Here is a 226,067-nt window from a genome sequence, read left to right as displayed (position 1 = left end):
AGATAGAATGAGAGAGAGACAGAGAGAGAGAAAGAGAGAGACAGGAGACACACACACACAGAGAGAGAGACAGACAGAGACAGAAAGAGAGAGAGACAGAAGGAGAGAGAGAAACACACACAAATACAGAGAGAGAGAAAGAGAGAGACAGGAGACAGAGACAGAGAGAGACAGAGAGACAGACAGACAGACACAGAGAGAGACAGAAGGAGAGAGAGAAACACACACAAATACACAGACACAGACACAGAGACAGAGGCAGAGAGACAGAAGGAGAGACACACACAGACACGGAGACAGACAGACAGACACACAGAGAGAGAGAACTTCAGGGGTTGGTTTAAGGTTTGCTTCAAGATGTCACACAACCCTAGGAGGAAGCTGACGCACAATTGGACGCTTGACGCTTGCAAGTCGGTTGCTAGGAAAACAGGGGGGGGGACCCCAGCCCCCAACTGCTGCTCCTCCCCAAAGAACTCCTCAGAAGCAGATCCGGCCTCAGGAGGAGAACACAGATCAGTTCCGTCGGGGTGGGCTAGATGGCCACATGGGTTTCCCTGCTGCCCTTTCACCGGGTGCCTATTGCATTGGGATGGCAACCTGGAGAGGGCAGAGAAACCCAAAGAATAGATCGCTCATCTGAGTGTGGAAGTACTCCAGTTCCCATCCTGCCACGAGGTTGTGCAAGATGAGAAGGGTAGTCCTTCATACCAGGGAAAAAACATCAACACTTCCGGGTGTGACTGACAACTCGAGCAGAGGAATAATAATAACAATAATACTTGCATATTACATATCACACTATAAACACACACACACACACACACACATCTATATACACATATGCATATTTATTTTTCTACATAAGTACATTTTTTACATATACTGGTACACATGCATATCATTCATACATATGTGCTAGTCGTTCCCAACTCTAGGGGGCGGTGCTCATCTCCATTTCAAAGCCGAAGAGCCAGCACTATCCGAAGACGTCTCTGTGGTCAGGTGGCCGGCATGACTCAATGCCGAAGGCGCACGGAACACTGTTCCCTCCCACCAAAGGTGGTTCCTATTTTTCTACTTGCATTTTTTACATGATAGATAATATATTTTAAGTTCCGGAGATCGTGATGTCTGTCTCTTCTTTTATAGCTAAGATGATAGATAGATGATAGATAGATAGATAGATAGATAGATAGATAGATAGATAGATAGATAGATAGATAGATAGATAGATGATAGATAGAGAGATAAAGAGATAGAGATAGATAGATGATAGATAGATAGATGATAGATAGATGATAGATGATAGATAGATAGATAGATAGATATAGATATAAAGAGAGAGAAAGAGATAGAGATAGATAGATGATAGATAGATAATCGTTTGCTTTTCCTGCACACAGAGATGTGCCCCCCCCACAATTCCACAATAGTCTGAGTCTCTGATTTTGTTTTGTTGTTGTTGTTTTCCAAAGCGAAGAGTTGGCCTCTGTCAGCGTTGGCCAATCGTTGATGGAACGAATGAAGCTTTCTTCTTTGGGTGGATCCAGGGTTTCCCCAGCCTTTGTGGAAACTTCCTGGGGTGCCCAGGATGATTCCCCCCAAATAACCGCCGTACTCTGCCCGCAGCTTCCGGATCCGTTTCTGCAAGTGATGTATCACACCTAAGTTGGGCAGGTGGTTCTGGTTGGCGCCCAGGGAGGGGGAGCAGACAGTGCCCGATGGGTGGCACTGGCTCCATCCTTAGAGAAAAAGGGGTGAGGGCGCAGAAGGGGAGCGGTCAGAAGACTTCAGCAGCAGGAAGCCGAGCAAGATAATTATCAAATTATAGGACAGCTTCTCCTATCTTCCCCAAAAGCTAAAAATGGGGGCAAGGACCATCCAGATGTTTGTGCTAAAATATTCATGAGTGGGAGAGACATGGGAACAAGGTCAGCCAATGAATAGGCGTGGAAATAAGGCAACCAATGGGAGCTTAAACAGATCTGAGTCTGTGCAGAGAATTGAAACAGAAACTTAAGCAGTCTTTGGCGATCGTGTTGGCAATCCTAGCCGCACGAAAAAGGGCTGCTGAGTTTTGTCCAAACCGGTCCCTTCGATTTTGAAGCCATGATATTTCTTTTTCTGCCTGGACCTCATTTGCCTTCAATTTTTCCCTGGAGGATTAAGTGAAGCGTGCAGTATTTTTCCGGGTCGCTCACCTGTCTGAAATATTCTAACTTGATGAAGCCCACCGTAGTATATTATAAGGACCAGCATAAAACTCTGATAACGTTTGGTGGGAAAGCTGTACAAATAAAAAAATCTAGAAATTCGAATAAGGGGAAATTTTCCTTCGGAGGAGATCTGACAAAGGTCTTCAGTTCCTTGGAATGAACCTGAGGTATATTATGCCTGTTTTTTCTTCTTCTGTGGTTTCAATTATCCTGGTTTTATTCATTTTTCTGGAAGGACATAGATGCACCTAGGCGCATTTACGAGACCCAGTCAAAAGTTCATTCATTTATGTGCCAGTGGCAAATGCTGGGCTACGATTCTCATCAATGCCAACCCAAGTCTGATCTGGTGCCCTCCCTTCCAGCTCTCAACATCTGGATTGTCAGTGCATTAAAGTTCAGACTGGAAGAGGCATGGCAACAAGGTCAGCCAATGGGGACTGTTTGCTGATTCAGACAGCCAGGAGCCTGGCTGTGGCTTAACTTTGGCTCTGAGTCTGTGCTGAACAACAACAACAAAAAACCTAGTCTGGTGCTCGGAAGTGAAACTGAAACTATTCTCTACCTGTGTTTGCTTGTATTTGCTACCATGTTGGAAAAACCTGTTTGAGTATTGTATACTTATTTCATGTGTTATATTATAGATAAAGAGAAGTTACTGAGTCCTGCTGAATCAGTTAGCTGTGTGTGCTTTCTGGATATGATTGCCGCAACAAACTCTGACACGGATCGCGGGATTTTTTTTAGCAGTTGGAATCCAACCCAGGTGGAGGACATCAAGTTGGGGGCCACTAAGTCCAGTCCTCTCTTGCGACACTTACCCCTCTGTCTCAAGATCCAGTTCCTCCTTCGGTTGGTTGATGGGCGTGGGATCTGCCTTGTCTTCCCCACAAGCCACATTCTCCTGGGCAGCACGCAACCCACCAACTTCCCCTTCTGATGACGGCCTCAACCTGGACCTGCCTTTCTCCTGTCCTTCCTTCAACCAGCTGCGCTGCAGGGCGAGGATATCGCTCAGGTGTTCCTATGGAGAAGAATAAAATTTGCAAGGACTCATTTACCTTTTTGGCGCATTCAAAGAAAAAAACCAGAAAGTCCAGTGGCCTCTTGAAAAAAAAAAGCACTTTTTGGGACAACCATGACCAGGATGATGGAGAATCTCTGGCTGCATTGTTTTCCCAAAGAGAATTTCCATATTTTTGAGAGGAAAACAGCAGGGCTGACTCTCTGAAGTCATTTGGCGTTACCTTAAAGGGGTTTACTGTGAACCTGTGCGCAACAAGGTATAACTATCCTTGCCACCGAAACCACCGATGTACGGAAGCGAGTCCCAGAAGCAAAGGTATCCCACTGCCTGGGCTTAAGGAGTGACTCACCTGAGCCAGGTGTTCTTTGAGAGCTTCCAGAACGGACCGGCTCTCCAGGTGAAGCTGCTCTTTCTGCTGCCTCAACTCCACCTCCTGGAGAACAGAAAAAGTTGAGTGATTGCACAACTTGGAAAGAACTGTTGTAAGTCAGGGATGTACAATATCATTTAGCAAGCAATAGGAAGGGAAGGAAGGAAGGAATAGCACTTAGACTTATATACCGCTTCATGGTGCTTTTGCCGCCCTCTCTAAGCGGTTTTTACAGAGCCAGCCTCTTGCAAACCCCAACAATCTGGGTCCTCATTTCACCCACCTCGGAAGGACAGAAGGCTGAGTCAACCTTGAGCCGGTCAAGATCGAACTGCTGGCAATGTGAGCAGAATTAGAGCCTGCAATTCTGCATTCTAACTACCGCAGCACCATGGCAGGAAGGAAGGGAAGGGAAGGAAAGGAAGAGAAAAGGGAGAGAGAGAGAAAGGAAGGGAGGGAGGGAAGGAAGGAAGCAATAGCAATAGCCCTTGGACTTATATACCACTTTACAGTGCTTTACAGCCCTCTCTAGGCGGTTTACAGAGTCAGCCTCTTGCCCTCCGACAATCCGGGTCCTCATTTGACCCACCTCGGAAGGATGGAAGGCAGAATTAACCATGAGATGGAGAGATGAATGGATGATAGGTAGATAGAAGATAGAAGATGGAAGGATGGATGGAAGGAAGGAAGGGGAAAAGGAAGAGCAAAGCAATAATAATAGCCCTTAGACTTATATACCGCTTCACAGTGCTTTCCATCTCTCTCTAAGCAGTTTACAGAGTCAGCCTCTTTCCCCCAACAATCTGGGTCCTCATTTGACCCACCTCGGAAGGACAGAAGGCTGAGTCAACCTTGAGCTGGTCAGATTTGAACTGCTGAACTGCAGCTAGCAGTCAGCTGAAGTAGCCTGCAGTACTGCACTCTGACCACTGCGCCACCGCGGCTCCAATAAAGGAACCCGCTAAGAAGTCACTCCACTAACTTTGATGGTTCTTGGGGCCTGAATGTCCAGCCCAGCAGGTGCCTCCCTCTCACCTTCTCTCTCTGGATCTGGAAAATACGCTGCCGTCGTCTCTCAAGCTCGTGGTTGAGATCCTGGACGTAACTCTGAATTTCTTCCTTCACCCCTCGCAGAGCCTGGAGGGCAGCGCTGGAGGAGAGGGGGAGGGCACCCCTGGGAAAGAAGGAAACACCCCGCTTGTGGAATTCACCTTTTTGTAACTGTGGCATTGTGACAGCATTTCAGGGTGTCTACAGGCGGTCCCTGACCTACAACGGTTTGTTTAGTGACCCTTCCAAGTTACAACGGCGCTGAAAAAAAGGGACGTGGCATCCCTTTTCACAATGTCGACCTTTGCAACGCCGCGCTTGGCCACTGACTCATACTTATGATGGTCGCAGTGTCCTGGGGTCACGTGATCCACCTTTGCGACCTCCTGACAAGCAAAGTCAATGAGGAAGCCAGGTTCATTTAACAACCATGTTACTAGCAAGAGCAGGGAATCACTTAATTGTGGGAAGAAAAGTCATAGAATAGGGCAAAACTCTTTTATTGACTTAATCTTGCTTAGAGGGACGTTTTGGGCTCCCTCCCTCCCTCTCTGCCTCCCATTCATCCTATTTTCTTCTTCCTTCCTCCCTCCCTCCCTCCCTCCCAGTGGTTAAAAGGCAGTATTTCAGACTAACTCTGCCGACTGAATATATATATGAATGGACAGACATTGCAATCTCTAGAACTTAAAATATATTACCGACTTAGCTTTCGTTAGCCTCTCCTAACATTATCAGAGTGTAAAAACTACCATTGAAGAGATATCTGCCTTTATACATCGTTCATCAATTTGGCCATTGTGCCAAATATATATATATATATATATATATATATATATATATATATATATTTCTGGAATCTCCTATTAAGAAGTAAATCCCTAGAAAATTGGCTGCGCTCTTAAAACACCCCACAAAAGGAAAACTCGGTTATTTTATTTATTTTTTATTTTATTTCTTAGATTTTTAAACCGCCCCCTCTCCCAAAAAGGGACTTTTACCTGCACAACAGGGGAGGCAGCAGGGTTGCCTTCTCAGGAAGGAGCTCCTGCAGCTGTTGACACACTAAGGCGACCTGAGTGGCCCAAAAATGATCCATGTGGTCAGCCTGGGCCTGAGCTTCCTGCTCCCGGTGAGACATCCGGCTGCATTCCGCTTGCAGGCGTTCTTCCCCTTCTTCCATCTGCCGAAGCTTCGTTCTCATTTCTTCTCTTTCTTGCATCCTTTCCTGGGAGAAGAAGAAACACCCATGCACACACACACACACACACACACACACACACCAAGAACCTGTTTCAGGGATCAGAGAGGCTTGGCAGCTTCTCACTGCTGCGACGGAGGTGACGCTGGTTGTCCCCTTTAAAAAAGGACTCATTTTTTTATATACTTGGACCTAATGTGTTGAGAGCCCTGGCATTTGGCTTTCCTGTTCGTTGATTAATTATCTCAGCTGCTGTACGTATTTATTTTCTGGGTTTTTAAAATGGTTTTCAATTGTTTGATCGCTTTAGAACTTCTTCCTGTGGGTGGCTGATTGCCTCACCTGCTCCAGCTCTTCTCGCAACCTCTGGATAGCTTCATCCTTTTCCTTCTGTAGCCCAATCTGGAGTTCTTCCAGGCTGGCCCGTTTCTCCTCTTCCAACAAACGGATCTGCTTCTCCAAGCTTTCCATCTTCTGAAACACAAAATGCCCCGATGGGCTGTTCTCACTCCTGCCTTGACATCAAGTGGTGGGTTCCAGCCGGTACGGCTTGGTACGACCATACCGGTAGTAGTCAGGAGCAGTGGCACCCATACCAGTACGGTGGCTCATTAGGGTTAGAGTATTGTGACCCTCTACTTCCCAAGATGCAACCCTCCTGATCGAAAGATGGTTGGTACTCAATGCCATCAACCCGGTGGCCTGGCTCAGCCCAGAGATGCTCACCTGACAAAGGTCAGCCTCTTCATTCCGCAAAGCATTGTTGATTTTCCTTTCCTCCTCCAGGGTTCTCTGGAGATCTGCCCACCGCCTCCGGTCCTGTTCCCCCAGGACTTCCCGCTGCATCCGGAGGGCTGCCTGGGCATTGGCTTCCCATTTCTTTTGCTCCTGGTGCAGCGTCTTCTGCACCTGAGACGGACACACAAGTGAATATGAATAGCATAAAGTTGGGGCCAGTGGTGAAATTCAATTTTTTTTACTACTGGTTCTGTGGGCGTGGCTTGGTGGGCATGGCATGGCTTGGTGGGTGTGGCAGAGGGAAGATACTGCAAAAAGACACTTCAACTCCCAGAATTCCCCAGCCAGCACAAAAAAACATCAAGACTTCCGGGTGTGATTGACAACTTGAGCAGAGGAATAATAATAATAATAATAATAATAATAATAATAATAATAATAATAATGATGATGATGATGATGATGATGATGATGATGATGATGATAATTGCATATGATGTATCACACTATAAACATACACACACATTCTATGTACACATACACACATATTTACTTTTGTACATAAATACATTTTATACATATACTGGTACACATGTACAATTATATACACCTATGTATGCACATAATATATTGACTTGAGGGCCTCCTTCTTGAGCAGGGGGCTGGACTAGAAGACCTCCGAGGCCCCTTCCAGCTCTATTCTGATTCAAAGACAGTGGACACCAACAGAGGCAGAGGTTGAACTAAATGATCTCTAAGCTCCCTCCCATGGTACGATTCTGTGCCCACGGTGCTAACGAGTAGGAAGAAAGCAGGAAAGAGGGCCACCCAACCTACCATCTGCTCGGCTTCCACCTTCAGGGCCGTTGCCTGCTTCTCCATGGCTTCCTGCTGCTGGATGGCTCCTGCCTCTCGCTCCTGGGATGGAAAGGAGGAGGGAAAATATGCCATCCTGGCTGGATTCATACAACACATTCAACCCAGGTTACGAAAACCGTATGGCTGCATTATCCTACCTAACCTGCTTGGCAGAAGTGGTCCAGCTTCACCCTTACCGTGTTTTCCCCATGCAGGGATTCACCTAACAACCGGGGCAAGGAAGGTCGTAACATGGGGCAAAACTTTCTCAACAGCTGTCACGCTTAGCAACAGAAACATTGGGCGCCATTGCGGTCGTAAGTTGAGGATTACCTAGAATTACCTTTAGGATCTTTTGTAGGTTTTCAATTTCCTTCTGGAAGGTGACCGCTTGTTCCCGAAGAGCCCTGGCCTTAGCCACTTCTGAGCTCTCAGCACACTGAGAAACAGAACAATTAACAGATTAACAAGAGTTGGAAGGGGTCTTGTAGGTCATCTAGTCCAACCCCAGAGAAACAGGAAACCCTACATTATTTCTGACAGATGGCAGTCCAGTCTCTTCTTGAAAGCTTCCAGGGGAGAAGCTCCCACAACTTCTGTTCCATGGTTGATTGCTCTCACTGTCAGAAAATTCCTCCTTATTTTCCAGGTTGAATCTCTCCTTGTTTAGTTTCCATCTATTCTTCCTTGTCTGGTCTTCAGGGGCTTTGGAGAATAGCTTGACCCCCTTCCTCTCTGTGGCAGCCCCTCAAATATTGGAAGACTGCTCTCCTGTCTCCCCTGGTCCTTCTCTTCACTAGACTAGCCATGCCCAGTTCCTGCAACCGTTCATTGTATGTTTTAGCCTCCAGTCCCCTCATCGTCCTGGTTGCTCTTCTCTGCACTCTTTCTAGAGTCTCAACCTCTTTTGTATAGTGTGGGGACCAAAATTGGACGCAGTATTCTAGGAGTGTTCTTACTAGGACTTTAATTAAAAAAATGAAAACAGGCTCAACCAATTTTTATGAGATTAAGCTGCCAACACCGCCCCCGCCCCCTGCCTCTTGAGCGCCGATCTCCTCTCTGGCTTCCATCCCTTTCCCAGCCTTTCCACAATCGCTCTCAATTCCCAGGGATTCAGGATGCTACGAGGATACCTCTCTTACAGCCTGCTTTTCCTGCAGCTCCATCTCTTCTCTTAGTTTGCAGAGCTCTTTCTCCTTCCAAGAAGAGAGAGGGGGAAAAATATTACTTAACCCGTTTGCAGCTGAACATAGAATAACTCTGGCAGCAGAGTCAGACAGTGAGGAGGGTTGGGGAGGAGCCCCGGCCAGTCCTGCAGTCTGGGGAAGGCTCGGACGAGGGCTCTGTGTCGGAGGCAGAGAGGGGGCCAGGGCCGTCTGACAGTTATCAGCTGCCTTCAGAGTCAGACATCAGTGAGGCAGAAGAACAGCTGGAGCCTGTTCCCAGTGTGCGCATGCGCAGAGCTGCCAGACGAAGGGAAGAGCTAAAGAACAGGGGTCGACTTGGGAGTAAGGCCACAGGTGGACAATGAATGACCCCTCCCAGAGGGAATAAAAGAGGAGCGAAAGGGGAGTGGAGTTTGCAGGAGACCATTAGTTCGCTTCATTGGTTCGTGATTCTCCGAGACTCCTTGCCAAGTTCTGCAGATCTCGGCCTGGCAGCTCTCCAAACCAGATGAGGTCTGTGACTGTAAATCCTCCCTCGAAAGACTTTGCTGGATGTGAATGAGCAGAATTCACATCCAATTAATAAAAGGGGTTTTTGTCAGGACCAGGAGTTGGCTTCATGCTCTCGGGAAGCCTCAGTCAGAACAGAAGGGACCCCAGGAGGTCTTGTAGTCCAACCCCCTGCTTGAGAACCCCACTGTTGCTAAGGAAGAATAAATGTATAAATTGCCTAGGAAGGGTAAGTGGAACCTTTTCCTGGAGTGCCTCCTGTTGAAGCTTCTTCAGCTGTTGTTGGTTTTCCTCTTTCAGGAGCATGACAATGCCATCCAGGGCTTCCTTTTCCGCCTCCAAGCCTAAGACGATTTCGTGCATCCTTGCTATTTCCAGATCCTTTTTGGACAGCAGAGCCTGCAAAACCAAGATCCTCAGTTCCGCTTCTAGACCTGAGATCCACCTGGCAAACCCTTTCAGGCCCTCTTGCCAGCGGCAACATTAGTGTGGCGAGTGAGGGCCGTTCGGACGATTGAAACCTTGGCGGCAGCGTGAGTATCACCATCAGCGGTGGACGGTTGCAGCCATCTTTTCTTTCGGGTCTTTGGCCTGCCACCCTTTCTATTATTCTACTATGCATTTTCTATTGTGGGAAAACGGGATTGTACGGAGTTAGATGCTATGTAGCCATAACAACGTTCTTTCTAGAAAGCCAAGGTCATCCTTTGTCTCTGCACCTCTGCAGCTGACTGGAACTGGATGGGTGGAACTGCCAGCACGGCAGTGGACGATTGGACCATGGGATGGACTTGTGGGTGTGTGGGGGGCAAGATCTTGAACTTTCAACGGGGTGGGGGAAACCGGGAAGCTTTCAGATTCGGGTTTTCCCAGATGTGCCAATTATGGCTCTCTTAATAAATTGGACTCTTTGCCTTGGACTCTGATTTACTTTTGGATGCTATTTGGAACCCTGACAGATAGTGGCCAGGGGATGTCCCTGGCTGAAAGGAAAATAGAAACCTCCCCACCCCAGGTGTGCATCCTTCCTCACCTCCACCTGCAGGGCCCCATACTGCCTGCACCTGAGTTCGCTCAGCTCTTTCTCCAGCTCCATGACTTCCGTCAGGCAGATCTCCCGCTTATATTCCAGCAGTACCAGATCAGCCCTGCAGCAGGAAAGAAGGATGTAACAGAACAATAGAATAACAGGGCTGGAAGGGACCTCGGAGGTCTTCTAGTCCAACCCCAGCACAAGCAGGAGAGCCTATATCATTTTGGAAAAATGTTTTTAAAATGTTAAATTTAAAAAAATGTTTTTTAAAAAAGCCTCCTGTGATTGAGCACTCAACACTTCTGAAGGTACCGCTGGTTAATTGTCCTGACTGTTAGGAAATTCCTCCTTAGTTCTAGAGAGTTGCTTCTCTCTTTGATTAGTTTCCATCCTTTGCTTTCTTGTCCTGCCTTCAGCTGCTTTGGAGAATAGGTTGTCCCCCCTCTTCTTTGGGGGAACCCCTCAAATATTGGAAGACCGCTATCCTCTCTCCCTTAGTCCTTTTCACTAGACTAGCCATAGCCAATTCCTGCAACTGTTCTTCCTAACTTTTAGCCTCCTTACAGCAATAGCCCTTAGACTTATATACCACTTCGCAGGGTTTTACAGCTCTCTCTAAGTGGTTTATAGGGTCAGCCTGTTTCCCCCATCAATCTGGGTCCTCGTTTTACCGACCTCGGAAGAAGAAAAAGTTTCGGGCATAAGCCATGTTTACCGCCTTGTTGTGTTAGCAACAGATCCCAAATATTGGCCTCAAAGTCACCCTCTTCGTTTTCTATACTCATAATAAATATCGGCTGAATGATACCTGGCCTTCTCCACTTTATCCTGATGTTCCTCCATTCGCAACTCCAGTCTCCTTGCCAGCTCCTGGCGCTCCTGTAGGGCTTCCTGGAAATTTTCCAGCTCCAGAGCCACATGCTGGGAGGAGAAAGAAGAGGAGGAGGAGGAGAAGTTGGAGTGGGTTTTCGGAGCAGGAGGAGGAGGAGGAGAAAGAAGGAGGAAGAGAAGGAGCAGAAGAAGGAGAAGAAGGAAGAGGAGGAGGAGGAGCAGAAGAAGGAGAAAAAGGAGGAGGAGGAAGAAGAGGAGGAGGAAGAAGAGGAGGAGGAAGAGGAGGGAGAGGAGGAGGAAGAGGAGGAGAAGAAGAGGAAGAGAAGGAGTAGGAAGAGAAGAAGAAGAGGAGGAGGAAGAAGAGGAGGAGGAAGAGGAGGGAGAGGAGGAGGAGGAGAAGAAGATTCTCAAGGTACCCCTTCCTCCCACTGCCAGCGTGTCCTGGATGGACCTGGTTTAACTTGTAGTTTCCTGCTGTGGCTTCCTTCCACCTCCTGAAGTTGCCAGAGATCCTCCTGCTGTGGCCGGTCAGCTGTGCAAACCCCTCTTCATCTGCATCGGAGACACCGAAACTCGAGGACCTAAAAAAAAAAGGCATCTCATTGATAAGACATGACGACATTGTCTCAGTTAAGACGAACAAAGCTATTCTCCAAAGCACCTGAAGGGCAGTAGGAGAAGCAACGAATGGAAACTAATCAAGGAGAGAAGCCACCTAGAACTAAGGAGGAATCCCACTAAGGTTTGAATGCATGGTGTGTGGCTCTCCAGCCTCAGAGGAAACACACACACAGGCAGGGGTTTTCGTAGGGCTAGTGCAGGGGTCGGCAACCCTCGGCTCCAGAGCCACATGTGGCTCTTTCATCCCTCTGCTGCGGCTCCCTGTCACCAGTCAGCTCCACAATGGATAGGGCTTTCGGTTAGGACAGGTAGAGGAAAAAGGACGCCCTGCTAGGAGGAGACTCTATGGTGGGGGAACTGGACTTCTGGACAGCCCCAGAATTGAACGGGGGGCTTCCAGTTAGGACCTTTGTGGCTCTTTGAGTGTTTAAGGTTGCCAACCCCTGGGCTAGTGGGTCTCCAAGTCTTCCTCTTAGACCTCAGCTGCTTCCATAGTCTCTGCTTTTCCCTTTGCCCAGGGACACTCACCTCCATGGATCCCTTGGTGCCAACAGAAGCTTCTTCACATTGTGGACATCAGCTGTTGGGGAAAAGAGACCTGATTTAGTCCAGATTTCCAGAAATGGAGAAAAGTTCCCACCAGTTCCCAACCCAAGAACCGCCTTCTAGGAAAAAAAAAAAGAATGGAGGGAAGACCCTCCAAAGCAGAGAGAGAAATAAAAAATGACCAGAACACCTCTTCTCCAGAAGCCAACAGCCAGATAAGCAGGGACTAATACCAGACAAACAATCAAAGCAGAAAGCAATCTGAATCAATTAACTAGCAAGGAGAAAATCCACACCAAAACTAGGAAGGCAAGCTACAATATATAAATAGGGAACAAACCCCACATTGTCTCACACGGAGGATGTTACCTGGCTGGGTAATGAAAACATCTGTAAGCAAACCACTCAGCGTACCCCAAGGATTGTCCAACCCTCAGCTACAGAAATGCTCTTCTATTGGTACGATAAACAATGCCAGCCAATGGTCCTGCCCAACTCACTTTCTCCCCTCTCTGGAACTTCACCATGGACTTCAGTGCTCAAAGCAGCAGCCCAGGTCTCCCTGAGTCTTCTGGACAACGCTGAAGGCCTCTGAGCATCTCTTGGACCATACATGACTCCATGGTCCATTCCCAGTTCAGACGAAGACAGCCTCTCCTTTCCGCCAAGGAGTCTGGCTTTTGGAGGACAGAGAGTGTGAGGAAGGATCCTTTGCTCTTCTCCATCAAGAGGTAGCAAGTGATTTCCACAGCATCCTCCAAGGGGCTCTCCTTCCAGGTGGTCCGATGAGGTCTTCTCAGGATGGCTGTCCTCCTCTGCTCTCCTCGGTGGGACTCTAATTTTGGACGCGGTTCTTCTGGCCCTTTGCCAGGACGACCGAGGTCGTTCTCCAACGACCGACCGGTGCTTTGATCTTCTCGTGATGGTCTCTCTCGGTTCAGAAGATCGCGCTCGTCCTTCTTCTCCTCCTCTCTCTGATTCCAGGAATCCACTTTTCCTGGAGAACCTACCTTCTTCTCTCGAGTTCTGGACCCTGGCATGATAGCTCCTCTTCCACAGTTGGCCTCCCCTTCCTACATCCGTCCCGCTGGAACTCTTGGCAGAAGAGTTCCGCCTAAGCGCAGACTCTTTTTCTCCGAGAGACGCCATGTTCTTGACTCCATGTTGAGGAAGACTCTGGAGTGGACGCTCTCTGGAAAGAGGAGCCCATTCTTGGCTCCGTTTCTCCTCCGATGCTTCTGCTGGCACCTGCTTGCTCCTCGGCTCCCACCTGTGGGAATCCAAACCAGGGTGGAGAGATCTGAAAGTTGGACAAGGACCAGTCCTCTCAGACAAGATGGTGGCACCGGACGTGGGTGTCCTCCCGTCTCTGGGGCGTGACACGAGACCGGAAGGTGCCTCCTCTTCGTCGGAGCTCAGCAGCAGATCCACCAGACCTTTGTGGAATTCGGCGGCCAAGTCTTCGGTGCAAATGGACTCGGATCTGCTCGGGGCCTCCTTCGGGTCAGGGAGGGGCAGCAGCTGCCCTCGACGGTCCATCTCCCGAGATGAAACATCTCCGCTCCCACATGCATTCGCCCTGCCTGGATCTGCAAGGAGAAGGAAGCAAATTGAGAGTCTCTGTCTGCGTCAGAACTCATTCCCGCGAAATCTGATCTCTTGAAGTGCTGATACCACTTCATAAGGCCTTGGTAGGAGCACGTCTAGAATATTCCATCCATCTTTGGTCACCCTAATATAAAAAAATATGTTGAGACTCTAGAAAGAGTGCAGAGATTTATGGAGCAGCAGTTGAAGGAACATGGGAGCGGACGAGAAGAACAGGGATGCTCGGCCCATTTCAAATCGATGGGCAAGAACGAAATTTTTCTTAGTCCCAGAAACCCCAACAGAAATGAAGACCTGACCTGCTGTCCTGGAAGTGGCCTGGGGAGGACCATCCCAATTGTTGCCCTTGATCCTTGCTGCAGGTCCCTGTGGAGTAAGAGTAGCAAGTTATGGTGGGGAGAAGGATATTTGACAAGGAGGACAGGCTAGAAACGATCAAGAGGAACAAAGCTGAGAAGGTGCTGTAGAACTTTCAGCTGGGGGTTCTATTCTGACCCAGGCTTCCCAAGAGCAGGAAGGCAATGCCTTGTCCCAACAAAAACGCCTTTTATTAATTGACTGTGAATTCTGCTCATTCCCATCCAGCAAAGTCTTTCAAGGGAAGATTTACGGTCACAGACTTTCTCTGGCTTGGAGAGCTGCCAGGCCGAGATCTCTGCAAAACTTGGCCAACCTAGGTGCCAGATCCCAGGGTGCAGGTGGCAAGGTGCAGCTAACTTACCTGCAAGGAGCTGAGTTGAGCATCGATGCGGTCCAGCAGGAAATCGCAGTGACCCTTGGACCAGGGGCTGGATTTCCTTGGCAGAGGGACAGCCGTCTCTCCCATCACTTCTGAGGGAGGCAGGAAAGGGGTTCAGTTAGGGATACCCCCAGTGCTGGGCTGCCAAAATCTAGAATATCACTAGATGGCCGAAGATACAGTGAACTTTTGTGTGAGGACTCCTAGATCAGTGATGGCTAACCCAAAGTGTGCACGCAACCCCACCCATTTTGGGCTTCCAGGTTGGTGCAGGAAGCCTTCCAGGGCATAGGGGGCGCCCCCCCTCCCCTCTCCCTCTTTTAGTTTCCAGATTGGTGCAAGAGGACTGAGTGTGTGTGTGTGCATGCAATGCGAGAGCCCCCTGCACATGCGTTCCCCCCACATGCGTCTCCATGTGCACCCCATCCAGTGGTGGGTTTCCAAAATTTTTAGAACCTCTTCTGTAGGTGTGGCCTTCTTTGTGGGAATGGCTTGTGGGCCATGTGACCAGGTGGGCGTGGCCAACTTGTAAAATGTGGTGAAACTCACTCAACAACGCTCTTGCTTAGCAACCAAAATGTTGGCTCAGGAACTCTGGCATTGAAGCACGCAAGTCTTAAAGCTGTCAAGTTATAAGACCCTTGCACCCCTAACCCTTTAGAAAAAAAAACCAGGGGTGTTCAAACTTGACAGCTTTAAGACTTGTGGACTTCAACTCCCAGAATTCCTCCTCTCGCTCTTCATCTTGATGATGTGTGGACGGACGGGAGGAGGGAGCTGGAACCGGTTCTAAACGGCACGGTAGATTTGTGGAACCTCTTCTATAGAAGAGGTTAGAACTGGCAGGAACCCAGCCCTGACCCCATCCCACCCCCACATGGGTGGCAGAGACCCGAAGACCAGCTAGCTGGTGGAAGGCGCACATGCTTGTGCAGTGGAGCTGGGCTGGGGCAACAGCTGGCGCGCCCACAGGGAAGGGCTCTGGGTGCCACCTGTGGCAGGCATCCCATAGCTTTGCCATCACGGTCCTAGCTCCTTTGACTGCGTGAGGGTTGTCTACGAAGTCGAATGTGCCCAGCTTGTATTTTGTTTTCGGATTATGATGATTTTTTGCCAATGTGTAGGACAAAGCATTCGTTGGTGGAGATTTGGAGCTGCCCGTTGTTTGACTTTTCCAATATTGTGCCAATCGGGCCCACCTTTTCTCTCCCACCTAGCGCTGCGCAGGGGTATTAACAGCGCACCTGCGATGAGATCCGATTCTTTGGGATGGGCAACTTTCCTACAGGGTGAAAGGGACTGAGACGCAAAGGGGAAACACTGGCAACAAGGAGGAGAGTTGTCAGTTCGATCCTAGGTAGAGGTCAAATAATGTAGGGTCTCCTGCTTGGGCAGGGGGTTGGACTAGATGACCTGCAAGGTCCCCTCCAAATCTTGTTAAAAAAAACAAACCCCAACATAGAATCGAGAGGACTCACCCGCTGCTTGCAAGACCCGCCGCACGCATGCCTTTTTTTGCCCCGGGGAAAGATTCGTTGACAACCGTGGAACGTCCCGGGCCGGGGTTGCCTAGCAACCTTGGGATGCGGAGCTGCTCCGGCGCTCCCATTGGCGGAGAGTCTCCTCTGTTGCCTAGGAACACCACACGGCGGACGCTCTGAAAAAGCAGCGGGAAGCCCCCCTCCCTCCCCCCAAGAGCCCGGGAAGTTATGGGGAAAGTTGGAAAAGAGGGCAGAGATTCTCTAGGGGAATTCTTGATGGAAGCAAAAATCGTGAAGGGAGGAATTTCGCACTCAGCAAACATGAATTCATTTATCATCCATCTTTCCATCCATCCAAAACCTATCATCTGTCTCTTTATCTCTCTTTATCTCTATTTATCGTCTCTCTCTCTCTCTCTTTCTATTATTTCTCTATCATCTATCTCTTTATCTCTTTATTTCTATCATTTATAATCTATCATGTCTTTTTATCTATTTCTCTATAATCTATCTCTTTCTTATCTCTTTATCTCTCTCATCTTCATCTCTCATTAATCATCTATCTCTTTACCTCTCATCTTATCTCTCTCTCTTTTATCATCTATCATCCGTCTCTTTATCCATCCATCTATATATTTATCATCTCTTTATCTTCTTTATCTATCATCTGTCTCCTTATATCTATCTATCTATCTATCTATCTATCTATCTATCTATCATCATCTATCTATTCTCTCCCTTTATCTCTTGTCTCTCTTTATATCATTTATAATCCATCATGTATTATCTATTCTCTATCACCTATCTTTTTATCTCTCTCATCTTATCTCTTTGTCTCTCTCATTTATCATCTATCATCCGTCTCTTTATCCATCCATCTATATATTTATCATCTCTTTATCTTCTTTATCATCTGTATCTATCTATCTATCTATCTATCTATCTATCTATCTATCATCTATCTATCTATCTATCTATCTATCTATCTATCATCTATCTATCTATCTATCTATCTATCTATCATCTCTCCCTTTATCTCGTCTCTCTTTATATCATTTATAATCCATCATGTATTATCTATTCTCTATCACCTATCTTTTTATCTCTCTCATCTTATCTTTGTCTCTCTCATTTATCATCTATGTCTCTATCTATCTATTTAGCTATTTGTCTATTTTCTATCATCTATCTCTCTTTATATTATCTCTTTATCTTTCTATCATCTGTCTGTCTCTTTGGCTGCCTGCCTGCCTGTCTGCCTGCCTGCCTGCCTATCTATCTCCATCCATCCATCCATCCATCCATCCATCCATCCATCCATCCATCCTTCCATCATGAAAAATGACTTGAAGGCACACAATCAAGATGAATGTTTGATATTGGCTTCACGCCCTTATTCAGCCAGTTGCTAGTATAGGAAAGCTAAGCACCTCCAATTTGACCCGATTAGATCTCTGATGAAAGACCAGCAGGAAATCCGAAAGCCAAAGGGCAGCTTGGGAAATTGGAAAAAACTTTTGAGTTATGAGTCATTTGTAGTCAAGCCTCATTTTAGTCTATGAGTCATGAACTGAACTGAACGTCGGCAGAGTTGGAAGGGACCTTGGAGGTCTTCTAGTCCAACCCCCTGCTCAAACAGGAGACCCAATGCCATTTCAGACAACTGGTTGTCTAATCTCTTCTTAAAAACCTCCAGTGGAAAACCATTTCTGAAAGCAAGCTGCTCCCCTGGTTGATTGTCCTCGCTGTTAGAAATTTTTCCTTAGTTCTAGGTTGCTTCTCTCCTTGATTAGTTTCCATCCATTGCTTCTTCTTCTGCCCTTCAGTTGATTTGGACAATAGGTTGATCCCCTCTTCTTTGTGGCAGCCCCTCAAACATTGGGACACTGTTATCATAACTTTCTTTAGTTCTCATCATCAAACTAGTCATACCCAGTTCCTGCAACTGTTCTTTGGCCTGCCACACTTTCTATTATTCTACTATGCATTTTCTATTGTGGGAAAATGGGAGAGGGGGATTGTACGGAGTGAGATGATATGTAGCCATAACAAAATTCTTCCTAGAAAACCAAGGTCATCCTTTGTCTTTGCACCTCTGCCCCTGGCTGGAACTGGATGGTGGAACTGCCAGCATGGCATTGGGAGATTGGACCATGGGATGGACTCCTGGGTGTGGGGGAAAAGATCTTGAACTTTCAACTGGGTGGGGAAAACTGGGAAGCCTTCAGATTTGGGTTTTCCCAGATGTGCCAACATGGCTCTCTTAATAAACTGGAACTTTGAGCAATACTTTGCCTTGGATTCTGATTTAATTTTGGATGCTATTTGGAACCCCGACACCTGGTTTTTGTCTATTGTGTGAACCTGGAATGCTGACGGACAATTGCAGGCCTTAAAAATCAAGGGGAGATGTTTTTTTTTTTACTTTACGACACTTGAGACTGTGTGAGCAAAATTTCACCCATGATACTCGTGTGTTCAAGAAGGGAGTGGTGCGGTGGCCTAGAGGTAGAGCTCCCGCGTCACGATCAGGAGACTGTGAGTTCGATCCTAGGTAGAGGAAGATATTTCTCTCCCTGGGCACACTGAGAATATATCTGCTGAATAGAACTCCGTACTGGCGACAGGATGGGCATCCGGCCAGTAAAAAAGCAGTTCCATTCAGTTGCACAGACTCCACCCCGGAAGGGATTATGGGGTCGTTAAAAGAAGATTCCAGTGTTAAAGAAGCCAAGAATTGAGCCTTACCTGTCATCCAATGAGGCATTCAAGCTATTTCTTGCTCCCTTTGTCACGTTCCCCCACTTCCACAGAAATAGAGACAAGCCACGCGAGAGAGGCCCTGTATCTTTTATTGTTAACATAATTAAAGCTGAACTGAAAGAGACGGGAAAACATTACATCAGCTCAGACTTTTTTTACAATATAAGAAGATCAAGGAGGGAAAAAAATGCTACAGTTTGTGACTCCGGTTTTTGGAAGATTTGTGGAGGGGGATGCTGGAGATACACAGGTGATCCTGTTGAAGAGGTTGTCGTTATCGTTGTCCTTGAAACGTGGCTTGAATTGCTTTGAATGTCCAGTGCATATCTCCGCTCCCAGACATGTGGAATTGTCTAATGAGAGCTGTTGCAGCAAAGAAAAAAAAATGCCCCTCGCTGGACACAGAACAGACACCTGAAGACACAACGACCAAATCCATGTTTCTGCAATGTGTGGTTTCCTATCCCATAATAACGAGAAACTCAACACATTCGGAGAACACCAAGTCGAGGAGCATAGAAATGGATTTTCTCTCCTGCGGCATTTCTCAACAAGAGGTGTGGACTTCAACTCCCAGAATTCCCCCCGCTGGGGCATGCTGGGAGTCAAAGTCCATACACGCGAACGGTTGCTGTAGGAATCCGGCCTACTAAATCCTTGATTCTGGGTCAGACAACACCCAACAAATCTACAATCGGTAGACCACAACCCGTCACACAATTTTTGTCCATGGATCCTGAATTCTGTAGGAGTCAACACAGCTTATACTTCTGATCCCGCTATTTAAAAAAAAACAAAAAAACAGGGGGTGGGTGGGGTAGATGGATACCGTTGTACCCTGAAAACGTGTCCAACATATTGGTACTATAAAAAGATTCAGACAGAGGGGACTCCCTCTGTCTTCATTTCTCTGTTTCTTCTGGTTACACATCCATACAAATTTAAACAAAATAATTTATATATATATATATATATATATTTGTGTACATATATTATAGATATCATACATATAAATTAGAAACAAATAAATAAAGGTTAAAGGTACGCTGCCGTTGGCGGCGAGAGGACGCCGATGTTCAGTTGCTATTGTTATGCCATATACAAGGTGTGTTATGTGTAGGTCTACATCTGTGTAGCTACCAGGTGTGAGCGTGTAATGGGTCTTCTGGGGTAGAGGGTGTGTGGGGACTCGTCCAGTGATATCCTACGTGGATCCTGCCGTGCCTTTAGCACTCTGGAAGCCAGGAGGGGCAAGCAGACCCCTTAGAAACCCCCCATTATTGCTTGTTTACTTCCCCCAGAAGAGAAATGGACATATTCTCAGAGGGCGGTAATGAGATGCCACTTTAAGTGAGGAGGGGGCTGTTTCCGCACTCGGAGGCCCTTTAGTTGCCTGTCCTATTGGGCTCAAGGGGGAAGGGGGTTTCTCCAAGCACCAGATGTTTCAGAGACCCCTAAGTAGGCTGGCCCAGAGGTGGTATGCTGGCAGTTCGGGCGAACCGGTCGTGACGGCGGTGGGGGAAGGCTCCGCCCACCCTCCCGGACGTCATCACGGACGTTCTGTGCATCCACCGATTCCAAACCAGTAGCGAAGATCACGAGCGTTTCATCCTGGGGAAGGATCAGTTGGGCACCGCCGGGAAAAATCACCCGTACAGCAGGAATCCACAACTTTTAAGACGGGAAGACTTCAATTCCCAGAATCCCCTGGCTGTGGTTGAGACTCACTGGATCTGGTGCCCCGCGATGGGCAGGGATAGCCCAGGTGGCAAGGTGCTAAGAGTCCCAATGCAACAACTCCGAGCAAGCAGCTGATGCCCGCGGATGAACTGGGGCTGCAGCACCCCCCCAGAATCCCCCCGCCCGCAGGGACGTTGGCAAGACCTCTCCACGGGGCCAACTCCGAGCAAGCAAGAGATGGAGCTAAGGGGAGAAAGACAAGGGGAAAGGTATCTCAACTCATCCGGCTGCCAATGGGATGTTTGCTACGGAGGTAGCTAGGCTGGTGACCCCAGGATGCCCTGCGCTGACTGGAGCCAGGAGGGCATTTTGCCCTTGCCAGTTTTCTCTCATTCACCTGAGGAAGGAGATCTTAACACGTCAAGAGGATGCATGCGCGCGCGAGAGAGAGTGTGTGTGTGCACCAATGTGCTTTCCACATACATGGCGGCCGAGTTTGCAATGGCAGCTTACAGCCCAGGGCATCCCAAAGCTGGCTGGGCATTAACCCAGCTTGCAACTCTTTACGTGCCCGCTCCAAACCCAAATATCCCACGTTAGTGATGGGACTTGGCCAGCGGGAGAGTGCAACAGAGTTTTACTATCCCGTTTCCCCGAAAATAAGACCTCCCTGGATCATAAGCCACATCGGGCTTTTGAGCGCGTGTGCTAAAATAAACCTTCCTCTGAAAATATCACAACACAGCCGCAGCCATGAGGTGACCCCGCTCGTCGCTTCCTGCACCTCAAAAAGAAGAAGACCTCCCTAAAAATAAGACCAAGCGCTTATTTCGAGGGAGATCAAAAGAAAATAAGCCCCTGTCTTATTTTCGGGGAAACACGGGTAAGTGCTGGAAAGGCGGAAAAGGGCCGCGATTTGACCGAATGGGGGAGGCTAAGCGATTGGATCCTCGCCTGCGCTCCCCGGGTGAGACCTCCGAAGCGAATGAAGGAAAAAGTAGCCGCAAGGCCTGAGGGAAGCTAGGTCCTGCCGCGGCTGCCTTCCCCGTTTTTCTCCCAATGTTGAAAAACGAGAAGAGAAAGCAAACCTTTAAAAAGCCTTCCTTGAAACGCAGCCGGCCTGAGGACGTACAGAATATCTCTCCACCGTGGGCTTCATACGTCTTCAAAATCAAAAACGCCATCGTATTTTCTGGGTAGGCGGCTTCAAACGAAGCTCAGCTGTGGACAGAGCCAGGGTTTGAATCCCCCCCTTCCTCGCTGGAGAAGGACAGACTTCAAAAGGGACAAGCAGCGGTTTCCAAAGACTCAGAGATTGACAACTGGTCCGTGTGTGTTGTCGTCATCCCCCCGCCCCTGCCTCCGTTATTTCATCGCCGCCGGAGAATTTTTAGGGTTCCCCCAACAGGGTATACGGAGCTGCCTGCAACTTGGGGGGAGGGGGGAAACACAGGGATTATCGGCAGATTAAAAGTAGAGTTAATTCCCACGCGGAAACGGGAAATCAGAAGAGAGGAGGGATGGGGGGGAGAAAAAGTCCTGAAACGCTCACCGTTTCCGGTTACAAGAGGTGCATCTTTGGAACTCGGAGCCCTGGTTAGCGAAAGCGAGGCCTCAAAAGAGAAGAGGGCTTCTACCCCAGAGGCAGGCATGGGTTGTTGTTGTTGTTGTTGTTGTTGTTGTTGTTGTTTTTAAAAAAGGAGAAAAAAAAACAACCCTGGCAAATGAAAAAAAAAAACCAAAACAAAACCCCTCCCGTTTGTGTCTCAATCCTAATTGGTAAGTTTTAAAAAGTCGCTTAAAAAAATCAAACGCCATTTTATTAGTGCATAAAAATAGCTCTCTTTTTTTTTTTTTGGAAATCCCTGTTTGGTTTGCCTCTTTTTTTGTGTGTTTTTTGTTTTCTTTGCTTTCTGTTTGTTTGTTTGTTTCAATTCGGGATTTATTTGAATCTCTGCGCGATTCTCCGCCAGGCGGCTGGGGAGAGGGAGGTGGAGAGGGCGGGGCGGGGCTACCCCAAAGGGCGCTTCATCAACGACCCGGCCCTTCTGCCCCGCCACAGATTGTGGAGGCGTTTCGCCCGGCACCCAACGAGTCCAGCTCAGAAGATGCTGGGACACTGGCTCCAGTCTTGTTTCTCTTTGCTTTCCCAGTAGCCGCCCTTGTACACGCACATCAGCTCTCCCGTCACGGGGTCCACCTTCCGCTCAAACCACAGGGGGCTGTAGCCTCTGTAGTCCTTCCCTGCAAAGGAAGCAGGGCAGTGGTGGGATCCAATTTTTTTTACTACTGGTTCTGTGGCCGTGGCTTGGTAGGTGTGGCACGGGAAGGATACTGCAAAATCCCCATTCCTTCTCCACTCCAGGGGAAGGATACTGTAAAATCTCCATTCCCTCCCCACTCCAGGGGAAGGATACTGCAAAATCCCCATTCCCTCCCCACTCCAGGGGAAGGATACTGTAAAATCTCCATTCCTTCCCCACTCCTGGGGAAGGATACTGCAAAATCCCCATTCCCTCCCCACTCCGGGGGAAGGATACTGCAAAATCCCCATTCCCTCCCTACTCCAGGGGAAGGATACTGTAAAATCCCCATTCCCTCCCCACTCCAGGGGAAGGATACTGCAAAATCCCCATTCCCTCTCCACTCCAGGGGAAGGATATTGCAAAATCCCCATTCCCTCCCCACTCCAGGGGAAGGATACTGCAAAATCCCCATTCCCTCCCCACTCCAGGGGAAGGATATTGCAAAATCCCCATTCCCTCCCCACTCCAGGGGAAGGATACTGCAAAATCCCCATTCTCTCCCCACTCCAGGAGAAGGATACTGCAAAATCCCCATTCCCTCCCCACTCCAGGGGAAGGATACTGCAAAATCCCCATTCTCTCCCCACTCCAGGGGAAGGATACTGCAAAATCTCCATTCCCTCCTATCAACTGGGAATCGGGAGGCAGAGAATAGACGGGGGCAGGGCCAGTCAGGTAGTATTTACCGGTTCTCCGAACTACTCAAAATTTCCGCTACATTCCTCCATACCGTTATAACTTTGAACGGTCACGGACTAACTGTTGTTAAGTCGAGGACTACCTGGCTACGGCTATCCCCTGAGCCTGCAATCATATTCCCTGGTGGGAAGACAACCCCTCTGTCAATTTTGGGATTCAACGCCCATCTGCCCCAGCCAGCGTGGCTCTAACGAGGGACGGATGGGATGTGTAGTCCCCAAACATCGCACACACACACACACCCCACCCCAAGGGTGCCTCCTTGTAACCCAGACCCACTGATCTCAAGGATGGCTTTTTCCGGTACCTTCTGCCAGGGCGTCAACGGCTTCGACTTCCCGGTGCCGCCGTACGGCCCGCTGCTTTTCTTCCAGCCGCTGCTTCTCCATGTTGGCTTCGTCCCATTTGCAATCCTCCATCAGCCTCTGGTCGGGCCTCATGCGGCTATCCGTGGGAGCGACCCCGTCTTCCGGCTCGTTGAGGGTCAGCGCCAGTTTGGAGAAGAAGTACATGTTTTCAGCGTTCTCCCTGGAGAAGGAAGAGTCGGAAGGGGCCTTAGCGAGAGGGCTGGGTGGCACCAGCAGGCGCTCCCCTTTGCCGGGGTATAGTCATCGACATTTGTTGCGCTACCATAATAAGGTCTATGGAGTTTCTCCGTCATTCAGGTCGTGGTTATCCCAAAGGTGTTTTTTTTTTTTCCAAGAGGCAACTGAACTTTCTGCTTTTTCTTTGAAGACGTTTCGCTTCTCCTCCAAGAAGCTTCTTCAGCTAGGACCGGATGGTGAGGAAACGGAAGGATTAATACTCCTTGCAGGCAACTGGTTAGTTGCATCCTTTGAGAGGGTTGTTGAGGCCACTTGGAGGCTTTTCTGTCAGAGTCAAAGGGATGTCCAAATCGAACAGCCCTCTTTCAACAGAGGGGGGGAAGGGATACGGCATCATCCATCTCCAGTTTACAACGCAGTCCTTTCAGCAGTTCCAAGAAGGCTCCACACCCATTTGCACCACTCAAGGGACCCCTGAGGACACAGAGAAACCTCCAAGCGGCCTCAACGACCCGCTCAAACAGGGATGGCGAAACGTTTCGGCACCGAGTGCCCAAATTGGAATGTGTGTGTACGCACTGGAGTGCCGGAACCCAAAAGACCAGCTTGCCAGAGCGCAGGTCTGTTGTTTCGGGTGGGTTTTGGACCGTTTTCAAGCTGTTCTGGGTCAAAAATGGCCCAATGAGTGATCTGAAAACAGCCCGAAGAACAGGCCAAAAATGACAAGAAAAACGGCCTGAAAATGGCTCTAAAATGGCCTGAAAAACAGGTTAAAAATGGCAAGAAAAACAGCCTGAAAATGGCTCTAAAATGGCCTGAAAAACAGGTTAAAAATGGCAAGAAAAACAGCCTGATAATGCCCCCAAAACAGCCTGAAAAACAGGCTAAAAATGGCAAGAAAAGCGGCCTGAAAATGGCTCTAAAATGGATTGAAAAACAGGCTAAAATGGCAAGAAAAACAGCCTGAAAATGGCCCTAAAATGGCCTGAAAAGGAGGTGAAAAATGGCAAGAAAAACGGCCTGAAAATGGCTTCAAAACAGCCTAAAAATGGCCTGAAAAACAGGTGAAAATGGCAAGAAAAACAGCCTGAGAAAACGCCCCCAAAACAGCCTGTTTTCTGGCTGTTTTCTGGCCGTTTTCCAGCGCCTGTGAAGACCAGCATGCCAGCATGCCTGTGCGCGTGGGAAAACAAAAGAGCAGCTGGCGATGGCGCCTGTATGCCACCTCTGACAGGCATGCCATAGGTTCGCCATCACAGCTCTAGACCAGCTGTCTGCAAGGAATATAAATCCTTCCATTCCCCGCCTTCCAGTCTGAGCTGAAGAAGCTTCCCGGATGAGAAGTGAAACGTCTTCAAAAGAAAAACAAGGAAGTCCAGTTGCCTCCTCAAAAATCCCCTTTTGGGACACAACAGCCTGAGCCTTTTCAGCGGCCCCGACCCCACCGCTGGTCAACCCTTAAGCCCCAAGCCTGTTGGGAGGACTCACGGGAGGGGGTATTTCTTCCATAGGACCTTGGGGGACAAGGCCTGGTAGACCGTTTTCGGAAGCTTGCCTTCCGAAATGGAGTTTCCCTGGCTTGCTTCAATGACCTTGGAGCACTCCATCTTCTCGTCCCACGTGCCGGACATGACGTATCGCTCGTTGCCATCGGCGTCCATCACCACCCCCGTCACCTGGAGAAAGGAGAGCAGGAAAAGGAGGATTTGTGGCAGAGGTGAAATTCAACTTTACCAGTTCTGTGGGCATGGCTTGGACTCAAAATTTCCGCTACCAGTTCTCCGAACGACTCAAAATTTCTGCTACCGGTTCACTGAACGACTCAAAATTTCTGCTACCGAACTACTCAAAATTTCCGCTACTGGTTCTCTGAACGATTCAAAATTTCTGCTACCAGTTCTCCGAACGACTCAAAATTTCCGCTACCAGTTCTCCAGAACCTGTCAGAACCGGCTGAATTTCACCTCTGGGTGGGGACCCCTGGTTTAACTGCCCCTTACCAAGGCCAACCCAAGAGGAAAATGTGTTTGTTCTAGGTGCATTTTCAAGCAAAGGGACTTTGTGCATCTGAAGGTTACCTTCCGTGGGATGTCTCTGGAGAAGTAACTGTAGGGAGCGAATTTCAGGTGGCATTTGTCTTTTGATTTGTGGTTCAGGATCTCTATGTCACCGGACTGGAAGAGAAAAGAAAGAGAATTTGACCCAAAGGGTTAATTTATCCATATTGACAGAAACCAGAATCAAGAATCAGCGGGAAAAAAAGTTTCTTTTCTTTCTTTCTTTCTTTCTTTTTTTCTCTTTTTTAATTCAAATTTTTGTTTTAAAAAAAGATTAAAATACAATAGTTAAAAAGGTTAAATAGAAAAACAAAACAAACCCCACGTTAGTGTCTCTTTATACGGCGAGTGATTTGAGCAAGGCGGTGGGATAGTGTCCTTACCTAGGCTTCCACAGGAGCATGAAGCTGAGTCCTCGTCCCGATAAACCCCTTTTATTTAATTGACTGTGAATTCCTCTCCAGCAAAGTCTTTCCTCTCCCACAGCCTTTCAAGATAGTTCACAATTACCGACCTTGATCAGTCTTAGAGAACGGCCAGGCCGATATCTTTCAGACGCCGCAATACTTGGAATGAACTAAGTGTCTCCTGCAAACTCCACTCCCCTGTCGCTCCTCTTTTATTCCCTCTGGGAGGGGCCATTCATCGTCCCCCTGTGGCCTTACTCCCAAGATGACCCCTGTTCTTTAGCTGTTCCCTTCATCTGGCAACTCTGCGCATGCGCACACTGGGAACAGGCTCCAGCTGTTCTTCTGCCTCACTGATGTCCGACTCTGAAGGCAGCTGATAACTGGCATACGGTCCTGGCCCCCTCTCTGCCTCCGACCCAGAGCCCTCCTCAGAGCCTTTCCCAGACTCCAGGACTGGCCCAGGTTGCTCCCCAACCTCCTCGCTGTCCGAGTCTACTGCCAGCTCTGCGACACAACAGATAGACATCTTCCTTACCTGGTCAATCCAGAGTTTCCCCACAATAATATTGTGGACTGTGGACGTGACTTTTTGCCAGATGTAGTGATTGCCGCTGGAGTGGAATTCGAGATGGATGGTGCCTGCACGGGACGGGAGAAAAATGTTAACCTTACGGTGAAAATATAAATATAAATTTCTATACAGAGAGAAAGGGTCTTATCTCCTGTAAGTCTTAATGGACTTTTTCGTTTTAATTTGCCCTTCTTGTGTTTTTCCTGCTCCTCTGTTCTGATCAACATGTTACAATAATACAATACAATAGCAGAGTTGGAAGGGACCTTGGAGGTCTTCTAGTCCAGTCCCCTACCTAGGCAGGAAACCCTATACCGTTTCAGGCAAATGGCTATCCAACATCTTCTTAAAGACTTCCAGTGTTGGGGCATTCACAACTTCTGGAGGCAAATGTTCCACTGATTAGTTGTTCTGACTGTCAGGAAATTTCTCCTTAGTTCTAAGTTGCTTCCCTCCTTGATTAGTTTCCACCCATTGTTTCTTGTTTTACCCTCAGGTGCTTTGGAGAATAGCTTGACTCCCTCTTCTTTGGGGCAACCCCTGAGATACTGGAAGACTGCTATCCTGTCTCTCCTAGTCCTTCTTTTCATTAAACGAGACATACCCAGTTCCTGCAACCGTTCTTCATGTGTTTTAGTCTCCAGTCCCCTCATCCTCTTTGTTGATCTTCTCTGCACTCTTTCTAGAGTCTCCACATCTTTTTTACATTGTGGCGACCAGAACTGAATGCAGTATTCCAAGTGTGGCCTTACCAAGGCCTTATAAAGTGGTATTTACCCATCACGTGATCTTGATTCTCTCCCTCTGTTGATGCAGCCTAGAACTGGGTTGGCTTTTTTCTATGGAATGACAGGTGTTTCTTTTTTCTGTTTTCCTTAGTATCCTTTGTATTAGTTTTCTTTTTTACCTTAGTGTGAACACCACTCGGCAATCCCTTTTTTGGGGAGACTGTTTACTCACCTAGTCATCATCTCCTTTTAACGACCCCATAATCCCTTGCAGGGTGGAGTCTGAGCTACTGAGTGGAGCTGAGTGTTTAGTGGCCGGATGCCCTTCCCTGTTGCCAATGCGGAGTTTTGTTCAGCAGATACATTCTCATTGTGCCCAGAGAGAGAGAGAAAAATATTTGCATCTACCTAGGATTGAACTCACAGCTTTCTGATTGTGAGGCGAGAGCTCCGCCTCTAGGCCACCGCACCCCGTCCGTTGACTCACCCAGGGGCAAGATGGAAAGGTATTTGCCACGGAACTTGCTGGCGATGGTTATTTCCTGCCACAACGTCCAGCCTCGGCGGGAGTAGACGTGATGAGCAGCTGCTGGTGGGTGATGGCTCACCTGGAGGAGAAGAAACACACCTTGATGGCATCCGCTGCCTAAAACTGCAGGTAATTCTCCAAGCAAGATCCTCGAAGTTCTCTTTAGCAAGATTTATTGAGATGAATCAGGAGGGGAAGATTAACAAGAGTTCCAGTACGGTTTACGACTCTAATGGAGCCCCAGATTTCTGATGTTAAGTGAGACATTATAGTCCTGCCCCATTTTATGACTTTTCTTGCCACAGTTGTTAAGGGAATCACTTAGTAACGCAGTTGTTAAGTGAATCCGGATGCCCTATGGAATTGGCTTGTCAGAAGGTCGCAAAAGTTAATCACATGGGGGTGAACATACCCCTTTCCCTCCTGCTATTTTCTCCAAAATAACAACCTGGTGAGGTGGCTTGGGATGGGAGAGACTGGCTGGCCAAAGTCACCCGCCTGGCTTTCATGTCTAAGGTGGGACTAGAACTCACCGTCTCCTGGTGATTGGCCCAAAGTCACCCGCCTGGCTTTCACGCCTTCTTCTCAGCCAAGAACCATCCTTGGATTAAACCCCTTTCCCGCCTCCCCAGCATCTTCTGGGGCGAACAGAACGGTGCAGAAGAACACAAGAGTCCACCCACCTGAGTAAGGGGCCTGGACCCCAAACCCTACAACACCTGGCCCTCTCTCTTTCCCCCCTCCTTCTCCCAACCCCCTGCCGGCCCTTCGGCTCACCTGCTCGCAGAGCGAGCGGAAGCCCAGTTCTTCCAGGCGGTCCAGTTCGAAGGTCTCGCCCAGGAGCGGGTTGAAGGGCTTGCCGGTCCTCTGGACTGTGGTTGAGTAGGAAGACACCGAAAAGGCGGCCACGAAGCACATCTGCTCAATGGCGTTCTCGCACTTGACCGCTCTGTCCAGCAGCTCGTGGTACTCCAGATCCTCCGTCAGCCTCTGCAGCATCGAGAGGGGTTCGTTGAAATTGACCTGTAGGGAAGAGAGGAGCAGGAAATGAGGGAGGAAGAGGGGGGCTTCACAGGCCCTTATCTCTCTCTCTCACACACACACACACACCCCTTCCCAGTTCCTATTCCACAATGTCACTTGGGAGCACAGAGAGGAATCCCAATGCTTAGAGTAGCCATTGTTTTTATCCTGCACCAGGCCAAGTCTACGCCATGGTGGCGCAGTGGTTAGAGTGCAGTACTGCAGGCTACTTCTACTGCCTGCCAGCTGCCTGAAATCTGGCAGTCCAAATCTCACTAGGCTCAAGGTTGACTCAGCCTTTGGTCCTTCCGAGGTGGGTAAAAATGAGGACCCAGATTGTTGGGGGTAAGATGTTGGCTCTATAAACTACTTAGGGAGGGCTATAAAACTCTAAAGGTAAAGGTAAAGGTTCATTCAACGCCGAAGGCGCACGGAACGCTGTTCCTTTCCCACCAAAGGTGGTCCCTATTTTTCTACTTGCATTTTTTATGTGCTTTCGAACGGCTAGGTTGGCAGAAGTTGGGACAAGTAAGAATTCTATTCTATTCTATTTTGTATTCTATTCTATTCTGCATTCTATTCTATTCTATTCTGCATTCTATTCTATTCTATTTTATTCTGCATTCCTATTCTATTCTGCATTCTATTCTATTTTATTCTGCATTCTATTCTATTTTATTTTATTCTGCATTCCTATTCTATTCTGCATTCTATTCTATTTTATTCTGCATTCTATTCTATTCTATTTTATTCTGCATTCCTATTCTATTCTGCATTCTATTCTATTTTATTCTGCATTCTATTCTATTCTATTTTATTCTGCATTCCTATTCTATTCTGCATTCTATTCTATTTTATTCTGCATTCTATTCTATTCTATTTTATTCTGCATTCCTATTCTATTCTGCATTCTATTCTATTTTATTCTGCATTCTATTCTATTTTATTTTATTCTGCATTCTGTTCTATTTTATTCTGCATTCTGTTCTATTTTATTCTGCATTCTATTCTATTCTATTCTATTCTATTCTGATTCTATTCTATTTTTTACTTGTTCTGTTCTATTCTTTCCTTGTTCTGTTCTATTCTATTCTACTCTATTATTCTCATAAATTTGGAGCTCGTATTGTGATTCTACATTGAGCGCTGCAAAAAGCTGCCAAACTGCCTAGGATAAAAGAGCCAAGGCGGCGGCCACCGGTCACAGCTGGATTACTCCGACCCACAAGGTCACTGGGAGACGGAGGAAGCGCAAGCTCTGGAAAGAAATACACCTGCACAAAAGAGACAGGGCCTGCGTGGGCCGACGGCCGACACTTTGTCGTCTGCACAAAAAGTCCCCGGTGGACCAGGAAAGATTTAACGTCACGTCAAAAGGGCTGCTGCGATCTCCGATACTTCCCCGCGTGGCTCCCTTTTCATTGGGAGCGTTTATGTTGGCAGATTTAAAACGCTTCGCTTTGGCAGCTGGCCTGCTGGTGTTTTACTGGGCTGCCAAGCAGAGATATTGGGGGATTATTTATGGAACGCAATATCGGAACTCTTGCAAAAAAAAAACCACACACACACAGACACACACACAAATCTATATGGGTCCTTTTTTTTGAAGAGTCCTTTTGCTGGGTATTTGAAGGACAAAGACTTTTCGTAGTTTTGAAAGGGATGCGCCGTTGGTGAGTTTCACCCACCCTAAACCTCACCGAAAGGGAAAATCAAAAGCACCGCATTTTTCGGAGTATAAGACGCCGCAAGGTTTTGAAGAGGGAAATGTAAAAAAAAAAAGTTTTTGCACTCTGCAAACCTCCCAAAAACGGCCCGTTTTTAACTCATTTCTGCCTTCCCCAGCCTCCAGGAGCTCTCGGAAAGCCTTCTTACAGGCTCTGCATGGCCATTTTTGGTGAAGCGGGGGGCGGGGGGGGGAGGCAAAAAATGTTGTATTCGGACGCACCCAGATTTACAGCCTCTTTTTTGAGGGAAAAAGGTATGTCTCATACTCCCCCAAAAAATATGGTAATTTTTGCAAATTTCGCTCAATCCTCCTTTAAATCAAGCCTGGCTTTTGATGCCTCGGTGAAATTCTCTTAGGAACCGTACTGAGGTGGTCTCTGCCTTCTTTCCAACTATCCCCCCCCCTCCAAATATTGTTTGAAAGCCGCGCTGACATCTCTGGGCCAAGCTATTTCGTGAGAGCCTCCCCTCTTTGTTCCAGCTAGTCTCCAACCTTCAGCAGTTATGCTGGCTGAGGAATTCTGGGAGTTGAAGTCCGCAACTTTTAAGACTTGTGGACCTCAACTCCCAGAATTCCTCAGCTAACGTAATTGGCATCCAAGATTCTGAACATGCGGCCCTTGACGGCAAAATCAGACCTTCTATAAAATTTGTTAGCCTCTTTCTGGGAACATCTACAAGCATATGATGTTAATTCATCCCTAGGCTGAAAAAAGGGGGAAGGCTCCGATGTGTCGGAGGCAGAGATGGGGCCAGAGCCGTATGCCAGTTATCAGCTGCCTTCAGAGTCAGACATCAGTGAGGCAGAAGAACAGCTGGAGCCTGTTCCCAATGTGCGCATGCGCAGAGTTGCCAGACGAAAGGAAGAGCTAAAGAACAGGGGTCAACTTGGGAGTAAGGCCACTGGTGGACGGTGAATGGCTCCTCCCAGTGGAAATAAAAGAGGAGCGAAAGGGGAGTGGAGTTTGCAGGAGACAATTAGTTTGACTTAGGAGTAAGGCCATAGGTGGACGGTGAATGGCCCCTCACAGAGGAAATAAAAGAGGAGCAAATGGGGAGTGGAGCTTGCAGGAGACACTTAGTTCATTCCAAGTATTGCAGCGTCTGAAAGATATTGGCCTGGCCGCTCTCCAAGCCTGATCAAGGTCGGTAAATTGTGAACTCTCTCGAAAGACGGTGGGAGAGGAAAGACTTTGCCGGAGTGGAATTTAATTCGTCAATTAAATAAAAGGGGTTTATTGGGACGAGGGCTCGGCTTCGTGCTGCTGGGGAAGCCTGAGTCAATACAGAAGGAAGAACTTACCGGCATGGGGATCTTGGAAAGTTCTTTCCCGATGCAATTCTTCATGATACTCCAGAGATTAAGGCTGTAGTTGGGCTTGTCCGGGATCACCGTACGCCTCTCCTTGTGGGCCACACCAGACTTGCTCGAAGTAGCAAGGCCAGTGTGAGGGGAGGCGCCCAACACCTGGAAGGGATCAAACCCAAGGTCTTGATAAATTCAGGGTGGCATTTCCAGCTCTCCCCACCCACCCTCGCCTGCTTGTAAGCATAGAGTAGGACATGTGGAGACTCTAGAAAGAGTGCAGAGAAGAGCAACAAAGATGATGGAGGCTAAAACATATGAAGGACGGTTGCAGGAACTGGGCATGTCTAGTTTAATGAAAAGAAGGACTAGGGGAGACATGATAGCAGTCTTCCAATATCTCAGGGGCTGCCACAAAGAAGAGGGAGTCAAGCTATTCTCCAAGGCACCTGAGGGTAGAATAAGAAGCAATGGGTGGAAACTAATCAAGGAGAGAAGCAACGTAGAACTGAGGAGAAACTTCCTGTCAGTTAGAACAATTAATCAGTGGAACAGAAGTTGCCTACAGAAGTTGTGAATGCTCCAACAATGGAAGTCTTTAAGAAGATGTTGGATAGCCATTTGTCTGAAACGGTATAGGGTTTCCTGCCTAGGCAGGGGGTTGGACTACAAGACCTCCAAGGTCCCTTCCGACTCTGCTATTGTATTGTATTATTGTAACATGTTCATCGGAACAGAAAAGCAGGAAAAACACAAGAAGGGCAAATCAAAACGACGGATCAATCAAAATAGGGGACGAAACAATAGGAGCGTGGCAACCTGAACCCAGGACCAAGCCAGTCTTCGCAGGAAACAGACTTGAGACATATTGAACGGCACTTTCTCCTCCCCAGAGCCAAGCACGCACAATCGCACAACCCAAAACGAGAACGAAGAGGTCTCCCAGCAACTCTGCCCCCTACGTGGCCAAGCTATAACTGAAGATTGTTGTGATACAGACAGAAACTAAACTCCCAGAGGTTTAGAATAGAATAGAGCTGGAAAGGACCCTGGAGGTCTTCTAGTCCAGCCCCCTGCTCAAGCAGCAGAACCGATACTATCTCAGTAGCTATTTTGCTTCTAGTTTCTTCTTAAAAGCCGCCAATGATGGAGCGCCCACGATTTCTGGTGGCAACTTCTGTTCCACTGTTTAATTGTCCTCACTGTTAGGAAGTTTCTCCTTATTTCCAGGTTGCTTCTCTCCTTGATTAGTTTCCACCCATTGCTTCTTGTTCTGCCCTCAGGTGCTTTGGAGAATAGCTTGACCTCCTCTTCTCTGTGGCAGCCTCTCAAATATTGGAAGACTGCTATCATGTCCTCCTTAGTCCTTCTTTTCTCTAGACTAGCCAAACTCCATTCTTGCAACCGTTCTTCATATGTTTTAGTCTCCAACCCTTTGATCCTCTTAGTTGCTCTTCTCTGCACTTTTTCCAAAGTCTCAATCTCTTTTTTATAGTATGGTGACCAAAATTGGTTGCAGTATTCCAGGTACGTTTTACTACGGTTTTATAAGGGAATGGCAAAGGTTCCCCTCGCACATATGTGCTAGTTGTTCCCGACTCTAGGGGGCGGTGCTCATCTCCCTTTCAAAGCCGAAGAGCCAGCACTGTCCGAAGACATCTCCATGGTCATGTGGCCGGCATGACTCAATGGCGAAGGCACACGGAACGCTGTTCCCTTCCCACCAAAGGTGGTTCCTATTTTTCTACTTGCATTTTTTACATGCTTTCGAACTGCTAGGTTGGCAGAAGCTGGGACAAGTTACGGGAGCTCACTCCGTTACGCGGCGCTGGGGATTCGAACCGCCGAGCTGCTGACCTTTCTGATTGACAGGCTCAGCGTCTTAGCCACCGCGCCCCTACTTTTTTTATATACAGCGCTTTATACTGGGACACTAATTCTTCACATGATCTTGATGCTAAGCCTCTGTTTATACAACCCAGGATTTTGTTAGCTTTTTCGGCTGCCGCCACCCGCCGGCACTTGGTGAGACTCACGCTGCCGCCCAAGGTCCAATCCTCCGAACAGCCCTCATTGGACACACTAATGTTGCCGCTGGTGCGCCTGTGGGGAACACAAAAGTGACAGTGGCAATGCCAAAAGCTATGGGGCATGGTCTCTCGATGCGCTGGCCACCATGGCCAGGCTGCCCCAGCAGGGCCCGTCAAGCGGGGGCCACTGAGGAGATCACAAACAGGGGAGGGGTTCTGATATGCAAATGCGCCACCTGACATTCTGACCCGGTCAGTTTCTCCAAGCTCTGGGTCTAGGCAACCCATGAGCAGGTGGGCAACTTTCCCTCCAGCGCAAGGAGGGGTGGGGTCAAGGACAGTGAGGGAGCCAAAGGGCTGTAAGCGGGAAGGGTGAGAAAAGATAAGACTTTGGAATAGGAATCAATTGTTCAGGAAGTAGCTATTTGTTCCTGACTCTAGGGGGCGGTGCTCATCTCCGTTTCAAAGCTGAAGAGCCAGCGCTGTCCGAAGACGTCTCCGTGGTCATGTGGCCGGCATGACTCAACGCCGAAGGCGCACGGAACGCTGTTCTCTTCCCACCAAAGGTGGTTCCTATTTTTCTACTTGCATTTTCTTACGTGCTTTCGAACTGCTAGGTTGGCAGAAGCTGGGACAAGTCACGGGAGCTCACTCTGTTACGCGGCGCTAGGGATTCGAACCGCCGAACTGCCGACCTCTCTGATGGACCAACTCAGCATCTTAGCCACTGAGCCACCACCTCCCTTTTAGGAAGTAGGTAGTGATTCCTTTTTTAAAAATGCTGGCTGGGGAATTCTGGGAGTTGAAGTCCTCCCATCTCAAAGGTGCCAAGGATGAGGAAACCTGGCTCCAGCCCATAGACCAGAGGTATCCAGGCCCAGCGGCCAGATCCGGAGTGCGGGGTGTTTAGATCTCTCTTGTAGGGCTGGCCTGGAAAAAGCAAAGGACCGCCCCGCAGTGCCCCTGCAGTGAAAACGGAGCTCAGGTGGGTGAGGGGGACGATGGATGTGTACCCCACCCTCCAGCCCTGAGCTCCATCTTTGCTGGCAGAGAGCTATCAAAACAAACCAAGAACAAAATGAAAGGAGAATTTTTGTGTTCGAACATGTAAGAAGGGACAGGAAAGGAGGAAGAGAAAGAGGAAAGACAAAGAAAGGGAAGATGAGAAGGAAGGGAGGTAGGAAGATAGGAAGGGAGGAAGATAGGAAGGAAGATAGGAAGGAAGGAAGGAAGGAAGGAAGGAAGGAAGAAAGGAAGGAAGATAGGAAGGAAGGAAGATAAGAAGGAAGGAAGGAAGATAGGAAGGAAGGAAGATAGGAAGGAAGGAAGATAGGAAGGAAGGAAGAAAGAAGGAAGGAAGATAGGAAGGAAGGAAGATAGGAAGGAAGGATGGAGGGAAGGAAGGAAGGAAGAGGAAGGAAGGAAGGAAGATAGGAAGGAAGGATGGAAGGAAGGAAGATAGGAAGGAAGGATGGAGGGAAGGAAGGAAAAGGAAGGAAGGAAGGAAGAGTATGAGAGTGAGGGAGGGTCTAACCCTAACCCTAACCCAACACAAGTGATGTCGAGCTGGCCACACCTATCCTAGCCCTCCGAGGTCAAACACAATCAGGATGTGGCCCTCAATGAAATCGAGTTTGACCCCCCTGCCATAGACAATGGCCGCAACCTACCGGTGAAGTTTTGGAGTCTCTGCAGCTACTGTGATGACAGCATGAGCATCTTCCATCGCATCAAAGTACTCCGTCTCCTCATCTTCATCACTGGGCTCTGATTTTCCACTCTGCACGCTGCCTCCTGCAAGAGACAGAGCACCCGGATCAGCCCTTGCCACATCTGTGCGTTCGAGACGCCCGACAGAAGGGGGAAGACTGGGTGGCGGCTTGGGTCTCACTTGCCCAGGGGCCAACAACCCTCGGCTCTGGAGCCGCATACGTGGTGCTCGGGATTCGAACCGCCGAACTGCCGACCTTTCTGATCGACAAGCGCAGCATCTTAGCCCCTGAGCCACTGCGAAACACCGAGAGAGAGGATTACCCCTCTACTATTTGGACGTCGCGAGACATTTAAGCGGTCTGGGGGCTTCCTTCGGCTCTCATCCCACAGCTTTGTGGCAGGGTCTATTGTTTTCCTAAGCAACGGCGCCTCCAGAGGACCTCGAAAGTCCCCTCTTGCCCGGGCCGAGAAGGAAGGGCCACTCACCTCGGGATGCGTGACTGGCAGGGTTCGCGGAGAGGCTGGGCGCGCCCCGACAAGCCCGTTCTAAGCTGTTGTGCTGCTTGGCCAGCTGCTCAATGGTCTCCTCCAGGCGGATGCGCTGCTCACATTCATGCTGGAGCGCCCGCTGCCATTTCCTGCTGTGGGCCTCTGCCAGATCCAGAAAGTCCCGGCAGGCCTGAGGAAGGGAGGGAGGGAGGAAAAGGGATCAGAGAATGGCGGAAATCTCCTAGCGTGCAGACGGGAGAGACGCCGGCACCGAAAAGAAGCCCAGGGTGGTTTGTACAGCAATTGAGGGACACGGTGGCTCAGTGGCTAAAACACTGAGCTTGTTGATCAGAAAGAGCGGCAGTTCGAATCCCCAGCGCCGTGTAACGGAGTGAGCTCTTGCGACTTGTCCCAGCTTCTGCCAACCTAGCTGTTCGAAAGCACGTAAAAAAAATGCAGGTAGAAAAATAGGAACCACTTTTGGTGGGCCCCTCCCAGAGGAAATAAAAGAGGAGCGAAAGGGGAGTGGGCTTTTGCAGGAAACAATTCGTTTGGTGGTTATTTCAGGAGTGTGAAGATCTGTCCGTGAATCTCGGAGACTCTGTGCCCGGCCTTTCCTTGCATAGCACTGCAGTGCGGAAAATATTAAAATGGCAGCTTTCCAAGCTAGATAAGGTCTGTGGTCATACATACTCCTTTGAAAGACTCTTTGCCAGGCCTTGGCTGAATATTAATGAGAGGAATTCACATTCGTTTAACAAAAGGGATTTTGTCAGGACCTGGAATCTGCCTCGTGGTTTTGGGGAAGCCCAGGTCAGAGCAGTGATGAAATCTGAAGATTTGGGGGGAATCTTGCGAGTTTCAGGAACACCTGAGTGGATTTGACCAATAGTTTAATATGGCACAATGGCACTGCCAACTCTGGCTGAACACAGAAGACAACAGAAGGGTTTCCACACAATGAGACGAAGGTTTCTATCAAGCAAAGACTCTCAGAGCAAGGATGACCTGGTTCCTTTGAGTCAATCCTGACTGTGGGAATTTGGGGGGGCCGTTGGGGTGTGTCTGTGTGTCAATTCCAGCAAAAAATAAAAATACGATTATCGAAGGAATTATGGAAAATCCTCCCACTATCAATTAACAGGCTTTTAAATCTTCTTGTCATTCAAGAGTTAATTGCAAGGAAGGAAAAGAGGGGGAAGAAAAAACCCACGCTAATCTCCTAGCTATAGAGGAATGTGATTAAAATAAAAGGAAATATGCTAATTAGCAAGCTGCAAATTAAGCTGCCAGAGAGAGAGAGAGAGAGAGAGAGAGAGAGAGAGAGAGAGAGAGAGAGAGAGAGAGAGAGAGAGAGAGAGAGAGAGAGAGAGAGAGCCCCTTGCAAACCTACGAGTGGAGAACGGAAGAAGAAGCGGCTGTTGGCCACTCCCACTCAGTCACATGTCCGGCAAGCCACTCCCACAAAGCAGGCCACACCTACAGAAGAGGTTCTAAAAAAATTTGAAACCCATCACTGGTAGGTAGGTACATAGGTAGGTAGGTAAATAGATAGGTAGATAGATAGATAGGTAGGTAGGTAGGTAGGTAGGTAGGTAGGTAGGTAGGTAGATGATGATGATGATGATGATGATGATAATAATAATAATGATAATAATAATAATATCATCATCATCATCATCATCATCATCATCCAGCAGGAAGAAAAAATCACAAAGTACCGGGACTTACAAATTGAGGTTGAGTGACTGTGGAAAAAGAAATTGTATGTTGTCCCAATTGTAATTGGAGCCCTTGGAGCAATACCTAAAGGTCTACCTCGCTATTTGGAAATTTCTAAATTTACCTGACTTGAACATTCTGACTCTACAAAAAAACACCCTACTTGGAACAACTTATATCCGCCGACGTTACCTTAACCGTTCCTAGGTCCTTGGTTAGGACTCGAGCTGTTAGGCTACCAACCAGCCCCAAAGGCTGTGAATCTCACCAAAGATTAACCACATAATAATATCATCCAGACAGATAGGCAGCTGCCACATAACACACCGGACTTAACAGTTGTCAATAAGAAAGACAAAAAAGTCTGGATAGTGGATGTGGCAGTGCCTGGAGAAAGCAGAAGAGAAGAGAAGGAGCTGGAGAAGAGAACAAAATACAAAGACCTACAAATAGAAATAGAACGACTGTGGCAAAGGCAAGCCAAGGGTAGGACCCAGAGTCACAGGCTCCTTGGGTGCAGTATCAAAACAAATGGAGCACCACTTGAACACCACGATCGGCATTGACAAATTTGCCATCGGTCAATTGCAAAACTAGGCAAGGAGTCTCGGAGAGTCACGAACCAATGAAGCGAACTAATGGTCTCCTGCAAACTTCACTCCCCTGTCGCTCCTCTTTTATTCCCTCTGGGAGGGGCCATTCACCGTCCCCCTGTAGCCTTACTCCCAAGTCGACCCCTGTTCTTTAGCTCTTCCCTTCGTCTGGCAACTCTGCGCATGCGCACACTGGGAACAGGCTCCAGCTGTTCTTCTGCCTCGGTGATGTCTGACTCCGAAGGCAGCTGGTAATTGTCGGACAGCCCTGGCCCTCCCTCTACCTCTGACACAGAGCCCTCGTCAGAGCCTTCCCCAGACTCCAGGACTGGCCCAGGTTCCTCCCCAACCCTCCTCATTGTCTGAATCTGCTGCCGAACACAGACTCTCCAAACACAGACAAGCCAAGGACAAAAAAAAAAATAACAGGACAGAGAATGCACCTGCCTGTCTGGCTGCTCAGACAGGTGAGCTCTCACCATGCCTGCCCTCCCGTTCTCTGGTTCCATCCCCTCCCTGCCTTAGACTCGCAATGGGGAGGAAACGCCTTCTGTGGCACGCGCGCACACACACACACACACACACACACAGCCCTCTCCCGAAAATCGCCAGCAGCCGGGGGAAGGGGAGGGGACAGACTCGCTCACATTTATCATAGCATTGGAGGTGATCCTGAAGAGGGTGGCGCGTTCGTTGACCGCTTTGATCTTTTCCCCGCTCTCGGCTGGCAACTTGAGGTTCTCTAGCTCACTCAGGGATCTCTGGAGAGCTGCCCCGTGCTTGGAGATCAAGTCGTTGAAAGCGCTGAGGTCGTCCAGTTTCCCGGAGAGGTATTTCAGGGTGCCGTGCACTTCGCTCTTGTCGGACTGCAGGGCGGATTCTTCCTCGTCGTCGCCCGAGTCATCTGTGAAAAGGGAGCAGTGGTAGCGAGAAAGGAGGAGAAAGAGGAGGAGGAGAAAGAGAGAAAGACCATCGTTTCTATGGTTACTGGCTGGACAGCACTCCAAAAACACACACACACACACAAACACACTCTGTGCAATGCAAAGTCAAGCAACACCTTGGATTGCAGCTCAATTCCCCAACCTGGAACCCTACCGAGAAACTGGATAATCACTCCCAAGGTCCCCGCGGGGAGGACAAGATAGCTGACCCCGGGAACACAACTCTGGGGCGATGGATTTGCACCCGGGTTCTCCCCAAACCATTTCCGACAGCGGAAGCGAAGAAGGGGAAAAGTTCCTTCGCGAGGCAAAGCTTTTCCAATGTCCTTCGCTAAGAAGTCGCAACGATTGGCCTGTCTCCCTCGGTCGCATCCGGGGAATGAAATGCAACCGGTTCAGATGGGTTGGCCAAAACCATTAATAAAAACGCCGAACCGGTAGCAAAAGAAAAAAGAAAAAAAAAAAGAAACCGTTTTTCCCGACGATCCCGTGTGATGCACAATTTATATTAATCTACTGTGTTTCCCCGAAAATAAGACAGGGTCTTATTTTCTTTTGACCCCCACCCCAAATAAGTGCTTGGACTTATTTTTTGTGGAGGTCTTATTATTTTTGAGGTGCAGAAGGCGGCGAGCGGGGTCACCTCACGGCTGCTGCTGGGTTGCAATATTTTAAGGGAGGGCTTATTATTTGGGGAGGGCTTATTTTAGCGCATGCGCTCCAAAGTCCCGATTGGGTTTATTATCCAGGGAGGGCTTATTTTCAGGGAAGCAGGGTCAATTGCATGGCACAGCAGATTCCCCCCCCTCCCTTCCCCCCCTCCCCTCGCTGTTCGCTTACCATACCTTTTTGATGCTCTGCGCATGCACGGGAGATCTTGTGCGCGCCCTCTCACATTTGCTACCGAACCTGTAGCAAAGGTAAGTGGATTTCACCCCTGGTCGCATCCACGCCACCTTTTCCTAACCGGATTTCAATCCCCGCACCTTCAGCCACGCAGGAAGGGGGATTATGGGAGCTGAAGTCCGCCCACCCGCAGTTTGGAGAAAGTTGTCCTTTATAAGCTCCATAACTGGCTGTTGTTGTTTTTGTTCAATTTTGTTTTCCAGTTGCTGTATTTAAAAGGGGGGTATTGATTTCCCCCTTTCTCAAGGGTAGAAGCAAGACGCTAAAATTAAACACGCTGCTGGATTTATGAGCTAAGTCCGGCTGATACCGAAGATAAAGATAAGTGGACAGGAATCCAACAACCCTCTTAAATATTAATAGAAGCTCAAGTAGCGGCACAAAACGCCGGAGGCCGATGAAGCTTTAACCTTCATTAGCACAGGCAGGATGGGGAAAAGGAGTTTATTCACGCAGGACCCATCTGGAAACCTCATAAGCTATCAGACCGTTATATGGGGTTTTTTTAAAAAAAATTGTGAAGCACACGGAATGTAGATAATTATTCTAATAAATGAAGGAGGGGGGAATGTTGCAGCAGGATGGTCTGCTTGTAAAAACAAGGAAAGGAAAAGAAAGGAAAGGAGGAAGAGGGAAGGTGAGAGAAGAAAGGAAAAGGAAAAGGAAAAGAAAGGAAAGGAGGAAGAGGGATGGTGAAGGAGGAAAGGAAAGGAAAAGGAAAAGAGGAAGAGGGAAGATGAAGGAGGAAAAGAAGAAGGGAAAGGAAAGGAGGAAGAAGGAAGGTAAGGGAGGAAAAGAAAAGAAAGGAAAGGAGGAAGATGGAAGGTGAAGGAGGAAAGGAAGAAGGGAAAGGAAAGGAAAGGAAAAGAAAGGAAAGGAAAAGAAAGGAAAGGAAAGGAAAGGAAAGGAAAGGAAAGGAAAGGAAAGGAAAAGAAAAATATCCGTGCAAAATCCCCACAACAGCAGCTCAAAATAGGCCTGTTGACGAAGGAAGGCTCCAAGGAAGGAAAACCTCCAGAATGAAGCTCCCACAACTTATGAATAACACAATAACAACAGAATAACAGAGTTGGGAGGGACCTTGTAGGTCATCTAGTCCAACCCCCTGCCCAAGCAAGGAGACCCTACACCATTTCTGACAGATGGCAGTCCAGTCTCTCCTTGAAAGCTTCCAGTGATGAAGCTCCCACAACTTCCAAAATCAACTTCTGGGTTGATGGTTCTCACTGTCAGAAAATTCCTCCTTATTTCCAGGTTGAATCTAGTTTCCATCCATTCTTCCTTGTCTGGCTTTCGGGGGCTTATAGAACCTTTCCAAGTTTGTATTACAGAACGTCTCCACTGCGTAAACAACTGTGGTTTGGTGTGTTTTTTTAAACTTTTGATTTATTGCACACCGCAAACGTATGTTACTGCTGCCTTTGGGTGCCTATGAGCAGCTATTTTTAGCCCCTTGTTGTTATTTATCCCCATGCATAGAAAGGATCAGAATCCACCAGCCATATGTTCCTCTAAGTCATTTTTACCTTCAGCTGCTTGGCTTAGGAGAACGGCCAGGGTCACGATGGGCTGCCGAGGACGGCAATTTTATTGCACTGCTGGCTGCATTTTAAAAAATAACCCTCTTTCCCTTCTGTGATTACCTTCCTGCTGAATGCAAATCCACGCAGCAGCCCGGAGGTTATTTTTCAGCTGATCCCCAATCGAGACCGGCTCTGAATTTTGAATTATAAACAATAATACATCTTGCCTTTGGGGCATAAAAACCATGGAGCGGATTTCAAACCCATGGCTGTTTGTTTTCTGGAGGGTGGGGCGAAACACACCCTACTGTTTTGTAAAATAACCCGTTAAATCTTGGCTTTTTAAGAAGACGGTAACGGAGAGAGAGTATTTTTCTAACGTCTATGTTTTTGCACATCCAGGCCTATAATGATCTACCATGGGTATAGAAAACCTTTGGGAAACCTACATCATCATCATCCTCTTTTAATGAGTGGGGTGGAGGCTGGGCAACTGGATACAGCTACAAAGTGTTGACTGGCCGGACGCCCTTCCCTGTCGCCAGTGCGGAGTTTTGTTCGGCAGATATATTCTCTGTGTGTCCAGAGAGAGAAATATCTGCCTCTACCTAGGATCGAACTGACAGCCTCCCGACTGTGAGGCGAGAGCTCCACCCCTAGGCCACCCCACCACCACTCCTGATGTCACTTCATAATAACTCCTGATCATCATCTTCATTTAACGACCCCATAACCTTTTGTGGGGGTGGAGTCTGGGCAACTGAATGAGAGCTAGCAAAGTGTTTACTGGCCAGATGCCTTTCATGTCGCCAGGGCGAAGTTTTCGTTCAGCAGATCAATTCCCATTGTGCCCGGAGAGAGAAAGATCTGCCTCAGGCTTTCCTTGAGGAAACAGACAGTCCTCATCTCCTCCGGCCGGCATCTAGAAGATTGTTTTGCTCAACAAATCCATCCTACTTGGACTTCCCTTTGACCTCCACCTCATCATGTCTGGTCAACTGTTAAAAAGGGAAAGGCTGAAGGGCTTTGTAGGCGAGATCCTGGAGAGGAAACTCAAAGACTTTGGCCACCTGATGAGAAGGAAGAAGGACTCCCTGGAGAAGAGCCTCATGCTGGGAACGATGGAGGGCAAAAGAAGAAGGGGATGGCAGAGAAGGAGGTGGCTGGATGGAGTCACCGAAGCAGTCGGCCTGAGCTTCAATGGACTCCAAAGGATGGGAGAGGACGGGAAGGCCTGGAGGAACATTGTCCATGGGGTCACGATGGGTCGGACACAACTTTTCAACTAACAACATCAACATAGAAAAGATTAGATAGATAGATAGATAGATAGATAGATAGATAGATAGATAGATAGATAGATAGATAGATAGATAGATACGGTCGGTCCGAGAGGAGATCCACCCGGACTGCTCTTTAGAAGGCCAGATCCTGAAGATGCAACTCAAATACTTTGGACACCTAATTAGAAGGAAGGACTCCCTGGAGAAGAGCCTCATGCTGGGAACGATGGAGGGCAAAAGAAGAAGAAGGGGACAGTAGAGAAGGAGGTGGCTGGATGGAGTCACTGAAGCAGCAGGCGTGAGCTTAGATGGACTCCAGAGGATGGTAGAGGACAGGAAGGCCTGGAGGAACATTGTCCATGGGTCGCAATGGGTTGGACATGACTTCACAACTAACAATTCACAGGAAGGAGCTGAGCAAGCCAAGGTTTGTTGACGCAAACCACAGTCTGTCAAAGCTGAAGGGGGACCCTGGTGGGAGAATTAGAGGCTGTCCATCCCGCAAGGATCTTTATAATTTCTCTTTTCTCTGTTCAGCCGGGGAGGGAAGGAACATCCGCCATTTATCCCGAGAAAACCTGGGTCTTGACGGTGCCAATTTAACAGCAATGAATATTAAAAGGCAAACTCCCATCCATATTTAATAGCTCTTCCGGGTCCTTCTATTGACGACCGAAGTTTTTCTTGCTTTAATGGAAGCTTGCAAATAAAAGCTGAGGTAGCAATTCTCCCCCCTCCCATTCTCTCCCCATTTTCCAGAGGGAGCGAGAACGTTAATGAAAGCGGCTAACAAGACGAATTGCAACCTATTTCCTTGTGCGGTCTTTTTTCCCTTTCTTCCATCCCTTTCTCCCTCCTTCACAGCCAAAGCATCGAAGATGTTTTTTTTTCCATAAATAAATCACGCAAAAATAGGAAAATCGTCTCCCCTTTTTTGGCATGAAGCCCTTCTTAAAATTCAGAGATTTTTTTTGCACCATAAAAAGCTTCAGAAAAATGATGGACATCCCTGTAAGAGGCAAGAAAAGATGTTGTGGAAATCATACATTACTTGGCACCAGATTCCTTTCTTCTCCTTCTCCTTCCCTTTCCCCTTCCTTCCTTCCCTATCCTACCTTCCTTCATAATTCCTTCATTTTCTCCCTTCCTTCCCTTCTTTCTTTTCTTGCTTCCCAATCCTTTCCTTCCTTCCTTCCTTCCTAATTCTGTCCTTCCTTCCTTCTTTTCCATCCTTCCTAATTCCTTCATTTCCTCCCTTCCTTCCCTTCTTTCTTTTCTTGCTTCCCAATCCTTTCCTTCCTTCCTAATTCTGTCCTTCCTTCCTTCTTTTCCTTCCTTCCTTCCCTCCCTTCCCTTCTTTCTTTTCTTCCTTCCTAATCCTTTCCTTCCTTCCTAATTCCATCCCTCCCTTCTTCCCTTCCTTCCTATTCCTTCCTTCCTTTCCTTCTTTCTTTTCTTCCTTCCTAATCCTTCCCTTCCTTCCTAATTCCGTCCTTCCTTTCCTTCTTTCTTTTCTTCCTTCCTAATTCCTTCCTTCCTTTCCTTCCTTCCCTTATTTCTTTTCTTCCTTTCCTTCCTTCCTTCCTTCCTTCCTTCCTTCCTTCCTTCCTTCCTTCCTTCCTTCCTAATTCCTTCCTACCTTTCCTTTCTACCCCTCTTCCTTTTCTTCCTTCCCAATCCTTTTCTGCCTGCCTGCCTCTCCCTCCCTCCCTCCCTGCCTTCTTCTTTCCTTTCTTCCTTCCCAATTCCTCTTTTACAAGAGACTCAAGTTGTATCTTTTTTACAATCTGGATGCAGTATTCCAAGGGCGGCCTTACCAAAGGGCCTTATAAAGTGGTACATCCTTTGCCAGCCTTCTCTGCAGACTAAGCTGACAAAAAGGAACCTGAACAGAATAACGGAGTTGGAAGGGGCCTTGGAGGTCTTCTAGCCCAGCCCCCTTTTTCGGGAGACCCTCGACCATTTCAGACAAACGGTTGTCCAATTTCTTCTTAAAAACTTCCCGCATCCATAACTTTCTGGAGGCCAGGAGTTCCACTGGTTCATTGTTCTGAGTGCCAGGGGATTTCTCCTTAGTTCTAGGTTGCCTCTCTCTCCATCCACTGCTTCTTCTCCCACCTTCAGAAAACATGGAGGCTAATGCTCCTCTTGCAAACAGAGACTGTACTTAAATGACACCCTTGCCAAATGCAAAATCATCTTTGAGCCCATGGAAATCTGCCGCTATTGTCACGCTTTTTAATTATCCCACAGTAATACGGGGAACTTCTGTCTCTGGATACGGAATCCCAGAGCAAATCTCATTCGGGAGGCTGGGAATCCTGGCTTCAGGAAATCCCTTATTTATTTATTTTTAAAAAGCACCGCTAAGAAGAGCATACTTCTTAAAATTTAAATTGCCTAATATGCATGGCCACCTAAGACACGGTGGCTCAGGGGCTAAGACGCTGAGCTTGTCGATACGAAAGGTCGGCAGTTGGGCGGTTCGAGTCCCCAGCGCCGCGTAACGGAGTGAGCTCCCGTGACTCGTCCCAGCTTCTGCCAACCTAGCCATTCGAAAGCAGGTAAAAAATGCAAGTAGAAAAATAGGGGCCACCTTTGGTGGGAAGGTAACAGCGTTCCGTGCGCCTTCGGCGTTAAGTCACGCCGGCCACATGACCACGGAGACGTCTCCGGACAGCGCTGGCTCTTGGGCTTTGAAGGAGGAAGGGATGGAGGATCAATCGGAAATTCAAGTCGGCAAGTAGACAGTAGATGACTCTGGCCCCCTTGCCCTTCCTCGGCCTGATTGGATTCCCAAGCGGGAGGACACTTCACGTCTCTTGTTCCCCCTTGGCTTTGCTAAGCATGTCACTACCGATAAATTTTTAATCGTCATTTAAATACATTTTCCATTCTCAGGTCTTTGCAAGGTCCACAGGAAGGGCAGGGAACAAAGGCCAGATTATATTCTTCTTCCGGGGAGGGGGGGGGGCTCATAAAAAGGTGGCTTTAATATTAATCAGGCTCAATTCCCAACCCATTCCTTGGTCGTCCGAGGACTTTAGGCTAGTAGCTTCAAGAAAGATATCCCTTACTGAGCGTTTCGCACTCAGCCTGCGTTGTGGCAACCCAATCGGAAGCCAATTCCCCTGCTTGCCTCTATTTCCTCCTGCAGAAGTTTTAACTTAAGGAGCTTGCAAAGTTCAACCCCCTATTAATGGAACTAAACAAGTACCAACAACAACAACAAAATAATTAAGTGGTTTTGCCCCTTGCATACGAGCAAGTGTTAACTGGGCCAAACATGTAACACAACAGGGCCAGGGTTTAACAGCTTGATTTTCTTTTAACACAACCAGTGTTGTAAATATGATTGTGACTCATTGCTTCCATTAACCCCTTGGATCACGGTAACTCCCCAAATATATTTACCAAAGTGCATTGTGATTCTAAACGACAAGTAACGCGAAATATAGACCATACTGAGCGCATATTCACCAAAGACAAATTCCTTGTGTGTCCAATCACACTTGGCCAATAAAGAATTCTATATTCTAAGGTAAAGATTTACCCCCCTCCAGCATGCGTGCTAGTTGTTCCTGACTCTAGGGGGGAGTCCACATCTCTGTTTCTAAGCCGAAGAGCCAGCGATGTCCGAAGACATCCCCGTGGTCATGTGGCCGGCATGACTCAACGCCGAAGGCGCACGGAAGGCTGTTTTTTTTGTCGGGACCAGGAGTCTGCTTCATGCTCTCGGGAAGCCTGCATCAGAATACCCACCATACCAAAATCCTTACAGGTTCCATCTGTCAATGCCCTGCAAATTTTGCAAAGAGGAAACCCTGGAAAAAATGGAAAAGGTGTTGCTCGGTGCTCCCTTACCTTGACAAAAGGCCCACCTGCAGTAGGAGGCTGAAAGCTCTTCCCTAAGCAGCCAGATTGGTCCCAAGATGCTAAAAAGAGCCAGTAGGAACACCTGAGTTTTCTAAGGCTTCCCAGACGGAAGGATGGATGTTTTCTGACTGCAGATGCTTGGGGTCCATTTTTCTTCTGCAATGTCCAACAACTGGGAACGCCAATAATTTCTCTCAGAGAATAGAAACTCCTTCTGCCTAGAGGAATTCAAGTGGCTCTGCTAGAAATACTGACGGGATGGGAAAACTCGCCATGGCCAATTCGCCATGGCCAACTTGCCATGGCCAACTCACCACTTCCAATTCATGACAGCCAACTTGCCATGGCCAATTCACCATGGCCAACTCATGACAGTCAATTTGCCATGGCCAATTCACCACTGCCAACTCACACAGCCAACTTGCCATGACCAACTCACCACAGCCAACTTGCCATGACCAATTAACCACTGCCAACTCACACAGCCAACTTGCCATGGCCAACTCACCATGGCCAACTCACGACAGTCAACTTGCCATGACTAATTCACCATGGCCAACTCATGACAGTCAATTTGCCATGGCCAATTCACCACTGCCAACTCACACAGCCAACTTGCCATGACCAACTCACCATAGCCAACTCACCACAGCCAATTCACCACAGCCAACTTGCCATGACCAATTAACCACTGCCAACTCACACAGCCAACTTGCCATGGCCAACTCACCATGGCCAACTCACGACAGTCAACTTGCCATGACTAATTCACCATGGCCAACTCACCAGTGCCAACTCGCAAAAGCCAACTTGCCATGGCCAACTCATCACAGCCAACTTACTATGGCCAATTCATGACAACCAACTTGCCATGACCAATTTACCAAGGCCAACTAACCAGTGCCAACTCACAACAGCCAACCCACCAAGGCCAACTTGCGACAGCCAACTCACCACAGCCAACTTGCCAAGGCCAATTCACCATGGCCAACTCACCACGGCCAACTCATGACAACCAACTTGCCATGGCCAAATTCACCATGGACTAGTATATATAAATAAGTCAAGAATAAGGGCACCACGATTGTAAGATAGGTATGTATAGAAGGCGAACCATACGGAACTGCTGTATGATGGAACTTTGGTTCCGTGGTTGTTTTAATCTATGTTTCTCTTTTGTTTACGTGTATATGTGTTTAAAATAAAATTTTGTGAAAATAAAATAAAATACGCCTGTGCCTTTGGTTTTTAACCTATTAAAAACGTACCCTCCACATTACCTCCCAAAGCACCTTCCAAAGCGAAGGTCTCCAAATTCTGGAGGGCAAAATCCATACCACCCTTTGCACATCTGGGACCTGCAATTCATTCATATCCCTGTCAGTAAGCACAGGGTCATCTTCCTGGGGAAACAGGAAATATGCCGACAGCCCCCTATTGTCACGATTTAAAGATTTGCTCGCTTTGTTTGCTTGTTTGTTTGTTTTATTGGATTTATATGCCGCCCTTCTCCCAAAGGACTCAGGGCGGCGTACAACATTCAAAAACACATATCACAAAAGTTAAAAGGAAATTAGATAAATATCCAAAAAAACAAACCCAATTAATATGACAATAACATTTTAAAAATTAGTGACTCGGCCTACTTAAGCGTCTCTTCCCGCTTCTCAAAGATCCAGGCGACGCCGAATTCACAAGAGACAATAAACTTTTGCAATCTGGGCTTGTGAGCAGGGCAATGAAGGGACAATGCGAGGTGACAATGGTGGGTGAGGAAGGGGCTTTGTCAACTTTGCATGTCCCAAAACCCGAATGAAGGAACTCTTGATAAACCCCCCACCCCGATTCTTCCCTTCCCTAGGTGAAAAAAATTAGAACCCTTGTACTTCTGGGTTGTGTTGGTTTTTTTTGTTTAAAGGTAGACTCATTTTTGTCCAACTCCCCCTCGGGCGGTGACTTCAGCACAGTGTTAACTCTTCATGGCCCTAAGAGATGACGTACCCCTGGAATGCTACACCCCGCTTCCTGCTGTCCAGATTTTTGCTTTGATTGTTCGTCCAACTTTTACTGCTCTCCTCACCTTTAAGAAGACAGCAGCAATGGCCCCCATTCCTCCCCCCCCCCCGGTTTCCCAACCAGGAATAACTCTTCCATCGCCTGTGCATGTGTCGTTTGTGTGTCTGTGTGTGTTGAAACCAAGCCAACCCTGAGGCCTTTTCCTCCCCGACATCACCTCCGTTGGGACTGATCATGCGGCAACGAGAACCGAGCCCCCCGTCCTCCCGCCAGCCAGGATGGGGAGGAAGGGACCGCTCTCCCCGCCCCCTGCTACAACCGAGGAGGGGGTCTGTGGGGAGGAAGGACCCACCAAGCCCCAACTAACCCTTCTTAATTTTATTCAGGCAGCCAGAGTTGCAGAAGGAGCTGGCAGATCCTGTCTCCCAACAGCTCCGAGTCTTCATGCCCACTGCTGGATGGCCTGGGCATGGATGGGGGAGCCTTTTGGAGAGAGAGAGAGAAAATCAAGCCAAGCCAAATACCAGGATTGTGAAGGAGAAAACCGTCCTTCTTTAGCGGCCCCAGGAGCCTGGCGTTGCCGCTTGCAGTTTTAGTTTCCCCATCATTAGAGATTCTGGCCATATGCAGGGAGCTTCTCTCCAAAGGATGAGCCCCCCCTGGACCTCCCAGCAGCCCCCACTTCGGTAGAACAGGATGCTATAGGCTTAACTCCCTCCGCGCTGGCGAGGACCGGCTGGCTCTCCCCCCCTCCCCCCCCCCAGACAAGGGAGAAAACCAGGCAGGGAAACCAGCTGCCATGGTGGAGGTTGGCTTTGATGCTTCCTGCTCCTTCGGTAGGGGACAATCCAGCCGGAGCAGAGGAAGGATGACAACCCTACCTGGCCAGGTGATCTGAAAAAGGCTCCTGTCTCTTTAAATCCTTCTTGTGGGGAGGGGGGGGGATGGATTGCAGGGACATCTGCCTTGGGTATGCATGAAAGTGTTAACCCTTCCCTTTCCTGTGTCCTGCAACCGTATTTGCCAAATTTTAGCCAGCTTCTCAAGGACGTGAAAGGCAAGGAATGATGGATGGAAAACAACGGATTCCATCCTAGAAAGAAGGAGAATTTTTTTTTTCCTGCCAGTGAGAACAACCAACCGATGGAGCAGTGGTTTTGGTCCCCACACTATAAAAAAAGATGTGGAGACTCTAGAAAGAGTGCAGAGAAGAGCAACAAAGATGATGGGGGGACTGGAAGCTAAAACATACGATGAACGGTTGCAGGAATTGGGCATGGCTAGTCTAGTGAAGAGAAGGACCAGGGGAGACATGAGAGCATCTTCCAATATTTGAGGGGGCTGCCACAGAGAGGAGGTTGGTCAAGCTATTCTCCAAAGCACCTGAAGGCCAGACGAGGAACAATGGATGGAAACTAACCAAGGAGAGATTCAACCTGGAAATAAGTAGGAATTTCCTGACAGGGAAAACAATCCACCCATGGAACAGAAGTTGCCTTCGGAAGTTGTGGGAGCTTCATCCCTGGAGGCTTTCAAGAAGAGACTGGACTGCCATCGGTCAGAAATGGTGTACTGCCAGAGCAGGGGGTTGGACTAGAAGACCTCCAAGGTCCCTTCCAACTCTGCCATTCTATTCTAACCCTGAGTTTCAACTTCACAGCTCTTTGGTTTTAGGGAAGAGGGGGATAAAAATGAAAGAGGGCACAACTTTACAAACGTCAGAAGGAGTTTCCCATCCTCCCTAACCGAAAAATGCGCCTTCTCAGTCTGTCCCTAAGCCTGCAAGAGAGGAGAAAATCAAACAAAGGGAAATCCTAATTAGGGAATATATAGCATTCCTCCCCATACAGTCATCTGGGGCTCATTCGGGAACTAATTATAAAATCATCAATATGCATGTTCATTATGAATAAATACTAATAAAAGCCCAGGCATACGGAGCCTAGGATAACTTCGCAGCTTTGTTTAATATTAACCGAAACAGGATATCCGTGGCACCCCTTCGTTCGGTCACAGCAAGCTGCTATAAATGAAATCACCACCCAATATTATGTTCAGTCATTGCCTTTTATCTTCTTTCAATTTTTACTTACACTCATCAGGACTTCGTGCAGCCATTAGAATAGACCTAGGGTCTATTCTAATTCTAATGGGACCTTGGAGGTCTTCTAGTCCAGCCCCCTGCTCAAGCAGGAGAACCTACACTATTTCAGATAAGTGGCTGTTTAGTTTCTTCTTAAAAACCTCCAGCGATGGAGGGCCCATAATATCTGGTGGCAAGCTGTTCCACTGGTGAATTGTCCTCACTCTTAGGAAGTTTCTCGCTTAATTCCAGGTTGCTTCTCTCCTTGATTAGTTTCCATCCATTGCGTCTTGTCCTGCCTTCGGGTGCTTTGGAGAATAACAGAGTTGGAAGGGGCCTTGGAGGTTTCTAGTCCAACCTCTGGATCTCCTGCTTGGGGGTGGACTAGATGATCTACAAGGTCCCTTCCAACTCTGTTAATCTATTATGCTAAATTATGAAGGTTTAGAGATGTTTCCTGTTTTGTATATTGCTAGATGCCAGTCTGGGAGTGAAAACCCTTTAGTAAAAAATTCTTTCAGAGCTAGAAATAAATTTATATAGTATTAAATTCAGTGTATACTGAGGTGTGGATTGAAAATATTTTTCTGCATATATTCCTGTATATATGTGCCTTCTTTTTCCACATTTTCACACCTTTATCTTCCTAAAAAAAAACAATACAATGAACTTCAGCAAAATATGGAATATATTCAATATTCAGCAATATTGAAGATATTGCTAACTGCTTCAAATCCCCAAAACAGTGTCTCAAATCACCCCACTGTAAGTTTTTTTAAAAAAAGAAGATCACAATACTATCTTTAGTTTTGGGGAATAATATCAAGTTATATTTGTCTGTGGGTATGTCATTTTGCTAGATTTCTGTATCCATTAAGGTAAAGGTTCCCCTCGCACTTACTGTATGGGCTAGTCGTTCCCGGCTCTAGAGGGCGCTGCTCATCTCCGTTTCAAAGGTAAAGAGCCAGCGCTGTCCAAAGACGTCTCCGTGGTCATGTGGCCGGCATGACTCAACGCCGAAGGCGCACAGAACGCTCTTCCCTTCCCACCAAAGATGGTTCCTATTTTTCTACTTGCATTTTTTACATGCTTTCGAACTGCTAGGTTGGCAGAAGCTGGGACAAGTCACGGGAGCTCACTCCATTACGCGGCGCTGGGGATTCAAACCGCTGAACTGCCGACCTTTCTGATCGACAAGCTCAGCATCCTAGCCCCTGAGCCACCTGTATCCATTAATTTCTTGAAAACAACAGTGCAAGACAATCAATGGCCTCCAATATGCTGGCACATATTTACCAAAAATGGTATAATTTATTTCCCAAGCCCATTTCATTTAATTTTTAGAAGCTGCTGGAGTTAATCCTGGTGTAGGAAAAAACCCATCACCGCTAATAAGAGCAAGAAAGAATCACATTATTTGGGAAAGACTGACTGCCAAAAAATCCCAATACCTATCTTCAAACTCCAATCGCAAATCTTTCAAAAGTTCAATAATAATAATAAGGCAAAAATTCAGGATGTTACCACCTACAGCAAATGTCGCCTCTGCAATGAGAAAGATGAGACCGTCGACCACTTGATCAGCGGGCGCAGCAAAATCTCACAAACTGACTACCTACAACGCCATGACCGCGTTGCTAAGATCATTCACTGGAAATTGTGCCAGGAGTTTGGATTTGAGTACAGCAAAAACCACTGGGACCATCAGGTTGAGAAGGTTTTAGAGCATGAGAAAGTCAAGATCTTGTGGGACTTCAGAATCCAGACTGACAGGCACTTGGCCTACAACACACCTGACAGAACAATAGTTGAAAAGAAAAAAGTTTGGTTCGTTGACATTGCAATACCTGGCCACGCATAAAGTAAATTGTTTCGATATGGGGATCCCAATGGGTGATCCATTTGGTATATGGATCGCCCCCTTCAACAAGCAACAATCCAATAGGAGGAGAGCTGTTTTGTACACTGCTAGATGCCAGTTTGAAAACAATTTCGTAAATATAGGCTTTCAAACCTAGAAATAAATGTACGTACATAGCGTTAAATTCAGTATATGCTGAGATACGGATTGAAACCATTTTTCAATCCATCTCTCAAATATTTCAGAGGTCCTTTTACCTTGGCTGCTCCGCAAATGCAGAGACGCTCATTGTAGGGCATAGAATGGCATCTCCCATCTCTGACCATTGGGTCAAGCTGTCCGAATCTCGCTCGCGTAAATATCTCCCTAAGATGTTTTGGCAGTTGTAACTTCCATTAGCTGTCTTTTCAGAAGTTCTAAATATTTGGAAATAAATTAAAAAAAAATAGGCTCAACGCCTTCCCTTGCACTACCTTAACGTAATATAGCATTTCGCCATTTTTTACCCCCCCCCCCTCCTGGTCACTGGAGAGAGGGAGAGTTGGCGCCCCTGTTTTTAAACCCTGCCCATCGCAATGGGTCCTACTTGTTGGCTTTCCAACTACACGTATAAGCGGACGGATACAGGCAAGATACCTTCCGCAGCAAAAGTCCAGAGAAGCCAAAACTGGAACGAACCGTTTGCTCCCTTCCTTTGCAGGAGGAAACAGTTCAACAATGACAGCCGGGGGGAGAGAGAGAGAGAGAGAGAGAGAGAGAGAGAGAGAGAGAAATATCTTGGGAGGATTTTCCCACCACACTGCCACCTCATCATCATCATCATCATCATCATCATCCTCCCCCTCCTCCTCCTCCTCCTCCTCCTCTCCTCCTCCTCCTCCTCCTCCTCCTCCTCTCCTCCCCCTCCTCCTCCTCCTCTCCTCCTCCTCCTCGCACTCGTTCCTTCTCCAGGAATATCTAAACCTCTGATCCTGAGATCTTGGGGATTTGAACGCAAATCTCATTTTAAAAAGAGAAGGACATCCAGGGACATGAGCTGGGGAGGCCAATCTTCCTTGCGGAGGGGGTTGCTTCTTCGCAGCCCTGGGGTGGGGTCTTCTGCCTGTTCCCCCCCCCCTCCTGCTTCGTAGCCGATGTTCCTTTTGGAAAGCCGTCCGCTGAGTTCCCCCCGTCACCCGCCACCCCTCCTAGCCCAGCCCCTCAGCCCACCTTCCGAGCTGCGTCCTTCTGACCTTGCCAGGTGACGGAGACGTCGCTGTGATGGGGCCGTAAGCAGAGGTGGCCCATGAGGTTAAGGCACGTCTCCCCCATGGAGAGCTGGCAGGACAGGGATGGCGGAGGGAGGGAGGGAGGGAGGGGGCTGAGCTCTCCCTCTCTCTCTCTCTCTCTCTCTCTCTCTCTCTCTCTCTCTCTCTCTCTCAGCCCAGCTTCCATGATAGGCGGGGAGTAAATGCTTACTCAGAGGCGCAAGCCCAGGCTGAGCCGCGAAGAAGGCAGCAGAAGGGAGTTGATTATCCCTTTGGTGGAAGGTAAGAGAGAGAGAGAGAGAGAGAGAGAGAGAGAGACAGAGAGAGGAGGGTCTCTAGCCAGGATAGTGCAACTTACACACACACACACAGACACGAAAGCCAAACTTTGCACAGCCCCACCCTGACCTGAGAGCTCCTTTCGATTTTTTTAATTATTTTTATTTTTAAAAAATAAATTGTCTTTCAATGAAAAGCATCTCAAAGCAGCTAGGAGTCGTACAACTCATTGGCCTCTCCCACTCCTCTCCAATTTATTTGCATGGGGGGGGAGGAAAAAGCACACGAGGAAGCGGGGGTGGGGGGGCAAAAGAAAGGCCACGATAGAGGTGTGTTTAAGGCTGGAATGCAAAATCCGAGAAGGGGGGAAAGAGAGAGAGAGAGAGATTCATTTCTGCTAAATCTCATTGCCTGTCAAAGCTAAGCTGACCCGCGCCCCTCTCTGCCCCCCCCCCAGCCCCCTGTGCCCAACAGATAGGCGCCCTGTGCCTGCTCCGCTTAGGAAGCAGAAGAGGGAGGGGAGAAGGGGAGGGAGGGACAGCGGGAGAATCCGGCTCTCTTTTGTTCTGTCTTCCGGGAGACCCTTTGCTCAGCCACCAAAGGAGAAGACCTGCTCCATAACGCCCCTACTCACCGCGCCCCTACTCACCGCATCATTCCTGCCTCAGTTGCCAGTGAGAAAACGGCAACTTCACACCCTGCCAGGCACCATCTGGAGTTACAGGTCTCCTCCTCCTCCTCCTCCTCCTCCCTCTGCCTTCCTCCTCCCCCCTCTTCCTCCTCCCTCTTCCCCTCCACTTCCTTCCTCTTCCTCCTCCATCTCCCCTCCTCTCCCCCCTCCCCCTTCCTCCTTCTTTGCCTTCTGCTCCTCTTCCTCCTCTGCCTTCTCCCCCTCCTCTTCTTCCTCCTTTGGCTTCCTCCCCCTCCTTCATCTCTCTCTCTCTTCTCCTCCTCATGCCTTTTCCTCTTCCTCTTCTCCCTCCACCTCTCCCTCCTCTGACTTCTCCTCTTCCTCCTCCTCTCTCTCTCCTCCTTGTGCTTCTCCTCTTCCTCCTCCTCATGCCTTCTCGGCAAGAAAGAAGGAAGGAAGGAAAGAAAGAAGGAAGGAAAGAAAGAAAGAAGGAAGGAAGAAAAAAAGATGGAAAGAAAGAAAGAGAAAGGAAGAAAGAAAGAAGGAAGGAAGGAGGGAGGGAGGGAAGGAAGGAAAGAAAGAAAGAAAGAAAGAAAAATAAATCCAGGAAGGAAACTACACCTATAAACGCTTTGTTAATATAAATACTTCCATCTGTATTCTTACCAATTCATCCAATCAGACCGTTTTAATTAAAAACTGCAAAGAAAGCAGACAAGACAAGAGAATCACACTGGTCCACAGACCAGCATAGGAAGTTGGGTGTGGTTGCCTTTGCAAATTGCATCCCAATTTCCCGAAGTCATCCTGATAGCTACGTACAGAGAGGTGGTTTCTTTATATATATATGGGCATACCAGGGGTTGTAACACAAATACATACATACATACATACATACATACATACATACATACATACATATATATATATATATATATATATAATTCCTTCCTATATTATCAGACTACGTGGAAAACTAAACTAAACGCCAGCAGGCACGGGGTTGAGGGAGCTTCCTCTGTTTTCCTCACCTGCCTTTTCAAGGAACGATTCAGAGCGGTTGTGTGCCAAGTAGGATCCCTGGGGTTTAAAATCTAATATTTGCAGCCTGCAAATTCAGCCACGTGCTTGAGTTAGCAAAGGGGAAACTGACCTCCATCGACAGCAATAGGTGAATGAGGACAGAAATATTATTCAAAATATCTACTGTTCTTACCAGCTGTACAATATGAGGGGTTTACATTAAAACAACAACAACAACAACACCCGGCAAGTCAATGGAAGCAAATACAGGATAAGATATTGTTTCAGCTCCTGCCCTCAAAACGACGCTATAGAGCACTGCACGCCAAGACAACTAGGCACAAGGAGAGTTTTTCCCCCCGAATGCCATCACTCTGCCTCTTTCCCCCAACAGTCTGGGCCCTCGTAATGGGGGCTGTTTGCTCTAGGTTTTGCAACCTCTGATGTCTTGTAAATTAAGAGTTGTTGGGTTTTTTTTTTTCATTTTTGGTTTTGCAAAGGTTGCCTGAGGCAAACTCAAGAAAAGCCACATGAAGGATGTGACCTAGACAGAACCACCCTCACCGGGGAGGGTGGGGGAGAGGGAGACCCAGGAGGGAAGGCCCAAGGATTTTATCTACATGGCAGTGTTGATTAACATCTTCCCCCTCCTGCTGCGGCTCAGCAGGGCACTCTGTGTTCTGCGCTCCTGTTAGTGACGGCCTCTTCATCAAGGAACAAGGATGCGGATTAAACAGAAACCGACTGCATCTCGGCTCAGCAGGGTCCCTAGGACCAGCTGCAAGGTCATTCAACGGGCTTGTCGGAGGGAGGGATGGAAGAAAGAAAGAAAGAAAGAAAGAAAGAAAGAAAGAAAGAAAGAAAGAAAGAAAGAAAGAAAGAGATGGAGGAAGGAAGGAAGCAAAAAGAAGGCAGGCAGGCAAGACAAATGAGAGAGAAGGGAGGGAAGGAGGGAAAAGAAGAGAGGAGGGAGGGAGGGAAGAAAGGAAGGAGAGAGGGAGGGAAAGAGAGAGGGAGTGAGTGAAGGAGGGAAAAGAGAAGGGAGGGAAGAAAGGAAGGAGGGAGGGAGAAAGGAACGAAGGAGGGAGGAAGGAAAGAGGGAGGGAGGGAAGGAGAGTGGGAGGAAGGGAAGAAAGGAAGGGGAAGGAAGGAGGAAGGGAAAGAGGGAGGGAGGAAGAAAGGAAGGAGGGAGGGAAGGAAGGAAAGAAGGAAGGAGGGAGGGAGGAAAGAGAGAGAGGGAGGAAGCGAGGAAGGAAGAAAGGAGGGAGGGGGGAGGGAAGGAAGGAAGGAAAAAAGGAAGGAAGGAGGAAGGGAGGGAGGGAGGGAAAGAGAGAGAGAGGAAGGAAGGGAGGAAGAAAGGAGGGAGGGAGGGAGGAAGGGGGGGAGGGAAGGAAAGAAGGAGGGAAAGGAAGTAAGGAGGGAGGGAGGGAGGAAGAAATCATGACATCAGCAGATACAAGTACTTAACACACGCATGTCTTTTCAGTCCCACAAACCGAAACACAACAGCTCCTCCCTGTGGCTACCAAGATGTTGGATCTACACTACACAAAGACAAACAATAACAATGGGGGGTTTGACTTCCTTCCAAGAATCAGAGGTTCGAAGTGGAGAATGGGGGGGGGAGACACTCATTTAAACAGGGGCTGACTTTGCAAACAAGGATTTGAAAGGGAGAGAAGGCTAGAGAAGAAAATCACTTATTCTCTATGGTTTTTCTGACCTTGGGAACTTTTAGGCTTCAATTCCCGTAGCTGGCTGGGGAATTCTGGGAAATGAAATCCACATGAAGTCCTCAAGAACGGTTGCAGGAATTGGGTCTGTCTAATTTAATCCTGAGAGTCCCTGCGAGTTGCAATAGCTGTGAAAGTTGGACCCTAAGGAAGGCTGAGCGCCAAAGAATGGAGGCCTTTGAACGATGGTGCTGGAGGAGACTCCTGCATTGAGTCCCTTGGACTGCAAGGCCATCCAACCGGTCAGTCCTAGAAGAGATCAACTCTGGCTGCTCTTTAGAAGGCCGGATCCTGAAGAGGAAACTCAAAGACTTTGGCCACCTAAAGAGAAAGAAGGACTCCCTGGAGAAGAGCCTCATGCTGGGAAAGACTGAGGGCAAAAGAAGAAGGGGACGACAGAGAAGGAGGGGGCTGGATGGAGTCACCGAAGCAGTCGGCATGAGCTTCAATGGACTTCAGAGGATGGTAGAGGACAGGAAGGCCTGGAGGAACGTTGTCCATGGGGTCGTGATGGGTCGGACTAAGAACAACAATTTAATGAAAAGAAGGACTAGGGGAGACATGATAGCAGTCTTCCAATATCTCAGGGGTTGCCACAGAGAAGATTTGGGACTCAAGCTATTCTCCAAAGCACCTGAGGGCAGAACAAGAAGCAATGGGTGGAAACTCATCAAGGAGAGAAGCAACTTTGAAAGAAGGAGACATTTCTTGACAGCGAGAAGAACTAACTCCCAGAAGTTGTGAGCGCTCCAACACAAGTTTTTTTAAAAGAAGAAATTAGACAACTGTTTGTCTGAAGTGATAGAGGGCCTCTGCCTGAGCAGGGGGCTGGACTAGAAGACCTCCAAGGAGGAGGAACGTTGTCCATGGGGTCGCGATGGGTCGGACACAACTTCACAACAACAAAAATACAGTAGAATTCAATATAGGTACTGCTCTGCGAAAGAAGCTGTTTTTCAGCCTATTTGTCCTTGTTTTTATTGCCCTGTACCGGCTGATAGATGATAATAGTTCAAAAAAAAAAAGATGCCCAGGATGAGATGCATCCTCAAGAATGTTTTGAACGTTCTTAAGGCAGCGGGACCTATAAAGCTCTTCCAAGGAAGGGAAGGCCTCCCACCGCGTGTAACATCTACCTGACTGGTTGCTCCTGATTTGGATGGCCTTGGTTTTGGCCAGCTCCAGGGCCGTGACCCACCGCTGCCGTTCCACTTCAGAGCTCGCTTTCAAGTGGTAGGTCCGTCCGCCGTTGGAGAGGACAATATTGCAAGAATCCTCCGTATCGATATGAGCCATGGACAGATTGATGGTCCCTCGGCAGGTGTGAGCCATTTCCGCTTGAGTCCTGCAAAGGTTATCAAAGAAACAGTATGAGGGTCTCTCGGGGTAGTTAATAGCGGAAGGTACAACCCCCCCGAATTATACTTTTCGCAGCGGGAACCAGTCCAAACTGGTAGGAAGCCACCACTGCTTCAAGCCCTCTCTAAGCGGTTTACAGAGTCAGCCTCTTGCCGTCAACAATCTGGGTCCTCATTTGACCCACCTCGGAAGGAGGGAAGGCTGAGTCAACCTTGAGCTGGTCAGGATCGAACTGGCAATTGGTAGAATTAGCCTGCAACACTGTATTCTAACCACTGGGAGGGAAAGAAGGAAGGAAGGAAGGAAGGAAGGAAGGAAGGAAGGAAGGAAGGAAGGAAGGAAGGAAGGAAGGAAGGAAGGGAGGGATACCTAGATTTATATACCACTCCACAGTACATTACATCCCTCTCTAAGCGGTTTACAGAGTCAGCCTCTTGCCCCCAACAAAATCTGGGTCCTCGTTTGACCCACCTCGGAAGGACAGAAGGCTGAGTCAACCTTGAGCCTGGTGAGATTTGAACTGCCAAACTGCAGGCAGCCGGCAGAAGTAGCCTGCAGTACTGCACTTCAACCACTGTGCCACTGCGGCTCTTAAATCTTGTGAGTTTATCAATCTATCCATCCATAAGCTCTTAGCTCAGCGTTTCAACCTTAGAGCCCCTAGTAGATTGCATGGACTTCAATCCCCAGCCGACCCCGGGGCCATTCTGGGACTTGCTGTCCCAACTCTTTGCAAAAGTTGAGAAACAACTTGCTCTGCGTGAGACCCTTCCCACCTCTTCCTTCTCCTGCTGCAAGGGGTTTAATCAAGAAGTAAGTTTGGGCAATTTAATGGGATTTCTTGCCAAGTGACGGGACGCCAGCTTCCTTCAATTAGCAGACTCCCCGTGCTACCAGAAAAACGATCGATCGGTTTAGAGCGTTCCAATAAGAGAGACCTTTTAAGTCGATTCTGACAGTCCTTGAAGGCCAGTTTTAGCAATATTCCCAATCACGGATACCTTGGGGTGGAGGAGATGTGAGATTGGCTCTCTGCTGTTTGCTCCATTATCCTATTTTTGCTCGTCATGAAAAAAAAAACACTCCTCAAATTGCTATAAAATCAATTTCCTTCCTTCTACTAAGTGTTCTGACTTGGGCTTCCCGAGAGCATGAAGCCGACTTCATTCGGGTCCCGACCAAAAAACACTTTTAGTAATTGACAGTAAATTCTGCTTATTCACATCCAACAAATTTTTTTCAAGGGAGGATTTACAGTCACAGACCTTATCTGGCTGGGAGAGCTTATTCTTATTATTCTATTCTATTTTATTCTTATTCTATTGCATTCTTATTATTCTATTCCATTCTATTCCATTCCATTTTTATTATTATTTATATTTATTATTCTGTTCTGTTCTGTTCTACTCTACTCTTATTCCATTCTATTCTACTCTTATTCTACTTTACTCTACTTTATTCTACTCTATTCTTATACTACTCTATTCTTATACTACTCTATTTCTATTCTATTCTTTAAAATGGTTAGGTTTAAGAAAGGCTGCCCCCGTCGTTTCGCTTTGCAAAAGTTAAAAAAAAATATGTATTTAATTTTTTAAAAACTTTTGGGATGTGTGTTTTTTTAATGTTGTACGCCGCCCTGAGTCCTTTTGGAGAAGGGCGGCATATAAATCCAAACAAACAAACAAACAAACAAACAAACAAACAAACAAACAGGTTTAGCATCCAACGCCTGGCGCAACTGGTAAATTCAATAAACTGTCTGAATTCTGGGAATGATAAACGCAGGCCGTCCTCGACTTGCGACTGCAATGGATGATCGTTCTTAAGTGAGACCTCTGTTAAATGAATTCCCCCGTCCCCATCTGATGACCTTTTTCGTCACATTTGTTAAGGGAATCGTTGCAGCTGTTTGGCATTTTTTTTTAAAAAAAAAAATGCCCTTATTACATAAAACGGATTTTAGAACGAAGCTACAAAATAAGATTGGAGCTGCCAAGTTCCATCAGATTAACGATCCGGCCAATCTGACAGGGCGAAAAATAGGAAGCCACATCCAGAAATGGAAACCAAACACTTGAGAAAGAGCGTGGAGCATATTTTATCCCCCGAAACAGGGGACAGGGGGACATTTCCATTTTGTGGGCATGCTTGCCCTTTGCTTTCTGCAACGTTTGAAATACTGTCTGTCTGATATTTGTCCTTCGTCATAAATAGAATTGACAGGCCACCCAACGTCCAGCAAATCTGAGCCATTATTGAGGTACCTCCAAGAAGCATGTTTAAAACTTATTGGGGAGGGGGATGTGCTCTCCTCTACGTCTCAATGCATTGGCTGCTTTTAACCTTTTTTTTAAAAAAAAAACTTTTTAATTGTTTTTACATTTAAAACCGTGCAGCACCATACAATCACATTATATACAGATAATCTCATCCATTAGCTGTCAGTCTACTTAGTACATTATCTATCCTTCAATCCAATCACATTATTTACAGTTCGTTCCAGTATTGTCACCTTGTCTTATACCAATAATAAAATCTGTTCCAAACTTCATACTGTTCCGATTCCCCTTTATTTTTTAGATCGAGGGTGAGCCTATCTGCTTTTACCCAGGCCACAATTTTCCTAAATATGTCTAACTCTGATGGCGTATTTTCTTCTTTCCAATACGGCGCATAAATTATACGCGCCACAATTCATACATGTATAATTAGATCTTTCTTATACCCCTCCGGTATTATGCCTAGGAGAAAAATGTCTGGTTTGAACAAAATTTGATCTCCCACCATTTGTTCCAGCCATGATTGTATCATTTTCCAGTATCTTTTTGCCTTTAATCTTTTTTATTGTTACTTTTTTCCCATTATTCGCTTTTTTTTTTTTACTTTGTCCCTTGTATGAGATTGGCAACTATGTTAAGTTTACCAAATACATAAACAAACAAGTTCTGAAGATTTATAAATGGGTGTTTTGCAGCCCACATATATAAAAGCGAAATACCACTCCTGCATCATCACGAAATCTCCCGAACCGTAAAAACCTACAAATTTGAAATTTAGCACGTATGTTCCTCTCGGCTTCTAGGTGCTTGCTAAGAAAAGATTTTTCCAAATGACCATCAGAATTCCTTACACAGTATTTTATTTAACACTAATCGTCGATGCTAAGGAGTAAGACGTTCTACTCCCCCTGCCCACCTGAAAGGAACTCTGTTCCAACTGCCAGTTGGCTTAGATAGACGTGGCCAGCCCGTGACTCATCCGGCCTGCGGACTGGCCCAATCACATGGTTTGGGAAACCGGGTCAGAACCAGGGTGATACAGGCAATCCTCAACTTACAACTGTAATGGAGATTGCTATCAATGGTTGTTATCCTATTCGTTTATTAAGCATTCGAAGTTACGATAATAACTGGAAAAAGTTGGCGGACAACCAGCCTCACAGCCCTAAGGGCATCCGATCGAAACCCGGCTGCTGAGCAAGCCGACATATATTTATGACCGATGCGGCAACCACAGGAGGTCACACAATTGGGGACTTGTGCCCTTCAGGGTCTGTTTCCCCTCCGCCAAAGTCAAAGGGAGAAGCCCGATTGGTTTAACAAGCTCGAGGTTTCACTTCACCGCAGGGGGATTAATTTAACAATGACGGCAAATGCAACCCCAGCATTCGCTCGCCCGGCCTGCCACTGTGCTCGGCGCAAAAGGAGAACGCGACGGAGCGATTGTGGGAAACAGCCGTCTCGACACAAAAGCATTGTGTTTGCGCATGGCTGCTTCAACGCGTTGAGAGAAGAGCAACCGAGGGTTATGGGAGTGGAGGCTAAAACATAGAAAGAACGGTTCCTGGAATGGGGTGGGGGGGGTGTTAATGAAAAGAAGGGCCAGGGGGGGACACGGTAAAGGCGTTCCAGTATTTGAGGGGCTGCCCCAAAGAGGAGGGGGTCAACTTATTTTCCAAAGCACCGGAAGGCGGGACGAGAAACAAACGGATGGAAACTAATCAAGGAGAGAAGCAACCTGGAATTAAGGAGAAACTTCATAACGGTGGGAGCAATTAGCCGGTGGAACGGCTTGCCACCAGAAGTTTTGGATGCTTCATCACTGGAGGTTTTTAAGAGGAGACTGGACAACCGTTTGTCCGGAATGGGATAGGGTCTCCTGCCTGAGTAGGTGGATGGACTAGAAGACCTCCGAGGTCCCTTCCAGCTCTATTCTGATTGACTTGAGGGTCTCCTGCTTCAGGAGGGGGCTGGACTAGAAGACCTCCGAGGTCCCTTCCCGCCTTAAGTGACTTAACGGGATTGCAAATTATTTGCTTCCCTAAAGTTGATTAAAGCTCTACCAAAGGATTACGGGGTTTACATTTGGCTAAAAAGGCTCAGCCGATCTAAAAAAAAACAGGGGCACGGTTATTAATTTCTAGAGTATCATTAAATGCTTAATGGTTATTACAGTAGAGGGAGGGGTGCATAATTGCGCTAACGTGGCTCTCATCTCCTGTCGTTGTATTTTTATTCTCTTGTTCTCGTTTTTTGTTTGACAAAGTCCAATACATAATAAAGAAAGAAAGAATTTCTGGAAGTACAGAGAAGCCGATGGAAAAAGAATTCAAAATTGATCCCTTCCGAACGTGATATTTTCCCCCCCTTATAAATCTGTAATTTATAGCGTTTTTCCCATCCTGGCAAGCTTTTAAGATCCGTGGGTTTCCCAATTCCCAGAATTCCCCAGCGCACATGCTGGCTGGGGAATTCTGGGAATCGGAACCCACACATCTCAACAACGCTAAGGTTGAGAACCTGCTCGAAGTGGTAGTATAAGTAGTCCTCCATTTACAAGTTCGCCTAATGACGGTTACAAAATTACAACGGTACTGGGGGAAAAAGTGACTCAGGACCATTTTCCCACACTTACGACCGTTTCAGCATCCCCAGGGTCACGCGATTTCCCCTTTTTGCAACCTTCTGAGGAGCAAAATCAGTGGGAAAAGCAGATTCACTTAACAATCGGTGTGACTGATTTCACAACAGCTGTGATTCGCTTAAACGTGGCACGGAAGGTCGTAAAACAGGGTAAAACTCACTTAAGAACCGCCTTGCTTCACGATGGAAGTTTTGGGCTAAATTGTTGTCGTACGCCGAAGACTACCGAGGACTACCGGCCGTACACTGCTGACTACCGAGGACTACCGGCCGTACGCCGATGACTACTGAAGACTACTGGCCATACCCCAATGACTACCAAGGACTACCGGACATACGCCGATGACTACCGAGGACTACTGGCCGTACGCTCTCGCCTCACAATCAGGAGGCTGTGAGTTCAATCCTAGGTAGAGGCAGATATTTCTTTCTTTGGGCACAATGAGACTATATCTCCAGAACAAAACTCCGTACTGGCAACACGAAGGGCAACCGGCCATTAAAACACTAGCTCCATTCAATTGCCCAGACTCCACCCCACATTATGGGGTCGTTAAAAGATGATGATGATAAATTCCCTTTGCACCCACAGTATCTGGGGCACCGTGGACACAACCCCCCCCCCCAGCAACCTCTTTCTTACACACATACAAAGAAGTAAACAAATATTTGCAAGCCTTCAATGCATTACAATGGATGCCAGCTACCGTAATACACTGTGCAACCGGGCAAGGAATAACTTTACCGCAATCTCTGTAGTATTTCAGCACCCCAAAGATTCTTCAGCTACTGAATGGGGTGCGCTGAATACAGACAGGCACACACACACACCAGGACTACATTTCCCATCATTCCCCCCAGGGCAGCCAATTGTTCCCAAGCATCCAGATGCTCCACATATCTATGTGGCTAAGGATGATGGGAGCTGCAGTTTTATGCTTGGTGGAACAGCCGGCTAAAAAGGCGGGCTGGGGATGGTGGGATATGTAGTCCGACGCTTGTTGCACCCTGGGGGGGGGGAGTGTTGGGAGAGCCTGACAAGAGGTAGGAGGAGGATGGGCATTGGAATCCAGACCCATCCGAACCGGGGGACAGCCGAGGTTAGCTGTGGATGATGGAAGATGTCCTCCTATCTCTCTGAGTGGCAGCTTGCTGGAGCAGCTTCAAGGGCGAGGATGGGACCTGTAGTCCACCCTGTCTCGGATGCCCCGTTGGAACTTGCAAGGGCGTCAATGCGGGAGGGGACGATGGGAGCTGAGACCCAAGCCTTGCCAAGATGGGAACCATGGGAGCTGAGAACCTTGAGGCCTGGGAGGAGACGATGGGAGCTGAATTAATTAATCAGTGGAACAATTTGCCTCCAGAAGTTGTGAATGCCCCAACACTGGAAGTCTTTAAGAAGATGTTGGATAGCCATTTGTCTGGAACGGTATAGGGTTTCCTGCCTAGGCAGGGGGTTGGACTAGAAGACCTCCAAGGCCCCTTCCAACTCTACTATTGTATTGTATTGTATTGAAGTCCAAGTGAGGATGGGACCTGTAGTCCAATCCGCCTCAGGTGCCCTTTTGGAATCTGCAGGGGCAGCCAATCAATGCGGGAGGGGACGATGGGAGCCGAAGCCCAAGCCTTGCCAAGCGGGGAAATCTGAGAACCGAGGACAGCACCCGTGGGAAGGGGACGATGGGAGCCGAAGTCCAAACCTTGCCAACCCAGGACCGTGGGGCTGAGAGCAATACCCTGGGGGAGGGGACGATGGGAGAGGACCAAGTCTGCAAAAAGAAAGAAAGAAAAAGGAGCCGCGGCCCGGGAGTGCCCCATGGGCTCTTCCTCCGCGGCCGGGGCGCATGGGTCCCCTGGCGCCTTACCTGTAGTAGCTGAGCAGCCCGTTGCTGAGGACGAACCAGCGGCGCTGGTAGCCCTTCAGATAGTTGGTCCACTTGAAGAGCCAGCCGCGGTGGGTGTCCGAGGGGTCGCCGCCCGCGGAGCAGCCGCTCTCCCCGGCCAGGCTCATGGCAGGCGGCGGCGGCGGGGGCGGCTGCTTGCAGGCCAGGCACGGGACGGTGACGGCGCCCAGCAGGGAGACCAGCCCGCGGCTGCCAGCGCTGCACAGCGGGCCCACCGTCGCCCCCCGCCCCATAGGAGCCCAGCTCCGCCCGCGCCCGCCCGACTCGCCCGGCGCCGTCTCCAGGGCTGGGCAGGGGGAGGGGAGGGGCCACGGGACACAGGACACGCCCCCTCCCCTTCCCCCTCCCTCCTCCTCCTCCTCCTCTCGCGTCAGGGGCGGAGCGCTCGCCCCACCCACTCTCCTCCCCCTCCCTCCCCCCCGTGCCCGGACTTCAACTCCCAGAGTTCCCTCGGCCCCGCGCGAGGCTTGTCGGGAGTTGAAGTCCTTTCCCTCAGGGCTCGACAGATTAACAAGAGTTGGAAGGGGGCTCGCGGGTCATCTAGTCCAACCCCCTCTGCCCAAGCACTAGGGCATCTCCATCCAAGGACGCTTTGATTACAGATTAACAGGGTTGGAAGGGACCCTGCAGGTCATCTAGTCCAACCCCCCCCCCTCAAGCATTGGGCATCTCTGAGGACACTTTGGTTACAGATTAACAGGGTTGGAAGGGACCTTGGAGGTCATCTAGTTCTTTGTGGGGCTGCCCTTGAGAGACCACCCAAAAGCTGCAGCTGGCCCCGAATGTGATGGGATGGACGCATCATTAAGGCAGGACATAAAGTGAGAGTTGGACATAAGAGTGAACATGAAACGGGGTCAGACTAGATGATTTCTTGGGGGGCCCATCTATCCCTTCTATCTTGTTATACTTTTTCCTAGTCTTGAAGGAGAACAGGAAACTTGAATTTAGGAAATTCCAATGTCAAACGGCAACACCTATTGTAAGTAAGCCAAGTCAGTTGGAGGTCTCGCTTGTGAGTCAGACATAAGGCTTAACCCCAAAAGCCAGAATGAAACAAGGGTTTCCTGCATGCTTCTCTGCCTAGTAATAAGGAACTTAGCCAATTGAAATGCTTTAATTTTTCCCGTGTTTTTGATGCTTTGAACACACTATGTGTTTTTGGATTAGAACGCTGTTCAGATGTTAGAAATTGCTCTCTCTCTCTGAACTATTTAGCCAAATAAAGTTTGATTTCCAGTTGGTGTCCGAGCCCAATGCAAGGTGCCGGTTATGTTCTAAGCACGGGGCCTGGCAGTCCGAGATACTGCTGACCTCCCCTTTCTTCTGCCCACCTCATGCTCTCAAGAGGGTGTGTGCCCCATTTGGCTCCCGCTCATTAAACTGCCCCCTTAGAGGCTCCAAGAACCTTCTCCGTTGCAGCTCCAGCCCTCTTGAATCTCCCCAGGTTCACCATAGCAAAAATCATGACATTGATTGACTCCGTTAGAAATGCTGTTTATACATATAGCACCACAGAGCAAGCAAAGGGTACAGTCACCATGTGCTTTACTGCTCAACTATTTAACTGGAGCAAGAAACTGGGAAAGTCTACTTAGAAACAAAACAGCATATATACCATTGATCCAAACTGGAAAACAGTACCATCTACTGGCTGTTATACTGGGATGACGCCGCTATTTCGCTTGGCTGAGCTGGCTTGAAGGCTTTTTGTCAACAAAACAACCGACGGGAACGGGTTTTTTTTTTTTCAACATGGTTTTATTCTGATGAAATGGCCCGGCAAACGCCATTTCCCCAGCGTGGTTGCAGTTATCTGACTTGTCTTGACTTTTCCGAGGGCTTTACGGAATCGGAGAGACGGCTTTCCTTCATGGAAAAATTCGAGCCTAATTCTCGCATGAGTTTCCGCTGGTCGATCTCATCCAACATTTTCTGATAATAGCTGTATTCTTTCTTCCAGCGGGAGGTTTTTTTCTGCTGGTTCTGGAGAAAACTCCTCTTCATCTGATCCAACAGATTCTCGGCTTTCTTTTTCCTACCTTCAATTTGCTGTTTCTGGGGAAAAAACCAAGCCACAAGGTGATCCCGCGAGCGGCTCTTTAGACAAGGAAGTTAACGGTCGTAGGAGGGGGTGGGCTACGGGGGGAACCCGTAGCTAACGTTACGGCTGGTTCCGAAAACCTCCAAATCCCACCTTTGGCTGGCCACGCCCAATTCGGGCAAGGGGGTTTCAAACCCATACCTTAATCTCCTGGACCCGCTGAACGCTAATGTTGTCCTGGATAATCACCTTCGCCAGGTGGCTTTTGGGAAGGAACCTCTTCAAAGCGGCTTCGCTGCAAGTTTGCTGGCTGGGGGCGGGGGGGGGGGAAGCCAGCGGGTTAGGAGGCCTCTTGCCCATCATCACAAGGAGGACTGAAATAAAGCTGCGAAATTTGGCACCATCTGTTGCCTTCACTCAGCCAGACAGTTGCTGGCTTCAGGAAATGTATGCAGGGTCTCTATCCCCTCCCCTCTCTTTCCTTCCCTCTTTCCTTCTTTCTCTCCTTTCTCCCTTCCCCTTCCCTCTTTCCTTCTTCATTTCCACCTCCTCTCCTCCTCTTCTCCTTCCCTCTTTCCTTCTTTCTCTCTTCTCTCTCTTCCCCTTCCCTCCTTTCCCTTCCTTCTTCCTTTCCTTTCCTTTCTCTTCCTCTCCTCTCCTCTCCCTTCCCCTTCCCTCTTTTCTTCCTTTCCTTTCCACCTCCTCTCCTTCTCTTCTCCTTCCCTCTTTCCTTCTTTCTCTCCTCTCTCCCTTCCCCTTCCCTCTTTCCTTCTTTCTTTCCTTTCCTCCTTTCCTCCTTCCCTCTTTCCTTCTTCCTTTCCTCCTCTCCCCTCCTCTCCTTCCCTCTTTCCTTCTTTCTCTCCCTTCCCCTTCCCTCTTTCCTTCTTCCTTTCCTCCTCCTCTCCCTTCCCCTCCTCCTTTCCTCTTTCCTTCTTTCTCTCTTCTCCTCCCTTCCTCCCCACTTTCCTTCTTCCTTTCCTTTCCTCTCCCTTCCCCTTCTCCTTCCCTCTTTCTCTCTTCCTTTCCTCTGTCTCTCTCTCTCTCTCTCTCTCCTTTGAGACTTTTTCGGGGGATGGGGCCGGAGAGAGCAAAGGTTTTCCGCTAAGCGGCAACCGCCGCTCGATCGGAGCGGGGAGGGGGCGAGGAGGGTCTCTGGCAGGAGGAGGAGGAGAAGCGGTGCTTCCTCCTCCCCCCCCCCATCGCCCCCCTCCTCACCTGTAGAGCACCAGTTCTCGGTGGTCGCGGGGCGTGAAGAAGGTCACGACGGGCTGGGGTCCCTGCAGCGCCTTCTGCAGCGCCTTCTCCATCGCCCGAGCTTCCGGCGGTTGAGTCGGCCGGGCTAAAAGCGGGCGCCAAGCGGTCACAATGGGTTGGCATTGCCCGGTTGCCTCGGAAACCGGCCCGCCGGGCTCGGGGCATCTTCGCGCGGCGCCTTCTGCTCCGGAGGCTGCGGCGACCCGACGGCCGAGAGAGAAAGCGAGACATCGCGTCCCCGCGGGACGGGTGGGGGTAAGGCAAGGGGATGGAGCCTCCAGGGGCAAGAGCAGCCTACCTGAACTCACCTGGCGCTCCCCAGAGCGTTCTTCTTCCTCCTGCTGGACCAAGAGGCTTTCCATCCTGGCTGGGCAAGGGGTACCTGCCCATCTGCCCTGGGAAAGGCACACCCGGCCTCAGGGGCGTGGGAAGACGGTTCCCAGTATCCCCAGCCAGCCAGGCCAAGGAGGATGGGCTCGGGAGTTCAGGGGCTAAAACGCTGAGCATGTCAATCAGAAAGGTTGGCTGTTCAAATCCCTACAGGAGTGGCCAAAAAATTGTGGAAACTTTTTGGGGAAAAGTGTACAGTATTTTTGAGATTGGATGGCTAATAACACCACTTTTATTTATTTTGGGGGGGGGGGTAGCACTATAAAAAATGATATATCCATGGAAAGAGGATTGAATCGAGAATGCAATGCAACAAAGTCTGTTTGATTACCTGTATTCTAACAAAAGTTCTACGAAATGCAATAACGTTTATGAAGGATTTGCTATTAGAATGGCAGTTATAAAGAAGAAAAGTGACGAAGGTAAAAAAAGACGAGATATTAAAAAAAAAATGATCACCATTAAAAAAAAACGAGATATACAAAAATGTTCACCATGTCAGTTAAATACTTAGTTGGGTAACCTTTAGCATGAATTACGGCCTTACAACAACGTCTTCCCACGGAGGGAACCAAGGCTTTGAGTTCTGCAGCTGTTATAATGTGAAACCATGACTGAATGATGGCTTCTATTAACTGGGTTTTATTGCTCGCTATATTTGGATGAAACTTTTCATAGAATACAAGATAATTGAGCAGACTTTGTTGAATTACATTTGTGATTCAAGTATCTTTCCATTGACATATAATTTTATAGCGCTACTCCCCCCAAAAAACAAGCGGTGCTGCCTTTGCACCCCCAGCCCTCACTCACCCCCCCCCCCGCTTCCTTCTTCCCAGGTATATACCCTTCGCAGGTTTTCACGCAGCTGGGGAGACAAAAGACATGTGAAGTTTCCCTGGAAAGCATCTTTGGAAAGGTAGGGGTTTCAAAAGGGACCAAGCCCCCACCAGACAGAGATAGACAGACAGAGACAGAAAGACAGAGAGAAAGAGAGAGAGAGAGAAAGGCAGAGAGACACAAAGAGACACACAGAGAGAGACAGAGAGAGAGAGAGAGAGAGAAAGGCAGAGACAGAGAGAGCTAGACAGACAAACAGACACAAAGACAGAGAGAGACAGAAAGACAGAGAGACAGAGACCAGAGAGAGAGACAGACAGACAGAGAGAGACAGAAAGTCAGAGAGAGAGACAGACAGACAGAGACAGAAAGACAGAGACAAACAGAGAGAGAGAGAGAGAGAGAGACAGACAGACAGACAGACAAATTGGTTTGTGGATCACCATATCACAGAATCCTAGAGCTGAAAGGGACCTTGGAGGTCTTCTAGTCCAACCCTCTGCACAAGGCAGGAGTCTTAAACCACACATATACTGAACATATAAAGTAGCGGCCAAAATTGTGGGAACCTTTTGGGAAAAGTGTGCAGTATTTTTGAGGTTTGATGGCTAATAACACCACTTTTTTGTTTCAGAACAGCCCTGTAACATTATATATCAATGGAAAGATAATTTAATCAAGAATGCAATGCAATAACTTTTATGAAGGATTCGCTATTAGAATGGCAGTTATAAAGAAGAAAAGTGAAACACGCAGAAAAAAAACGAGATATACAAAATGATCGCCATGTCAGTTAAATACTTAGTTGGGTAACCTTTAGCATGAATTACGGCCTTACAACAACGTCTTCCCATGGAGGGAACCAGGTCTTTGAGTTCTGCAGCTGTTATAATGTAGAACCAAGATGGAATGATGGCTTCTATTAACTGGGTTTTAATGCTGGCTAAATTTGGCTGTAGCTTTTCATAGAATACAGATAATTGAACAAAGTTTGTTGCATTACATTCGTGATTAAATTATCTGTCCATTGATATATAACCCCACAATCCTTCTCCTCCTTCCTCTTCTTCCTCCCCTTTCCTTCCCCTCCCCTCCCCCTCCCCTCCCCAAACCCCACTACCTTCTAGCACTGATGATGTTACCTAGTTGGGTGATGAAATGTCTGCAAGAAAACAAGCCAGCTCAGAGAGCACCCAGGACCCCACAGTCCTCCTCCTCCTCCTTCTCTTCCTCCTCTTCTTCTTCCTCCTCCTCCTCCTCCCCCAACTCCTTTCTAGCACTGATGACGTTACCTTGTTGGGTCATCAAATGTCTGCAGGAAAACGGCAGAGAGCACCAAGGACTTTACAGTGGCCTCTTCCTCCTCCTCCTCCTCCTCCATTTCCACCTCCGCTTTCCCTTTCCTTCTCCTCCTCTTGACAAATTCCATTCCCTTCTAGAACTGATGATGTTACCTAGTTGGGTCATGAAACGTCTGCCAGAAAACAACCAAGCTCAGAGAGCACCAAGGGCCCCACAGTCCTCTTCCTCCTTCTCTTCCTCCTCTTCTTCCTTCTTCTCCCCCAACTCCCTCCTAGCATTGATGATGTTCCCTAGTTGGGTCAATGAAATGTCTGCGAGAAAACAAACCCGCTCAGAGAGCGACCAGGACCCCAGAGTCCTCCTGCTTCTGTTCGGCCCACGGTTTGAGAATTCCCTGCTTCCCTTTCTTTCCTCTTTTTGTTTTCCTTCCTCAGCTCCCTTCAGCCCCCGAAAAATGACGCCGCCGTCCCCTGTATCGGTCATCTAACGCTCGCCTTGATGAACGCAGTTTTTGGCGCCATACCCATCCTTTTCAGGAACCCGTCGGTCTACGGCTTATCCCGCATCACCAACAGCCTCTTCATCAGCAATGGCGAGGCGGCGAACAATAAACTCTTCCTCTACGCTAACCGCATCACCACCGTAATCAACGCCACGGTGGAAGTGGTGGACACCTACTTCCCAGACATTTACTACATCCACGTCCCCGTCCTGGATTACCCCACCGCCCGCATTTACGACTTCTTCGACCCCGTAGCCGATAAGATCCAGGCGGTCGACCGAAATCAGGGCCGGACCCTGGTGCATTGCGCCGCCGGGGTCAGCCGCTCGGCTGCCCTGTGCATCGCCTACCTGATGAAGTACCACTCCATGTCTTTGTTCAACGCCCACGATTGGGTGAAATCCTGCCGCCCCGTCATCCGCCCAAACCTCGGTTTCTGGGAACAGCTGGTGGAATACGAGTATCACCTCTTCGGGAAAAACAGCGTCAAAATGATTCAGTCCCCTCTGGGCCGCATCCCTGACCTCTACGAAAACGAGGTTAGAGTCATGATTTCGCTGTGAGAGACGCAGCGTGGGTGCGCACCCCCCCTCCTCCTTCCAAGCCAAGGCGCCGCGCAAAGCCACGCGTGACCTTGGCTGAACTTTGAAAACCGTCACGCCAAGTGGGGGGCTGGCAACCACCTTGGCCAGAAAGGGGGATTTTTTTTAAAAAACAACAACCCCGGGGTGCTTTGTCCTGTGTGTTTTTCTTTCTGTTCAATTAAAATAAAATAAAATAAAAAACATGGATGTGGGAAGGGGAAAAAATTATATATACGACACCATTCGATGATTTGACTCCTTCTTGACTCTAGGAATAAATCCTGCAGTTCGGCTGCTTGGAGACATGTGGCTCTTTTTTGGGGGGGGTGGGGGAGGGGAGGGGAGCCGCCGAGCTTTTGGGCGAGATCCTTAAAAAAACACACACACACACACACACACACACACACACACAAAAACCCTTGGATGAATTTTCGTTGCGTTTTCCCAGCCAAGTTTCCAGGAAAACAGCTGGCAGGATTGCAAACTTCTGAATTTCTCCCCTGCTTAGAAGGAATTAGATCTGGATCTCCAGCCTTCTTGGGCACCTTAGGACGAAATATTCTCCGATAATCGGTTTCCTTGGGCATGTAGCATGTTTACGTTATTAAAACATTTCAACTTCAACACGTATTTAGGCTGCTTGTGTTTCATGGCTCGCTTTGACAAACAGTCCTCTCCTCCTCCTCCTCCTCCTCCTCCTCCTCCTCCTGCCAATTTTCCATAGTATTTCGGAGCATGGGCCCCCTAAGAGGAGACCCCATGGGTCCTGGGGGAGGTGGCATTCACCAGGAAAGTTTCTGAGGACTCCAGAAGAGAAGATGAAAGTCCCATTGGAAAGAAAGCCCCCAACCCCCAAATTTTACACTCGGTTCAACTTTTGTGTAGTTTTAGAGCAAAATGAGAGCTACGTAACAATTGTTACCAGATATCTTTAAGGCTATGAGCCTCGGTGGCGCAGTGGTTAGAGGACGGTATATGTGAGGATTAATTGTACAATTACATTTTTATCCCCATCCTAACTCTGAATAGTTGCCCAGTGGGACACCTGCCAAACGAGAACCAACCGGATGGCTCTTTGGTGGGTTTCCACCACATGGTAGGAGTTATATTTCAAAATATTTGCAGAGCAGTCTGTGGAAATATCTCCGGGAACACAAGAAGCAACAAATGGAGACTCATGAAGAAGAGAAGCAGCCTAGAACTAAGGAGGAATTTCCCAAGAGAACAATTCATTGGTGGAACTCCAGAAATTTGGGATGCCCCAAAACATGGAAATTTTTAAGATGAGATTGGACAACCCATGACATAGGGCTTCCGGCTTGAGTAGACTAGAAGACCTCCAAGGTCCCTTCCAACTCGGTCATTCTGTTTTCTAAACATTGGCCCAGATAAAATATCAAACACTTGCAATTACTTGGCCAGAACAGCAGAGGGGAGAAGATTCATTAAAACCCAGCTTGGCTGATAGAGTTAAGTGTGGAGGAAAAAACAACAACATTGCGATGCTAGCTAATCACACAAACTTTAGAAATCCTTGGATTCAGGAATAAAAATTAACGGCATGGCAAAATTGCCAGGAAATAAACAAAGAACACCAAAGAAAAGGCCATTTTCAGAAAGTGCAACAAAAGAACTTTCTCTTGGACAACATAATTTTCAACAACCTACTCTAAGAATTGGTAGCTTGTCGATCAGAAAGGTTGGCAGTTCGGTGGTTCAAATCCCTAGCGCCAATAGAGTGAGCTCCCGTGACTTGTCCCAGCTTCTGCCAACCTAGCAGTTCGAAAGCAGGTAAGAAATGCAAGTAGAAAAATAGGGACCACCTTTGGTGGGAAGGGAACAGCGTTCCGTGCGCCTTCGGCATTGAGTCATGCCGGCCACATGACCACGGAGATGTCTTCGGACAGCGCTGGCTCTTCGGCTTTGAAACGGAGATGAGCACCACCCCCTAGAGTCGGGAACGACTAGCCCATATATGCGAGGGAAACGTTTACATATCTATATATCTATGTATAAATATCTATATCTATATGTGTATATTTTATATGTGTGTGTGTGTTGTATTTGTGCTGATAAATAAATAAAGGGAGACTAGTATAGATCTATTTCAAGCTATTTAGCTCTCATCAGCTAGCCATACCCTTACTGGGATTCGAACTTAGACCACTGATCTAAGGTTGCCAAGTATAGTTAACAAAACGCCTTCTCCTCCTTGTGATATGTAACCTTCAGCCACCGAATGTTGAGCGGTTGTTGTTTTTTCCGCCCAGAGAGAAGTTGAGTGATGTTTGCAACTCCAGCGGTTGATTGGCAGAAATCCGGTCTGTTTTATGCTCTCATTTTTAGTGACAGCTGTAGCCGCTCTAATTGCACACGAAAAGCAACCGCAACTTCCTTCAGGATTGTTCAGCATTGAATTGGCTGCCAAAAGGATGCTTTTTTTTTCCCCTTTTATTTTTATTGTTATTTTTTTTTTTTTTTTTTGCAAACATCCTGTTTTCCAAAGGTTTCCTTTTTTTAAATTTCCACAGTCTGGAAATGCCTATTACCCAGCAGGGCAGCCGTTGCTACAGCAACCAAACAGCCGGTGTTTTTTGTCTGCACCATGCCACAAAATATATATATATATATCTTTCCTTCGCCCGGAAAAGCCGTTTCTTTCCCCGAATTTGCTTCTCTTGGCTGTCAAACTGTTCCCCACCTCCAGTTTTGTTTTTGTTTTTTTAACATTTGCAGAGGCCGGAGTTGCGTCATATTCTCAGCCTGCCCTCCCTCCCTCTCCTCGGGGTCACTCAAGGACACCAGGACACAAATAAGACAAAAATAGAGCTTTATTTTGAGACAAACACGAGCTGAGATGCTAAACAGGTTGCTGGGTTTCTTATTGGTTCCCATGAGGCTGGGAAGGGTTTCATCCTCCGTTGGCTAGCAAAACATTTCAGCTCCTCTTTGATTGCAGATTAACAGAGTCGGGAGGGACCTTGTAGGTCATCTAGTCCAACCCCCCCCCCCGCCCAAGCAGGAGACCCCTATACCATTTCTGACAGGTGACAGCCCAATCTCTTCTTGAGAGCTTCCAGGGATGAAGCTCCCACAACTTCCGAAGGCAAGCTGTAGGTAGGAAGGAAGGAAGGAAGGATGGATGGAAGGGAGGAAAAGAAAAAGGAAAGAAAGAAAAAGGAAGAAGGAAGGAAAGGAAGGAAGAAAGGAAAGGAAGGAAGAAAGGCAGGAAGGAAGGAAGGAAAGAAGGAAAGAAGGAAAGAAAGAAAGAACGAACAATTGGAAGAGACCTTGGAGGTCTTCTAGTCCAACCCCCTGCTTAGGCAGGAAACCCTGCACCACTTCAGACAAATGGCTATCCAACATCTTCTTAAAGACTTCCAGTATTGGAGCATTCACAACTTCTGGTGGCAAGTCGTTCCACTAGTTAATTGTTCTAACTTTATTCAGGGGTCTCCCACTTCTATCAGGAGGCCAGCCGAATATCAGCTAATTCAAAAAAGCATCAGGGAGGAGCCCACTACTGGTAGCTTTCAAGGGGAGAAATGTCAGAAATGGCGTAGGGTCTCCTGCTTGGGGTTGGGCTAGATGACCTGTAAGGTCCCTTCCAACTCTGTTAATCTAATCCGAACGGTGGACTTATTTGATAACATTTTCCCCCCTCGAAACTAAGACTCTATCGCAATGTTTCTCAACCTCAGGAACTTTTTAAGATGTGCAGACTTCAATTCCCAGAATTCCCCGGCTGGCAAATGATTTAAAGCTCCTTCCTCGTTTACATAAACATCTCAACCGTCGTTTAGTCTCGGTTTCTGAAATCGGCAAAGGTGGTTGGAGGCCGCCAAGACCTTAATTCAGGAATCAAATGCTGTGTGTCTTTGTGTGCTTTATGAACCAGTAGGCCTGCAAGATGCTCGATTACCACTAGATGGCAGCAAAGTACTGGAGCGTTTTTCTTTTGTATCTCCTTGCTGCCTACCTGTGGTTATCTGTATCTCTTGCAACCCCAGATTAAAACATCTTTAAAGGAGGCCGGGCAAAATAGCTTTATTTGCCTGGTTGATCCAAGCAATGGTCTAAGAACTAGTAGTCTATAGCATATATAGGTGAAAATATTCCCCAACCCAGTGGCTTATTCAGTAGATCGCAGTTAAACAAACCAGAGCTTAATGTCCTCTGCGCATCCAGTCCAAAACAGAAAGATACGCAGGCACAACATTTCCAATTTTTCATTGTGACGACAGCCGTACAATAACAACCCCTTCCTGTACGATCAACCCCCCGGGCAGGAAAAGCAGATGATTCGAAATGTTTTCTGCGGAGTTGCAGAGAAATAATGTAGTTACTGATTCACCCTGATAGGACCATAGGGTTGAGGTGCTGGCGTGTGTCACGAAACTACTTGTGCAAAGGTGACCTTATTTAAGAGGGGCGCGGTAGCCTAGGGGGGGAGCTCTCGCCTCACAATGAGGTCCGATCCTAGGTGGAGGCTAGTATTTCTCTCTCTGGGCACAATGAGAATTTATCTGCCGAACAAAACTCCGTACCGGTGACAAGAAAGGCATCCGGCCAGTAAACACTCTGCTAGCTCCATTGAGTTGCCCAGACTCTACCCCCGCAAGGGATTATGTGGTCGTTAAAAGAAGATGACGATGAAAGGGGACTGATCTTATTTAAACTACGGATCCGAATCCCCCCCCCTGCAAAGAATCTCTTCTTTGCAAGCGGACTACGGCGGCTATCAAAATTAAGAATACCCCCATATAATTTGGACCGGAGGAATTGTGTGCACATGTTTCTTTACTCTAACGTGCCAGTCCAGGTTCTTCTTTCCAAAAGGGATGGGACCAGGAGTGAAATTCAGCTGGTTCTAACAGGTTCGGGAGAACCGGTAGCAGAAATTTTGAGTAGTTCAGAGAACTGGCAAATACCACCTCTGGCTGGCCTTGCCCCCATCTATTCTCTGCCTGCCGAGTCCCAGCTGATTGGGAGGAAATGGAGATTTTGCAGTATCCTTCACCTGGAGTGGGGAGGGAACGGAGATTTTGCGGTATCCTTCCCCTGCCACGCCCACTAAGCCATGCCATGCACACCAAGCCACGGCCACAGAATCAGTAGTAAAAATATTTGAATTTCACCACTCTGAAATGTGGACACTTCTTCAACATAATAGCTTAGAATAGTGCTGGGGCCTTGTGCAGTTGTCAAGCTGTGTCCTTCTGTTGTGTTTGGAATTACAGTTAAATCCCCAGGAATCCGTGGGAAATACGGCAGTGTGAAAATAAATAAACCCTAAACAAACCTTGCAAAAGATGCACTAAACTTGCAGGACGTCTTATGAAGCAGTGTTTCTTAACCTTGATAACTTTAAGATGGGCAGACTTTAATTCCCAGAATTCCCCAACCAGCCAGCTAAGCTGACTGGGGAATTTTGGGAGTTGAAGTCTGCACATCTTCAATAGCAATAGCTCTTAGACTTATATACCGCTTTGCAGTGCTTTACAATCCTCTCTAAGTGGTTTACAGAGACAGCATATTGCCCCCAGCAGTCTGGGTCCTCATTTTACCGACCTCGGAAGGACAGAAGGCTGAGTCAACCTTGAGCCTGGTGAGATTTGAACTGTCAAATTGTAGGCAGCCGGCAGGCAGCAGAAGTAGCCTGCAGCACTGCTCTCTAACCACTGCACCACCCGGGTTCTTATGCCGAGTTGCCAAGGTTGACAAACACAATTATGAATGAAAAGTAACTTCTCTTTCCAAAGATCAGATTTTAGAAGACAAAACTTGGGAATATCTTAATTTAAAAACAAACAAACATAAAGCTAAAAGAATTTGTCTCACACTCGCCTGCGCCGGGCAGGCAAAAAGTATTCCTAAAAACTGTTAGCGGTCATTCTTGCCCAGAATTACAAAATAATTCAAATCACAGGGATCTGTTTGGAGAGAAAAATAAAACTTCCTTCTCAAAGCTTTTTGGCCGGACTTAGCCAAACTTAGATGGCTTAAACTAAGCCCATCCAATGGTTGGGACTCAAGAGATGTGGTCCAACCCTGCTTTTGAGGCTCCCAAACCATAATCTACAGCTCCGCTTGTTGTGCATATTCAGCCTACAGTGGTTCACTCCGCCTGCAATAGGATTTTCCCATATGCAGGCTGTTGTTTGCCGATCCTGACCGCCAATAGGAGTTACAGGAGATCCCAAGGCCTGCTGTAGGCCAACAGAAAGAAGAGGATGAGCTGGCAGTCAGAAGGGTAGCTTGTTCCAGCCCATTCTGAGTGCCCCTACTCTTTTTTGGCTGGGCCCGCCAGCGAGCGCCAACAAGCAGCGATCCCCTCGGAGTGATGGTACACGAGGACGCCCAGCAGAGTGAGGGCGATGCCCACATAACTCAGCAACGTCAGTTGGCTTCCAAACAGCCAGTGGGAGAGAAGCAGGTTCCCCACCACGTTGAAGTTCCCCAGGACGTGGATGGTGAGAGCGGAGGTCAGCGAGAGGATGCAGAAGCTGGACAAGTTGTAAAGGACTGAGCCCAGGCAGCTGAGCAGCACGCAGGTCCAGAGGCTGGCCTCGTAGGCCAATAGACCCTCCCAGGCTGAGCCCACCTCCATGCCCAGTGCGGCCACAAAGAGAAGGCAGAAGCTGGGCAGCGAAGTCAAGCACAAGAGCCTCAAGGGATCCAGCTGCTCTTCCTGGAGAAGGGTACCTGCAGGCAGGCAGACAAGGAGAGGGTCAGCAAAGCTTCAGGATCTTTTGAGCAAAGGAAAACATGACAACAAGAAATAGGATTCGGACCAGAGACATTTTTACTAGGTATTATCCCAGAGAAACTTCAGAAAGAGGATACTTATTTGATTATACTACAGCAGCGAGAATTGTATTTGCCCCAAATCGGAAATGAAATAAGTGACCAACAGATGAAGAGATAATAAAAAAAAGATACTAGATTGTGCAGAGATGAACAGGTTGACACTGAAAATAAAGGATAAAGAGGAATCGATGTATTTCAAGACATGGGGAAGATTTTATGATTGGCTAGAGAAATTAAATTTTATCTAATTTTTAAAATGTTATTGTCATATTAATTGGGTTTGGTTTTTTGGGATATTCATCTAATTTCCTTTTAACTTTTGGGAGTTGATGCCCCCCCTTCCTGCGGCCCCCGTTGGCGCAAGCCTGCCTTCGCAACCCCCCCACCCCCCCACCCGGCTCACTTACTCTGCTGAATGGACTTCAGGCCTCGCAGGAAGGTGGCGGCGAAGAGGAAGCAGCAGCCGGCTTGGTCGAAGTGCACCTCGCCCACGAAGCTCAGCGAGGCCCCCAAGCAAATGGGGCCCATGGCCGCGTACTGCAACGGGTGGTGGCGCTTCCGCAGGAGCAGCTCCGAGAGGGTGAGGGTGAAGAGCGGCGTGGTGGTGTACACCATCTGGGCAAAGTCCAGCTGGACGTGGTTGAGCCCCAGATTCCCGAAAGCCACGCTGGCGCAGAAGGTCAGGCTCAGCAGGAAAACCCGGAGCCGGGCTTTGGGGTAGAGGGACGGGTAGCCGGAGCCTCCTTCTCCTCCGGCCTGGAGCCTGGCGAGAGGCCTGCCTACCACCACAGCTGTCAACATGTGTAAGGAGGACAGCAAGACCGGGTAGCGGAAATTGTGGGTGGCGAAGATCCACTTGTTCAGGCTGGACATGGTGGAGCCCGTGGCCAGCCACGTCAGGACGGTGGCCATCAGCGGCAGGCTGTGGCCCCACCGGGAAAGCAGCCTCAGCCCCCAGTGCTGCCTGGGATCCTGCTTCCAAGATGGGAGCGTCCAGGTTCTGGTGGCCGAGCCCATCACGGCATCGTCCTTCTTCCCTGCTGGCAGGCACATGGGGCGGGGGAGGGAACGGTGACTTGGCACGGTTGGGACCAAGTTCTTTTGCAACCGGGACGAGGGTCTCCACTGGTCTGGAATGTCCTCTCCTAGCCAAGGAGGGCTGCTCAGTTGCCCCTTCTTCCTCGGAGCTGGGATCTTTCAGTGGTGCTTCTTCCGAGGAATCCCTCCTTTCGCTTATTTGCTCTCCGTCCCTCCCTCTGAGTCACCGGGATCAGATTTCCTCTCCTTGCAAGTTGTGGTTTTCTCCCATGCGGTGTAGAACCGGCTGGGAACTCCCAGGGGGTTTGGGAACTGGGGGGGGGGGACAAAACAGGCCCCCTCGCACTGCAAGGACAGCCGGCCACCTTCTCATTCAACTCTTCGGAAAAAGGGACCCTGGAATAAGCCGTCTTCTTTCTCGCCCGGTGCTGCAGCCGGGTTGAATTCCAAGAACTCCCTGGCGCACCCAGGGCTCGCTCCCCTTCTCCTGCAGCCGGCCGGCTGGGGCTCAGCCACGTGTGGGCGCCGGGCGCGTATCCCAGCAGAGAGGAAGCGATACTAAGTTTAGGCTGTAATAGTAATAGTAAAAATATATATATATGGTACAGTTAAACAACAACGACACGCCCTAAAAAGTTGGCTTTTCCAGCAAGCCGGCCTGGCCTGTTAATTTTAACTCATTTTTTAAATGTATTGTTCTACAAATTCGATTTGTTTTTGTTTTTTGGGGATATATATTTAATTTCTTTTTAACTTTTCGCGATGTGTGTTTTTTAATGTTGTACGCCGCCCTGAGTCCTTTGGGAGAAGGGCGGCATATAAATCCAATAAAAACAAACAAACAACAAGAAAGGGAATTGACAGGATAGACTCAGGTTTTCCTTGGACGCTCTCCTCCGCATTTTTAAAAAATTTCCGCAGCCACAAGCCTTCGATGAGTCGGCTTGGGCAAACCCAACCTCCGTCGGCCTGGCATTATTGGCACAAATAATCAGCCAAACCAAGAGGTGGATCTGATTTCTTCGTCATTAACACAACGGCTGCCAGGAAGGGGCTGGGTGACTCACTGGCAACCTTATGCCCATAACTTGGCTTCACAAAAGAAACCACAACTCTGGAGTTATCTTCAACACACACCTCCTGGGTGCGGGGAGGGAGGAGGGCTTCTGGCATGGACTTTGCTCCTTCCCCAGCAAAACAACCATGCAAAATTGCTGAAGGGTTTTTTTGTTTTGTTTTGCAATTTTGGGTTTGCCCTGGTCCGAAAATGGATCCCAGGAGGTTGAGCCCACTTTTATCCTGAATTATGTCGGTAGCAGTGGCCAATTTTATTTTCCTGGGCTCCAAGATCACCGCAGATGGGGACGGCAGCCAAGAAATCAAAAGATGCTTGCTCCTAGGGAGGGAAGCGATGGACAATCTAGGCAGCATCCTAAAAATCAGAGAGATCCCCCTGCCAACAAAAGTGTGCATAGTCAAGGCTTATGGTTTTCCCAGTTGCAATGGAGGGCTGTGAAGATTGGACCATAAGGAAGGCTGAGTGCCAAAGAATGGAGGCCTTTGAACTCTGGTGCTGGAGAAGACTCCTGCATTGAGTCCCTTGGACTGCAAGGCCATCCTACCGGTCAGTCCTAGAGGAGATCAACCCTGACTGCTCTTTAGAAGGCCAGATCCTGAAGAGGAAACTCAAGTACTTTTGCCACTTAATGAGAAGGAAGGACTCCCTGGAGAAGAGCCTCATGCTGGGAACGATGGAGGGCAAAAGAAGAAGAAGGGGACGGCAGAGAAGGAGGTGGCTGGATGGAGTCCCCGAAGCAGTCGGCCTGAGCTTCAATGGACTCCAGAGGATGGGAGAGGACAGGAAGGCCTGGAGGAACATTGTCCATGAGGTCACGAAGGATCAGACACAACTTCACAACTAATAAAAACAACAAATGTCAGAAGGCGAGAAGCCAGCAATCTTTCTCCCCCAAACCTTACAAGCTGAATCATAGCATCCTTTAATATTTCTTACTGTTTTTCCCCAATTCTCAGGGAGTAGCTTCCCACCTCCAGTCCTTATTCAGCCCAGCGGTTCCCAACCTTGGCACGTTTTAAAATCCGTTGGGTTTCCCTTCCCAGAATCCCCTTAGATCTTAAAGTCCCTAAGGTTGAGAAACGCTGCTGTTAGCCCCCAGCCCTTCACTTCGGGCCTTCTCTCATTCAGGGGGGGGGGGTAATTTTATGAGAGGTGGAAAAATGCTTTTACCTTTTGAAGCTGGAGGTTTTGACCTACTCCAGTGGGGAGAAATGGATGGTGATGGGGGAGGAGGAGGAGGAGGAGGGGGAGGAGGAAGAGGACGGTGGGGTCTTTGGTAGTCTCTGAGCTTGTCAGTTTTCTTGAAGATCTTTCATCACCCAACTAGGTAACCTCATCAGTGCTAGAAGGGAGGAGGGAGAACGACTGTGGGGCCCTTGGTGCTCTCTGAGCTGGGATGTTTCCTTGCAGACGTTTCATAACCCAACTAGATAACATCATCAGTGCTAGAAGAGAATGGAGTTTGTGGAGAGGAGGAGGAGAACAAGGGCTCTTTCCCCTTTCCCCTTCGCTTTCTCATCACCCAACTAGGTAACCTCATCAGTGCTAGAAGGGAGTGGGTTTTGGGGAGGAAGAGGAAGAGGAAGACTGTGGAGCCCTTGGTGCCCTCTGAGTTTGCTTGTTTTCTTGCAAACGTTTCATCACCCAACTAGGTAACCTCATCAGTGCTAGAAGGGGGTGGGGTTTGCAGAGGGGAGGAGGAGGAGGGCTCTTTCCCCTTCCACCTTCGCTTTCTCCCTGCGGGGATGCTCCCTCCCCTCCATCCAGGCCCTGCAGCGGCGCATCCCTGCAGGAATCCCGGAGCGCAGCCTCCGCCGCTCCTGCCCGGCTGCCAGAGCCTCCGCGCGCGGGGACGGTTGGGCTGCTCCCCGCCGGCCTCTCCGGGACAAAGCTGCCCCCGCCACGCGTGGTCCCTGCACGGCGGGTGAAGGTGACCCTTACCTGAGCCGGACTCCGGCGCTGCAGCTGCTGCTCCTAGGCTCTGCGCTGGGCTGGGCTGGGCTGGGCAGCCACGGCCTGGAGCGGCTCCCGCTGCCCGCCCTCGCCGGCCGGAACGCGCCTCCCCTGGCCATGCGCCCTGCCCTGCCCTGCCCGGCTCGGGAAGCGGCTGGCGGCTTCTCCTCCCGAAGGCGCCTCGGCCGCGGATGCTGCGGGAGCTGGACCAGGCAGCCGCCTCGCCGCGCCCCCTGCTGGCCGCCTGGCGCGTAGCCCCGGCGGAGAGCGGCCCCCAGCGGCCTGCGCAAATTGCGCGCAGGAGGAATCCAAGGGCGGGGGGGGGGGCGCCTTTTCTTCCGCTCGAATGCGCCCCTTGGCGAGGCTTGCTTGCTTCCATCTTTCCTTCCATTCATCCATCCATCCTTCTTTCTTTCCATCCATCTTTCCTTCCTCCATCCATCCTTCCATTCCTCCATCCATCCTTCATTCTTTCCTTCCATCCATTTCCATTCATCTTTCCATCCTTCTTTCCGCCATCCATTCTTCCCTCCTTCTTTCCATCCATCCATCCTTCCATCCTTCCATTCATTCATTCATCCATCCATCCTTCATTCTTTCCTTCCATCCTTCTATTCATCCATCCTTCCTTCTTTCCATCCATCCTTCTTTCCTTCCATCCATCTTTCCTTCCTTCCGCCATCCATCCTTCCTTCCTTCTTTCCTTCCTTCCATCCATCCATCCATCCTTCTTTCCATCCTTCCATTCTTCCATTCATTCATCCATCCATCCTTCTTTCCATCCATTCTTCCTTCCTCCCTCCCTCCCTCTCTCCTTCCTTCCTTCATCCAATTTACACATTATCTCTTGAGTGATATAAAACCTGATCCAAAGATTTAGATCCAATTCTCCTTCTCTGTATTTTCAATTTTAACAAAATTTTACTCTTTTTTTGTGGGGGTTGGGGGTGTAGGTGTGATTTGTTGTTGCATTTGTGCTTTCTTTTTTTTTAACATCACTGGACTTTCGGACTGAAATAAAAAGAGGCATTTTTTTTAAAAAAAGCCAAGTTCCTAGTCCACAAGGTCTAAGAGGGGAAGAAAAGAACGTTCTACAAATCTCCGAAGACAACTCCGCGCATACGCCCGTCGTTTGCGAAGAGACAGCCGGGCCCACCAGGGGTGAGATCCATCTCTACCAAGAGGTCATCTTCAAAATAATATGCTCTTGATCCTGTGGGGTGTATTCGGCGATACCTGAGGGGCAGAAAGGCAAATACCTGGTTGCGGGAGAGAGAGGAGGAAGGAAATGGGATAATCTGTAGGGTTGCCCCAAGGAATATTCCGGCTATCTGGGGAGAGCAATAAAGGAGAATATTTGTAGCTCAGGATTCAACTGAGGGGGGGTCCTTGGTGCCCTCTGAGCTTGCCCTGCTCTCTCGCAGACGTTTCATGACCCAACTAGGGAACATCATCAGTGCTAGAAAGGAGAGGGCTTTGCAGAGAGGAGGAGGAGGAGGAGGAAAAAGGCTGTGGGATCCTTGGTGCTCTCTGAGCTTGGGGGTTTCTTTGCAGACGTTTCATGACCCAACTAGGGAACATCATCAGTGCTAGAAGAGAGTGAAGCTTGCAGGGAGGAGGAGGAGGTGGTGGTGATGGTGATGGAGGAGGAGGAGGAGGAGGAGGAGGAGGAGGAGGAGGAGGGAGAACGACTGTGGGGCCCTTGGTGTGCTCTGAGCTTGGTTGTTTTCTTGCAGGCGTTTCATGACCCAACTAGGGAACATCATCAGTGCTAGAAGGGAGTTGGGGGAGGAGGAGGGGGAGAAGAGGAGGAAGAGGAGGAGGAGGATTGTGGAGTCCTTGGTGCTCTCTGAGCTGGGTACTTTTCTTGCAGACGTTTCATTATCTAACTAGATAACACCATCAGTGCTAATGTCACCTACTCTGGGTCATGAAAGGTCTGCTAGAAAACCACCAAGCTCAAAGAGCACCAAGGACCCCACAGTCCTCCTCCTCCTCCTCCTCCTCCTCCTCCTCCTCCTCCTCCATGCTCTCGGGAAGCCTCAATCCGAAGAGTCCTCACCTTGGTCCAAACTGCTGTTGGGATGGCGCAGAATCCTCCAGTACTTGCGCTCGCCTCCTTCAGGCTTCTCCCCCATCACTCCCGTCAGCATGGGGCCGGAGAGGGTTTGCTGGGTCTCATACCTGTTTCGCCCCACCCCACAAAGAAAGAGAACCAGCATCTAAGAGGCTGGACCTTGCTGACCAATGTCCAGAACAAATTTTGGCAGGAACAAGACCATCCAAAGGATGAAGGCTCCCACATTCTCTAGCTAAAAGGGAAAGCTTCCCCTCGCACATCTGTGCCAGTCGTTCCCGACTCTAGGGGGCGGTGCTCATCTCCGTTTCAAAGCTGAAGAGCCAGCGCTGTCCGAAGACGTCTCTGTGGTCATGTGGCCAGCATGACTCAACACCAAAGGTGAACGGAACGCTGTTCCCTTCCCACCAAAGGTGGTTCCTATTTTTCTACTTGCATTTTTTAACGTGCTTTCGAACTGCTAGGTTGGCAGAAGCTGGGACGAGTCACGGGAGCTCGCTCCGTTATGCGGCACTAGGGATTCGAACTGCCGAACTGCCGACCTTTCCGATCGACAAGCTCAGCATCTTAGCCACTGAGCTGCTGCGTCCCTCTTTTATATCTATAGTATGTATAATTAAAGGCATACAATTAATTTCTGATCGACAAGCTCAGCGTCTTAGCCGCTAAGCCACCACGTCCCTCTAAGTTATCTTTTACAGACTCGTCATTTCTCTGAGTCTAGTGGTGAAGGCCCCAGAAACCAGGAGGCTGGGAGTTCTAGCTCCACCTTTGGCCTGAAAGCCAGCTGGGTGACTCCGGGCCAAACATCCAGGTCCCGAGGCAGCCATCCCACCCCATTCTCTTGCCAAGGTCCCCTTGGCTGCCCGAAACCCCGAGAACGAGGTGCTGACCTCAGAGGCTTCTGGACGTCTTTGGCTGCAGCTTCCAGGACGTGCAGAAGGGTTGCCCCCCGAGGCACCACCAGAACATTCTGGTACAGTAACTGAGAGGCTTCCCTTGCTTCCAGACGGATGGAAATATTCCGTGTCGGGTCGATCCCCTGAGGTTTCGGGAGGGAAAGATCGGGGACTGAATTTTCTGCGAAGAAAAAAGGGAGATCAGAAACGATTTCCTGGGAAATGGCTGTCTGTAAAAGTTTCCTAACGATGCCGTAACTGATTCATAATAATCGAGCCAATGTTTTAATACAAAAAAACCAGTGATTTATTAAGAGCTTCATTAGGCAAGATTTATTCGCAGCCATATCTTTGCTTTGTTTACCTGCTTCTGAACTTTGCCCCTGCTCCTTTCCTCCCCTCAGTCTGTGTCATAAATCACGTTACTCAATAGATACACCCATCTCAAACCAGCTACGAACCGCCGAACTGCTGACTTTTCCGATCGACAAGCTCAGCAGCTTAGCCCCTGAGCCACTGCGCCCCTCTTTTATATCTATAGTACGTATAATTAAGTGCATATAATTAATTTTTAAGGGGCGTGAGAATATATCAGGGGTATAGAAAACGTTGGACACCCTTGCTCTAATCGGTCACTTTTCCCCCTTTAGCCAAAGTCACCTTCGGTGCCTTCCTTCTCCCCCTCTCTTACCTGTCTGACTTTCGCACGTCATGCTGGCAACATCCAGGTAACTCTTGCAATACAAGGCAGGCAGCAGCTGTGACCGGATCAGATTGTTTTGAAAGCCGCCCCCTTCCAGGCTCTGCCTCAGGGCCGCCAGACCGCTGGAGAACTCCTGTTGGCTCTGAGTCATCCCGACAGCACTCAAAAACTAGATTGCCAAGCAGATGGAAAAGTTCGCCATAGATGGAAGAAGAAAGCGCCCTCTACAGGTCATTAAAGTTTTAAAAGTCCAGTTGTGTCTGACCCTAGGGGGCAGCGTTCAGCCCCGTTTCTTAGCCACAGGAGCCAGCATCGTCCAAAAGATGCTTCTGTGGTCATGTGGCTGGCGGCATGACTATATCATGGAACCAGAGGTGGCGTTCTACCGGTTTGGACCAGTTCTCCCAAACCGTTAGAGCGGACAGTGAGGAGGCTGGGGAAGGCTCGGACGAGGGCTCTGCGTCGGAGGCAGAGACGGGGCCGAAGCTGTCTGGCAGTGATCAGGTGCCTACGGAGCTAGGCAGCAGTGAGGCAGAGGAACAGCTGGAGCCCGTTCCCAGTGTGCGCATACGCAGAGCTGCCAGAAGAAAGCGGAAATCGTAGGTGACCCCGCCCACCCAGCCCGGGTCTACGGCATCCCATTTAGGCCCCTTTTTTGCCAAAAGCGCAACACATGCCCGTTCACATTTGTGAACCGGTAGGGAAGGTAAGTGAATACACACACACACACACACACACACCTTCCTGCATGGAACGCTGATACTTTCCCAATCCTGTGGTACCTATTTATCTACTCGCATTTGCGTTACTTCGAACGGCTAAGTGGACAAACCCTGGAGCAGGAATGAGAGCTCACCGGGATCTCGAACCCAGGGTGTCAGCTTTCCAGCTGATAGTGCTTTGAGAGAGAAACATCTCTCCCTGCCTTGGATTAAATTCTCAGCCTTCCAAGAGGAAGGAAAGCATTGTCACCAGTGGTGGTTCCTACCAGTTTGCACTGGTTCGGTGGAACCGCGAGTGGAAATGGTGACTGGGTCTCCGAACCGGTACGGACGGCATGCTCGCCACGCCCCAAACCGGTTGCCCGGTTGCCGCAACGTCATTTTTTTCACCTTTTTAAATGTTGTGCGCATGGCGTGCGGAGGGCGTAACTGCGCAAGGGCAAACTCACACACGCACTGATACCCCTACCCTCAAGGAAGATAATACCAGGGGACGAGGACACCCTCTCCTCACCTGCACCACCAGGGGTGTGCTGTAGATGTTCCCGTAAACCCCGTTGTCAGCACCAGCTTCCAGGATCTTTGTTTTCGCTCGTTTCACGGCCTTCCTCACGCTGACCCGGAGGGTGTGGGGGTATCGGGGACTTTGTTCCAAGCAGACAAAAGCCAAGCCGGCCACGGCTTCCGTGTCTTGAGCAAAGGACAGGAAAAGAAGGACAGGGTGACGTCCCCAAGAATGCCAGTTGCCCCCCTCCCCCCGGGGCCCCTCAATGAATCCCACCCAATGGGGAGGAGGCCTTGTGGCCCGCCAGCGGCCAGCAGAGTCGGACAGTGAGGAGGTTGGGGAGGAACATGGGCCAGTCCTGGAGGCTGGGGAAGGCTCGGACGAGGGCTCTACGTCGGAGGCAGAGACAGGGCCGAGGCCGTCTGGCAGTGATCAGGGGCCTCCGGAGCTAGACAGCAGTGAGGCAGAGGAACAGCTGGAGCCTGTTCCCAGTGTGCGTATGCTCACTGACAAAGAGGGGAAATTGGGCCAAAAGGCTAAAAGAAGCACCTCCGTCTGGAAGAAGATTTGGGCGCGGCTGATCTTACCGACGGAGAATGTCTGGTGGTGAGAGAATCTGCCGTGGTGTTCAGCCGACAGCAGCTTCCGGATCACCTCAGGATCAATCCTCTTGTCGTGAACGCACAAAGCCAAGACCCCCAAGCTGTACTGATAGTAGTTGGTGACCGGATGGCCTTTCTCCTTGGGACCTAGTTGTAGAGAGAGAGAGAGAGATGCTTCCTAAACAATGAAAACCTTTCCTCCTCCACCCTGCGGTCAGAACTGGAGAAGCTCCTTGGAGGAGAAGTGAAATGTCTTTAAAAAAAAAAAAGAGTCCGCTTCCCTCTTGAAAAAAAAACTCCACCTTTGGGACAGCCGTGACTGGCAGACATTGGCTTCCTAAATAAGATTCCCTGATCTTCAGAGAGGGACAATTTCCCTTCCCCATCCCCTCCACCATGGAGCACCCAGACCTTCTCCACCTAGACTAGCGATCTCCAAACTTGGAATTTTGAAGATACAGATGAACAAGAGTTGGAAGGGACCTTGCAGGTCATCTAGTCCAGCTCCCCACCCAAGCAGGAGACCCTGCACTGTTTCTGACAGAGGGCAGTCCTGTCTCTTCTTGAAAGCCTCCAGGGATGAAGCTCCCACTACATCTGAAGGCAACTTCTGTCTCATCAATTGATTGTTCTCACGGTCAGAAAGTTCCTTCTTATTTCCAGGTTGAATCTCTCCTTGGTCAGTTTCCATCCATTATTCCTCGTCTGGACTTTGGGTGCTTTGGAGAATAGCTTGGACCCCTCCCCTCCTCTCTGGGGCAGCCCCTCAAATATTGGAAGATGCTCTCCTGTCTCCCCTGGTCCTTCTCTTCACTAGACCAGCCATGCCTGTGAATCTCAGAGACTCTGTGCCCAGAGTCTTTCCTTGCACAGCATCTCGTTGGGAAAATATTGACAAGGCCGCTTTCCAAGCTAGATAAGGTCTGTGGTCATAAATACTCCTTTGAAAGACTCTTTGCCAGGCCTTGGCTGAATGTGAGGAGAGGAATTCACATTTGTTTCATAAAAAGGGGTTTTGTCGGGACCACGACTCTGCCTTGTGCTTTTTGGGGGAAGCCCAGGTCAAAACAGGTGGGGAAATCCCTGTGAAATAACTGGGATTGGGGATTAATTCTTACCGATCTGCTTCATTTCTCTATTCAAGAGAAGCTTCAACTGGGTCACCATTCTGCTCCTCTCTGGGGTCTCCATGTTCTGACAAGCAGCCCGCAGACCAAGGAGGTACAAAGCCAGCTCTCCTGTCCCAGGTTTTTTCCGCCGGCTGAGTTCCGAAGGGATCCCGGAGCTGTTAAGAGGAGAATTTCTAGGCATTTTTTTTCCTTCTTTTGGAGGGGAAGAACTTTCAAGAAAAAAAAAACATTTCTGGATTGGGATTAGACTGCACCCACCGGCTGCTTTGAGGCTGATAGACGTCCGTCAGTCGGTCGAGATACTCCCTTTCCTTCTCCAGGTTATGCTCGTTGGAGAGTCGAAGGGCCAAATAGAGGCTGGGGTCTGGCTCCTTGGACCCATCGCCCGCTGCCTTTAGGAGCTCCGAATTCAGGGCCTGGATGAGCTCGAGGTTTCCTGCAGGGATTTCTTCCAGAGAAAAAGAGAAGAAGCATTAGAGTGGGGCGGTGGCCTAGAGGTGGAGCTCTCGCCTCACAATCGGGAGGTTGTGAGTACGATCCTAGGTAGAGGCAGATATTTCTCTCTCTATCTGCTGAATATAAATCCGTACTGGCAACAGGGAAGGCATCCAGCCAGTCAACACTCTGTTAGCTCCATTCAGTTGCCCTGACACCACCCCGCAAGGGATTATGGGGGTCGTTAAAAGACGATGAAAGAAAGAAGAAGCAGGCTTGAGACTGGGAATAAAGGCTCCTACTAATTGCAGGTAGTCCTCGAACTTACAACCGTTCATTTAAAGTTACAACGGCACTGGAAAGAGTCCCTTAGGCTCGTTTTTCCACAGTCGTGACCTTTCGCAACCTCCCCACGATCCCGTGATCAAAATTCAGGGGCTTGGCAACCGGTTCCTACTTATGACCGTTGCTGCGTCCCAAGGTCACGCGACCTTCTAACAAGCAAACTCAACAAGGAAATCAGATTCATTTACAAGAAGCCATGGGTGGAAACTAACCAAGGAGAAAAGCAATCTGGAACTAAGGAGGAATTTCCTTAAGACAGTGAGAACAATTAACCAGGGGGAACAACTTGGCACCAGAAGTTGTGAATGCTCCAACACTGGAAGCTTTTAAGAAGAGAATGGAGAGCTCCGTTTTGACTCTGTGCTCCGTATGGCCTTGCAAAGCTAATTGGCAATTAAGTCTTTGGCAGCGTTTCAAGGGAGATAAAGGTGGGTGCTTATCAGCCTTATCCCGAAAGACTTTGGCAGACTTCTGTCGGACTCCTTACAAACTATTTGTGACTCATTACGGGCTGCGAATGGACATAATTCACAGCCGTCGAAATAAAAAGAGGGTTTTTGGGACTACTAAGCGTGTGATTTTTACTGTCCCAGTAAGCCTAAGTCAGAACACCAGGCAATCCATTTTCACAGCCACTTCCTGACAATCTTAATTATGAAAAAAAAAAGACTTACCACACAGCTGGACTGACGTAAACAGGAAGTGGAAGAGGAAAAGGAAAGGAAGTTGGAGCCACAGAAACACCATCCCGACAGAGAAGAAGGCAAGGAAAATGGTGTGGCCAGCCCCAAATAGTTTTCTCCTCAGGAATCCCAAATCGCTGATCACTGCAAGGATCGATCCGGGTCACGGCATCCTCTCCAGAGCAACGTCTGAGTCTTAGAAAAGAGAAAAGGACTTTGGCTGAATCGGAGGAAAAGCAGTGACGACGGGAGAGACTGCAAGGGACTTTGGTATCTCGTATCATGTTTCGATCTCTTGGCTCAGGATTGGGGGGAGAAACCACTCAGTTTCGTTTATGGAACCGGGTGGAGTCGGCGAGAGGCTGCAGTGGGAGACTGGGGGCTTCCCATATCTTCCCATATTTCATCATTTAAATAGGAGCCAACCGTGTGCAGCAGCTGCCAAAAAAGCCAACACAGTTCTAGGCTGCATCAACAGAGGGATAGAATCAAGATCCCATGAAGTGTTAATACCACTTTATAAGGCCTTGGTAAGGCCACACTTGGAATACGGCATCCAGTTTTGGTCGCCATGATGTAGAAAAGATGTGGAGACTCTAGAAAGAGTGCAGAGAAGAACAACAAGGATGATTAGGGGACTGGAGGCTAAAACATAGGTAGAACGGTTGCAGGAACTGGGTATGTCTAGTTTGATGAAAAGAAGGACTAGGGGAGACATGATAGCAGTCTTCCAATATCTCAGGGGCTGCCCCAAAGAAGAGGGAGTCAAACTATTCTCCAAGGCACCTGAGGGTAGAACAAGAAGCAATGGGTGGAAACTAATCAAGGAGAGAAGCAACTTAGAACTGAGGAGAAATTTCCTGACAGTTAGAACAATTAATCAGTGGAACAGAAGTTGCCTCCAGAAGTTGTGAATGCTCCAACACTGGAAGTCTTTAAGAAGATGTTGGATAGCCATCTGTCTGAAATGGTATAGAGTTTCCTGCCTAGGCAGGGGGTTGGACTAGAAGACCTCCAAGGTCCCTTCCAACTCTGTTTATTCTATTCTATTCTATTCTATTCTATTCTATTCTATTCTATTCTATTCCTATTTCTATTCTGTTCTGTTGTTCTGTTCTATTCTATTCTATTCTATTCTATTCTATTCTATTCTATTCTACTCTATTCCACTCCACTCCACTCCATTCTATTCTATTAATTCTAATTCTCTTCCCTTCCGTTCTGTTCCATTCTATTCTATTCTATTCTATTCTATTCAGTTTATTCAATCAGTTCTCCCTATAAACACCCTCCCTAAGAAGTGACTTGTACATCCCATCCTTTTCAAATGTGGTTGGCTAGTTTGTGGGTTCCTTAAATTGAGAGAAAACTGACCGGCAGCAAGAGAGAAACTTTTAAAACTGAGACCGTCCCTCCCTTCCTCTTCGATCTGCTTCCTCACTAGATAAAAGGCACCGCTTCTCCAAAAATAAGTCCGGCTGAATCCAATGGGGATGAATTTTTTTTGCATTGATAACACAGCTGTCTCAGATCTGGCTCTTTTCATTCTTCCTGGGAAAATCCCCCCAGTAGCCCCACATGCCTGGAGGGCAGCAGGGTGGGTAAAACTCCAGCCTTCTGCCAATGGGCTTCTAACAAGATCTACACGGACTTCAGAGGAGAAGCAGAACTGCAGAAAAAACAATTACTGCCAACCTGCCTTCCATTGAGGACTTGTGCACTGCACGAGTCAAAAAGAGGGCTGTGGAAATATCTTCAGTCCCCTCACATCCTGGACATAAATTGTTTAAACTTCTCCCTCAAAACGACGCTATAGAGCACTGCACTCCAAGACAACTAGACACAAGGCGAGTTTTTTTTCCTGAACACCATCACTCTGCTAAAGAAATAATTCCCTCAACACTGTCAAACTATTTACTAAGTCTGCATTGCTATTACTATTAGTCTTCTCATCGTTCCTCTCACCCATCTCCTCCCACTAATAACTGTATGACTGTAAATGGTTGCTTGTATCCTTACGATTTATATTGATTGTTTCCTAGTGATTTGATTGCTTATGTGTACCCTATGACTATCACTAAGTGTTGTACCTTACGATTCTTGTCTTTTTATGTACACTGAGAGCATTTGCACCAAAGACAAATTCCTTGTGTCTCCAATCACACTTGGCCAATAAAGAATTCTATTCTGTTCTATTCTTGATGCCTCTTACCTTAATTCTCCTGGTCGTTGATTCTGTCCTTAGATGGGGGTCTTTTTTTGAATTCTCAGGAGGGGCCAGAAGCTGCAATGGAGAGAGACCGACCCTCTTTTCCCTTGCCTTCTTGTTTACCCTTTGTCATACGATCTCTGGTTTCCCCTCCCAGCTGCTGAAGTCAGCTGTTTTTTCTTTTTTTTTTGCAGGATGTGGCTTCAAACAAAAAAGAAAGTTGAGAGACCAGAGTAGAGATCTGGAAGGCGGAGCAGAGGACAAGTTGTGTTAGACCGATTTTTTTTAAAAAAAGAATCCTCTAATAATATCTGAAACAGGTAACAGCATTAAAATAAAGCCATGGCGGTTAGGTTTCTTATCAGGGAAAGAATAGAAGCTACAGGAATAGAACAATCTGTGCATACAATATTTTGTTTTGTTTTTTTAAGGTAGAACCTCAATGACCACTGAGCCAAAGGCACTTTTAAAACTCCTGAATGTGTTTATTTCTTTTTTTAAAAAGGTTTTATTAAATATTTTTACCTTTAAAAACAGGGGAAAAACCCACACCAACAACAAAAGAAAAAACAAGATAAACATAACAATATAAAAGTTATACAGCCTTCTGTATCGGCATTCATGTTTAGCCTTTGTAGTTCTCCATTCTCCACTGCCTTCTTATCGGTTTTAATAGTGGAATAACAGTTGTACTAACTCGGGTAATAATATTAATTGTTCATATCAACATTATATTTACATGATATTCAATATTTTGATAGTAATTAGTAACTTTGGTTAATTTTTATTCAATACTAGTTTAGAAAAAAAACACAAAGACTTCTATTTCTTGTTTTGGCTTCTGTTTTCTAGCCACTTATAAATTCTATTCCATATTTTATAGAAATCTGATTCTTCTCTTTCTTTTAACTCCATGGTCATTTTGTCCATCTCTGCACAAACTCCTGAAGATGATTAATGATGAAGTTCAGAGTCTAACGTTCATGTCAGAAAGCTCATTGTGGACACATTTGTGAGACCAGTTTTGATTGAAACATTCAAAACAGACTTATGAATGTAAATGATATGAGCTTTCCTAATTGCAGTTCAGAGATATGGGATCTGACGTATCTGTGAATAAAATGCAGATAATGTATTTTCGCCCCTGAGCAGTTTTCCAAAGTAATCTTTCTCTCGTCATTCTTTTCACTCATATATGTTAGTCTTTTAAAAGAATACATTAAAACCTAAAAGATAAATTAGAGGGCGTTTATCATGATTTTCATACACTTTTTAGAAGTGTGACAACAAAAACAATGTTTGTTTTTAAGCCGCAAAGGCAGAGCACTTATCTGTAAACAACAGTTTCCAAACCGAAGTATTTGTGTTTGTACACTAGAGCAAAATGTATTGCATGATGGCTTAGGAAAAAAATGCGGGCGAGCCCAAGGTAACCAGAGCAGGTTTGAGTACAGACCTTGTGTTTCTATTTTGAAAATATTTTCATTCTTAAAAGAATGAAGTACAAAGAGAAAAGGGTTCCCATTGGATAAGTAACAGTGTCCATACAACACAGGGGCGACCGTAGTTTATTCATGGTTTTGGCTTAGTGATACTTGTGACTACTGTGGCTTATTTGACAGAGCATGGTTAAAACAAATGGTGGTTAAGGATGATCTGAATCAGAACTTTGGCGGATAAGAAGGAAGGGATAGATGAAGGCTTGTTGGCTTTCTGGGTAAGTACTGAACTAATTGAGGCACAACTTGGAATTCTTTTTCATTCTTTGTGGTTTGTTCATTCATTCTTTCTTTCTGATTCTTTCTTTCTTTCTTTCTTTCTTTCTTTCTTTCTTCTTTCTTTCTTTCTGGTTCTTTTTTTCTTTCTGGTTCTTCCTTCCTTCCTCTTCCTTTCTTTCTTGTTCTTTCTTTCTTTTTTCTTTTCTCTCTTTTCTTTCTCTATTTCTTTTCCTTTCCTCCCTTCCCCTGCCCCCCTCTCCTTCCTTCTTTCGGTATCTCCACGAAAACTTCTGCAGCGATAACCTTCCACGCTCCAATCCTGCCCTTGCGCCAAAGCAAAGCAAGTCCGCTCCCTTAAGAAGAAGCCAAAGCGGAGCTCTCAGCCCGGGGCCTCCAGAGGGCAGCAGAGAGACGCGGAAAAACTCGGCTTCGTGCGCCTCCTCTTTATCCCGGACAGCCAATCCCCATCATGCTCCCCCCACTTCTCCCCCAGAGAGGGCTCTTTTCTCCAGAGGACCCCTCTCCGGCCATCTAATTATGTGCCTGCTCGGAAAAGCGGCCTCGGGGGGAAGAGTTTCGTGGCGTGATCAACCACGAGGATAAAGCACATCTTCTCGCCCCCGCGGAGTCCGCAACTGTCCGCTCCCGAGGCCTATAGAGCCGCCCTTCGGGACTCCCGTTCAGGCACTGATGTAGACAACCCTCCGAGAAGCAAGAGTAGGGCCTCCCGAGGGCGGAAAGGGCGGGATTCCTGATAGCAAAAGGGGCGGGGCTTAGCCCTTTCCCCGGAAGCATCTTCACCACGTGGACCGAAGGCGGAGGGGGAGAAGCGGCCGGTCGGTCACGATGGGCGGCCTGGAGAAAAAGAAGGTACCGCAAGGGCTCCCTCCACGCGTGGTCTCGGGGGCTGCAACGCCCGCCCTGAAAAAGCGTCCGAGGTTCTTTTGTCCACGTGTATTTGAAAGAACGTCTGAATGCAGGCACTGCCACTTCCGGGCTTAGCCGCCGCCTCCGACACGCATCTTGCGAGTCGCCGCTTTCGTGGGTCTCTTGTCCCGTCCGAGCAGAGCAACTGCTTCTGGGAAGAATGGAGCCGAGGGTCGAGCCTCCTCGCTCAAGAGCAGTCTACCCCTAAATTTATTTATTTTATTTATTATTTTATTTTATTTATTTAGTTTGCCAAACATGTACAAGATAGCAGGTATAAGTATGAAGAGGGGCGTGAAGGAAGGAAATGAGTACAAGTAAATGGGGAGCAAGGGGTTGAACTAGATGACCTCTAAGGTCCCTCCTGCTTTTCTATGTTCTTTGAAGGCAAGGAGGATGAGGTGAGGTGCAGTTAACCTTGAGTGGGGAAATTGCATTTGTATTTATTAGTTTGTCAAACATGTACAAGATAGCAAGTATAAATATAAACATGGACGTGAAGGAAGGAAATGAATACAAATAAATGGGGACAGTAGGACAGGGGACGGTAGGCAGGGTGGTGCGCTTATGCACGCCCCCTTTACGGACCTCTTAGCAATGGGAGGTCCACAGTTGACAGTTTGAGGTTAAAGCTATTGAGGACATAACAAGGGAGTCAGGTAGAGCATTCCAGGCGTTGACCGCTCTGTGGCTGAAGCCGTATTTTCTGCAATCGTGTTTGGTGCAGTTTACCTTGAGTTTGTATAGATTGTTTGCCCGAGTATTATTGATGTTGAAGCTGAAGTTGACAGGTAGGACATTGTAGCAGACAATTTTGTGAACCACACTTAGTCGGCATAGTTCCAGGTTGTCCAAGCCCAAAATTTCAAGCCGGGTGGTGTAGGGTATTCTATTGCGAGCAGAGGAGCGGAGGACTCTTCTCGTGAAATACCTCTGGACCTGCTTGATCGTATTAATGTCCGATATACAGTGTGGATTCCAGGCAGACGAGCTGTATCCGAGGATTGGTCTGGCAAAGGTTTTGTATTCCCTCGTTAGCAATGCGATGTTGCCGGAGAAGAAGATGAGGTTCACAGCTCTTAATGCCTTTTTGGCAATGCTGTAACAGTGAGCTCTGGGGCTTAGATTGTTTGAGATGACTATTCCTAGGTCCTTGACAGAGTGAGGGTACCGTCTACGAGGTCATGTCCGCCCAGCTTGTATTTGCCGTTCTGATTTCTGTTGCCAATGTGTAAGATGGAGCCTTTATTAATCGAGATTTGGAGTTGCCAATTGTTTGACCATTCGGACACATAGTCAAGGGCGCTTTGTAGCCGCGGAGCCAGCATCTTTGAACTGCGGGATTTAAAATTAGGAATTTAGTGGTCCTTGAGGTCCAAAACGTTGGGGACTCTTGCCTTAGTCTTTGACTCCTCTTCTTGCTCTCTCTCTCTCTCATAGATCGTTACATCAATCCTTGGAGGGCCTTTTTGCCTGGCACTTTCCAGTTGGGCAAACATGCCAACCAAAGAGCTGCAGCGTATCTGGGAGGCTGCCCGTCCAGCCTCCGGTAGTAAGGCGATAGTCATTTGCAGGCAAGAGATAATTAACTACTCTGTCTCTCTTTTTTTCCCTGCCTGTCTACGAAAGTACGAGCGGGGTTCAGCCACCAACTATATCACCCGAAACAAAGCTCGGAAGAAGCTGCAGCTCAGCCTTCCAGATTTCAGGTACGGCAAAGATATCGAGCGGCCTGCCGTAGGCATCACTTGCTCTGGTTGAGCAGGGAAGGTGCAGGGATGCCTTGGTGGGAATGGAGTCGAAACTGATGGGATGAGGTCGGGCAAATTTGGAGACCGAGAAATATTTGCCTAAGGATCATACTGGGCTAAGGGATGGTTGAGTTCACACAACATGCTTGGCCAAAGCGTGTTTTAATTATTTATGAAATGTATATGCTTGTCCAATCTCTTCTTAAAGACTTCCAGTGTTGGGGCATTCACAACTTCTGGAGGCATGTTTTAATTGTTCTAAAAGTCAGGAAATTTCTCCTTAGTTCTAGGTTGCTTCTCTCCTTGGTTAGTTTCCGTCCGTCACTTCTTGTCCTACCCTCGGGTGCTTTGGAGAATAGATTCTTCTTTGGGGCAACCCCTGATGTGGCTTGGTGGGCATGGCAGGGGAAGGATACCCCGTTCCCTCCCCACTCATGTAAAATCTCCCTTCTTTTCCCACCCCACTGCAGGGAAAGGATACTGCAAAATCCCCATTCCCTCCCCACTCCAGGAGAAGGATACTGCAAAATCCCCGTTCCCTCCCCACTCCAGGGAAAGGATACTGCAAAATCCCCATTCCCTCCCCACTCCAGGGGAAGGATACTGCAAAATCCCCGTTCCCTCCCCACTCCAGGGAAAGGATACTGCAAAATCCCCATTCCCTCCCCACTCCAGGGGAAGGATACTGCAAATCCCCGTTCCCTCCCCACTCCAGGGGAAGGATACTGCAAAATCCCCATTCCCTCCCCACTCCAGGGGAAGGATACTGCAAAATCCCCATTTCCTCCTGACCAGCTGGGACTTGGGAGGCAGAGAATAGATGAGAGCGGAGCCAGCCAAAGGTAGCATTTGCCGGTTCTCCAGATTACTCCAAATTTCTTCTACCGGTTTGCCAGAACCGGTCAGAACTGGCTGAATGCCACCTCTGCAGCCGAGACTTTATGGTAGCAAATGAGCAAGCTGAATCCGTCTTCTCCCCTGTTTTCCTTTTTCCAGGCGCCTCTGCATCCTAAAAGGGATTTATCCCCACGAACCCAAACACAAGAAGAAGGTGAACAAGGGTTCAACAGCTGCCCGGACTTTCTACCTTTTGAAAGACATAAAGTTTCTTCTCCATGAGCCCATTGTCAACAAATTCCGGGACTATAAGGTATCACGATTGTGGGAGGGAGGGAGGGAGGGAGGGGGATGGGATCCTTGAAATGATTAAAAGCTGTAGATGAACCTCTGGGCGTAACAGCCACCTTGGGGGCAGCGAGTGGGGGTTATTAGCACTTGGTAATAAAATTGCTATTCTGCCCCATGCCCAGTTGCAGAATACTTTTTCTTCCCGTGTTAACGATTTGATCGGCACAGTTTTCACTTACAATTCAGGTTGTCGGTGGCAAAGTTAATTTAAGATCATTTTATCCAGCCCCAAAACCATTAAAGCTGCTAGCGTTCTGGGTGAGACGTTAAAGCCTTTGATGTCTGTGAAATAGAGTCTTTTGAATACGGCCATAAGAGAAATGAGACTAGCCTGAATTAATATGTTCATAAGAGAAAGAGAAAAGGGACGCGGTGGCTCAGGGGCTAAGACGCTGAGCTTGCCGATCGGAAGGTCAGCAGTTCGAATCCCTAGTGCCGCGTAACGGAGTGAGCTCCCGTGACTTGTCCCAGCTTCTGCAAACCTAGCAGTTCGAAAGCACGTAAAAAATGCAAGTAGAAAAACGGGGACCACCTTTGGTGGGAAGGGAACAGCGTTCCGTGCGCCTTCGGCGTTGAGTCATGCCGGCCACATGACCACGGAGACGTCTTCGGACAGCGCTGGCTCTTTGGCTTTGAAACGGAGATGAGCACCGCCCCCTAGAGTCGGGAACGACTAGCACAGATGTGCGAGGAGAACCTTTGCCTTAAGAGAAATGAAAAAATATGTTTTAAAAAATATGCTTTGTATAAACAGATCTACCAAACTCACGTCGTCACATGACGTGTCATTGCTTCCCCCACCCCTTTTGCTAAAATGGGGGTTGGCATGGCCAACCCGTGACACATCCGGCCCACGGCCACGGGTTTGACACCCCTGGTATAACAGAAAAAACAAGCCAAAATCTCAGGGTATCCCTGTTGAAGAAGAGGAAGGAAAGCCAAACCCTTAGAATTGTGGTCTGAACATTGGGAAGTGTGGGGCTGTAAAATGTTTCCCTCCCCAAGGTGTTTGTTCGCAAATTGCGTAAAGCCTACGGGAAGAGCGAATGGACCACGGTGCAGCGCCTGAAGGACAACAAGCCGGCTTATAAATTGGACCACATCATCAAAGAGAGGTAATAGTTGAAGGCCCTCGAGATCAGGAATCTCTCATGGCTTTGGGAGGGGAAAATTGTGGCCAGCCAGCAGAGCTGGCAGCAGATTCGGACAGTGAGGAGGGTTGGGGAGGAAGATGGGCCAGCCCTGGAGTCTGGGGAAGGCTCTGATGAGGGCTCTGTGTCAGAGGCAGAAAAGGGGCCAGAGCCGTCTGACAGTTATCAGCTGCCTTCGGAGTCAGACATCAGTGGGGCAGAAGAACAGCTGGAGCCTGTTCCCAGTGAGCGCATGCGCAGAGTTGCCAGGCGAAGGGAACAGCTAAAGAACAGGGGTCGAGTTGGGAGTAAGGCTGCAGGGGGACGGTGAATGGCCCCTTTCAGAGGAAAGAAAAGAGGAGCAACAGGGGAGTGGAGTTTGCAGGAGACAGTTCGTGACTCTCCTTGGAGATTCCTTGCCAAGTTGTGCAGATCTCGGCCTGGCAGCTCTCCAAGCCAGATAAGGTCTGTGACTGTAAATCCTCCCTGGAAAAACTTTGCTGGAGGTGAATGAGCAGAATTCACAGCAAATTAATAAAAGGGGGACCAGGAGTTTGTTTCATGCTCTTTCGAAGCCTCGGTCAGAACAGAACCAGCAACAAAATAAAAGAGGAGCGAAAGGGGAGTGGAGCTTGCAGGAAACAATTTGTTCGTTAGTTTGTTTGAGGAGTGTGAAGATCTGTCCGTGAATCTCAGAGACTCTGTGCCAAGTCTTTCCTTGCACAGCACCTCATTTGGGAAAATATGGACATGGCAGCTTTCCAAGCTATATAAGGTCTGTGGTCATAAATATTCCTTTGAAAGACCATTTGGCTGAATGTGAATGGGAGGAATTCACATTTGTTTAATAAAAGGGGTTTTGTAGGGCCAGGAATCTCTTTGTGCTTTTTGGGGAAGCCTCGGTCAGAACCAAAGTGAGGAGTTTTCAAATGATTGACTGCAAATTCTATTGTCGCAATTACGTATAAAGTTTTGCTTCGAACTTGAGTGGTTATCCAGACGATTACGGTTTGTTCAGCGAAACCTGGTTAAGCAAGGTTGCACGACAGATCTGGGGCAATTCCTGTTGGCAGATTAAGCCCTAATAGCAGGAAGCCACAATGATACGTGCAACCTCTCTCCCATAAGTGTCAGGAGAGGCAGACGGTGGTGCTTGAACTTGTCATCTCTCAATGGCTGCAGATACCCAACCTTCGTGGACGCCCTGCGAGATTTGGACGATGCGCTGTCCATGTGTGTCCTCTTTTCCACCTTCCCACGCACCGGCAAGTGTCACGTCCAAACCATCCAGCTGTGTCGTCGGCTGACGGTGGAGTTTCTTAACTACGTCGTCGCCTCGCGCGGTCTTCGCAAGGTGAGCTGGAGACGCCAATGCCGATCGATTTCCCTCGGATCAATTAATGGCAAGAGAATAAGAGTGATGCGGTGGCTTAGAGGTGGCGCTCTTGCCTCACAATCAGGAGGCTGTGAGTTTGATCCTAGGCAGAGGTAGATATTTCTCTCTCTCGGCACGATGAGAATTTATCTGCCGAACAAAACTCCGTACTGGCGACAGGGAAGGGCATCTGGCCAGTAAATACCATTCAGTTGCCCAGACTCCACCCCGCAAGGGATTATGGGGGTGGTTAAATGATGATGATGAATACATGCCAAGAGAATAAATCAACAGAGCTGTTAGTCCCCAGACAGTGTACCTATTACACACATTTTTAAGTTGACACGCCATAATGTTTTGAGGAACACGTCAGTGTTCACCAACAACTCTTCTCCAAAGCTCATGACTTCGTGCTGCTTTTGGAGACTCTGGAGGCCATGCATGAATAGGGGTGCGGTCTTGGGCAGCTTCCAAAAGTCACACGAGAGGGCCAGGCTGCTGCGTGGCCTCTGGAGCATTTAAAAGCCATATATTTGTGAGGTGTTCGGAGGCCGCGGACTCCCTGAAGCTATTTCCAAGAACGAAGGCCTCTTGGGCCGCGGAGAAGGCCCGGGACGCGCCGCAGAGCTGGTCAACTGAAAAGAGAACACTGCCTGAAGGAAAGTGGCATGTGGCCGATCCTGGGTTGTGTGTGGGTGTCACACACACGATTGGATTGTATTTTTTTAAAAAAAATAATAATAAGTGACTATGCCAAGAAGTTCCTGTTTTGTTCACACGCCCCGCAGAGTTAGGCATTTTCTGAATTGTTGACCCGCTGAGCCCAGAAGATTTACCAACCCTGTGCTTGTCCTTTCTTTCCTGCCTGCAGTTTTAGAGTCTTGTTTTTCCTCTGCTTTTCCACAGGTCTTTCTCTCCATTAAGGGCATCTATTACCAGGCTGAGGTGCTGGGCCAGCTTGTGACCTGGATAGCGCCCTACGCCTTTTCCCACAACGTGAGTATGGGGTGGTTGTTTAACACCGTTGGACCATGTTAAAGTTTCTCTTCGCTCGCGATCCCCCTGTCCTTAAGGAATAAATGCAGCTTGAACCATTCCAGGTGGAGGGCTGAGTGCAGGCAGACATTGGACAGATTTGATGCGCAGAATCTGCTGTTTGGTTCTAGAAACAGTTTTGGCTCCCCTCCATCACACCTGACTTTTAAGATGAGGAATATTTGAAGTATTGCAAGCGTAAAATTATTTTATGCAGGTTGACTTGCGACGACCAATTAATAAACATTCAAAGTTAAAACAGATTCCAAAAGAGTGACTTACAATATGATCCTTGAAGCTTCAACTGCCACCCCACCCTAAACGATCTGATTGTATTTTGGGTGCTGGCAACTCATCTCACATTTACAACCGGTTGCAATGATTGCATTCTCTAGCAAAAAAAAAAAAGTCCATTGAATGAAGTGGGTTCACACTTACAACTGTGTAGTACACTTAATGACCGTGATGACCGTGATTAACAACTGTTGTTAAAAACGGTCATAAAATGAAGTCCAGTCTCCTGGTGCCTTGACTTAACGCCTGCAATGACTTAACCACCAACATTCCAATTTCAGTCCCAGAGAGAGAGAGAGAGAGAGAGTTAGAGCAAGGAGAAACTTCCTTACTGGAAAAAATCAGATTCGGGACTTCGTAAGAAAAGCTGAATCTTTAATCTAAGCTTATGGGAGGTTATGCAAATGGACAGATGACCCAGAAAGCAGACCGCTTTAGGCCTGATTTACAGACTGCCTTGAAGGTTGATCCCGCATTTTGTGTTAACCGTAGACATGCATATTCATACCCGTGTCCCGAAAGATTAACCCAGGTGTGCAGGGGGGCTGGCAGTTGTACCTGGTGAACTTTTGAGAAAGCTATTAAAACTTCCAACCTGATGTGGGAAGGATAGCTTAGAACAGGAATCCATGGACCGGAACTGAACCACAGCATGCCAGAAACCGGTCCGCGCAAAGAAGAGAAGTCCCATCCGCGGGAATGCAAGCAGCCCGCGAAATCATGGTCCCTCCTATCACGGTCTCCCTGTACTTATTTCAACTTCCTTTTTAAAATTTAAGCCAACACTTTCTTTAAAACAAATACATTCCTGTTTACAAAAAGAAAATAGAACTGGGAGTTAGTTATTTTTTACGTCTCTGCACATTGATTGATTGATTGATTGACTGGCTGACTTTCTTCCAGCACCCGACAGATGTGGATTATAGGGTCATGGCTACTTTCACCGAATTCTACACCACCCTCCTCGGCTTTGTCAATTTTCGTCTCTACCAGACGCTCAACTTGCACTATCCCCCAAAGGTGAGTCAAACAGAGAAGCTACTGAGAAGCCCAGTTTATCTTCTTAGCAGGCAATGTCCCCAGATAGAAAGAGAGGGAGACACAGAGATGACCGTTGAAAAAAATAGGCAAAGCCGTTGGCAAAACACTATGGATGCTATTCTTGTTCTGACCGAGACTTCCTGAGAGCCTGATTCCTTGTCCCGACAAAAACCCCTTTTATTAATTGACTGTGAATTCTGCTCATTCACATTGAGCAAAGTCTTTCAAGGGAGGATTTACAGTCACAGACCTTATCTGGCTTGGAGAGCTGCCAGGCCCATATCTGCAGAACTTGACAAGGAGTCTCAGAGAGTCACGAACCAATGAAGGGAACTAATGGTCTCCTGCAAACTCTACTCCCCTTTCGCTCCTCTTTTATTCCCTCTGGGAGGGGCCATTCACTGTCCACCTGTGGCCTTACTCCCAAGTCGACCCCTGTTCCTTAGCTCTTCCCTTCGTCTGGCAACTCTGTGCATGCGCACACTGGGAACAGGCTCCAGCTGTTCTTCTGCCCCACTGATGTCCGACTCCGAAGGCAGCTGATAACTGTCAGACGGCCCTGGCCCCCTCTCTGCCTCCGACACAGAGCCCTCCTCAGAGCCTTCCCCAGACTCCAGGACTGGCCCAGGTTCCTCCCCAACTCTCCCCACTCTCCGAATCTGCTGCCAGCTCCACTGGCGGGCCACAACAATTCTGTTCTGTTGGTCACTTTTTCCAGTGCGGTTATAACTTGAAACAGTCACTAAACAGACTGTTGTAAATCAGGGTCTTCCTGTAACTGATTCCAGCTTCCTTTTTTAAAATATTAAGCCAGACCCAACACTTTCTTTTTTTAAAAAGAAATATTCCAAAACGTATTTGCAAGTTTCTGGGACTGTAACCTTAAAATAACGGTAGGGTTTAGAACTCAATGGTTTGGGTGGCCTGCCTGGACAACCTCAGAGGGTTGACCTCCCCGTCTCCGGGATGTGTTTTTTTTTTTTAGATCGAAGGCCATTCTTCAGTAGAGAGCCAGCCAGAGGATGGAGAAACTTACGCCTTGGATTCTGAGAGCACTTTGGAGGTGAGAACGCGGATGCCCGATCCTGTCCTTCCAAATTTTCCTCCACATCCCTTCCTTAAGACATATTGCAGGGACTGGGGGGAAATAGAAAAGAAAATAATAGTATATATTCAAAAGTAAGATACAAAAGGGGGTGGGGGGACATAACCAGTGTAGATCTAAGAAGGAAAGGGAACAAGAAATGATACCCAGCTATTTTATGGTTTGCGGAAATGCCACCCCAAGAAAATAAAAATTAAGAGCTGGAAGAGACACCCACCACAATACAAAAATAAAGGAAGAGGAGAGGAAGAGGAAGGAAGGAAGATAGAGGGAAGGAGAGGAAGATGGAAGGGAGAGAGAGAAGGGGAGAGGGGAGGAAGAGGAAGAGGGGAGTAGGGGAGAGGAAAGGGAAGGGAAGAAGGAAGGGAAAGGAGAGGAGGAAGGAAGCAAGTAGAAGAGGGAGGGAGGGAGAATTCCCCAGCCAGAATGCTTTAATTCTGAGAATTAACATTAACTGGGTGCTTCACTTTAAGTTCGCTTGGATCACGTCTCCCATCAATTCATGGTTCTCTTTTCTTTTCTTTTTTTCCCTTAGAAACTGTCAGCTCTCAGCACCAGCCTGGCTCGAGTCGTTGCCCCTAACATAGAGGATGAAGCTGAAGTGGATGAGTTTCCTGTGGAAGGAGTGAGTGACGCCACCACCGGATCTCTTGAGCGGTTTACAGAGTCAGCCTCTTGCCCTCCAACACAATCTGGGTCCTCATTTTACCCACCTTGGAAGGAGGGAAGGCTGAGTCAGCCTTGAGCCGGCAAGGATCGAACTGCTGGCAATCGGCAGAATTAGCCTGCAATGCTGTATTCTAACAGGAAGGAAGGAAAATAGCATTTAGACTTATAAATAAATTCTTCAGTGTTCTAACTCTATAGACAGAACTGAAACAGACCGTTACACGCACGAAGCATGCTCTGGCAACTGTTAGGAAGAGGCTGTCTTCACCCTCTATCTCTCACACAAACTCTCCGAATTGGGTTGCCTTCCGGCTCCTCGGGATTGCAAGCCCCTCCCTCCTGGGAATCCAGGCGACGTTCCATCGCATCGAGTTAAATACACAAAAAGGCCCGAGATTTTATCACTTCATTCATTTGGGTGCCTATAACCTTTTGCAACACGGAGAAGGGAGTCGATAGAGCTTTTTCTCTCTCTCTCTTTCTCTCTCTCTCCACCTAGGAAACTGCCGAACAAGAGGAGACCAGGAAGAAGGAAGAAGAGGACCTGGAGAAACAGAAGAAGCTCTTTGAAGGGCTGCAGTTCTTCCTCAACCGGGAGGTGCCGCGCGAACCCTTAGCTTTTGTCATCAGGTGGGTTAAGTCTTCGCCTTCGTCTCACCGGCTCTCTTCCGGAACTCGGACAAGGGTGGGACCAACGTTGTGTTGCTCTACAGCCCTTTGAGTGGTGGGCTGCGTTTGGGTCATGGTTGAAGGGGAGCTTCCTGTAAGCATCTCCCACTAGGACACCAGGAAGGGTCAACGTGCCTGATAATGGATGTAATCTTACTCCGGGGGAGGCAGTGCATTTGAAGGCAACACCTGTCCCTAGCTCTGGCTGAGCCCCACCTCTCCTTCCCCAGGTGCTTTGGGGGCAAAGTGTCGTGGGACAAGTCTGTCTGTATCGGCGCCACCTACGATGTTGCCGATCCAAGCATCACCCACCAGATTGTGGACCGTCCAAACGCAGAGAAGCAAGTGGTTGGAAGGTGAGAACTTCCCTTTGGTAGTCCCCAAAAACGGATATCAAATTTTAAGGGGCCGCGCTGTGAATGTCACAAAAGCGAATTTTAACTCCCATCTTGTTCGTCTGCGTCCGATCTTGGCTCATGAATGGAGCTTGTAAAATAGTCCTCGGCTTACAAGAGTTCATTTAGGGACCATTTGAAGTGAAGAGTGGCACTGAAAACAGTGACACATGACTCTTTTTTCCTACGTACGACCATTGCAACACACACCCGCTTGGCAACTGACTCATATTTCTGACGGTTGCAGTGTACCTTCACCGGGGGGGGGAGGGGGGAAAAGCCAGATCCACTGAACGACCGTGTAACTAACTTAACAACCGCAGTGTTTCACTTAATATCTGTGGCCAGAAAGGTGGTTAAGTGGGGCAAAAACTCACTTCACAGCGGTCTCAACCGCAGACATTTTGGGTTCAGTTGTGCTCGTAAGCAATAGCACTTAGACTTATATACCGCTTTGCAGGGCTTCACAGCCACCTCTAAGCGGTTTACAGAGTCGGCCCCTTGCCCCCAACAATCTGGGTCCTTATTTTACCCACCTCGGAAGGAGGGAAGGCTGAGTCAACAACCTTGAGCCTGGTGAGATTCGAACTGCCAAATTGCAGGCAGCCGGCAGAAGTAGCCTGCAGTACCGCACTCTAACCACTGCGCCACCACTGGTAAGGCCACAATGTACAACTGACATTCTAATATTCCCATTTCAAAGTTAGCTTTCCTCTCTTCCCAGATATTACCTCCAGCCTCAGTGGGTTTTCGACTCGGTCAACGCCAAGATGCGCCTTCCAGTGGCCGATTACTTCCCCGGCGTAATGCTGCCTCCTCATCTCTCCCCGTTTGTCTCCGAGAAAGAAGGGGACTATATGCCCCCAGAGAAGCTGAAACTTTTGGCCTTGCAAAAGGGTGAAAAACCAGGTATCCAGCTGGTCCTGGGCTTCTGGCGAGCGTGTTATATTCAGTGGGAGGGGCTGAGAATTTGGGGTTTCTCAGCAACCGTTGTGGCCCGCCAGTGCAGCTGGCAGCAGATTTGGACAGTGAGGAGGGTTGGGGAGGAACCTGGGCCAGTCTTGGAGTCTGGGGAAGGCTCGGACGAGGGCTCTGTGTCGGAGGCAGAAAGGGGGCCAGGGACATCCGACAGTTATCAGCTGCCTTCAGAGTCAGACATCAGTGGGGCAGAAGAACAGCTGGAGCCTGTTCCCGGTGTGCGCATGCGCAGAGTTGCCAGGAGAAGGGAACAGCTAAAGAACAGGGGTCGACTTGGGAGTAAGGCCACAGGTGGACAGTGAATGGCCCCTCCCAGAGAAAATAAAAGAGGAGCGACAGGGGAGTGGAGTTTGCAGGAGACCATTAGTTTGCTTCATTGGTTCATGACTCTCCGAGGCTCCTCGCCAAGTTTTGCAGATCTCGGCCTGGCAGCTTTCCAACCCAGATAAGGTCTGTGATTGTAAATCCTCCCTTGAAAGACTTTGCTGGATGGGAATGAGCAGAATTCACAGTAAATGAATAAAGGGGTTTTTTGTCGGGACCAGGAGTTGGCTTCATTCTCTTGGAAAGCCTGGGTCAGAACAGCAACTAACATGGTTTGGAACTTTTCATTAGCCAAAGATAGCGAGTCGGAAGAGGAAGAGGAGAGTGGTGGGGAAGATGAAGGTGCAACTGAAGGCTCGGAGGACGAGGAGGAGGAGGATTCTGACAAGGAAGATGAAGGGAAACTACGCAAGATGGAAGCACAGCGATCTCAGAACAAGGTATCCTAAAAGATGCTTATTATGAAGTCAGAAAGTGGTAGGACGTGGATTGAATCCAGTCCTAGTAAAAAGGCTTGCAAGGTTTCGGTGCCGTCGTAACTTTGAACTGTCACTAAATGAACTGCTGTAATTCGAGGACTATCTGTGATTTGCAACTCTTTTTGAACTGACGTCAATCCCAGAGTGACCCAGCAAAGAGAGCAGGAGGCTGTGGGATCGATCCTAGGTAGAGGCAGATATTTCTCTCTCTGGGCAATAATGAATAAAACTCTGCACTGGCGACAGGGAGATCATCCGGCCAGTAAACCCTCTCATCTTCATTCAGTTGCCCAGACTCCACCCCGCAAGGGATTATGGGGTCGTTAAAAGGAGATGAGGATTTAATATCGAAAGCAAGCCGCCTAGCATTGACTTAGGAATTTTCCCGGAACGTTTTGTTCTCCGGTTTAACTGAAACTATTTTTTGACTGCACCATTTCCTCTTCTCTCAGAGTCTCCCAGTGAAGGTGACACCTGGACAGGTTGTAAAGGAGGATAAGGAGCGGCTGATGCAAGAACAGCAGAGTGAGGAAAAGCGTTTGGCCATCATGATGATGAAGAAACGGGAAAAATACCTCTACCAAAAAATAATGTTTGGGAAGAAGCGCAAAATTAGAGAGGTATCTTCTTCTTCTTCTTTTTTTGCTCTGCTCGGTTTCCCTCCTGAAGTTCTTGAAGAACCGCGGGAATTAGGAATGAATTCTCTACGTGTCCCAGGATAATGTTGAAGGGTGCGATCTGGGCCGGTCATTTGGATGTTGTGGCCGGCCAGCGGAGCTGGCAGCAGAGTCAGGCAGCGAGGAGGGTTGGGGAGGAACCTGGGCCAGTCCTGGAGTCTGGGGAAGGCTCTGAGGAGGGCTCTGTGGCGGAGGCAGAGAGGGGGCCAGGGCCATCCGACAGTTATCAGCTGCCTTCAGTCGGAGATCAGTGGGGGAGAAGAAAAGCTGGAGCCTGTTCCCAGTGTGTGCGTGAACAGAATGAAAGGAACAGCTAAAGAACAGGGGTTGACTTGGGAGTAAGGCCACAGGTGGATGATGAATGGCCCCTCCCATAGGGAATAAAAGAGGAGCAAAAGGGGAGTGGAGTTTGCAGGAGACAATTAGTTCGCTTAATTGGTTCGTGACTCTCTGAGACTCCTGGCCTAGTTTTGCAGAGATCCATCTGGCAGCTCTCCAAGCCAGATAAGGTCTGTGACCGTAAATCCTCCCTCGAAAGACTTTGCTGGATGAGAATGAGCAGAATTCACAGTCAATGCATAAAAAGGGTATTTGTCAGGACCAGGAGTTGGCTTCCTGCTCTTGGGAAGCCTCGGTCAGAACGTTGAGGCAGAGGCTTAGTCTTCTGAGCTTTTCGGACTCGTGCTGGAGTCCCATCTTCCGGGAACTCCTCTTGTGAGAATTGGACATAGCATTTTTTTCCCCCCCTTTCTTTTTCTTCTTCAGGCAAACAAATTGGCGGAGAAACGAAAAGCTCACGATGCGGCTGTAAAATCAGACAAGAAGAAAAGCAAGAAGGCACGTCGGGAATAGACGAGCCTGTCTCGCTTTGGGCTATCATTTCATTAATGCAGCCCTGGGAAACGGACCCTGGGGCCTAAAGCCAGTTCTTTCACGTGGAGATGGACAATATTGGAATTCAGAGCTTTGCCTGAATCCTCTCTTCATAAGCAGAACTCATCCGAGAAAAGCCGTGATATTGAAAAGACACGTAAAATCTTCTTTCCATTCACTTTTTTCTCTTTATCACACTCACTGTAATAGCCTTGAGGAGAGAAATAGTCTCCTTTGCCGAGGACACACAAAATAGCACACAAACAAGGTTCCTGTCTGGAATCAGAAAATTGGTTTGATTTCTAAGCAGCGGGTTATTTTTCTCTTCTCCCCCTTTTCATTTTGGCACCGAATCGAAACATTTTTTAAGTCCTTGCCACCTTATTTTAAATAAGGACACCTTATTTTAAGAGTCATCCAAGGCAATCTTGCTGCAGGTGTAAATAATAAAATCTGGGATTAGGATCGCTTTAGCTGTGTACCTCCGTTGGAGGGTGACTTCTAGCCAGCAAGACTTGCTTGTTTTGCAGCCGTTGTGGTTATCTTTGTGATTTTGCAAGTTGTAAATTACAGCACGGTGAAGGAGGAGTTATTAAAACGGAACTTTTGAAATGGACTTTCAGCTATCGGTCTGCAGCCTTCTTTTTTTTCTTCTCGGTATGACACGGGGAAGATTTTATGATTGGCTAGAGAAAGGAAGCTAGAAAAGAAAGTAAGAAGATACAGAACCCAGAAGATGCACTATTAAATGAAAAATAAAAGGGGGGGGGAGAGGGGGAAAACAGAAAAGAAAATATTAAATATACAAGTATATATTCAAGAGTGATATATAGAGGGGGGGGGGAAGCATAATTATGATAGATTAGCGAAGATAAGGGAATAAGAAATGATACTAAATTATATTTGGGTTTGCGGAAATAACATCCCAAGAAAGCAAAGTGAGATTTGAAAGAGACACCTATAACAACAGAAAAAGAAAGGGAGAGCGGAGGAGAGAATAAGAGGAAGAGGAGGGAAGGAGGAAAGAGATAAGGAGAGGAGAGTGGAAGGGAGAGAAAGAGAAGGAGAGAGGGTAGGAAGGGGAAGAGAGGAGTAGGGGAGAGGTAAGGGAAGAAGGAAGGAGAGGAGGAAGAAAGGAAGTAGAGAAGGGAGGGAGGGGAAAAGGGAAAGAAGAGGAGAGTGGAAGGGAGAGAAAGAAAAGGAGAGGGTAGAAAGGGGAAGAGTAGGAGTAGGGGAGAGGCAAGGGAAGAAGCAAAGAAAAGGGATAGAAAGAGAAGGGTAGGAGGGGGAAGAGGAGTAGGGGAGAGGTAAGGAAAGAAGGAGAGAGGAAAGGAGAGGAAGGGATAGAAAGAGAAGTAGAGAGGGTAAGGGGGAAGAGGAAGAGAGGAGTAGGGGAGAGGCAAGGGAAGAAGGAAGGGAAAAGAGGAAGGAAGGAAGTGGAGGGAGAAAAGGAAGGGAAAAGAAGGTGATGTTACAAAAGGAGGAAGGAATGGTAAACAAAGCAACCCAAACTGTATATTGTAACCTATTAAATGGAATAACAAATGTATAAGAACGACAAGTGTAAAGAAGAATAACAATTATGTGAAGGAATAACTTACAATGGTATGTAAGGGGATTAAAAAATAAAAAATAAAAGTTTGGAAATGAACCACGGTTTGCTTAGCCATGGTTTAGGGAGCAAACCCGTTAGCTCAGCTCAACCCCCGGAGGATGAAGTCCCAGCCGAAACCAAAGGGATGCCATTTTGGGCTTCGCCCCAGCCCATCAAAAGACAGGGGAGGGGGCCGCCCCATTGGGATCCTGATCCCGAGCCCCCCCCCATCGCCCGTGGATGGGCAGGGGCGCCCCGGGGCAGATGGGGAGATGGCTCCCCCAGGCACAAATGGGGGTGTGTGCCCAGCCATGGCAAACGGCTGCTTCTTCCCACCCCAGTCCTGCCAGGCAGCCATGCCAGGCCTGGGTCCCCCTCCGAGGGGCTGGTTTGAGGGGTGTCCTTGGAGGCAAGCCAGGCCCTCGGGGGCTGCAGTTGCTCGGCCTCCATCTTGGTGGTGGTCATTCAGGGCCAAAGGTCAAACTGCCCAGCCAGGGTTCCGGACTCTGCTGGACCCAGAGCAGCAGGTCAATGGAGGACAGGCTGAGGTGGCTGGATTTTGGCTTTCTTTCTGGTTTCTTTGCCTCAGGCCCTTCCAGCAGACCATGGTTCGCCATCCTGACTAGGCCGCCATGGGGTCGTTTATCACAGGCCTTTCAACAAACCATGGTTTACCATCCTGACTAGGCCGCCATGGGGTCGTTTATCACAGGCCTTTCAACAAACCATGGTTTACCATCCTGACTAGGCTGCCATGAGGTTGTTTATCACAGGCCTTTCCAACAGAACACGGTTCGCCATCCCAGCTAGGTCGCCATGGGGTCATTTATCACAGGCCTTTCAACAAACCATGGTTTACCATCCTGGCTGGGCCACCATGGGGTTGTTTATCACAGGACTTTCCAACAGACCACGTTTCGCCATCCCAGCTAGGCCGCCATGAGGCTGGGCCCAGCTGCGCGATGGTCTCCCGTGGCGTTAAGCCGCAACCCGCTTCAATGGTGGTTTACCGGTCATCTCCACCTGGCGGGCTCCTCAAACCGTGGTTTGCAATGATGGCCGAGGCTTTTTTTTTTTTTTTCAATCAAGCATGTGGTGTCATGTGTGAACCCAACCCCTCGTGGCTTATGGGATCGATCTGGGCCCAACAGTGGCTTAGTGAAGCATGGGAAGAGAGCAGTTGATCCTTGGCTGGGCCTTTGGATGAAAGAAATCCGGTTTCTATCAAAATGGCAGCCATGGCGACTAGCTCAGGACAAGGCTGCTTCCCTAAGCTCTTCGATGAAAGGCAGTTACTATGTATACCTTTATCAAAATGAGGGGGAAGGTACTCCCCCTGAAGCCAAGAAGGCGTGGTGGGTCAAAAAAGTCAAAATGGCGGCCGCAAGCGGTAGGATTCAACGGGTCCCGGCTGCCATCTTTGCTTTTTCAATGTCCCGCAAAATAAGATTCTTGTAGTCCTATAAACCCGTTTTATCTATTTGAGGTAGTTGACATATGAAATGATACCATTTCATAGGACTTCCGTACCCTGTATAATATGGTTTGTTGTTGCAAACCGTGGCTTGTGGCTTAGTGTGAACCCCACTAGTTTTGGTTCCCTTGACAAACTATGATTGATGACATCAGGTTTAGTGCGCGGTGTTAACATAGCTGATGCGAGCTAACCAGTGTGTGTGTGTGTGTGTGTGTGTGTGTGTGTGATGGTTTTAAAAAACAGTTGGCCAGTTGGGTTGTTGTGTATGGATGGCTTTTTCCAACACATTAAAATAATAAAAGCGTCATCAGAAAACAAATCGAAACTATCAAAACACATTCAGGTCATCAGCTAAGCATCTCCTTCTTGTTTTAAAAACCTGCCCTATAAATATATTTAGGGCAACGTTTCTCAACCTTGGTTTATGTTTAAGACATGTGGACTTCAACTCCCAGAATTCCCCTGTGCTGGTTCTCCATGTGTCTTAAACTTTTCCAAGGTTGTATTCATAATCATGTTTACACTTATATCTGTTAGCTCATACATGCTTGGCAAATAAATGAATAAATAAACTCAAGCAGGAGACCCTACAACATTTCAGGCAAGTCCCTTTTTAAAAAGTTTAACAACATTTGTTATTGGGGGGGAAGGGGGAGGGATGCTTCCAGACTCCTGGTTTTAGGATCTTTAGGACAATTGGTGAGGTTTTTTTAAATTCTAATTTGTTTGCTAGGAAGAAACATTATACTGAATTTAAGATAGGCCTTCCCACAAAGTCAGATTAAACCAGAGGGGAGACGACAGCATACAGTACACACCGATTCCAAGTCTAAAGGCCTCTTCTTACAAATAATTTACATAGAGAAAATAGCACAGGTAATTGTGAGCATGCTTCTGAATTCTAAATTGACATATATATTTTTCCCAAATGAAGTGGGAGTGTCTTGTTCAAGTTAGCAGCCTGCACCCACTTGGGACAGTTGGTTGGCTGCAAAATCCATAGCCTCCATGTCTTCCTTGAACATTAGCAGAGCCGTTTCTCTTGTAAAGCGTTGCCCAGTGTCTGCACGCATAATCCTGATTGCTGTCAGAAGATTAATCACAGATAAACTTGGGTTTACTACTGGTAAGAGCCTGCTTCAGTGTATCATGCTTCTTCAATAACCCGAACGGTTTCAAAATTGTTTTCTTTCAGGAATCAACTTAACAATGGGGGGGCGGAAAAAAATAGCAATGCCATCAATTTCAATGGTCATCCTGGCTAGAAAAGAAACAGAATTTCTTAACAGTGTAATTTGATTTGGAACAAATGATGGGCAAAAGGGGAAAAAAAACGGCAGTGTCCGATGTAGAATGGAATCTATCAGGACGGCGTAAGTATTTCAGCTCTAAACAGAATTTTTTGCATTTTTGTTTTGCAGCTTTAAAGAGAAGAGGAGAGTCCAATCCCATGATTCCAGAATCACTTTCCAGGTAACTGCTTCGATGACGGCTTTTACTTCTGATTTTTGCAAGAAATGTGTGTTCTACAGAGTAAGTTGCAAGCGAGCCGTGAATTCTTCAAAAGTTACAAAGCCACAATCGGCCCATTAGACCAACAACACTTCCTAAAAATGAATCTTTCGTGGCCAATCTCTTTAGCTTCTGACAAGTATCGGGATATCGCAGGTGTTAGCTAACTGCTGATTCTAACAGTAGTTCTATCAAGGAAAAGCATAGACCAAATGATGAAAAGAGAGCATCTCTGGTTGAAGCCAATTCATGGTGAGAGAGGTAGAGAGACGGAGAGAGAGACAGAGAGAGAAAGAGAGTTAGAGCTAGCGCGGTAGGTAGGTAGAGAGATGGAGAGAGAGAGAGACAGAGAGAGAGACACAGAGAGAGAGAGTTAGAGTTGGTGCGATAGGTAGGTAGGTAGATAGAGAGATGAAGAGAGAGAGAGAGAGATAGACACACACACACACAGAGACACAGAGACACAGACTCAGAGAGAGAGCTGGTGCGATAGGTAGGTAGGGAGATAGAGAGACAGAGAGAGACAGAGAAAGAGACAGAGAGACTTAGAGAGAGAGTTAAAGCTAGCGCGGTAGATAGGTAGATAGAGAGATGGAGAGAGAGAGACAGAGAGACACAGAGACACAGACTCAGAGAGAGAGTTAGAACTAGTGCGATAAGTAGGTACGTAGGTAGGTAGAGAGAGAGAGAGACAGAGAGACAGACAGATAGAGAGAGACAGAGAAAGACAGAGAGACTCAGAGAGAGAGTTAGAGCTAGCACGATAGGTAGGTAGGTAGATAAGTAGAGAGAGACAGAGAGACACACATACAGAGACAAGAGACACAGAGAGAGCTAGTGTGATAAGTAGGTAGGTAGGTAGATAGGGAGAGAGAGAGAGGGAGAGAGAGAGAGATGGGGAGAGAGAGACACACAGAGAGACACACAGAGACACAGAGACTTTGAACAGTCACTAAATGAACTCTTGTGAGTTGAGGACTACCTGTAGTGTAAGACTGGCCTGGGGAAAGTCTGCTGGCTTTTGCCATCCCTAGCCAGAGAAAGAGGGAAAGGAAAACCAGCTATGCCGGGAACAATGTCTTTGGCTGATGCCAGCCACGCAGCGAGATACAAGCAGTCGCTTTGTTCCGCAGAGGGCTCTGAAGGCTGGTGAATGTCTCCTCTGTGCCACAGAAAGTGGGAGGAGAGTCAGCCTGGGTGCCAGTACAGTAGCTGGAGTCGAACCGCTAAACGTTTTTTTCTGCGTTGAGGAGATGGGGGAGGGTCCCGTGAAATTCCCCAGGGAAAGAGCTAGCCCTAAGTGGGAGAAATCGGGTCCGAAGAGATAGAAAAAAAGCTTTCTGGAGCGCCTGGGACAGATCTCCCCGGAGAGACGCTGCTCCATGTCACAGGAGCATCACCTAGGTTTTCTTGGCGCGCTTCGCTTTGACACACGCCCAAAGGTGTGCAAGAAAGTGCTGAAGAGAGGGGAAAGGTAAGGTGGAAACCCCCAGGTTATTTTTTGCAGGGGATGGGAAACCGGGAAAGGACAACTGGACAGCGGGGTGATGTTTAATATAACCGCGAGGTGATCTCCAGCAGGGGGAAAAGGTATGTTTGCGTACATTGACATGTGGGCTAGTTGATAAGAAAAATCTATTGGCACCTGTTTTTTTGGGGGGGGAGGGGACCGACTTACTTCGCCCGGGATTGCTTGAAGAGAATGTAAAAGCAAGAAACTGGTTTCAACTGGCTCCGATTACCCGAAGGGCTTTTAAATTAAAACTGGCAGGGGAGTTGTCGTGCCGCACTTGGGGGGGGGGGGGGAGGGAAATTGCGTCCAGTTCTGGCCACCGTTTTACAAAACAAAAAAGGCTTCCGACACCCTAGAAAGGGTTGCAGAGCAAAGCAACCAAGATGAGAAGGCATCTGCAAGATTCACCAAACGATGAACGGTTGAGGGAGCCAGGTAAGTCTAGTGTCATGAAGAAAAGGACTTCTGGTACTTGAGGGGCTGTCGCAGAGAAGGTGGGGTGGGGGGCAACCTATTCTACAAAGCTTTGGAGGGCAGTAATGGATGGAAACTTGGAACCAACCTGGCACTAAGGAGAAATTTCCTGGCAGTGAGAACAATTAATTAGAGGAATGCCTTGCCTTCAGAAGTAGGTGCTCCATTTCTGGAGGCGTTCAAGAATGGGCTGTAGAACTGTTTGACAGGGATGGTAGAAGGATGGACCTCTCTTGAGCAGGGACTAGACGGGATCTCCAAAGTGCCTTCCAACCCTGTTATAGCAATAGCACTTAAGACTTGTATACCGCTTCACAGAGCTTCACAGCCTTCTCTAGGCGGTTTGCAGAGTCGGCCTCTTGCCCCCAACAATCTGAGATGGATGGATGGATGGATGGATGGACGGACGAAAGGAAGGAAGGAAGGAAGGAATAGCAATAGCACTTAAGACTTATATACCATTTCACAGAGCTTCACAGCGCTCTCTAAGCCTTTTACAGAGTCAGCCTCTTGCCCCCAACAATCTGAGATGGATGGATGGACGGAAGGAAGGAAGGAAGGAAGGAAGGAAGGAAGGAAGGAAGGAGAGAGAAAAGGAATAGCAGTAGCACTTAAGACTTATATACCGCTTCACAGAGCTTCACAGTCCCCTCTAAGCGGTTTACAGAGTCAACCTTGCCCCCCAACAATCCGAGATGGACGGACGAAAGGAAGGAAGGAAGGAAGGAAGGAAGGAAGGAAGGAAGGAAGGAAGGAAGGAAGGAAGGAAGGAGAAAAGAAATAGCAATAGCACTTAAGAAGGACGAACGGCTGAGTCAACCTTGATGATTATACATCATGCTGTATGCTACGTTCTAAACTGCTATTGTTTTAGTCCTAGTCAATTCTCGCTCCCACCAAACTCCGTGGGCATGAATGTATTTATTTATTTTTGCATCCTTTGCACCATCTCTCATATTCCCTTGTACTAAATTCAGATTACAGATTAACAGAGTCAGAAGGGGCCTTGTGGGTCATCGTGTCCAACCCCACGCCCCTAAAAAAGGAGCGGGGAAAAACAGCCAACATCTCACAAGTCCAATCCAAACTCAGCCAACCCGTCAGGGAGGGTTGAAAATTAAACTCCCCAGGATTTAAAAAACAAAAAGGCAGGAGAGGCATTCTGAGTTTACTTCCATAGTAGCTTTAAAAAAAAAACCCACTAATATTGTTTAAACAAAGCACACTGCTTCTTTCAGACGCTGTTCAGAGTTACTACCTGTTGCATTGCGCCCTGGGGTGGGAAAGGTGGCGAGAGGAGAAGTTACGTAGGAAAGATTTCCACGTTAAAGAGCAAAGTCTGGAAACCCACCTTGAGACATCATGGGTGTGTTATTGCTTCCCCCTCTACCACTGGGGCGTATCAATGATTAACCTGCAGGCTGAAGGGAGAAGCTAGGATGGGCAGAGTGAACGGGTGGAGCTCACACCTGTAGCCCCTCATCAGGCAGGTGAAAGAGTCCCACCCTTTTGGCATTAGACTCCAGCTCCCTCATTTTTAGAAGAAGAAGAAGAAGAAGAACAATACATTCTAATTCAGCGCCGCCCCCCCCCCCACCCGCCCCCCCAAGTCCAACACCCCAGCCAAATCTAAGAGTCCTTATTCCATCCAAGAAAAATGGTCGTCCAATATTTTCTGGATTGGCACACCCTTGAATGGCAGCAACCCCAACTGGGAGACAAACGATTCCACCGATTAATTGTTCTGACTGCCAGGAACTTCCTCCTTAGTTCCTTCTCTCCCCGATAGGCTCCTTCCCTCCGTTACTTCTTGTCCTGCCCTCAGCCGCTCCCTTCTCTCTGGCAAAGCCCCTCAGGTACCGGAAGATGCTTTGGGTAAAAAGGACTCTGTGTTCCCAAAGGTTCGGCACAGTGTGTGCGCTTGCGTTCCCGTACATCGCTCTGTTCGCCGACGGCGTTTACTTTGAACGGTCATTAAGCAAACTGCTGTACGTCGAGGGCTACCTGTGTACCTAAGGAGCCACATGAGATCTGACAAGCATTCGCAAAGAAACACCGTTCAGAGGTTACATAACTAGGACCTAGTTATTTGCGGGATCGTATCCTACCCCATACATCCCTGCGACCAATTCGCTCTCACAGAGAGGGACTCCTCCGGGTGCCGTCCACTAGGCAGTGCCAGAGGGCGGCGTCCAGGAGTAGGGCCTTCTCTGTGATGGGCCCAGCCCTCTGGAACGACCTCCACCCAGATATTAGGACAACGACTGATCTCCGCTCCTTCCACACGAAACTCAAGACCCACCTGTTCCAACTAGCTGGCCTGGCTTAATTAGAACTCTCTAACCTCCCTGGCAATTTTAAACTGTAAATTTAAATCTTTGGGGTATTTTAACTGTTTTAATTGTTGTAATTTTATTGTTATTTATCTTAACTTTGTGGCTTTTATTTCTATTTGAATTGTTAAATGTTGATGTATTTACCTCCTCCATGCCACACGCCTATATATTTGATTGTACGTCGCCCCAAGTCCCTTCACTGAGAGGGCGCGACTGATAAATCGAATAAATAAATAAATAATTATCCAGGCTGATGCCTCTGCAAAAGCCAGTCATGGGTTTTCTCCTTCAACCCAAGCAAAAAGAGCCAAGGTGGATAGCAACTTAACACGGCCAATAGAAGTTAGGGAGGCAGAGTCCTTGACCATGAGAGAACCCAATTGATTACAGATTACAGCAGGGGTGGATTGCATGACTGCTAGTGCGGCGCGCAAAAAATGCGATTTCCACGTGGAAACAAGCGGTCTTCTCGTTCTTTTCCTGAATCAGAGCAGTCAGTTTTGCCATTTCGGCCATCGACTTCTGCAACCCTTCTTCCAAAGTAGGTATCAAAGTGCCTTTCCATCAGAATGGGATTCTTCTCTTGGACCTTGCCCTTGAGCTTCCTGTTCCTGTGGCAAGGGCATGTGTTCTATTCGTTGCTGTCAGACTCCCAGGGGGTTATGCAGGGGTCATAGCTGATGTTGTCTGAGCTCCCAGGTTTGGTTGAAACTTGGAGGGTGATGCAATGTCCCCAGGTAGTTGTGTCTGCTGCTAGCTAATCCTTTTATGTCCTGGAGGGTCATGTCTTAATCCCATCACCGTGGAGCTGAAGGTCTGTCTTGTAGATAGGCTGGGCCAGCCCTGCTCAAAGGGCACCCAATATCTGCAGGGGGCAGGGAGCTGCTTGAGAAACAGGTTTCTCCTTTACTCATCCAGGGAAATGTAATATTTGGTCTTGTTAATATTTCCTAGAATATTTTAATATTTCTTAGAATAGAAAGTAGGGACGCGGTGGCTCAGTGCCTGAGACGCTGAGCTTGTCGATCAGAAAGGTCGGCAGTTCGGTGGTTCAAACCGCCGCATAACGGGGCGAGCTCCCGTGACTTTTCCCAGCTTCTGCCAACCTAGCCATTTAAAAACACGTAAAAAATGCAAGTAGAAAAACAGGAGCCACCTTTGGTGGGAAGGTCACAGCGTTCCTTGCGCCTTCTGCGTTGAGCCAGGCCGGGCCACGTGACCACGGAGACGTCTTTGGACAGCGCCGGCTCTTTGGCTCTGAAACGGAGATGAGCACCGCCCTCTAGAGCCAGGAACGACGAGCACAGATGTTCGAGGGGAACTTTTACCTTTAGAATACATTATTCTTCTAGGAGAGGTGTGGGTTCTCCCTTTCTACACTGCCAAAGACCCTGGAGGAAAGAATGTGAGCTGTTTCAGAGTTTCCGATAGACCTTTTCTTTGGCCAGTCCAGAAAGAAACAAGAAGCGCCCCTCTCACCATTGAGTTTCGTCTCTTCGTCGCCAGTTTGTATCAGGTTCCTCCCAAGTTCCGTAGCATCTCCTGCGGACGGAGGTCAGTCGGAGACAGAAGCGGTGGTGTTGAATGTCAAGGGAGGAATAAAGGCGTCTTGTTCTCCATTCAGGATCTATTTACAATTTCCATTCATTATTCATCATGGAGGAGAATTCTCAGCTGTATCAAACCGGCACTCGCAAGACAAAAAGCCCACCCACCCGCTTCCCCCAGGAGGTCTTGGCCAATGTGGACATAGGCCAGATGGCAAGACGGTCATTCCTGAGAGCTCAGGCTTCCTCTGCACTACAGAAGCATTCAGATTTTTTGGAACGCCGTGTAATAAATCTACCGAGCGTATTTGCTGACTCTCGTATTTTTGAGCATGGTAGGCTTGGAAGTTGCTTCAGTAGGCAGATCAGAGCAATCAACTAGTGAGACAAACAGCGTTAGAAGAGTGTTAGAAACACCAGAGAGTGACACACAACAAACCACACTGCAGCTTTCCCTAAAGTGATATATTCGATGTCAGCTTCTCTACACACCATCCTCCAGTCCCCTAATCATCTTTGTTGATGGTTTTATTTTATTCTTGTTCGGACCAAGGGTTCCCGAGAGCATGAAGCAAACTCCTGGTCCCGACAAAAGATTAATGTACTGTGAATTCTGCTCGTTCACCTCCAGCAAAGTCTTTCAAGGGAGGATTTACAGTCACAGACCTTATCTGGCTTGGAGAGCTGCCAAGCTGATATCTGCAGAACTTGGCAAGGAGTCTCAGAGAGTCACGAACCAATGAAGCGAACTAATTGTCTCCTGCAAACTCCACTCCCCTGTCGCTCCTCTTTTATTCCCTCTGGGAGGGGCCATTCATCGTCCACCTTTGGCCTTACTCCCAAGTCGACCCCTGTTCTTTAGCTCTTCCCTTCGTCTGGCAGCTCTGCGCATGCACACACTGGGAACAGGCTCCAGCTGTTCTTCTGCCCCATTGATGTCTGACTCTGAAGGCAGCTGATAACTGGCATACGGCTCTGGCCCCCTCTCTGCCTCCGACACAGAGACCTCATCAGAGCCTCCCCCAGACTCCAGGACTGGCCCAGGTTCTTCCCCAACTGTCTAAATCTTCTGCCAGCTCCGCTAATGGGCCGCAACAGGTTCAACAAAATTCAGTGGCGGCCAAGGAAAAGGAAGAGAAGAAATTGGAAAATGGGAAGCAACTCAAAAGGATATTTCAGCTGGGATGGAGAGGAAAGTCGTTTTTAATAAGCCTTTTCATGACGAAAAGAAAGCTGCAATTGGAAAATAAGAATGCTTCCCTTCTTAGCTAGGGAAACCATTGGTGATATGTAGCAATGAATGCCAAACTCCACGGAAGAGAAATAAGCTGGATCTTTCTCATTTATAGGTTTGCAATTATTTAGTAAGGGTACTATGGACAAATAAACTACCAATTATTTGGCTCCTAGAACGGATTAAAAATGGATTGCTCCCACAAAGTAATTGTCAGGGTTCCGACGGATGCCCTAATTAAATCATGAGCCTCAAGCCAAGCTTCAAAAGAAATCCGGTTATTTATTAGGAGCAACATATCCGCACGTACCCAAGTGAAACCAACTCTGACCCCACGTAATTTACGGCCCAACTATGACCCTGTTTCCCCTCCCCCCTCCGCCCAGGGTGTGTGTCATAAATCACATTCTCCAATGGAGCTGGGCTGTAGAGATAAACTTCTTCTCGGGCTGCTGCAGATAACCTGGGAGACAGCCTTGAGAAAGGTATGCCTGGAATGTGCTTCTGTTTGTCATTAGTGTCCCATTCCCCCTTCCTATGGCAACTTGAGAGCGGGCCAGGAATCCTTTGCAAGTTAGCAGTAATGATCTCTCAGCAGAAGTTCATATGCTTTGGGATGATGGATTAGTAAAATAGAACAGAATAGAATAACAGAGTGGGAAGGGACCTTGGAGGTCTTCTAGTCCAACCCCCCGCTTAGGCAGGAAACCCTACACCGCTTCAGACAAATGTTGTCTGAACTGTTCCAGTGTTGGAGCATTCACAACTTCTGGAGGCAAGTTGTTCCACCGATTAATTGTTCTCACGGTCAGGAAACTCCTTCTTAGTTCCATGAGTGCTATGAGTTATGAGTTATGGTTGGCCAAATTGAGAAAAGCAAGAGAAAACAATGTGATAGATTATTAAAGCATTGTTCTTGTTGAAAGAATAAAAGATTCTCATGGGGGGACGGGGGGGGGGGCGACTGTCCTGTGTCTTGTCGATGGATGAAAGGACGTTGCGCTTGTCTTTAGATTCCGTTAGGTACGGGTCTAGGGGATTACCAAATAATTGGGTGCCACTGAATGGGGAGGCTGCTAGGCGCCGCTTGGTACGGACATCCGCCTGCCATCTTCGTTTTCTTCTTTCACGTCTTCGTTGTCCATTGTGAGTCTACAGAGCCTGCTGGCTGAGAAGACTTCACGATTTGTTTTGTTCGCAGTAATAATGAGTAGAAAGCGGATGGGGTTGTGGGTATTTCAAGAAATGTCGGACAGCAATTTGTGCAAAATTGCAATAGGTTTCGCTTCCTGGGCCAGAGGTTGGACTACTAGGACAATGGGTCTCAACCTTCCTTTAATACAGTTCCTCCCAGCCGTAAAATTATTTTATGCTTTCTGTATTTTTTTGAAAATAGGTGTTTTCCGATGGTCTTATGCGACCCCTGTGAAAGGGTCGTTCGACCCCCAAAGGGGTCCCGTCCCACAGGTTGAGAACCACTGGATTAGGAGATCTCCAAGACCCCTTCCGGCTCTATGATTCAAGGAGGGAGGGAGGGAGGGGGGGGAAGGAAGGAAGGAAGGAAGGAAGGAAGGAAGGAAGGAAGGAAGGAAGGGACAATGAGAGGGAGGGAGGGAGGAAGGAACAATGGGAGAGAAGGAGGGAGGGACAATGGGAGGGAGGAAGGAAGGAAGATGAGAAAAGGAAAAAGAGAAGAAAGAAGAAGGAAGGGGAAAGCTTTCAAGAAAAGACCTTTAAAGTCCCTTCCAACCCTATGATTCTACGCATTTCTATTTTGGGGAGCAATTTTACTACTTCAAATTCTAACTTTCTAGCGCAGAACATTTTGGGGAAGATGAGGACAATACGGCCTGTTCTATTTTGTTTGCCCTGTTTTTCGGGGGGGGGGGGGGGGGGAGAGAAGGCCATTTTATGTTGCGGTTGCTTTTGTTTCTGGGCTATTGTTTTTTTCTTTCCGAAGGGGGATTTTCTTATAGGACGCAGATGTATTCCAGGCTCAAAATAAACACCAGGAAGTTAGGTCACCTGCTCCATGAGTCCTGCCCTCGGTTGCAAATTGGGAAGAGTTACAGAACTTCTAGCTATTATCACCATCCCTTTGATCTGATTTCAAAGATATTCTGTGTATGTATGTATGTATGTATGTATGTATGTATGTATGTATGTATTTATTTGTATTACAACCCCTGGTATGCCCAAATATGGGAGGGAGCTCACTACTCCCCCTTTCTGTCCTTCGGCTCATTACAGAAGACCATCCAGGCAGAAAACCATATTTTTATTTTTAATGTTGCCTTTGCTATGTTTGTGTTGTATTTGTGCTGATAAATAAATAAAGGGAGACGATATATATATATTTTGGACCAGGGTCTGTGAACAGAAAGTGCCGTATGTTGAAAACCTTCTTCCTTTCGCCTTCCCCAACCTCTGTTCTCCACCAGCGCCTCCCGGTTGATGGGATGGGTCCCCTCTGCACCTCTGCAGGCCTGCCGTGACCCACGCCAGCCCTGTACTCTGGCAGGCCCTGGAGACAAATGTCCTTGGCCTGCCACAGAGGACAACCTCTTGCTGCAATGCAGTTGCTCTCCTGCACTCTCTGGGTCTTGCAAATCAGCCGTTATTCCCTGCTCGGTTCCTCTGGATTCCTGGGTTGGCTGGAGGCAGGTGCCAGGTGCCTTTTATTACTCTCTCTCTCTCTCTCTCTCTCTCTCTCTTCTTGGCTGCAAAGCAGACGACGCGGGGCGCAGGCTGCCCAAGTGTGCAAGCACACAGGTAATCTCTGCTTAGTGAGACTCTCTCCTTCCTTTTCCCCTTCCTGGGAAGACTCTGATGTGGTTGCGGGGTGGGTGGGATGAGGATGATGGGAGACCCTGCACGACAAATGCTTAAGCGGCAAAGTCAGCTAAAAGATGTAGGTATATGCTGTCAGGCCTGCAGCGGTTCCTTTAAGAATCTTTGGCCATCCACACTCTCTCTGTCTAGCTTCATCTTTAGTATGCCTTTTCATGAATTGGGGGTGGAGGGGGATAGCAAGGGGTAGAATGTGTTGTTTCCAAAAGAAAAAATTCCTTTCTACAAGCGCAAGGTTATTCTTTGTCTCCGCACCTCGACGCCTGACCGGAACCAGGGGGTGGGTGGGGGGGTGCAGATGCCAGCGTGGAAGAAGAAGATTGGACCATGTGATGGATTGGTGGGTGGGGGACGAGAGCGTGAACTTTCAACTAGGTGGGAATCCCAGGTAACCTCCAGGACTGGGACCCCCACAGTTGGTGGCCAACATGTCTGCCTTATTAAATTGGAACTTTAGCGATAGCTCTGGCGTGGGCTCTGATTTAATTCTGCATGACATTTGGATCGCTGACACACGCGCCACCGCTTTCTCTCTCCAGATGAAACTATTCATCAGACAATCCACCTCCCTGCTCAGCCCTCGCTCCCCTTCCACCTGCAGGAGTTCGGATGACGGACAGGTTAGCTTCACCTTGACACCTTTCAATCATCCTTCGCCGTCCGTCATTCCATCCACTGCAGCGATCCAGGAAAAGAATCCACCCGATTAGACGTTCTCCGTTTGTGATTTTGTGTTTGCTCTGACGAGCCAAACGTTCCCGGGCTTGCTTGCTTACCTGCCAAACACCTGTCTCATCCTTTCCGTAACTCTCTGATTACCTGTACGATGTATAAGGAAAACCTCTGCACGGTTTAGCTGCTGGGACTCCTGACCGAGCAGCTGTCAGCCAGTTTCTAAGCTGCTATGAATCCAGAATGCTTGTATTTTGCATGGGGGCCGGGCTGGAAGACCTCCAAGGTCCCCTTTTCCGGCTGTCGTTCTGATTTTCTTTTGCGTTAGGGATTTGTCGAGCGAAGGAACCGACCGGCGTTTTCTCCCGCTTCTTCTTTCAGACGATCATGATGTTGCCCCAAAGGAAGAACTGGAAGTCCATGGGCAAAGGCCTCGTCCTGGGAACGCTTCTCACCAGCTTCATGCTGCTTCTCTACTCCTACGCGGTCCCACCCTTGCAAGTCAGCATGACAGAGTGAGTAAATCTGGCGTATGCGGGACGAGGGGGGAAGCCTGGCATTTTCCTTTCAGGACAGGGGGAGGCGGCAACTCACAGCTCAGGAGCCCCATGTGGCTCTTCCATCCCTCTGCTGCGGCTCCCTGTCACTCAAAATATTTGTCACAACCGCCATCTTTGCAAGACATTACACTTCTTTTACATATCTGTTGTGATTCTTTCATCTGTACACGTAAATCTTATATAACTATAAGTATATGTATATATACATTTATATTATTTCATGCGTCTTTTTTCTCCATTCTATATATAACAACCTTTATGTACATTTGACTCGTTTTATATCCATTTCCTATTTGCTACAGTCTATTTCGTAATTCTACCATTTATTCATTTTCCGGTTTTGTAGTTATTTTTTCATTTCTTGATCTTTCTTCTTTTCTTTTTTGCTTTCCTACTTCCCCCCCCCCACCCCTTTCTCTAGCCAATTATACCATAAATCCCATATTTTTCTTTATCTTTTAATTATTTATTTTCATTACCTCTCCCTCTGAGGGATTTTTTTTTCCATTTTCCAATTTTGTGCAAATACAATTCTAGCTGCAGTTATCACATGGATAATTAAACATAACATTTTCTTTACAAAACACCGTCTCGTTCCTAAGGCCAACCAAAATGGCCAGGTCCCTGTGACTAACGGCGGCTTTCAACCTTAGTGACAGGGACCGGAGGCCAAGGGCAGGCGTAGAACCTTTGCCAAGCAGAGATGAGAAAGGTTTAGAGATGGTATTCAGCAGGTTCTGACCAGTTCTGGAGAACCGGTAGCAGAAATTTTGAGTAGTTCAGAGAACCGACATATACCACCTCTGGCTGGCCTCGCCCCCATCTATTCTCTGCCTGCTGAGTCCCAGCTGATCGGGAGGAAATGGGGATTTTGCAGTAACCTTCACCTGGAGTGGGGAGGGAATGGGGATTTTACAGTATCCTTCCCCTGCCACTCCCACCAAGCCACTCCCACAGAACCGGTAGCAAAAAAATTTGAATCCCACCATTGGAAAGCTTGTGATGATGTCTCCTGAATTCAGGAAAAAAAACAACCTCATTTATTTTTCCTCATTTTTTTTTCCCCCCTCCACCCAGGATTCCCATCCCTTATTCGTGCTCGTCCTACCGCACCCGGGCCCGGCTCTCGGCTTCAGGGAACAGCACCCAAGGTTTCCCAGGAGAAAAATGCCTCCCCAGGCTCAACATCATGTTCATGAAGACTCATAAAACAGCCAGCAGCACCCTCCTCAATATCCTCTTCCGTTTCGGGGAGAAGCACCGTCTCAAGTTCGCCTTCCCCAACGGACGGAGCGATTTCTACTACCCGTCTTTCTTCGACCGCAACCAGGTGAAAAACTACCAGCCCGGCGTCTGCTTCAACATCATCTGCAACCACATGCGCTTCCAGTACGAGGAGGTGCGCAAGTTGCTGCCGGCAGACGCCGTCTTCGTGACGGTGCTGCGGGATCCGGCCTACCTCTTTGAGTCTTCTTTCCATTACTTTTGGGGGGTCATCCCGTTGACCTGGAAGGTGTTGGGTGATGACAAGCTGGCTGAATTCCTGAGGGACCCTTGGCATTACTACGACCCAAAAGGGTACAATGCGCACTACCTCCGGAATCTCCTTTTCTTCGACTTGGGCTATGACAACAACCTGGACCCCAACAGCCCGCTGATCGAACAGTACATACGCGAGATCGACCGGCGTTTTCATCTGGTGATGCTCCTGGAGTACTTCGACGAGTCTCTGGTGCTCCTGAAGGATCTGCTGTGTTGGGAGCTGGAAGACATTCTCTACTTCAAGCTCAACGCCCGCAAAGGCTCCACCGTCTCACGGCTGACCGATGACCTCTACCAAAAAGCCACGGCGTGGAACCTCCTGGACGGCAAGCTCTACCAGCACTTCAATGCCACCTTCTGGCGCAAAGTCAAAGCCTACGGCACCGCCAGGATGGCGAGGGACGTCGCCCGGCTGAACGAAGAGAACGAGAAGATGAAGAGCATCTGCATTGACGGCGGTCGCCCCGTGGATGCCAACGCCATCCAGGAATCGGCCATGCAGCCCTGGCAGCCCGTGGGCGAGAAATCCATCCTGGGCTACAACTTGAAAAAAAAGATTCACAAAAAACACCGGAAACTTTGCCGCAAAATGCTGACCCCCGAGATCCAATACCTGTCGGACCTCGGGGTCAACCTGTGGATTACGAAGCTATGGAGCTGGGTGAGGGTGTTTTTGAAGTGGTAAAGGAGAGTTGGGGTGAGCACCTCTTCTCTCCGCTGTTTTGGTTCGTTCCCTTTCCATTCTTCTCCTTCTACCGGTTGGTCAGGCACACGCCGAACTCACTTTGTGGCCAACGACTAAAGTAGGAACGAACTCGAGGATAAAGGGTTCCCAAGGGTGAGATTTTTTTTAAAAAGGGTGGGAAATGGGTGACCAAGGCTTGTAAGCAAGGTAGGGAAGAAAAGGTGCTGTACTATGACTCAATTTTTGGCTGGACCGTCGGGAAGAAGAAAGTAAAACGGACGCCAGTGGCTGTCACATCCTCTTCACCAACCTGCATTCCGGGCCTCGGCTGTTTTAACATCCCAAATGAGGACAGTAAACACCAAACCAAGAAACTCCCACCACTCTCCATTTGGCCACCCTCATTCCCCTCTCGTAGTCAAACTCTCACGGACCGCAATCGTCACAAGTGTACAGGAGAAGTGAGTTTGGCAGATTAGGAAAGAGGATCCGTGCTGGTACATCGTTTCTTTCTCTTTGTGAGTAGCAGGACGGGATGCCCGTTTCCCAGAGGCGAATCGAACAGATATTTCGACCGAACTAGGGTAAAGAGCGAGAACTTTGGAGCAGTACCGCCAGAGTTCCTTGTACCTTGAGCAGATTCTGCCCTAAAAGCCTAACGCCGTTGCCTCTTGAGTACTGCGATTCTCCGCTGACATTTTGGAGCACCGAATAACTAGTTTCCAGGAGGCTTTGCAGACGGAGAGAGAAACTGAGCGCTTCCTCTGGCCTCACCGTTTCAGGTTTTATAGCGCCCGCGCGAAATTTGTATTTACAGTGAGTTACGGTGAGTTGTGAATGTGTATTTCTGTAACCCGTGCATACATAAATCCCCCCCATTTGAACCACAGTGGTATTTTGTCTGCTTGCCTTTACTATGTGCTCTGGGAGCAGTGCTGGGCATGTTGCCGCTTGCATAAATTGGGAGATGAGCTTATTCTTCCCTGGGCGCCCCGAATCCGTCTTCTGTTTTAAAATTGCACAGAAACAGGGTGTTAAGAGGCAAGGAAAAGAATGGGATTTGCACAAAATCACAGCATTCTGGACAGTCCATTCCAGTCAATGAACGCCAACCTAAGTCACTTTCTTACAATTCCAGGGAAACTGAGGCAGTGGAGCATGGGCAGCAGATCAATAAAAGGGAGAGGATTGGCCAGGAAATCTGTTTTTTTTTTCCCCACAACCTTCTCCTTTAATTGCCTTCGGTGCTTACAGATAGTTGAATTGGAGTCGCCTTACGGATTTCTGAATTACACTGTGATGGAAACTGGATTTATCTTGCACCAAGTACTCTGTGTGCGTGGTTTCCTCCAGCGAAGGTGGCTTATAAAAGCATGTTTTTATTTTTGCTCAGTAGTTAGTCATAAGTGAGTTTCTTTTTTCTTTTCTTTTTTAAGGTTTTTATTATTATTTTTTAACTGCACATTTTTACATATTTTATGAACAGAGGGTTGTCGGGATCAATCCTCTCCTATACATCATCCCTTTTACATCCTCTCTCTGTTTCCAATGTCAGCCGTATTATTCTCTTTCCATATTTTTTATCCTGAACTTATTCTCTTCTTAGTGCATAAACAGTATCACTTATCGCCCTTCATTTCTAATCCCTTACAATAACACCAACTCCATTGCTAAATATGTTTCTCCCATTCTCCATCCCACTCTTCAACGTCTCATCTTCGTCTCTTCATTCAAATTATCTTCAAAGTTAAACCGAATCGCCATTTCACATTTCATCTGTTGGTCTTGTTTTGCTGTAAGCAATACACGTCTTCAAAATTAATTTTTACCTAAATAACATTTCACGTAGTTAACTATCCACAATTAATAATGTTGGTATGATCCCCTTACGTCTTAATTAACTATCCACCATTAATAATATTAATGCAATTCCCTTTAATCCAATATGCATCTTATTTCCCTTCTTCCTCCTGTAATGTGAGTTTCTTTATGCATTCTCTCGAACGTTCTCAGCAAACGGGCTGAAAAAATGAATTGCCTGCTGAAAAACCCCAAACATTCACACGTCACTGACCAAAATCCAATCAATGCAAACTGTTCTAAAACAAAAGGAGAAAACAGAAGTCTTCATGCTGAGCATTTCTGGGGTCTCAAACCCCATCCTTGTGGGAACAAGTTGTGATGATAAGCAGGGGAGTTGCAAATGCTATCAAAAGATATTTTCGGTGGCCACAGAATGCTTGGATCTCTCTCTCTCTCTCTCTCTCTCTCTCTCTCTCTCCCCCTCCCTCCCTCCCTCCCTCCCTCTCTCTCTCTCTCTCTCTCTCTCTCTCTTTCTCTGTGTTTGTACATGCTTGACGAAATAAATAAAATAAATAAAATAAACAATGTTTTTAAAAAGTATATTGTATCTCAATAAAGTCAACTTCTGGTCTTCCTGTGGAATCCCTTCTTCTGCCCTGCAGAGCTATCCAGCTGGCCCAGTGTGGTGCGTTATCCGAACCAATCTGGCTTGCTGGGCAAACCATGATTAAAACTATCCCAGCTGTTACAGACCTTCCATGGATAGCTATGAGATCAACCCAACTTTACTGCCTTGGCTAAAGATATCTCAGGCTATGCATTCTTCAAAAATGATCCCAAAGAAGTCTTTTGATAATGTGGACTCACGACAGTAAAAGCATCCGTTGACTCAACCCATAAACCTTTTTGTGAGAATATAATAGAATGTAGAAATAGAATAGAATAGAATAGAATAGAATAGAAAGACTAGAATGTAGATGAAGAAGTCTCCGTGGTCATGTGGCCGGCATGACTCAATGCCGAAGGCGGAACGCCGTTACTTTCCCACCAAAGGTGGTTCCTATTTTCCTACTTGCATTTTTTTACATGCTTTCGAACTGCTAGGTTGGCAGAAGCTGGGACAAGTCACGGGAGCTCACTCTGTTATGCGGCGCTGGGGATTCGAACCGCCGAACTGCCAACCTTTCTGACCGACAAGCTCGGCGTCTTACCCACCGAGCCAATTCTAACATCTAGCACATATATATCATTCTGACCATTAATGGTTAATTAAAACCCCGGCTTGTCAAACCAACGTTGACTGGGGTTCGCATATCACACTAACTAAGCCAGGGGGGGGTCTCCCAACTTGGCAACTTTAAGCCCTGAGGACTTCAAGTCCCAGAATTCCCCACCCTTCCTTTACCTTTCTAAATGCTTCAAGCCGTTTCTATTACAGCAACATCAGTCTAATTGTCAAATTAAGGGTTTCCCCCCACCCCAGTTTTGAGTACCTGTCACCCTTTTTCTGATCAGCCTCTTTGCTGCCCCCCCCCTCCAGCCCAAAAGAGACAAGTTTGGGCCTTCAGCTTGGTCCCTTCTTCTAGAAAATGCGAAGACCAGGTTGGATCTCCAGCAGCTGTGGGTCTCTGGGTGGAGCTTCTCTCTGGAGAGGACATAAAGAGATGCTGAAGAAACAACGCCTGGATTCCTTCTTCTGTGTTGTGAGTGGAGGGCCAGCAAGATGGGACCTCAGAGGACCATTTCAACACTCTTGGTCTGGATGCTGCTGGAAGCCACCACAGCCCAATGGGGTAACCATGGTTTTCTTTAGGTCAAAGTTGAGTTAGGAGGAAGTGGTTGGTTGGAGGTTCTCTCCCATGGGAGAACAAGGCTTCTTTCTGAATTGGAGAAAGATGGGGTGGGATGGAAAGACATTTTCGCTGCCCCGTTCTTCTGATGGAGTGTTAAGGAGGAACGCTCCTCATGGGCAATTCTTGGAATTGTCCATGATGAGCCATAAATTTTGCTTTGGGTGTCTTGTGTGACCTCACCTAGCTGGCCTGGTTAGTCTGTGGTTTAGCATGCCTTGAAAAGCTTTTTAAAAACCTGGATTAATGGAATAAACTGGTTTTAGTCAATTTGGTTGGTTTTAATTATAAGCATGTGTGGCAAATGATCAGGAGTAGTAGAATAACAGAGTTGGAAGGGACCTTGGAGGTCTTCTAGTCCAACCCCCTGCCTAGGTAGGAAACCCTATACCGTTTCAGACAAATGGCTATCCAACATCTTCTTAAAGACTTCCAGTGTTGGGGCATTCACAACTTCTGGAGGCAACTTCTGTTCCACTGATTCATCGTTCTCACTGTCAGGAAATTTCTCCTCTGTTCTAAGTTGCTTGTCTCCTTGATTAGTTCCCACCCATTGCTTCTTCTTCTACCCTCAGGTGCCTTGGAGAATAGCTTGACTCCCTCTTCTTTGTGGCAACCCCTGAGATATTGGAAGACTGCTATCATGTCTCCCCTAGTCCTTCTTTGCATTAAACTAGACATCCCCAGTTTCATTAAACCAGTGGTTGACTTTACATTTTAAACTAAGCCATACTTTCCAAATGCTATTAATTTGCAGTTCAACCATGGTTTATTGAATTAACTCCAGTGGTTAGCTTCATAATACATGTGAGAGAAAGCTTTCCTTGAGTCCAGTTTGAAATCTAATGACTACATGGACAAAAAAAATGTTTTAAAGTCCCTCTCCCTTCAAAACAAAGTCTAACCTAGACCTCTGGACTTAGCCTCCCACCCAAATTTTAACCAGACCTCCTCCTGCTTATCTCCCAAGTTTAGACAAGATTCGCTAAGTACTTTAACCTGCCAATGGAAACCATAAACCAACCCACACATGGGCTGGAGGTGCAGCAGCTAAGTTGCAAACTAACTATGTGGATTCTACAACGCCAATCCTGATGTATCGCCATCTCTTGAATTAAACAGAACTGTAATGCCGCCGTTGGTTTAGTTTGTGAATTGCAACTTCCTGCAATATCCATCCAGAACAAAGGAAGGGACCCTCCACCCACCCACCCACCCACCCCTTTTGCTTTCAGACCAAAATGTAAACTCTCTTTCAAGCTGGACTTTAGACAATCATTTTATTGTCACTTTAAAGCCACACTAATTGACGTACAAGCAGCAAGCAGCTTTCAAAGGGTCACCATCTCCAATATACACTACATAAACATGACAAAACCTGCGAGTTTACCAGACAGATGGCCTAGGGCAGCGGTCACCAACTGGTGGTCCACGCGAAAATTTTGGTGGTCTTCGGAAAAAATTATTTGCGTTTTTTATATTGCACTAAATCAGGGGTCCTCAAACTGCAGCCCCTGGGACGGATACGTGCAATGAACGCTTGTGTTGCTGCAGAGAGTCTCCCCCTTCGGGGTCTTTTTGTGTGGGTCGGAGGGGGGGCAGAAATTCTGACTTGGGGTCTGCTTCGGCCTCCTGGTGGGGGGCTTTGGGCGAAGGCTGGAGGGAAGCGTCGCTGGTGGGGAAGAGCCAGAGGGCCTCGTTCCAGTGGGACTGCATCATGGCCTGGAACTGGCCGACCATCTCAGCCCGCTGAGCCTCCAGGTGCCGGTACCTGGCCTTGCAATCCCTCAGGTCTTCCCTCTGCTTGGAAAGCCTATGCTCCTAGTCCTCAGTGAAGTGCTTCTGCTGAGCCTCCTTCTCAATCACATCCAATTTGAACTGAGCTGTTTTGCCAACTCTTTCTCCTGGGGGCTGCTTAGCTCCAGAAACTGCTCCCTGTTGGGGCCCTAAGGAGCCCGGGAGGACAGGTGAGGAGTGGCAGGTAAAGGCTGGTGAGATGCCCCTTGATGTAAGTGACATTGAGTTGGCCACACCCACCTAGTCACATGCCCACCTGGCCACCCCCACCCAGCCAATCATTCGACAGATCCTACTAGTGGTCTGCAGGATTTGAAATTATGAATTTAATGGTTCCTGAGGTCCGAAAGGTTGGTGACCTCTGGCCTAGGGAACCAAAAGTTGTTACAGAATCTGGAAGTCCGGGTAGAAACACTTCAAAACCTCCTCCCATGTACATGTCTGGGTAGATTCCTGAGTGACCACAACTATAACACAACATGTGTTGCCTTCTGCTTAGGATGTCTTTTTGGCTTCCTGGGATGGATTACGTTCTGGGATTTCCTGACGTTCTCCATCCAGGCTCATGAGCCATAAGTTCTGTCTCCATCAGAATGGATCATTCTCTTCCCTACAGCCCCTGCAAACTCCGTGACCTACAAATGCAACAGGACCAGTGTCCACCTGGCTGTCAAAATGGACCTGTGGGGCAGCGGCCTCAAGTTGGACCCAAAGTTTCTATACCTGGGCAGCTGCCCTTCTTCACATGTGAACAACGCCTTGGGCTTCTTCCATTTCCAGTATTCGTTCAAGGAATGTCACTTCGCCCGACTGGTAAGGGACGTTAAGATTTTCCCTTGAAGTCCAGAGTGGGGATTTGGGGAAAGTTGGTCCCAAAAAGGAAAGGCCCAAGCATGGCACGAATATCCTTCGCCCCATCCTAAGAGAAGAGAAACACTATTTTGGGGCAAAGGGAAAGTTGAGACCGTGCTGGCTGGGAAATTCTGGGAATTGAAGTCCAACCACTTGAAAGTTACCAATGCCGGTTCAGCAAATATCCTGACATTCACATACAATTCTGGTTCTTGCAGACATCTGGCCTTATGACCGAGTACACAAGCCACTTGGTGTACAGGCCAGGATCCAGACATGACAGCCCCTTCACAGAGAGGATTAACTGTACAACCTATGAGTAAGTGCTGAGTTTGCAGAATTGTACTCAAGGAGTAATGGATGGGATGCTGGGCAGCAGAGCTGATCTGGAAGAAATTATTCCCTATGTTCTTTTTCAGAAATGGCTTAACCAAGTTGCTGCTGCTATCCAGTCGTATCTTTTCTCCTTTGCAAATCTTAATTTCAGGAAGTTGTGGATCAATCAAAGTGCTGGGACTTATTGCTGATATGTAATTTTTATGCAACGACGACAGTAGTCTTCAGCCAGTATATGGCAGTGTTTACAAGTTTGGATCTATGGGATGTACATACCCTTTTGTTCTAAGAAAAGTTTCCTGTTACAGTTACAGTTTAAAAAAAGTTGTGCAGTAAAGCACATGGTGATTGTACTTTTTGTTTGCTCTGTGCTGCTGTATATAAACAGAATCTCTAACAAAAAGAAACCGTAAAATGCAAAATGTTGGAATTGATTTCTTTTTTTGAATAAATCACAATTGGCAAGGTTCACTGAAAATGAACGCTAAAATTCTGGGAGTTGAAGTCCACAAGGTTTAAAGTTGCTAAAGTTAGAGAGCCGTGTGTTAGAATACCCAGAGTTCTAGCATTTTGGGGGCTGCCTGTTTGCTGAGCTGGTCAACTTTGAAAGGCTGATGTGTCCAGGAAACCCCTGATCAGTTCATGCTCTGATGGACAAATCTTTTTCCCCCCTGCCTTCTAGGACACAACGCCCAACTCCTGCCCAAGTCACAGGATCTGGCCTTCTTTCTGCTTCCAGTGGACTGATGTTCCAAGGGACATTTATGAATGGTAAGCAGAAATGTATTTAATTACTTATTGATTGAACCCCAGAAGTGACTCTGGGCAGCGTATCACAAATAAAACTACTTTACAACCATGATAATTAAAAACAATCATTAAAATGCAATCATTACTAACAGAATAACAGAGTTGGAAGGGACCTTGGAGGTCTTCTAGTCCAACCCCCTGCTCAAGCAGGAGACCTTGGACCATTTCAGGTAAACAGCTCTCCAATCTCTTGTTAAAAACCTACAGTGATGGAGCTTAACAATTATTTTTTTAAAAATTTTTTAAGACGATTTAAAAAGTAACAGTACGTGCCATTAAATAAACTTGACTTTTGACTCCCTGCATATATTCTAAATTTTGTAACCCCTCGGATTCACCTATGTATAAGTTGGGCAGCTATATAAATGGGTTCGAACAGTAAATTGAAACCTGTTGCTGAGCTTGTCGATCAGTTCGGCGGTTTGAATCCCTAGCGCCACATAACAGGGTGAGCTCCCGTGACTTGTCCCAGCTTCTGCCAGCCTAGCAGTTCGAAAGCCCGTAAAAAATGCAGGTAGAAAAATAGGAGCCACCTTTGGTGGGAAGGGAACCGTGTTCCGTGCGCCTTCGGCATTGAGTCATGCTGGCCACATGACCACGGAGACGTCTTCGGACAGCGCTGGCTTTTCGGCTTTCAAATGGAGATGAGCACTGCCCCCTAGAGTCGGGAACGACTAGCACCTATGTGTGAGGGGAGCCTTTACCGTTACTTATTCCCTTGTTTTTTCTTCCACTGCAGAGGATTTCAGTGGCCCTTCAGATCTGTCGGTCTTTCTCTTGGGATCACAGATTCATATCGAATTTGCAGTCCAACAATTCTTCCATCAACCACTGCGGCTCTTTGTGGACGAATGCGTCGCCGTCGATGCGGCCGAGCTGGGCAGGTCCTTCAGAAATTACACCGTTATTGCCAACCATGGGTGAGTTCCTTCTAGAAGCTTCTTCTTTTTTGGCTGGCAGCAATACAAATGAGGCATTCCAATGCTCCAGATTCGTTTGCTGAATCCTGGTTGGTTGAGTGAGCCATTGGTTGAGTTTGCATTTCAGGCTATCTCAAATTTTAACCGATTAACAGAGTTGGAAGGAACCTTGGAGGTCATCTAGCCCAACCCCCCCACCCAAGCAGGAGATCCTACACCATTTATGACAGGTGGCAGTCCAGTCTCTTCTTGAAAGCCTCCAGTGATGAAACTCCCACAACTTCTGAATAACAGAATAATAACAGAATAATAGAGGTGGAAGGGACCTTGTAGATCATCTAGTCCAACAACCCCCCCCCCCTTTAAGACTTGTGGACTTCAACTCCCAGAATTCCTCCTCCAGTCATGTTGACTCAGGAACTCTGGCATTTGAAGTGCACAAGTCTTAAAGCTGTCAAGTTACAAGACCCTTGCACCCCTAACCCTTTAGAAAAAAAAAACCCACTAGGGGTGTTCAAACTTGACAGCTTTAAGACTTGTGGACTTCAACTCCCAGAATTCCTCCTCCAGTCATGTTGACTCAGGAACTCTGGCATTGAAGCATGCAAGTCTTAAAGCTGTCAAGTTACAAGACCCTTGCACCCCTAACCCTTTAGAAAAAAAACCCACTAGGGGTGTTCAAACTTGACAGCTTTAAGACTTGTGGACTTCAACTCCCAGAATTCCTCCTCTCGCTCTTCCCTGGGCGGACGGACGGGGGGAGGGAGCTGGAACCGGTTCTAAACAGCACGGTAGATTGGTGGAACTTCTTCTATAGAAGAGGTTAGAACTGGCAGGAACCCACCTCTGCTATGGAGTAAAGTAGGACTTAACTACAAAATAGCTGAGGGTTGAGGATGTACCTGAGTGATCCCTCATCCTGCAGAGATAAAAAAATATATGATTTGTTAAGCTAAGGTCCCCCACTGATTTTTTCTGGCATTACAGCAACCTGAGACGCTGCCTATAAGACGGATTTCCGCAAAGGAGCTTGAATTACCGATGGACTTTTCTCCCCTTGCTTTTATTTATTTTTTTGGTGACAGGTGCCTGCTGGACAGCAAGTTTGCGAATTCGCGATTCCTCCCTCGACACGCTCCCGACGTGCTCCATCTTTCTCTGCAGGCCTTTGAATTTGCGGGGATGAACACCGACGTAAGGAACTGATTAAGATGGCTCACCTCAGGCTTCCTCCTTTTGCAGTAGCTCGAGATTTGCACGTGCCTTGAGATGTTTTTCTGAGCAGTGATGAGGACTAGGAACTTGAGCTGGGCAAAATTGAGGTTTGCTCCTCATGGTGTGTCCGGAGCTATTCCTGAAGGACATGACCACATCCGTTATGTAAGAGGAGGAGACGCCCATGGCAGAGCCTGTTTTCTGCACCCAATTCAATCAATTCAATTCAACCCAGTATTATTGTTATTTTACCTTTATTTTTCTTTTATCTTTCTATCTTTTCTTATTTTTATTTATTTTATCCTTTAATTTTTATTTATCTAATTTTTATTTTATCTTTATTTTTTATTTTGTCTTTATTTATTTATTATTTTATCTTTATTTTTTATTTAACCTTTTCTTGTTTTTATTTACTTTTTTATTTTGTTTTTATTTATCTAATTCTTATTTTTTCTTTATTTTTCTCTTTATTTTATTGTTCTACCTTTTCTCGTTTTTTTATTTTATTTTTTATTCTTTTATTTATCCAATTTTTATTTTATCTTTATTTTACCGTTTAGTTTTTGTCTCTTTTATCTTTTGTTTTTCTTTACTTTTTATTCTTTTGTTTCTAGTTATCTAATTTTTATTTTATCTTTATTTCTTATTTTATCTTTATTTTGTATCTTATTTGTTTTAATTTTTGATTGCTTTCGTCTTTTCCTGCTTTTATTAATTTTTTTATTCTTTTATTTTTATTTGGATTTCAGATTTACCTGCATTGCCACATCCTTGTCTGGGAACCAGCAGTGATGACTAATCCCACCAGGAAGGCTTGTTCCTTTAACAGGGATACAAACAGGTAAAAGGTGTGATAGGAAGAAAAAGGAAGGAAGGAAGGAAGGAAGGAAGGAAGGAAGGAAGGAAGGAAGGAAGGAAGGAAGGACGGACCGCTGTGGTACAGTGGAGAGTCTGCAGTATTGCAAGATAATTCTGCCGACTGCCAGGAGTTTGATCCTGACGGGGCTCAAGGTTATTGACTCAGCCTTCCATCCTTCCAAGGTGGGTAAAAGGAGGACCCAGATTGTTGGGGGCAAAATGCTGACTCTGTAAACCGCTTAGAGAGGTCTGGAAAGCATTGTGAGGCGGTCTATAAGTTGGAGTGCTGTTGCTATTGCTAAGGAGGAGGCGCAGCGAGCGAGGGCCTTGTCACAGGGGTGGCTTGAGTTATTCACCGCCAACCAAAATCTTTGGGATCTGAAATGGTCTCCTCTCTTGCAGTTGGAAGGTTCTGGATGGGACGGCCAATGAGGTCTGCAAGTGCTGTGACTCGGTGTGTGAAACTGCTGGGTCTCGTCACAAGAGAGATGTAAAAGGTACTTTCCCCCTTCCCTTCCCTTTGTTATGGCCCGCCGATGGACTGCCGAGGTGGCAGCAGAGTCGGACAGTGAGGAGGGTTGGGGAGGAACATGGACCAGTCTTGGGGGCTGAGGAGGGCTCTGTGTCGGAGGCAGAGAGGGAGCTAGACAGCAGTGAAGCAGAAGAACAGCTGGAGCCTGTTCCCAGTGTGCGTATGCGCAGAGCTGCCAGAAGACAAGAACAACTAAGAAAGGAGAGTCGACTTAAGAGTGAAGCCACACCTTGGAGGTGGATTGGCTCCTCCTAGAAGAACTAAAAGAGGAGTGAACAGGGAGGGGGCTTTTGCAGGAAACAATTCGTTCCTTCGGTCGTGTCAAGAGTGGAAAGTTCGGTTTGTGACTATAAGAGACCCTGTGCCAAGTTTTGCCTTGTTCTGCATTGGGAAACTAGTTATTTGGCAGCTCCCCGAGCGAGATAAGGTTCGTGCGGACAAACATTCCTCGGAAAGACTGTTTGCTAAAGCTTTGCTGACTGTGGATGAAAGGAATTCACATTTCGCGTAAATGAAAGGGGTTTTGTCGGGACCAAGACTTCGCTTCTTGCTTTTGAAGGAAGTCTGGGTCAGATCACCTTGTTCAATTTCAGATCCGGCTCCAGAAGTCGATCCGTTGCAATCTAACTGGTTGGTGGTCGGTCGCTGGATAGTTAGGCGATCTGCACCCAGGAGGGGAAACTCTAAGTGGGGTTCCAATCACACCCTCCTCGTGGAGAGCCATCAAGGCAAGGTGAGTCAGGAGCTATCAATGTGGGTGCTTTGGAAAATAGCTTCAGCCCACCCCCTCCTCTCTGTGGGAGCCCCTCAAATACTGGAAACCTGCTCTCCTGTCTCCCCTGGTCCTTCTCTTCACTAGACTAGCCATGCCCAGTTCCTGCAACCGTTCTTCGTATGTTTTAGTCTCCAGTCCCCTCATCATCTTAGTTGCTCTTCTCTGCACTCTTTCTAGAGTCTCAACCTCTTTTTTTATAGTATGGTAACCAAATTATCTCTTTCTGGTTAGTTGACGTTAGCTTAGGTTGTGTGAATCCAGCCATTGTGGTCTAGAAGCTATGAGTTATGACATATGAACACGGGCAAAGCTTAGCCAACGGTGGCTTATTCCACAACTGTTTAAATAAAGCATTATTTATCCAGTTTATTCAATCGAATAATTTATTCAATGATTCCTTGTTCAATTTAATCACGTCTCCCCTTCTTTTGGCAGGAGGGAAGCCAACTCTGATGCCACCCAATGTGGGCATCCTCCTTCCCGCAATCACTGCGATCGCCATTCTCACCTTTGGCCCTCTGCTTTTACAACACTTTTCAGAAAATACTGGGCCTACCCAGCAGGGATGTTGTTCTCAGAAGCTGGACAATGCTGACCAGGATGGTGGCTGTATCTACGCTGCTAGGAACAGACTAAATTAAAAGCAATTGAAATGGCTTTGCTTGGGTTGACGAGACTCTTTTGAGGTAGAAGACCAGACAAGCTGCCAACACAACAGGGCAGGGACAAAGTTTGGGTTCAAACTTTGGAGTCTAAGCGAGATGGGCTTTGGACCCCCCTCTTGAGCATGGGGCCACACACTTCCTTCTCTTCCTTCCTTCCTTCCAGGACTCCCAAGTTTTGTTTAGTGCAGGTATAACACGCCAGGTGAGACTGAAGTTGTTGAGCCTTTCAAAACTTTTAGTGAGACTGACGTTTTGAGCCTTTTTCACGCTTGAACTTTTTCAGGGGTCTTTAGACATTGATTGGGGTCCTCCACAGTGGTGAAATTCAAACGTTTTCCCTACCGGTTCTGTGGGCGTGGTTTGGCGGTCATGTGACTGGGCGGGACGTCTTCAAAAAAAAAAACATAGCAAGAAAGTCCAGTTGCCTCTTGAAAAACCACATCTGGGATTTAAATCACCAAGGTCGATAAACATGGCTCTACCAGGTCAGCTTCCTAACCCCCCCAAACCAATGATAAGTCACATCTGCAGGTGACTGAGCTATAAAACCATCATGGTTTATTTAGTGCATACAAGGGTTCAAAGCTTTGTTGACAAATTAAACCGAAACACAGCCTCAGCTCTGTTGACGGGCCCACGTTGGTTTATTCAATTTTATGACTCGGTTTTACACTCCAAACAACACATGGAAATCCAGCTATTGGGTGCGCATGGAACATAAATCGTTTGTTTGCTTAAGTTGTGCTTTGGTATGCTGTATGAAGGCGACTGTACTGCTAACATGTTGGTGAGCCCAACCAGTAAATCATAGCTTAGTGCATTATGTAAAGGCAGCCAAAGGTTCCCCTTGCACATATGTGCTAGTCGTTTCTGACTCTAGGGGGCGGTGCTCATCTCCGTTTCAAAGCCGAAGAGCCAGCGCTGTCCGAAGACGTCTCCATGGTCATGTGGCCGGCATGACTCAACGCCGAAGGCGCACGGAACGCTGTTCCCTTCCCACCAAAGGTGGTTCCTATTTTTCTACTTGCATTTGTTACGTACTTTTGAACTGCTAGGTTGGCAGAATCTGGGACAAGTCACGGGAGCTCACTCCGTTATGTGGCGCTAGGGATTCGAACCGCCGAACGGCCGACCTTTCTCATCTATAAGCTCAGCATCTTAGCCACTGAGCCACCGCGTCCCTTCAAAGGCAGCCAATCCTGGCATTCAGCATTAACTTTTAATTTTTTTTTATTCCCATACCTTTTTTAAAACAAAAAATGAATGTAAACGCCAAAATCTATCAACACAAAAGTTAATAAACAGTAAGAAGCCAAACAAAAAAAGCATCATCCAGCTATTTATGGATCAATCTGTATATGTACGAACATTTTGAATGTTTAAAGATGTAAAATACCATGAAATTTATGCCAAAAGGATAGACCATGCTTGCTGAAAACCATGGGATATGAGGTCCAACATTTTGGAAAGGAGCAGAGTCACTCTGTCTTACTCTAGTGTAAAAGCAAAAGGTACACACACAATAGGGCAGTGATGGCGAACCTATGGCACGTGGAGCCATTTGTCGGGGCACGCGAAGCGTTGCCCTGTTAGCTGGCCAGCGTGCATGCGCGCGCTGGCCAGCTTTCACCTTTTTAAAAGCTATTTTTCGTCTTCCCCAGGCTTCAGAGGCTTTATGGGAGCCTGGGGAGGGCGAAAAGAGCCTCCCCTGCCACCCCTGGAGGCTTCAGGGACCGTCCGGAGGCTTCCCTGAAGCCTTCGGAACACTTAAAACCAACCTCTGAGCAAACCGGAGGGTCGTTTTAAGCATTCTGAAGGCTTCAGGGACCGTCCGGAGGCTTCCCTGACGCCTTCGGAGTGCTTAAGGCTTCAGGGAAGCCTCCGGACGGTTCCTGAAGCCTTCAGAGGGCCTCCGGGGAGGCGGGGGAGGCTCTTTTCGCCCTCCCCAGGTTCCTATAAAGCCTCTGGAGCATGGGGAGGGCGAAAAAAGCATGTAAAAATGGGGGGTGTCACACGTTGTGCGCGCATGCACACTTGGGGGTTGCGCGTTGCATTATGGGTGTGGCACGCCCCGCACATGACCCCCCTGCGCTCCCCCCACTTGTGGCACGCGAGCCAAAAAAGGTTCGCCATCGCTGGGTTAGGGTTAGGGTGTTAATACTGCTTTATAAAGCCTTGGTAAGGACACACTTGGAATATTACTCCAGTTTTGGTTGCCAGGATGTAGAAAAGATGTGGAGACTCTAGAAAGAGTGCAGAGAAGAGCAACAAAGAGGATGAGGGGACTGGAGGCTAAAACATATGAAGAACGGTTGCAGGAACTGGGTATGTTTAGCTTAAGAGAAAGAAGGACTAGGGGAGACAGGATAGCAGTGTTCCTTTATCTCAAGGGTTGCCACAAAGAAGAGGGAGTTAAGCTATTCTCCAAGGCACCTGAGGGTAGAACAAGAAGCAATGGGTGGAAACTAATCAAGGAGAGAAGCAACTTAGAACTGAGGAGAAATTTCCTCACAGAACAATTAATCAGTGGAACAGAAGTTGCCTCCAGAAGTTGTGAATGCCCCAACACTGGAAGTTTTTAAGAGGATGTTGGATAACCATTTGTCTGTAGTAGTGTAGGGTTTCCTGCCTAAGTGGGGGGTTGGACTAGAAGACCTCCCAGGTCCCTTCCAGCTCCATTTCGTCTCTTAGAGTGATTGACCAATCAGCATTGAGAAAAGAAGCATCAGGTGAGCCTGATTTTAGTCATTTAAGGAAGTCTGAGGACAGCTGGGTTTGGATAAGAGAACAAAGCAAGATGGTGCTTTGTAGAAGAGGACTCTATGGAGTTTGGGGTATTTTGTTGCTAGGTGAGTCCAAAATTCGGCTTGTGGATAAAAAAAAAGAAGTTCTGCATTTATTTGGGAGCTTTCTATTGGTCTGCAGTCTTTGTTGTCTCCAAATTTTTGGCCGTTTGTGGATTATATATGTTTTGGTCCTTGTTTTTTTCTTTTCTTTTTTTAAATTTTTTTATTTTAATTCAAAAGAGAGTGCCATGGCAGGATAATAATTACAAATAAAGAAAGTTACTAATAAATCTTAACACACAAACTAGTGACTATAACAAGACTATAACAATACTATAATAGTAACAATAACAGTAATTGTAGTACGATGAAAACGAGTAAAGGGGGAAAAAGCTTTAACTTAAGTTTCTATTTACATTAGCCTATTTGCAATTTTCCTTTACTATATTCATATTTTAATACATCTTTATTTTCCATACTAACAATTCTTAATTTCTGTAAACTTTTATTCCATCTCATTTCTACCCAGGCATAAAATTTATTCCAGGTCTATTAATATTTCTTGTTTTTTCTTCTTTTCTTTTCTTTTATAATTTTTATTAAACATTTTTACCTTTAAGAACAGAAGAAAAAAATGCAGAAAAAAAAGAAGACAAACATAACAATGCAAAATAGTTTTCCAGCCTTCTGTATCGCACACGTGTTTAGCTTTTGTAGTTCTCTATTCTATGTTGCCTTCCTATCTTGGTTTTTTTTCTATAAACAAGATTTAATGGTTTAACTGCAGCATCTTTAATTAAACCAGTTCTTTTTTTCTTTCTTTCTTTTTTTTGGATTAAACGCTTGGTCTCTTTACACCACCTTCCGTTCACCTTGTTGTACCTGCTGCTAAGCCTGACTTACACACACGTTGCTAAGCGGAAAAGTGTGTTTGTTAGTTGCTCTCGGCTTAGTTTGATGTGAAAACCCCACCTCCAGAAAGACATTTCGGGGTTGGACTAGAAGACCTCCAAGGGTCCCCTTCCAACTCTCTTCTTCTCATTCTAATTCAAATGGTCCTTTATAAACCACGATGGGTGGGTGTATAAAGGAGAAGCCTTTAAATTAACGTGGGCGAGTAAGATGTGACGGGAGAAGCACGCTCAGGGAGTGAAGCCACAGATTCTGGATCGGCCATTTTGTTTGATTTATCTTTCAGCAACTCAGTTTTTGGCCCAAGGAAATGGCGGGTTCTCCTCCCCGGTCACGGCTCCCAACTCTCTGCCAAAGACCACGCAGGAAATGAGCTTCTTCCAAAAAATCTATCATGGTAAGCAACCTCTTCCTCAGGCACAAAAGAGTGTGAATTTTGCGTGCACAGGTCGACTCTGCGTTGCATCTCATGTCAGGGATGGGAGACCCCTCGGTGCAGCGTCAAATCAATCGGCAAAGAGCTGGAAGGGACCTTGGAGGTCTTCTAGTCCAACCCCCTGCTCAAGCAGGAGATCCTAGACCGTTTCGGACAAGGGAGCACCCACAACTTCTGATGGCAAGCTGCTCTCACAATGAACAGGTCTATATGTCTATGGAGGGACGCGGGGGCTTAGTCACTGAGCTTGTCGATCAGAGAAGTCAGCAGTTTGGCGGTTCGAATCCCTAGCTCTGCATAACAGAGTGAGCTCCCGTTTCTTGTCCCAGCTTCTGCCAACCTAGCAGTTCGAAAGCATGTAAAAATGCAAGTAGAAAACTAGGGACCACTTTTGGTGGGAAGAGAACAGCGTTCCGTGCGCCTTTGGCGTTGAGTCATGCCGGGCACATGACCATGGACACATCTTCGGACAGCGCTGGCTCTTTGGCTTTGAAACGGAGATGAGCACCGCCCCCTAGAGTCAGGAACGACTAGCACATGTGTACGAGGGGAACCTTTACCTATATGTCTATGGGTGGCTAATTTGCCAGAACGCCAGGCGTCTAGAAATTCCCTAACCTTTGGGGGACTTGGCTTGGTCTAGGATGATCCCATTCTCCCAATTGAAACGATGGTTAAATCGTGGTCTATAATAGGTTGCAAAATTAATTTTCATTGTGTTTTTTGGCTGCTGGTTGGTGTCCATGGATACATTGATGGTGTTAATGGAAGCTATTTTCCATTTCTGCTGGGCCACTGAGTTTTCTCCCAGCTTTGAAAATAGCCATGAACATCTGGTCTACTTAAACACCTTTTTTGGCTTCCTGCTTTTCCAGCTGCAAGGGGACTGATGTGGCGGGATTCCCACGGTGCTACAAAACCTACTGAAAACAGCGTGCCAATTCTCCCAAGTCGCAACTCCAGGAAACCAATGGAAAGCCAATTCTTGCAAACCACCGAAGTCCACACCAACTTGACTTTCTCCCTAAGAGCCCTGAGTGGTAAGGCTGATAGTTTAACTCAAAAGTAAGCAAGGGTAAAGGACGCGGTGGCTCGGCGGCTAAGACGCTGAGCTTGTCGATCGGAAAGGTCGGCAGGTTGGCGGTTCGAATCCCTAGCGCCGCGTAACGGAGTGAGCTCCCGCGACTTGTCCCAGCTTCTGCCAACCTAGCAGTCCAAAAGCATGTTCAAAAATGCAAGTAGAAAAATAGGGACCACCTTTGGTGGGAAGGGAACAGCATTCCGTGTGATATCCACCACTGACTCTGTTGGGCTTTGAATGTGAATGCTTGTGTCCTGGTTAGTTGTCCGACTCCCATGGGGCCATGCAGGGGCAATTCTGTAGGCTGTCCTGAGTCCCAAGCTTGGTTGAGCCTTGCTGGGTGATGATGTAATGAAAGAGTTTGGGGAAATTCCTACTATGGGTCTGCCTGAAGGAGGTACCATATTTTTCGGAGTATAAGACGCACCTTTCCTCCCCCTCCAAAAAAGGTGAAAATCTGGGTACGTCTTATACACTGAATCCAACATTTTTGGCCTCCCGAAACCTCGCCCCCTTCACAAAAATGGACACGCAGAAGGATTGGGAGCCTTGCAAAGGGCTCCTGGGGACTAGGGAGGGCAAAAACGAGCGGAAAATGGGCCATTTTTTGCTTGTTTTTATCCCTGCCCCCATGAGCAATTTACAGTTCAGTGTATAAGACGTACCCAGATTTTCACCCTCTTTTTTTGGATGGGGGGGAAAGGTGCATCTTATACTCCGAAAAATGTGGTACCTCCTTCAAAAAAACTCTTTCATAAAAAACGTGGCATGCAGAGGGTTTGGGAGATTTGCAGAGTACAAAAACCTTTTTTTTTTAAAAAAAATTACCTCTTCAAAATCTTGGTGCATCTTATACTCCAAAAAGTAGATTTTTGTTAGACTGGCTCAGGCCTTAATGGCCCATTGACAAAGGCAAATGGGGGAGCGTGCTGAGTTTCTGTTCCCTTTCAAGGGAAATATCCTTCCCTTTTCACAACTCCTAAAATGTCTCATTTTTCTTAGGAGAGGGGTGGGTGCTAACTTCCTACACCGGATAGCGCTTGCCAGTTTGTGGAGTTGAAGGTGTGATGGTTTTTGTCTTGCTCTCCAGAGGACTTTAGCGTTGAAGCTGTTCCAGATGTCCATCCGGAAGGAGCTGTGATCCACGTGGAAGCCAGCATCCAAGCCAGCCCAGGCCTCTTCCCCAAACTCTTTATTGAGGAATGCTATGGAGCCGATGCCCCACACCGAAGCCATGCCAGAAGGATCGACATCATTGTAAACAACCACGGGTGAGGGACTGTGGATTATGGCGCGTGGCTGGTGGTCTTTAAACATATTCTCCAACAAGGCAGCTCTTGGTGAAATCTTCACATGAAGGGTTAATACTAACTTATAAACCCTTGGTAAGGCGACACTTGGAATATTTGCACCCAGTTTTGGTCGCCACGATGTAAACAAGATGTGGAGACTCTAGAAAGAGTGCAGAGAAGAGCAACGAAGAGGATTAGAGATTAGGAGGTTAAAACATATGAAGAACGGTTGTAGGAACTGGGTATGTCTGGTTTAATAGAAAGAAGGACTAGGGGAGACAGGATAGCAGTCTTCCGATATCTCAGGGGTTGCCCCAAAGAAGAGGGAGTCAAGCTATTGTCCAAAGCACCTGAGGGTAGAACAAGAAGCAATGGGTGGAAACTAATCGGTGAGAGAAGCAATCTAGAACTAAGGAATTTCCTGATAGTGAGAATAGATATAGAAGAGAAGAGAATATAGAAGAGAATATAGAATAGGAATAGGAATAGAATAGAATATAGAATAGAACAACAGAGTTAGAAGGGACCTTGGAGGTCTTGTAGTCCATCCCCCTGTCTAGGCAGGAAACCCTGCCTACAGACAAATCATTATCCAACATTCTCTTAAAAACCCAGTGTTGGACCATTTAAAACTTCTGGAGCAATTTGTTCCACTCATTAATCATTCTATTCTATATTCTCTTTTCTTCTCTTCTTATTCTATTCTATATTCTCTTTTCTCTTCTCTTCCTATTCTATTCTATATCCTCTTCTATATTCTTTTCTCTTCCCTCCCCTTCCCTTCCAAGTTGAATGAGAGCCAAGAGAATGTCTCTGTGTGATGCTGAAGACGAAGTGAGGCTTGCAACCTTCCCTTGAGCCCACCTTCTCTTGCCCTGGCGTCTTGTTAGAGAGGCTCTCTTCCATCTCCCATCATCCCCTGCTGCTGGCTATGGTTGGGTGGGAAACACGGATCCCCTGACTTTGCTATTAAAAACGTTTTGGTGCTTGCTTTCTGGAACTCGGCAGCTGTCTTCATGCTGGGGAGCCCGAAGTAACCTGGTTTCGTAAAACGGACTCTTCAATCCTGTTCAAGCTGCCTGCTTTCCTGTTGACGGGGGACTCGGAAGAGGTAGGGATTGGTGGGACATGTAAGTCTGCCCTCAACTTGGGGAAAGATATGCAAACTGGCCTGGGCAGGGAAATGCAAATTCTTCTCAAACGCCAGCCCCACACGATCACCTCGGAGGGCGTTCTGAGCTAGGCTTCCCGTGAAAGCATAAACCACAATCGTAGTCCCCAAAGCCCTCTTTTATTTCTACGGCTGTGAATTATGGTCCTTCCCAGTCCGCAAGGCTTCACAAACAGTCTGTGAAGATTCTGGCAGATGTCTGCTTGAGTTGCCACAGTCTTTCAAGGGAAGGTTGATGAACACCCACCTTTATCTCCTGGGAATGCTGCCAGAGACCGAATTGCCAAATGCAGAGCGAGGCCAAGCTTAGCACAGAGTCCAACAGGACTTTTCAAAGCTTGAAACTAATGAACTAGATGAACTAATTGCTTCTTGCAAAGGCTCACATCCATTTGCTCCTCTTTTATGTCCTATGGAAGGGGCCACTCATCTCCAAGCCTTACTCCCAAGTTGCCCCTTTTGTCTTAATTGTTCTTGCCTTCTGGCAGCTCTGCGCATGCACACACTGGGAACAGGCTCCTGCTGTTCTTCTGCCTTGCTGATGTCAGAACTCCGGAGGCTCTGGAGGCAGCAAATAACTCCCAGATGTTACCCCCCTCTCTGCCTCCGACGCAGACCTCTCGTCCGAGCCTTCTCCGGGCTCTAGGACTGGTGGATGGACGGACTTCAACTCCCAGAATTCCCCAGCCATCACAGCTCGCTGAGGAATTTTGGGAATCGAAGTCCACTCATCTTAAAGTTGTTAAGGTTGACTTCTACACACTTCTAAGGTGAAGATGCAGGGATGGGAATGACTGAGGGCTGCCTCCGCAGTAGGATTTGAGTCTGAGGACCAGCCATGGTGGCATCTTCTTATCCCAAGTGCTGATTGTCTCCTCTTCCAGATCTATCTTCATTGCCTTCTCACCGCGTGGAGTCAGAAGCTTCCCACAAGCTCTGGGAAGAAGATGTGCAGTTTTGACAGCCCCACCTCCAGGTGAGCTTCCAATCCTGATAAATGGTTCCTTGCAGATGTTCTGTCTGTGCGGTTTCTTGACCCACGGCCTTGGAAAAATAGTGAAAGACTTTCTTTTGGATTATTTTCAAAAGGTGGAAGAATCTGGATGAGCTCTCCAAGTCGTCAATCTGCAACTGTTGTGACAGCTACTGCCCCCAGGAGCCCCTTCCTCATGGGCATCTCAAAGGTACCCATTGGTCTTCCTTATCTTATCATATTTAAGCCGAACAGCAACAAGGTCCACCCAATGTGCAAAATTAGAACGTGATTTCCATGTTCTGAGTTTTGGGTGTGGTGTGAACGTCATAGCTATGGTTTATAAATCATGCTTTGTGTCTTCTTTCTTCTTCTTCTTCTTCTTCTTCTTCTTCTTCTTCTTCTTCTTCTTCTTCTTCTTCTTCTTCTCCTTCTCCTTCTCCTCCTCTTCATCTCCTCCTCCTCCTCCTCCTCCTTCTCCTCTTCTCCTCCTCCTCTTCCCCTTCCTTCTCATCTCCTTCTCCTTCTCGTCTGCTCCTCCTCTTCTTTTTCTCCTTCTCTTACTCTCCTCCTCCTCCTCCTCTTCTCCTCCTTCTCCTCCTCTTCTTCTTCCTCCTCTTCCTCTTCTCCTGCTCATCTCCTCCTTCTCCTTCTATATTTGCATCTGGTTAAGAACCAGTTTGGTATAATGGCTAAAGGCATCAGGCTAGACACTAGGAGACGGTGAATTCTAGTCCTGCCTTGAGCATAAAGTCAGCTAGGTGATCCTGGGCCAGTCACTTTCTTTTCAGCCCTAGAAACAATCTTTCTGAACTTCAAGCCCTTTAAGAAGTGTGGACTTCAACTCCCAGAATTCCCCAGGCAGCTACACTGGCTAAGTCTAGGAATTCTGGGAGTTGAAGTCCACCCACACTTGACGTTGGAAAAACACCATCTAGGAAAGGAGGAAATGGTCAAGTTGATTCTGGAAAAAAAACTTGCCAAGAAAACTGCAGGGATTTGGACACAATTGAATTGGAGGACAAATAAAAAATAATAACCTGGATGGCCTCAGCCTAGAGTGGCTCCAGAACCTTCTGAAGACTCCAAATTGCTCTCAATGGGAGCTCAGAGGCAGTTTTAGTTCCTACAAAAATTTGGGCAAACATTTGTTGCTGTGATTTCCTCAGTTTCCCCTTCTTGCTTCTAAGTGTGGTTTGCTTTGTCCCATTCAGGGTTTCCAGGTGAAGGGATATCACGGCGAGAACTCCTTGGTCCACTCAAAGTCCACAAAGAAGATGTCTCATGGCTGGAAGGTGGGCATCTTTCTGGATTCTTGCTTATTAGTCACTCATGGGGCGGGATGGGGGCAAAAGAACTGAACTAGGAGGCCCCTATGAGGACATGGAGACCATTGGAGGAATCAATGTAGCAAGATGACCCATCTGGACCCATTCGAGATGTTGAGTTCTATTCCTTCTGTTTTTTCCATTTTTCCTCGCTGAATGGATAATATAGCACATTTTTTTCAAGTCCAAAGTTCATTTTGATGTCACTGAACGGTTGAACTGTGTTGAGTATTGATTTAAGTTCAGTGGGGCTTTTCGCATACATTTTATAGTCATCCATGTATAGTAGATGGTTTATCTTGCCATGTTGGCTTGAGATTTGGTATCCCAGTTTTGTGTTTCATAGGATTATTGTCAGTGGAATTAATGCAATGTTGAACAGTAGTGGTGAAAGTGAATCCCCTTAGAAGATTCCTCGTCTGATGTTGACTTCACCAATGTTCACCCCATTTGTGTCGTTGTTATTATTATTATTATTTATTATTATTATTATTATTATTATTATTATTATTATTATTATTATTTTATCTGTTGAGTAATTAAGCTCCCCGTTAGAAGAGCGAGTATGCAGAGAAGCGTAATGAGAGTGATATGGAATAACACGCACAAACCAGCATACAGAGACACTGAATAGTATAAAAATATAGTAGTTTACTATGTAGAAATATAGAAGTATTCAGAGTTCAGTTTACAGTCCAAGGCATACACGGTTCAGTCAGTTATCAATATACAGTCTAGCACACAAAACAGCTAACAGTAGCAAGACTCAATAACTCACGAGCAGTATCAAACAGTGTCCACGATCAGCATCAAACAAACAGAGAGAGAACAGCCATTCTGGCTCCCTCTTATAGCTGCATGAGGTAACAAACCAATTACACCTCTTAAGCATTTAAAGCAACAGTAAAACAATCATAGCTTATATACATTGGCAAGCCAAGCCTAGGGTTACATCCCCAACAATATCGATGTTATGAACATTGTTGTAAACACTTTATTACGTTCTAAAACTATTTGCACCCAGACAATTTCTCCCTCCTCCTCCTCCGCAGGGAAATGCCAGACCATGAAGAGGATGCTACTGGTCACGGTGGCCTTTGTTTGCAGCTGCATCTTAGCTGCCTTCTTTGTCGGAGTCCTCGTGGCTTTGATCCTGGCGGTGCTACGCTATTCTGGCGTGGCGGTAAGGCCCCGGCGCCTGAGAGTCCGGAAGGAGCAGCCTTTTCACACGGAGCTGCAGACGATAATGGGCGCGCGCATAGAGACCGAAGACATCGAGAAGGAATCCAGCATGGATTACTGCAAGCTCAAGAGCGAAGCGCCAGAGAAAGAATAAACCAAACGGTGTAGGTAACAATTAATAGTTAGTTAACACGCTAGTTAATCAATTCCCGGGGGGGTCTTTAGGGCTTCTGCAACCCATTCACCACAATCTAGCCGATTAAAAAAAAAAAAACCTCTTTATTTTGTGCTGAAGATCTCGGACGAATGCAGCCAACTATGATTTATTTAATGTACTGTGATATAAATCTGTAACGCGTTTTTTTTGTTGGCTCGGTTCTTCCGGGGACGGCTGCTTCTCGGGGCTAACCTGGTTGACACGTTAACATTTTTTGGGGTGGCTGGAGGGGCATATAAAGTGGATGGAAAAGACATTTTAACTCGGGGGGAAGGGATTTTTTTTCTCCTTTTTCTCTATTATACAGGCATCCCTCAACGTGCTGTCATTAATTAACCCTAATTAATTCATGAGCCTCTGGCCAAGTTTCAAAAGAAATCCAGTTATTTATTAGGAGCAACATGCCAGGACGTACCCGAGGGAGATCAGTTTTGTCCTTATGTAGTTTACGGCCCAACTATGACCCTGTTTCCCCCCCCCCTCCTCCCAGGGTGTGTCATAGATCACATTCTCCAATGGAGCACTTTTGTTGGCTGTAAAAAAACATGCCTTTCCGGCTGTTTCAGTTAACCTGGGATACAGCCTTGAGAAAGGTGTGCATGGAATGTGCTTCTGGTCATAGCTGCCCCCCTCAGTTCTCCCCCCTCCTGCCTATGGCAACTCAAGAGCAGGCCAGGAATGCTTTGCGGGTTGACATTTACTACAGTTCATTTAAAGTTGCAACGGCACTGAAAAATGTGACGTATGACCGTTGTTCACACTTACGACCTCTGCAGCATCTCTGGGGGGGAGGGTCATGTGATCCACATTCAGACATATTTATGACGGTTGCAATGTCCCGGGGTCACATGACCCCCCCCCCCCGTTTTGTGACCTTCGGACAAACAAAATCGATGAGGAAGCCAGTTTTACTTAACAACCGGGTTACTCACTTAACGATGGGAGTGATTCTTGGCAACAGTTGCAAAACAATGTCATAAAATGGGGGCAAAGCTCACAACTGTCTCACTTAGTGACCTAAATTTCAGTTGCAAGTCGAGGACTACTTAGACACGACACGACATCTGCAATTCCACGCTTTTGTGCCGTGTTGTAATGCAAGAAAAGCTGACAACGATTTCTTTTCCCTTTGTTTTTAAGACGGCTAAAGGAGAAAAAAAAACCACAGTGAGTTTTGTTCATTTTATTTAATTTAGTTTTATTTATTGTCTTGGCACATCGTACAACGAAATTAAATGCCAACTTCAGTGTATATTATAACTATAAAAATTTAAAAAAAACACACACATCCTTCACATGCTATATAATTGAAATTGAAAACCCAATATTGCATTCATTGCAATCTAACCGTAGAATTCAATATATAGTTACTGCCCTGGGATAGAAGCTGTTTTTCAGCCTCTTTGTCCCTTGTTTCTATTGCCCTGTACCGGCTGCCAGATGGTAATAGTTCAAAAAAAAAAGGGGTACCCAGGATGAGATGCATCTTTAAGGATGTTTTGAACTTTCTTAACACAGCAGGAGCTGTAAAGCTCTTCCAAATAGGGGAGGGGGCAACCCCTGATCCTCTGGGCAATGTCGTTGACCCTCTGGAGCATTGTCCTATCCGCCACGGTGCAATTGCCAAACCAGACACAGGCCCAGCAAGTTAAAATACTCTCTACGGTGCAGCGGTAGAAGGTCACCAGCGGTTTTCCATTCGGATGCTGTTGCCTGAGAAGTCTCAGGTCGTATGAAGTGAGAGTGAGAATTCAGTGGACCTGAACCAACTTCATTGGTTGCAGAAGTCAGTGCAATTGAATCATTAGCTAATGATCGAGCTCAATTCCTCAGCGGGCTTCACAGTGTAGGAGAAAATAGTGTGCTTCTTTTTTGCTCATCCTTGCTACTTATACACCTATTGAGTAGAATTTCAAGGCCACCCAACTTCAGGTAAATTTGGATGGCTTACATTAAAGGGGAAAAAAAAGGAAAAACTTTTTTTTTTTTTTTTTTAAAGGTAACCCCCTGGGAACAAAATCCGTACTTGTTCTCGGAACTGCACCTTTTTAAAAATTATTATTATTAAATAAGACCCGTTTCTTGAAACAAGATCTGCAAATCGAGCTGAAATCAACATCCAGCTCTTTGTTTTGCTCCCCGGTACATGAACATACTTTGCAGGAAAATCTCATCCCTTGCTTGATTCTCTCCTTCTCCAAAACCCAACCGAACAGATCTGTTCCACCATTGGACCGATTTCAAAGTGGATCCCAGGCCCATGATGCCGAGCCTTATGTGTGCCGTGTCCCCAGCTCAGGCAGCTGGTCGTTGGGTTTCTGGAGCTCTTGTGCCTAAAAGGTTTGCCATCCCTGTCCTAGACCTTGGAAGGAGAGGTAGTGCAGGTAGATATATAAACACCGGACCGGCCGTCTCAAAACGAAGGAGGCTTCTCGTCGCTTTTGTAAAGTTTGCGAAGGCTGGAATCCATCAAGAAATCTACGGACCTGCGTAACAGCCAAGGGGGGTGGAAAGAGAGAGAGAGAGAAGGAATTAAAAATGAAGTTTTATCAGCATTTGTTGCAGAAAAATCACATCCAGAAAGCACGCACCGATAGCTGATTCTGCTGGATCCATTAACTCCTTGATATACATAATAACAGATGAATAAATGTACAATACCAACAGCTGATTCTTCCAACGTGGTACAAGTGACAAGCAGAACACAACAGGAGAGAATCTCAAGAGTTCAGAGCAGGCAGCGCAGTTTAGTTCTCATCACAGACCAGTTTCAGTTTCAATTCTCAGCACAGCTCTTAGAGCCGCAGGGCTAAACCATGCCAAGGCTCCAATCTGTTTTGGCTCCCATTGGCCGATCTGTTGTTATGCCTATTCATTGGCTGACCTTGTTCCCATGTCTCTCCCAGTCATGAATATTCTAACAGGTTTCTCTTAGAAAGAATTCAAATTTCCAGAAAGGCAAACTTTGCCAATATTTTCTTTTAAATGTCCCACGCCATGTTACAAATTCTCCGATGGAGAGTCAACAGCCCTCAGTTCTGGAAGTGACTGATGAGGAAGAGGAGGAACAGCTGGGCCCGGTGCCTGACACGCGGATGCGCCAAAGGCAGAGGAGAGGAGAGCAGTGGAAATCTACGGGCTGGTCCTCGGGACGGAAGAGCCACCAAGGGGCTGTCCCAGCCCTCATACCTGTCAATAGGCTTAATGATGAAAGGGATGGCCGTAAGCCCAATGGCCGTCGTTGTCCATTTCCGAACAGGGAGTGGCCAGCGGGTCAAGCTGCCCATGAGGTAGAGGGACCCTGCGCAGAGGCGGTTGATGGTGAATCCCGGGATGGCTACGGAGGCCAAGGCTTGCCAGATGAACGTGTCCACCACGGCCACGGCCGCTTGCATGGCCCTCCCTTCCTCCTGAGGCTTTGCCTGGTCAGAAGGAAGATTTAGAGACTTACGTAGTGCTTATTTTTTCCTCTCTTTTTTTTCCCATCAAGTTTTTAATTTTTTCCTTTCAAATACATTCACAAATATATATTCTTCTAGATACTATTAACCTTTATCGTTATCTTCTTACAAATATAGAAAACACAGTTGGGGTCACTTTCTTGCCACCCAGTATCTCCCATCTTATTTTGCAACAACTCTACTACTTCCGTCTTCTCAACCTCCCTTCTCTGCCGCCTTTCCTCCTCTCCTTCCTCTTTTCTTCTTCCCCTCTCTTTCCCCCACTCCTCCTCTCTTCTCCTCCTCCTTCCCCTCTCTTCTCCTCTTACTTCCCCTCCCTTATTCCCTTTCTTCCTTTCCCTCCTTATCCTCCCTCCTTTCTTCTTCCCCTCTCTTTCCCCCACTCCTCCTCTCTTCTCCTCCTTCTTCCCCTCTCCCCTCCTCTTACTTCTCCTCCCTTATTCCTTCTCCTTTACCCTTTCTTCCTTTCCCTAAATCATCCTCCCTCCTTTCCGTTGTTGCCCTTGCTTATTTCCTTTCTCTGATGGACTCTCAGGTGGCATTTTGGCAAACCCAACTTCTTCATATTTACACAAAAATAATTTTCCCTGTAACATTTTACTTCTTCATTTTTTTTCCTTATTGAGCAAATCACCGCAGTGTCCTCCTGCAGTGGTCTCTCGCACGCCAGCTGGGGGATTCTGGGAGTTGAAGTCCACGCCTCTTTAAAGTCCCCAAGGTTGGAAAAAAATGTGGTTTTCCGGCACTAGGAAACGTGTCCCAAATCCAGAATGTGACCTTCCGGCCTTCGTACTTACAGCTGTGGCGGCTTTTCTACCCTTGTCCACTGCATCAGCTGTCACGTAGGCTGTTGCCACACCGTAACTGGCCCAGACCACGGAGACGGGCACCAAAGCTCGGAAGGACTCCCCCACCTCATTAGCGTAGCCTGCAACAAACAACAAAAGCCACTCCGCTCTTTTATTCCTCTCGCACGCATTTTAATCTGCTTCACAGCCCTGCGAGGTAGGCCATGGTGACCTGGGGCCTGCCTGCTGCTACGCCATACCTTGCTTCTTGGCTTAACGGAAGGTGTAAAGCCAGGTTCAAAATACAACAGGAGCCCAAATTGGGGTTTGGTGAACAAACCACGATTAAACAAATGATGACCGAGCACCTGATTTAGCCATGGAGGTTGTAAGAGGCCTGCCACCTTGCCCTCCTTCCTTCCTTCTCTATTCCTTCCTTCCTCCATTCTCCTTCCTTCCTCCATTCTCCTTCCTTCCTTCCTTTATTCTTTCCTTCTTTGCTTTCTTCCTCCCTCCCTCCATTCTTGTTCTTCGTTCCTTCTTTTACTCTTGTTCTTTCTTTCTTCCTCCCTCCCAATAGACTGAGATAGCTCCTTCCTTTTTAATTTAAACAACTGTTAAAATTCTATTCTATTCTATTCTACTTCTTCTCTATTCTCTGTTCTCTTCTATTCTATAATAATATTCTACTCTATTCATTCTTATTCTATTCTCTATTCTATTCTTCTTCTCTATTCTCTGTTCTCTTCTATTCTATAATAATATTCTACTCTCATTCTTATTCTCTATTCTCTGTTCTCTTCTATTCTATAATAATATTCTACTCTATTCATTCTTATTCTATTCTCTATTCTATTCTTCTCTATTCTCTGTTCTCTTCTATTCTATAATAATATTCTACTCTCATTCTTATTCTCTATTCTCTGTTCTCTTCTATTCTATAATAATATTCTACTCTATTCATTCTTATTCTATTCTCTATTCTATTCTTCTTCTCTATTCTCTGTTCTCTTCTATTCTATAATAATATTCTACTCTCATTCTTATTCTCTATTCTCTGTTCTCTTCTATTCTATAATAATATTCTACTCTACTCTATTCATTCTTATTCTATTCCATTCCATTCTATTCTATTCTATATTCTATTCTTCTCTATTCTCTGTTGTATTTTATAATAATATTCTACTCTACTCTATTCATTCTTATTCTATTCTATTCTACCATAAAATAACAAAAACATTAGTTCTAATAGACAGGCCCGGCCCACTCTCCATATCCAATTTAATTTGTTCTATCCCAACTCAGCAATCTTCCATTTCAAATGAATGAAATTTGAAATTGACTCTGGATTGGACATTGGCTCCTACCGAAAGGGGGCATCCTCACGACAGGAGCAGCTGTCGGACCCAGATTAAATTACGTGACGTTGTTGCACAAAGAAATGTGTCATCCCTGCCCTCTGCTATGTCCTTCAAACCACAGACGTTTCCTCCTCCCGCCTCAAGCAGAGCCTTTCTCGTGATCCAGGAAGTCACCTTGAGCCACACTTAGAATAGAATAACAGGGTTGGAAGGGACCTTTGAAGGTCTTCTAGTCCAACCCCCTGCTTAGGCAGGAAACCCTCGACCATTTCAGACACCACTTCAGACCTCCATGTCCAGCTGTCTTCTTCCACGCCAAAAGCCCAATTCTCACACTTTCTGGGCTTTCTTAAGTTGCACCCCAACGCCCTCCTGTTTCCTGCCCCACACAGTGCCTGCATCTTGCCTGCTTTTTCCTCCAAGGCTTTCTTTCAAAACAACCCACATTCACACAACCCAGCCAAGAAACCTAATGAAGGAAGCCTGGAGTTCGCACCACGCATATAAAGCCACCAAAGGGTTCAAGATAGGCACAATCTCACACAGACACACAATCCCATCAAGGTTAAAACTAACCCCATTCAAATAGTGCTCTGGGAACAGTCCATCCCCGACTTACGACCACAACAGTTTCGATTACCAAGTGAAACCTTTGCTAAGGGAATCGTGCTCCCCTTTGGGGCCGCAGCGGTTAAGTTAGTAACCCGGTTGTTAAGTGAATCTCCCCGTGGATTCTGCTGGTCAGAAGGTCGCGGAAGGGGACTGGGGGGGGGATCTTGCAACCGTCGAAAATACGAGTCGGTGGCCAAGCATCATAAAGCCGGGCATCCTAAGACCGTCATCAATTTAAGTCAGTGGCCAAGCATCCAATATGGGATTGCATGACCCCGGAGGAGGAGGAGGAGGAGGATGCTGGATGTGAAGTGTGAACAACGGGCTGCAACGGACGTTAAGTGTGAACGGCAGTCCTTTTCAGCCCTGTTGTTCCTTCCAACGGTTAGTAACTGGTTGTAAGGTGAGGACTACCTGCACAGCAGATTTGATGCTAGAAAAAGAGGTCTGGTGTGAAGGTAAAGGATTTCTGTCTTGGGGAAAGGCTACGAAAGTGAAAGCAGCAGCAGCGATCCCCCTTTCGCTTTTGGCCAAGCCCCCCCAACTCCCTTTTGCTCTGGGAGGGTCCCCCTCCTCCCCTGCCCGGGATCCACTCGGGATGGCAGGATCTTCCCCTTCTGCTCGCTCCCCGGGCGCCTGGCTTTGTTCTCCCCGCGCCCCTTCGCGCAACGCTCACCCAGGTACCGCACCCAGGTGTCCCGGTAGAGATCCGGCGCGGGATCCGCGGCGCCCGGCTCAGCCATGCCTCGCTCCCCGGCTCGCCCTTCCCCGCGCCCCGCCGCCTCTCCACGGTGCGCCCTGGGCGCACGGCGCACGGCGGAACCGGCCCCAAAGCCGCTTCCCACTGGCCGCGGAGAGGGCGGAGGCGGAGGAGGGGCGGCCGCTGCTGGAGGACGGCTTCCTGCACGGCCCCCTCGGGCAGCTGAGCTCCAGCCGGCCGGCGCCGGATTGGGGCCAATTCGCCTATGACACAACTCCGCGTGGCCAATTGGCCACGGCGGCACCCAGCTGGCCGCGGGACAATTCAACCATTCAATTGTTTCAAAGGGGGGGGGGGAATTCGATCTTATTTATTCGTATTTCCTTTGGTCTCTTCCTTTGGCGTCCTTTCTTTCATGATTCAATTCTAAAGAAGGAAAGGAGAGGAGAGGAAAGAAAGAAAGGAAAGAAGGAGAGGAGAAAAGAGGAGAGGAAAGAAGGAAAGGAGGAGAGGAGAAGAAAGAAGGAAAGGAAAGAAAGAAAGAAGAGGAGAGGAAAGGAAAGGAGGAAAGGGAGGGGGAGAGGAGAGGACAGAACAGGACCTTGGAGGTCATCTAATCCAACCCCCTCCTATACCATTCTGGACAAATGCCTGTCCAGTCTCTTCTTAAAATCCTCTGAGGCAAGCCATGCCATGCGTTAATTCAATTAAGTCTTTAATTAATTGGAGAATCAATTACCATAATGAACACATATCATTATAACTATCACTAGTCATAATTAAATAATAATTACTAACCAACCAAAGCAAGTGACGTGTGCATACAAGTGTGAGACAGCGGTGCAAAAAAAAAAATTAAATTAAAAGAGAACTAGCAGTCCCAAAATTCTCTGCAGCGCAAGGCAGAGTCGGGCCAATTCGCCCACCGTTTATTAGCTCCATTGATTTTTTTTTTAATTAAATTATCTTTTCCTGTACAGTTGTGAATTTGGACAGAAATATTGACGTACACAAAAGGTTTGTATTTCTCCTGCAGACCAGAGTATATTATTCAGATATACTGTATACAGTTCTCACGCGGTCCCGAATACATTCAGGTTGCTTTTGTTTTAAATGTTTTCTTTTTTAATCTTTTAATTCCTGCTCTGTAAGAATGGCATGCTTTGGGGAAGAAGGGAAGCATCCTGCAAAAAAATAAAAAAATTTAAGCCTGGAGAAATGTGTGCAAACAACGCCCTTGTTCCAAAGGTGGCAAGAAGGTGAGCCCTTTTATTCAAATTGCAAGAGAGTGCTGGAAGAAATATCCAAGTGTGGGGAAAAGACACTGGATTCATGGAAGTTGCTTGGAATGATGGTTTAATGATGGGCAAGATCACATGGTTTGCGACCCTGGGCAAAAAAAAGGGCAGAGAGTGCTGGGTTTTATGCCCTCATTGCTTTGAAAAACATCCGGTCGTGCAAAGGACAGAGCGATCGAAAACAAAAAACGGTAAATCTGGAGCTGGGTTCTGTAGGAAGAGCTCTGTGGAGGCTGGGAGCTGACAGCCCTGTCAAAATCCCAGAGGTAAGTGAGAAGGAATTGAGGCAGGCCCGGTGATCGTTTAAGGCAGTCGGTGAGGAGCAAAGCCCTCGTTTTCTGACGCACTTTCTTGTCGCAAAAGGGATTTGAGAGACCGCCGCCCTCAAAAAGAGACGAAAAAGCAAGCAGACTTTTCGGATAAACAGCTGGAAGCGTGCCGATTTTGATCCCGGGGAGAAAACCATACCTAAGGAACAGTGTCTTTCAATGACTTTTGAAGTGGAGCCTCCCTGCACAAGAATAGTGTACCTCAGCCGAAGGGCAGAGAACGCCACTGTCTTTGGACCGCGCAGACCCCTGTTAAGCTTCCGTGGACTTTGCTGTGATCTGAGGAGGAGGGGGAGGGGGGACCTCCACGACCCCTTGGGAGTCCAAAGCATTCTGCCACCAAAAAAAGGCCCGGAGACCCCATTGCCTCAAGCAGCCCTTCACCAGCGAGCAGGCAGCCGATTTCCACGTTAAGCCTGACTACTACAGCTCTCCTGCATCCGGAACCGATGGGCGGCAGGGGCCATGGGGACCCCCTTTCTGGGGTTCCAGGGATCGATTCGCCGTCCGTTGCCAACATTGTTGGATGTCCTGAAGGCCCATGACCGCCCAAGCAACAATTCCATCCCCGAAGGAGACCATGAAGGACGGTGCCCACTCCTGCCACCCTACCCCGGGCGACTGAGGGAGCGGGGGAGTGGGGGGAGAGGCCCCGCCGGAGATGCCCTCTTCATCACGCGGGGTGGTTCTCCATCCTCTGAGTCTGTCCGTCCAACTCCTGGAACTTCTCTTCCGATTTCTTATCGGGGAGTAAAACCTCCACCGTGTAGCTGATTTTCTTGGCGTGGAGGTAGCTGTAGGTGTTGTCAAAGCGAAGGACGTCTGGGCGGGGGGATCAAGAAAGAGACTGTCAGTCAAGGACCCCACCGGCTATATGGTGAAGGGGTATATGAATCAATACGAATCACTACAATAGCAGAGTTGGAAGGGACCTTGGAGGTCTTCTAGTCCAACCCCCTGCCTAGGCAGGAAACCCTATACCGTTTCAGACAAATGGCTATCCAACATCTTCTTAAAGACTTCCAGTGTTGGGGCATTCACAACTTCTGGAGGCAACTTCTGTTCCACTGATTCATTGTTCTATCTGTCAGGAAATTCCTCCTCAGTTCTAAGTTGCTTCTCTCCTTGATTAGTTTCCACCCATTGCTTCTTGTTCTACCCTCAGGTGCTTTGGAGAATAGCTTGACTCCCTCTTCTTTGGGGCAACCCCTGAGATATTGGAAGACTGCTATCATGTCTCCCCTAGTCCTTCTTTTCATTAAACTAGACATACCCAGTTCCTGCAACCGTTCTTCATATGTTTTAGCCTCCAGTGCCCTAATCCTCTTTGTTGCTCTTCTCTGCACTCTTTCTGGAGTCTCCACATCTTTTTTACATCGTGGCGACCAGAACTGAATGCCGTATTCTAAGTGTGGCCTTCCCAAGACCTTATAAAGTGGTATTAACACTTCACGTGATCTTGATTCTATCCCTCTGTTGATGCCATATAAGTCTCTCTTTTTATCAGTGCGGCTGTAACTTTGAACAGTCCCTAAATGAACTCTTGTAAGTCAAGGCCTCCCTGTATGAATTGTGCAAGGGGAGGAAAAGCGACAGGTGCAGTCAGAGGCTACTCACAGATCCCGGCATCTGGGCAGGTGAGACTGCCATCTTCAGGGACCAGGTGTGCGTTGTAGCGCTGGTTGGGGTACACCTCAGTCATCTCCCCGGCGTGCTGGCGGGACCCCACCTTGGTCTTCAGGTAGATGCCAAAGCCTATATCGGCCCCATCGGACATGAACTGCCACCTGGAATTCGCAGCAGAAGACAAAGAGAAGAAGATGTTGGATAGCCATTTCTCTGAAACGGTGTAGGGTTTCCTGCCTAGGCAGGGGGTTGGACTAGAAGACCTCCAAGGTCCCTTCCAACTCTGCTATTGTACTGTATTGTATTGTATTGCATTGCAGTCCTTGACTTACGATCCTAACGGAGTCCAAAATCAAGCGAGACGCTGGTGAACGAAGTTTTGTCCCTTTTATGATACTTAATAATAATAATAATAATAATAATAATAATAATAATAATAATAATAATAGCCTTTATTGTCATTGTATATCATGTATCATGTACATCAGGGACGTGGCTCAAAAGGCGTCCCCCCTCCTAACCATACCGATGGGCTCTGAATCCAATGGCAGTGTCGGTTTTGCTCTGTGAATTCATGGGGAGCTAACCCTAACCCTAAGTGGAATTTTCCCCAATGGGATTTTCCCATGTATTTTGCCAGGAAATGTACATAAGGCCGGCTCAAAAGGCGTCCCCCCTCCTAACCATACCGATGGGCTCTGAATCCAATGGCAGTGTCGGTTTTGCTCTGCGAAGTCATGGGGAGCTAACCCTAACCCTAAGTGGAATTTTCCCCAATGGGATTTTCCCATGTATTTTGCCAGGAAATGTACATAAGGCCGGCTCAAAAGGCGTCCCCCCTCCTAACCATACCAATGGGCTCTGAATCCAATGGCAGTGTCGGTTTTGCTCTGCGAAGTCATGGGGAGCTAACCCTAACCCTAAGTGGAATTTTCCCCAATGGGATTTTCCCATGTATTTTGCCAGGAAATATACATAAGGCATGCTCAAAAGGCGTCCCCCCCTCCTAACCATACCAATGGGCTCTGAATCCAATGGCAGTGTCGGTTTTGCTCTACGAATTCATGGGGAGCTAACCCTAATCCTTAGTGGAATTTTCCCCAATGGGATTTCCCCATTTATTTTGCCAGGAAATGTACATAAGGCAGGCTCAAAAGGCGTCCCCCCTCCTAACCATACCGATGGGCTCTGAATCCAATGGCAGTGTCGGTTTTGCTCTACAAATTCATGTGGAGCTAACCCTAACCCTAAGTGGAATTTTCCCCAATGGGATTTTCACATGTATTTTGCCAGGAAATGTACATAAGGCCGCCTCAAAAGGCGTCCCCCCTCCTAACCATACCGATGGGCTCTGAATCCAATGGCAGTGTCGGTTTTGCTCTGCGAAGTCATGGGGAGCTAACCCTAACAGGTGATAATGTGTTAGTGGTTCTTTTTTATTGCTTGTTTTGTATTTTGTTTGTGTTAAAAAATTTTTTGGGGAGTTTTGTATTTTAATAAAATACAAATACAGTATAGGTAAACGTTTGCACATCTGTGCTAGTTGTTCCTGACTCTCGGGGGCGCTGCTCATCTCCGTTTCAAAGCCGAAGAGCCAGTACTGTCCAAAGACGTCTCCGTGGTCATGTGGCCGGCATGACTCAACTTCGAAGGTGCACGGAACGCCGTTCCCTTCCCACCAAAGGTGGCTCCAATTTTTCTACTTGCATTTTTTACGTGCTTTCGAACTGCTAGGTTGGCAGAAGCTGGGACAAGTCACGGGAGCTCACTCCGTCACGCGGCGCTAGGGATTCAAACTGCCGAATTGACGACCTTTCTGATCGACAAGCTTAGCGTCTTAGCCACTGAGCCGTCGCGTCCCCAAAATACAAATAGGTTGGAGAAAAAAGAGAATTTATCTTCCGAACCTGGTCGGCCCTGCAGTTCCCTGGGTGCCCGTGACCTGCCCCTTCTCTGCCAGCCTACCTGGCAGGTGCGAAGGGTAAGAAGCTAAGGTGCAAGAAGACCAGCCTGTCCATCTCACCAAATTCTTTGAAGGCCCCTAACACTCCTTCCTCTTCTTCCCATGCTGCCCAGTTCCCCCTTGACCTACCTCAAGACGCAGCCCGGAAAAAGGATCTCATATTCCAGCTGCTGGGATGAGCCCCGATTCACCATTACCGACAGTTCATACTGTTGCTTCAGCTGATTTTGCACATAGTATTTTGGGGGGACGTCGCCGCCGAAGCAGATCTAGAACACAGAACCTAACTTTATCATCCGTCCGTTCGTTCTGTGAATGGTGACTTTTAGGAGCCACATTTTCCAACTGCCAGCGGCTAATTTTGCAAACGTTTCTGGTTTTTTAAGTGGCCGATAAAGATTCCCTACCTTGGACTCGCATTTGGGGCTTCCATTGGGGTCCGTGAGGGTCCCCCCATAGATCACGGGGATCTCTGCGGGGTCAATATATTTCTGTAAGTCTTCCTTCCAATTTGCTAGGGGGGAAAAAGTAACAAATGATGCCCTTTGCCATACAGTTCTTGGATTAAGGCACAAGGCAGCAGTGGTAATTCCAGTGGTAATCGGCACACTGGGTGCTATTCCAAAAGCACTGGAATTACATTTAAAACAGTTAAAACGTGACAAAATCACCATCAGTTAAATGCAAAAAGCTGCACTGCTTGGATCTGCACGTATATTACGAAAATACGTTACGACGTCCTAGGCCCCTGGGTGGGGCCCGACTAGTAATCAATGCCAAATCCGGCGAAACAACTGGCCGCTGTGATACAATCGTATAATAATAATAATAATAATAATAATAATAATAATAATAATAATAATAATAATAATAATAACAACAACAACAACAACAACAACAACAACAACAACAACATAACCCACCTCCCAGGATAATTAACTTCCTCCGGGTATCTTCACTCAGAATGTGTTTCACTAGGTTGTAAGCGACGGGGAAGAGTTTTGGCGCTGTATGATGGGCACGAGAAACAAGATTACGTCACGAGATGAAATGACATTTTTTCCTGCAAAGAACCTGGCGTGTTCCAACAGGGAAGGACTGAGGCTCACCTTTAATGACAAATAAATGTTTAAGGGACTCGGGGAAGTTGTCTTCGAACATGCCAAGAAGCTGGAAGGGTAGAGAAAGAATGAAATTGGAATACTTTATAGTACGATAGATCCCCTTAACAGCAGGATCCAAAACCGGATGGAGACATTCAGGGTATAAAGCAGTTTGGCCCCTTGAAGCGATGTGGACTTCGAGTACCAGAATCCCTCCTCTCGCTCTCCATCTTGATGATGGGCGGATGGGCAGGGGGAGGGAGCTGGAACCGGTTCTAAACAGCACGGTAGAAGAGGCTAGAACTGGCAGGAACCCACCCCTGGGCCAATGTTGAAAAATACTACTCTGTGTTGATCATTAGGAGAAATTCTCCATGCGAGAAACGAAACCTCTTTGTCTGCCTCACCTCTATGTAAACCTCAACGGATGGTTTCCAAAGATGCTTCAAACCAAGTCCTTCAAAATCATAAATCATTACGATAGTCTCAATTTTTGTCCCCAGCTTAAGAAAAAGGGGGAAAGAGAGAGAGAGAGAGAGAGAGAGAGAGAGAGAGAGAGAGAGAGAGAGTGAGAGAGAGGAGAAAAAAAAAACATTAAACAGTCACATGTTTATCCCCGAAGCTTTGAAAAGAATAACACAGTTGGAAGGGACCTCGGAGGTCTTCTAGTCCAACCTCCTGCTCAAGCAGGAGACCCCCATACCATTTCAAACAAGTGACTGTCTGTTAGAATATTCATGACTGGGAGAGACATGGTAACAAGGTCAGCCAGTGAATGGGCATGGCAACTAAGACAGCCAATGGGAGCTTAAACAGATCCGAGTCTGTGCTGAGAATCGAAACTGAAACCTCTCTGTCTGAAACTCTGAACTGGAGCAAAACTGTTCTCTGCCTGTGAATCAGCTGTTGGTATTGTACATTTATTCATCTGCTATTATGTATATAAATAAGTTAATGAATCCAGCTGAATCAGTTATCTGTTATCGGTTATCTTAATACTGTTCAGCCTCTTCTCAAAAGCCTCCATTGATGGAGCACCCATAACTTCTGAACAACGCAAGTTGTTCCACTGATTAATTGTTCTAACTGTCAGGAAATTCCCCCTTAGTTCTAAGTTGCTTCTCTCCTTGATTAGTTTCCATCCATCGCTTCTTCTCCTGCCCTCAGGTGCTTTGGAGAATAGCTTGACTCCCTCTTCTTTGAGGAAGCCCCTGAGATATTGGAAGACTGCTCTCATGTCTCCCCTAGTCCTTCTTTTCAAACTAAACACATCCAGTCCCTGCAACCGTTCCATTTTTGTGTTTTAGCCCCAAGTTGCCTTTTGATCAGGAAATGTATGGGTTTTATTCAATATTACTTAATACTGTATTTTTCGGAGTATAAGATGCACCTTTTTCCCTCAAAAAAGAGGCTGAAAATCTGGGGGCGTCTTATACACAGAATACAGCATTTTTTGCCTCCCAAAGCCCCACCCCCTTTCATAGAGCTCCTGGGGCCTGGGGGGGCAGAAATGTGCAAAAAACTGACCTTTTTTTGCTCAATTTTGCCCCCCCCCAGCCCCCAGGAGCACTCTATAAGCCTCCTAAAGGCTATGCATGCCCTTTTTGTGGGGAGGGAAACCAGGCCTGTTTTCGAGAGGTTTGCAGAATGGAAAAACTTTTTTTTTTAAATTTGCCTCTTCAAAACCTTGGTGCGTCTTATACTCCGAAAAATACGGTAAGTTCCATGGCCTGGAAAAAAGAATCAGAATGTCTGGATCATGGCCTCTTACTTTCATGGTCTGTTGGTCGCATATCTCCTGCAAAAACTCGCAATCCTGAAATTTATTTCTGAGCAGGTCCTGCTTCGAAGCGGATAAGAGCAACCCTTTGGGATCCAGGGTCCCAATGATCTCGTAGCGAACCGGGCAGCCCTCCCGATCAAAGCCACAGGTGCCTCCAGCCATGTACTTCTGGATAACCTGCGACGAGAAGCAGATGGCCAGGTAAGACGGGACAGTCTCCAAGGGGTGGACCTAGCCAAACAACACCGAAAGGCATCTGACCCAGTTCATAGGATGGCCCCATGCTGTCACGGCCCCTGTTGGAGCCTGAATCGGTGGAGGAAGACGAGTGGGAACGGGAGCAGATGGAGATCAAGGCAGTGGCTTCATTGGCTTGGGAGGAAAATGGGGAGGAGCAGGCTCAGCCAGGCCAGGGCCTTTCAGGATTGGGATGGCTTGTAGGCAGGGAGGAAGCGGGGCAGGATTACCAAGAGAGGCTAAGCAGTGAACACGAGAGACAGAGCTCAGGCGATGAGCAAGGACCACCCATTCTTGATCCGAGAGCACGGAGAGTGGAGAGAAGGCGAGAACAGCGCAGACTGACCCGATTATTCGGGAGGAAAACATCCCACCCCTCTTCACAAGGCACACCTGGGGACTGAGCCTTAAGGAGACGCTGAAGAGAGGGGCATTTGTCAGGAACAAAGGTTAAATTCCTGGAGTGTTGAGTGACGACGTTTGAACTTTCCTGGATTCCTTGCATTCTTTCTAGATTTCTTGCTTTGCAGCCATGGTGCTCACAGCATTGGGCTGGTTTATTTGCAGCCAGAGGCTGCTTGAGGGGTGTTTGTGTGTGGGTGCGATCACTTTGCTCTGGGACTTGCCAGAAACGTGGGAGCATTTGGGGAAATTTGGCACAAGAAAAGGGGGGTTCGAACTGCCAGCTGCCCGCGTTACCTCTATGCCGTGCCCCAGGTCATCACACACACTTTTTGAAGCGACCAACATGGCACACCATGGAAGCCGAGAGAGATGAGGGGAGAGAGCATACCATTCTCGGGAGGACCTGAAGGACTCACCTCTGGGGCTTTCCATTCCTTAATGTGGTCAGAATCCATATACTTGCGCACTTGAACATGCTATTCCCAGGAAACGAGAGAACAAGCAAAAAGGTGAGAATGAATGAGTGATCATTTGACGTTATAACAGAAAAAAATGACTGATAAACTGTGTTCCCCATGACCATCGCAGCATCTTCCTGGCCACAGGATGGAAATTTGGACGCTTGGCAACTGGGTCACATTTATGACGGTTGCAGTAACCCGGAGTCATGGTGAGAAACTAAATTTCTTTTACTAAGGATACTGGTTGCTGTAAAGTCGAGCCAGCTTTGAAATTTCCCGTGCTCACTAAACACAAAAACAAGAATAGTGTTAAGAATATTAATGACTGGGAGAGACATGGTAACATAGTCCGTTTCTTACCTTCCTGACCATTGCTTCTGACTTCTGCAGGTCGAAACACCTGGCTGAAAGAAGATCACGATGGTTAGGAATAAAATGTCGCCCTGGGCCGCCCCAGAGGCACCGACGGTGGGAATCCTTTGACGCAGCAATTGTTGTGAGAGTTCACACCCCCTTTGAGTAGGGAGAGTTCTTCCATCGATCGAGGACAACAACTAGATTTGAATCCACATCTAAGAGCATTTTTTTTACGTGCTTTTGAACTGCTAGCTTGGCAGAAGCTGGGACAAGTCACGGGAGCTCACTCGGTTATGCGGCTAGGGATTCGAACCACCGAACTGCCAACCTTTCTGATCGACAAGCTAAGCGTCTTAGGCACTGAGCCACCTAGGAATAGGAACACTTGAATATCTGAATATTAAATATGAATTCATATTAAATATGAATATCTGAATATAAAACGGAATTTAATTCAGTTTCCATTAGTTCCTCACTGCAGCTGACGCAGGATACAAAAATCTTATAGAAGCTACTCTCTGAGCACGGAAAATACAACCCCTTTCCTACAAATACGCTGCAAATGTGTTTCTTACCTCGGAGCCATTTCAACAAGTAGTAGTCATCCTTTGCCGGGAGATCTGGTAAGATATCTTGAATATTTTCACGGAACTGTAGAAAAGGAAGGGATTAAAATAGGTGTGGGTGTGATTTACATTCGCGTTGCAACCTCTCGTTTCTTGCTCAAGCCAGGGAAAGTTTTCATGGAAATCAGTCAAAGTAAAATAGTGGTTATAGATTTACCTGGCTTCCCTGCCTTCCTTTGAAGGCGTATCTTTCGTTTAATAACTCGCAGTGGAAGGAAAGTCAAGGAAAAGGGCCAGCAACTGGGAAGTTGGGAAGCGAAAGGCATATTTTCCAATTGGCGGGACTTGAACTCCCGGGAGCTTTGGTGGCGCAGTGGTTAGAATGCAGTATTGCAGGTTAACTCTGCCAGATGCCAGCAGTTCAATTCTCACTGTCTCAAGTTTGACTCAGCCTTTTATCCTTCCGAGTTCGGTAAAATGAGGAGCCAGATTCTTGGAGGGGGGGGATATGCTGACTCTGTAAACTGCTTAGAGAGGACTGCAAAGCACTGCGAAGCGGTATATAAGTCTAAGTGCTGTCGCTATTGCCCTTCCTCCCTCCCAGTGGCTAGAATGCAGTATTGCAGGCTAACTCTGCCGACTGCCAGGAGTTCAATCCTGACCGTCTCACCCTTCTAGCCTTCTGTGAAACGAGGACCCAGACTGTTGGAGGCAAGAGGCTGACTCTGTAAACCGCTTAGAGAGGGCTGGAAAGCACTGTGAAGCGGTATATAAGTCTAATTGCTCTTGCTATCGCCTGCTGATTGTCCAGAGTCACCCACTGTCATGCCTAAGGCGGGACTAGAACTCGCCGTCTCCTGGTTCCTCGCCTGGCGCTTTCGCTACCAAACCAGTGGCCTACTGGACGCTGCAGTCGTGAAGGAATATGAGCACATGTGAACCCATCCTTTGTGAATTAAAGCCACACGTGTGAATGCAGCCCAGGGATTGTGCCATGGGAGTGACCCTGGCTATCAAAATACACTTAATCCGATTTAATCACACCCACGGTTGCTATGGAAAGCATCTCCCATTCAGGCGAGGTTATTCCAGTTCATTCACTCTTGGTTTCATCTTATCGCAGCAGATCTTTTACAGAGTCAGAATATTCTGGATGCAGGCAAGCATGATTACACCTTGACATTATTACCACTGTCCCATACCTCTTCTAGTGCCGCTTATTACGAAAACAGTTAATCAGCATGCGCATTAAGAAGGGAGTGCCTGAATTCCAGCAGGAACAAATTGATTGCCAATTAAAAACAAAAAATCAGGTCAAGAGAAACGGTTTGGAAGCACCAATCAACACCGCGAAGTCTTAGTATCACTTGACAAGGCCTTGGTAAGGCCACGCGTGGAATACTGCAACCAGTTTTGGTCGCCACGTGGTAGAAAAGACTCTAGAAAGAGTGCAGAGAAGAGCAACCAGGATTAAAACATACGATGAACAGTTGCAGGAACTGGGCATGGCTAGTCTAGTGAAGAGAAGGACCAGGGGAGACATGAGAGCATCCTTCCAATATTTGAGGGGCTGCCACAGAGAGGAGGGGGGTCAACCTATTCTCCAAAGCACCTGAAGGCCAGACAAGGAAACTGATCAAGGAGAGATTCAACTTAGAAATAAGGAGAAATTTCCTAAGAGTGAGAACAATTAACCAGTGGAACAGCTTGCCTCCAGAACTTGTGAATGCTCCAACACTGGAAGTTTTTAAGAAGATGTTGGATAACCATTCATCTGAAGTAGTGTAGGGTTTCCTGCCTAAGCAGGAGGTTGGACTAGAAGACCTCCAAAGTCCCTTCCAACTCTATTATTCTATATTCCTAAAAAGTAGCAGCTTTTTTCTTTAAATACACTTTTTAATGTTGAAAACATGTTTGTTTGTTTTTTTTTGCAAAGCAAAGCCTTACAGGGTGTTTTTTTTGAAGCTCAGCTACCTCACCGAGCTGGAAAAATTTGGAAGAGGGGATTTGTCCGACTATCCTTTGGCGTTCTTGGTGAAAAAGCCGGGATAAATCCAATACGTTAATAAATCGTGCAACCTAAAATGCAGTGAATTCCCTTCTGGTTAAGAACAGCTGTGTGAAAGGGAGAGAAGCAGGCAGGAAAAAAAACTGAACCAGCTCAGCAGAAATCATTTTGCAAAGAACTCCGCAAAGTACAAAGGTTGCAACAGCCCAGAATCCTCTAATCAAAAAAGGCTGAATGGAAAAGGGTCAATAACCTGGATTAAATTCTTGACACAAACACGAAGAATTTAATCCAGATTTCTGCCTTGCCCGTGGAGTTAGGCAAACTAGAAAGGTATACTGGACGTCTCTTTTCCTTCTAGAAGCCATGCATAATATATATATATGTTGTATTTGTGCTGATAAATAAATAAAGGGAGACTAGTATAGATCTATTTCAAGCTATTTAGCTCTCATCAGCTAGCCATACCCTTACTCGGAATATATATATATATATATATCCTTTTTATTTTGATGTGAAAAGATTTGTTTCCTTTAAAAAAAATACCCTTACTGGGAAGTAGCAAGAAACTTGATACAGGCAGTCCTCGACATACAACAAAACCGAGCCCAAAATTTCTGCTGCTAAGCGAGACAGTGGTTCGGTTAATTTTGCCTTGTTTTGCAACTTTTCTCGCCACGGATGTCAATGCAGGTTTTTTAAAAGTTAGTCACACATTTGTTAAGCGAATCTGGCTTCCCTCATCGAAGTGGCTGGTCAGGAGAGGGAAATTACATGACCCTGGAGCGCTGCGACTGTCATAAATATGAGTCGGTGGTCAAGCATCCTCCGAATTTTGATCCAAATTCGTATAGGTTCTTCTGCTTCGGCCACGGGGATGCCGTATATACTGAAATACTGCCATCAGTACTTAGACGAAATAATAATAATAATAATAATAGAAGAAGAAGCAATGGAAGGAGACTAATCAAAGAGAGAAGCAACCTGGAATTAAGGGAGAAACTTCCTAACAGTGAGAACAATTAACCAGTGGAACAGCTTGTCACCAGAAGTTGTGGATGCTTCATCACTGGAGGCTTTTAAGAAGGGACTGGACAGTCACTTGTCTGAGATTATATAGGTTCTCCTGCTACAGCAAGGGGCTGGACTAGAAGACCTCCAAGGTCCCTCCCAGCTCTATTCTCTTCTAGTCCTTGACTTACAACTCTTTGAAGGTACATTACCAGATCAGGGAACGTAAATCACACAGGCTAATACTACTTGTGTGTAGGTGGGGCTTTCAAGTCCCAGGAGAGCTCACTTTCTCTGCCCTGTTGCCCGGGCAACCGCATTCCCTGGGCAGGGATGCCAATTCCTGCATGGCAGGTACCTGGGGCCAAATGGAGAGTAATACACCTGTACAGGACGTTCTCAATTTACAGCTATCTAAAATGGTATAGGTTCTTCCGCTTGAGCAGGGGGCTGGACTTCAAAGACCTCCAAGGTCCCTTCCAGCTCTATTCCTGTTCTATTCTATTCTACTCTATTCCAAATTCTTATTCTATTCTGTTCTTCTTCATTCTATTCTTTTCTATTCCATTCTCAATTCTTAAAGAATTCTTAAAAATTCTTAAATTCTTATTCTATTCTACTCTACTCTATTCTACTCTATTCTAAATTCTTAAATAATTCTTAAATTCTCATTCTATTCTATTCTATTCTATTCTACTCTATTCCAAATTCTTATTCTATTCTAAATTCTTATTCTATTCTGTTCTTCTTCATTCTATTCTATTCTAAATTCTTAAATAATTCTTAAAAATTCTTAAATTCCTATTCTATTCTATTCTACTCTACTCTATTCTAAATTCTTATCCTATCCTATCCTATCCTATCCTATCCTATTCTACCCTACCCTATTCTATTAACCATTGTGGCTTGTGTCCCCTGGTCTTAGCACTTAGTGAGTAAGCTGAATCCAGTTCCTGGGCTTTAGAGCAAATCTCATTGTAATTCCTTCAAATATGAAAGCTGAGAGGCCAGTGCCACGCAAGAGCTTCGATTCTATCCCCTTAGCATCAAGACAGATGGATCGGCCTGCTGGGAGAACCTTAAGCAGGCAGGCAAGACCTTCTTAAAAATATACCCATAGGGGTAGATTTCCCAGAAATCACATAACGGCTATACTCAGACTGAAAGAGTCACGCGCGTTCCCTAAATAAGCCTTTTTTAAAAATTAAAAATAAAAACCTCCAGTAGCCTAAAAGGACCCAGGATTTTCTAAAGGAAAAGAATGTTTAATTCAGAGGGAAGTTTCACTGCGCTGCAGACAAGAATATAGTATCCAGTCTGCCTTATGCGTGATTAAATGAAGCATGTACAAGGATGAGTATGTTCCTGCAAAGGTCTGTGTGTGTGTGTAATCTTTTGTAACCAGACACGATGTCTTCCTCTATTGGCTAAAAAGTAAAGGCCCCATTGGAGAGATTTGGAGAGAATCCAAGCAAAGTTACTCATCAAACTTTATCATTGTAAAAATCTAGTGGCTAGTCTGGTGAAGAGAAGGACCAGGGGAGACAGGAGAGCAGTCTTCCAATATTTGAAGGGCTGCCCCAGAGAGGAGGAGGTCAAGCTATTTTCCAAAGCACCCAAAGGTCAGACAAGGAAGAACGGATGGAAACTGACCAAGGAGAGATTCAACCTGGAAATAAGGAGAAATTTCCTGACAGTGAAAACAATCAACCCATGGAACAGAAGTTGCCTTCGGAGGTTGTGGGAGCTTCATCCCTGGACGCTTTCAAGAAGAGAATGGAGTTTCCTCTGTCAGAAATGGTGTAGGGTCTCCTGCTTGAGTGGGGGGTTGGAGTATAAGACCTACAAGGTCCCTTCCAACTCTGTTAATCTGAATCTATCTAAGATGGTCAAAGGCCTGGAGACTAAAACATACGATGAACGGTTGCAGGAACTGGGCATGGCTAGTCTAGTGAAGAGAAGGACCAGGGGAGACAGGCGAGCAGCCTTCCAATATTTGAGGGGCTGTCACAGAGAGGAAGGGGTCAAGCTATTTTCCAAAGCACCCGAAAGCCAGACAAGGAAGAATGGATGGAAACTGAAGGAAGAGAGATTCAACCTGGAAATAAGGAGAAATTCCCTGACAATGAGAGCTATCAACCCATGGAACAAAAGTTGCCTTCGGAAGTTGTGGGAGCTTCATCACTTGAGATTTTCAAGAAGAGACTTGATTGCCACCTGTCAGAAATGGTGTTGGGTCTCCGGCTAGGGCAGGGGGTTGGACTAGACGACCTCCAAGGTCCCTTCCAACTCTGTTAATCAGTAATCTCTTATATACCTCTCTAAGTGGGGCTGCTTCGTTGTGCAAAATCAATCCCCCCCTCACTTTGGAGACATGATGCTTGCTCACGGTATAGATTGGAATTGTTCCTAGAAACCAAAGGACCTTTAACACCAATCTTGCCCACTGGGTGAACGACCTGCACCAGACCAGGTGTTCCCAGCTAGAGAGGCACCCAACTACAACTACCATCACCCACACCGGCTGAGAATCATGGGGTTGTACCACTCTCTCTAACCTATTAGCAATCCCGGATGCCTCTTCACTCTCCCCTACCCTCTTTCTCCTGCACTTCAAAGCAACATCCCTGCAAGGGAGGCCAGTAAGAGCCGGGAAATATTGGCTCAAAATAAAGAAATGGTGAAGAGGAAATGACAGGACAAAAAAAGGAGCTGAAACCGGAACTATTTTTCTGAGGCATAAAAAGAGAACACTTATGTAATAAAAATCCAATACATTATACTTCATATAATAGCTGCGGCTAGAATTACATATTTGCTCAGAACCGGAAATAGGATAAGACTCCCTCCGATGCGATGATAACTTTTTTAAAAAGGTACTTGGTTGTGCAGAGATGGACAGGTTAACCATGGAACCAGTGGGGAAATTCAAATTTTATTTTACTACTGGTTCTGTGGGCGTGGCTTGGTGGGCCTGGCAGGGGAAGGATACTGCAAAATCTCCATTCCCACCCCACTCTGGGGCCAGTCAGAGGTGGCATTTGCCGGTTCTCCGAACTACTCAAAATTCCCACTACCGGTTCTCCAGAACCTGTCAGAACCGGCTGGATTTCACCCCTGTGTGAAAACTAAAAGATAAGAGAAGAAATGGAATATTATATGATGTGGAATAGATCTTCTGATTGGCTAGAAAATAGACGCAAAGCCCTTTACATAAAGATGATTCAAGAAGCTATATTAAAAGGGAAAGGTATTGTATATATTTGTGAATATTGCTATAATGTAAAGCAAAAAAGGGAGTATGGATATCTATGATATAATTGTAGAACAGATAGAATAAACGAGGTCTACAATTGGAAAGAAAGAAAACTGAAATAGCCACTATATAAATATGAGGGACAAGAGATAGTGGAACTTTGCAAAACTGGAAATGTGATGTAAAAGATGAAATATATTCAATACAAATATTTTTGGAGTTACTGCCCTGCAGGATCCAATTTGAGTCGGTCCTCGATCCTCAGGGATCTTCCCTCTCCAATCCGAAACGCGCGCGCCGCAGATGGGCTCCAACACGAACCCCAGAAAAACTCGGGAGAACAAAACCACTGGTCCCGCTGGCCCGACTCAAATTGGAGTCCTGCCACGTTGTTACGCCGGGACACGAGTTACTGTACTGATACAGGCGCCGCGCAGAGGCTCCGATCCCCGGAGAGGCGAGTGGAAACTTGCAAGGGAAGGATCCAGCTGCGCAACGTTGCCCGGAGGCTCGAATTGCGCTTTTACGCAAAGGCGCTGGAGAGGATCCCCTCGGCTTGGAGGGGAGGAGATGGAGAGAAGCAGGCCCCCAACACCTCCAGCCTGGAGATGGCTTCGCTGGCTGGGGAAGAGCTGCTCTGGAGTCCCCGTGCTGGCTGGGGATGAGCTGCTCTGGAGTTCCCGTGCTGGCTGGGGATGAGCGGCTCTGGAGCCCCACCGGAGGCTATTGCGCAAAGAGAAGTCGCCTTGGCCCTTTGCGCGGAGCTCGAGGGAGTGGGTGGGCGCGATCGGGGCTGGTGGGGGGCTTCTTGCCTGCCAGGGAAAGGATTAGGGAAGGGAAGGCAGGTGCTCCGCTCACCTGGGCCAGCGCCGCCTCCTGCTTGGCGCTCAAGTCGCCGACGTGCCCGCTCATGGTCGCCGCGCCAGCTGGCTTCTCGGTCCCCGGGCACCGGCGGCTGTGGCTTTCAGGGGCAGCGGGCGGGCAGGGCACTCCCTCGCCCATCCCGTGGAACGCCTCCCTCGCTCGGAGGGGAGGGGGCAAGAGGAGGAGGAGAGGAGGAGCTTCAAGGGGTGAGAAAGTACTAATTCCCATCAGGCGTCCTTGGTTTCAGGACCCATCTAGGTAACATTATCAGTGCTAGAAGGGGGTGGAGTTTGCGAGGAGGAGGAGGAGGAGGAGGAAAGGGCAAGGAGGAGGACTGTGGGGTCCTTGGTGGTCTGCCAGCTTGCTTGTTTTCTTGCAGACGTTTCATGACCCATCTAGGTAACATCGTCAGTGCTAGAAGGGACTGGGGTTTGCGAGGAGGACGACTGTGATGCAGGGTTTGCAGGGGAGAACGAAAGAAACAAACATGGATGAAGCAAGCTTGGACTTTGCCTGCCTGTGGTCACCTTTTGGCAGGTAGATTCTTGTGGATCTGAGTTGTAACGTTTACAATGTCTCAATGTAGGTATTTACAAATACATTAATTGCAAGGATTACGACAGGTCAATTGTTCTTCTATAGCCTCTTTCCTAAAGGGATCAAACTTGTATTTCTACTGTCTCTCTGTGCCTGGAGAGGCGTAATATCTCTTAATATCTCTTTTCATTTGCACTTCTGAGATCTTCAAATCGATTGTTGTTGGTCTTAATTGCGAACTAACAACCCCATGGACCATGTTCCTCCAGGCCTTCCTGTCCTCTTACCATCCATTTAAGTCCATTTAAGCTCACACTGACTGCTTCAGTGACTCCATCCAGCCACCTCATTCTCTGCCGTCCCCTTCTTTTATTGCCCCCAATCTTTCCCAGCATGAGGCTCTTCTCCAGGGAGTCCTTTTTCCTTCTCATCAGGTGGCCAAAGTCTTTGAGTTTCCTCTTCAGGATCTGGCCTTCTAAAGAGCAGTCAGGGTGGATCTCCTCTAGGACTGACCGGTTGGATGGCCTTGCAGTCCAAGGGACTCAATGCAGGAGTCTTCTTCTCCAGCACCAGAGCTCAAAGGCCTCCATTCTTTGGCGCTCAGCCTTTCTTATGGTCCAACTTCCATAGCCATCTGTTGCAACTGGGAAAAAACCATAGCCTTGACTGTATGCACTTTTGTTGGCAGGAGGATGTCTCTGCTTTTTAGGATGCTGCCTAGATTTGCCATCGTTTTCCTCCCCAGGAGCAAGCGTCTTTCAATTTCTTGGCTGCATGTCTCCATCTGCGGTGATCTTGGAGCCCAGGAAAATAAATTTGGTCACTACCTCCATTTCTTCCCCATTTGTTTGCCAGGGATTGAGAGGGCCAGATGCCATGATCTTAGCTTCCTTGAGTTTCAAGCCAACTTTTGCACTCTCCTCCTTCACCTGCGTCAAGAGGCTCTTTAGTTCCTCTTCACTTTCTGCCATTAGAATCAAATCGATAGAGGAGGACTAAAATAAGCAACCCGTCCTCCCAATTAAAAATTAACTTTCCCAATGAAGATCAACTGCCCACAGACTATACAAGTAGATATAATCTTTCTCAGAAACTCATGAAAGGCTCGGGCCCAAATTGGAGATTAGTTTGAGTACAGAATTTCAAAGGCCGGTTATATAAAACTCCAGGAAAAAACGAACAAATGAGATCTGCGTTAGGAGCAGAAGGATGGAAGGAGTTAAACTGAAGTCAGGGAGAAGGTTTCTCACAACCACAAGAGAAGCTTTTTCTCATTTCTCCAGAAAGAAAAATGACTAGAAGCAGCTGAGCCAAAAATTTATGTTGCTAAGTGAAACATTGGTCAAGTGAGTTCGTCCCCATTTGACGATCTTTCTTGCCACCGTTGTTAAGTAAATCACAGCAGCTGTTAAAGAAGCCCAACTGTTGTTAAAAGCGAGCATCTCTATTGACTTTGTTCATCAGAAGGTCGCAAAAGAGAATCACGTAACCCCGGGACACCATCATAAATACAAGTCAATTGCCAAGCGTCTAAATTTTGATCGCACGGCCGCGAGGATGCTACAGTGGTCCCCAGTGCTCCTTAATTCCTTCTCCTTGGTCCTTAAATCCTTTAACCTTCCCTTTTAATAATTAAAATATGCTGAGATGGATAGATTGACCCTTAAAAGAAAAGGAAGAAACCGAATATTTTTTTCAACATGGGATTTATTTTAGCAACGGTTGACCGATAGAAACAGAGGTTAGAAAACTTAAATAGAACTCAAAAAAGATAATGAAAACGTGCATTGAAGATTTTGTAAGATGGATAATCTAACTTTGTGATTAATCTAATATGTTTTATTAAGATCACTTGTATGATTATGGTGGTTTTGCATACTCAAAATTAATTGTACCCCAGACAACACGCCGTTCGGATAGACATGGGATTTAAAAAAAAAAGGTTTTAAAAGAAAAATGTACCAATAAAGCATATATATATATTTTAAAAAAACCTTCCCTTCCCCGCCCCCCCCCCCCACCTTTTGCCAAATTGCAAAAAGACACTCTCTCTTTTGCAACAGCCCCACAGGCCACAGAACTGAACGGGGATCTGATGGCAGTTGGACATCCTACAGAAAATGAGCGAATTTCCATCTGCGTTTCTTGTCCTACCGGTTCTGCTGAAATCTGGAAAAGTTTCAAATCTAAAAAGCCTTTCCTCCCCTCTTTAATTAAAAAAAAGTGTGTGTGTGTGTGTGTGTGTGTGTGTGTGTGTGTCTGTGTCTGTTGTGCAACCGCTCCAGGTGAATCCACTTATGGCATGGGGTGATATTGGGAGGGTGACAATAAAAACAAACACAGATTGAGTGAAGAGATGTACGCCTAGTCAAGGCGATGGTTTTTTCCAGTCGCAATGGATGGCTGTGAAAGTTGGACCATAAGGAAGGCTGAGCACCAAAGAATGGAGGCCTTTGAGCTCTGGTGCTGGAGAAGACTCCTGCATTGAGTCTCTTGGACTACAAGGCCATCCAACTGGTCAGTCCTAGAGGAGATCAACCCTGGCTGCTCTTTAGAAGGCCAGATCCTGAAGAGGAAACTCAAATCCTTTGGCCACTTAATGAGAAGGAAGGACTCCTTGGAGAAGAGCCTCATGCTTGGAACGATGGAGGGCAAAAGAAGAAGAAGGGGACGGCAGAGAATGAGGTGGCTGGATGGAGTCACCAAAGCAGTCGGCGTGAGCTTCAATGGACTTAAATGGATGGTAAGAGGACAGGAAGGCCTGGAGGAACGTGGTCCATGGGGCCACGATGGGTGGGACATGACTTAACAACAACAACCAAATCTTCCAGCTATTCCTCCAGAGGCGAGCCACCGACTTCAGCCCAAATGGCTCCCCTTTCTTTTAGCATCGTGATCCCATAATAAGTAGAGCCTCGGTAAAAATTCATAAATGCCTGAGCAGAAATATTCAGCACTGGCTTCTCTGCGGAGAGACATGCAAAGTTGAAAACCGGTGTAAAAAATTATTTGCACCAATCGACGCACATCTAAGGGCAGGCGGAACAAAAAAACCACATATTTCCCCCACACACACTTTCCTACTCAGCTTTTTTTTTTTTGGCTTTGTTTATCTCTCTTCTCATCATGATCCTGGAATCCTTTGCTATCAGATTTCACTGCCAGAACTCAAGAAGAGGAGAGTGGGAGGATTTGTTTGCTAAATTCCTGAAATGCTTCTGCCATCCCCCATTTTTGCAAGCATCCCGACCTGTGTGTTTCACAACCTCACCTATTTTTTAAGATAGGTGGACTTCGACTCCCAGAATTCCACAGCCAGCTTAAATTGACAGGCTAGAATGGTGTTTTGCAACCTCAGCGACTATCCTGTTTCCCCACAAACATTTATTGTGATGTTTTACAAAAGGTTCCCTTCGCACATATGTGCTGGTCGTTCCCGATTCCGGGGGGCGGTGCTCATCTCCGTTTCAAAGCCGAAGAGCCAGCGCTGTCTGAAGACGTCTCTGTGGTCAGGTGGCCGGTTGACTCAACACCGAAGGCGCAGGGAGTGCTGTTCTCTACCCACCAAATGTGGTTCCTATTTTTCTACTTGCATTTTTTACGTGCTTTCGAACTGCTAGGTTGGCAGAAGCTGGGACAAGTCACGGGAGCTCACTCTATTGGAGCTAGGGATTTGAACCGCCGAACTGCCGACCTTTCTGATCAACAAGCTCAGCATCTTATCCCCTGAGCCACCGCATCCCTGATGTACATGATACGTGATATACAATGACAATAAAGGCTATTATTATTATTATTAAGAAGTGTCGTAAAAGGGACAAAACTCCCTTCACCAGCGTCTCGCTTGACAACATAGATTTTGGATTCAGTTATGGTCGTAGGTCAAGGACTACAATACAATACAATACAATAGCAGAGTTGGAAGGGACCTTGGAGGTCTTCTAGTCCAACCCCCTGCCTAAGCAGGAAAACTTATACCATTTCAGACAAATGGCTATCCAACGTCTTCTTTAAAACTTCCAGTGTTGGGGCATTCACAACTTCTGGAGGCAACTTCTGTTCCACTGATTATTTGTTCTAACTGCCAGGAAATTTCTCCTTAGTTCTAGGTTGCTTCTCTCCTTGATTAGTTTCCACCCATTGCTTCTTGTTCTACCCTCAGGTGCTTTGGGGAGTAGCTTGACTCCCTCGTCTTTGTGGCAACACTTGAGATATTGGAAGACTGCGATCATGTCTCCCCTAGTCCTCCTTTTCATTAGACTACCCAAATCATCTCTGGGTGGCATCTGGTGTATTGATATTCTACATGCTTCGTTACGGTAGATTATTACCCAACCCACAAGGTCTGTTCCTCACTCGGTCCCACCCCATTACGCGGCGTTAGGGATTCGAACCGCCGCACTGCCGACCTTTCCGATCGACGAGCTGAGCGCCTTCAGCCCCTGAGCCACCCTTTCTTTGCCTAGAAAAGAGAGAAGTCTTCTGAAAATCTTGGCAGACAGAAGTCTGCAGCCGGTGAGAGCTCTGGAAGCCTCCCATCCTGGCCAAAAGGACCTAATCACTCCTTCTGCTGTTCATGCGCTGATTGGGCAACCCGACTGGGCAAAGAACATGCAGTAGAGAGCACCAGGTATGAAAAGAGAAACCACTGTTTCTTCATCATCTCCGCTCACGGACCGCCCAATTGTGAGAAAAGGAGAAAGTTTCGTAATCTGGGCGTTGACCAAAGCTCTACTTGCAGATAGGCAGGTGGGCTGTCTTCTCTTCTCCCTTTTATTGTTCCTTTTGCAAGCTCGCTTACCTGGCCTCGGTTTACGGGCAATGGTTTTAATCCTCAAATGTCCTCAATATCCTTTAATCCTCCAAGAACGGTTGCAGGAACTGGGCATGGCTGGTCTGATGAAGAGAAGGACCAGGGGAGACAGGATAGCATCTTCCAATATTTGAAGGGCTGCCCCAGAGAGGAGGGGGTCAAGCTGTTTTCTTAGCCCCTGAGCCACCGTGTCCCTGATGTACATGATGTACAATGACAATAAAGGCTATTACAATACAATACAATACAATACAATAGCAGAGTTGGAAGGGACCTTGGAGGTCTTCTAGTCCAACCCCCTGCCTAGGCAGGAAACCCTATACCATTTCAGACAGGTGGCTATCCAATATCTTCTTAAAGACTTCCAGTGTTGGGGCATTCACAGCTTCTGGAGGCAAGCTGTTCCACTGATTAATTGTTCTAACTGTCAGGAAGTTTCTCCTCAGTTCTAAGTTGCTTCTCTCCTTGATTAGTTTCCACCCATTGCTTCTTGTTCTACCCTCAGGTGCCTTGGAGAATAGTTTGACTCCCTCTTCTTTGTGGCAACCCCTGAGATATTGGAAGACTGCTATCATGTCTCCCCTAGTCCTTCTTTCTCTTAAGCTAGACATACCCAGTTCCTGCAATAGTAATAATTATTATTATTAAGTGTCGTAAAACAGAACAAAACTCCCTTCACCAGCGTCTCGCTTTACAACATAGATTTTGGGCTCCGTTATGGTCGTAAGTCAAGGACTACCCTGATCATCTCTGGGTGGAAACTGGTGTATTGATATTCTGCAAGCTTCGTTGCGATAATTACCCAACCCACAAGGTCTGTTCCTCACTCAGTCCCAAAAAGATGGACTGATAAATCTAGTTATCAGATAAGAGGAACAGGGGTGTGGAAATACCAGGGATTTGATCATTCTCAATAACGCCTGATCTGCTTAACGTGTTTTGAAACTCACTTTTAGAAAGTGATATCAGGTTTCTTCACTTAAGTGCCCTGTAATCTCCCTAGAGAGGAAAGAGATGGCCAATCTAGATAGCATCCTAAAAAGCAGAGACCTCACCCTGCCAATCAAAAGTGCACATAGTCAAGGCTTATGGTTTTCTCAGTTGCAATGGATGGCTGTGAAGATTGGACCATAATGGAGGCCTTTGAGCTCTGGTGCTGGAGGAGACTCCTGCATTGAGTCCCTTGGACTGCAAGGCCATCCAACCGGTCAGTCCTAGAGGAGATCCACCCTGGCTGCTCTTTAGAAGGCCAGATCCTGAAGAGGAAACTCAAAGACTTTGGCCACCTAAGGAGAAGGAAGAAGGACTCCCTGGAGAAGAGCCTCATGCTGGGAACGATGGAGGGCAAAAGAAGAAGAAGGGGACGGTAGAGAAGGAGGTGGCTGAGTGGAGTCACTGAAACGGTCAGCGTGAGCTTCAATGGACTTAAATGGATGGTAAGAGGAGAGGGAGGCGTGTGCCAGCCAGATGATTTCTGCCCTTCCGGAGGGCCAGGGGAGGCCGTTTTCGCCCTCCCCGGGCTTCAGAAAAGCTGTGGGCAGGGAGGATTAAATTGGTGTGGGCACAATTGTGACATGCCATAAAAAAAAGTTTCACCATCACTGATATATGCTATTAGGTATACATTATATAGTTATCATTCTAGATATTTTTTACATTTTTGTAACATCTTATATACTATTACATATAACAAATTCTTCGTCTTTCATTATATTTACACTTATTTCTAGTTCCTAATTCATTCATTGTCTCTTCTTGAAAGCCTCCAGCGATGAAGCTCTCACAACCTCTGTTCCATGGGCTGATTGCCCTGGGGTGGGTGGGTGAGATGTGTAAATGTTGGGCAATGAGATCCATGCTCCGGGCAGACTCCGCCCGAGCGATTCCCAGTTTCAGTGCCACAGAATCGATCTGTCCTATTGCACAAAAAAAAAAAAAAGATGCCTCAAGAACCGCATCAAACATCAGGCGCGCGATTCCTTGCCCTCCTTAGGAATGTTTGCTGCAAAGAGATTAAGGTTTTTTTAAAAAATAAATAAGCAACTGTTTTTTTTCTTTTTCTTTCTCACCCTTCTTAAAATTCCAACGCGAGGGATTAATTACGCCGCTCGGATTTCTGTTTACAGCTCGACCGGGCGAAGGGAGCTGCATGGCGGCTAAATATCGGGGGACGAAATTGGGATATTCAAAGAAATGAGGGCTACCATGAAATTTGTAGTATGGCAACAAAGGATAAACGAACAACAGACATTAAATTTTTAAAAGGGAGTGGTCGAAGCAAATAATGATAATGAAATAAAAGGGGATTCATGCCCAAAAGTGATGTTGCTAAGTGAAATGTTTGTTCGGCGAATCTTGCTCCATTGTAAGCAAGCACTTTCGTGCCGCCGTCCTTAAATGAATCCCTGCAGTGTGTTAAGTTAGCCATGCGGTCGTTCAGTGAATCTGGCTTCCCCCATTGGCTTTGCTTGTGAGATGGTCGCCGAAAGGGATCATGTCTCTCTCTCTCTCTCTCTCTCTCACACACACACAGCATTGCGACCGTCATAAATATGAGTCAGTTGCTGGGTGTCAAGATTTTGATCACCTGACCATGGGAATGTGCAGCAACGGTCGTTAAGTGTGAAAAGTGGTGCTTAGTCACTTTTTTCCAGTGCTGTTCTAACTTCGGTCACTAAATGAACCGTTGTAAGTCGAGGACTATATGTGTTTGCTTCCTAATATCTAAAAGAAAGCGAGATCGTTTGAAAGAGGAAAAGACTGGACAGTCACTTGTTTGCAATGGTATGGGGGTCTCCTGCTTAAGCAGGGGGTTGGACTAGAAGACCTCCAAAAGTCCCTTCCAGCTCTGATGGATTGACGGGAGGGAGGCGTGGCTTGGCGGACCAGCTGGCTTTTGTTTTCGGTCACAATCATGTCCCCTGCCAGCCACCGTAGAACAGGCAGCACTTCCTTTTACAATCCCAGGTGCGACCTCTAGAGGGCGTCTCAGCCCACCAACTCTTCTCTAGCTGGAGCCTTCTGGGAGTTGAAGTCCACGCAGTTTTAAAGCTGCAGAAACCGATGCTCTGTAGAAGTGAGGCCAAATGTGAAGGGTCACATCTGGGGGGGGGGGGCAACAGCTGGCTTGGCTTCCTGGGTTGCGCAATGATCAGATTTCGGTGTCCGCCCTGCAAAACAGAGCCACTTCTCTAAAACACTGCATACAATTAGGTGGCTTGGCGAAGGATTCTATTTGTGCAACAATCCATTGGTTTATCTATAGATCGTCCTCAATTTATAAACTTTCATTTAGTGACTGTCTGAAGTCACAATGGTGCCGGGAAAAGTAACTTGTGTGACCAGTCCTTGCACTTACGACCACTGGCAGCATCCCCCGAGGTACATGATCAAAATTTGGGCCCCTTGGCAACTGGCGTAGATGTCCGATGCTTGCAATGACCCAGGGTCAACTTTGATTACTATTTGTGACGTCCGCTGGTTATAAGTAGAGGACTCCCTTGTCTCTGCCTATCCCTCTCGTCGTCATCCACACTTTCAAACCAGGATTGTTATCCTTCATCAATAATGCCGGATTAATATTGGGGGGGGGGGGTCCAGTTACTGAAGCAGACCGTAACGTGGTTTAGCTCCTCTCCTGGGCATGCAGCGGGCGCCCCTCTGCAACAAACCCTGGCTAAAAGGCGGTTTAATGGGAGCAAGCTACCCCATGTCCGGCGTCCAAAGCAAGGGGTAGGTGTATTTCTCCAACAAACCCCAGCCAAGAGGAGGTTTAATGGGAGCAGAGTCTGCATGTCACAAAAGCAAACCATGGCTTAGTCCCCTTCTTGTGTGTGCAACTGATGCACCTCTCCAACAAACCCCGGTTAAGAGGCGGCTCAGGGAGAGCGGAGCCCCCATGTAAACCATGGTTTAGCCCCTCTCCAAGAAACCCCAGTTAACAGGCGCCTTAATGGGAGCAGACTCCCTATGCAAACCATGGCTTAGCCCCTCTCCTTCGCATGCATCTCTGCAACAAACCCCGGTTAAGAGGCGGCTTAATGGGAGCGGAGCCCCCATGCAAAGCATGGTTTAGCCCCTCTCCAACAAACCCCGGTTAAGAGGCGGCTTAGCGGGCGCAGAGCCTCCATGCAAACCATGGTTTAGCCCCTTTCCCGTGCATATCAACGGATGCACCTTTGCAACAAACCCCGGCTAAGAGGCGGCTTAGCGAGCAGCGCGGGGCAGCCAAGCCTCACCCCGTCCGGGCTCGGCAGGCAGCGGAGGCGGCTGCAGCCGGGCGGAAGGCAGGCAGGCAGGCCGGGGCGGGCGGGCGATCAGCCGGCGGAGGGGCGGCCCGAGGGCGGCGGTTGGGGCTGCGGCGCGTGGCGGCGGCGGAGGCGATGGCTCGGCCGGGGCTGCTGGCGGGGCTGCTGTTGCTGCTGGCGGCGACCGCCGCTTCTCCCTCCGCAGCGGCGCAGGTGGAGGTGACGCTGCCCGGCCGGGGCGGCGGCTGCACCTTGCAGGGAGCGTTGCTGGGCCGGCCCGGCTTGGAGCTGCAGGCGGCGGCGGCCGTGCGGGGCAGCCTGGTGCTGGTGAGAAAGCGGGGCTGTTTGGGGAGGGGGCAGTAAGGAGGAGGGGGGGGCAGAGGAGGTTCAACCTTTTAAACTGCGTGAGGGAGGGGCTGTTTGGGGCGGGAGTTGTAGGGAGGGGGGGCAGAGGAAGGGTCAACCTTCTTTTGAACCGCATGGGGAGGGCTGTTTGGGGAGGGGGCTTTTGGTGTTCTTGGGATGGGGGGCAGAGGAAGGGTGAACCTTCTAAACTGCGTGGGAGAGAGTCTGTTTGGGGAGGGGGCTCTAAGGATGGAGGGGAGAAAGGGGGTCAACCTAAACTGCGTGGGAGAGGGGCTGTTTGGGTATGGGGCAGAGGGGGGGTGTCAACCTCCTAAACTGCATGGGAGAAGGGCTTTTTGGGGAGGGGGATGTAAGGCTAGGGGCCAGAGGGTGGGGTCAACGTTCTTCTGCACTGGATGGGAGAAGGGCTTTTTGGGGAGGGGGTTCTTAGTGCTCTAGAGATGGGGGAGGGCTAGACGGGCAGGTAAGCCCGAGGCCGACTCTGGACACGTTTCACTCCGCAATATAAATGGTGGCCTCAATGGTGGCCGTAACTCGAGGACTACCTTGTACTTACGACAGTGGCAGCATCCCCGGGGGTGGGGGTGGGGGTCATGCTACCTTCCCACTGGACCATGGAGGAAGCCAGGTTCCCTTAAGAACTTCACTGCCATGATTAAGGCGCTTCCCTTAACGACCGCCTAACTTAGCCAGGGCAATTCTGCTCCCCAATGTGTTCGTTAAGGTGAGGCCTACCTGTGCAAACAAACTCCCCGATGCGTACGATGTCACGTTCCAGATGGTTGAAGAGCAGGCGCTGGAAGGCAAGTTCCGGGAAGCAAACTCGGCTCAGGTTGTCTTCCGTCCCTTTTTTCCCAGGTGAATGACACTGAGCCCAGGCTGGACCATGAGGACACCTGGATTGGCGTGGTTCCGGTGGAGGAGGAAGAAGCAGAGACCCCCAAGCGCCACAAAGAGGAGTCTTTCGCCAGCACTGTGGTCGACAAGGTGCATCTTTCCTCTTCACCTGAGTTCCACCTGCTTGTTTCTCTCGCGATACCTCCTGTTGTGGCCTGCCAGCGGCCCACGGAGCTAGCAGCAGATTCAGACAGTGAGGAGGGTTGGGGAGGAACCTGGGCCAGTCCTGGAGTCTTGGGAAGGCTCGGATGAGGGCTCTGTGTCGGAGGCAGAGAGGGGGCCAGAGCCATCTGACAGTTATCAGCTGCCTTCGGAGGCAGACGTCAGTGGGGCAGAAGAACAGCTGGAGCCTGTTCCCATGCGCAGAGTTGCCAGACGAAGGGAAGAGCTAAAGAACAGGGGTCGGCTTGGGAGTAAGACTACAGGTGGAGGATAAATGTCCCCTCCCAGAGGGAATAAAAGAGGAGCGACAGGGGAGTGGAGTTTGCAGGAGACCATTAGTTCGCTTAATTGGTTTGTGACTCTCCGAGACTCCTTGCCAAGTTCTGCAGATATCAGCCTGGCAGCTCTCCAAGACAGATAAGGTCTGTGACTGTAAATCCTCCCTGGAAAGACTTTGCTGGAGGTGAATGAGCAGAATTCACAGTCAATTTTTTGTTGGGACCAGGAGTTGGCTTCCTGCTCTCGGGAAGTCCAGGTCAGAATACTTCCTGAGTCCCAGGAAGCAAGTGGGATAGACCCTGTTCCTGCTTCCTAATTCCTTGGTGGGTTTTCCTTCCTGCAGATGAAACGGGCCCTAGTTTTGGGGGCTTCAGCCCTGCTCATCCTTGCCCTGAACCAGAACCGAATCCGAGAGGTAGGTATGGATGCTCTTGAGGATGCCGGAGAGGCGATGGGACCCCCCTACCCTCATTTCCCCACTGATGGGCTTTTCCTTGCCTTCTCCCTTCTACAGCTGGACGTCTCCCAGGTCCTTTCAAAGCCCGTGGTTATAGTCCAGACTTCGGAAAACGTGACCAAACTCCTCGGGGCGCTGCTGCGGTGAGCTGGCTGGGTACCGGGTGGGAGAAGGACAGGAGGCTGTGGGTGAAGATTTAATTTTTGCTTAGGCTTCTGAAAATCTGTTTGCGTTAAAAAATAAGCCTCAGAGCACGTTTCTTCAAAAAAAATCCCAACATACCTGACTTATAAACAGCAGAGATCTCGGAACTTGGCAACAAGTAAGACTTACGGACTTCAACTCCCAGAATTCCTGTCTTATTTCGATTTTAATTTTCCCTCCCCTCCTGTCACTATTATGTTCAAAAACGTGATAATACCATTTATTTTCTGTTCCCCATCTTCCATCTGTTTTGTTATTCATGTTTCCGTTATTTAGCTCTTCACCTCTGTTTATATTAAAGTTCCAGACAGACTTACTTATTTTCTTTCTTTCTTTCTCTCTTTCTTTCTTTCATTATTCATTATCATAATATACACTTCTGGTATAAGTGTAAAGTTTCTTTCTTTCTTTCTGTCTTGCTTTTTCTTTCTTTCTCTTTCCTTCCTTCCTTCCTTTCCATCTGTCTGTCTTTCTGTATTTTTCTTTCTTTCTCTTTCTTTTCTTCCTTTCTGTCTGTCTGTTTGTCTGTCTTTCATTCATTCATTTATTCATTATTCAATATCATAATATACACATCTGGTACCAATCACAATCGTTCAAAGCATTTAAAATATATGTATTTCATGTTTTTTTTCCTAATGCCATCATTCAAACTCTTAATTTTCAATTAAAACTTAATTCTTTAATAGAATACACATTCTAATAGGTGTATTAATACATCTTCTAATAGATGCATTCATTCTCATACATCTATTCATGTTCTTTCCGATCCTAATATATTATTAAGTAATATATATGAAAGAGTAAGAAGGAGATTTAGAAGAGTGGTAGTAAAAGATATGTGTAAATAATATGAAACAATGAAAATGAAATGTAATGAGTAATAATGCTACGTCTATTTTTATTGAAATGTATGATACTCAGGTATCACACCATTCAATACAATACAATACAATAGTAGAGTTGGAAGGGACCTTGGAGGTCTTCTAGTCCAACCCCCTGCCTAGGCAGGAAACCCTATACCGTTTCAGACAAATAGCTATCCAACATCTTCTTAAAGACTTCCAGTGTTGGGGCATTCACAACTTCTGGAGGCAAGCTGTTCCACTGATTAATTGTTCTCACTGTCAGGAAATTTCTCCTCAGTTCTAAGTTGCTTCTCTCCTTGATTAGTTTCCACCCATTGCTTCTTGTTCTACCCTCAGGTGCTTTGGAGAATAGTTTGACTCCCTCTTCTTTGTGGCAACCCCTGAGATATTGGAATAATGCTATCATGTCTCCCCTAGTCCTTCTTTCTCTTAAGCTAAACATACCCAGTTCCTGCAACCGTTCTTCATATGTTTTAGTCTCCAGTCCCCTAATCATCTTTGTTGCTCTTCTCTGCACTCTTTCTAGAGTCTCCACATCTTTTTTACATCGTGGCGACCAGAACTGAATGCCGTATTCCAAGTGTGGCCTTACCAAGGCATTATAAAGTGGTATTAACACTTCACGTGATCTTGATTCTATCCCTCTGTTGATGCAGCCTAGAACTGTGTTGGCTTTTTTGGCAGCTGCTGCACACTGCTGGCTCATATTTAAATGGTTGTCCACTAGGACTCCAAGATCCCTTTCACAGTTACTACTACTGAGTAAGGTATCACCTATACTGTACCTGTGCATTCCGTTTTTGTTGCCTAAATGTAGAACCTTACTCTTTTCACCATTGAATTTCATTTTATTAGATAGTGCCCAATGTTCAAGTTTGTCAAGATCCTTCTGTATCTTAAGCCTATCTTCTGGAGTGTTGGCTATTCCTGCCAGCTTGGTATCATCTGCAAATTTGATGAGTTCCCCATTTATTCCCTCATCCAAATCATTCACGAATAGATGTATATAAACAATATAAAATTAAAAACTTGACCCAAAAAACCCCTCCCAGAATTCCCCAGCCAGCATGGCTGACTATGGAATTCTGGGAGTTGAAGTCCACAAGACTTAATAAAGTTTGAAAACACTTGATATGCAGGTCAGTCTTCCCTTTGTGGCCACAATTGGGAGCAAAATCTCCTTGGCTAACTTTTATGTTAAAGGTGAAACCTTTAAGGACCAGGGGAGACATGATAGCAGTCTTCCGATATCTCAGGGGTTGCCACAAAGAAGAGGGAGTCAAACTAGAAGCAATGGATGGAAACTAATCAAGGAGAGAAGCGACCTAGAACTAAGGAGAAACTTCCTGTCAGTAAGAACAATTAACCCATGGAACTACTTGCCACCAGAAGTTGTGGTTGCTCCGTCACTGGAGGCTTTTAAGAAGAGACTGGACAGCCGTTTACCTGGAATGGTTTAGGGTCTCCTGCTTGAGCAGGGGGTTGGACTAGAAGACCTCCAAGGTCCCTTCCAACTCTGTTATTCATTCTTCTCTCTCCCTCTTTTTTTTTTTTTTTTGCAGAGGTCTCCGGGCCACAGCGAAGATCACATACCAAGCAGGGCTGCTGGAGAACATGGTATGTGGCTGGCATGGGCAGGCAGAGGTGTGGTACTGGCCTGGGCAGGGAAGACGAATCGATGGAGGCTTAGCTTAACGTCCGATTAACATGTCTGAAGCAAAAAACGACAGCGCTAATTACAGGGGGGAGGCGGGCCTATGGCCAAATTGATCGATGATGTATAAAGGCAGATATCTCCTCAATGGTAGTTTTTATAACTCTTGGCGATGTTAGCAGAGGCTAACGAAAGCTAAGCGGATAATATATTTTAAGTTCCAGAGATCAGGTCCCTTCCAGCTCTTATTGTTCTGTAAATCACTGCTATTTCTGGTTTGTTGGGTAGTTTTGAACCCTTTCATTGTCTCCTTATCGCTCAGTTGTCCGCCCCCCCCCCTTTTTTTTTTCTCTTTCAAGGGGGTGACCCTGACTCTCTGGTCAACGTGTGGCCTCTCGCGGGGTGGCATGTATGGCGAGTGGCAGGGCGTTATCTGCATGGGCGAAAACAGCTCCAAGGTTCAGGTTGGTGAAAGGAGCCAGAAGTTCTGTTGGAAATGTGTTGATTGACAGGTCCCTGCGGGCCGTGAGGAGAACGTTCCGGAGGCCACAGGTAACAATAGCGGAAGACAGGTGGGCCTCCACTTAAACAGAATCCCCCCCCTTGCTAAGCAAGGCAGGGAGCTGCGTTCAGTTTTGCAACCAACGGTTGCCGCCGCCGTTAAGCAAATCGCAAGCGGTTCTTCAGTGAACCCGCCGGCCGTTAAGCGAATCCGGCTTGCCTCATCGGTTTTGTTTGTGTTGGAAGCCGGCTGGGAAAAATCACAAACGACAATCGCGTGATTTCAGGATCCTGCAAACCATTGCAAATAGTTGCCAAAGGCCCGAATTTGGATCGCCAGACCAGAGGGTGCGACAACGGTCATAAGTGCGAGGATCGGCCATCAGCCCCATTTTTTCCCCACTGCCGTTGTAATTTTGAACGGTCACTAAATAAATGGCTGTAAGTTGAGGATAACTATAGTAGATTTACATGGCTGCCCAGTTTGTAAAGTAGTTCTATTTTGATCCAGTTCCCCAAACACAAGAAAGTAAAAGTAACATTCCTTTATTAGAAATGTCGGCAGCTCCGGCAAAAGGTTTCTCTCTCACCGCAGGGTAACAAGTCCATCCGGCAGGGAGATGAATAGTTGTCTGCCATATCTATTCATCTCCGCTTCCTGCCTTTTATCCCCAGAGCTAGGGTGGAGTTTTGCTAGCAATGATGGCTTTTCCGTCCCGAGGACTGGCCCATAGATTTCCACTGCTCCCTCTCCCTCTCCCTCTCCCTCTCCTCTCTCTCTCTCTCTCTCTCTCTCTCTCTCTCTCTCTCTCTCTCTCTCTCTCTCCTCAAGAGTAATGTGTGTTACCCTTTGGGGTGGGTCTCTGTTGGCAGAAATACCTCCAGCAGCTCTGGAACGCCATCCTGCTCATCGCGTTGATCCTGTGCACAGGTGTGATTGTGCAGGCACAACGACAATCCCGGCACAGTCAGTTGGACCGAGAATCTGAGGTGGGCCTCCTCTCAGCCTCGGGTGTAGCTTGAGTTTAGTTGGGGTTGGGGTTGGGTTGTGTTGTGTTGGGGGTGGGGTGGGGTGGGCTGTGTTGGGTGTTGGGGTGGGTTGGGGTTGAGGGTTGGATTGTGGTTGGGTTGGGATTGGGTTGGGTTCAGTTCAGTTCAGTTTAGTTTAGTTTAGTTGATTGTCGTTGCACCTCGTACAATGAAATTAAATGACATTTTCAGTGTACATTATAATTATAAAAATAAATTGGGTAGGTCTGGGTAGGTCTAGTTTAATGAAAAGAAGGGCTAGGGGAGACATGATAGCAGTCTTCCAATATCTCAAGGGCTGCCCCAAAGAAGAGGAGGTCAAGCTATTCTCCAAGGCACCTGAGGGCAGAACAAGAAGCAATGGGTGGAAACTAATCCAGGAGAGAAGCAACTTAGAACTGAGGAGAAATTTCCTGACAGAACAATTAATCAGTGGAACAACTTGCCTCCAGAAGTTGTGAATTCCCAAACACTGGAAGTTTTTAAGATGATGTTGGGTAGCCATTTGTCTGAAATGGTATAGGGTTACCTGCCTAGGCAGGGGGTTGGGCTAGAAGACCTCCAAGGTCCCTTCCAACTCTGCTATTGCATTGTATTGTATTCTGTAGTCCATCCTTGCAGAGTGAGGATGGCATCGGTGGGCCTAATGCTAATCTTCCCCCTTGCAGCTGGATCTCAAGCAACACATGGCCCAGAAACTGCTGGCTTTGAAAACCCGGCGTTACCATCCGGGCAGGGCGCCCCACAGCTGGGCACACGAGATTGACAGCTGTGCCATCTGCCTGGACCAGTTTCAAAAGAATCAGGTGAGACTCGGGATGAATCTGGCTGTGTCTGGTTCCTGTCCTTTGCTTCTAAAGGCTTCTGCAGATTTTCGACTTGCAAAACGTTCATTCGAAGTTTGCGGCGAGGCTGGGGGGAAAAGTGACTCACGACCTAGTCACAGTACTCCGCAACGGGGCTCCCTTGTGGAGTACGCATCTCCTTCATCACTTTTCCTCTGGAAAAGTTCTGGTGCAAAAGAATCATCGGCTTCGGTTTGTCCGACAGAATTTACGTTGAGACTCTTCAGAGCTCACCTTTTTTTCCCTTTCTGTCGCGCTAAGGTACTTCCGGTCTTTCCTCTACCAACTCTTCTCAAGTGGGGGGGGAAGAATGCAGGTGGGACACCCGGCCCCTCCCTCCTGCCACACCTGAGTAGCTCTTGACTTGCCCAACAGTGTCTCCGGGTGCTGCCCTGCCTGCACGAATTTCACCGGGAATGCGTCGACCCCTGGCTTCTCCTGCAACAGACTTGCCCTCTCTGTAAACACAACGTTCTCGGTAAGAGCCTGGTTGGGGGGTTAGTGGTGGTAGAGGCAGCTGCCCAGCCCCCAGCCCTCGTGCTTTCTGAGCCTTTCTTTCCAAAATTCAGTGGCAGAAGCGGAATGAGAACATTGATATATTGAATTGGTCAGATGCGCGAGAAAGGTTGGCTTTCGTGGGTTTTTTTATGTTGTTCTTTTGTTTTTTTAATACGTAATTTATTAAAGTTTTGACAAAACAAAATAGAAAAAACCAAATTCAACACCCGTTCTTCCCCTTCCTAAGACATCGATATAGTATAGATCTATTTCAACCTATTTAGGTCTCATCAGCTAGCCATACCCTTACTGGGAATCGAACCAGGGCTGTATTGTATATTCGGCTGATGTAATTGTCACTAAGCCACAGGCTCTCTTCCTTATCAGCTAGGCCAGGGAAATAGGTATGTATTTGTGTTACAACCCCTGGTATGCCATATATATATATGTATTTGTGTTATTTATCGGCACAAATACAACACACACACACACACACACACAATATATATCCCCTTTTGTTTAGCATCTTACTTACTTTCCATTCGCTTTTCATTTGCAATTTCCTCTTTACCTTTATAACTCCAAATATTTGCACGTATCAATATTCTACTTCCGTTCTAACCCCCGATACCATTTGTCCCATACCTGTGTAGCATTCTTTTTCTTCTTCATCTTGCAGTTTGAGAGTTAATTTTGCAATTTCTGCGCAGTACCATTGGTTTTTTTTTTAAATTATCATGTTTTCGGAGGGTATGTTTTCCAATTTGGGGCATATGCTATTCTTGCTGTCAGTATATGAATTATGATATAATTGATCTCCTTTGTAAACGTTCCTCTAATTATCCCTAGCAAAAACATCTCCGGTTTAAATTGGATTTGAAGGCCTGTAACCAAATTCTTATTTTACTCCAATATTTCCTCGTTTCCCAGTTTGTTTGTGTTTTTAACCTGGGTAATTTTAAGAGGCATGGACTTCAACTCTGCCCCAGAGTACAGCTGTGGAGGTGCCTGGAGTTGGTCTGGAAGTGGCAGGCGCCGCAGCCAGATGTGCAACGGCTGGCTCAGCTGGCACTCTGCACGTTCCCAAGAAAACCTTTGCGCCTGGCTCCAGTTTTTGAAGCTCTTTTCTATCAATCTTGCATCCTGAAATTGCTTTAAGTCGGTGATGGTGACCCTATACCACACCTGCCCGAAGTGCCACGCGGAGCCACGTTGCCTGGCGTGCGTGGCGTCTCCCGTTCCTCTTCTGGGTTTCTGGCACGCATGCACGCACGACGATCAGCTAGCCTTCGTGCGTGCGGCCGTGCCAGAAACTGGAAGAGCTGGCCTTCCGTTTCCTGGCGTGCTGATGTGCGCCGGCCTGCTGATCATCGCGAGCGCATGGGTGCCAGTGACCGGAAGGGTAGCTGGCACGCCAGAAACCAGAAATTCATTTTCTGGACCGCACATGCCCTCTGGGCAGCTCCTCTTCCAGGTTGTGGCCGGCAAGGACACCACTCGGTGCCGAAAAGGTTCTCCATCCCTGCTTTAGGTGGTCGATCCAGGGGTAAATTCAGCAATAAAGGGAACTGGGATTTGTGGGGATGGAGTGGGACAGAAAAGGACCAGACAGATGTCTGGCCAATGACCAGACAGATGGACACCTTTTCTGGCCAACCCTAGAAGGGTTTTCTTGCCCTTCTAGCAAGAAATAAATGTCCTTTCCCCCTCCCCTCCCCTTTATTATTATTTGTCTTCCTTTCAGGAAACTGTTGCTGAGAAAGGTAGCAAAACCTGTTCTTCTTGCACTCCCAAGGGAAGAGCGCATCTCCCCAAGAAGCCATTCTCTAGAGAGCAATGCTTTTTTTCCCCTCAAACGTGGCCGCTTCTTAAGACGGGTGGACTTCAACTCCCAGAATTCCCCCAGCCATCTCTCAAACCAGAATTCTGGGAGTTGAAGTCCACCCGTCTTAAGAAGCGGCCACGTTTGAGGGAAACGCTGCCCTTGGGTTTTAGGTGGTCTCTGGGCTTGTTTCGACCAGAGAAGCCGCTGCTCCGGAGCCCCGCCAGGACAAGGAACGACAGCCGTAGGTGTAAATAAGACGTTCCTCTCTTCCGTCGGCCTTGTTCGTGCATTCTCTCCTGCCACCACCAACACCACTCCGGACTGAAATCCGTGCCCTTATTGGTGTGCGTGTGTTCTCCGGACATTTTTGTGCAGCGTGGATTCCGAGCTGGGGTGAACCTGACCTTCGGGGGAAACCCACCTGGGTGTCCTCGTCTCATGGAGGGACGAAGACGATGGCCGACACGACGTGAGGTTTTCAACTGTCCCCTTTTTAGTGACGATTTGCAAAGGGGGGAAAAAAACGAGATTCAGCCGGATGGGGTGGGAGGGGATGGAGGTTTGAACTTTGCTTCTTTATTTATACTAACTTATTTGGGCAAGAGTTGTGGGGGTCTTGGGACGACGTCTCGGAAAAAGCTGAGATATTCCAGACTTTGTTGGGAGGTGTATATATATACATATACATATATATACCTCCCAACAAAATATATATAAAAATCCCTTGTCCTAATTAAAATAATTCTAGCAAACTAAAACCAGGTGCTACTGGTCCTTTTTCTTGATCTATTCTTCCCTCGTCCGGACATTTCCTCCTCTTTTATAGAATTGCAGAGTTGGAAGGGACCTTGGAGGTCTTCTAGTCCAACCCCCTGCTCAAGTAAGAGACCCTGTACCCGTGATGGCGAACCTATGGCACGCATGCCGCAGGTGGCACGCCATGCCCTTCTCTGCGGGTCTTTAGGTCTCTGCAGTGCGTGTGGGGAGGGGGGGAAGGCGCATGCGTGGGGGAGGGCGACGTTTGTGTTGCATTTTGGGGGGGCTGGAAGGCCGGCTGCACCATCCTGGAAACTTGCCAACTTCCACCCAACTTCCCATGGGAAGCCCTTGAAAGCTGCAAAGGAAACCAGGGGGAAGACTTATGCTGGAACACAGAGGCCTCGATCCAGACCCCGACTCTGCCCCCCCCCCGGACTTCCTTCCTGTATTGTGCTCCTCTTTACTGTCCTTCCCTTCCTTCTTTCCCATGCTCTTTTCCTTCCTTCTTTCCTTCCCCCTTTTTCATGCTCTTTACCTTCCTTCCTGTTATTTTCTTCCTTCCTTTTTATCATACTCCTCTTTACCTTCCTTCCTCCCCTCCCTCCATCCCTCCCTTCTCATGCTTCTCTTTTCCTTCCTTCCTTCCTTCCTTCCTCGTGCTTTTTAGATGGCTGCAGGCCTGACACCTTCCTTCCTTCCCTCCATCCGTCCCTGTTCCTTCCTTCCTTCCCCCTCCTTTTTTCTCATGCTCCTCCTTCCTCTTTATCATGCTCTCTAGAAGGCTGCAGGCCTGACACCTTCCTTCCTTCCCTCCATCCCCCTTTCTCATGCTCCTTTTTTCCTTCCTTCCTTCCTTCCTTCCTTCCTTCCTTCCTTCCTTCCTTCCTTCCTTCCTTCCTTCCTTCCTTCCTCTTTATCGTGCTCTTTACCTTCCTTCCTTACAACCTAGTTAAAGAGTGAAAGCCAAGGCAGAGAAGTCCCCATCACAAAGTTTATAACTAGGTTTAAGCTGAGGACCGGGAACGGCAGGAGTTTTCTAAGCCCTGTGCCAGGGTTATCACCCAGCCTTGGGTTCCCCCTCCTACCGTCCCCTTGCCCTGCACCTCTTCACACACACACACACACACACACACACACACACAGAGTGACACTCCTGGAGTCCTCCTTGAGCGTGCTTCTCTTTTATTTCTGGTGGTTGCGGGTACAGTATCCTGGTGGGGGCAGGCGCCCTCTCCCTTTGGCCTGGGCGTAAGGGCTGTTGATCGCCTCCTTGTAGAAAAGGTTGAACGGAGCAGGGCCCAGGGGGGTCTTGGGCAGCTGGTTGCTGGAGGTCCAATGGGGGGCAGGGTGGTTTGGAGGCCTGTGTCGCGAGGCGCTTCCAGCGGCACTGCTGCTGCTGTTCGTCGGAGGCCTGGAAACCTGTCCCTGAAAGCCGGGCGCGGCAGGGAACCTGCGAAAGGAGCCATGGGAGAAGGCAGTGCTTCAAAAAAATAAAAATAAACAGCACAACCAAGAATGTTCTTCCTGCACCAACTCAGGAAGCTCAACCTGCCCAAGGAGCTGCTGATTCTGTTCTACAGAGGAACGATTGAGTCTCTCATCTGCACCTCCATAACTGTCTAGTTTGGCTCTGAAACCCAACAAGACAGACACGGACTTCAGAGGAGAATCAGAACTGCAGAAAAAGCAATGGCTGACAACCTGCCTTCCATTGAGGACCTGCACACTGCACGAGTCAAAAAGAGAGCTGGGAAAATATCTACAGATCCCTTGCATCCTGGACATAAATTGTTCCAACTCCTACCCTCAAAACGACACTGTACAGAACTGCCCACCAAGACAACTAGACACAAGGTGAGTTTTTTCCCAAACGCCATCACTCTGCTAAACAACTAATTCCCACAACACTGTCAATAATTTACTAAGACTGTATTACTATTCTTCTTTTCTTCCTTCCTAGTATCTATCTCTCTCCCCACTTGTGACTATAACCATGTTGCTTATATCTTTCAATTTATATTGTTTTGTTTCCTAGTGTGATTTGATAGCTTATTAGTGACCTATGACTATCACAAAGTGTTATATCTTTTAATTCTTGATGAATGTATTTTGTTCTCCTTATGTGCACTGAGAGCTTATTCACCAGAGACAAATTCCTTGCCTGTCCAATCACACGGGACCCATCTCCCATACCGATCCCTTTGGGGCCCAGCCCACTCACCCCATGGGAGGCGGCATCGCAGTGTCGTGAGAGCCCGGTTTTTCAGCAGACCGAATCCACAGCTGGGTTGGAAGAAGAAACTACGGAGAGAGGAATTCCCTGTTAGGCGTCCGTATCCTAAGAGACGGAAGGAAGGCACTGCTGTTGACGCTATCCGAGGAGTGCAGACGGACGTTACTGGGTCAGGATGGAGAACACTGTTGGGGCCCCATCGGAGTTGTTGTGGCCCACCAGTGCAGCTGGCAGCAGATTCAGACAGTGAGGAGGGTTGGGGAGGAACCTGGGCCAGTCCTGGAGTCTGGGGAAGGCTCGGATGAGGGCTCTGTGTCGGAGGTAGAGAGGGGGGCAAGGCCGTCGGACAGTTGCCAGCTGCCTTTGGAGTTGTACATCTGTGAGGCAGAAGAACAGCTGGAGCCTGTTCCCAGTGTGTGCATGCACAGAGTTGCCAGATGAAGGGAACAGCTAAAGAACAGGAGTTGACTTGGGAGTAAAGCCACAGGTGGACGATGAATGGCCCCTCCCAGAGGGAATAAAAGAGGAGCGACAGGGGAGTGGAGTTTGCAGGAGAACATTAGTTCGCTTAATTGGTTCGTGACTCTCCGAGGCTCCTTGTCACGTTTTACAGATATCGGCCTGGCAGTTCTCCAAGCCAGATGAGGTCTGTGACCGTAAATCCTCCCTCGAAAGACTTTGCTGGATGAGAAGGAGCAGAATTCACAGCCAATTCATAAAAGGGGTTTTTATCAGGACCAGGAGTTTGCTTCAGGCTCTTGGGAAGAAGCCTCGGTCAGAACAGAAGCCCGGTTCAGAGGAGGAGGAAGAGGAGTTGGAACGGGGCATGGCACGTCTCCCTTGGCATGTTTGGTGAGGCCAGCGGAACAGCTTGCCTCCAGAAGTTGTGGAAGCTCTTAAAGAAGAGAGTGGACGGCCACTTCTCTGAAATAGGATAGAGTTGGGACCGCTGGTCTTTTCTCACGACCCCTGCTGCTGGCCAAGTGGCTGATGACGCCTGCTGCCTTTGGACTGCCCCTTCCCCTCTGCCCCGTCCACCTACCTTCTGCGTCTCCTGCTGGGGCGGCTCTTTGATTTTGGAGATCGCGTTCCGGAGACGGGAATTCTCTTCCTCCAGAACGCTGATGCGGATGTTGTTGGCCTGCAGCTGTTTGCCCATGTCCTCCGTCACGTCCCCGGAGACTGCAAAGAATTAAAACCAGGTTGGGGATCCGTGCCAGAATGGAAGGAACGGAGTATTTGGAAGGGCTGCGCTCGAAACGGGATGGGTGGTGCAAGGCCTTGTGGGTGGGGGTGGCGGGGGCTCAGTGGCTTAAGACGCTGAGCTTGTCGATCAGAATTGTCGGCGGTTCGAATCCCCAGCGCCACGTAAAGGAACGAGCTCCCGTGACGTGTCCCAGCTTCTGCCAGCCTTAGCAGTTCGAAAGCAGGTCAAAAATGCAAGTAGAAAAATAGGAACCACCTTTGGTGGGAAGGGAACAGCGCTCTATGCGCCTTTGGCATTGAGTCATGCCGGCCACATGACCACGGAGACGTCTTCGGGCAGCGCTGGCTCTTCGGCTCCCCCCCCCCGCCCCGCAAATAGTTTTTGAAATTTTTATTTTCATATAAGTATCCATAAGTATGCCATTACATCTTAACAAACACTATTATGTATTAGCCAATATTATATCAATTCCTCTCACCATCTAGCCACAATAACTCTTCATGTGCTCTTCTGCTTTATGGAAAGCAGGCATATTATACCATGCTCCACAACAGCCCTACCTGCTCTCCCTCTCTCCTCCTCCCTACCTCCTTCCTTCCCTCTAACATCTCTCTTCTCTACTTCCCCTTCCTCTTTCCGCTCCTTCTCTCTGTCCCCTCTTTTCCTCACCTCTGCTTCCTTCTCTCCTATCCCCATCTCTTCCTCTCCTTTCCTCTCCCCTCCTCCCTTCCACTCTCTCCACTTGGCTTCCATGCTGTCCTTCAGCATCTGAGCAGGCTCAGTTTAATATTGATGGTATTCGGCTTTGGAACAGAGATGAGCACCGCCCCCTAGAGCCGGGAACGACTAGCAGGCATGTGCGAGAGGAACCTTTACCTGGTCAAGGATGGTCCCATCTTCCTAATTGAAACCATGGCTCAATCTGTCTAGACGTTGTGAAATCAAAGAATGTGCTTTTGCTCACCCAGATTACCCTATTTTTCGGAGTATAAGACGCACTTTCTCCTCCTTCCCCCCCTTAAAAAAGGGTGAAAATTTGGGTGCGTCTTATACACTGGATGTAGCTCTGAGCACCCACCGGCCCCCACCCTTTGGCCTCTGCCTCCTTGCAGCAAACGGAGGAAATGGAGCTTGCGGAGACAGCAATAGGCTATGGGAATCCCTGCAGCCTGAAACAAGCTGATTATCAGGAGGCCCCTATTGAAATTGAAAGTGAAACTTGCTGTTTGCTGCAAGGAGGCAAATTGCTGGGAGGCAGAGGCAGATTTTTTTTTTCTTGTGCTAACCAGGCTAAACTGAAACAGGCTGTTTGCTGCAATGATGTAAGTCGATAACTATAAATGCCTATAGAACGTTCAATTTATTGGACTTGTTTTTTAAAGACAGCTTTATTATTGTTCTAGGCAGCTTAATAAGATGAAGAAGCTTTTATAAAATAAATGCTTGATTTGAAGAGAGGCGCAGTGCTATTGCATCTTCTTTTAAAGAGCAGAGAATAACGTATACTTCCAGAAAGCCGCATCCATCTTAACAGCATCAGTACCAGTATAGCCTGAAATGTAACACTACAAACAGTGTATATTGTCTGTGCTGTTTGCTGTTTGCTGCAAGGAGGCAAATTGCTGGGAGGCAGAGGCAGATTGTTTTTCCCCTTGTTTTCCACCCCAAAAGCTAGGTGCGTCTTATACTTTGGAGCGTCTTATTCTCCGAAAAATACAGTAACCTCATGGGGGGCAAACTTTGGTGGTGGTGGTGGGGAGTTCACATTCACGGCGCTTAATCGGCACGTCGATTCAGGGGGGGGCTCTCCCACCGGGGGGAGGGAAACTTACTTTCAAACTGGGTCTCCACGGGAATGTGAAGATCAGGGAAGAAAACCAAGAGTTTCTCCTTCTCCTTCATCTCGTGGATCAGCTCCCCCAGCTCGGAGATGGTCCTCTGCAGTTCGGAGGCAGACTGCTCCAACCCTTGCTTCTCCTGCTTCAGTTTCTCCGTGAGCTTCTGGGTGGAGAGAGCGGTGCACGTCACCTTGCAAGCTTTCTGAATTCTACAGCAGAGCTCCTACGGGGAGACGGAAACTAAGCCTGGCCTCAGAATGAGCGAGCGAAAGGGAGGAAAAGTGCAAGCGCAAGAATGAGACCGTTTAGACTCGCAGACCGCTTCAGAATGCTCTGCAGCATTTTCTCAGCGGTTTACAGCGTCGGCTTATGCCCACACACACCCACACACCCGTGCCCCCCGGAACAATCTGGGTCTCCGTTTTACCAACCTCCGAAGGAGGGAAGGCTGAGCCAACCTTGAGCTGGTCATGATCGAACTCTCAGCAGTGGGCAGAATTAGCCTGCAATACTGCCTTCTAGCCACTGGGAGGGAAGGAAGGAAGGCTGAACCAACCTTGAGTGGATCGTGATTGAACTCTCGACAGTGGGCAGAATTAGCCTGCAATACTGCCTTCTAACCACTGGGAGGGAAGGAAGGAAGGAAGGCTGAGCCAACCTTGAGCGGGTTGTGACCGAACTCTCGGCAGTGGGCAGAATTAACCTGCAATACTGCCTTCTAACCACTGGGAAGGAAGGAAGGAAGGAAGGAAGGCTGAACCAACCTTGAGTGGATCGTGATCGAACTCTCGGCAGAGGGCAGAATTAGCCTGCAATACTACCTTCTAACCACTGGGAGGGAAGGAAGGTAGGCTGAACCAACCTTGAGCGGATCGTGATCGAACTCTCGGCAGTGGGCAGAATTAGCCTGCAATACTGCCTTCTAACCACTGGGAGGGAAGGAAGGAAGAAAAGAAGGAAGGAAAGAAGGAAGGTAGGAAAGGGAAAAGGAAGAGCAAAACAATAGCAATAGCACTTAGAACTTATATATCGCTTCATGCTGTTTTACAGCCCTCTCTAATTGGTTTACAAAGTCAGCCTATGGCCCCCAACAATCTGGGCCCTTGTTTTACCGACCCTGGGAGGATGGAAGGCAGAGGCCACCTTGAATTGCTCAGGATCGAACTCCTGGCAGTCGGCAGAGTTAGCCTGCGGTACTGGTATAACCCCCAACTTACAACCACAGTTCCTACCCCACTGCCTTTCCCCAGACCTTCTGGGCCTCTAGCTGGTTTTGCATCTCCCATTTCTCTTCCTGGATCTCCTTCAGTCTCTCTCTCATCATCTGGCGGTCATCTTCTGTATCGGCCACCGTGGTCTTAAGCTGCTCGCATTCTTGGTCCAGGCTGTCCAGCTGCTGCATCAGATTCTGTTGCTTGACCTGGAGTGACTGCCGGGAGAGAGAGAGATGGAAGGGGGAAATTATGGGACTGAAATGCCAGTAAAATGCCAACCTTCAATCGGTCAGCTTTTCACAGAGTTAACCCTCCCGCAAGCTGTCTTCATCCCCTACTTTTCTTGGCACGAAGGCAGAAGTGGCTTCTCATTCTTTCTTCCATTTCCCAGTTCAATTTGCAGTTTCCGGGGGGGGGGGGGGAGAGAAGGGGAAGGACACCCCACCTCCTTGGTTAGCCTCTCCGCCCCACCGCTGCCCCCCCCTCACCTCCTGGTGCTGGAGCATGCTGTCCCCTTTGGCCCTCTCTTTGTTGAGCTCCAGATTGGTCCAGGCCAGCTGCTGCTCCACCCTCTCCAGCTGGCTGCCCAGGGCCTTCAGCTGCTCCTCCCGCCGGTCAACTTCACCCTTGTCCACCATCTTGGACTCCATCTCCTCTTGCAGATCCTTTCGGGCCTGTTCTGTGAAAAGCACAAATGCTCAGGAGCCTGGGTGGTGGTGGTGGTGGTGGTGGAAAAAACTGAGGGGGGTGGCTGGCTCCTGAAGCCTTTTCCTGCATGTGTTTTAGCCTCAGAATAACAGAGTGGGAAGGGACGTTGTAGGTCATCTAGTCCAACCCCCCCGCCACCTCACCCAAGCAGGAGACCCTATGCTGTTTCTGACCGAGGGCAGTCCAGTCTCTTCTTGAAAGCCTCCAGTGATGAAGCTCCCACAACTTCCGAAGGCAACTTCTGTTCCATGGGTTGATTGTTCTCACTGTCAGGAAATTCCTCCTTATTTCCAGGTTGAATCTCTCCTTGGTCAGTTTCCATCTATTATTCCTTATCTGGACTTTGGGTGCTTTGGAGAATAGCTTGACCCCCTCCTCTTTGTGGGAGCCCTTCAAATATTGAAAGATGCTCTCCTGTCTCCCCTGGTCCTTCTCTTCACTAGACCAGCCATGCCCAGTTCCCGCAACCGTTCATCGTTTTATATGTTTATATGCACTGGTGCATATGTTTTCCCCATGACCGCTGGGATCAAAATTCAGAGGCTTGGCATCTGCCTCCTATTAATGACCGTTGCAGTGTCTTGGGATCCGGTGATCCCCTTTTGTGATCTCCAAACATGCAAAGTCACTGGGGAAGCCATATTCACGTTAACCAAACCTTTTTACTAACATTAGTAAAAGCGATTCATTTAACAACTGTCTCCTTAGCCACAGAAATTTTGGGCTCAGTTGTGGTCGTAAGGCGAGGACCACAAAGCAATGACAGCACCAAGACATGAAGAGACACATAAGATGGTCCTGGCTGAACGACTGCCCTGTTTAGTGGCTGTTCAAAATTACGAGGGTGCTAAAAATGAGTTAATTGTTCAACTAGAAGGTAAAGGTTCCCTATGCGCATATGTGCTCATCGTTCCTTACTCTAGGGGGCGGTGCTCATCTCCGTTTCAAAGCCGAAGAGCCAGCGCTGTCCGAAGACGTCTCCGTGGTCATGTGGCGGGCATGACTCAACGGCGAAGGCGCACGGAATGCTGTTCTCTTCCCGCCAAAGGTGGCTCCTGTTTTTCTACTTGCATTTTTTACGTGCTTTCAAACTGCTAGGTTGGCAGAAGCTGGGATGAGTAATGGGAGCTCACTCCATCACACGGCGCTGGGGATTCAAACCACCGAACTGCCGACCTGTCTGATCGACAAGCTCAGCGTCTTAGCCGCTGAGCCACTCTTTTCAGCTAGAAACACCCGTCTAAATTCAGTGTGCCATTTTTTTCTTACCCAGTTCCTGGATGGTGCTTTCCTGTACCTGGAGCTTTTCTTTCAAGGTGGACAGACTCAACTCCAGAGAAACAGCTCCTGGAAGAAGCCACAGGAAGGACTCTTTAGGGGGAAGGAAGGAAGGAAGGAAGGGCAATAGCCCTTAGACTTATATACTGCTTCACAGTTCTTTCCAGCCCTGTCTAAGTGGCTTACAGAGTCAGCCTCTTGCCCCCAACAATCTGAGAAGGAAGGAAGGAAGGAAGGAAGGAAGGAAGGAAGGAAGGAAGGGCAAAGCAATAGCACTTAAACTTATATACCGCTTCACAGTGCTTTCCAGCCATCTCTAAGCGGTTTACAGAGTCAGCCTCTTTCCCCCAACAATCTGAGAAGGAAGGAAGGAAGGAAGGAAGGAAGGAAGGAAGGAAGGAAGGAAGGAAGGAAGGAAGGAAGGGCATAGCAATAGCACTTAGACTTCAGCCCTCTCTAAGCGGCTTACAGAGTCAGCCTCTTGCCCCCAACAATCTGAGAAGGAAGGAAGGAAGGAAAGAAGGAAGGGCATAGCAATAGCCCTTAGACTTATATACCGCTTCACAGTACTTTCCAGCCCTCTGTAAGCGGCTTACAGAGTCAGCCTCTTGCCCCCAACAATCTGGGGCTCCTCATTTTACCGACCTCGGAAGGACGGAAGGCCGAGTCGACCTTGAGCGGGCCAGGATTCTTCTCTGGCTCATTCTGCGAGAGCCAAAAACGGATGAACCGCTGACCTACCAAAGCCTGCCCGACCTAAGCTGGCATCTCAAGGAAAGAGACTAGGGAGATATTCACGGTTTCCGAGGTCCTCCTTGGCCTTCTGCAGCTTGGCCATCAGTTGCTGGCTTTCCCTCTCCTTTTTCTGTAAGAGCTGCTCCGTCTCTTCCCTCTGCTGCCTCTTGGCTTCTTTCTCCTCCTGCAGGCAACCGTCCAGGCTCTCCAGCTGCTTCTTCAGCTCGTTCTTCTGCTTCTCAAACTCCTCCAGTTCTCCTTTCAGAGGATTGATGAGCCCCATCAGCATCTGGATATGCTTGCTGACGCGGGAAAGGTCCTTGCTCTGCTCGGTGGCCCAGTAGCCCACATCCATGGCCGTGAGCAGCTTGCCTCCCAGTCTCTCCTCCACCATCTTCAGGAACTTGCCCAGGGAGGACGAGATGTTCAGGGTGCCGCAGAGGTCGATGATGGCCTTGCCCACTTCCTGCAGGCTGGCCTGGGTGCTCTCGCACGCGTCGCAGGGCACCAGGGCGCTCTCGATGGTCTGGGAGTGGACACTCCGGCCAAGCACGTTAACCGAAGGATCCGAGCGGGCGCTAAGGGGGTGGTCCAGCAGCCGGCTGCCGGCGGAAGACGTTAACGGGGACTGGAAGATGGGCAACGTCACATCCGACTCGGTAGACCCGCTTTTCAAACGTTCGTTCTCCGCGTTGGTGACCCGGAAGGAATTTTTTAGATTAGAAGCATCTTTGCTATATTTTTTCTAGGCACAAAAGGGGGGGAGGGGAAAGGAATCTTAGTACAAATTATTACTTCACCTGGGATGCATTAACAAATATATGTATAAGTAAGTACGTATGTACAATACAATACAACAGCAGAGTTGGAAGGGACCTTGGAGGTCTTCTAGTCCAACCCCCTGCCTAGGCAGGAAACCGTATACCGTTTCAGACAAATGGATATCCAACATCTTAAAGACTTCCAGGGATGGAGCATTCACAACTTCTGGAGACAACTTCTGTTCCTCTGATTAATTGTTCTAACTGTCAGGAAATTTCTCCTTAATTCTCTCCTTGATTAGTTTCTACCTGTTGCTTCTTGTCCTGCCCTCAGGTGCTTTGGAGAATAGTTTGACTCCCTCTTCTTTGTAGCATCCCCTGAGAATATTGGAACACTGCAATCACGTCTCTCCTAGTCCTTCTTTTCATTAAACTAGACGTACCCAGTTCCTGCAACTGTTCTTCATATGTTTTAGTCTCCAGTCCCCTAATCATCTTGGTTGCTCTTCTCTGCACTCTTTCTAGAGTCTCCACATCTTTTCTACATCCTGGCAACCAAAACTGAATGCCGTATTCCAAGTGTGGCCTTACCAAGGCCTTATAAAGTGGTATTAACACTTCACATGATTTTGATTCTATCCCTCTGTTAATGCAGCCTAGAACTGTGTTGGCTTTTTTGGCAGCTGCTGCCCACGGCTGGCTCATAATTTAAATGCTTCTCCACTAGGATTACACACAGACACACTAATAAATTCCCCCCTGCAGTGCGATGTGAAGGTTGACACACCACTTGGCCTAAAATCACTCAGAATGAAATTTGAGGAAGGGGGCAAGGGAAAACAACAAAGGAAAAGGAGGGGGGGAAAGAGTGGACCAAACAACTTCGGAATATTGAAGCAGATTATTAGAAAAAAAATTTTTTTTTTGCTGCTCTGTCCAGCACTTGAAAGTGCCAAACAGCTGGCATCAACAATCCACCTGAAAACCAAATCTGCCTGTTACCCTCACCCATCAGATGGTTTTCGTTTTTGCCTTAGCTTTTGCACAATGTTGTGGCCCGCCAGCAGCCAGTGGAGCTGGCAGGAGATTTGGACATTGAGGAGGTTGGGGAGGAACCTGGGCCAGTCCTGGAGTCTGGGGAAGGCCCTCCACGGAAGGAAACAAATATATACCTCTGGCTGCATTGGAGCAGATGGACCTTTGCCTACCTCGGCCACCAGCTGTTGATAAAGGGCGCCCAGTTTCAACATGCTGTTCCAGTACTTCCTCACGGTCAGCCCAATAGACATGGAGGGTCCTACCGGCCGCGAGGGGGGCACAGCCTCTTCGCTGAGGAGGTTCTCCGTGTATCCCGTGAAACTCTGGAGCAGCAGCAGAAGCCTTTGTGGGGGGGGGGACACAAAAGGAAACAGCTAAGGAACATGGGTCGATTTGGGAGTAAGACCGTGGGTGGACGATGAATGGCCCCTCCTATAGGGAATGAAAGAGTTCCTTGTCTGGCCTTCAGGTGCTTTGGAGCATAGTTTGACTCCCTCTTCTTTGGGGCAGCCAGCCCCCCTGCTTAGGCAGGAAACCCTACACCACTTTAGACAAATAGATATCCAACATCTTCTTTAAAATGCCCAGTGTTGGAGCTTCACAACTTCTGGAGGCCAGTTGTTTCAATTCCTCCTTAGTTCTAAGTTGCTTCTCTCCTTGGTTAGTTTCCACCCATTGCTTCTTGTTCTACCCTCGGGTGCTTTGGAGAATAGCTTGACTCCCTCTTCTTTGGGGCATCCCCTGAGATATCGGAAGACTGCTATCCTGTCTCCCCTAGTCCTTCTTTTCATTAAACTAGAGATACCCAATTCCTGCAACCGTTCTTCATATGTTTTAGCCTCAAGTCTCCTAAGCCTCTTTGTTGCTCTTCTCTGCACACTTTCTAGAGTCTCAGCATCTTTTTTACATCGTGGCAACCAAAACTGGATGCAGGTTTCCAAGTGTGGCCTTCCCAAGGGATTATAAAGTGGTATTAACCCTTCACGTGATCTCGATTCCATCCCTCTGTTGATGCAATTTAGGATTGGCTTTTGTGGATATTGCATTTGTTCAACTGGATATTGCCTGGCTCCAAATTACTCTAGGTGGCTTAAGATTCAGCTAAGGAATATTTAAAAAGAAAACGGTAGGAAGCCAACCCACCAGGCCTCCAGCCGTCATCCTCAAAGGAAACATCAGCTCCCCAAAGAATCTCTCCAATTGAATCCCACCCGTGTTTACCCAGAAGCGAGACTCTCCCTGGGGGCTTTAGCCCCAAAGAAGAATAGGCAAAAGTCGGGAGAACTTCCGATGTTAACCTTACCTGTCGATCACTAGTTCCAGAAGAACGACGTGCGAATGCTGCGTGAACTCAGGGTCATTCTCCACGAAGTCATATTGTCCCATCAAAGACACCAAGTCCAAGTCGCAGGATACCTTATTGGGGAATTTCCAGGAAGGAAAACGCACCGCTCCAGCGTGGGAGAATACGCTGATGACCGTCCCTTGGAGGTCCGTGATATCCTTCCGCAAGCTTTCCATGCAGTTCTGGTTAACCAACATACTCACCATGATGCTGTCCCCCTCCCCAGGTGTCATTTGAGCCGTAAGAAAAAAAAGGGCTGTTTTGAGTCCTCAGACGGATGTTTCTGGAGGGAAGCGGCTCAGGTAAGACCCTGGCATGAAAATCGCTTACCTGAAAGCACAGGAAAAGCCAACTGAGAGGGGAAGCTAAGGGAAGAATAAAGCACCGGTGCGCATTTCATCAACTGCAAAAGGCAGTTTTTACCCAAGACACCCTGCAAACGTTTAACCCCCCCCCCCCCCAAACAAACCCACGCCTGCCTATCCGGGGTCTTTGGGAAGCAACTCGATAGGTAGGCAAAAATGCCCAATTCGGTTGGGCAACTGGGAAACCCACCGTAATAAAGCTCTTTATAAACTTTATTTATGAGAGCATATGCACCAAAGACACTGCCTCCAGAAGTTGTGAATGCCCCAACACTGGAAGATTTGAAGAAGATATTGGATAACCATTTGTCTGAAATGGTATAGGATTTCCTGCCTAGGCAGGGGGTTGGACTAGAAGACCACCAAGGTCCCTTCCAACTCTGCTATTGTATTGTATTGTAAATTCCTTGTGTGTCCAATCACACTTGTCCAATAAAGAGTTCTATCCCATTCTATCCTATCCTATATCCCTATTCTATTGTATTTCATTTTATTCTATTCTATATTTCTATTTCATTCTAGTTCTGTTCTATTTCTATTCTATATTTTCTATTCTAAAGAAACGTTATCTTGGCTTCTGCAGCTCCGTGACAACTACCATCCCACTCAATATCACCAAGCTTGGAAGTGGGGCAGCATATAAATCAATATCAATATTTTCAAAAAAACGTTCTCCTAGAAGTGTGGCGAGATCATTGTCTGTGCCTAATTAGGATTTCTTCACATTTTTGATCTACCTTTATGGCTTTATAGGTAGAGAACATACAGGACACCCCTTCCACCACCTCCTCCTCCTCCCCAAAACAACCCTGCAAGGCGGGCCACGGCTGTGAGAGAATGGGACCTGAAGTCACCCAGCTGGCATTCCTGCCTAAAAGGAGAACTGGAACTCGCAGCCCCCTGCTTTTTAGCTGGTGCTTTAACCACTAGGCCAAACTGCCCCCCCCATGTGGTGTGTTGAGCGAGAAAGCAAAAGGCACTCTGCCCATGCCCAGAGGCACTCTTCCCCATTGCCACAGAACATCCCCCCCAACCCACCCCCTCCAGAGCAGCCGAGGCTCATGGGCTCCCCGCCTCCCAGAGACCCCCCTCCCAATTAAAAGGCTGGGGAGGGGGCTCACGGGGAGGGGGGGAGAGGAAAGACCCACTTGCCGAATAAGCAGCCCCAGCCGCCGGCTCTCGCCAGGCGCCGCGCAGGCTTCCGCTGCCATGGCAACCGCGGGGAGCCTCTCCCGGCGCACGCGCGAGGCTCGAGGCCCCGCCCCTTTGGAACGCTGGCTCCCAGGGCCTCCCCGCCCCGCCCGTCTGCAGGAGGAGGGGGGAAATCCCGAGTGACGTAGAAGCGCTGGAAAGTTATGCAAGGAAAGGAATTGCTAGCCGGGTTCATGCAACGCCTGCAAGAAAACCAAGCAATCTCAGAGGGCACCAAGGACCCCCAAAGTCCCCCTCCTCCTCCCCCTCTCTGCCCCCACTCCCTTCGAGCACTGATGATGTTACCTAGTAGGGTCATGAAACGTCTGCAAGAAAACTCTCTTTGGGCAGAGAGCCAGTTTGGCACTGTATAGTGGTTAAAGCAGAGGTCTTCAAACTTGGCAACTTTAAGAGTTGTGGACTTCAACTCCCAGAATTCTCCAGCCAGTTGGCTGGAGAATTCTGGGAGTTGAAGTCCACAACTCTTAAAGTTGCCAAGTTTTGGGTTAAAGCATCAGGTAGAAATCGGTGAGTTATTGTCCTGCCTTAGCCAGTTGGATGACTTGGGCCAATCACTTTTTTCTCATCTGTCCTTTAACAAAGCTTTAATAATGGCCCAGAAAGCATTTGGCAAAAAAAAAAGGACTGCTCTACCCGTAGCATCTTTATGGTGCTCGACGTGGCCAGAAATTGTGCGCACGCGCTGCTTCTTGCTAGGCTCCGCCCTCTTCGAGAAGCAGAGGCGGCTCCCTCTGCGCGCGCATTCTGGCTGAGGCCGCCATTTTAGCGCCGAGGTTTACAGTCCCGTTTTGCGCGGAGCTTCGGTCCCGCCGCGGAGAAGGAGCGCCATGCCGGCCGGACCGGTTCAGGCGATGGCGCCCGCCCAGCCGGCTCCTGCGGAACCCAAGCAGGTACTTCGCGGCTTTCGCCTTCGGGAATGAGGACTCCTCCGCTTCTCAGCCCCTCCCCCCCGCGCCTGGGGCCTCTCAGAGGGAAGGGGGCGGGGCGAGTGTTTCTCCCAGAGTGCTTAGCGAGAGGCGCGGGGTGTGCTGGGAATTGTAGTGATAAAAGGTGCTGAAAGCAGCTCTTGTTGTAGCTCCGCCCTCCCATAGGTGGGATTGCAAATCCCATGGTCCCCAGCGAGCTTGGATAGGAAATGAAGCCAAGAGGGACGAGGGTTGCGTAGCACTTTAAAGGGCAGGAAACCCAACCAGGATGATTTAAAACTTTAAAATTAAAAATATTTTTAAAAATTTTAATGGAAAATATTTTTAAATTTCAAATCGAAAATATTGTAAACATTTTATTTGAAAATAGTTTAAAATTTTAAATGGAAAATAAAGTGCCCTGGGGTTATGTGACCCGTTTTGCAACCTTCTGATCAGCAAAGTTTAACAACCGTGTTACAAATATAACCCTTGCGATGATTCTGATTCTGATAAGCCTAAATCATGCCTTCTCATGTCTCCCCGCAGCCAGAAGAGGAACCACAGAAGGAAGAAACCACACCTGCCAAACCAGTTGTGGGAATTATATACCCACCGCCGGAGGTTAGGAATATCGTGGACAAGACAGCCAGCTTTGTGGCTAGGTGAGAAAGCTTAGGCGAAGCTCGTGAAATAAATCCCGTTTGTGGCACGCAGCAAAGAGACTGAACTGGGCTTATTGTTATTGAATAGATTTGTACATTGTCCAACTCACAAGAAGCTTTTAGCTCACAAACAAGTGTTTTAGCTCAGGGTAAAAACAAAGGAAAAACACAATAAGTAAAAGATGATAAGAATCAGGAGCAAAAGCGAAACAACCCTACACTTGCCCAAGGCCTGGAAAAGCGAGGTCTTCAGGGCCCTAAAAATACCAGAGAGAAGGAGGCCAACCAGATTTCATGCGCTAAGAACTCCCCAGTAGTACAAGTTGTTTTCTGATTGTGATGCCTGAAATCTCTCTATATAAAAGCGAAATACCACTCATGCATCATCACGAAATCTCCAGAACCTTAAAACCTACAAACTTGAAATTTGGCACGTACGTTCCTCTTGGCTTATAGGTGCTCGCTAAGAAAGGATTTGATTTCTTATACAGTATTATTAACACACTCTGATGCTAAGGAGTTAAGATGTTCTACTCACCCTCCCCACCTGAAAAGAACTCTGTTCCAACTGCCACTTGGATATGGGCATGGCCGGCGCATGACTCATCTGGACTGCGTGCAGGGAGTTTAGACATTCTACTCCCCATCCCCACCGGAGAGACGCTCTTGATGCTAAGGAGTTAGCCTGAGGGAGGGAATGGGATAAGATAGGAGAGGCCTCTGTGGGGCAAACCTGAAGGAGAGAAGGGGAGAGGAGAGGCAGATTGTAACTACTCATTTATTTTCAAGCTGTATCCATTTATCAAGTCCAATCAGATAATTTTGTAACGGAGCACGGGTATTCACTTGAGGTAAGAATGTCTCATTAGGTTGAGAAAACATGCTGATGCTGTTTTGAGTATTCTGGAAGCGTCTCTGGAAACAGTCTCCCATCTTAGGTGCCAGATAAGCTGCAAACATGGGCCTTTTCAAGCTCAGAATAGCTCAGCGGTGATTTTGTGCTTGGAATATTTTGAATTTGACATGCCTTGCTTTGAGAGAGACGATGGGGTGTCTGTCATGGCTTCTGAATGACGGTTTGGTTTGGTTTTTAACTTCTCCTCTACAATTTTCCAGAAACGGCCCGGAGTTTGAAGCTCGGATCCGCCAGAATGAAATAAACAACCCCAAATTCAACTTCCTGAACCCCAACGACCCTTACCATGCCTACTACCGCCACAAGGTCAACGAGTTCAAGGAAGGGAAGGCGCAGGAGCCCTCCGCGGCCATCCCGAAGGTTATGCAGGCCCAGCAGAGCGCCCAGCAGCAGCTTCCCCAAAAGGTACAAACAGCTCCTCCTCCCTGGGCTTCTTCTCTTTGCGCAGCTCCTTTGGGATAGAATACACACAAGGCCAAAAATATTTTTTTTAAAAGCTTATCGCTTCTCTTGACTTTCTCATCTCCTGGAAAATGAGGGCTTCCAAGCCAGAAATGGATGAACGCTTTTTCTCCATCAATTTTTTATCCTTGAGAAATAGCTTGGCATCAAGCAGAGAAAGAAGGCACACTGCATATCCTGTCAGTGGAGAAATGCCAACTGGCGGGGTCTTTGCATTGCCCCCACCCTTTGGAAGATTTTATCCGCAGAATTTAAGTGAGTCCCCCACCACTCTGGTTTCCCAGCAGGGTGAAAAACCCCTGTTCTGCCAATAAGGTTGGGAGGCCTAAGAGCAGGACGCAATCTTAGGGATGGCGGATGGCTTGAGATTTCTGCCTTGTCAACTTTTTAGCCTTCAGAACGTTTTAACATTGAGTTCCGCTTTTACTTCGTAAGTTTCAACTTTAGCGTTAATCCCAACGCCATCTTTTTTGAATGTTTTATTACGTCGCTGAAAACCACTCAGTCGCTTCTACAGCGTAGGAATGCAATCAATAATTATATAAAATCTGTGGAGCGGAGAGACAATCGGGAGTTCTGGGTCTCTTTCACGGGTGAAATTCAGTAGGTTCCGACAGGTTCTGGAGAACCGGTAGCGGGAACTTTGAGTAGTTCAGAGAACCGGCAAATACCACCTCTGGCTGGCCCCAGAGTGGGGAGGGAACGGAGATTTTGCAGTATCCCCCTGGAGTGGGGAGGAAATGGGGATTTTGCAGTATCCTTCCCCTGCCACGCCGACCAAGCCATGCCCACAGAACCAGTAGTAAAAAAAAAAAATGGAATTTCACCCCTGCTCTCTTTCCTCTGCAGGTCCAGGCCCAGGTGATTCAGGAAACGGTGATTCCGAAGGAGCCCCCGCCAGAATTTGAGTTCATTGCAGACCCTCCCTCCATCTCGGCTTTTGACCTGGATGTGGTGAAATTGACCGCCCAGTTCGTGGCCCGCAACGGCCGGCAGTTCCTGACCCAGCTGATGCAGAAGGAACAGAGGAATTACCAGTTCGACTTCCTGCGTCCGCAGCACAGCCTCTTCAATTACTTCACCAAACTGGTGGAACAGTACACCAAGGTGAAGATAATGCTCTTCGGATGCAAGGGGGGAGGTTTTACAAAGTGTATTTTTTTTGTACAAAAAATAGTACTGTAGAAAATAGGATTGATTTCATGAGGAATACTAAAAGGGCGTGTTTTTACAGATCTTGATCCCGCCAAAGGGTCTCATCATAAAATTGAAGAAGGAAGCTGAAAATCCAAAAGAAGTCTTAGATCAGGTAACTAAGGAATTTTGTGTGTGTGTGTAATTTGCTTCTAACATTTAGATCCTTAACATTTTCTGTCCCAGATAAGAACATTAATCCAATTTCAGTCAGGCTGGGTACTGTTTTGGTGCAACACACACGTTGGTTTTGGTGGGAAGGATAGAATAAATCTGGATTTTGGTACAAAATGGGGGTGTTTATGGGTTTTGACTTAGATATATAATTCGATCTCTTCCCTTAAGGCTGAATTTAATGAAAAGGGGAACTTCCCCAAATCCTGTAAAAGAAAGATTAGTTTTGTGGCCCTCCAGCAGATTCGGAGAGTGAGGAGGTTGGGGAGGAACCTGGGCCAGTCCTGGAGTTTGGGGAAGGCTCTGAGGAGGGCTCTGGGTCAGAGGCAGAGAGGGGGCCAGGGCCATATGCCAGTTATCAACTGCCTTCAGAGTCAGACATCAGTGAGGCAGAAGAACAGCTGGAGCCTGTTCCCAGTGTGCGCATGCGCAGAGTTGCCAGACGAAGGGAACAGCTAAAGAACAGGGGTCAACTTGGGAATAAGGCCAGAGGTGGACGATGAATGGCCCCTCCCAGAGGAAATAAAAGAGGAGTGACAGGGGAGTGGAGTTTGCAGGAGACAATTAGTTCGCTTCATTGGTTCGTGACTCTCCAAGATTCCTTACCAGGTGTTACAGATCTCCTCCTGGCAGCTCTCCAAGCCAGATAAGGTGTGTCCCTAAATCCTCCCTTGAAAGACTTTGCTGGAGGTGAATGAGCAGAATTCACAGTACATTAATAAAAGGGTTTTTTGTCGGGACATGGAGTTTGCTTCATGCTCTTGGGAAGCCTCAGAACAGGTGGTTTTTCTGTGGCCTCTCCTCATAAGGACTCTTTGTTTCCCTTGGTTGGCAGGCGTGCTACAGAGTCGAGTGGGCCAAATTCCAGGAGCGTGAGCGGAAGAAGGAAGAGGAGGAGAAGGAGCGCGAGCGGGTGGCTTATGCCCAGATCGACTGGCACGATTTTGTGGTGGTGGAAACAGTGGATTTCCAGCCCTCAGAACAAGGTTCGTTCCCTCATTGATTTCAAAAGCGCCCTCCTTTTTTCCACGAGGCTCTGTGCATGCAGAGGGCAGCCAGGAACTACTACAGATACCAGGAAGGAGAAAACAGACATTAGGACTTGGGGATGTGGTCCTCCAGCATGGTTTCCACCTTCGGTCCCAGGCGGCTTTTGAACGGGGAAGGGCATTGCAGAATAAATTTACCATATTTTTTGGAGTATAAGACACTCCGAAGTATAAGATGCACCTAGCTTTTGGGGAGGGAAACAAGAAAAGAAAATCTGCCTCCCAGCAATTTGCCTCCTTGCAGCCAATAGCCTGTTTCCTGATTAGCACAGCAGCTGATTGTCGGTTGGATCGGCCTCCTGACAAGCAGCTGTTTCGTGCTGCAGGGATTGTCATAGCCCGTTGGCGCGTCCTGTTTTCGGCTTCTGCCCGCCCCATTTTCCACCCATTCCGGGCGGCGGGGATTGGAATGGATGGAAAATGGGGTGCGCGGAGGCAGCAATAGGCAATCCCTGCAGCCTGAAACAGCTGATGGTCGGGAGGCTGATCCAACTGACAATCAGCTGCTTGTGCTAATCAGCCTGTGCTGAAACCGAAACAGGATGTTTGCTTGCAAGGAGGCAAATTGCTGGGAGGCAGAGGCCAAAGGGTGGGGGATGGCGGTGGGCTTGACTACATTTGGTGTATAAGATGCGCCCAATTTTTCACCCTCTTTTAGAGGGGGGGAAAAGTGCGTCTTATACTCCAAAAGATACGTTCGGTTACCAAGATCGTAGTTAATTCACAGCAGTCAGCCCCCTCCGATCCAAAGTTGCTAAGTTTGCAAAGATTTACTTTTAAATCCTGATTTGAATTAACGATTCGAAGGCAGGCCAGACCTCTCCCTGTGATCCACTTCGTTACAATTAACAATATTTTTTTCCTCCCTTCTTCTTCGTCTCTTGAAGGAAATTTCCCTCCTCCGACCACTCCCGAGGAACTAGGGGCTCGCATCCTGATCCAGGAACGCTACGAGAAGTTTGGGGAGAGCGAAGAGGTGGAGATGGAGGTGGAATCGGACGACGAAGATGACAAGCAAGAGAAGACGGACGAGGCTCCCTCCCAGCTGGACCAGGACACCCAAGTGCAGGACATGGACGAAGTGAGTGACCAAAACAGACCTCCCCCCCCCACTCATTGGGGGTGCAGCTTGACGGGTTCCTCCGAATCTCACACCTGGGTGGTATGATTAAATTGAATTGAATTGATTTTTTTTTCCTGACCCTTGAAGGGTTCTGACGATGAAGACGACAGCCAGAAGGTGCCCCCACCTCCAGAGACCCCAATGCCCCCACCGCTGCCGCCTACTCCAGATCAAGTCATCGTCCGGAAAGATTATGATCCGAAAGGTAAGATGAAATCCAGAGTGTGGGTCAGTGTCTCTTAACGTTGGCCACTTGACAAGACGAGTGGACTTCAATTCCCAGAATTCCCCAGGCAACACGTAACTTTACCTGGAGGTTTATTTTGCACACTCTGATCTCCGTAGCCGGGGAGGGTGGGGCAAAAAAAAATCCCTAACACGTGGCTTTTCTGCTCCCTCCAGCTTCCAAGCCTCTGCCCCCAACCCCAGCTCCAGACGAGTATCTGGTCTCCCCCATTACGGGGGAGAAGATCCCTGCCAGCAAAATGCAGGAACACATGAGGATTGGCCTTCTGGATCCCCGCTGGTTGGAACAAAGAGACCGCTCTCTCCGAGAGAAGCAGACGGATGACGAAGTGTACGCCCCAGGTGAGCCCAGCCAGCATCTCCTCGCTAGCTGTCACGAAATAATTAACCAAATACTTGTTTTAATACTTTGGATTCGATTAACATGGGATATTGGTGAGGAGCTAGGAGCTAGGTGGCTCAGGGATAGAGATAATTGATATATTTTTGGCGGTTCTTGTGTTGATGTTGTATGCTATTGTGTTATTTCTGTAATTTTATATTTATGTTATAAATAATTTTTTTTTTCCAGCTAGGTGGCCTTACGGATGTCATTATAAATCAGTAAATCTTTTCTGGCAGTTGGGGTACGCCCGAGGATCTTTGAGTTGTGTCCCATCTTGGAAAAAAAACCTTTTCTTAATATCCTGTTTAGGCCTGGATATCGAAAGCAGCTTGAAGCAGCTGGCTGAGCGCCGTACGGATATTTTTGGTGTAGAAGAAACGGCCATCGGCAAGAAAATTGGTGAAGAAGAGATCCAGAAGCCTGAAGAGAAGGTATGTCCGTGGCAGGGCAGCCAAGAGAAGGTCTTCCCTTCCACACCTGGCTGGCCATTCACCTGCAGCCAGAGTCCCAAAGGTGTTTTTTCTTTTCCCAAGAGGCAACTAGACTTTTCTGGTTTCTCTTTGAAGACGTTTTGCTTCTCATCCAAGAAGCTTCTTTGGCTCTGACTGGATGGTGAGGAATGGAAGGATTTACACTCAGTATAAATAAATAGAGAGAGAGAATGAGTAGTGCGGTGGCCTCAGGGTGGAGCTCTCGCCTCACAGTCAGGAGGCTGTGAGTTCGATCCTAGGTAGAGGCAGATATTTCTCTCTCTGGGCACAATGAGAATTTATCTGCTGAACAAAACTCCATACTGGCGACAGGGAAGGGCATCTGGCCATTCAAACACTGCTAGCTCCATTCAGTTGCCCAAACTCCACCCCTGCAAGGGATTATGGGGTCGTTAAAAGAAGAGGGTGATGATCAGGAGTCATTGTGAAATGACATCAGGAGTGGTGGTGGTGTGGCCTAGAGGTGGAGCTCTCGCCTCACAGTCAGGAGGCTGTGAGTTCGATCCTAGATAGCGGCAGATATTTCTCTCTCTGGGCACAATGAGAATATATGTGTTGAACAAAGCTCCGTACTGGCGACAGGGAAGGGCATCTGGCCATTCAAACACTACTTCCATTCAGTTGCCCAGACTCCACCCCGCAAGGCATTGGAGGGTGTCGTTAAACGAAGACGAAATGATGATGATGATCAGAATGTATATTTATACTGACCGACCTTGACCCTTGTTTCAGGTGACCTGGGACGGCCACTCGGGCAGCATGGCCAGGACTCAGCAGGCGGCCCAGGCCAACATAACGCTGCAAGAGCAGATCGAGGCGATCCACAAGGCCAAAGGGCTGGTGCCAGAAGACGACACCAAGGAGAAGATCGGGCCAAGCAAACCCAACGAGATGCCTCCGCCTTTGTCCTCGGCCCCCAACATGCCCAGCGGTGCTCCGCCCATTGCCTCCATGCCCCGCCCTCCCTCAGTAAGCCCTCCCCCAAGCGAACCTTCCCTCCTTAGCCCCCCCCCCCCCGCCTGCTGTAGATACAGGTAGTCCTCGACTTAACAAAAGTTCATTTTGCGACTGAAGTTACGGCATCCCTGAAAAAAAGTGACTTGCGACCGGTTTTCACACCTACGGCCATGGTCCTGTGACCAAGATGCCGGGTTCCTATTTATGACATTTGCAGTATCTGGGGAGTCACGCTTTTGCGACCGTCCCACAATGGGGAAGCCAGATTCGCTTAACAACAAGGGTTATTAACAACTGCAATGAGTTTATTAACTTATTTTTATTTCATTCTTCGCCGGGTTGTTGACTTTTAACAACCGTGGCATTAAATGGGGCCCAACTTCGCTTAACAGACGTCTCACTGGGCGCGTCTTTGGGCTCAATCGCGGTCGTAAGTCGCGCGCTCCTTCATCCCCAGCCCCCACTTTGCAGGCCTCTCAAACCCTCTGCACGTCCATTTTTGCGAAGGGGACGGGGTTTCGGGAGGCCAAAAATGCTGCACTCCGTGTATACGACGCACCCAGATGTTCACCCTCTTTTTTGCGGGGGAAAAGGTGTGTCTTATACTCCGAAAAATACCCTAAGTTCTCCCTCCTCTTTTCCCCACAACCCCCGGGCGGTGGGCTCCTCCAAGGCGACACAGCCTCTGTTCCAAAGTGAAATTAGAAATACCCTGGTTTCTGGTTTGGTCCCTTTCCCACAGCTCCCCCCCTTGACTCTGGTTTGCCTTGCAGATGCCCCCTCCAGTTCGCACCACCGTCGTCAGCGCCGTGCCGGTCATGCCACGGCCCCCGATGACCTCCGTGGTCCGCTTACCGCCCGGTTCCGTCATCGCCGCTCCAATGCCCCCCATCATCCACGCCCCCCGGATTAATGTCGTCCCGATGCCGCCCTCGGCTCCGCCTATTATGGCCCCACGGCCGCCTCCCATGATTGTACCCACAGGTCAGTGCTCCTCTTCGTAGCCGTCACTGTAGGAAACACGGACGGGTCTCCGAATCCAAGGTCTCGGGGGATTTTCTGGAGGTACATCCTTCCCAACGCTCCCACACCCCGCAGTGCCCTCAACAGCGGCAAAAAAACATTGCCCGGTGTCGCTTTTTAAGAAAGCACGCTTGCATTCCCAAAAAAAAGACCGTTTTGGACAAAGATGGACAAAGACAGAATTTGCCAACCTTGGTCTCAACGGAACTTCTTTTGTTAAAAAAAAAAATAGCACACTTTGTCCTTCTCATCCAGTCCATCTTCCTAATTTTCTTTCTTATTCCCTTTTTTTGGGGGGGGGGGTGTACACTGGGAGTTTTCCATTCGTATGGAAGAAAGCACGTTTACCCCCCCTTAATCCTTAGAATTCAGTTCAATAAATGCATATATGCTGTTTGGCTGCATCCTTGTCGCTGGCTAAATTAACAGACTGGGATTTGCATTTCAGGTTGAAACGCGGGGGGAAAAAACTGATGCTCATAGCCTGCAGTTGAGCTAAGCTGTTGAACTAATGATATTTAATTGTTACTATGCAGGCTACAGACAGGGACCGGTTGGCAGTCCAGGTAACTTCTTAAACGTCACTGTGATCTCAGCTAAATCGCTAACCTTCCAAGTTCAGCTCTGATTTGCATGCATTCACTTCTTCTTGTCTGTCCAGAGTGGGGAGCCCTGGGAAGTCCCCTCACTGATGTCTGTCTGTCTGTCAGTACTTCCGATCCTGTAGATTCTTTGGCTTGATTGTTGCTGCTCTTTAAGGTGTCGTGGTTGCATGCTAACTTGGGTGACAGAGGTCCACCTCGCGAGGGAGCCCAGAGGCCTCCTATGACAGAGGGATCCAAAGTATTTCTCAAAGTTCCAATTGATTAAGAGAGACACGTTGGCACATCTGGCAAAACCCAAATCTGAAAGCTTCCCTGTTTTCCCCACCCAATTGAAAGCTCAAGATCTTGCCTCCCCACACCCACAAGCCCATCCCATGGTCCAATCTCCCACTGCCACGCTGGCAGCTTCCACCCATCCACTTCAGGTCAGTTGCAGAGGTGCAGAGAGAAAGGATGACCTTGGATTTCTAGAAAGATGTTGTTCTACATATCATCTAACTCCATACAATCCCATTTTCCCACCATAGAAAAGGCATAGTAGAATAGTAGAAAGTGTGGCAGGCCAGAGACCCAAAAGAAAAGATGGCTGCAGGCCTGACAGTACCTTTGGGACAACCATGACTGAGAATCTCCCTAAACTTTTGGCCAATGGGGTATCTGGCGTTTGGGGGAAGAGAGAGGGGTGCCAGGCCTCCCCTAGGCTTTCAGCTGAACTGAACTGATTTTTTTTAACACAGCTTTATTTTTATATTTATTTATTTTTGGCTTTGGAGTTACGACTGGTTAGTTTCCTCCTCTCCTTTTCTGGTGTCTCCTTCAAAGCAGCGGGTGTCCAACGGGTCTCGTGCTTGAAGAGTACGCCGCGGTCTTTCCTGCGGCTAAGGAAGCGCGTTCGGGGCCTGCATTGTTGCATGCAGCAAAAAGCAGCTGGCCTTTGCAACATTCTCTGCGAAGAAAACGGGGGGGGGGGGCTTAACGGGGGCATTTTGATGACCGCTGTTTTTCCAGAGGCCATTTACTCAGGCAAAGGAGGATCCCGACTGTTCATTCTGAATCCGACTCGGAAATAAAACATTTGAGCGCCGTGTTTGCGCCCGCTGCTTGAGGACGTTGTATAGCCCTGTTTCTCCTCCCCCTGCCGCCCCCCCCCCCCCCGCCTTCCAAATATCACCTGCAGTTTCCTTATCAAACCAGTGTTTCTGTTATTGCAGCTTTTGTTCCAGCCCCCCCTGTGGCTCCTGTCTCTGCTCCGTCCCCCATGCCTCAAGTCCACCCCCCACCCCCCATGGAGGATGAGCCGGCCTCCAAGAAACTCAAGTCCGAAGAAAACCTGATGCCAGAGGAAGAGTTTCTACGCCGAAACAAGGTCCAGAGTCATGCCCTTTTTTTTAATTAAAGAATTTAATGGTTTTTACAAATATTTCCCCTTCTCTCCCTCCGCCCTAACCCTACCCCTCCTCCAACCCTCCCTCCCCACGGCCTCCCAGAGCAAAATACAGGGTATAAACATTTAACAATCATACACTAACATAAGCTAACTAACTATAGCATCCTACCTTCTCTTGTACTTTAACTCCCCTTTTATTAAACTAACTTTAGGTAAATTGTAACATTCCTTATACATTCATAAGCTAATTGGAATTTCTTCCCTTCTTCATCTCTGCCCCACCAGGGTCCAGTTACCGTCAAGGTCCAGGTCCCCAACATGCAGGACAAAACGGAATGGAAGCTGGGTGGCCAAGTCCTGGTATTCACCCTCCCGCTCTCCGACCAGGTATGTAGATTGGCCAACATTCTACAGGTAGAACCGTTCATTTAGCGGCCGTTCAAAGTTACAGCGTCAGAAACGTTGGGCTCAATTGTAACCGGCCTTTCTGATTGGCAAGCTCAGCGTCTTAGCCACTGAGCCACCGCGTCCCAATCATGGCAAAATACTTGGTTTTTTTTTTTAATTCTTCCTGTTTTCTTTGGCCTGCAGGTTTCTGTTATCAAGGTGAAGATTCACGAGGCCACCGGCATGCCTGCCGGGAAACAGAAACTCCAGTACGAGGTGAGTCCCTCGGCCTTGGAAATGGAACCCTTCCGCTTCCGAGGCCACAATTCACCAGGTAGAACCTCCTTTCCTTCTTCACTCCAGCTGTAGTCTTCCTGACACAGAGTCACAGGCTTAGGTGATTTTTTTTCCCCTTCCTCTTCCACCGCTTCTCAGCTTGAATTACTTTCCGTTACTGGCTGTGAATGCCAAGCGGATTTTTCTTTGGAGAATAGAATAGAAATAGAAATAATAGAATAGAATTAGAATAGAATTAGAATAGAATTAGAATAGAATTATAATTGGATGAGAAGAGAAGAATAGAATTAGAATAAAATGGAATAGAATAGAATTCTTTCTTGGCCAAGTGTGATTGGACACACAAGGAATTTGTCTTTGGTGCAGATGATCTCAGTGTACATAAAAAGACAAGGTACCATTCGTCAAGAATCCTAAGGTGCAACACTTAATGATAGTCCTAGGGTACAAATAAGCAATCAGGAAACAATATCAATATAAATTGTAAGGATACAAGCCACAGAAGTTAAAATTACAGTCCTGCAGTCATCAGTGGGAGGAGATGGGTGATAGGAACGATGAGAAGACTTAATAGTAATAGTAATGCAGACAGTTTTGAGGGAATTATTTGTTTAGCAGAGTGATGGTGTTTGGGGAAAAACTCTCCTTGTGTCTTGTTGTCTTGGAGTGCAGTGCTCTGTAGAGTCGTTTTGAGAGTAGAAGTTGGAACAATTTGTGTCCAGGATGCGAGGGGTCTGTAGATATTTTCCCAGCCCTCTTTTTGACTCGTGCAGTGTGCAGGCCCTCCATGGAAGGCAGGTTGTCAGCCATTGTTTTTTCTGCAGTGCTGATTCTCCTCTGACATCTTTGTCTGTCTTGTTGGGTTGCAGAGCCAAACCAGACAGTTTTACGGGGGTTCAGATGAGAGACTCAATCATTCCTCTGTAGAACAGAATCAGCAGCTCCTTGGGCAGTTTGAGCTTCCTGAGTTGGAGCAGAACAAGTCTGCGTGTATTCAGCGCGTGGGTGCATGGATCTTGCCCCCTTCCCCGCCCCCCCAAAAATCAGTCTGTCTGGCATTGGCCCAAAGCCTTAAGTGGATTTTTCACACACACCCCCAGGATGTTTCTCAGAGTGTTTTTAGCTAGATTTGTTGAGAAGAAGGAGGCGGGGCTGCAGGTTGCTTCTTGCCTTGGTTGAGTTTCCATCCGTTGCTGCCTGTTCTGCCCTCCGGTGCTTTGGAGAATAAGTTTACCCCTCCTCCTATGTGGCAGCCCCTCAAACACCGGAAGACTGCCATCATGTCACCCTTTAGCCCTTGGTCTTGAAACTGGTCTTCTTGTCTTTCAGGGCATCTTCATCAAAGATTCCAACTCCTTGGCTTACTACAATATGATGAGCGGTTCAATGATCCACCTGGCGCTCAAAGAGAGGGGGGGGCGGAAGAAGTGAGCGATGTACATCCAGCTGCTTGGCTTCGCCACCTAAGTTTCAACCAGGCTTGTTGTGTGTCTTCTTCGGGCTAGTTTTCTTGGCCCTGTGCATTTGTTTGGTAATCCAGAGCCTAGAGGAAATCGACCTTACCCGTACCGTCTTTGTGAGACATTTGTGCTAATTCCGTGTTCCTTTCCGCAGCTCGCGATGTATCCGTGCTGAGTTTGTGTTCCAGCAAGTGCTTGGTTTAATTCCTCGTCGGGGTCTTTTCCCCTAGCGGCTGATCCCTCCCAGGGTCTGAGTTTAATGTAGTCTTGTGTCTAAGACGAGTTGGGGTGGATCTGCTTTGGCTCGGAATCTTTTACCCGTTGGGCGAACCCGTTTGTTTAATTTTCTAGGGACAAGCAAGTTTTGCTAGATTAATAAAATAAATAGATTTCCCACCTGAACCTTGTCAGATCTCCTTGATTGACGGTACACAGCTGTTCTTTGTCCCCTGAGTGTCTGACAAGTGTGCAAATACATCCACACTATTTGTGCGTCCTTGCCCAGAATGTTTTCCAGGAAAAAAAAAAGTGTCAAGACCGAGCCTCAGTTAGGTCCCTAAACGAGAAATCGCTAAGTAGGTCTCTTGGGATGATAACATCTAACCGAGAGGAGGAACCCACCCTGCCTGGCTTGGTGGGACGGGCATGTACCCTCAGAGAGAGGAAGTATTGCAAATATTCTGGTACTATGCTTGAAAAGGGACAACAAAGCACCTGGGGAAAAAAGCTGAAAGTCTTTGCAGCATGATGGCTACAGGAGGACAACCTGTGTATCCTTTCCAGGCCCAGGTGGGTAAAAACCTCCCTATTGTTAGGAATTGTGTGTCAGGGTTCCAAGTAACACCTCTAACAAAAGAAGACTCCCATGGCTCGAGTTTCCTCCAAGTTCCACTTTATTAGAGACGTCATATCGGCACATCTGGGAAAATCCGAATCTGAGAGTTTCCAGGTTTTCCCCACCCAAAAGGAAGTTTCAAGTCCCCTGCCCCAGCGCCCACAAGTCCATCACATGGCCCAATCAGGCACCGTCCAAACCTGGAGATGCCTCCCGGTCACACCATCGCAGCTGCAGGGACAGATGACCTTGACTTTCTGAGAAAGAATGTTGTTATGGCTACATATCACCCATACTCTGTATAATTCCCCCTTCCCATTTTCCCCGCAGTAGAAAACGCGGCAGGCCTGAAATCCAAAAGGTGAAAAGATGGCTTCTAGGTCCGCCATTGTGGTGGAGACATTCTTTCTCCCCCCCCAAAAGAAAGGGGGGCGC

General features: G+C 47.8%; 15 protein-coding genes across 29 annotated transcripts; 7 read left to right on the top strand and 8 right to left on the bottom strand.

The window, feature by feature from the left end:
- Positions 1 to 878: 878 nt before the first annotated feature.
- On the bottom strand, positions 879 to 17,143 carry LOC309398934 (uncharacterized protein). Of its 2 annotated transcripts, XM_081966254.1 has the most exons (18): positions 15,999 to 17,143; positions 14,503 to 14,612; positions 12,674 to 14,147; positions 12,156 to 12,207; positions 11,458 to 11,587; positions 10,984 to 11,096; positions 10,176 to 10,290; positions 9,383 to 9,541; positions 8,600 to 8,662; positions 7,807 to 7,902; positions 7,443 to 7,523; positions 6,594 to 6,776; positions 6,210 to 6,341; positions 5,668 to 5,894; positions 4,652 to 4,790; positions 3,596 to 3,679; positions 3,041 to 3,243; positions 879 to 1,745 (listed from the first exon to the last, which is right to left on the bottom strand). In XM_081966254.1, exons 3-18 carry the CDS (start codon positions 13,710 to 13,712, stop codon positions 1,496 to 1,498), a joined length of 3,066 nt encoding a protein of 1,021 aa, XP_081822380.1. In that variant the 5' UTR covers positions 13,713 to 14,147; positions 14,503 to 14,612; positions 15,999 to 17,143; the 3' UTR covers positions 879 to 1,495. The 2 variants fall into 2 exon arrangements, with proteins under 2 accessions (XP_081822380.1, XP_081822381.1); XM_081966255.1 differs by lacking the exons at positions 8,600 to 8,662; positions 15,999 to 17,143 and having other exon boundaries at positions 14,503 to 14,706.
- Positions 17,144 to 22,242: 5,099 nt separating this feature from the next.
- OSBP2 (oxysterol binding protein 2) lies at positions 22,243 to 66,775 on the bottom strand. 4 transcript variants are annotated; one of them, XM_081966210.1, is made up of 14 exons: positions 66,448 to 66,775; positions 59,435 to 59,643; positions 39,541 to 39,797; positions 36,576 to 36,768; positions 36,047 to 36,170; positions 34,383 to 34,449; positions 32,344 to 32,508; positions 29,067 to 29,312; positions 28,185 to 28,368; positions 26,997 to 27,100; positions 26,073 to 26,168; positions 25,483 to 25,670; positions 23,757 to 23,977; positions 22,243 to 22,688 (listed from the first exon to the last, which is right to left on the bottom strand). In XM_081966210.1, exons 1-14 carry the CDS (start codon positions 66,717 to 66,719, stop codon positions 22,546 to 22,548), a joined length of 2,469 nt encoding a protein of 822 aa, XP_081822336.1. In that variant the 5' UTR covers positions 66,720 to 66,775; the 3' UTR covers positions 22,243 to 22,545. The 4 variants fall into 4 exon arrangements, with proteins under 4 accessions (XP_081822336.1, XP_081822337.1, XP_081822339.1 ...); XM_081966211.1 differs by having other exon boundaries at positions 28,248 to 28,368; positions 66,448 to 66,773; XM_081966213.1 differs by lacking the exons at positions 59,435 to 59,643; positions 66,448 to 66,775 and adding exons at positions 49,809 to 49,924; positions 55,561 to 55,583 and having other exon boundaries at positions 28,248 to 28,368.
- A 1,456-nt stretch (positions 66,776 to 68,231) lies between these two features.
- On the bottom strand, positions 68,232 to 70,146 carry LOC309399070 (uncharacterized protein C5orf52 homolog; the record flags this gene model as incomplete). Its single annotated transcript, XM_081966535.1, has 3 exons — positions 68,232 to 68,544; positions 68,732 to 68,840; positions 69,746 to 70,146. 3 exons carry the CDS (start codon positions 70,144 to 70,146, stop codon positions 68,299 to 68,301), a joined length of 756 nt encoding a protein of 251 aa, XP_081822661.1. The 3' UTR covers positions 68,232 to 68,298.
- DUSP18 (dual specificity phosphatase 18) lies at positions 69,896 to 73,625 on the top strand (the record flags this gene model as incomplete). Of its 2 annotated transcripts, XM_081966759.1 has the most annotated exons (3): positions 69,896 to 70,039; positions 71,014 to 71,093; positions 72,751 to 73,625. In XM_081966759.1, 3 exons carry the CDS (start codon positions 69,896 to 69,898, stop codon positions 73,379 to 73,381), a joined length of 855 nt encoding a protein of 284 aa, XP_081822885.1. In that variant the 3' UTR covers positions 73,382 to 73,625. The 2 variants fall into 2 exon arrangements, with proteins under 2 accessions (XP_081822885.1, XP_081822886.1); XM_081966760.1 differs by lacking the exon at positions 71,014 to 71,093 and having other exon boundaries at positions 69,914 to 70,039.
- Positions 73,626 to 76,215: 2,590 nt separating this feature from the next.
- Positions 76,216 to 84,453, bottom strand: SLC35E4 (solute carrier family 35 member E4). The gene is made up of 3 exons (XM_081966217.1): positions 84,270 to 84,453; positions 80,620 to 81,819; positions 76,216 to 80,107 (listed from the first exon to the last, which is right to left on the bottom strand). Exons 2-3 carry the CDS (start codon positions 81,263 to 81,265, stop codon positions 79,686 to 79,688), a joined length of 1,068 nt encoding a protein of 355 aa, XP_081822343.1. The 5' UTR covers positions 81,266 to 81,819; positions 84,270 to 84,453; the 3' UTR covers positions 76,216 to 79,685.
- Positions 84,454 to 85,168: 715 nt separating this feature from the next.
- TCN2 (transcobalamin 2) lies at positions 85,169 to 94,936 on the bottom strand. Its single transcript, XM_081966308.1, has 10 exons — positions 94,595 to 94,936; positions 92,374 to 92,577; positions 91,178 to 91,367; positions 90,908 to 91,074; positions 89,775 to 89,936; positions 89,197 to 89,372; positions 87,949 to 88,129; positions 87,252 to 87,438; positions 86,344 to 86,465; positions 85,169 to 85,517 (listed from the first exon to the last, which is right to left on the bottom strand). The coding sequence occupies exons 2-10, from the start codon at positions 92,444 to 92,446 to the stop codon at positions 85,456 to 85,458; spliced, it is 1,320 nt and encodes a 439-aa protein (XP_081822434.1). The 5' UTR covers positions 92,447 to 92,577; positions 94,595 to 94,936; the 3' UTR covers positions 85,169 to 85,455.
- Positions 94,937 to 97,062: 2,126 nt separating this feature from the next.
- On the top strand, positions 97,063 to 111,835 carry PES1 (pescadillo ribosomal biogenesis factor 1). The gene is made up of 15 exons (XM_081966563.1): positions 97,063 to 97,179; positions 98,866 to 98,945; positions 99,984 to 100,137; positions 101,181 to 101,290; positions 102,488 to 102,659; positions 103,587 to 103,676; positions 104,913 to 105,029; positions 106,036 to 106,113; positions 106,691 to 106,780; positions 107,324 to 107,454; positions 107,724 to 107,849; positions 108,613 to 108,797; positions 109,482 to 109,630; positions 110,122 to 110,289; positions 111,112 to 111,835. The coding sequence occupies exons 1-15, from the start codon at positions 97,156 to 97,158 to the stop codon at positions 111,196 to 111,198; spliced, it is 1,761 nt and encodes a 586-aa protein (XP_081822689.1). The 5' UTR covers positions 97,063 to 97,155; the 3' UTR covers positions 111,199 to 111,835.
- Positions 111,836 to 115,103: 3,268 nt separating this feature from the next.
- Positions 115,104 to 131,638, top strand: GAL3ST1 (galactose-3-O-sulfotransferase 1). 6 transcript variants are annotated; one of them, XM_081966540.1, is made up of 4 exons: positions 115,104 to 115,166; positions 115,712 to 115,763; positions 126,810 to 126,943; positions 128,066 to 131,638. In XM_081966540.1, the coding sequence occupies exons 3-4, from the start codon at positions 126,816 to 126,818 to the stop codon at positions 129,213 to 129,215; spliced, it is 1,278 nt and encodes a 425-aa protein (XP_081822666.1). In that variant the 5' UTR covers positions 115,104 to 115,166; positions 115,712 to 115,763; positions 126,810 to 126,815; the 3' UTR covers positions 129,216 to 131,638. The 6 variants fall into 6 exon arrangements, with proteins under 6 accessions (XP_081822666.1, XP_081822667.1, XP_081822669.1 ...); XM_081966541.1 differs by lacking the exon at positions 115,104 to 115,166 and adding an exon at positions 115,287 to 115,416; XM_081966543.1 differs by lacking the exons at positions 115,104 to 115,166; positions 115,712 to 115,763 and adding an exon at positions 117,200 to 117,276.
- Positions 131,639 to 132,654: 1,016 nt separating this feature from the next.
- Positions 132,655 to 141,620, top strand: LOC309399297 (zona pellucida sperm-binding protein 3-like). Its single transcript, XM_081967003.1, has 10 exons — positions 132,655 to 132,811; positions 135,282 to 135,478; positions 135,736 to 135,836; positions 136,536 to 136,624; positions 137,403 to 137,583; positions 138,669 to 138,777; positions 139,548 to 139,639; positions 140,059 to 140,153; positions 140,782 to 140,921; positions 141,399 to 141,620. The coding sequence occupies exons 1-10, from the start codon at positions 132,742 to 132,744 to the stop codon at positions 141,414 to 141,416; spliced, it is 1,092 nt and encodes a 363-aa protein (XP_081823129.1). The 5' UTR covers positions 132,655 to 132,741; the 3' UTR covers positions 141,417 to 141,620.
- Positions 141,621 to 144,345: 2,725 nt separating this feature from the next.
- On the top strand, positions 144,346 to 154,993 carry LOC309399093 (zona pellucida sperm-binding protein 3-like). The gene is made up of 9 exons (XM_081966576.1): positions 144,346 to 144,477; positions 145,613 to 145,723; positions 146,638 to 146,802; positions 147,934 to 148,114; positions 149,144 to 149,246; positions 150,191 to 150,282; positions 150,396 to 150,490; positions 151,494 to 151,574; positions 152,660 to 154,993. Exons 1-9 carry the CDS (start codon positions 144,426 to 144,428, stop codon positions 152,941 to 152,943), a joined length of 1,164 nt encoding a protein of 387 aa, XP_081822702.1. The 5' UTR covers positions 144,346 to 144,425; the 3' UTR covers positions 152,944 to 154,993.
- A 68-nt stretch (positions 154,994 to 155,061) lies between these two features.
- MTFP1 (mitochondrial fission process 1) lies at positions 155,062 to 160,073 on the bottom strand. The gene is made up of 4 exons (XM_081966577.1): positions 159,905 to 160,073; positions 157,265 to 157,395; positions 156,196 to 156,428; positions 155,062 to 155,492 (listed from the first exon to the last, which is right to left on the bottom strand). Exons 1-4 carry the CDS (start codon positions 159,969 to 159,971, stop codon positions 155,420 to 155,422), a joined length of 504 nt encoding a protein of 167 aa, XP_081822703.1. The 5' UTR covers positions 159,972 to 160,073; the 3' UTR covers positions 155,062 to 155,419.
- Positions 160,074 to 160,622: 549 nt separating this feature from the next.
- Positions 160,623 to 177,321, bottom strand: SEC14L2 (SEC14 like lipid binding 2). The gene is made up of 12 exons (XM_081966216.1): positions 177,190 to 177,321; positions 170,066 to 170,141; positions 169,494 to 169,537; positions 169,089 to 169,148; positions 168,019 to 168,207; positions 166,655 to 166,750; positions 166,254 to 166,314; positions 166,068 to 166,151; positions 165,552 to 165,658; positions 165,274 to 165,413; positions 163,173 to 163,342; positions 160,623 to 162,377 (listed from the first exon to the last, which is right to left on the bottom strand). The coding sequence occupies exons 1-12, from the start codon at positions 177,241 to 177,243 to the stop codon at positions 162,229 to 162,231; spliced, it is 1,230 nt and encodes a 409-aa protein (XP_081822342.1). The 5' UTR covers positions 177,244 to 177,321; the 3' UTR covers positions 160,623 to 162,228.
- A 9,350-nt stretch (positions 177,322 to 186,671) lies between these two features.
- Positions 186,672 to 196,441, top strand: RNF215 (ring finger protein 215). Its single transcript, XM_081966218.1, has 10 exons — positions 186,672 to 187,119; positions 188,017 to 188,145; positions 188,840 to 188,911; positions 189,011 to 189,096; positions 191,589 to 191,643; positions 192,040 to 192,144; positions 193,055 to 193,171; positions 193,879 to 194,016; positions 194,431 to 194,533; positions 196,298 to 196,441. Exons 1-10 carry the CDS (start codon positions 186,928 to 186,930, stop codon positions 196,309 to 196,311), a joined length of 1,011 nt encoding a protein of 336 aa, XP_081822344.1. The 5' UTR covers positions 186,672 to 186,927; the 3' UTR covers positions 196,312 to 196,441.
- Positions 196,442 to 198,298: 1,857 nt separating this feature from the next.
- CCDC157 (coiled-coil domain containing 157) lies at positions 198,299 to 211,747 on the bottom strand. 5 transcript variants are annotated; one of them, XM_081966168.1, is made up of 11 exons: positions 211,705 to 211,747; positions 209,453 to 209,824; positions 208,320 to 208,491; positions 206,414 to 207,095; positions 205,607 to 205,684; positions 204,118 to 204,308; positions 203,668 to 203,844; positions 202,410 to 202,638; positions 200,413 to 200,552; positions 199,359 to 199,438; positions 198,299 to 198,587 (listed from the first exon to the last, which is right to left on the bottom strand). In XM_081966168.1, the coding sequence occupies exons 2-11, from the start codon at positions 209,725 to 209,727 to the stop codon at positions 198,320 to 198,322; spliced, it is 2,292 nt and encodes a 763-aa protein (XP_081822294.1). In that variant the 5' UTR covers positions 209,728 to 209,824; positions 211,705 to 211,747; the 3' UTR covers positions 198,299 to 198,319. The 5 variants fall into 5 exon arrangements, 4 of the variants coding, with proteins under 4 accessions (XP_081822294.1, XP_081822293.1, XP_081822296.1 ...); XM_081966167.1 differs by lacking the exon at positions 211,705 to 211,747 and adding an exon at positions 211,357 to 211,456; XM_081966170.1 differs by lacking the exon at positions 211,705 to 211,747 and adding an exon at positions 211,357 to 211,456 and having other exon boundaries at positions 202,410 to 202,578.
- A 57-nt stretch (positions 211,748 to 211,804) lies between these two features.
- Positions 211,805 to 225,199, top strand: SF3A1 (splicing factor 3a subunit 1). Its single transcript, XM_081966214.1, has 17 exons — positions 211,805 to 211,961; positions 212,526 to 212,641; positions 213,758 to 213,962; positions 214,869 to 215,126; positions 215,254 to 215,328; positions 216,223 to 216,373; positions 217,324 to 217,517; positions 217,647 to 217,764; positions 217,962 to 218,147; positions 218,500 to 218,621; positions 219,414 to 219,650; positions 220,412 to 220,622; positions 221,198 to 221,227; positions 222,478 to 222,632; positions 222,939 to 223,040; positions 223,245 to 223,316; positions 224,667 to 225,199. Exons 1-17 carry the CDS (start codon positions 211,899 to 211,901, stop codon positions 224,766 to 224,768), a joined length of 2,397 nt encoding a protein of 798 aa, XP_081822340.1. The 5' UTR covers positions 211,805 to 211,898; the 3' UTR covers positions 224,769 to 225,199.
- The last annotated feature ends 868 nt before the right edge of the window (positions 225,200 to 226,067 follow it).

Source organism: Natrix helvetica (genome assembly GCF_964273705.1).
Source record: "Natrix helvetica genome assembly, chromosome: 14".
Classification (NCBI taxonomy): Eukaryota; Metazoa; Chordata; class Lepidosauria; order Squamata; family Natricidae; genus Natrix; species Natrix helvetica.
The sequence above is the reverse complement of the archived record's forward strand: the minus strand, read 5'-3'. Positions and strand labels throughout refer to the sequence as shown.

Bases quoted from the DNA above. Each gene is read 5' to 3' on its own strand.
- LOC309398934 (XM_081966254.1), bottom strand. From the start codon at position 13,712: ATGGACCGTCGAGGGCAGCTGCTGCCCCTCCCTGACCCGAAGGAGGCC. The intron at 11,097-11,457 runs GTCCATCCAGGA...TTCTCCTCCCAG, and splicing joins GAAACTACAAGTTAAACCAG to CATGTGGCTCTGGAGCTGGA. The intron at 1,746-3,040 runs GTAAGTGTCGCA...TTTTTCTCTAAG, and splicing joins CTGGATCTTGAGACAGAGGG to GATGGAGCCAGTGCCACCCA.
- OSBP2 (XM_081966210.1), bottom strand. From the start codon at position 66,719: ATGGGGCGGGGGGCGACGGTGGGCCCGCTGTGCAGCGCTGGCAGCCGC. The intron at 59,644-66,447 runs GTAAGGCGCCAG...TAACCTTTGCAG, and splicing joins GGGCTGCTCAGCTACTACAG to GACTCAAGCGGAAATGGCTC. The intron at 36,171-36,575 runs GTGAGTGGCCCT...TGTCTCTTGCAG, and splicing joins TGCCAGTCACGCATCCCGAG to GAGGCAGCGTGCAGAGTGGA.
- SLC35E4 (XM_081966217.1), bottom strand. From the start codon at position 81,265: ATGTGCCTGCCAGCAGGGAAGAAGGACGATGCCGTGATGGGCTCGGCC. The intron at 80,108-80,619 runs GTAAGTGAGCCG...GCCTGCCTGCAG, and splicing joins CCTGAAGTCCATTCAGCAGA to GTACCCTTCTCCAGGAAGAG.
- TCN2 (XM_081966308.1), bottom strand. From the start codon at position 92,446: ATGGTGTTTCTGTGGCTCCAACTTCCTTTCCTTTTCCTCTTCCACTTC. The intron at 91,075-91,177 runs GTGGGTGCAGTC...TCCTCTTAACAG, and splicing joins TATCAGCCTCAAAGCAGCCG to CTCCGGGATCCCTTCGGAAC. The intron at 86,466-87,251 runs GTCAGCACCTCG...GGGGCGAAACAG, and splicing joins GACGTCCAGAAGCCTCTGAG to GTATGAGACCCAGCAAACCC.
- PES1 (XM_081966563.1), top strand. From the start codon at position 97,156: ATGGGCGGCCTGGAGAAAAAGAAG. The intron at 97,180-98,865 runs GTACCGCAAGGG...TGTCTACGAAAG, and splicing joins GCGGCCTGGAGAAAAAGAAG to TACGAGCGGGGTTCAGCCAC. The intron at 106,114-106,690 runs GTGAGAACGCGG...TTTTTCCCTTAG, and splicing joins ATTCTGAGAGCACTTTGGAG to AAACTGTCAGCTCTCAGCAC.
- GAL3ST1 (XM_081966540.1), top strand. From the start codon at position 126,816: ATGATGTTGCCCCAAAGGAAGAACTGGAAGTCCATGGGCAAAGGCCTC. The intron at 126,944-128,065 runs GTGAGTAAATCT...CCCTCCACCCAG, and splicing joins TTGCAAGTCAGCATGACAGA to GATTCCCATCCCTTATTCGT.
- LOC309399297 (XM_081967003.1), top strand. From the start codon at position 132,742: ATGGGACCTCAGAGGACCATTTCAACACTCTTGGTCTGGATGCTGCTG. The intron at 137,584-138,668 runs GTGAGTTCCTTC...TTTTGGTGACAG, and splicing joins ACCGTTATTGCCAACCATGG to GTGCCTGCTGGACAGCAAGT. The intron at 139,640-140,058 runs GTAAAAGGTGTG...CCTCTCTTGCAG, and splicing joins TTTAACAGGGATACAAACAG to TTGGAAGGTTCTGGATGGGA.
- LOC309399093 (XM_081966576.1), top strand. From the start codon at position 144,426: ATGGTGCTTTGTAGAAGAGGACTCTATGGAGTTTGGGGTATTTTGTTG. The intron at 150,283-150,395 runs GTGAGCTTCCAA...TATTTTCAAAAG, and splicing joins TTTGACAGCCCCACCTCCAG to GTGGAAGAATCTGGATGAGC. The intron at 150,491-151,493 runs GTACCCATTGGT...TGTCCCATTCAG, and splicing joins TCCTCATGGGCATCTCAAAG to GGTTTCCAGGTGAAGGGATA.
- MTFP1 (XM_081966577.1), bottom strand. From the start codon at position 159,971: ATGGCTGAGCCGGGCGCCGCGGATCCCGCGCCGGATCTCTACCGGGAC. The intron at 157,396-159,904 runs GTGAGCGTTGCG...TGTTTGTTGCAG, and splicing joins CACCTGGGTGCGGTACCTGG to GCTACGCTAATGAGGTGGGG. The intron at 156,429-157,264 runs GTAAGTACGAAG...CCTTCTGACCAG, and splicing joins GTAGAAAAGCCGCCACAGCT to GCAAAGCCTCAGGAGGAAGG.
- SEC14L2 (XM_081966216.1), bottom strand. From the start codon at position 177,243: ATGAGCGGGCACGTCGGCGACTTGAGCGCCAAGCAGGAGGCGGCGCTG. The intron at 168,208-169,088 runs GTGAGTCCTTCA...TTCTCGTCGCAG, and splicing joins AGGAATGGAAAGCCCCAGAG to GTTATCCAGAAGTACATGGC. The intron at 166,751-168,018 runs GTAAGAGGCCAT...CTTTTTCTTAAG, and splicing joins GCGACCAACAGACCATGAAA to CTGGGGACAAAAATTGAGAC.
- RNF215 (XM_081966218.1), top strand. From the start codon at position 186,928: ATGGCTCGGCCGGGGCTGCTGGCGGGGCTGCTGTTGCTGCTGGCGGCG. The intron at 189,097-191,588 runs GTGAGCTGGCTG...TTTTTTTTGCAG, and splicing joins CTCCTCGGGGCGCTGCTGCG to AGGTCTCCGGGCCACAGCGA. The intron at 193,172-193,878 runs GTGGGCCTCCTC...TCCCCCTTGCAG, and splicing joins AGTTGGACCGAGAATCTGAG to CTGGATCTCAAGCAACACAT.
- CCDC157 (XM_081966168.1), bottom strand. From the start codon at position 209,727: ATGACACCTGGGGAGGGGGACAGCATCATGGTGAGTATGTTGGTTAAC. The intron at 207,096-208,319 runs GTAGGCAAAGGT...TTTTGTGCCTAG, and splicing joins ATCAACAGCTGGTGGCCGAG to AAAAAATATAGCAAAGATGC. The intron at 203,845-204,117 runs GTGAGGGGGGGG...CTCTCCCGGCAG, and splicing joins GCATGCTCCAGCACCAGGAG to TCACTCCAGGTCAAGCAACA.
- SF3A1 (XM_081966214.1), top strand. From the start codon at position 211,899: ATGCCGGCCGGACCGGTTCAGGCGATGGCGCCCGCCCAGCCGGCTCCT. The intron at 215,127-215,253 runs GTGAAGATAATG...GTGTTTTTACAG, and splicing joins TGGTGGAACAGTACACCAAG to ATCTTGATCCCGCCAAAGGG. The intron at 216,374-217,323 runs GTTCGTTCCCTC...CGTCTCTTGAAG, and splicing joins TTTCCAGCCCTCAGAACAAG to GAAATTTCCCTCCTCCGACC.